Raw genomic sequence first — 288,358 nt, forward strand, 5'->3', positions numbered from 1 at the left:
GCAGGACATGTTGGGGCCCCGGATCAGAGGCTCCTCCCTCCGCTGCTGTTTATCTGACCTGGGCAGTGGGCGCAGCCAGGGCTCTTAATCTCTCCCCCACACCTTCTCCCAGCAGCTCCCTGCTTAGGGCCCCTCAAGGAGGAGGCCAGGAAATGGCCATCCAAGGGGCCCCGGGACTGGTTTGGCAAAAGGAGTGGGGCTTGGGCCTGTCACCCGAGGGGAGCTCAGGCGTGTCCATCAGGCAGCCACCACCACTGGCCATCCTTGCTGTGGGGAAATAACAACACGTGCACAAAGCTGAAAGGATAAAGATGCTCATCTCAGCATTGCTTAACACAGGGGAAAACCCAGCACTGGGGGGCTGGTCACTCTCCAGTGGAATAGTACACAGCCCTCAACAAGCCAGCCAGTGGCCATGGGTGTAGGAAAGTATTCACCATACATTAGCAAGCAGCAAACCTTCCCCTCCGCCAGTGGCCACAGCCTGTGTCCTGCATGCAGCCGCACCATCGTAAACTTCCGTGGCTCCCCGATGCTCCAGGCTCGCTCCTAGCTCGTGCTTGTGGCACCCCTGCCTGGAAAGCCACTTCCCGGCTCCTGCACTGTAATTGCTCTTTGGCCTGGCTCACTCCTCTTCAGTCATCAGGTCTCAGCTGCTGGAATGTCTCCTCCCCTGGGAAACAATCTCTGCCTGGGAGAGGGGGGCCCCCCCACCCCGTGGGTTCCCCGCCGGAGCACTGGGCACACTCTCGTCACCAGCTGCTCGCTTGAGGCGCCTGCGTCCCAGCCATCATCCTCCAGGGCTCAGGGCCTGGCCCCACTTGTGACTTCCTGGGCAGTAAAAGCCGGCCTCCCTGCCGCGGTTGCTGGGTCTTACTTCCTCCAGCATGGGGCCCACATTCTCACTCTGCTCCAGCCACACTGGTCTTCTGGATAGTTCTTCAACATGCTCACGGTATTCCTGCCTCAGGACCTTTGCATTTGCTTTTTCCTCTGCCAACAGAATGAACGAAAGCTCAAGGAGCTCACAGTGGGGGAGCACACACACACACATTGGCCCTCTCTGGGCCCGGAGCTCCTGTCCTAGAACATGGAAGGGGTCAACTGCCCGGTGCCTCCCTCTCCCTCCCCTGCAGGCTCCCACGAGGCCCCCGGGTACAGCTGTGGCGGGAACCACGCAGGGCAGAGGCCAATGGCTGATATTATAATGGCGCTGAGAGCTGGGGCCAGCTTCCTGAGAGATTGGGGTGGAGGGGTTAGGGGCCGGGGAGGAGAGAAGACAAAAACAGGCTGTTGCCGGCTTTGCCCCAGCCTGGGCCTGGCTAGTTCAGCCTGCTCTGAGGTTCTGGCCTTTAGCAAGAAGCACCGAGCTGGGCCCAGCCCTTAGGGGTCCGGGACCTGGCAGCGGCTTATCTGGACAGCCAAGGCCAGGAAGGTCTGGGCAGGATGCCGGCGCCGTCAGCCCCGTGGTCTTGCCCATTCCTGGTCTGTTTGCCACAGCCTTCATTGCTCCTGGGAGGAGCCCCAGAGCCCCGGGAGGGCAGGGCCTGCAGGGAGTCCGTTCCTAGGCACTGGCTCTGCTCTTCCTTCTCTGCCTCCTGCCTGCTCAAGGAAGGGTGGAGTTTCTCATCCAGCTCGCATGTGTCCCCTACAGTTTGTTTTTTCCTGTTTCCCCAGTGAGAAGGATCATAACCTTTACACGTGTCTAGCAGTTACTTTCAGTAAATGAAAGCAGATGTGCAGTTGCTACGACTGTAAAGATAGGATTCATTATTCCCATCTGATGCGTGGGAAACTGAGCTTTGGATTGTGAACACATGAATTCGTGGAAGGAAAGGGGCCTACAAACTCATCCGGTGCTTAAGACTTGACGAGTACTTTACAATCAGGGCCTCCTTTCACCCCCAGGCAAGCCTGCAAGGGTGATAGTGCTGTCTTCTTTGAACAGAGGAACTGAAGCTGGGGGCAGTGAATTGCCCGACGTCGCACAGCCAAGCTGTGCTGGACCTGACTCAAATTCAAGCCTGGCCAACTCCTTGAGCAGGCAGCCAGGATTTACTGCCTCGGCTTTGCCTCTCACCTGCACAGCCGTTCTAAGAGACAGGTTATCTGCTGTATCTCTCAAGGAGGAAAACTGAGGTTGCGAGAGATGAATAGCCTGGTCCAGTGCCCCCCTGGCTGGCGAGAGATGGAGTTCTGATCATGTGTAAAAGTTCAGGATCAAAACAAATGGTAGGGTCTATAGGGGTTATCTTATCCAATGCTCCATTTTACAGACGTGAAAGGTGGGGCCCAGAGAAAGTGAGTGGTTTACCCGATGCCGTACAGTTAGCAAAATTATACTTGGGGCTCGTTCTCCTGGGGTAGCTAGATTTCGCCTGGCAGGGACAGCAGCTCACCTGTACCACCTTTCCTCAACACTGGGTAAGTTCTCCAGCTGTGCGTGGCCATCTCTGGGGTTGGTCACCTCCTTGATGACACCATGCTGATGAGGTGATGAGGGACAGCAGGCAACTTACCAGCCTGACTAGGACACCTGCAGGCTGGAGGTGCAGGTAAACCTCACCTGGACTATTAATTACTGTACTATAATTACAAGTCCTGCCTGGAAACAGCAGAGGCTACTCTACTTAGTCCAGGAGAAAAGGGTTTATTATGGTGTATTGGAGACACTCCAGAAGGGCCAGAGATTTGGACCTTTCTTATCGTCTAATATAGACATTTACAGCTGAAAACTTTTCTCTAAATACTACATTAGCTGCATCCTGATTTTCTGTATTTTCATCATCACTTAGTTTGAAATCTTTCTAACGTCCTTCATGACTTCTTCTTGGGCCCAAGGATTATTTATGTGTGTAGTTTAATTTAAAAGTATTTACTTTTTTCTCCCTTGCTATTATCTTGTCATTGATTTCTAATTCTGTCTCCGTGTGGTCAATAACATGGTAAGATGTCAGTATTCTGAAATGTATTAAGCCTTAAAAAATGTTTTTGGTAACACATGTATGCTGTAACACGGCCCATTTTGACCACTCCTAAGTAAATAATTCAGAGTGTGGTGCGACCATCAGCTCAATCCAGCTCTGATATATTTTTCCGTCACTCCCAGCAGAAACTCTGTCCTCGTTAAGCACTAGCTTTCCTCTCTGTCCAGCCCTGGTGACCCACCATCTGCTTTCCGTTGAGACTGGCTTGAAGGCACAGCAGGCGTCTCCCCTGGTGGTGGCCCCACGTGCTCCAGCAGACAGCGCGTGTTCTGTGGTGCTGGGGGCGATGGTCTGTGCATCCACGTCACACTGTCCTCACCTTCGCATGACCGGACTGAAGTCGGTAATAAAATAAAGTTAATCTTATTCTCCTAAAAGAGACCAGAATTCCCTCGTCCCAGCCAGTCAGTGCCGATTTAAAGTACAGACTCTCAAGCCCGTGCGTCATCACACCAGCTGGAGGCTGTGGGACCCAGGCAGGCAGGTTGTTTCACCTCTTTGAGCCTTAGTTTCCTCAACTGTATAATGGGCTTTGTGATTGTGTCTATCTCCTATGATTGCCGTAGAGATGAGGCACGTGTAGCACCGGGCACAGAGCCTCGTACGGTGAGTACTCAGCACCTTTGGTCACTATTGCTACGATGTCCGTGGGTGCTTGAGGAATCTGAAAGATAATGGATGAGGCCGGCTTGGGAAGCCAAGTCCGAAGAGGAGCCTTTGAAGGGAACTGGGTTCTCTCTCCTGGAGAAGAAATGCTGGGTGAGGACAAGACCTGAGGCCAGCCTTCACGTCTTTGCAGAACCCTAATGGGACGGGGCCCTGAGGGTGAGCCGGGGCTGCGGGCGGACAGCCGGTGCAGAGCCTGGCAGACGCGCGTCCTCCAACCGGAGCGCTCGCTGGCTTTTCTTTTAATTGCGGTGACATACACGCAGCATAAAGTTTCCCATTTTAAGTGCTTACAAGTACACACGTCAGAGATGTTGGCCCCCCACAGCGTCATGCCACCGGCTCCACCCGCCTTACCCAAACCTTTTCATCTCCCCAAAAGGAGACCCTACCCCCACGGGGCGTTCCTCCCACCTGCTACTCCAGAAGCTATTTCCTTCTTTATGAATGTACAGATTCTAGGTGTTTGGTATAAGTGGGATCGTACAATATTTGCCCTTTTGTATCAGGCTTATTCCACCCAGGCTGGAGCCCGCGTCAGAACTTCGCTGTTTTTATGGCTGGGGAATATTCCCTGATATGTACACACCATGTTCTGTTTCTCCTTCCATCTACCCACGGACACACTCAGCCACTGTGAATAATGCTGCTGGTGTGCAGGACAACGAGAGTGTTGAACTGTGGCGGTAGGATCTGGGGGAGGGGTGAGCTCCCCAAGCCGGGAGGTGTGATGAGCCAAGGCTTACCGGGCAGCTGTCAGGGGGAGAATTCCTACACTGGAGGGAGGCTGAAATAAGTGTTTTATCAGGTCCTTTCTTTGGCCTTGACCTCTCTGGATGGGGGAACTGGGATTCTCGTCCCTGTTTGACCACTTAGCCAGCAAGGGGTGGAATCAGGATGGCAGGTGGCAGCCTCACTTCTCCCTGTTCCTCTCCTCGCTCCTACACGGCCCCTCCTTCCACCCTCAGCACAGCCAAGCTCCCTCCCACCGCTGGGCCTTTGCACATGCTGTATTCTCTCCATGAGGGGCTTTCAGGTTTTGTAGGTGTGAAATTTGTACAAGCTGGCAGACCCGCTTTAAGAAAAAAAGAATACAAGATTAGATAAGAAAGTGAATACTGAGAATGAAAAACTAAATCGCAACAAACTTCAGTTTAAAAAGCTGATGAGTACTATGCAATATCCAGAAAAATAACATAATACTTTCACGAACCACCTGCCACACCTCTATAATATGTTCTTTCCTACAGGTTTGGTTGTATTTCTTTAGGAGAAACTCCTCATACGAAATTGGCTTTGCTATGTCATTTTCCGTAGCGAGAATAAAAACATAATTTAGTCTTTTTCACTCAGCGTGGTTAATCAAAAAATTTTTTATCAACATTGACAGTTTTTTGAAAAGTTTCTTTTAGCTTCGTAACTTGTTACTGTTGGTGTCATACAATTTTAAGACTGTGTCAAACTTAGAAAAATCTGTCAAGTTTCTTTCCCATAGAAGCAGAAAGATTTCTGGGCTTTGCATGTTTTCTCGATTACTAATCTTGAAAAGATTTTGAATTGCCACTACTCATTAACCTGTTAGTTGCCAATGTCCTCTTTGTGCTGGTATATTTTGAGTTTCATCTTGTTTTCATCCATGTCAGTATTTTGTAACAACTCGCCCTTAGCCAGCTCCCCAGAAATTCCCACAGCCACTTCAGCAACATCTCCAAGGGGAGGGAGTGTGACAGAGGGGAAGCCAGAGTGAAAAGAGGCAGCACTCTTCATCTATTGCAGTTCAAATGTCTTATTTTGCAAGTTTTACAGGAGCATGTGATGCTGAGTGTGTTGCTGGCTTAAGCTTCATGAATTTCACAGGAAACTCACTTCTGTCTCTCCCCGAATGAGAGAAGCAGTGAACTTGGTTAACTGTGACGGTTTGGAGGCCTTATGGACCCCAGAGAATGATGTTCTTAAAATTAATCCATTCCCGTGAGTGTGGGCCCAGTAGAAGCAGGATCTTAAGATGTGATCACCTCTTTCAGGGTAGGTCTTAACTGTCTTATTGGAGTCCTTTATAAGAGAATGAAAATCAGAGAAAGACACAGAAGCTGAGAGAGAAAGCCACAGAACAGAGAAGATGCCACTGGAGCCAGAAGCTGGAGGCAGTGAACCTGGAAGAGAAGGGAGAGACCAGCAGCCACGCCCTGTGCCGTGGGCCAAGGGATTGGCGGCAGCCTGTCTTCAGGAAGAAGCTTTCGCCTTGATGATGCCTTGATGTGGACATTTTCATGGCCTTAGAACTGTCAGCTTGTGAACTAATAAACCCCCATTGTTAAAAGCCAGTCTCGCTGGTATATTCCACTTTGGCAGCTTTGGCAAACTAGAATGGTTCACCACCCTTCACCCTGTGCACTCAAGCGTCCCTTCTTCCAGAAAGCCTGCAGACTAGTTCAGCCCCACCCCATTACTGCCCCGAGTCCGCCATGTCCATCTAGCTGGCCCTGTGGCCCCAGCATTCTTCCAGCAGTGTCCATCACACAGAAAGCTGACGTGACCTGCCATGGTTACTGGATAGAAAATGAGCTTGGAATGAACAAGTGAGTGAGTGAATGAATGGAGTCCAGCTCTCCAGGTGGGCTTTAGGCCTGAGTCAGAAACTTCATTCCTTGCTGGACCCCTTGAGGGCCCCAGAGGCTGGCTTCCTTCCCCGCCGCTGACCGGGAGCCCTGGGAGGAGGTCCGCTGAACCCTGAGGCAGAAGGTAGGGAAGAGGTGGACCTGGGCTTGAGCCGCCAGGCCACGCCTTGCCTGCTGTGTGGCCTGGGCAGATGGCCTGAGCTCTCTGAGCCTCGGTTTCCACATCTGTGAGATGGGTCTAATGGCCATTCCTGTGCCCACAGGGTTAGAGTAGAGATAGTGTTAAATGAGAGGAGGTGGTCTGGCCCTCGAGACATGACCACCAAGTGGCAGCTTTATCTCTGCGGCATTAGGGCCCACACAGAAGAAATTTCCTCTTCTCCAGGGGCTGAGCTGGTCTCAGCATCCTTCTTTCCACCTGTGCTGGTTTGAAAGCCATTACATACTTCAGGAAAGCCATGTTTTAATCCTGATTCCAACTTGTGGAGGCAGCTGTTTCCTGTAATCCTGATTCAGTATTGTAGGGCAGGAACTTTTGATTAGATTCTCTCCATGGAGGTGGGACTCTGCCCATTACAGGTGGGTCTTGATTAGTTTGCTGGGACTCTTTAGAAGGAAAACATTTTGGAGAGAGTTAGGAATGACAGAGCCGACAAAAACTTCAGAGCAGAGCTGACACAGTGCGGACATGTGGAGAACAGAGACACGGATATTTGGAGATGCTTGGAGCCCAGCAGACATCGCCATGAGATGTTAAGCCAGCCAGAACCTGGAGAGAGCTAAGGGAAGCCAAGAGATGAAAGCCAGCCCTGGAGAAGCAAAGTGAGGACCCCCCACAGGAACAGAGGCTGAAAGCAGTGGAGGCCAGGGACAAGGGACCAGCAGACATCAGCCACGTGACCACCCAGCTGACAGAGGGGTTCCTGACCCATCGGCCTTCCTTGGAATTAAGTTTCTTTCCCTGGGTGTCTTAGTTTGGACATTTTTATACGCTTAGAACCGTAAACTTGTAACTTATTAAATTCCTCTTTTTTAAAGCTGTTCCAGAATATGGGATGGGGGTTCCAGCCAAAATGGCAGCTTAGCAATGTGCACGATTTAGTTTGTCCTCCAGAACAACTACTAAATAATCAGGAACAGTACAGAACAGCAACTCGGGCCACATCAGTGACCAGACACACAGCGTACCCCAGTCTGGACCGGCTGTGAGCCTCCCCAGAACCGTGAGTTCCCCAAGCTGCCGCGGCCGGTGCCCCTCCCCCACAGGCTGCTTCCCAGAGGGGAAAGGAAAGGACTTTACCAGCAGAAGGGGCTGAGCCCAACCAAATGCCAATTGTGTCATTAATTAATAAATTCTGACAACTAAAAATAGGCCCCCAGCTCAGGTGAACCTGGTCAAAGTGGAGGTGGCAGCTTCTGGATCAAGATGGCGGCTTAACAACGTGCGCATTTTAGTTCGTCCTCCAGAACAACTACTAAATAAACAGAAACAGTTAAGAACAGCTCCCAGAGCCATGATAGTGACTGGACACACAGCGTACCCCAGTCTGGACCAGATGGACCTGCTGCGAGCACCCCCCAGAACCATGAGTTCTCAAAGCTGCGGCAGCCAGCGCCCCTCCCCCACAGGCCGCTTCTCAGAGGGGAAAGGAAAGGATTTTACCAGCAACAGTGACTGGGCACAATCAAACGCCAATTGTGGAACTAATTAACAAATTCTGACTACTAAAAATAGGCCCCCAGCTTAGGTGAACCCGATCAAAGCGGAGGTTGCTCATTTTTGCCCCGGCACCAAGGGGGCAGGACTGACAGAAAAAGGGGGAAAAAAAAAAGAAGGAAACAGGTTTTCGTGGCTGTGTATCCACAAAGGCTTGACTGCCTCTGGATACAGCAGCAGGACTTTTCAGGCTGCAACTGCCCCAGGCATAGGCAGAAGTGAGCTCTTTTGGGGGCTTGTCTGGAGACTGTGCCTTCCCCAGGGGAGGGGGGAAGGCCCACCCAGGTGGAATCCCTCCATCAAGGAATTCAGACATCACGGCTTGGTAATTTGAAGCCATTAAAACCAGCCTACAACCTCTCCTCTGTCTCCACCACACCCCCAGCAGGGAAAGTCTGCCAAAGTAAAAGGTACTGCATCATCTTATGCTGGTGGGACCTGCAGTCAGACAAGCGCCACATACTGGGCAGGATAAGAAAAACAGAGTCCAGAGACTTCACAGGAAAGTCTTTCAACCTGTTGGGTCTCACCCTCAGGGAAAACTGACACAGGTGACTCTTTCCTCCTGATAGGAGGCCAGTTTGGTCTCAGAAAATCTGGCTGGGGTCTATAATATCTAAGTAGACCCTCCTAAGTGTGTGTGTGGGGGGAAAGGCACCACACAAGCAGGGCAAGAAACAAGAAAACAAGAACTGAAAAATTCTCCTCTGTTAAACAAAACTTAAGCTAAAGGTCCAGATAAAGCTGAACGGAATGTCAAAGAACAGATAGACAACAAATTCACCCAGCAAGAAAACCCTAGATAAAAGAAGTGAAAGCAATCTCCAGAATAAACTAATTAAGGTAATTAAATGCCTAGATGCTAGCAAAAAAAAACAAACAAATCACACTAGGAAAACTGAAGATATGGCCCAGTCAAAGGAACAAACCAACAATTCAAATGACATACAGGAGCTGAAACAATTACTTCAGAATGTACGAACAGACATGGAAAACCTCATCAAAAACCAAATCAATGAATTGAGGGAGGATATAAAGAAGGCAAGGAAAGACCAAAAAGAAGAAATTGAAAGTCTGAAAAAACAAATCACAGAACTTGTGGGAATGAAAGGCACAGTAGAAGAGATGAAAAAAACAATGGAAACCTACAATGGTAGATTCCGAGAGACAGAACATAGGATTTCTGAACTGGAGGACGGAACATCTGAAATCCGACAAGAAACAGAAACTATAGGGGAAAAAATGGAAAAATATGAGGAGGGACTCAGGGAATTAAAAGACAATATGAAGCGCATGAATATACATGTTGTGGGTGTCCCAGAAAGAGAAGAGAAGGGAAAAGGAGGAGAAAAGCTAATGGAGGAAATTATCACAGAAAATTTCCCAACTCTTATGAAAGATTTAAAATTACAGATCCAAGAAGTGCAGCGTACCGCAAAGAGAACAGATCCAAATAGACATACTCCAAGACATTTAATAATCAAAATGTCAGAGGTCAAAGAGAAAGAGAGGATCTTGAAAGCAGCAAGAGAAAAGCAATCCATCACATATAAGGGAAGCCCAATAAGACTATGCGCAGATCTCTCAGCAGAAACCATGGAGACAAGAAGACAGTGGAATGATATAGTTAAATTATTAAAAGAGAAAAACTGCCAACCAAGAATTCTATACCCAGCAAAACTGTCCTTCAAAAATGAGGGAGAAATTAAAACATTTTCAGACAAAAAATCACTGAGAGAATTTGTGACCAAGAGACCAGCTCTGCAAGAAATACTAAAGGGAACACTAGAGACAGATATGAAAAGACAGAAGAGAGAGGTGTGGAGAAGAGTGTAGAAAGGAAGACTATGAGTAAAGATAAAAAGAAGGAAAATTAGATATGACATATAAAATCCAGAAGGCAAAATAGTAGAAGAAAGTACTACCCATGCAGTAATAACACTGAATGTTAATGGATTAAACTCTCCAATCAAAAGACATAGACTGGCAGAATGGATTAAAAAACAGGACCCATCTATATGCTGTCTACAGGAAACACATCTTAGACACAACGATAAACATAGGTTGAAAGTGAAAGGTTGGGAAAAGATATTTCATGCAAATAACAATCAGAAAAGAGCAGGAGTAGCTATACTAATATCCAACAAATTAGACTTCAAATGTAAAACAGTTAAAAGAGACAAAGAAGGATACTATGTATTAATAAAAGGAACAATTCAGCAAGAAGACGTAACAATCATAAATATTTATGCACTGGGCCAGAATGCTACAAAATACATGTGGCAAACACTGAAAAGAGAAATAGACACATCTACCATAATAGTTGGAGACTTCAATTCCCTACTCTCATCAATGGACTGAACATCTAGACAGAAGATCAATAAAGAAACAGATAATTTGAATAATACAATAAATGAGCTAGACTTAACAGACACTTATAGGACATTACACCCCACAACAACAGGATACACCTTTTTCTCAAGTGCTCATGGATCATTCTCAAGGATAGACCATATGCCGGGTCACAAAACAAGTCTCAACAAATTTAAAAAGTTTGAAATCATACACAACACTTTCTCAGATCATAAAGGAATGATGCTGGAAATCAATAATAGGCAGAGGGACAGAAAATTCACCAATACGTGGAGGCTCAACAACATACTCTTAAACAACCAGTGGGTCAAGGAAGAAATTGCAAGAGAAATCAGTAAATATCTCAAGGCAAATGAAAATGAAAACACAACATATCAAAACTTATGGGATGCAGCAAAGGCAGTGCTAAGAGGGAAATTTATTGCCCTAAATGCGTATATCAAAAAAGAAGAAAGGGCAAAAATTCGGGAATTAACTGTCCACTTGGAAGAACTAGAGAAAGAACAGCAAACTAACCCCAAAGCAAGCAAAAGGAAAGAAATAATGAAGACTAGAGCAGAAATAAATGAAATTGAGAACATGAAAACAATTGAGAAAATCAATAAAACCAGAAGCTGGTTCTATGAGAAAATCAATAAGATTGATGGACCCTTAGCAAGACTGACAAAAAGAAGAGAGAGGATGCAAATAAATAAGATCAGAAATGGAAGAGGAGACAAAACCACTGACCCCACAGAGATAAACGAATTAATGAGAGGATACTATGAACAACTTTATGGTAATAAATACAACAATGTAGATGAAATGGACAACTTCCTAGAAAGGCATGAACAACCAACTTTGACTCGAGAAGAAATAGATGACCTCAACAAACCAATCACAAGTAAAGAAACTGAATCAGTCATTAAGAAGCTCCCCCAAAAGAAAAGTCCAGGACCAGATGGCTTCACATGTGAATTCTACCAAACATTCAAGAAAGAATTAGTACCAATCCTGCTCAAACTCTTCAAAAAAATTGAAGAGGAGGGAAAGCTACCTAACTCATTCTGTGAAGCCAATATCACCCGCATACCAAAGCCAGACAAAGATATTACAAAAAAAGAAAACTACAGACAAATCTCTCTAATGAATATAGATGCAAAAATCCTCAACAAAATTCTAGCAAATCGAATCCAGCAACACATTAAAAGAATTACACATCATGACCAAGTAGGATTCATCCCAGATATGCAATGATCGTTCAACATAAGAAAATCAATTAATGTAATACACCATATCAACAAATCAAAGCAGAAAAACCACATGATCATCGCAATTGATACAGAAAAGGCATTGACAAAATTCAACATCCTTTCCTGTTGAAAACACTTCAAAGGATAGGAATAGAAGGGAACTTCCTCAAAATGATAAAGGGAATATATGAAAAACCCATAGCTAGCATCAACCTCAATGGGGAAAAACTGAAAATGTTCCCCCTAAGATCAGGAACAAGACAAGGATGGCCATTATCACCACTGTTATTCAACATTGTGTTGGAAGTTCTAGCCAGAGCAATTAGACAAGAAAAAGAAATACAAGGCATCAAAATTGGAAAGGAAGAAGTAAAACTCTCACTGTTTGCAGATGATATGATACTATACGTCGAAAACCCGGAAAAATCCACAACAAAACTGCTAAAGCTAATAAACGAGTACAGCAAAGTGGCAGGTTACAAGACCAACACTCAAAAATCTGTAGTGTTTCTATACACTAGTAATGAACAATCTGAGGGAGAAATCAAGAAAAAAATTCCATTAAATTCTGGTTGTGTTCACCATGTACCTTTCCACTTGAGAGAGAAACCCTGAACTTCATCAGTCTTCTTGAACCAAGGTTTCTTTCCCTGGATGCCTTAAATTGGACATTTCTATAGACTTGTTTTAATTGGGACATTTTCTCAGCCTTGGAACTGTAAACTTGCAACTTATTAAACTCTCCTTTAAAAAAAAAAAACAAAAAACAGCTGTTCCAGGTCTGCTATGTCACATTCCAGCAGCTTGCAAACTAGAAACCACCACCCTTCCCCTGGGATCAGTCCAAGGCCTCTGGTGATGCTTCTTCAGTGGTATCAACCAGATGACATACCTGATGTATGACATCATCAGGCAACTCTGGAATGAGCTGGGGTCCCTCTGGGGGAGGGGGAGATGCCCCTCGTACCCAGGGGAGGGCCAAAGGCAGTTGTCCCTGGACTGTGAGTTCCTTGTGGTGGGGCCAGACCTTTCTCACCACGTGTCCTCAGTCCACAGCACAGCGTCTGCTCCAGGGTCACGTTCAGCAAGTGTTGGTGGGAGTTAGAGATGCTGAGACCTCTCCTGGCACACCCCAGCGGAGGCTGGAGGACAAGAGTGCTGTACACCTACTGTGCGCCAGCCACCACGCTAGGCTCTGCTTGTGTTTCTCTGCTTTCACCCAGCTCTGTAAGGCAGGTATCAGCAAGCCCATCTCATGGAGGTTGAGACTGAGGCTCAGCCCGGACAGACCACTTGCCTGAGGCTATCCACATTCCAGAAAGTCTCCTCTCTCTGACCACTGCCCTTTCTATCATTCCAGAGGCTGCTGAGCGGCCAAGAATCCTTTGGCTCCACTATCTCTCCAGCGCTGACAAGACCTCTGCTTGGAATCCAGAAACACGGCTTGCTCGCTGCTTTCCCACAGCTTACAGCCCACTCCTGCTGGGGGCCAGTGGCTCCCCAAACTCAGACTAGGAAAGCCTCTTGGAGACTTGAGTTTGAGACTGTGTGCCCCCTTCCCATGGGAAGGAACAGGGAGAAATCACCAAACCAAGGGCCTGGGTGGAGAGAGGAGAACAGAACGTCCCTCTTCCCCAGCTTTCAAAGCCTGTGCAGAGCTGCTGGGGCCAAAGGTCCCTGTTGGAAAACTCCCCAGAACCCGAAGGAGCCTCGGAGACAAAACTCTGAGCTGTCTGCAAGCAGCGACTACATGGGAATCACACTGGAGGCACATTAGTCACCGCCAGCTCACCCCACACAGTGACCCCTGCGCAACCTCGGGATTCAAACGGTGCTGGAGTGGAGGGGGGCAGATAAGTTTTGCACTGCAACTCATTTGCTGGCAAAAACCCAACCTGAACAGATATGTGAATATTCATACTTCTCTTCTGCCGAAATATTAATGTGTTTAATTACGGGATGTTAACCCAGGCCTCACGGGGCTGTTACGTGGCCTAGGGTAGTTGCTTTCTAAAATCCAAGAACTCCCCAAGTCCAAACAGACTCTGGGGACCAAGAGCCCTGGATTAGGGATTGTGACCTATCTAGCTGTGTGCTTTAAATCTATTAGTTCATTTAATTTTTAAAACAATCCTATGGGGTAGAACTTATTATTATTCCCATTTCATAGGTGAGGAAACTGAGGCAGAGAGACCTGCTGAGCATCACACAGCTGGGGAGCGTTGGAGCTGGGGCAGGGACCCAGCCGGCCTGGGGGTGGGGAGCAGCAGGAATAACCCCCCGAGCTTCGAGCTTCGGTGGAAGCACACTTCCTGGAGGGCAGCCAGCCGGCCCGGCTTTCCCCGCGACTGACCAGGTTTTAACTCTGCAGGGTCTGCCTCCCAGGAAACCTCCAGTCCCAGGGAAACCAGGAGGGTTGGTCACCCTAGTTCGTGAGGATGAGGCTCCCAGGCGCGCCACAGCCCCCCGAAGGGGCCCTAGGGTCTCAAGATGCCTGTGGTTCCTGCAGCATGGCTTCTTGACCAAGCCCGTGTCCTCAGCGGGCGCCAACCCAAGGTGTGAGGAAGGCAACCCCCGAGGAAAGGCTGGCGGTGTCGAGTTACCAAGAGGCAGCGGGTCCATCTCCAGCCCTGCACCTTCCGAAGAGGTTCCAAGGACACTTGGAACCACTTGGAAAGTGTGGCTCTGCCAGGCTTTCCCCTCTCGCATTGACTTTGGACTCCAGCGTAAATACAACAGGAATATATTTGGAGGGGGGACGGGGGTGGGGCGGAATGGGGTGAGATTTACTCTGATTCTCCAATTTAGAAATGACTGGCTCCCATCGCCAGCTTTGAATGTTCACTCCTTAAAGCCCAAACCTGACTCCTGGGGCTGAGCCAGGCCATGGACTCCTGGGCACTCACCTGGAGCCTGCCCATTCCTGCCTGGGTGCAGGGAAGAGCCTGCACCGTCCTTGAGGAAGAGCCGTGGGGCTGGCAGAGGGAGAGAGTGAGTCTGGGTGCTGCAGCCTCCTGGAGGAGCTGAGAGCTGAGCACAGAACAATGTTTCTGTAGCTGAGAAGTTAGGAGTTAAGGGACAACTACGATGCCTGAATTATTATATAGATCTTCCTTTCCACTTTCGGGTGTACTGGAGTATGCAGAGGGAAGTACCTGAAGTCTTTGAACCGTAATCCAGCTGCCTTGGTTTCTGATAAGAATTGCATAGCCTTTATCTTCTGTGTGATTTGTAAAAACCTTGTGACTCACCTTCACCTGTACCCATGTATGCAGTTTTCCAATTTTAGAGTCTTGTAATCTAAAATATACAAGATAGCCCCTAATGCTTATTAATGAAGGGTCATGGGTCAGCCCAGAACGAACCCACCCCAATTCCAGAGCTACCTTGCTAACTCAAACTGGCGCTAAGCAAAGCGGGCCCGCCTGAAATGCATAGTAGCTTAGACTTTAATCTATAAATCACCTAGACCTCATGATAACACTAAAAATCACACCATCATCATATTCAGGCTGCCGTTTCCTTATGTGTGTTCGGTGACTAAGCACGTAATCAATCTGTGCATGCTCAATAATCAGATCACACCTAATTACATCGTCTGGAGCCACTGTGCTCATTATTCCAAAACCTGCCTATCTTTTAATACTATAAAACTGTCAGAATGACAGCAATTCTGGAAGAGAGATTTTGGGCCGACAGGCCATCTGATCTGTTGCACCCCTAACAATAACCTCTTTATCTCTTTAAGAGAAACAAAGAGAACCTCCTAACATGTTCCCTTTGCCCCGGGGTCTCAGGAGTTGGTCATTTGAGCACATCGGGCAGAGAACGTCCGGTAACACTTCCACTCCTCCAGGACTCCCCTGGAGAAAGGCTGGAGAGGGCTGTTAAACATGGCAGACTGGAAACACTTATGCCCACTTCTCTCTGAAATCCCAATAGAACGACAGAAAGGAATTTTTTTTTAAAGTAGACCTACGCTATGGGGCAAAGGGAACATGTTAGGAGATAACAGCTTCCAAATTCTGGAAGCTGGAAAGCAGAGGGAGAGCGGGAACTGCCTTAGGAAACCTGAGAAGCTGAGAGCGGTTTAGGGGGAACCGTCAGGAAACAGGGCAGCTCAGGAACTGGAGTGACCAGGAGCCTCCAAAGACTGGGGGACAGGGTGGGACAGTTTAAGGGTCTCCTACACCAACCTGCACAGCCAGGGTGCGACCTCTTCTGCACCACAAAGAGGCAGGAAGTTCAATCCCCGGACAGGCTGAAGGCAAGTGTGAGCCAGCACTCAAGACCGCACAGACCTGGCAAAGAGCCAGTTCTTGGTAAGTCTGAATTATCGTTTTCAGCTGGCCTCTTTCTAGCTTGCTCTCTGGTTTTTTCTTCTCTGGTCAGAAAGACGCGCAAACACACACAAGGCAAGTGAAGCGAAGTGGATGGCAGCTTGTGGCTGTCTAGTAACACCCCTTCTACCCTTTCACACACTCTCCTCACACACCAGGCTATTAGGTGTGACAGAAAGAGCTAGTTGCCTTCCAACGTCCACTGTCTCCTTCTTACTCAGCGCTAGAACCTCTCTTTTAAGCTTGGCAGGTTGCCTCCCAGCTACAAAACATTTCCCAGTCTTCTTTGCAATTAGACGTAGCTATGCGACTATGTAACTAGAAGTGTTCTGAGGAAATCCAGGGAAATCTCTTTAGAAGGTGAGGGCACTGGCTGCTGCTTCCTTTCCACCATCCTGGTCTCTGGACTGCTGCTATGATAGCCAACACTCCAGCAGCCACTTTGGACCATGAGGAGAATACCACATGCGGGGAATGGCAGAGCAGAGAGACGGAAGGAGCCATCTCTGCAGAGTGGCCATGCCAGTCTTGCATGACCTGTTTCTGGCTCTCTCTCAGAAACAAAAATAAACTTGTCTCTTGTTTCGGCTACTATTATTTTGTTGTTATTGTTGTTTTTCTGTTACGTGGTGATTTGGTTTGATCTTATCTATCTAATTCTATCTGATGAATTTGGTTGGGGGCAACTCCTCCTTTGTCCTCTGTCCTGCTCAGAGATCCTGGAAGACCAGAATCAGCTGGGACCTTAACTGTGCTGGAGTCCAGGGGTCCAAGGACAAAACCTGGTGTCTAGAGATTTCTTCAGCTCGTACAAAGGTCTAAAACCTGGGAGACATTTTGACACACTCTAAACATTAAAATTCAGGACCCCGGGATTTCCCTGAACATTTGGAGGACGTGACAACACTGGATTCGTGCCTCAGCCTGGCAACATCTAGACGGGGCAGCTGCCCCCTCACTGCCACAGCCCTTGCCTCTCTTATTGAGGGAGGGTGCTCCCCTCACCCTGTGAGCTAGGAGTGTGCTGTCTCCACTCAACAGATGAGGAAATGGAGGCTCAGAAAGGACTTGCCCAAAGCCACCTGGCTGTCAGTGGTGAAGCCACGCCAGGGCCTCTGCATTCCACGCCTGCCCTGCCAGCATTTGAGCCTCCAACCCAACCCTTGGTTGTCAACCCCTCGCTGGAAGCCTCACAGAGGAAGATGCTAGAGCCTAGAGCAGGGGAAAGTGGCAATACTGAATCGCCATTGTCGAACTGTATGGACACAGCGGGGCCGGTCTCCTGCACCAGGGAGCCCTGGGGGGTGGCTTTCCTCTCTGTAGCCTCAGTGACCAGCCCGGGGCAGGCCTAGGGGGCTGGGAGCTAAGCGAACGGAGTGGTTCCCATGAAGCCAGATGCTGAGCTGCGGGGGCATCCAGGTGCACCCCCCCACCCCAGCCCCGGGCCGTCCTTTCTCGCTGCTGCCCACAGGAATCAGGGGCACAGGCTCTGAGTTCAGCTATTTCCACGCCCGCTGGCCTCGCCTCTTGGCAGCGTATCCACTCTGACCCTTGGCTTCCTCACCAGCTGGGTAAGGTCAAGGTGCATGGCTCCCACCCGGGAGGACTGGACGAGCTCTCCAGTAAACCTCTGCCCATGAGCGCTGCCAGGCACGAAGTCCTCCGCTGTCCTGACACCTGCTCTGCCTGAGTGGGTGTGGGCAGGACGGACTCAGGGCCTGTACCTGGAAGTCCTCGCCCTTAGGCAGCGCCTTGGCCTCCCTCAACCCAGGGCACAGTGCCCTGCTCAGCTGCAGCGTCCATGGAAATACCTCGGAGCTGGACCACGGCCTGAATGTCTGACTCATGTCCCTTCATCTCGCCGACACCTACCAAACTCCTACTCTTTCCCTGGGCTAGGGTTGGAGATCCAGGGAGAAACTGCACCCGTCCTGCCTCTGAAGACCACCCACCTGGCTGGCGAAGGTCACAAGCCAAGGTCACAAGCCAAGGTCACGTGACTCTGAAGGGAGATGCTAAGTCTTCTGAGAGTGGAAACAAAGGGGCTTCCTCGAGGAAGACACGTGTCGCCTGTAAGAGGCAGCTAAGTGTCCACCCAAATCTGTGCTCTCCTTTCTTTCCTGGGCACCCTGCTGGAACACCTCTGCCAGTCTCCCCTGCAGTTCAGCGTGGTCACGTGGCTGAGTTGTGGCCACAGGACATGGGCCGAAGCGGCATATGCCATTTCTGAGTCTAGCTCATAAGCCTCCCCGGAGTACTTCCTATTCTCTTCTTCGGACTGGCTAAAATAAAGATGACCTCCAGCGTGACCTCGGGTGACCTTGAGATCTGCACACTGTGGACGGCCGAGCTTGGCCAGCTTGAGTCCTAGAAGAACTGGGGGGAGAAGGGCCACCTGCCCAGAACTGGCCCGTCAGCAGGAGCTGCTGCGAGCATCTGGTGGATGTCTGCATCACCCTCTGTGCCACAGTACTTCAGGTGACAGCTGCCCTGAGCGTGGGGTTCTTATTTTCATGAGGTCGATTCCCTCCTTCACAACCTTAACAATTTCCTGTGGTGTTACAACAGTAAACTATCGATGCTACAGTTGCAACTTCTTTCAACTTCTTTGTTTAACCGGAGACTTGCTCCTGCCCAGTGATTCTTTCAGACTGGGATCTTGCTATTTATGAGTTCTCAGGTTTCGTCCCTGTTCCGTCAGCTGGATTATACCTGGAGCTAGACCGTTCCAGAAGGACGCATGCCGGCTCGAGTTCCCGTGTCCGTGCTGCGCAGATAATGAACTCTCGGGAAGGTCTCCTTCCCACCCAGCCGCCAACTCTTGTAGATCTTGGCCCAGCGTGGCCCAGACTTCAGCAGACCCTGGTACTGCTGTGAAGTTCAAGATCAGCCTGGATCACGCAGGCTCACTGCAGGAACCAGGTGACATGCTCAGAATGAGTAACTGAGGAGAGTTTAAGAAAAGAATGATCTGCAAAGGTGTGGGCAGGTGTAGCTGCTGGTGCCCTGCCCCTATTCCCCAGCCTCACCTCTAAGGGCAACAGCGACCTACGGCTAGTACCTGTGACTCTCTCTCTGCTGGTTTTTCCTAGTCATGGGGAAATTAAGAGTACCAGGAAGTTAATATATTGGGAACAGCCCTCAATGACAGAAGGGATTGGGCAGACAAATTCCTCAGCTACTTCGCCCCTCGGAGTATATTGTATGACATCTCTTACAGTTGCCCAAAGGGCCCGAGCTCCACGTGCCACAGTGTGGTCCCCTGTCTGTGTTGACTTCCTTCGCTTACCTGCCTCACTTCTCCACTCCCCTGCTGGGCCTCCCGGCATTGTCTACCACATAAACTAACTGCACTCAATCTGAGGTCTCTGCTCAGCTTCCAGGGGAACCCTAACCCAGGCAACAGAGTTTAGGGAAAGCAGCAAAGGGGGTGCAGGATCCCAGGGCTAGTAACAAAAGGAGTCACTGCCAGCTCTAGGCCTGAGAAGAAAAGGGCACAGGGGATGGCTGGAACCTGGAGAGGGGGTGGGATGGAGAGGTCCCACCTACCAGGGGCTGTGGCCTGGGTAGAGAAAAAATGGACCCAACCGCTGTGCATGGAGGGAGCCAAGGGAACACACATCCCACTCTTTCAGCTCCCGCCTCCGGGTCTCCTGTCTGTGCTCCTGTCAACCAAATCCAGTCAGAAGCCAGAGGGCAAACGAACCCGTTAGATGGGACCCCAAGCAGACAGACAGCCTGTCGCTGAGCAGCGTGGAGAAGGCATGAGGGCACATCTGGAGGGGCAAGCAGATTTGCAGTGCATGCTCTGATTATTTTCCGTTGTATAGGGCTGCTTGGAAAGCAGGATTTTGAGAATCCAGGAGCTGGCAAAAGTTTTTTCCAGGTGTTGAGATGGGTAAACCAAGGTGCAGCTGTTGGGGTCACAGGGATGTGGCAGCATTCCTGTTATCTGTCGTTACATTACAACCCAACCCGTAACTCAGTGGCTTAAAACAGCAGCCATTTCATGACACATTACAATGCTGTGGGCCAGGAATTTGGGCTGGAGGCAGCGGGTAACTTTTCCATTCCACATGGCACTGACTGATGTCACCTGGTGGTATGCAGTGGGCAGCTGGTCTGATCTGGAGGGTCCAGGATGGCTTGGGGGGCCCAGCTGGAATGCTCACCAGGATAACTATTCTGGACTCTGCAGCACGGTGGCCTTAAGAGAGTCGGACTTCTTACATCGCGGTTCAGAGAGTGCTGAGAGCTCCTGGTGGACACTGAAGAGCTTCTTATGACCTAGCTCAGAAGTCCAAGGAAGTCCCCCATGTCCTCCTGCTCAAACAAGTCACTAAGGGCAGCCCGGGTGAGAGGGAGGAAAACTAGTCTCAAACAGCAAGTCATCCAGGTAGACCAGCGCTTTGGAAATCTGCTGTCTGCCACGACAGGGGCTGGGGACAAAGTGTTAATCAGGGTGGAGACTGGAGTTCTCGATTCAGGTCCTGATTCAATCGTGGGTGCCAGGCAGACCTGAGCCCTGAGGACAGCTCCTCAATGTCTGTATAGCGAGGAGAAGGGTTCCTACTTCACAGTATTGCTGGAAAGATGCAATGTGAAGGTACTTACAAGGTGTGTCCCAAAGTGCCTGGCTCCAAGAGTGAGCTCAATAAACGGCAGCTGTTATTATTCATCCTGAGTAACATGGGGAGCTAGGAAAGGCCTTTACAAGGAAGCCTTCTCTGGCTTCAACAGCGTGGACGATGTGTTAGGGTCAGTTGGGACCTGTCCTCTTCCATACTTCCAACTCCAGGGCCTGCTAATTTTATCCTCTAAATGCGGCCTAATCTATTGGATTCTCCCCATCCCTCCTGCTGCTGCAAGCAGCTGCCCCCTCCCTAGCCTCCGGTATTCCCTGCGACCCCCTACAGTAGCGAGCCAGACCCGTCTCTAACTGCAACGTGCACACAAATACCCTCGGGGCTTGTTCAAATACAGATTCTGGTTCACTAGGTCTCAGAAGGGGCCTGGGATTCTGCACTTAATCAACTCCCAGATGCTGCTGCTGCTGCTGATTCCCAGACCACACTTCAAGATATTGGAGAGTACTTTTCCAAATAAAATTCTGATGCCGTTTTGCCTCCACTAAAAATCTTCCACTGAATTTCAGCACTCGCCAGGAAAGATCACACGTTTTCACCATGTCCCACAAGATCCTGAGGGTCTAGCCCCACCTGATTCCAGCCTCTTGCCCTCCACTCTCCCACCAGCTCTTTCCCCCTTATTAGTTTATTTGTAATATAATAAACATCCAAGAACCCACCTCTTGACCCAAGTACTGGGCCACTACCAATAGCCTGAACGCACTGGGTGCCCATCTGCATATCACTTAGGTCTGCTTTTAAATGCCCTGAAATCACGTTCTAGGGTGTGGGTTTCTGCCATCTTCCTCTTTTTACGAGGCATGGAATTGCTGAGCTGGGTCTGAGAGCTCACGTGCCCTGTGTGATTGTCGCTGGCGTGAACAGTCTATTTGTCTGCTTGCCGCAGGCTGGGGATTTGGGGCGTCCTCGCGAACAGGGCTGGCATGAACATCCCAGCCTCGGCTGCACCTGTGCGCGTGTCTCCAGGATGCCGCACTGGGGCCTGTGGCTCTCTGCGGCCTCTCTGGGCCCCAGCCCCAGTCTCCCTTCATTCTTCACTCTGAGGGCGTCCTATCCACCTGGCTGCGCTCCTCCCCTCGGCCCACCACACCGCCTCCGCACCTGCCAACTCCTCACGGTCGCAGGAGAAACCTCTCTTCCTCCGGGAAGCCTTCCAGGACCTGCAGCCCCGCGGGCCCCGCACGAAGGCTCCCTCGTTATGCACGTGTTGTGCCAGCTGGGCGAACTGCCGCGCCGCCCGGGAGAATGCGAGCCCCAGGGGCCTGTGCTGCTCGCCGGCTCCCCCGCTCCCAGCCCGGGCGGGCACCCGGGAGGCGCCCCGGCAGACGGGACGCGCGAACGCCGCTCGAGGGGCCGGGGAGAAGACAGGGCCGGCGAGGCGGCGGGGCCCGAGCCACAGGTGGAGCCCAAGGACATCCGGCCGGAGCAGGCCCGGGAGGACTCGGGGTCGGGCCCGCGGAGCCACGGGAACTCCAGGGAACGCGGCGCCCGGGACGGCGGGGCGGGGCGGGGGCGGGGCCGGCCCCGTTAAAAGGAGCGTGGCGGGCCGCGGCCACACAGGCCCCCGAGACGCAGACCCGCCGCCCTCCGCTCCGAGGCCCGTCGACCCTTGGCGGAGGCAGCAGCGCGGGGCGCACCATGACCCAGACGCCCACCTTCGACAAGCCCAAAGTGAGCGCGGGCGGGGGTCGGGGTCCGGGCCGGGGGACTGAGGGGCGCCCACACCCCTGGAGCGCAGGGGGCCTCCGCAGGTGCCTCCTCCCTGGCTCAGGCCCTCGGCCTCCTCCGGACTGTTAATGAGGGACGGTGAGGCAGGGAGGGGCCCGGCCTGGCGGCGCCCCTCACTGGCCAGCAGTTCTAGCTCTGCCCCTGAATGGCCCCTCCGGGGCTCAGTTTCCTTGTGGCCGGATGGGCCTCTAGCATCGCCGGCGCTGAGCAGCTGTCTGAGCTCGGGCGCGGCCTGGGGCCGCCTGAACTTCAGCCGTGGACCCTGGCGCTGGGCCGAGCCCCGTGCACCTGCCTAGCGGGCGTCAGGTGCGCACCGAGCCCTCCGTGAAGGGAGGCGGCCGTATATGCCAAGGTTAGGGTGGTTTTGTGCGCACCCAGGGGGCCAGGTTTGTGGAGAGGCATGTCAGGGAGGGGAGAGACAGGGGCAGGGCGTGCCTCCTTTCCACACTGCGGGTAGAGGGGCTGGTGGGCCCTGAGCCCTGGTGCCACTTGGTGCCACACCAGGGCCATTGGCCCCCGGCAACCCACTTGTCCCTCCTCCCACCAGCTGTGGGGTCTGGGGGGATCGAGGCCCCGCTGGCCTGCTTTTGAGCCCAGGGACATTCAGGTTAGAGAGGGGAGGGGCCCGGCAGTCCAGGAGTGAGCTGCAATCATCCTCAGTTTCCCCTGTGAGAAAGAGATGTGCATGATGATGGCTGACATCACGAAAGTGTTGGTGAGAATCAAATGTGTGTGTGTATGAAAATGTGCCCTGAGGTGGGTAAGGCCTGTACCCTGCTACCGCCGCCACCCCCCACGCATCCTTCGCACCTTGCTTTGGTGCCTGGTGCTCCACCATTAATGCTGCTTTCCTCTGAAGGACCCTCCCACCCTCCCCCAGTGCTTCTGGATTCCCTCTGCCCTTGGAACCGCCCCTCCTGATGCCCTGGTATGAATCCCATGGCGCAGGGCAAAGCCCCTTGACTGGGGGTGAAGTGAGAGCCGTGATGACAAATAATAGGCAGCACCTCCATGGAACTTGCTGAATGTGTCAATTTAATACTTACAATGTTGTTATAACAACTCTTTGAGGGGAGGAACTGTTATTCTGATATCCCCATTTTTTGGAGCTTCGTCCAGTCCTCTCACCTGATTCAAGGGTCATTGTGCCTTCGAGGCCGTTTCCACATCTGTGGGTGGTGCTCTGCCTGCTTGGTGCTTAGGTATGGAAGATAAGGTGTCACCAGCTTTGTATGTGAAAATGCTTAATTTTAGGTTATTGTGAGGAGGGGACAGGTCTGAGCTGGCAGGGGAAGCAGAAAAGACAGTCTCAGAACAGCTGTGACCAGAGCCTTCCCCTGGGTAGGGCAGCTGATAATTATAATCATTAGTATTAATAGCTGAAGCTTATTCAGTGGTGATTGCTCTGTGCCAGGTACCTTCTAAGCAAGTTGTCTACATTGGTTCCTGTGATCCTGACAACAATCCTGAGAGGTAGAGAGTGTTTTCCCCATCTTTCAGATGAAGAAACTGAGGCACAGAGAGCTTAAGTAAGCCCAAGGTCACACAGCTAGGAAGTTGCCAAGCTGGCATGGGGAAGGGGGAGACTGGCTTCAAAAGTCCACCCCCAACCAGCTTTCTTGACCTCACTCTGCAGGAGCCTTTGGGGGCACCAGTGCCTGGATGTGAGCCTTTCTGGGCCAGGTGTCATCTTTGCTGGGTTCTTTGGCTTCTCCCACCTCCTGCAAGTAAGGCCCAGCATGTGGGGGCTTTAAAAGGGCAGAGCAGGACAGTGCTTCTCAGACTTAAATGTGCGCTGAAATCACCTGACTTTTGCTGAAGTTCAGACTCTGATTCAGCAGGTCTGAGTGAGGCCTGAGGGGCTGCATTTCTAACACGCCCCCAGGTGACACTGATGCTGCAGGGTCACAGTAGCAGGGGCCTAGGTGGCTATATACCTGGACTGATTGAGACATTTCAACAGATGTAATATCTGGGCACCTGTGGGCCCTGGGAGGTAGAGAGGTGGCCCTTCCCAGCATTGGGAAATACCACGGCACTCGAGAGTCCGGGTTTCGGAGGACACCATGGTTGTTGTAGCACTGTTGTACCAGGAACTGGCTGCCACTGGCTGCCATTTGAATGTTCCTGGGCACCAGGTGCCTTGGGTGATTTTTTTTTTCTTACATAATCCTCTGTACAACCCCACAAGGCAGGTATCTTCATCCCCATTCACAGATGAGGAAGCTGAGACCTGGAGGGGTGACCTGCCAAGGCCACACAGGATTGGAGCCCTTGAAGCTGGAGGCTGGAGTGTGACCTCACGGCCCTGTCCTGCTGGGGGGCTGGGGGCCCACTCGCCGACCCACTTCTTCCTCCCCGTTGAGTGTTCATGCCATACCAGGGCTGGTCTAGCTGCTTTGCATGGACTAATTCAGCCAGTGCCAGCTCTCTGAGGGCAGTCCTATAATTATCACCATCTACAGATGGGGAAACCGAGACTCAGAGATCTGAAACACACATCTACGAAAGCCCGAAGCAGCTGTTCTTAACTGCCTTGCTAAACTGCTGCCCCACAAGCGGTGGTGGGGATGGGTGCAGGGGCTAGAATCTAGGTGCAACGTGGACCTTGAGTTTTGGACAGGCTGAAGTGCCTCTGTTTGGCCACTTAGCAGCATTCACTCCCTGAACTCCATCTTCCTCCTCCATAAAACGGGATGATAAAGCCAAGGTTGAAGGGTTATGTGGAAAATCGATGCACTGACTGCTGCTAGCAAAGCACCTGGCTGTGCCCAGCAGGCCCTCAGGTGTTCATTTTTTGCTGGAGACTCTCCCCTGCAATGTCTTTCTCACCTCATGTCTTATTGCCATAAAGCCCGCCTCTAGCACTTCTTTGGGCTTTTGGTGCTTTCCGTTACCAGCCCACCTGCTAACACTAAAATGCTCCCCTACCCCCACCCCGGCCGAGCCCATGTTATCCAGTTATGACTAGCAAGGCTCCCGGGAGGGGAGGAAGTGGGTGGGTTCCGTTCCATGTGAGCCTGTGTTCTGACAGAGAGCAGGTGTGGTGTGTGCGGCCACACAGGGAGGTGGGAGCCAGTCTCCTGATGCTGCTACACCATGTCCAGCCTTGACCTTCCAGGTGGAAGTGGGCTTGTGGGCTGGGAGGGACTTGTCTACCTGCCTCGCTGTCCTGAGGGGGAACCTGTGGTCCCCTGGAACAGGAAAGAGTAGGACTGCGGGCTGGCCTTGGACAGAGAAGAACAGGCCAGGGGGACCCATAGTGGGTTTGAATCTGCACTTACCCAGGCAGCCTGGGGACAAGCTTATCCTCACATGTCAAGGGCCTCAGAGGGGGCAGGTTGGCCAAGGAGGTCAGCCCAGGTACAAGCCGGGGCCATACTGCCTGGGTCAGAGCTCTGATTCCCTGACTTATCACGTGTTGGTCTTGAGAGTTACTGTTCTGTGCCTCAGCTTCCCCATCTGTAAAATGGGAATCCTTCCCATACCTACTGAACATAAAGCACCAAATGCAAGCCTGACTCCCAGTGGGCATGCCAGTGATAGCTGCTATCGTTGCTGTCCTCACCATGTCAGTTGTTAGTAATTCTTCAGATTCATCAGTATCGGCCTGGCCCAAGGAGTTAGATCCTTGGCTTTAGAGTTGAATGGTTTCCTGACTGGCACTTAGTCTGTGGTCTAAGACAAATCCTTTAATCTCTCTGAATCTCAGTTTGTCACCTATAAAATGGGGGTAATGATTGTTGAGCTTCTCTGGCCCACGCAGGTTCTGGGGGCTGGTCGTACAGCCTGGCTGCTCTGCTGAGTTGTGTGCCAGGCCCAAGAGGGGTGAGCCAGCCCCTTCCTCCCAGCAGGAAGAGGACCTGGCATTGCTGGCCCAGGATAGGGAGGGTAGAAAACAATCACTTGGCCCTCAAGCACCTCCTAAGCATGTTTTTCTATGCCAGCTGCTGTTCTAGGCCCTGATGACACAGACAAGGTCCCTGAGCTCAAGGGAACCGCTAGCGGGGGAGACAGATGTGTTAAGTGGACAAAAATGTCAGTGGAATGAAAACAAACCAGCAGTGTGCTTGGGGGGGCCCTGGGGAGAAGTAGCCTGATTCAGGGTGTGCCTTGGAGGCGGTCAGCCCTGTTCCCCTCCATCTGTCATGAGCATGAGTCAGATCAGGGAGGGTCCAGCCCAGAAGTCCAAGAGCTGGGTTCTTGTCCTGGCTCTGTCACTGACAAGCCATGGGATCTTGGGTGAGTGAAGGTGCCTCTCTGGGCTTACCTGGCTGGCTAATATCTCTTGAAAGCAACTACTGATTCAGTTCATTTCCCCAGTACCTGGCACAGAGTGGGGGCTTAGGAAATATTTGTTGGCAATAAGGATGCTTCCTGTTGAGATCTGGGTGGATTTCCTACAGTCTGATATAGGCTTGGCCATGAGTCAGCTTCCACAGAGAGCAAGTGCAAGGGGATGGAGGCTGGGCGCAGGCCTGGTGCCAGAGCCAGAGACGGGTGTGCCTGGGGGCAGTACTTGGGCTTAGCAGCAAAAAGACTTGGGTTCCAATTCAGCTCTGTCACCAACCTGTCTAACCTTGGGCAGGTCACTGCATGTCTCTGAGCCTAGCTTGGCAAGTCCATTTCCCCATCTGCAACATGATATGTTGTCTAGGGTTAAGATTAAATCAGATAAAGGGTCTAACCACAGTGGGTTTTCCATCAGTAGTCACTGCTGCTGCTGCTGCTGTTATTGATGGATTATGTCTGAGGCTAGGCCTGCAAAGGCAACATAGTATAGTGATTAGGAGCTCAAGAGTCAGACTGGGGTTCAAATCCTGACCACCACTGACGGACGCTGTGCCCTTAGATTCTTCTTTGAGCCTGAGTTTCTGCATCTGTAAGACGAAGGCCAAGTCCCTACATTAATGGTTGTAAAGATGAAATGAGATAACGCATGTAAGTGGAGAAGCACATACTAAATTGGAGGCTGCCCCTGTTCCTTTTTCCTGAATGGGGTCAGCAGAGCAGGGACTCGATCCTGGTCCCCACGGTTATACTCCATTGTCATCTGGAGTCAGCGGAAAGACTTCTCTAAGAGTCGTTGCAGTTTTGCAGGAAGTTCAGTGGGAGGCTGCCTGACCTTGGACTGTCTGTGGAGGTGGCAGCTTCCCAGGAATCCATGAGGAAGGCTGAGACCTGGGATGGTGGTGTGGGGGGCGGGTATGATGGGCAGGCTAACTCTGCTTTTCCTCACCCGAGAGGTGCTCCTGCCTCCGGCCTGCTCACCTCCTGCCTGTTCACCTCCTGCCTGTTCGCCTCCTGTGCATCTGGCACTGCACCAGCTCCTGTATGCTGTTCAACTCACTCCTGGACTACTGCATTAGCTCTCCGTCCTCTGCTATGGCTTCCCGCCAATCTGCTCTTCATGCAGCAGCCAAAAGAACTTTGTAAAAGGTGACTCCCCTGTTTAAAAGCCTTCAGTGGGTGTTCCTCTGCTGTGGACTGTGAGATCACCCCTCTCCCTCTTCCTCTGAACTCATCTCCCACCACTTATTTCATTCTCTGCCCTCCAGGAAAGTCCTTGATTGCTTCCCCATTCAGACACTTAGCACATGTAGTTCCCTCTGCCTGAAATCATTCTCCCTCTCCTTACTTCTGCTTTCCCTCACTGGCTCCTCCTCTGTCTCTTCTTCAAAGGGGCTTCCCTGAATACAGTTTCTAAGCTGGTTCTCCTCTTGCATGTGCCTGAATGCATGTTCATGTCTATGAATGGGTTGTGTGTTTCACAATGGCACTTGGCCCATTTTCTCATCATAGTATGTAACAATGAATTCAGAATGGTGTGTTTGCTAGTTGCCTGTCAGGATAAGCTATGGTGTGCTACAGTAACATACATCCCCCAAATAGGCCTAAAACAACAAAAGTACAAGCATACCTTGGAGATATTGCGGGGTTGGTTCCAGACCACAGATAAAGCAAATATTGCAATAAAGTGAGTCACATGAAGTTTTTGGTTTCCTAGGGCATATAAAAGTTATGTTCATACTATATTGTAATCCATTAAGTGTGCAATAGCATTATCTCTAAAAAACAAGGTACATGCCCTAATTAAAATGTGACACAAGAAACATGAAGTGAGCACATGCTGTTGAAAAATGGTACTGATAATTTGCTCAATGCAGGGTTGCCACAAACTTTCAATTTGCAAAAATGCAATACCTGTGAAGTGCATTAAAGCAAAGGGCGATAAAATCAGGAATGCTTATATACATAATTCATACTATATATCCATCAGGAGCCTTCAGCAGGATTTCTGCTCATCAGTGATTCAGGGACCCGGGCAGACAGTATAGTTTCCATCCTGAACATTGCTAGTTGCTGTGCTAGGGGGTAGAGAAAGCTCTAGAAAGACTTACATTGGCAATTAAATGCTTTAACCAGAAGTAGCTTTTCAGGCCCACCCACCCACAGGGGATGGCTATGCCTATTTACTGGCTGATCTTCCTTTTTTCTGAAGCTCCAAGACCAGGACTGGCTCTTGCATTCTAACCTCCTGCTCCCTTCTCAGAAACCTCAGTAACTCTCCTCTCTCAACCTGATCAGTGCTATCATCATTTAAACAAAACTCTTGATCCATAGCCATTTTCAGCCTCTTCCCAGGTACTTTCTTCCCCTATAGGAGCAAAATTCTAGGAAGAATAAACTGTTTCCCCCTTATTTTGAACCCTATTCCAAGATGGAATCTGCCCACACCATGCCTCTGAATGGTTCCTCTAAGGCAATGATTCTCAATCTGGGCTGCCTGTGATTACTTTTTTTTTTTAAAGTATCCATGCTTGTATATTTGTGAACATCCAGATTATTTCCAAAGTAGATGTACCGTTTTACAGTTCCACCTCAGTGTATGAGGTCTATTTTCTCTTTACTCTCTAGCCAACACCAGTTTTCATCTGCCTTTTGATTTTCATCATCCTTGTAACTGTGAAGTGCTATGTCAATGATGTTTTTATTTGCATGTCCCTGTTGCTGAACTTCTGCTTATTGGTCATTTGTTTGTCTTCTTTGGAGCATTGCCTATTCATCCTTTGCCCCTGTTATGATTGGGCTATTTGTCTTTTTTATTGAGTAGTAAGAGTTCTTTACATATTTTATGTACAAGCCCTTTATTAGAGCTATGATTTGCCAAAAAAAAAAAAGTATCCATGCTTTGTTTCACCCCCAGGAACTGGGTTTTATTGATCTTGGGTGAAAGCTGGGCATCATAATTTTCAACTCTTCCCCGTAGCTCCGAGCGGGGCGGGCAGCCAGGAGCAGGATCCATGCTCCAGGGTTCCAGTTCCTGTGCCTGCTTAGCCCAAAGGGCATGTTTCTGGCTATATCTGGATATGTCTGAACAGGGGTTCAGAGAAGGAAGAGTTTATGGGACTGGAGTCTCTGGTGGGGGCAGGGGGGCTTATGAACCACAAAAAGAAGCCTGGGCTTTATCCTGGAAGCACAGAAAAAACATTAGAGGGTTTGAAGTTGGCAAAAAAGAGAATGACAAGTTAGAGGGTCCTGCAGTCAGATTTATGATGGGGTGCTGAGGTGGACAGGGGAGAGCAGGTGGAAGGAGAGGCCTCAGGCTAGGCCTGGGCAGAGAGCCTTTCCCACACTCATACATCCCATAGCCCTTACCCTCCTTCTCATTGACCATTAGTATTTCAGTCTGCTCGGTTTATTTTAACCTTTGTTCCCTCTATTACTGGCTTATTTTTTATCCATATTATTTACTCATCTGTCCATAGCCTGGATAAAAGAAGCATCAGACACAAGATTTCACAATCACACAGTCACACTGTAAAAGCTAAAATCATTATACCGTCATCTTCAAGAATCAAGTCTACTGCAACACAGCACTACAGTTTCAGGTACTTTCCTCTAGCCACGCCAATACCTCATCAACTAAAAAGGGTTTACCTAAATAATGCCTAAGAATAACCTCCAGGATAACCTCTTGACTCTGTCTTGAAATCAGTGTGATGTTTTCTTGATGTCTGTCTCCCTTGCTGGACTTTAAGTATTATAGGAGTGGGACTTTGTCCCTTTGCTGGCCTCTATCTTCCTAGAGTCTTGGTAATTTTTCTGTTGGGTAAAGGGCTCTTAATGGATGCTTATTCAGCATTTGCTACATGCCAAGTGCTGGTCTGATGCTTGTCAGAGAATCCAACAACTTACTTGACTTGGAGACCTGGTTTGAGCGCTGCTCTGTCCCTTGCCAGTTGGATGATCTCAGGAAAGATCTGATTACCCTGAGGTCCTGCTAATGGGGCAGGGGTGGGCGTCTCTGTTCCCTGCTGGCCAGGAGACGTTTCCTCCCCAGGAGGCAGCTCACGTGAGTGGGTCCAGAATGTCCTTGGGCCAATAGCTCCCTGGCAGTTCCTCTCCTCAGCTAGGGCAGCCAACATTCTTGTCCAGATCTCCAAGTTTCAGCGATGTTCCAGAGAAGGCCCCATAAGGCAGAAATGTCAGTTGAGAGTTCTCTGAATCTCTTCCTGGCCTGGAAATGTTCCCTCCATGACCTTGACCAGGCTAATGTCTTTCCCCTACTGCCTTCCAGCCCTTGCTGTGCTTCTCATGAGAAACCAAACTGAATACGTGGGCTGAGAGATGGGGGCTGTTCCTTGGGGCAACATATGTCTGGTTAAAATGATCATTTTTTAATCCTTCCAACGTTCTTGGACAGGGAGGTGGTAATGTCATACCCCCCCCCCCTTTTTTTCAGTTGAAGAAACTGAGGCTCAGAGAGATGAAGTGTGTCCTCTAAGATCACACAGCCTGGAGGTGCAGAGCTGGGAGTCAAGCCCAGATGTGCTATCCCCAAAGGCCCTGCGCCTAAACTCTTGGCTTCGTGTGCAAAATGCCATCCATGGCTCTGAGCACAGAGATGATGACCCAAGCAGCTGGGGTCCTTTCTACAGTGTTAGAAAGGGCTTGTGATGCCTAATATCCATTCTGATAAGCTGTGCCTAAGTAAGACCGCTTTTGAAAATGGCGCCTGATTTTGAAATGGTTCACAGACATTCACTAATCTAGGAAGTCTGTGGTCAATCCTTTTTGTTGCAAATTGGATTCTATTTAGCAAGATGTCTGGGAGTAAGATCTGCCTGAAGGGTGGCCTGGGCATGGGTTCACTGTGCCTATGGGACCCTGGCTGGCCCCACAGTGAGCAGCACAGGCTTTGCTTGGGACCTGGGGTAGAATTCTGGTCTCACCACTCTTAGCGTGATTAAGAACAAAGCACTGGGTTGAGCTCCTCTGTCTGTTACGCACTTGCTGTGAGGCCTTGGACAGATTGCTTAAACTCTCTGACCTCAGTGTCCTTAACTATGAAAAAACTAGAGATAATAACTGAATCTGCCCCAAGGTGAAGATTAAACAAGATTTAGTGGTGTGTACGTGGTAAGTGTCCAGTGAGTGGTAGCTGATGTGAGCGTGAAGCCTTTGAAAGCTCCTTCAGCGTTCATGTTCATTCTCTGTTCCCCCCCCCCACCCCCTACCCCCATCCCCTTGCAGGTGGAACTGCATGTCCACCTCGATGGAGCCATCAAGCCAGAAACCATCTTATACTACGGCAGGTAAGTCTGTATGAGGCCTTCCTTCCCCAGGCTTTGCTGGGTCCACAGCTTCACCCAGAAGCCTCCAGAGAATGAGCATTGCCACTCCCTCCTGTATCCCTGTGGGAATCAAGCCAGCTCGTGGCCAGAAGTTGGTTCTGTAGGCATGTGGAGGCCTCAGCTCTGAGCTGGAGACCCATAGCCCCCTACTCTGCCATTGCTTCCTCTTTGAGGATGCCGGGTACCATTTTCTGAGCCTCTCCTAGTGCCTGGGCTGGGCTGAGCCCTCTCTTCATGTCCCTCCACCAACCAAGGAGGGAGACGGATTGCTATACCCAGCTTTCTGAGAAGGCAGTGGGCATGGAGAAGAGAGGACCATTGCCCATGGCCCCACAACTGGTAAAGAGCAGAATCGAGCTGAGCCTGGGGCTGGGTGGCCCCAAAGCTTTCAGTATGCCATTATGGCACTAACTGTTGGGTGACAGAGAGGTGGCTCCCTTGTCCTGGGGCTCAAATCTCTGCTTCTTCCAAATGAGAACACATATCCTGCCTCAGTGCTTAAGGGCCCTCCCTCCCCAGACCTTAAGGGATCATGGCAGCTTCTCTCTTGAGTCCAGCACCAAAGCAGGAGCTTTGGAGTCCAGTGGACCTGTATTCAGCTCCAGACTGCACCCTTTCCTTGCTGTGACCTTGGCCTCTGTAAATTAAGGGGAAGGATAGGGCTTTCTGCAGAGCTGCCAGGGAAGGGGGGCCTATAAGCCCACCACTGCCACCCCAACAGACCTACACTGTTCTTTACATGTTTGCTCAGCACTCCTTTTGTTTGGAGCTGGAAGGGTTCAGCCTCTCCCTTATTGTTTTGAGCAGGTCAGCTCTGGACTCACATTTGAGCACTGCTCCATATACCAGAATCCCCTCAGTTATCCAGACTTTTCTTGGTCTTGTCATATTTCCCGCAGTCTTTATCTGCCCTTGGAAACAGCTATTGATTTAATTCTTATTTGACTATATAAGTATATTAGTTTTGATTATGTGCCAAGCACTGCTTTAAGTGCTTCATGTAGGTTACTTATTAAATCCTCAGGACAACCTGCATAGTAGGTACTGTTATTGTCCCCATTTTAGAGATGAGGAAACTGAGTCACAGATAGGTACAGTAACTTGCCAAGGATGCATAGGGCTGAGATGGTCTGGCTCCAGAGTTCACGCCCTAACCATCATCCTTGCCAGTTAGGAGTTTAGGTGAAGTCTACCATGGGGAGATCTTAACTCAGGGCTTGGCACCCACTAAGTGCTCCATAAACATGGCTTAATGATACTATTACTATGAAGTATCAGGTTATGGCTCTGGCTTATCGCTATCCTTTGCCCACATTGAGCTACCAACCATTGCTGCAGGGCCCCTAATGAGGTTGTTAAGGAGGGTCATAAGGCACCAAGATGGGATCTAATGACGGGTACTCACTCAGAGGTCAGAGAGTATTCATTACCAGGAGCAAGGAGGTGAGTGTCCAGGGTAGGGAAAAGGGAAAGGAGCTACCAATACGCGGTGGCAGGTCACCTTGGCATCTTGGGAGCAAAGTTCTAGGTACGTTGGCAAGGCCCTGCAGAGGGGCAGAGGCAGGTGCCAGCTGGAGTTAGAGCCAAGGTCAGCAGGCAGGGGGACCAGGGAGTTGGCTCACTCAGATTTGGGTGACAAGACATGCATGCTGGAGGACTCTGAGGTAGGGTGGGGGCCCTGCCAGGCCTGGAGCTGAGGGTGGAAGGCCAGGGCCCTAGGACAACTCACAGCTCAGTCTGAGCAGATTTGGGGCCAGGTCCTTTGTGAAGTGCTAGAGAAGGAATGCTCCGTGTTATCTGTCACCTATCAAAATAGCTGGTGGGTGCCAGTATGGCCCCTTGGTCATGCCTACTGGGCACTATAGAGACTGGGGCCACCAGATGGGAAAGAGGGCTGTGTAGGGGGTTTTGGAGGCAGGTGTTTACATAGGGAAAAACTTACGTATTTAAATAATACAAGTTATGAAAGGACTTAAACACTATTTGACCAGACTCCTATTTCTTTGGCAATTTCCTCCCCCCTATTTTCTGTTCTTAATTCATAGATAATTGGTTGTTTGCACCTCCTGCTTAATTTTCTTAACCTTTGCTCTGACTTCTCATTTCCTTGTCCTTTTGTTTTACTTTCTGGAAGAGTGTCACAAGTTTATTTTCCATTCCTTTTATTGCAGTACCCTGATTGTCACTGTTGTGTTTTCTTCTACATTTCTAAGAGCTCTTTCTTTTTCTCTGAATATTCCCTTTTAAGAAAACATGGAATCCTGTTTTTGTTTCAAGGACATAGTATCTTTTCACCTCCTTGAGGATGTTGACTTTAGTTTTGTGGTTTTCTGTAGTTGTTAAGCTTTCATCTGCTTTCTGCATTGTTTCAGTTTCTACAGAGTTCCTTTTCCCAGTTGTCTTGTTTTGGTCTCCATTCCTCATGTTAGAGACATTTTGAACAGCTGGTGTTCCTTGGCCTATTATAAAAGAGTCCCAAGGTAATGCTGTGGATTGGGCAGCCAGGATGAGAAAAGGGGCAGGGGTGGGTAAGAGGGGAGGGAAGTCAGCCCTGAGTTTTCCCCCCTCCATGCCACAACTGTGCGGCAAGGCAGAAAGGCTCATGGAGAAGAGGATGCTGCAAGTCAGAGGCTGTTTCCAGAAAACCTGTACTGAGTGGGTACCTGGCCCAGCTCTGCACAGAGGCTGTGGGCAGGCAGGGGAGAGGACTTACTCAGCCCTCCTTTTGAGCCTCCATCAGCCCTTTCCCAGCATGGTGGGATAAGGAAGGCTTTCTGACGTGCTGGCCGGACTGACGGCAGAGGAGGGGAAGTCCAGGTGCCTACACCTGCCCCGGGAATTGTAATGCCGCAGCTATTGCCTCTGATAACCCCTGATCTGTTATAGGACCAGCTGGCTCTACCCATTCCTGGGGCCAAGGAAGAAGTTGGCAGGTTTTCCCTAGTGCGTTCCATCATTTCCTGGCATCATCCTGCCAGGGATGTTGTGTATGGTGTGTGTGATATGTGTGATATGTGTGTATGTATAAACAGACTTGGATCCCTATCTGTCTCCCTTGAGTTGGGCTCCTAGGAGGCGAGGGATCCTGAGCCTGTCCTGTCCGGTCAGTCCCCCCACCTCGTTGTTTGTGTTCGCAGGAAGCGAGGCATATCCCTGCCGGCCAACACAGTGGAGGAGCTGCAGGACATCATCGGCATGGACAAGCCGCTCAGCCTCCCAGACTTCCTGGCCAAGTTTGATTACTACATGCCAGCTATCGCGTGAGTCACCTCAACACTGAGGCCCTCTGTGGAGTGGCATCCCTGCACCTCAGCCTGTGGGTGTAGGAGGAGGGGCTCTGCAGACCTGGCCCCCTTCTCACTATTGCATAGACTTGAGCCAATCTCTGCGCTTCTTTGGGCTTTGTTATTTCCTTCTGAGCAGTCAGTGTGATGGGTTGAAGTTCCTTCTACTTCTACAGAGAAGTGGCAAAATGGGGTATGAGCACAGGTCTTAGTCCAGACCCCTTCGTGAAGTGCCTGTGACCCCAGGCAATTTATTTCCTCTTTCTGTGCCTCTATTCCCTCATCTGTACAATGGGATTCGGGATTCGGTCTCCCTTGTAGGACTGGAGTTTGGAATGGAGCCCACACCAACTCAGCAAGATCCCTCTTGTTTTGAAGATAATTGCTACCTTCATTGACAGCCAGGCACTGGTGCTTTTATATATCTTTTATTCCTTCCATTTTTAAAATAGCAGATTATCTTAGACATGGGATAATATAGGTGCAGTAGAACAGAGTTCTACTTAACTTCTATGGTCAACAATCCTACATGGTAGACACAATCCTCATTTGCAGATGAGGAAAATGGAGGCTCAGAGAAGGGGAAGTAGCTTGCTCAGGACCACTCAGGTGGCAGAGGTGGAGTCTTGCTCTAGTGCCACATCTACCTTTTTCAGTCCAAGGCAGGTGAGAATTGGCCTTGGCAGTCAGTACTGCAAGAGTTCAGGAGGAGGAAGAGGCAAAGGGGCAGGGAGCAGTCAGAGAAGGCTGCTTGGAGGAGAAGCGTAGGCTGGGCCTTGAGGGAAGAAGAGGGTGTGAGATTTTCTGGAGGGCAAAGTTTAGAGGATGGTTGAAGCACAGGTTGTTGGAGGACCAGTGAAAGAGGGTATGTGAGGTAGATGGAGACCACTGGCTGGGTACGTGGCAGGATAAGTTTGAGGGGCCCTGGGGAAGAAATTTTGTGAGCCAAGGCTGCTGGCTTCTTACTGGAAGCTTTGGGATCAACATGGAAGATACCAACTGCCCCCATCCTTGCCCCCAGTAACAAGCGCACAGCTACATACATGCTACCCACTACAGTAATCTGCCATAATTTTCCAAAGATGCTTACTAAAGAATATACACGTCGTGGGGCTCTCCTCCACACCAAGGCACCTCACGGGGGCTCGCTGCCTTGGCTCCATCTCCCCCACCTCCCCAAGGCAGCTTCTGTTTCTCTGGCTATACGACAGAAGAGGCCCAGCCCCTGGAAGGCCCAAACTGGGTGAGCTGTTGGAGATAGTCTCTTCCAGAGATTTTCAGCCTTTTGGGGCCATGGCCCACTGAGCCACTGACCTCCCCTGCCTCTGGCCACCCCTCCACAGATCTCAGAAGAAAAGCCCTTTGGCCTGGGGAAGCTGAGGCACAGAGAGAATAAGGAGTCAAAGTCAATGTGGGGATTAATCCGGCTCTCCTATTTCCCAGTTCAGGGTTTTGTGTCCAACCCTTTCCTGTTTGTGAAGGGAGAGGAATTTCAATTAGAGTGGGGAAACAAGGGAGAGTCCCACGAAGGCTCTTTTCTCCTGTTGTTTTTTTTCAGTGCATGTGGAGTGGGGAGTGTTACTAGGGCCTGAAAAGGCTCAAAAGCAGGGTGGAAGAATATCAAAAAGAAACAGCAATGACCTTTTAAAGACCTAAGTGGATTCCCTGCCCCCAAACCCTCCACTACTGTCTCCTGTCCCTGAGTAAGAGCCAAGAACTTCCCAAGTCAGATCAACAGTCCCCTGCCAGTCCTGACATCCTCTTGGCCCTCATCTCTTGCTCCTGCCCCTCTGCATGCTCCTCTCCAGCCACATGGGCCTTTGGGTGCTATCTCGGATCCTGGCACACCTCACCACTACCTCAGGTCCTCTGCATTCTGTCCCTGCTTCCTGGAATGCTGTTCCCATAGATACCCCGTGCCTCGCTTCCCCACCTCCTTCATGTCTCTGCTTAAATGTCACTTCTCAGTGAGGCCTTCCCTGACCATCCTATAGAAAACTACCATCTCCTCTCATCTGCCTTCCACATTCCCCTCTCCTGCTTTGTTTTTATCCCTAGAATCTTATCTGACCTACTATAAATTTTACAGTTTACTTGTTTATTTGATTGTCTGCCTCTTGCCAGAATGTTAGCTCCATGAGGGCGGAGGTGTTTGGGCCCCTTGTTTGCTGTGTCCCAGGAGCTTGGAACAGCACTGGCTGCAGTGTAGGCTGCTCAGCATGTTGAGAATGAAGTCCCGCAGCAGTGGGGGAGACCAGGAAGACAGGTGTCTGAGAAGTGCAGCGTACACTCTCCTCCCTGGGGCAACTCACCTGGGCAGGGCTAGGCCCACGACGCCCCCAGCCCAGGGCTTTCCCCACAGGCTGGGCTGGGCTGGGGTGGGTGGGGTGGTGCCCAGTGCCTGGCCATCCTGGCCTTCAAAGGCCCCTCCTCCTAAGGCTGCCCTGGGAAGAGCCCTGGCTTAGGGCACTTGTGTGCTTTCCCTCATGCATTCTGCATTGCTGTAACCATTTCATTTCTGCTCTTCGTGGAAACTTCCAGCTAGGCATGGTTCATTATCATTTCATAGAATGCTTAAGGGTACCTTGCTTCTAGAGCCAACCCTCAATATTGCTCTATTAAGAGTGACTCATCTGGTCCTCATGTAGGTATCAGAGCGGTTGACCAACTTGCCCAGGGCTACACAGAAGGTAAATGTGGTGAATAAGGATTCAAGTCCATGACCGAGTCCCAGGGTTCCTTCTCTAAAAACTGCATACAATTTGTCCATGTCCTTTTTTCTCTTCTTCCCTGCCAGCCTCCAGTCGTCACTTAATATCTGAGAGGCCACTGTGTCCTAGGCACTGTCCTTGGCTGAGGAGCAGAGCAGTGACAAGCCAAATGGAGGGGCACTTGCCCTCATGGAGCTTAAAGGCTGGCAAGGAAGATGGAAAATCAGCTAATGACAAACTATATGATACTTAATATCCAGTGGTGATAAGGGCCATGAAGAAAAAGAAGGCCCAGGGAAAGGGGCAGAGAATGGTGGAGGGGATGGGTTGAGATCTAAATGGAAGGGGGGAGAAAGCAGAGGAAGAGCTGGGGGCAGAGCATTCAGGCAGAGGAAACTGCAGACGACAAAGCCCTGCCTGACATGGAACTGAGCTTGAAGTGTTCCTTGGCTGGAAAGAAGGCTCTGGCGGCTTCCTGGAGTGAGTAGGAAGGTGGGGAGGTGGATGGAGAGGGTAGATGGGGAGAGGACAGAGAGGGAGAGAAGTTGGGGAGGTTGACAGGTCTTGTAGGCTGAGGTGTAGGGTTGAGATTTCATTCTGTGGGGTGGGAAGCCATTAGGATTTGGAGCAGAGGGGCACAATGTGCTTTGATTTGTAGTTTTGAATGACTGCTCCAGCTGCTGTGTAGATAAGAGTTTCAGGGGTAAGTATAGAGACAGGGGGTCAGTTAGAGAGATGATGTGGAAGGAGCAAGAGTAGGAATGCCTTCTAGGAGTACAGTTTAGAGTACTGGCGGTGTATCTGGGGTCTCACCCAGCAGATGCCCAGAGCTCAGGACTGGGGGCTGATGGACAGGGGTGGGGGGACAATGGTGAGTATGATCTGCCAAGGATTGGGGAGCAGCTATGTTGCTCTTGGTGCTCCCAAGAGACTTGGGAAAGTTGTCCCCAACCCCTGTCTTCTCTTCCCAGGGGTTCCCGGGAGGCCATCAAAAGGATTGCCTATGAGTTTGTAGAGATGAAGGCCAAGGAGGGTGTGGTCTACGTGGAGGTGCGCTACAGCCCGCACCTGCTGGCCAATTCCAAAGTGAAACCAATCCCCTGGAACCAGGCTGAGTGAGTGGCTGCCCTGGGAGGGTGTGTGTGTGCCAAGGATGTGGAAGGGTGGCCCAGCCCTGAGAACGAAGGAGCAGACTACTGAGACTCTCTGCCCCAGGCAAGACTTTGGTCTTGCTCCCAGAACTGGTCGGTGGCCTCCAAAGAATGAGGTTTATGTCTCATGAGAGACATGGCTTCCACCCCTCACCCTGGGATGTTTCTGTCTTGGGTGTAAAAGCATGCAGCTGTATCCTGTCCTGTGGAGTGTAGCTCTGGACACAGACCTGAAGTCTGAAATGAGTCTGGTTCATTCCAGCCCTTCCAAGGGTTGCTGAATATCCAGCTGTTATCACTTAACCCCCTTGCCCCTCTTCTGAACCATGACTCCTATAGAGTGGGCAAGTTGGGGATACTTGGGGCCCTGGAGAGGGTGATGAGAAGGCCCGAGTGTAAGTGTGGCTATTCACTTGGCAGGGATGGGGTGGGGGGCCTGTGTCTGTCATCCTTCCTCCCACCCCATCCCCACACCCTTCCTGGGTCTAGAAGTGCCTCGACAGCTGGAAGCTGGAAGGGTATAGATAGCATAGAGCTTAGGACCATCTGTCAGTCTGTCTTAGAGGGACAATGGCTGGTGGGGGTGTCTCCCCAAAGATTCTTCTTCTTCTGTCCCAACCCCAGGCTTTTCCTGTAGGCCTTTCCTTTGCCTCATGCCCATCCCCGACCCTCTTCCCACACAGAGGAGACCTCAGCCCAGATGAGGTGGTGGATCTAGTGAGCCAGGGCTTGCAGGAGGGGGAGCGAGACTTCAGGGTCAAGGTGCGATCCATTCTGTGCTGCATGCGTCACCAGCCTGGTGAGTGAGACTCCAAGGCTTCCTGCCTGACTCTGGCCCTACCCTTGCGTGTAGCAGTGGGTTTCAGGGCCTGTACCTGGTCTCCCCTGAGTCTCCCCTACCCCATGGTATCGCTTGAGCCCATGAGCAGGACCCTGGGACTTCTAAAAGCCACCACAGCCCTACTGGGCAGGCTCAGAACTTCTGGTGACAGACTTTTCTTACCAAGGAGGCCAGCCTGGGGCACCACCTGCAGAAGGCTCAAAACCAAAAATGCCTGAGCAATTTAAAAACAAACACTCTGATTGGCTCATGCTTCCCTGAGACCCTGGGCCAGGCCGCATCCCATCTGGGCTGCAGGGCCTATGGAAACACCTGGTGTCCAGGACTTCTGAGGGGTGTATCTGGTGACTGACACAGATCAGATCTCTAGGGCTTGATCTTCCCACACACACCAGCCTCATATTGTGACCTGGGGCGAGTCACAACACCTCTCTGGACCTCAGTTACAGCTGGTCACAAGGAGACAATTGTACTTCCCTCATTCTTCCATTCTAAGGACTATTGCCAAAATTAAGGCAAAGGATTAACATCAACTTAAAGGCCCTACCCTGTGCAGAGGGATTTGCATGTATTTTCTCTAATCCTCGCAATAGCCTCTGAGGTAGGACTTGTATTGTTTATGCAAGTATGCAAGGTAAAGCCTCTTGCCTCTCAATCAGAAAGGTACAATACTTAGATTTGAATCCAGGGCCTTCTGGTTCTAAAGCCTGTGTTCATTGTTACTTTAAAAAGCATTATATGATAACTTTATAGGTAAAGAGTATATGAAATGGTAGCAGTTAGGTAATACTAGTGTGAGATCTGTTTTAGATTTAAATGTTAAACCATGTCCTTTCTGTTCTTAAACTTTGTGGGCCTCACAGCCTCACCTGTTGAGTAGGGGTAAGCTTACCTATAGGACTGTTGTGGGGAGTGAGAGAATGGCTCTCATTGTTATTCCCTGAGCCCAGGCCTGGCCCTTGGTGCTTCACATACATGACTGTGCACAGGAGCTGGCACTGTCGTCTCTTAGAGGGGAGGAGACTGAGGCACTGGGTGGAGGTATCTGCTGAAAGCCATGAAGGCAGGACCTGGCAGTCAAGGTTTGAAGCCAGGCCCATGGCCTCCACCCGGCGCCCTGTCTTACACCTTGAGTGGGATTGGGAGGGAAGGTCAGGGGATGGGCCCACCAGCCAGAGGGCTGGGAAGCAGCACAGCTGACAAGGTTCAGAGGGCATCTCGCCCACAGATTGGTCCCCTGAGGTGGTAGAGCTGTGTAAGAAGTACCGGCAGCAGACCGTGGTGGCCATCGACCTGGCTGGGGATGAGACCATCCAAGGAAGCACCACCTTCCAGGGACATGTGAAGGCCTATGAGGTGGGCCCTATGGGGAGGAGAGGAGAGGCTGGCACTGGGTGGGCTGTGGGGAACTTTTCTCCCACCCACAGTAGGGAGAAGTCACATAGACAGGGGAGCGTGGGGCTTCTTGGGTTCCCAAGTGTGTCTGGGGGCTATAAAACTGGCAGTATGCTATAAAGAAAAGACTACTTGATGTCAGGAGTCCTGTGCTTGAGCCCATTTCTGCCTGTGAGTTGCTATGTGACCGGGGGCAAGACTGCTGCCTTCTACAGGCCTCTGTCTCTTCATTTGTAGAATGAGTGAGCTACAGCAGATGTATTAAAGGTTCCTTACAGCCTCATCACTTCCTGTGGAGGGGGCACAGCATGGTGGTTAAGAGTGGGGGCTCTGTGAACCAAGAGCACAAGCAACAAAAGAAAAAATAAATTGGACTTAACCAAAAATTAAAAACTTTTGTGCCTCAAAGGATACTATTAAGAGAGTGAAAACTCATGAAATGGGAGAAAATGTATCTGATAAGAATTTAATATGCAGACTATATAACTCAGTGACAAAAAGACAAATAGCCCAATTAAAAAATGGACCAAAGACTTGAATAGATATTTCTCTGAACAAGATAGACAAATGGCCAGCAAGCACATGAGAAGGTGACCATTAGGGAAATACAAATCAAGACCACAGCAAGACTCCACTTTACACCCACCAGGGCAGCTAGAATAAAAAAGTCAGGAAATAAGTGTTGGCAAGGACACGGAGAAATGAGGACCCTCATACATTGCTGATGGAAATGTAAAATGTTACAGCTGCTGTGGAAAACAGCTTGATGGTTTCTCAAAAAGTTAAATATAGAAATATCAAATGACCCAGCAGTTCTCCTAGGTATAGGTATATTCCAAAGAATTGAAGGCAGGGATTCAAAGTTCCTGTTTTATAGCATATACTATATGTTGATAGCAATATTATTTATAACAGCCAAAAAGTAGAAACACAAATGTCCATCAATGGATGAATGGATAAACAAAATGTGGTGGTCTATCCATACAATGGAATTTTATCCAGCCATAAAAATGAAGTACTGACACACACTACAAAATGGATTAACCTCAAATGTTATGCCAAGTGAAAGAAGCCACAAAAGGCCACAAATTATGATTCCATTTATATAAAATACCCAGAATAGGCAAATCCATATAAACAGAAGTCAAATTGATGATTGCCTGGGGCTGGAGGTAAGATGAATGGGAAGTAACTGCTTAATGTGCACCAAGTTTTATTTTGGGGTGATGGAAAAGTTTTAGAACTTAGAGAGAGGTGGTAGTTATACAACATTCTGACTTTACTAAATGAGACTGAATTGTTCAGTTTAAAATGGCTAATCTATTCTGAATTTCACCCCAATTAAAAAAAAAAAAAGTCCTCAAAACCTACTGCCCATGTCATGGTATTTAATTTTCCCAAGCCTTAGTTCTCTCCTTGTAAAATGGGTATTGTAATAGTTGTGGACATATGATAATGTTTATAAAACATTTCATAGTGCCTGACAAACACTGCCTCATAAATGTTAGCTATCATTTGCATAATAATTTTTAAACAAAATGAAGACCATACTTCTCTGCCTTATTGAACCCAGGCCAGCCTAACTGTGGGGATGGTCTGAAGTCTGGTGAAGGCAGGGCCTGCTGGAGGCCTGGCCCGGGCTGTACATGACCTGGCTCTTGCTATTTCAGGAGGCCATGAGGAGTGGCATTCACCGGACTGTCCACGCCGGGGAAGTGGGCTCAGCCAAGATGGTGAAAGAGGTGAGTCCAGGCTGGGCAGTGGAGCCACTTCTTCCATGTGTCCTCCCCACACCATATTTATCTTCAACTCTGTATCTCTGCAGGCTGTGGACAACCTCAAAACAGAGAGGCTGGGACATGGCTACCACACATTGGAGGACGAGGCCCTTTATAACAGGCTGAGGCAAGAAAACATGCACTTCGAGGTGAGAGTCCAGGCAATGGGGAGGCACCACCCTTGCTGTCCCACCCCCTCCTAGACAGAGAGGTGTAGGAAAGACAAGCAGTCATGTAAGATAAGAACTAGAAAAGGTCTTTTGGATTTAACAAGACAGTGTTCAGGGATCCGGCTAAGATCAGGTGCCAGGAGCTGGGCAGTAAAGCTGCTAGCCAGTAGAGGAAGACAAGGACTTACAAGTCCATGGGGGTCAGCAACAAGGAGAGAGAAAGGAGGAGTAGGTGGTATGGAGGTTGGTGTGGCCAAGGGCCATCCATGCCAGTCATTCTACCTGCTCTTTCAGGTCTGCCCCTGGTCCAGCTACCTCACAGGTGCCTGGAAGCCGGATACGGAGCATGCGGTTGTTCGGTAAGGCCTGGTCCCCTAGGGTTCTTTCAGTTGGTACAGCAAAGGGTGGGAGGAAATGCAGGTACTGGGTACCGACCCACGAGAGTTTCTTAGATATGAAATCTCTCTGAATGCTTGGGGAGCAAACATTATTGTGCTTATTTCACAGATGATAACTCTGAAGCTCAGATGTGCCATACCCAAGCAAGGTCACCCGGCTGCAGAATAGCAGAGCTGAGGGTCCTGTAGCTTATTTGGCTATAGCAAAATGACCCCTACCCCAAGGGAAATGTCCACACCCTGGATTCTCCCATATTTGCCTCATGGGTATCAAGAAGCTGAGTCCTTCTGCCTGTGTGGTCTCTGCTTCTGGCCCTCAGGGCCCTTCTGGTCCATTAGGCAATACCATTCCCCTACCCCCATCACCCCCACCCTCAACACCATCTTAAAGATTTTCCCTGAAAGACCTGCCCTGATCTAGCCATCTAAGTTGGAGGCAATAAGGCTCTCCTTCAGGCTGTTCTGGGGCTACAGCCCTGACAGTGGCATCAGGCCACAGGAGGGCAAAGCTGCCTTTCCCTGACACAAGGGAAGGACAATGAGAACTCAGGGTAACCGCTGTCAGGCCAACGCTGGTCTGTCTGCCAAGTTTATGAGAAAGGAAGGAGCTTGGGCTCTTAAGTCCTGATTACTAAGGGGATCTGGAGGCCTGCTTAAAGAACATGGCATGGGAGATACTGTGGGATGTCCAAATGGAGGTTCCTGGAGGCAAATGGGGATACGGCCTGTGGGCTGCAGTAAAGATTTAAGAGTAATTCATATAGATATGGTGGTTGAAGAAGTGATGGTCCGGGAAGATTTACAGAACCAGAGGCTGAGGAGAACCCAGAATCAGTGACATTTAAGGGTCAGGCACAAGAGATAGGTAGGAGGAAAGCCCAATGTTTGGTGTCTCAGATAACAAGGGAAGGGGTCTCAAGAACAGTTAACTGTTGAATGCTATTACACGGTTGAGCAAGGTAAGAACTAGAAAAAGTCTGTTAGGTTTAACAGGATGGTACTAAGGGATCTTGCCAAGAATAGTTTCCATGGCATGGTGAAAGAACCAGATCCCAATGGGATTGAGGAATGCCTGGGGTAGGGTGTAGACAACATTTCCCAGCAAGCCAAGCGGTGAAGGAGAGGGCTAGAGAGGATGTAGTGGAAGGAGATATGGCTTTCTTGGCCTCCCCTTAGCCTTTACCCTCTCTGGCTCATATGCCAGCCCCTCTTCTGACTTTGTCCAACCCTGGAACACACACCAAATTAATTGGAGCTCTGGCTCTGAACTGGAAAGACTCAGGTTGAGTCTTGGCTGCTATTTAGAGGGTTTTGGACAAGCCATTGAGTTCTCTGATCTGTTTCCTCCTCTGTAGGAGGCTAAGATCTTCCAAAGTCTAAGGTTGCTGTGTGGCTCAAATGAGGGTGAAAGTCAGCATGCATTGATGGTTTGTATTAGAGTAAAAGAAGATGCTTCTCCCTCACCGTTATCCAGGTTCAAAAATGACCAGGTTAACTACTCGCTCAACACAGATGACCCACTTGTCTTCAAGTCCACCCTGGAAACTGATTACCTGATGACCAAACAGAAGATGGGCTTTACTGAAGAGGAGTTTAAGAGAGTGGTGAGTGGGTGTGAGCCATGTTGGCCTCAAATCCCGGCCCTGGAAATGGGTGTGGCCTGATGGCCCTGTCCAGGAACTGGAACCTCTGGAGGTAAGAAGTCAGTCTGCTTTGACAGTCCTGAGACAAGCCAACCCTAGAGTTAGGTATCTTCCATAGAGAAGACATCATCATGCTGAAGCCCTGATCTAAACCCAAACAGGATAAAAAGCTTAGACTGGGTACTCTCAAAGAATCTGAGGAAATCTCTTGATGCTTTCCCCATATGTGCCCAACTATAAAATTATGCATGTACTTTTCAGGGTTAAAATAACCCAAGCCTGTCCCTGCAGGAGTGTCTCTGCCCCCACACATTCTACCTTATCTCTCTCCAAGGTTTCTCAAACTTCTTTCTCACATCTCTGTTCTGGCACATGCTTGCTGAGTGACTTTGGACAAGTCCCTCTTTCTCTGGGCCTGATTCCCCATGCTCAGTGAGAGAATAGCCTATCATTAGATCATCAAGGGCTCCCTTCCATGCTCTCTGGTTCCATATGATTTCCCATGCTGCCCTTCTAGAACATCAATGCGGCCAAGTCCAGTTTCCTCCCAGAAGCTGAGAAGAAGGAACTTCTTGATCTGCTCTATAAAGCCTTTGGAATGACATCTTCAGCCTTTGCAGGTATGTTCTTATCTGGGCTCTGGACCCAGGTTGCCAGATAGCCCTGCAGGCTCCAACCAGGCGTTCTTTGGGTCCCCCAAGTAAGATACTCTTTCTGTCTGGGGTAGCACCAAGGAAGCACGATGATTCTATGGTTCCAGGGGTCTGGTTAGTGTCACTCTCTCCCTAGATTAGCTACTATTCTAGTTTGCTAGCTGCCAGAATGTAATATACCAGAAACAGAATGGCTTTTTAAAAAGGGGACTTTAGTAAGTTGTTAGTTTACGGTTCTAAGGCTGTGAAAGTGTCCAAATTAAAGCAAGGCTATAGAAGTGTCCAATCTAAGGCATCAGGGAACGATATCTTGGTTCAAGAAGGCTGATGATGTTCAAGATTTCTCTCTCAACTGGAAAGGCACATGGCAAACATGGCGGTGTCTGCTAGCTTTCTCTCCAGGCTTCTTGTTTCATGAAGCTCACCCAAAGGAGTTTTCCTTCTTCATCTCCAGAGGTCTCTGGTTGTGTGGGCTCTTGTGGATTTCATGGCTCTCTCTCCAAAATGTTTCCTCTTTTAAAGGATTCCAGTAAACTAACCAAGACCCTCCTGGAATGGAGTCACATCTCCCTCTAATCAAAGGTTAATACCCACCATTGGGTGTGTCACATCTCTATGGAGATAATCTAATCAATTTTCCAACCTACAGTGTTGACTGGGGATTAAAAAATGGATCAGGATTAAAACATGGCTTTTCTAGGGCACATAATTCTTTTAAACAGGCCCTCTGGACCCTAGAAAAGACATGTTTTTCCCATATACAAAATATAATCACTCCATCACAATTTCACAAAAGCCTTAAACCATTTCAGTAACAATACAAATACAATACAAGGTTAAAACCAGTAAAAAGTTCTCATCAAAGTCAGTTACAGGCATGGTCTGTTCTAAGGCAAAATTCTTTTCTGGCTCTGGACCTGTAAAACTCAGAACAAGTTACCTGCTGTGAACATACAAAGGAGGGACAGTTATAGAAGACATATTCCCATTTCCAAAGGGAGAAATTGGAAGGAACCCAGGGGTCATTAGACCCAAGCAATTTCAAAAACCTGCAGGGCAAACTCCATTAGATTTCAAAGTCTGAGAGTCATTTATCTTTGGGGCTTTAGAAAACCACAGTTCCATCTTTTCCAAGGGCCTACACAGCAGCCCACCTTTCTCTGAATGCAACCTTGGGGGATACTGGGGAGACCACCTTTTCCTCGGCTCCATGCTCTCCAAGCATCGGGGCTGTACATGTTCATTCCCTCCATGTGGTGGCAGCCAGGCTCTCCCCAACCCCCAAGGAATATGCTCCACCCTCTCCAAGGCCTGAGGTGGCACAACTCTTCCACTGCAACAAGGTGGAAAGCCCATCCTCTGCCTCTGGGGCAAACTCACTCTCTCTATGTGCTTGGGTGGGTCCACTCCCCTGGCCCAAGTTTTCTTGACTTTAGACTTTAGCTTCCATAGTTCTGCCTCTGAAGTTATTTTTCCTCCATTGTGTCCCTTCTCTGTCTCTCTCTGTCCCAATTGGCAGCGGTTCTCTTTACCCAGATCCTGCAACGCTCTTGTTGGCTCTCTATGCAGGAGCCCCAGATAATGCCCATCAGACAGAAGGGGTTTCCACAAGTTCTTCCTGGGTAACTCCATTTCCAATGCTGGCTTTTTCCAAAATGGCTGGCTGGTTCTACATTTGGTTAAATCCTCAAATGGAGCACTATTCTCTGAGCTCTCTCCCTTCTTGGAAGCCCAGAATTTTCCAGAACATCGACTTCTGGTTTCTTTGTACTCAGGAGTTCAGTTCTTAGCTTCTCTCTTTCCTGTCACATTTTGCTATAAGCTGCAAGGAGAAACCAGGCTGCACTTTCCACATTTAATTTGGAAATCTCTTCTGCTAAATATCCAAGTTCATGGCTTTTAAAATCTGCCTCTCAGCCAAAACCACTAGTCAATTTTGTCAGATTATCTGCTATTTTAAAACAAGGAGCACCTTCCTTCCAGTCTGCAATAATACACACCTCATTTCTTTCTAGAGCCTCGTAGGAGGTATCTGTAGAATCCACATTTCTACCAACAGTCCTTCAAAGCATTCTAGGCCTTCTCTATCAAGTTCCTCACAACTCTTCCAGAATCTTCCCCTAGCCATTTAAAAAGCTGTTCCAACATGGCTGGTATTTGCAAACCACAGCAGCACCCTATTCTCGGTACCAAAATCCATTCTAGTTTGCTAGCTGCCAGAATGTGATATACCAGTAACAGAATAAAAAGGGGAATTTAATAAGTTATAAGTTTACAGTTTTAAGGCTCTGGAAAGTGTCTAAATTAAAGCAGGGCTATAGAAGTGTCCAATCTAAGGCATCAGAGAAAGATACTTTGGTTCAAGAAGGCCTATGACATTTGGGGTTTCTCTCCCAACTGGAAAGGCATATGGCATACATGGCAGCATCTGCTTCCTCCTCTCCAGGCTTCTTGTTCAATGAAGCTTCCCCAAGGGTGTTTTCCTTCTTCATCTCCAAAAGTCTCTGGCTACGTGGGCTCTTGTAGTTCTGATTGCTCTCTCTTCAAAATGTTTCCTTTTTTAAAGGATTCCAGTAAACTAATCAAGACCCACCTGGAAAGGGCAGAGTCACGCCTTCCTCTAATCAAAGGCTAATACCCACAGTGGGGCGCATCACATCTCGGTGGAGATAATTTAATCAAGCTCCATGGATCAGGGATTAAAACATGGCTTTTCTAGGGTACATAATCCTTTCAAAGTGGTATAGCTACTATTCTGTATAATGTTGTCCTGAGAGCTGGTCTAATAGGGGGACTTTCTAAAGCCCAGTCCTAAAGGTCTAGGCAGCCTGTGGCTGCTCTATGGCTGCCTAAAGCCAAGGGCAAGGAGTTGGATCAAGGTCCTGGCGCTGTTCTGCTCTTTTCTTCCTGTATAGCCTTGGCAAAGCATTTCCTTGCTCCAAGCCTCTGTTCCCCATCTATAGAAGGGGGTTCCTCTCTGGCTCTGATCTGTGATTTTGAGAAAGACCTGAGTACTGAGAGGTGCCTAATCTTTCTGCTTCTCTGACCTGGTAAGCAGAGCCATATCTCTGAAGATGCCATAGTCAACTCTCTGCATCCTTGCCCACCTTCCTTGTGGATGGAGTCTTCACAACTCTACTGGGTAAAGCAACATCTTACCTTTATTCCTTTCAGGAAAACTATGATTTGAATAATCAGCTGATGCTCTTGATGCCTGCGTGCCTGTTTCTGGACACATGTATACCTCGGCGTGGTGACATCCCTGGCCAGGAATTAGGGTCCTTGTTGATGGGCTCTGTTGAATCTGAAACCTTCCTCCTAGGATGATTTGTACTGAAAACCTGGTGCTTAATAAAGAAGCCAATGGCTGATGCTATGGGGGTGGGGCGTGATCCTGTTGTTTTATGTGGGCCAGTTTGGGTGGGGTGAGAACAGGAGCCCATGGGCTCACAGACTCAGGCAGGCTGCTCCATGCAGGGCTCCAACTGGTCCAGTGGAGGCCATGAACTGGGAAGCTAGAGCTGGGGGCTAAAAGGGGCCTGGAACCTACCTTCCGCTTCTCATAAAGGCATGTTTGCTTTAATGCTTCCTAAATTCTCAGCCTTCAACTCTAGGTTTTAAAGGGGAACCATACCTTTTGGGTTCTTGAAGTTGTGGGCTGGGTGAGAGAGGGAAAAGCACAGATCAATCACTGAGCAGTCAGCAGATGCTCAGTCAGCAGATGCTGACTTCTAAGAACAGCATTTTTGCAGGTGTTTCAGACCCTGACACAGTCCAGCTAGTTGTGGACTCTGCGAAAACAAGGCCTAGTCCCTGTATTTGCTATTTAGAGAAATAATCTTAAACCAGTCACACAAATCACCAGCATTTATTTTCTGGATTCTAGGAGTCATATATCTTGGTAAAAAGGGCAAGGAGTCGGTCAGTCATAGTTTTGAGCACAGAATCCCTTCCCTAAAAATGGACACGTGAAGCCCCATGAAGGAACCTCAGAACTGCATAGATGGTTAAAGGGTTTAGCTTAAAATGGCTACCCCCCCCAAAAATTTGAAGTGAATGTCGGCTCCTTCCCACTTTGGTGAAAAAAGGTTTAAGGTATTTAAAAAGTTTAAAAGTTTTTTTTTTTAAAAAGGAATAAGGTCTTGACCCAGAAGCTTAGGGCTGGAAGAAGGGGGTCAGTGCTGGGATGTGGCAGAGACATGTGGGAAGCTTGGGTAAAGCATCCCTGGGTAGGCCATTCACACTGGTGGGCAGGGCCCAGCTCCCGCATCCCAGTGTGAGCTGAATAAATAACATCCTATGCTTACAGTGTCTAGATAGTGAAGCTGGACATGGTGAGAAGGTAAGGGGAATGTTGTGCCTGTGGGTGTGCGTAAAGGGCTTTCCCAGGGGAGGGGCCAGGATGCCCTCTAGGGACAGGAGGGTCAGGCTTGCCTGGGACACAGGGCTCAGAGAAGAGGCTGCTGGGCCACTGCCAAGGCGCTCCTTCCAGGAAAGGACAGCAGGTTTTTCTCTTCCAGCCTCCCTGGATAAGGTCAGATTCAAGATGAGGTGGTCCCGTCGCTGCCCTCAGGCTGGTTGCTGGCTTCTGTGTCTGGGGTGTTTGCCTCCGCCTGCCCTTCTGGAGAGAAGAGAGAGAGAGAGAAGGGTGTTTTTCCTGGGCACATGTATATACACATGAAGTATAGGAGGAGTCTCGGAAGAGCCCAGCCATACTGCTACCCATGAGTAAGCCCTGGGGAGTAGAACTAGGAGTTGGATTAGGGACAGAGGTGGCCAAAAGCAATTATTTGTTACATTTTGATTTTTCGAAAATAAAACATGCAGCATTAACAATATACTTAAAACTCAACTGAAGGCAAAGGTCTTCAAGATATGCTAAAAGCATTGGGTGGAAGGCCACTGAGGTTTCCCCAAAGGGCAAGTGAGACCCCAACCTGTAACAAACATACAGGGAATGGAGATGTTCTAAGAAAAGGGCAGTGGAGAAGCCAGCTCAGGGCTCTTGCCACTGACCATGGGACTGAGGCCTAATTTAATGCTGCCTCTTCTCTGAGAAAAAGGGTGGGCAGTTGAGATGGAGGCTGGCCCCAGAGCTCCGAAGACTTGACTCTTGCAAGAGTGCTAAGGACCCACTGGCTCTGACCTGGCCCCTCGAGTGCTAGCTCGCCCATGTCTCCAGCTAGCTTCCTCACGCTCACAGCTTCAGAGTCTCCCTGGATGTCAGGGACTGCATTCCGACGGCCTGTCCGGTCGCAGGAGATAAAGTCCGAGTAGGAGGACTCGACCTCCATCATGCTTGTTGCATCGTCTTCAGGCCTGTGGAGGCAGAGGCAGGAGGGCAGGAGTGAGCCCAAGCATAGCCTGAGGAGAGCCCCCTCTCTAGTTACTTCCTTAAAATATATCTCTAAAAGTAGAATTCTGGGCTAAAGAAAAAGATGAAATAATTTTTAATACTTTTGACACGTATTTCCAGGTTGCGTTCCTGAATGGCACAGTGGTATTTATAATGGCAAAAAATTGGGATAAAATGTATTTAAAACAAAACAAACATTGACCTAATAAAGAGATAGTATCTCTTATTGAACACCTATGATTTTCTAAAAGGGATTAAATCACAGACTCTCGCTACTTGGCAGGTCCTAGTTAGGAAGTGGGAGGGGCGATCCGAGTCACTGGCTGAACTTTGGAGTTCACAGTCCAGTAGGGTGGGCTCAGCAAACCTCCGTCCTGGATGCCCTCGGGCAAGCGCCCACTGCCTTCTCTGTGTGAGGCTGTTCACTGTACAAGGTGTGCAGCAGCAACCTGCAGAGGGCCACGCAGATGCCCAGCAGATACTACATAAATTACTCTGTCTTCATGAAAAAGAAATGTGCCAAATAGACACGTACTGACATAGGAAGCTATCTGAGATAGATTCATTGAAAAAAATGCAGGTTATAAAACGACTAAAATAAAACTCAGTTTCTGTAGGATGGATGTGAGAAAACACGTGAAAAGAAATCTGGAAAAAACAAATACAGACTTTGCTAATTATGGTTCTTTGTGATTAAAGGGAACTTTCATTTTCTCAGTGTATATTTTCATAATGGTTGAAAATTTGGTAAGTCAGTCTATTGCTTTTAGAAGGTACCTGACAGTGGATGGAAGTGCCTGGAAAGGCCCAGGGCGGGGCTTGGTCAGTAAGTGCTGTGGGGTGGGGAGGGCTGGGCTCACATTTCCCCATAATACCTAACTCAGAACAGACACCTCAAGAATGAATTAAGGGCACTCAAAGATCAGACATGGGAGACTGGGTGGCGTCTTATTGTAGAAAGAGAAAAGAATGGGAGATGTAATCTTGTGTTATGAACCTGGCTCTTCCCCTCTCTGGGCCCCCATTTCCCCATCTGTAAAAAATAAAGGCGGGGCCAGAATTCTGTCTAAGGCAATTCCTGCAAGCTCCAGCAGATGGCGTGCCCTGTCTATTATTCTTAACTGCCTTGAGTTTCGTTGTGGCAGCAAATTGAATTCCCAGCAGTGGTTCCTTCTGGAGGGCACAGAAGTTTCATCCCTGCCCTCTTCCTCTGGGACATGCTCAGAGCTGCAGGATAGAGTAATGGCCTATTGCAACAATAGTAACAACAACAAAGAATAAAAATTATGATGACAATTGTCATGGTTACCTATTGCATATGTGTTTTAAGTACCTCAATTATTTAATTGCAACAACAGCTTTCACAGGTAGGTTTACAACCACAAGGCAAGAAGGTCTCAGGAAGACCCACCTTGCTCCCAGGCTTTGGCCTGTCCACCATATTATACCTACTACCTCTGGGAAGGGAGAGACCCTTAGCAAGCTACACCATATCCCTGATTCCCCCAACTAGAATGTCAGCTCCATGAGACTAGGGATTTTTGTCTGCATTCTCACCATGCCAGACTGTTTGACCTAATCTTGGAAAACACTAGCTAAGTCAACGTGATCCGGCTGCTGCACCCTCAGATTCTTGACCAGTGTCTGGCAAAGAGTACAGACTCAATATATACTTGCTGAACTAATTTGATCCTACCTACCATACTCACCCACCCAACCCTCCATCCATGAAGATGGTACAGTGCCCCCTTCTCAGGACTGTCAGGAAAGGCCTCTATCCACCATCTCCAGGGGATGCAGGTACAGGTTCCACCTAAAAGGTCAGCCTCACACTGGAACAGATTCCTTGGGGCTTTGGCCCTCACCCTTGCCTCACTTGATCTTATAAGCTGCCCAGAGCAAGAAGGTGACCCACTGGCATAGAGACAGGCTACTGCTCCAAGCTGAAAGCCAATCCTGGAAAACACTGACTGAGCTAACCAGCTCCAGTTCCCCCCCTCTATCCCTCGGGGAACAGCAATTCCAAAGATGGTTTGTGGCTGGGGAGGTCTCTGACAACAGCCCGAGTATGTAATTTCATGTTTCTTCCACATTTGTAGTCTCCCTTCCCCGCCCTCTGCCCTTCAAAGTTAACAGCAAATGGGAAATTAAAAAAAGAATCCTCAGTTGGAAATGGCATCAGAAAATGGTTGCCCCAGACTTTGTTTATGAGCCTGTACGCTACTGTGACCTCTCTGGGGAGTGAACTGACACATGTATCAAGAAACCACCACTTTTTCATACCCTTGAGTCACTTATAATAATTTAGTCCAAGAAAATAATCTAAATTGTAACTGAAGATAAATATAAAAAGACATCCTTCACAGTATTATCTATAAAAGTACGTCCTACTCAGAAAACTTCCATTATTGAAAGGGTAAAGTAGTTCCATCCATGTACATCGACATGGAAGGATGTCCTCTGTAAATAATCATAATAGACCCCTGCCACATGGGTGTACAGATGTGTACCCTTCCCTAGTTCTGGGTCTTTCCTTCCAACTGCCTATTATATATGTCCAGCAGGGGGGCAGCTTTGATTCACTCAGGAAATATTTATTCAATTAAAGAAGAAAGAAGAGCTTGTGGAACTGTAGGACTGAAAGCCTCCCCAAAACAGCTGGAGATAACTGAGGTTCAGAGAGAGAAAATGACTTGCCCAAGGTTCTTGAATCGAGGGGCCCTAACTGCTGGTCCTGAGCTCATTCCTCCACATCACACTGCCCCCTCTGGAGTTCCCTCTGAAGTTCCAAGTCTCCAGGGAGCTGTGTGGGTGGTGGGAGGCATCCAGTACAGGCATCCAATGGGGAGACTTGGGCAACTCCCTTCACCTCTTTGGGCTTTGGTTTCCTGCTGCTCATGCAACTGTGGCACAGCTGCAGTGAGATGAAAGTGTAGAGTCTACTAAGGTTAAGTGGCACACAAAAGGCACACAATTAGTGGTCTAATCAACTAATTAATCAGTATGGTCCACTTCAGGGGGAGGTGACATCAGTAAAACTGTCTTTTCGACATTTTCATTCAACTCCTTCAGCTTAGGTTCAAAATAAACTAATTTTTATACATGATTTTATTCTTGTAATTAATGGTGCCATAAAAGCCAAAACTTAGGGTTTTATATGGTACTGAGTAGAATTTCAGTTTCACAGAGGTGGTGAGCTTGGCTGATATATTTACTGCTGCATTTGAAGCACCTAGCACATAGTTGAAGCTCACTGAATAACTTAATGACTGAGTGAATAATAGAAAATGTTTTAGATCCTAGGGTAGAAAGCACAAAGGGTGTGCAGCCTGCATCATAATGGTGGCCAAAGGTCTGCCTCAACCTCCACACGACAGGGTGACCCCAAAGAGTCCCCTCCTTGCTTCCAACTTCCTCCGTCAGCCCCCCAGCTGAACAATGAAAGGCTGAAACATGACCTCTAGATCTCTTCCAGTCCAGACATTTCTTTGATTCACTTGCTCATTAAGCGTTTACTGAACACCTATACACTGGTCACTGTGCCAGGGGCTGGGTATATATATGGGGAGACTAAAAGACATGGACCTACCCTCATGAAATTCACAATCTGATAAGAAATAAAATCACTGAAAAAGTAAAATTGATGATCACAAAGTGTAGTAAGCTCTAGGGAAGGAGAAAACAGAGCTCTCCCTGTGTGCAAATGGTTCAGTTAAAGGTTGGATGGTCAGAGAAGGCATCCTTGACAAGGTGACTTTGGGCTGAGATGTACATACCAGTCAGAGGAAGAACGATTCAGGCTCTAAGAGCAATCTAATGCCTTATATCTCAACTTGAGCCTCTGGGATACTAAAGAGAAAAGCAGCCTCGCTCTTTCTCAGCCTCTGGAGGTTTAGGTGCCTTAGGGTCTGGACACTAGTAAGGATATGACTGACCTTGAATGCCCACAACTAAAGCGGGGAGCCCTTGTACTCTGCTTCCCAAAACTCTTGATGCCCGGGGGCCAGAATACATCTGCTTCTGTAGATGTTTGCTCAGTGTTTTGGGAAGAGTCAAGGGCACTGCCAGGTTTTCCCACAGGAAGCTGCCTCCTCCTTTCGGTTTTTATGCTCCCTCCAGCCTTGTCAACTAAAGAGGCCCGAGGCTATGCCAAGAGTTACACAGTCTAATTCCAAGTCTGCAGCTCATTAGTCCTCAGCACTCAGGCAGATTCCATTACATCTTCAGATTGCTTTTCCAAATACACCAGAAAGGTCATTTCCTGTTTTTCTTCATATTCTTCTCTTTTTTTCTCTCTCTAATATTTGCAGATTGTACAAAGAGAAAGCAGGCCATTTTGCTAAGGACACAGGACAGAAGTGGGGCCTCATCCCCAGAGAGAGGTCTCCTCGGGAATCCCTCCTTGGGAAGAGAAGGCTATGGAAACCTGATGTGAATACAGGGGCCTGCTAAGCTGGCATTTCCCCAATTCAAAGGGAAGTGGCTTCTCTGTGATGGGAAGCCAGACCAGAGAAAGCAGTGAGGCCACCAGGAAAGTCAGGACCCCAAACTGAGCACCTTTTTCCTGGAAGAAAGGCTGGCAGGGAGAGCCAGGAGTAGGTAGGCAAGAACCTGGGAAAGGCAAGGCTGCTGGTGACAGTCCTGCTGGCTGCAGGGACTAGCACTGCAGCTCCACCCAGCACCTTAGGTGCACATCCAGTGCAGGGTCACCACAGAGGGGCCATCTTCTGCCAAGGCAGTGCCTGCTGCCCATTCTAAAAAGCGGCCTGCTTTATCTACCTTATCAACAGACGAGGAAAACATATGGATTAAAAATAAATATATAATAGGGGGAACATACGTTAAAATAGATTTAGTAGATTGAAATGCTAGTGATCAAGGGAGGGGTAAGGGGTATGGTATGTATGAATTTTTTTGTGTTTTCTTTTTATTTCTTTTTCTGAATTGATGCAAATGTTCTAAGAAATGATCATGATGATGAATATACAACTATGTGATGATATTGTGAGTTACTGATTATATATGTAGAATGGAATGATCATATGGTAAGAATGTGTTTGTATGTTGGTATGTTTAATAAATAAATACAAAAAACAAACAAAACAACAACCAAAAAAAAGCGGCCTGCTGTGAAGCTTTTATCTGGAGGCAGACAGGCCAGACCCCTGGCCTCTGTATCTGCAAGGCCCAGACCCAGCACACGCCAAGTGCAGAGACAGGGAAGGTCCTCGGTGGCCTGCATGTTGCTGATCTCCATAGAGACTGTTCTGTTCCACACAGCCTTTCAACCTTGGCCATCACTTTTTCTCAGAACATTCTCCTTGTGGAGGGGAGCTTCCAGACATCACACCTTCAGGGCTCCCTGCTACCTCTCCAGCAGCTTCTCATTCTCCTACACAGGCCCCTCCTACTGCTCAGGATCTTTAAGTTAGAGCCCCCCCAGGACATATACCCTGAAATAATGTATGTTCATGACTTCCAAATAGTCCAGACCTCTCTAAGAGCTCTAGATTTGCAAATGTAATTACCTATTTAGTGTGTCACTTGGATATCTCACAAGTATTTCAAACTCCATATGCCCAAGAAGAAGGGTCCAAGCCGCTCCCCTGCAGTCTTCCCCAGCTCAGCAAAGGTACCACCATCCACCCAGACTGCTCAGGTGGGAAACTTGGAGTCCTTTTGTTATCACCCATGAACAATCCATCACTAGGTCCTAAAGTTTCTACTTTAAACACAGCTTGAAGGTGCCTACTTCTCTCTTCCATATCCACCACTCAGCCTTTGTTAGATCTCATCTGAACCCCTGAAGGAGTCTCTCCCTTCTTGCCCCCACTGTTTTCTACATTAGCAGCCAGGGTGATGTTTGTAAAACAGAAAACAGAAATTGGGTCACATGATCCCCTACTTGAATCCAGCCTTTGATAGTTTTCCTTTCTCCAGCTAGCACAATCCAAGCTCCTTACTATGACCCTGCCTTTCCCTGTGACCTTCTGTCTCAGTAATAACTGTAACAGTAATAATATGGCTAGTGTTTATTGAGCACTTATTATGGGCCAGGTTCTGTGCTTCACATTTGGTAGCTCATTTCATCTTCACAATAAGCCTGAGAAATAGTAGATTATCTTCATTTTAAAGACAGAGGGAACTGAAATACCCACTCATTTGTTTGGCAGATATTTGCTGTTTATACTATACTAGATACTAGGTGTACAGACATGGCCCTTGCTCTTATGGAATTTATGCTTTGTAGTGTGGAATAGAGAGATGAAAATATAAACAACAAATTTTGGTAAATGCTATGAAGAACAAGCAGCTTAGAGTGACACATAGTAACACATGGGAACTGCCTATGGCCAGGAGGTCAGGGAAGGCATCTCTGAGAAGTGACATTTAAGAGTAGGGAGAGAGAGAGTGTTCCAGACAGAGGAACAGTCTGTGTGAAGGCCCCAAAGTCAGGAAGAGTTTAGCTGGTCTGTGGAATCAAAGAGAGGCCAAGGTGGCCAAGTGGAAGGGGCAAAGAAGGGAGTAGAACTAAGACATGCTGCTTGGTTTAGCTGATTGACTTGAGAGGCTGGGGAACACTGCACTTAGTGACAGAGGCTTCTAAGCCCAGGCAGAAATAATCTCATAAGTAGATTCCTGGCCCTGGCTTTCCAAATTTTCCTTCTTTAGGAAACTGACATAGGGGTCCAGTAGGTCATAACACCTCCAGAGTCCCTCTATCCACCACTAAAGTTGAGAAGGCCCGGGCTGTGCTGCCTAGAGTCTTGTGTGGTGTAGGGGGACCAGCGGAGGCCTTGGAGTCACTCACACTTCTGCCACCAACAACTGAGTGGTGCTGAGCAACTCAGCTGACTGCAGACTCCTCTTCTGTGATATGAGGATGGAGGCTAACAACTCCTGAAAGGTAGCTGTGGGGAGTAATGAGAGCCAGTACACATCAGTCCCGACTGTGTGCCAGGCCAGGCTACTTACAGGCATCATTGCATTTAATTTTACAGCAATTCTAGGAGGTCCCTGGACCTATTTACAGAAGAGGAAGTTTAAGCTCCAGGAGGGTAGGTACCTTGTCCGAGGTCATATCCCTATTGAGTGTGCAGCACTTAAGCTATAAAGCATGGAAATGAATTAGCACTATGCCTGGTACATAGTAAGGGTATGTGAAAAAGTGTCTATTCTCATATCATACAATCCATCCAAGGTGTACAATCATTGGCTTTTTTTTTTTGTATGCTATATGCCCAGGGTCACATTTCATTCTTTTTGCATGTGAATATCCCATTATTGCAGCACAGTTGTTGAATTTTTGTTTGTTTGTTTTTTCTTTGTTTACTTGTTTGCTTGTTTGGGGGAAGTACATAGGCCGGGAATTGAATGCAGGTCTCCTGCATGGCAGGCAAGAATTCTACCACTGAACTACCTTTGCACCCCCAATTAATGGCTTTTAATATGGTATGTGAATGTATCTCAATAAAACTGTGTTAAAAAAAAAAGTGTCCATTCCCTTTTCTTCCCTTCTTTCTCTTTTATCCTCAGTACCTTAATAAGGCATTTCTGAAAGGGCAAAAGGGCTATGAAATCTTAAGAAAATGTTCTACACTGATGGCTAAAATATACACCCAGACATGCTTTACCAGGCTTAAGCAAATTTCTGTTTAGGATTTTCAACTGGTAAAATATTCACAATCTTTGCAGGGATGATGTTAAATCTTTTGAATTCTGCAACTAAATTTCTGGTATCTATTCATGATAGTAGTAAAAATAATTATCTGGGGTACTCATTTTAAATAACTCTCACTTGCTCCCTGCCCCAGCAGCTATATATTACTCTGTGTTACTACTTCATGTAGGGCTGAGGTTGGGGATTAGAGTCATTGATGAAAACTCTCTTCAATCCATGAAATTCTGTGCTTCTATGGGGGTCCCTGGAAAGAGGCAGAATAGTCCAGCTAGGTAACTGGTTGGTGACCATACAATGCCAGTCTTCCTGTTGTTTATGGTTTATTTAAACTGGGCAAGGGCTCAGCTAGAAAGCAAGTCCCCACGTCCGAGGAGGGTAGGACAGGAAGGGAAAGTGATATCACTTCCAAACAGTCTGCCAAAAGCCCAGGAGTTGGGAAGAGCTCCTGCCAGACTGGGTACCTCTGGGTTAAATTCGTCCCCCTCCAATCTTGGGGGGCTCAAGTGTGGAATGAATGGGTGAGACTGGCCTTTTCTGTAGTGTTTCTGAAACATGCCTGCAAATTCTTTGACATTCTTCCTATCAAAAGGTGGAGTCTAATTTGCATACCCTTGAATGAGCTGACCTTAGTGACTGGCTTCTAACAGAAAATTCAGCAAGCTTCCAAGAAGGTGGCAGCACAGGGAGTTGTAGGACTCACTCCTCTTCTAAAAACAGCTAGTAGTCAGGCAGAAACTGTGAAACAACTGTTCTGGAGCTCAGGAGACCAGGGGAGTACTCCACAGCAGCCAGGGAAAATGGGATGAAAAGACAGAAATGTGGTGAAGAACTGTGAGTAACTTGTGGGGCAAGCAGCTTTCGGGTCAGCTTGGTCCCTGCCTGACAGGTTACTGAAGACTGGGAGGGGCATGGAACTGCTTCTCCCCAAGAAAAGAAGGGGACACAAAGTGTACTGATCTGACTATTGCCTGGTGAGTTTATACCACTCTGTACTGCAGCTTTAACTTATTTCAGATAGGCACCACCAGGCTATTGTTTCCAACCATGTCATAGATGGAGATGCCAGAGGGCAAAAAAAAAAAAAATCATGCTTTCTTAGGGCTGAGGGGAAAAGGATGTCAAAGAGCATCATCTGCTGGGCTGGCCAGGAAAGTGCAGCCTTGGGGAACTGAAAAAATGACTTTTGGGGGTACTTCCTGACCTTCTCCCCATGGCCCTTTGAAAATGGTCAGTACCCCAAGCATGGGTTCCTGGTCCTGTTTTGGCTAGGAAATACCGATAAACCAAGTGTCAAAGAAGAGCTTTAATAGAGACCAACCAATGACAAAATCCCAGAAAAGCAAGAGAAATTGACCTTCAGAATAATCTGATTAATATAATCAGATGCCAAATATCAACAAAAATTAGAAGCCATACTAAGAAACAGGAAAATACAGCCCAGTCAAAGGAACAAACTTTAAAGTCAGAAGAGATACAGAATTTGGAACAACTAATCAAAGTTGTCCGAAACAAATTTTCTAAATCAAGGAGATGAAGGAAAATATGGCTAAAGAAATAAAGCATATTAAAAAGATACTAGGTGAACATAAAGAAGAATTTGAAAGCACACAAAGAAAAAGAATAGAACTTACAGGAATGAAAGGCACAAAAGACGAAATTTTAAAAATATGCTAGAGGCATACAATAGCAGATTTGAACAGGCAGAAGAAAGGATCTGCAACCTAGAAGGTAAGACATCTGAAATTGAACAGACAGAAGAAAAGATAGAGAAAATAATGGAAAAAATCTAGCAGAGTCTCAGGGAATTGGTGCTGGTATGAAACTGTTATGTACAGAAAAGCCACACTCTTCTAATCCAGTCTTGTGGGGGCAGACCCACTGTTGGGTGGAACCTTTTGACTGGGTTGTTTCCATGGAGATGTGACCCACCTAACTGTGGGTGGGACTTTTTGATAAGGTTGCTCCTATGGAGGTGTGACCCTGCCCATACAAGGTGGATTTTAATCCTTTCCTGGGGCCCTTTATGAGAGAGAGAATAGTTTGAAACCAGAAGCTGGGAGGGAAGGACGGCAGACATCGCCATGTGCCTTCCTATGTGACAGAGGAACCCTGGACACAATTGGCCTTTCTTTAGTGAAGATATCCTCTTCTTGGTGCCTTAAATTGGACATTTTCATGGCCTTAAAATTGTAACTTAATAAATCCCCTTTATAAAAAAGCCAATCCAAGGGTACATGGTATAATTCTTGCCTGCCATGCGGGAGACCCAGGTTTGATTACTGGCCCATGAAAAAACAAACCATTATGAACAAAATTATCTATGATATACATATCTGTCTCTATGTGTGTATGTATGCATAAATATAGAAATACATATATATAGTGTGATGGTTTGAAAATATTATATACTCCAGAAAAGCCATGTTTTAATCCTAATTCAATCTTGTGGAGGCAACTGTTTCTTTTAATCCTCATTCAATACTGTAGAATGGAAGCTTTTGATTATCTCCATGGAAATGTGGCATGCCCAATTTTCAATGTAACCTTTTCATTAGATGGAGATGTTACTCCACCAATTCCAAGTGAATCTTGATTAGTTTACTGGAGTCCTTTAAAAGAGGAAACATTTTGGAGAAACAACAGAAGCCTCAGAGCCGACAGAGAGAACAGATGTAGATGCTCGGAGAACAGCTGCTTCAGAGAACAGAGACACGAAGGTCTGGAGATGTTTGGAGCCCAGCGGACATAACCAAGAAATGTTAAGCAAGCCAGAACCTGGAGAAAGCCAAGGGAAGCCAAAAGGTGAAAGCCAGCCCCATAGAAACAAAGTGAGTAACCCTCACAGGAACACAGGCTGAAAGCAATAGAGTCCAGGAGCAAGGGACCAGCAGATGCCAGCCATGTGAGCCCAGCTGACATTTGTGCTCCAGACTCAACGCCTTTTCTTCAGTGAAGGTAACCTCTTGTTAGTGCCTTAATTTGGACAATTTCACTTCCTTAGAACTGTAAAGTTGTAACTTATTAAATTCCCTTTTAAAACCTGTTTTAGTTCAGATTACTGCATTCTGGCAGCTTGCAAACTAACACATATAGGGAAATGCTTTTTTTTTTTTTTTGCATAAAGGCAGCCAGCATGGCGGGCGAGAATCCTGCCACTGAGCCACCATTTTGGCTTTTTTTTTTTATTAGGGAGACACATTTTTAAAAAGCCAATCCATTTCTGGTATATTGCATTCCAGCAGCTTTAGCAAACTGAAACAGAATTGAATGACAGCGCAAAGTGCACAAACATATGTGACATGAGTGTCCCAGCAGAAAAGAAGGAAACAGGGCAGAAAGAGTATTTGAGGAAATAATGGCCAAAAACTTCCCAACTCTTACGAAAGACATAAACATACACACCCAAGAAGCACAACATATTCCAAACAGAATAAATCCAAGTAGACCTACTCCAAGACATATATATACTAGACCTATTTCAAGACACATACTAATCAGGTTGTCAACTGCCAAAGATAAAGAGAGAATTCTGAAAGCAGCAAGAGGAAAGTAATCCATCTAATACAAGGCACAATCAATAAGACTAAGTACCAAATTCTCATAAGTAACCATGCCGGCAAGGTGGCAGTGGTATGATATACTTAAGGCACTGAAAGAGAAAGTTTGCCAGCCAAGAATTCTTTATCCAGCAAAACTGTCCTTTAAAAATGAGGGAGAGGAGCCAAGATGGTGGCCTAGCGAGGTGTGGGATTTAGTTCGTCCTCCAGAGCAGGTAGTAAAAAGCCAGGAAGAGTACAGAACAACTACTGGGGCCACATCAGTGACCAGACACACAGTGTACCCCCATCTGGACAAGCTGGACTGGCTGTGAACCCACCTAGAACCGTGAGTCCCCCAAGCTGCGGTGCCCCCCCCCAACAGGCTGCTTCCCAGAGGGGAAAGGAAAGGGACTTTACTAGCAGTAGGGGCTGAGCACAATCAAGCCCCAATTGTGGAATTAATTAACAAATTCTGACTACTAAAAATAGGCTGAACCTTGAGTAAAAGCTGGGGCTGCTGGTTTTTGCCCTGGTACAGAGGGGGCAGGGTTGATGGAAAAAGAAAACAAACAAACGAACAAAAAAAAACACCAAGAGATTTTTTGGATCAGACAGCACAAAATACTTTTAAAGGGTCTGGGTCCTAAAGGAAAGGAGGGGGCACACAGGACCTGGAGATACACAGAGCAATGTACCAACTTAAGCTCTTGATTGGCAAACTCGAGGAATGGGGTCCTGCTCTGAAAAGGATTCTTTTTTTCTTTTTTGTGGCTGTGTTTCTACAGCTTGACTCCTCTTTAGATACAGCTGCAGGGCTTCTCAGGCTCCAAATGGCCCAGGTAAGGGCAGAATTAAGCTTGTCTGAGAGTTTCTCTGGAGGTTGTGCCTTCCCCAGGAGAGGGGTGGGGCCCAGCTCAGGTGGAATTCTTCCCTCAAGGAATTCAGACCCCAGGGTCTAGAGAACTGAAGTGATTAAAGCTGAAAATTTCCCAACTCTTATGAAAGACTTAAAATTACAGACCCAAGAAGTGCAGTGTACCCCAAACAGAATAGATCCAAACAGATGTACTTCAAGACACTTAATAATCAGAATGTCAGATGTCAAAGAGAAAGAGAGAATTCTGAAAGCAGAAAGAGAAAAGGAATCCATCACATACACGGGAAGCCCAGTAAGACTATGCATAGATTTCTCAGCAGAAACCATGGAGGTGAGAAGACAGTGGTATGATATATTTATACTAAAAGAGAAAACTGGCAACCAAGAATTCTGTATCCAGCAAAATTGTCCTTCAAAAATGAGGGGGAAATTAAAACATTTTCTGACAAAAATCACTGAGAGAATTTGTGACCAAGAGACCGGCTCTGCAAGAAATATTAAAGGGAGCACTAAGACAGATAGGAAAAGACAGGAAAGAGAGGGGTGGAGAAGACTGTAGAAATGAATACATATAAAAAAGATGTCTGAGAGTCATGTTGGACGTTTCGAGCGCAGTAGACTCGCAGCCTGTGAGCACTGTCAATCCTCCTGAGGAAGCCCAAGCCCGCTCCTGACCTTTCTCCCTTTGTCTCACAACAATGTCCACCAATGAGAATGCTAATTCACCAGCTGCCCGCCTTAACAGATTCAAGAACAAGGGGAAAGACAGTACAGAAATGAGGCGATGGCGTATAGAAGTTAATGTGGAGCTGAGGAAAGCTAAGAAGGATGACCAGATGCTGAAAAGGAGAAATGTCAGCTCTTTTCCTGATGATGCTACTTCTCCACTGCAGGAAAACCGTAATAACCAGGGCACTGTAAATTGGTCTGTTGATGACATTGTCAAAGGCATAAATAGCAACAATTTGGAAAGCCAACTCCAAGCCACTCAAGCTGCTAGGAAACTGCTTTCTAGGGAAAAACAGCCCCCAATAGACAACATAATCCGGGCTGGTTTGATTGCAAAATTTGTGACCTTCTTGGGCAGAACCGAGTGTACTCCCATTCAATTTGAATCTGCTTGGGCACTCACTAACATTGCTTCTGGAACATCAGAACAGACCAAGGCTGTGGTAGATGGAGGTGTTATCCCAGCATTCATTCCTCTGTTGGCATCTCCTCACACTCACATCAGTGAGCAAGCTGTATGGGCTCTAGGAAACATTGCAGGTGATGGCTCATCTTTCCAAGACTTGGTTATCAAATATGGTGCAGTTGATCCTCTGTTGGCTCTACTTGCAGTTCCTGACATATCATCTTTAGCATGTGGTTACTTACGTAATCTTACTTGGACACTTTCCAACCTTTGTCGAAACAAGAATCCTGTACCCCCATTAGATGCTGTTGAGCAAATTCTTCCTACTTTAGTGCGTCTCCTGCATCATGATGATCCTGAAGTATTGGCAGATACCTGCTGGGCCATTTCCTATCTTACTGACAGTCCAAATGAACAGATTGAAATGGTTGTGAAAACTGGAGTTGTGCCACAGCTTGTGAAGCTTCTAGGGGCTACTGAATTGCCAATTGTGACTCCTGCACTAAGAGCCATAGGAAATATTGTTACTGGGACAGATGAACAGACTCAGGTTGTAATAGATGCAGGAGCACTTGCTGTTTTTCCCAACCTACTAACTAACCCCAAAACTAATATTCAGAAGGAAGCTACATGGACAATGTCAAACATTACAGCTGGCCGTCAGGACCAGATACAGCAAGTAGTCAATCATGGATTAGTCCCATTCCTCATTAGCATTCTTTCTAAGGCAGACTTTAAAACCCAAAAGGAAGCTGTGTGGGCTGTGACCAACTATACAAGTGGTGGAACAGTTGAACAGATTGTATATCTTGTCCATTGTGGCATAATAGAACCGTTGATGAACTTTTTAACTGTGAAAGATACCAAAATTATTCTGGTTATTCTGGATGCCATTTCAAATATCTTTCAGGCTGCTGAGAAACTAGGTGAAACTAAGAAACTTAGTATAATGACTGAAGAATGTGGAGGCTTGGACAAAATTGAAGCTCTGCAAAACCATGAAAATGAGTCTGTTTACAAGGTTTCATTAAGCTTGATTGAGAAGTATTTCTCTGGAGAGGAAGAAGATCAGAATGTTGTGCCAGAAACTACCTCTGAAGGCTATGGCTATACCTTCCAAGTTCAGCATAGCACTCCTGGGACTTTTACCTTTTAGATTGTACAGCTGAGGTTTGCTTGTGTACTATGTTTGGTATACATTTGTCTTGTTGTTTCTCTATTTTAAGAACTCTTTTTAAATGTGATTTGTTATGTAGCACTTTTTACAACAATACTATACTTGAACAGTTCCAAACTGTACATACTATATGAAATCTGTCCTCTCAATGCGTTTTCTTATTTCTGTGTGGAATTTCATATCTTGCAGTGTCCTGTAAATAAAGATTAAATTCCACCCTTTTCTTCAAAAAAAAAAAAAAAGATGTCAATTTTACCTAAGTTGATTTACAGATTCAATGCAATACTAATTAAAATCCCCAAAACTTACTTTTCAGAAATAGAAAAACCAATAACCAAATTTATCTGGGAGGGCAGTGTGCCCCGAATAGCTAAAAATATTTTGAGAAAGAAAAATGAAGTTGGAGGTCTCACACCATCAACTTTAAGGTGTATTACGAAGTTACAGTGGTCAAAACAGCATGGTCCTGGCATAAAAGATACATATACTGATATATGGAATCAAATAGAGTGTTCAGATATAGACCCTCTCACCTATGGACAACTGATCTGTGATAAAGCAGTCAAGCGAACTCACCTGGGACAGAAGTCTCTTCAATAAATGGTGCCTAGAGTACTGGATATCCACATGCAAAAGAATGAAAGAGGACCCATATCTATATAAAAATTAACTTAAAATGGATCAAAGATCTAAACATTAGACCTAAGACCATAAAACCATTAGAAGAAAATGTAGGGAAGTATCTTATAAATCTTATAATAGGAGGCAGTTTCCTAGATCTTACACCCAAAGCACGAGCATTGAAGAAAGAAATAAATAAATGGGAACCCCTCAAAATTAAACACTTTTGTGCTTCCGGGTCAAGATGGCGGCTTAACAACGTGCACATTTTAGTTTGTCCTCCAGAACAACTACTAAATAATCAGAAACAGTACAGAACAGCTCCTGGAGCCACAATAGTGACTGGACACACAGCGTACCCCAGTCTGGACCAGCTGGATCGGCTGCGAGCACCCCCCAGAACCGTGAGTTCCCAAAACTGTGGGAGCCAGCGCCCCTCCCCCACAGGCCACTTCCCAGGGGGGAAAGGAAAGGATTTTACCAGCAGCAGGGACTGGGCACAATCAAACACCAATTGTGGAACTAATTAACAAATTCTGACTACTAAAAATAGGCCCCTAGCTCAGGTGAACCTGGTCAAAGCGGAGGTTGCTCATTTTTGCCCCGGCGCCAAGGGGGCAGGACTGACAGAAAAAGGGGATATATATAAAAAAAAGAAGGAAACAGAGGTTTTTGTGGCTGTGTATCTACAAAGGCTTGACTGCCTTTGGATACAGTGGCAGGACTTTTCAGGCTGCAACTGCCCCAGGCATAGGCAGAAGTGAGCTCTTTTGGGGGCTTATCTGGAGCTTGTGTCTTTCCCAGGGGAGGGGTGAAGCCCCCACACAGGTGGAATCTCTCCATCAAGGAATTCAGACACCACAGCTTGGTAATTTGAAGCCATTAAAACCAGCCTATAACCTCTCCTCTGTCTCTACCATCTCAGCAGGGTGAGTCTGCCAAAGTTAAAGGTACTGCATCATCTTATGCTGGTGGGACCTGCAGTCAGACAAGTGCCACATACCGGGCAGGATAAGAAAAACAGAGTCCAGAGACTTCACAGGAAAGTCTTTCAACCTGCTGGGTCTCACCCTCAGGGAAAACCGACGCAGGTGACTCTTTCCTCCTGATAGGAGGCCAGTTTGGTCTGGGAAAATCTGGCTGGGGTCTATAATATCTAAGTAGACCCTCCTAAGTGTGTGTGTGTGGGGAAGGCACCACACAAGCAGGGCAAGAAACAAGAAAACAAGAACTGAAAAATTCTCCTCTGTTAAACAAAACTTAAGCTAACAGTCCAGATAAAGCTGAACGGAATGTCAAATAACAGATAGACAACAAATTCATCCAGCAAGAAAACCCTAGATAAAAGAAGTGAAAGCAATCTCCAGAATAAACTAATTAAGGTAATTAAATGCCTAGACGTCAGCAAAAAATAACAAATCACACTAGGAAAATTGAAGATATGGCCCAGTCAAAGGACAAACCAACAATTCAAATGACATACAGGAGCTGAAACAATTAATTCAGAATGTATGAACAGACATGGAAAACCTCATCAAAAACCAAATCAATGAATTGAGGGAGGATATAAAGAAGGCAAGGAAAGAACAAAAAGAAGAAACTGAAAGTCTGAAAAAACAAATCGCAGAACTTATGGGAATGAAAGACACAGTAGAAGAGATGAAAAAAACAATGGAAACCTACAATGGTAGATTTCGAAAGACAGAACCATAGAATTTCTGAACTGGAGGACGGAACATCTGAAATCCGACAAGAAACAGAAACTATAGGGGAAAAAATGGAAAAATATGAGCAGGGACTGAGGGAATTGAAATACAATATGAAGCGCATGAATATACGTGTTGTGGGTGTCCCAGAAGGAGAAGAGAAGGGAAAAGGAGGAGAAAAACTAATGGAGGAAATTATCACTGAAAATTTCCCAACTCTTATGAAAGACTTAAAATTACAGATCCAAGAAGTGCAGCGTACCCCAAAGAGAATAGATCCAAATAGACATACTCCAAGACATTTAATAATCAGAATGTCAGAGGTCAGAGAAGAGAGGATCTTGAAAGCAGCAAGAGAAAAGCAATCCATCACATACAAGGGAAGCCCAATAAGACTATGCGCAGATCTCTCAGCAGAAACCATGGAGGCGAGAAGACACTGGGATAATATATTTAAATTATTAAAAGAGAAAAACTGCCAACCAAGAATTCTATATCCAGCAAAATTGTCCTTCAAAAATGAGGGGGAAATTAAAACATTTTCAGACAAAAAATCACTGAGAGAATTTGTGACCAAGAGACCAGCTCTGCAAGAAATACTAAAGGGAACACTAGAGACAGATACGAAGACAGAAGAGAGAGGTGTGGAGAAGAGTGTAGAAAGGAAGACTATGAGTAAAGGTAAAAAGAAGGAAAATTAGATATGACATATAAAATCCAGAAGGCAAAATAGTAGAAGAAAGTACTACCCATGCAGTAATAACACTGAATGTTAATGGATTAAACTCTCCATTCAAAAGACATAGTCTGGCAGAATGGATTAAAAAACAGGGCCCATCTATATGCTGTCTCTACTCAAAGGACACGAGGCCAAGGACACAAATGGACATTTATACACCAATGTTTATAGCAGCATTATTAACAATTACCAAGAGATGGAAACAGCCAAAATGTCCATCAACAGACAGTTGGCTAAACAAACTGACATTTAAATAAGATGGAATATTATGCAGCTGTAAGACAGAATAAAGTTATGAAGTAAAAAAAAAACAAGGATCAAAATAAACTGAACTCAGTGATAGCTGAATTGCTGAATTGCAAGTATTAAATCAAGATTTTCAAATATAATGAGGCTTATTTTATCACACTGGATTTAGTAATAAATTGCTGAGATAAAATTTTTGAAATCAACAAGAAATGAGCATTTAAAGATGTAAAATATTGTTTATGGAATCAGTATCTCATCTTTGATTTTTTTTTGGTGTATTTTAGTATATATATACTATATTTGTAACAAAATCCATATGGACAACACAACTTTTAAAGAAACATGTATATATTGGGGATGCATGTTCATTTTTTTCTAGTAGGCATGTAACATAGAACAAGTTCAGAGACTTCTATTCTATCTCTGTGCTTCTCCAGCACAGTAGCCACTAGCCACATATTTTTATTGACTACTAGAAATCAGGCTAATCTGAATTGAGATGCACTGCAAATGTAAAATATATCACAAATTTCTAAGACAGTTAAAAAAAAGGATGTAAAATATCTCAATAGTTTTTTAAAACTGATTACATGTCGAAATGAGAATACTTTGGATATATTGCATCAAATATAATAAATGATCAAAACCAAAAAAAAAAATTAAACACTTTTGTGCATCAAAAATGTAAAAAAACAGCCTACACAATAGGAGACAATATTTGGAAATGACATATTAGATAAGGGTCTAGTATCCAGAATATATAAAGAGACTGTTCAACTCAACAACAAAAAGACAAACAACTCAATTACAAAATGGGCAAAAGACATGAACAGACACTTCTGAGAAGAGGAAATACAAATGGCCAAAAGGCACATGAAAAGATGCTCAACTTCCCTAGCTATTAGGGAAATGCAAATCAAAACCACAATGAGATATCATCTCACACCCACCAGAATGGCTATTATCAATAAAACAGAAAACGACAAGTACTGGAAAGGATGTGGAGAAAGAGGCACACTTATCCACTGTTGGTGGGAATGCCAAATGGTACAACCGCTGTGGAAGGCAGTTTGGCAGTTCCTCAGGGAGCTAAGTATAGAATTGCCATATGATCTGGCAATACCATTGCTAGGTATCTACCCAGAGGATGCGAGGGCAAGGTCACAAACGGATATTTGTACACCAATGTTTATAGCAGCATTATTTACAATTGCAAAGAGATGGAAACAGACCAAATGTCCATCAACAGATGAGTGACTAAACAAACTGTGGTATATACATACGATGGAATATTACACAGCTGTAAGAGAGAAAAAGGTTATGAAGCATGTAACAACATGCATGGACCTGGAGGACATTATGCTGAGTGAGATTAGACAGAAACAAAAGGACAAATATTGTATGGTCTCACTGATATGAACTAACATTAGTGAATGAACTTGGAGAATTTCAGTTAAGAACAGAGACCATTAGGAGATAGAAATAGGGTAGATGTTGGGTAATTGGAGCTGAATGGATACAGATTGTGCAACAGGACTGATTGCAAAAATTCAGAAATTGATTGCACGATACTACCTAATTATAATACAATAATGTTAGTACACTGAATGAAGCTGAATGTGAGAATGATAGAAGGAGGAGGGCTGGGGACACAAAAGAATTCAGAAGGAAAGACAGATAATAAAGACTGAGATAATCTAGGAATGCCTAGAGTATACAATGATAGTGACGAAAATTACAAATTTAAAAATGTTTTTGCATGAGGAAGAACAAAGGAATGTCAATATTGCAGGGTGTTGAAAATAGGTGGTAATTCATATTTTAAAACTTTTAACTTATGTGTGAGACTTTAGCAAAAAATGTTTATTTGGTACAAAATTTATATTTTGACTAGTGCATTTCCTAATATAACTTATATGGACAGTTTAATTGAACACCATAAGTACACGGAACCTTGAATAGGGCATGAGATTTTGTAGGTTTGTCCAGCATGATGCTCTGATAAATACCAGAGTGATTTAACAGTGAATAAAAAGGTATTTGCAAAGTCCCCTTGGGTGAATGGCGAGAAAGAGGGAAAATTTAACTTCCCCATTTGGAGAAGGCCTAATATTCTCGCAAGCAGTTAGGACAACAAAATCAATAGGCCAAACACTCAATCTTGGAGTTTGTTCATATGAAACTTATTCCCACAAAGGATAGGCTAAGCCTACTTAAAATTAGACCTAAGGGTCACCCCCAGAGAACTTCTTTTGTTGCTCAGATGTAGCCTATCTCTCTCTCAGCCAACATGGCAAGCAAACAACTGCCCTTCCCCTCTCTACGTGGGACATGACTCCCAGGGGCATAAACCTCCCTGGCAATGTGGGACAGAAATTCTAGAATGAGCTGGGACTCAGCATCAAGAGACTGAAAAAACCTTCTTGAGTGAAATGGGGAAGAGAGAAATGAGACAAAATAAAGTGTCAGTGGCTGAGAGATTTCAAATAGAGTTGAGAGGTTATTATGGAGGTTATTCTTATGCATTATATAGATAATCCTTTGTTCTCCCCAGAGAACTTCTTTTGTTGCTCAGATGTAGCCTATCTCTCTCTCAGCCAAAATGGCAAGCAAACAACTGCCCTTCCCCTCTCTACGTGGGACATGACTCCCAGGGGCATAAACCTCCCTGGCAATGTGGGACAGAAATTCTAGAATGAGCTGGGACTCAGCATCAAGAGACTGAAAAAACCTTCTTGAGTGAAATGGGGAAGAGAGAAATGAGACAAAATAAAGTGTCAGTGGCTGAGAGATTTCAAATAGAGTTGAGAGGTTATTATGGAGGTTATTCTTATGCATTATATAGATAATCCTTTGTTCTCCCCAGAGAACTTCTTTTGTTGCTCAGATGTAGCCTATCTCTCTCTCAGCCAAAATGGCAAGCAAACAACTGTCCTTCCCCTCTCTACGTGGGACATGACTCCCGGGGCATAAACCTCCCTGGCAATGTGGGACAGAAATTCTAGAATGAGCTGGGACTCAGCATCAAGAAACTGAGAAAACCTTCTTGAGTGAAAGGGGGAAGAGAGAAATGAGACAAAATAAAGTGTCAGTGGCTGAGAGATTTCAAATAGAGTTGAAAGGTTATTATGGAGGTTATTTTTATGCATTATATAGATAATCCCTTGTTCTGGTTTGCTAGCTGCCAGAATGCAATATACCAGAAACAGAATGGCTTTTAAAAGGGGAATTTAATAAATTGCTAGTTTACAGTTCTAAGGCCAAGGAAATGTCCCAATTAAAACAAGTCTATAGAAATATCCAATCAAAGGCATCCAGGGAAAGATACCTTGGTTCAAGAAGGCTTATGAAGTTCAGGGTTTCTCTCTCATCCAAGAAGGCACATGGTGAACACAGTCATGGTTTCTCCCTTGGCTGGAAGGGCAAATGGTGAGCACAGCGTTATCTGTTAGCTTTCTCTCCTGGCTTCCCGTTTCATGAAGCTCCCTGGGAGGCATTTTCCTTCTTCATCTCCAAAGGTCGCTGGCTGGTGGACGCTCTGCTTCTCATGGCTATGTCATTCTTTTCTGCTCTCTCTCTGAATCTCCTGGCTTTTTCTCTCGTTGTTCTCTTTTATAGGATTTCAGTAAACTAATCAAGGCCCACCCAAATGGATGGAGACACGTCTCCACCTAATCCAGCTTAACAAACCACTCTTGATTGAGTCACATCTCCACGGAGATGACCTAATTACAGTTTCAAATATACAGTACTGAATAGGGATTAGGAGAGATGGCTGCCTTAAGAAAATGGGATTAGGATTAAAACATGGCTTTTCTAGGGTACATACATCCTTTCAAACCGGCACACCTCTTTTTAGTTTAAGGTGTATTAGAGAGGCTAGAGGGAAGTGCCTGAAGCTGTAGAGCTGTGTTCTAGTAGCCATGTTTCTTGGAGATGATCGTATAATGATACAGCTTTTGCAAAGTGACTGTATGATTGTGAAAACCTTGTGTCTGATGCTCCTTTTATCTACGGTATGGACAGATGAGTAAAAAATATGGATTAAAAATAAATAAATAATAGGGGGAACAAATATTAATATAAATTGAGTAGGGGGAAATACTAGTGTTCAATAAGAGGGAGGGGAAAGGGGTACGGTATGTATGAGTTTGTTTTTCCCTTTCATTTCTTTTTCTGGAGTGATGTAAATGCTCTGAAAAATGATCATGGTGATGAATATACAACTATGTGGTGATACTGTAAGCCACTGATTGCACACCAAGTATGGAATATTCATACATTTAAAAAGTTTGTGTTGTATGTAGATTGGTTTTATTAATAAAAAAAATTTTTTTTAAATGAGGGAGAAGATGGGCAGTGAATAAAGAAGTATTTGCAAAGTCCCCTTACAGGTATGGGGAGAAAGGAGGAAATATTCAATTTCTCTATTTGGAGAATCTCTAATATTCTTGCAAGCAGTGGAGACAACCAAATCAATAGGTCGAGCCTTTGATCTTGGGGTTCGCCTCTATGAAACTTATTTCTGAAAAGGATAGGCTAAGCCTACTTAAAATTAGGCCACCTCCAGAGAACCTCTTTTGTTGATCAGATGTACCCTCTCTCTCTAAGCTGATGTGGCATGTGAATGCACTCCTGGGGGTGCATATCTCTCTGGCAACATGGGACACAACTCCTGGGATGAGCCAGGAGCTGGCATCAAGGGATTTAGAAAGAAAACCTTCTTGACCAAAAGGGGGAGGAGAGAAATGAGACACAATTAAGTTTCAGCAGCTGAAAGATTCAAATAGTTGAGATTATCCTGGAGGTTATTCTTTTTTTTTTTTTTTATGGGTGATCAGAAGAATGTGAATTTTATTTTTAATATTTTTTCTGTACTTTTCAAATTTCCACAATAAACATTATATTTTCACAATCATAAAAAACAATGCTTTTTAAAATCAAATCATGGAAAAAATTTTTTAAGTTAATGAAAAGTAACTAATCCACTAGTAAAAACTTAAGCAGATTTGGGAGGAATATGTGAAACATGGTAAATTGCCAATTAGCCTTATTTTTCATTTTCAAATAATATTTGTGTTAATTTTCCACAAATCTGCAAAGATAAGATTCTTGTTTTCTGAAAAAAACAGTGCTATAGCAGAAAGCCCAAAATGAGATCTGTATAGCTCAAAACAAATAATGTTAAAAAATATGACATACACTTGAATTTGAAATACAAAAAGCAGGTGAAAGTAAGAATGAAATTGAAAAGAGGAAATTATCTTGAATTAAAAACAAAACAAGACAAGTGTTTGAAAAATTGAAAATGATTGGACTCTTAGTTCATCAACATAGTAAGATTGGCAATTTTCCTTCTTCTGCCTTTTAAACTAAGTTTCCCAGCCTGGAACAATAGCACCACTGGGGACCTGAGGAAATAAACATGGTTTCGAAGCAAAACTAGACCTTGGTAAGCACCTAGCTCAGTGGCTCCTGGAATATTTTGATTTGTTGGACTGGTGAGTCGTTCTTCTTTTTAAAAAATTAATATTAATTTTTTATGAAAGTAATGCATGTACATAATTTAAAGTCATTTCATAAATTCTAACAAAGAACAGCAGTTGTCTTTCCTGCCACTTTCTGCCGCTCTACCCTGGAGGTTATTCTTATACTTTATATAGATACCCCTTTTTGGTTTATGGTGTATTGGAGGGCCGAGAGGGAAGTACCTGAAACTGTTGAGCTGTGTTACAACAGCCTTGATTCTTGAAGACAACTGTATAATGATAGAGTTTTTACAATGTGACTGTGTGATTGTGAAAACTTCGTGTCTGATGCTCCTTTTATTCATGGTATGAACAGATGAGTAAAAAATATGAATAAAAAAATAAACAAATAATAGGGGAAACAAAGGTTAAAATAAATTGGGTAGATGGAAATACTAGTGGTCATTGAGAGGGAGGGGTAAGGCATGTGGTAGGTACGAGTTTTTTCTTTTTCCTTTTTCTGTAGTGATGCTAATGTCATGGTGATGAATACATAACTGTGGGATGATATTGTAAGCCACTGCTTGTACACCATGTATGGAATGTTTGTGTGATAAGTTTTATCAATAGAAATTTTTTTTAAAAAATGAGGGGGAGTTTCAAATATTCACAGATAAACAGAAGCTGAGAGAGTTTTTAAAAAACAGACCTTCCCTACAAGAAATGCTAAAGGGAGTTCTACAGGCTGGAAAGAAAGAAGAGAGAGGCTTGGAGGAGAGTATAAAATTGAAGATTATCAGTAAGGGTAACAAAAAGGGTAAAAAGAGAGACAAAAACCAGATATGACATATAAAAGCCAAAGGATAAAATAGTTGAGGTAAATATTGCCTTTAGAGTAATAATAGTGAATGTTAATAGATTAAACTCCCCAATCAAAAGATACAGATTGGCAAAATGATCAAAAAAATATGATCTGGGCTCCTGGGAAGATGGTGGAATATAATAGGTCAAGTTTACCCCTGCTCCAAGGAAGAGCTAGAGAAGTGACAGAAAAACTGGGACAATGATTCCAGGGTGGAAGTGACTTGAGAGGATCTTCTCCATTATATAGGGAGGCACTCATTGCAAAAGCTGAGGAACTGAGATGCAGAAAACCAAAGACCATCCATCTGTGCAAACAGCCTAACACACCACTTTCCAAAGGGAGGCCTGGAGCCTTCAGGACTCCACAGATGGGGAGACTGGAACTAGGAAATAAGCCAAGCCACATTCCTTGAACATGCTACACCATGTGTTAGGTCTAATTAATTTATCAATGAATCAGACATATACAGGTTATTACACTCCAAAACATTAGGATATACATTCTTCTCTAGTGCTCATGGAACATTGTCCAAGATAGATTATATGTTGGGGCACAAAACATGTCTTTAGAAATTTTAAAAGATTGAAATTATTCAAAATATGATCTATCTATATGCTGTCTACAAGAGACTCACCTTAGACCCAAGGATACAAACAGATTGGAAGTAAAAGACTGGAAAAGATATTCCACACTAACAGTAACCAGAAAAGAGCTGGGGTAGCTATACTAATATTGGACAAAACAGACTTTGGATGCAAACATGTTATAAGAGACAAAGAAGGACATTATGTATTAATGAAAGGGGCAATCCACCAAGAAGAAATAACAATCATAAATATTTATGCATGTAAGCAGGGTGCCCCAAAATACACGAGGCAAACATTGTCAAAACTGAAGGGAGCAAAAGACGTCTTCACAATAATAGTTGGAGACTTCAGTATACCACTCTTATTTACAGACAGAACATCTAGACGATCAGTAAGGAAACACAGAACATAAAGAATATGATAATGATGAAGAAACTAAACCAAACAGACATATACAGAACACTGCACCCCAGACCAGCAGAATATATATTCTACTCAAGTGCTCATGGATCATTCTCCAGGATAGACTACATGTTGGGTCACAAAACAGGTCTCAACAAATTTAAAAAGCTTGAAATTATACAAAGCACCTTCTCTTTCTCTGACCATAATTGATGGAAGCTAGAAATCAGTAACAGGTGGAGAACTGGAAAATTCATAAATGTATGGCAGTTAAACAACACACTCTTAAACAATCAGTGGTTGTTTTAGTTAGTAAGCTGCCGAAATGTCATATACCAGATCTGAAACGACTTTTAAAGAGGGGAATTTAATAAGTTACAAGTCTATAGTTACAGCCTATAAAAATGTCCAACTATGGCATCCAGGGAAACATACTTTAACTCAAGAAAGGTCGATGAGTCGGGAACACTTTTGTCAGCTGGGTGGTCACGTGGCTGGCATCTGTTGGTCCCTCACTCCTGGGCTCCATTGCTTTCAGCCTCTGTTCCCATGGGGGTTCCTCACTTTGCTTCTCTGAGGCTGGCTTTCATCTCTTGGTTTCCCTTGGCTCTCTCCAGGTTCTGGCTTGCTTAACATTACATGGTGAAGTCTGCTGGGCTCCAAGCATCTGTGTCAGCAATCTGTGTTGTTTCTGTAGCTCTCTCTATTGCGTCTAACATTGCTGTCATTTTCAACTCTCTCCAAGATATTTCCTCTTTTAAAGGATTCCAGTAAACTAATCAAGACCCACCTGGAATGGGTGGAGTCACATCTCCATCTAATCAAAGGTCATACCCACAATTGGGCATGTCATGGTGCCATGTGGATAATCTCATCAATCAAAACTTTCCAACCTGTAGTGTTGAATCAGGATTAAAAGAAACAGCTGCTCCCACAAGATTGGATCAGATTAAAACATGGTTTTTCTAGGGTACATAACATTTTCAAACCTCAGTGGTCAAAGAAGAATTGCAAGAGAAATACAAAATATCTCGATAACAATGAAAATGAGAACACAACATATCCAAACTTATGGGATGCAGTAAAGGGAAAGGGAAATTTCCCTTTCCCTTTCCTGATAGGGAAATTTATAACCCTAAATGCCTGCATTAAAAAAGAAGAAAGAGCTAAACCCTTAGACTGGCAATCTTGGAAGAACTAGAAAACAAACAGCAAACTAATCCCAAAGCAATCAGAAGGAAAGACATAACAAAGATTAGATCACAAATAAATGAAACTGAGAAAAAGAAAACAATAGAGAGAATTAACAAAACCAAAAGTTGGTTCTTTGAGAAGACTAATAAAATTGACAAATCCTTAGCTAGACTGGCAAAGAAAAAAAAAGAGAGAAGATGTAAATAAATAAAGTCAGAAATGGGAGGGGGGAAGTGCATACTATTGACCCCACAGAAATACAAAAGATCATAAGCGGATACCATGAACAATGGTATGCCAACAAATTAGGCAAGTTAGATGAAATGGACAATTTCCTAGAAATACACGAATCCCAGGACCAGATGGCTTCACAAGTGAATTCTATCAATCATGTCAAGAAGAATTAATACCAATCCTGCTCAAGCTCTTCCAAAAAAACTGAAGAGGGAACAGTACCTAATTCATTCTATGAAGCCAACATCATTCTAATACCAAAGACAGATAAAGATACTACGAGGAAAGAATATTACAGTGCAATCTCTCTAATGAATACAGATGCAAAAATCCTCAACAAAATGCTAGCAAACTGAATCCAAAAGCACATTAAAAGAATGATACACCACAATCAAGTGGGGTTTATAATAATAGGAATGCAAGGGTGGTTCAACATAAGAAAATTAATGTAATACAAGAAAGTTACATTAATGTAATTAACAAATCAAAGGGGAAAAATTCCATGGTCTTATCAATTGATGCAGAAAAGGCAATTGACAAAATCCAGGATCTGTTCTTGATAAAAACACTTCAAAAGACAGGAATAAAAGGAAACTTCTTCAACATTATAAAGGGCATCTATGAAAAACTCACAGCTAACATTGTACTCAATGGTGAAAGATTGAAAGCTTTCCCCCTAAGATCTAGAAAAAGACAAGGATGTCCACTGTCACTGCTGTTATTCAACACTGTACTAGAAATTCTAGCTAGAGCAATTAGGCAAGAAAAAGAAATAAAAGGCATCCAAATTGGAAAGGAAGAAGTAAACCTTTCCTTATGTGCAGATGACATGATCCTATATTTACAAAGTCCTGAAAAATGTACAGCAAAGTTAGAAGAGCTAATACAGGAGTTCAGCAAAGTGGTGGGATACAAGATCAATATGCAAAACTCAGGAGTGTTTCTACATACTAGTAATAAGCAAATTGAGGAGGAAATCAAGGAAAAAATTCCATTTACAATAGCAATGAAAAGAATAAAATATGTAGGAGTAAGTTAACTAAGGATACAAAAGACCCATACATAGAAAACTACAAAAAAATTGCTAAAAGAAATCCTAGAAGACCTAAATAAAGGAAGGGCATACCAAGTTCATGGATTAGAAGAATCAATATAGCTTAGATGTCAATTCCACCCAAACTGATTTACAGATCCAATACAATGCCAATTAAAATCCCCATACCTTACTTTGCAGAAATATAAAAAACAATAAACAAATAGCTAAAAATATCTCAAGAATGAAAAATGAGGTGGGAGTCTATCTCACACTACCTGGCCTGTGATCAAACAGCATGGTATTGACATAAAGCTAGACATGGTGACCAATGGAATTGAATTGAGTGTTCAGATATATACCCTCTGATCTACGAATAACTGATTTTTTTTTCTTTTAACTTTTTAAATTGTATAATATAACATATATACAAAGAAAGAAGAAAGAAATAGTTTTTAAAGCACTCTTCAACAAGTGGTTACAGGACAGATCCCAGAGTTTGTCATGGGCTACCATACCATCCTCTCAGATTTTTCCTTCTAGCTGCTCCAGAATATAGGAAACTAGAAGGAATAAATTTTCTTTTTTTTAATCATCAGAATCGACTTTTGTGTGTGTGTGTGAAAATAAGATATATATAAAAAATCAATAAATTTCAAAGCACAGCACAACAATTAGTTGGAGAACAGATTTCAGAGTTTGGTATGAGTTACAATTCCATAACTTTAGGTTTTTATTTCTAGCTGCTGTAAGATACTGCAGACTAAAAGAAATTTCAATTTAATGATTCAGCAATCATATTCATTTAATAAACCCCACCTTCTCTGTATACCTCCACCATCACCTTTGAGCTTTCTATTCCACTCTTTGGGGGTATTTGTACTATGGCCATTCTAACTTTCTCATATTGGAAGGGGCTGTCAATAACATGGAGTACAGAGATGGAACTAGCTGATGCTCTGGAGAGGCTGGGCCCTGTAGGTTTCAGGACTTATCTGGTCTAGGGACCCACCTGGAGGTTGTTGGTTTCTGGAAAGTTACCCTACTGCACGGAACCTTTTTAGAGTCTTATATATTGCCCTAGGTGTTCTTTAGAATTGGCTGGAATGGTTTTGATTGGGGTTTGGCAAGTTATGATAGGTAGCTATGTCTAACTGAAACTTGCGTAAGAATGACCTCCAGTGTAGCCTCTCAACTCTATTTGAACTCTTTTAGCCACTGATATTTTATTAGTTATACTTCTTTTTCCCCTTTTGATCAGGATGGAGATATTGATCCCATGGGTACCATTGGACTCATCCCTGAGAGTCATCTCCCATGCTGCCAGGGAGACTTTCACCCCTGGAGGTCATGAACAACTGATCTTTAATAAGGTGGTCAAGTCAACCTACCTGGGACAGAGCAGCCTCTTCAATAAATGGTGTTTGGAGAATTGAATATTCATATGCAAATGAATGAAAGAGGATCCATATCTCACACCCTGCATAAAAATTAACTCAAAATGGATCAAAGGCCTAATCATTAGAGCTAAGACCATAAAACTTTTAGAAGAAAATGTTGGGAAATATCTCATAAATCCTCTAACAGGAGGCAGTTTTCTAGACCTTATACCCAAAGCATGAGCATTGAAAAAATAAATAAATAAATAAATGGGATCACCTCAAAATTAAACACTTCTGTGCATCAAAGAACTTTGTCAGGAAAGTAAAAAGGCAGCCTACACAATGGGAGACAATATTTGGAAACCACATATCAAATAAGGGCTTAGTATTTATAACATTTATAAGCACAACTAAATCAAATACCTAGGAATAAATTAACCAAGAATATAAAGGGCCTGTACACAGAAAATTACAAAACCTTCATAAAGAAATCAAAGAAGATGTAAATAAATGGAAGGACATTCCACATTAAATATCATTAAGATATCAATTCTGGGAGGGTCACAACAGCTCAGCAGGCAGAGTCCTTGCCAGCTATGCCGGAGACCTGGGTTTGATTCCTGGTGCCTGCCCACGTTAAAAAAAAAAGATATCAGTCCTACCCAAATCAACACCATCCCAATCAAATTCCAATGGCCTACTTTGAAGAAATGGAAAAACTAATGATCAAATTTACTTGGAAGGCTAACGGGCCCTGACTAGCTAAAAATATCTTGAAAAAGAAGAATGAAGTTGAAGACTTACATGTCCAGACTTAAAAGTATATTACAAAGCTACAATGGCCAAAAAGCATGGTACTGACATAAAGATAGACAAATTGATCAATGGAATTAAATGGAGAGTTCAGAAATAGACCCTCACATCCATGGTTAATTGATTTTTGACAAGGCTGCCAAGTCGACTCAACTGAGACAGAACACTCTCTTGAATAAATGGTGTAGGGAGAACTGGATATCCATATCCAAAAGAATGTAAAAGGATCCCTATTCACATCTTATAATTAACTCGAAATGGGTTAAACACCTAAATTAAAAAAGCCAGGACTGGGGGTGCAAGGTAGTTCAGTGGTAGAATTCTCGCCTGCCATGCAGAAGATTCAGGTTTGAGTCCTGGTTTATGTATTTCCCAAACAAACAAACTTCAACAAATGGTGCTATAATAACAGGATACTTACATGGAAAAATAATGAAATGTGACCCTACCATACAGCATACAAAAAAAAAAGAGAGAGCCAGGACTATAAAACTCCTAGAAGAAAATATAGGGAACCATCTTAAAGAGCTTGTGGTAGCAATGGACATTTGCATATCAACGTTTATAGCGGCATTACTCATGATTACCAAAAGAAGGAAACAATGAATGGCTAAACAAACTGTGATGTGTACATACAATAGAGTATTACGCAGCTGTAAGACAGAATAAAATCATGAAGCATATGACAACATGGATAAACCTTGAGGACATTATTCTGAGTGAAATTAGCCAGAAACAAAAGGAAAATGCTGAACGGTCTCACTAATATGACCTAACATTAATGAGTGAACTTTGAGAGTTTAAATTGAGAACACAGGTTATCAGGAGATAGAAAGAGGGTAGGGATTGGGCATTTAGGCTGAAGGAGTACAGAATGTTCAATAGGATTGATTGTAAAGATCCAGAAATGGATAGCACAATACCATTTGACAGTAGCACAATACTGGAAGTATGATGAATAAAGCTGAGTGTGAGTATGGTTGAGGAAGAAGGGCTGGGGGTATGTATGCCACCAGAAGGAAAGACAAAGGATAAAGACCGAGACATTATAACTTAGTGATGCCTAGAGTGGACAATGATGGTGATTAAACGTACAAATATAAGAATGTTTCTGCATGAGGGAGAAGAAATGGATGTCAACATTGCAAGGTGTGGAAAATGGGATGGTATATGGGGAAAAAACATAATCAACGCCTAGGGTCTATAATTAACAGTAACATTGTAATATGCTTCCATTGAATGTAACAAAGACAATATGCAAAAGCTAAATGTCAATAAGCGGGGGGTGGGGTGGGGTGGGTGGGGAGAGTAGAGGATTCTTTGCAGAAGTAATGGAAATGTCCTCATATAGACTGTACTGGTGAAGACATGGCTATGTGATTATACCGGGAACCACTGACTTTTTATTTAGGTTAGATTTTATGATGTGTGAATAAACTGTTTAAAAATGAACAGAGAGTTATAAGTGCTGTAGAAAATGTGGAGAGATGTACCTATTCACAGTTGGTAGGGAAGCAGAGTGGTGCTGCCCCTTTGAAGGGCAGTATGGTGGCTCCACAGTAGGCTAGGGGTGGGGCTGCTGTATGATCCTGCAAACCTGTAATTAGGTATATACTTGGAAGAACCAAGAGCCAGGAAACAAATGGACATTTGCATACCGGTGTTCATGGTGGTGGTGTCTGAATTTAAAGTGGATAGAGGTGACTTAAAGGCACATCGACTGAAGAATAGAAGCAGGAACTGCGGTGTATACATACAAGGGACTACTGAGCAGCTGCAAGAAGGAATAAAGTTAAGGCATGCAACTCGGTGAATGAATCTTAAGGACAGTATGTTGAATAAAATAAGCCAAAAATGAAAAGACAAATATTATTACACCTCACTAATGTGGACTAATTATAATGTGCAAACTCTGAGAATTTAATTCAAGAGCAGGGGTTATCAGGTGAAGGCCTATTGTAAAGGTTCCTAGATTGTAAGCTCTTATAGCAGTTACATCTGTTCCACAGTTGTAACTGTTATTTCTAAATTCTGAGATGCTAAGCTATTTGTATATAACCTGGTTGTTCCCTGGACCTTCGGGTATTTGTGTGACACCTGAGACTCAAAGTTAGAGCCCTGAAGCTATGAAAGTCCACATTATCCCATACAGCAACTGTTTAAAAAGTTGAAAAAGTGATCAGACTTCAACTAGAGATATAAATGAAGCTGATCTGGACAGGACTAAGGTACATCAGAATACAGGGCAAAGGATGATATGGTCTATATTTTAAAACTTCAACTTCTGTGTGAGACCAATGGAAGAGATGTTTATTTGGTGCAAAATTTATATTTTGGGTAGCACAATAGCTAATCTAAATTGTATGGTCAACCTATTCAAACACCATAATTACATGGAAACTTCAATAGGGAGTGAGATATTGGTTTGTACAGGTCAGTGTGATGCCCTGATACATCCCAGGGTAATCTTGGTAGAAGATTGCAAAGTTCCTTTGAAGGACTGGGGGAAAGGGTGGAAATATTAAACTTCCTCACGTGGGGAATTCCTGATATTCTTGCAAGCAGTGGGGACTGCCAATTTGATGGGCCAGGCCCTTGATCTTGGTGCTTGCCCTTATGAAACTTATTCCTGCAAAGAAAAAGCCAAGCCTACTTATAATTATGCCTAAGAGACACCCCCAGAGAACCTCATTTGTTGCTGAGATGTGGCCTCTCTCTTTAAACCAGTTAGGCAGGTGAACTCCTGCTCTCCCTTCTATGTGGGACATGACTCCCAGGATTTAAATCTACCTGGCAATTTGGTACACAACTCTAGGGGGTGAGCTGGGACCCAGCATCATGGGACTGCGAAAGCCTTCTTGACCAAAAGGGGAAGAGAGAAATGAGACAAAATAAAGTTTCAGTGACAGAAATTTCAAACAGAGTTGAGCAGTTATCCTGGAGGTTATTCTTACACATTATATAGATATCCCTTCTTAGTTTATGGTATATTGGATTGGCTAGAGAAACTGCTGAACTGTATTCTAATAGTGTTGATTCTTTAAGACGATCATATAACCACACAGCTTTTACAGTGTGACCGTGTGATTGTGAAAACCTTGTGGGTGATGCTTCTTTTATCCACAGTATAGACAGATGAATAAAAAAAATAAGGACAACTGAATAAATAAAAATTGGGGGAATAAGGGCTAAAAATAACCTGAGTAGATTGTAATACCAGTGGTCAGTGAATGGCAGGGGTAAGGGGTATGGGGATTTACATTTTTCCCCTTTTTATTTCTTTTTCTGGAGTGATACAAATGTTCTAAAAATGATCATGGTGATGAAAAACAACTATATGATGATACTGTGAGCCACTGACTATATACTTTAGACAGACTGTATGGTGTCTGAAGAGATCTCAATAAATTTAATAATAGAAAAAAAGAACCTTATCTGGATATTGTAAATTGCCATGGTATGCTAACCTCAACCACCAGGATCCTTGAAAATCCTAAAGAATACCAAGGGCTCTATCTGAGACTCTAAATTTCACTCATTTTATTTTTCAGAAACCTAAAACCTCCAAATTGTTCCTATGCCAGAGGAGCCCTGAAACTCAGCAGACACATCAATCTCTCCAAGAACATCAACCAGTTGCATCCCCTACCCCATAATGCCAAAAGGTGGAAACATCCCCAGTGTCCATCACCTGATGAATGGGTAAACAAAATATGGAATATTATTCAGTATAAAAAGAAATGAAGTTCTGATGTATGCTAGAACATGGACGAACCTGGAAGACATCATTTTAAAATAAGCCGGACACAAAGAGAGAAATATTATATGATCTCACTTACATGAAATATCTAGAATAAGCAAATTTCATAGATTATAGGTTACCAGGGGCTGGGGATGGATTGGAGTGAGAAGAGAAAGTTACTGCTTAATGGGTACGGAGCTCTTATTTGAGGTCATGAAAAAGTTGGGGTAATGGATATTGGTGATATTAACCAAATATTGTGAATATAATTAATACTACTAAGTTGTACACTTGAAAGTGATTATAAAGATAAATTTTGCTTTGAACACTTGTTACTACAATAAAACATTAAAAAAAATCTGAATGGTTTGTAACAGTAAAAACAGTTTTATATCACATACATACATATGCATGCACCAGCAGGTATGTAGAGGGGCAATGGGGGGCTGTCATTTAGTGGGTACAGTTTCTGTCTAGAGTGATAGAAAAGTTTGGGAAACCAATGGTGGTAATGGTAGCACAACACTGTAATGTAATTAATACCACTTAATTGTATGCTTGAAAGTGGTTAAAGTGGAAAATTTTACACTTTTACTTTATATATTACCATTCAGCTCCATCTCTGCAGTCATGGCAGAATCTCTAGCCTCCTTTATTTCTCTGTCCTAGTCCTAAAAGTCCTAGGACTTTTATAAAGATTATAAGAAAACAAAACAAAAACAAAAACAAAAACCCCAGCCCCAGAGTTAACATAATCCCATCATTCTCAAGGCTCGGTGGCTCTGGGCTCGGATACTCCGACAACAGTCAGAACAGAAGCCCTTTGGAGGCTTGCCCTCCTACACTGGCCTTGGTCAGATAAATAATCCTGGGTGTTGATTGCTACCTCTAATTACAAGCATCTGCTTCCAGGAGATCCTGAGAGGCACTGAGTCAGAACAGAACAAAAGCCTGGTAGCCCAGGAAGCTACTGTAGGATAAGGACCAGCTGGGGAGAGTCAACTCCAATGTAAGAGCCTGCCACAGGAGACCCTCTGTTTTTTTGTTTTGTTTTGTTTTGAGACCCTCTGTTTTGTCAACAGAGAAGAGGAATCTGAGGAGGGATGCTGGAGACAAGGATGACCATGAAGGAAATTCAGAGGATCTGGAAATCCTCCAAATTCCTAGGACTTTTAGGACTAGGATAGAGAAATAAAGGAGGCTAGAGATTCTGCCCTGACTGCAAAGAGATGGAGCTGAATGGAGAGATGAATTTGCAGTCAGGCTTTGTGAATGCTGGCTCCACCAAATACTAGCTGTGTGATACTGAGAACGTCACTTCAGCTCTCTGTCTCTTGGTTTCTTTCTGAAATGGGGCTATCAGTCACCAACTCTTAAAGTTGTTGCGAGATTAAAGGAAACACATGCATAATTTTTTTTATTCCTCCCCTAATAGGAACCTGGAGAAGTAAGGAATGGAGAAAGTATAGGAGAAATGATTGATCCAGTTCCAGTCTCAGGTCAGCCTTAGGTTCAAATCCTGACCCCAGCATTCAGGCAAGATTCCTAATCTCTCTGAACCTCAGGTTCTTCATCTGTAAAATAGGGGTGATAATACTTTCTTTGCAAGGTTGTGTTAGTATTAGAAATAATGGGTTTTTGATGCCTAGCTTACCTGATGACAAGAAAGGGTGGTATTTACTACTATCTGAAAAGTGAGGCTAGGTTTAAGAAATAGCTTTAGTGTAGTAGAAAAAATAAAAGATGTGGCGCTTTTAAAGAAATAGTTGGAGTGGAATTCTGGTATTGGGGATTGAATCAAATCCCCCACCAAAGACATATTCAAATCTTAATTCATGTTCCTGAGGGTGTGAACCGTTTGTAAGTACGACCTTTTGAAGATGTTATTATCAGTTAAGGTATGGCCAAATTGAATCAGGTGGGCCTTAACCTGTATGACTTGATGCTTCACTTGATAAGAAAAGTGAATGCAGTAAGTCAGAGAAAACCATAGGGAAAAGCCAGAAGTCCCTGGAAATCAGAAGAGCACACACAAGAAGAGGGAGACTGCCATGTGTCAGAGAAGTGCCATCACCAGAACACTGCCAACTCCACGAGAAAGCACGGCCTTGCCAACATCTTTATTTTCACTTCCAACCTTTCAAACAGAGAGACAATGTATTCTTGTTGTTTAAGCCAATCCATCATGTGGTATTTGTCAAAGCAGCCCTGGCAAACTAAGACATCTGGTTATGTCACTTTGCAGTTTCCATAACTTGGCCCCAGTTTCCTACTCTGTTAAACATGGACAATAGCAGAAGCCCCTAATGAGACACTGGGTATAAAGGGCTTAGCCCAGGGCTTGGCATAAGAACATTCATTTATAGGCTAAAAGCACAAATCCTATTGTTGTGGATGAAACAACAGCTTAGGCTTTGACTGATGGTTTCCAATGAACTCTACCATGGTCACAGCCTCAGTCCTTCAGATATATCTTGTTCAACCAGGCAGGATATTCACCTTCTACTCTCTCAAAGGGGTTTTCTACCAATAGGCAGCCTCCTTGGTGTCCCTGGCAGGTCAGAGTAGGTGGCAGTCTTCTCATAGATGAAACTATGTGCTTCCCCTCCTGAATGGCCTGTCTTCCTCACTGACATGAGAAGGAAATAACCCGGGAGATGAGTAGGCATGCTCCCTGCTGTGAAGCTGTGCCCACGTGGTGGGAAGGTATTAGCCCTATTTAATCTACTTGGAGGAAAGTACTGGCTGAAGGGATATGCTAAAACAGATGTCTGCCCCCAGGATTCAGGTCCACATCATTATTTTACTTCTCTCCGGGGGCTCTGCACAGAATTTTCAAGATTGTAAGAGTAGAGGGGCTACCTCATTGTTTCTCTGAGGCTTCTGCAATGTCTGAAAGGACTGCTCAGAAGGAGTACCAGTAGAATGGCAAGCTATCAGCACAGTGGCTAAAGACGGGGCTATAGAGTCCAGTTATACTTCTTTTTTAACTACGCCACCATGTGCAAGCCATTTCACTTTTTGAACCTCAGTTTCCTCATCTATAAAATGGGGATAATAATATCTCATGGAACTAATCTAAATGAGATTAAGAAGCATAAAAGTGCTTCTTATAATTTCTAGCACATGGTTAAATAAAAAGTTGTTCTAGAAGCTCTTAGGGAACTCTTTTGACTGAGGTTGTGGCCAAGCACACATCTGGTTCTTAGTGTTTGTTCCCTCCCCTTTGTGGGTTAATCATTATGGACTGAACGAAAAAGGGCTGTGTGCCTGCAGACTGGCCCTAATGCAAAAATACAAGTCTTGCTAGTGCAAGAGCCCAAGTCTTGCTGAGTCCAAGTCTAATGCTTCCTGGCACACCCTGATCATAGGGGATAGATAAACTGCAGCCACAGGAGTCCCAGTATCTTCTTTAGGATTTCAACAAGTCACATGATAAAGCAGAGATTTCTGGAGGCCCCAATTGGGCATGTAAAATACCAATGATGAGATGAGAGGGAGAAAGGTGAGATTAATTACCCTCATTTAATAATACAAGAGGTGGAGTTGTTTTATCTACATGATTAAATAAATTAATTTGAAAATAATATTTAAGATTAAAATATAAATGGAATTACCACTCACCTCATTTATCATTATAAACCTATAATGAATTTAAAAAGATATATATGAGGATGCTGAGGCTCAAATGTGAGGTGACTTGTTTAATGCCTCTTGTATTCTTTCCTGTACATTTGATGCACCTCCCTGTCCTTGTTCACAGATCTCTGTGGACCCTGCATTCCTACTTAATGCAAATAGATTCACCAGATTTGAGGATAAATTGTAGTGCTTGAGGTAAACAGCTAATTGTTATGTTACCTTGGATTTTTTTTTATTCATCACCTTGGATTTAAAATTAATTTATGCTGCCAGAAACATTTAGATAGCATAAGAACATGAACACTGGCCCAAGAGGCCACATTTCTGGGTAGACCACTCATGATCTATGAACTGCCATTTGTTTCTAACTGGAAGAGATCTGTACTATTTGTCCTCACCAGACTACTTTTTCTTTGAATTGGGTTTTGCCTGCTTTTACTCCTCTATCACTATATTAAAATTCCTATCACTTTCTCACCTGGCATTCCAAAGACCTGGGTTCAATTCCCGGAGACTGTCCATGAAAAACAAAATCCCATCTCATGACCTAGTCTTTGTGAAAAAAGCTTTACATCAAACACTTGGTGGAGAGGAAAACTGGCATTATGGTCAAATTTCCCAATAACTCTTGTGTATGAGTCCATCTGTTTAAGTATATGGCTGAAGAAATTTATTCTCTTTTAAGCCACCAGAAGTAAATGTTTTTCAATGCTATAAAGATACATACCATACATGGAGTCATGACTGTAAACATATAGGAGTAATAGCATGTAACTTATGAAAAGAGCCAGCCTGCCTCATCTTCATGGGGCTAAAATTCCTTTACAATTTCATTTCGAGCCTATTTCTTTTTTGTTTCAAACAGAACAAAGTACTCAGAATATGGTAAAGTGGTAGGAACAATGTGATTACCCACCTGGTTTAATTTCTTTTTCCTGCTTTCATCTTTTTGGGTTTCCACTGTTGACTAATCAATGTGGAAATTCTAAGGAACCAGAAAGAGAAACAAAAATTGCAGTCAGACATGCTCTGGGGTTGTAAATTCAAACTAGCTTTTTTAAGGACAAGCCAACAAAATATACTAACATATTGAAGATGCATATCCTTTGGGTCAGCCAAATTTCTAGGAATTCATACTGTAGATATGCTCAAATAAGTTAAAGAAGGTTCTATGGAACATTGTATAATACATGAAAAATAAAAAGGAAACAACTTAAAAGTTTGTTAACAGGAAAAGGGTTAAATTATTGTATATCCATGACTGAGTTATTGTTAAAAAGTAAATAGTAGAATAGCGTTTAATATCTCTTTAATAAAAAAGTTGATGCTTAGAAAAAAGTATATATAATATTTGTGTACAAACATTATTTAAAGTATACATACAGACAAAGACAAACAGCAAATTATAAACAATGTTTCTCTCTGAGCCTTTGAGAAATTAAGAGAAAAGGAATAAAAGACTTTTTTCATTTTTTACATTATCTATTTCTGTTTGGGTTGAAAAATTTTTGAAAGGCATGTATTTGCAAAAAGATATACAAATGGCCAACAAGTACGTGAAAAGATGTGCATTAACACTAGTTATTAGGGAAATGAAAACCAAACCACAAGATACCACTTCACAACCACTTGCATGGCTCTAATGAATAATAAATAAAAAGGAAAATAAGTGTCGGCAAAAATGTGAAGAAGCTGAACCCCTCAGACATTGCTGATGGGAATATAAAACAGTGTGGTCACAGTGGAATAGTTTGGTGGTTCCTCAAAAAGTTAAACATACAATTATTATATGACCTAACAATTCTACTCTTAAAAAGGATGGAAAACAGATTTTTTAAACAAAGACATGTTCATTAATGTTCATAACAGCACTATCTACAGCAGCCTAAAGGTAGAAATAATCAAAATGTCTATTAATAGATGTCTATCAATAGATGATTAGACAAAAATGTGATATATCCATACAATGGCTATTGGCAATAGGAAGGAATAGAAAGGAATGAAGTACTGATACATGCAGCAACATAATTGAAAACATTATGCTAAATGAAAGAAGCCAGTCACAAAAGATCATATATTGTATGATTCTATTTATGTGAAATGTCCAGAATAGGCAACTCCATTGAGACAGAAAGCAGATTAATGGTTGCCAGGGGCTAGAAGGAGGGGAATGGGGAGTAACCACTAATAGGTATGGAGTTTCTTTCTGGGGAGATGAAAATGTTCTAAAATTGATTATTTATGATAGTTGCACACTCTGAATATACTAAAACCACTGAATTGTACATTTTTAGATGGGTGATGTGTACAGTATGTGAGTTATACCAATAAAGTTGTTTTAAAGAAAATATCACATATAAAGCATTCATAAATATACATCCTTTCTAGAATTCTATGCCCAACTAAAATATCAAGGAGTAAGGGAAAAATATATTTTCTGACAAAAACTGCACAAGTTTACTCTTCACAGATTTCAAGAAAATTCTTCAGTTAAAAGACAACTAAACAAAGAAAAATGAGATTTTAGAATCAGCAGTGAGTAAAGAAATTAATAAACATACTCATAAATTTAAAGAAGTATTGATTTAATAAAATAAAGCTGTTGGGGGAGGACAAAAACAAGGTGGAACTAAAGTAGTTGAAACAGTTGACAATAAAATATTGAAGATGGAAGTGAAATCAGAGTTAAAACTTTCTAAGGTCTTTGATTTATTCAGGAAAAATACAGATATATTGTTTTACTTTAAACACTAATATGTGTTTTTATTTTAAAACACATATTAAAAATTTAAAGGGAAGGGTAGAAGGTGGTTCAGTGGTAGAATGCTTGCCTTCCATGTGGGAGACCCAGGTTTGATTCCCGAACCATGCACTTTCCGCAGAAAAAACTGAAAGGTAATAACAAAAAATAGAAATAGGATGTGTCATGGTCAGGTTCATGTGTCAACTTGGCCAAGTGGTGGTACCTGTTTGTCTGGTTGGGCAAGTGCTGGCCTGTCTGTTGCGATGAGGACATTTCATAGAATTAAATCATGATCACATCGGCTGCATCCACAGCTGATTCCATTGTAATCAGCCAAGCGGAGTGTCTTCTGCAATGAGTGATGCTTAATCTAATCCCTGGAAGCCTTTTAAGGAGGATTCAGAAGAGAAAGGCTCTCTTCCTGCTTCAGCCGGCGAGCCTCTCCTGTGGAGTTTGTCCAGACCCTCCATCAGAATCGTCAGCTTCACAGCCTGCCCTGCGGATTTTGGACTCTGCGTTTCCACAGTTACTTGAGACACTTTTATACATTTTATATTTGCGAGTGTTTCCTGTTGATTCTGTTTCTCTAGAGAACCATAACTAATATAGGATGCAAACATTCTAAACCAGCTGACATGCTTCCAGCTGAAAAAGCCTAATTATTAAAAAATGTCAACCCTCCCAAAATTGCTCCATAATTTCAATAAGAATGCCAATAGCTTTTTTGGGGGGTGATGGGGGTGGGGAAGAAAGTGGATAAATTAGTTCAAAGTTAATATGGAATAATAAGCATCCAAGAAAATTGGCCAATAGTCAAGAAAATTATGAAAAAAAGCTAGAGGGAGTTGTCTGATGCTATTATTAAAAATTTACTATGAAGATATTATAAAAAAGATATGGTAATGGTACAAAACAAAATGTACCATTGGGTCCATAGACTAGACTGGCAAGTCCAGAAACAAGTATGAGCAAGGAAAGGAACTTAATGACAAAGCTGGGTTCCAATGCAAAACAGAAAAGATGGTTTATTTAATAAATGTTACTGGCATAACTAGTTATCTATCTAGGGCAAAGCTAAACCACTACCTCTCACTATATATAACACAAATTTCAAAGAAATTAAAGGTTCTGGATTAAATTAAAACAATTAAAATATTAGAACATTTAGGAAAATAGTTATTTAATTTTGAGATGGGGAAGTCATTCCTAAACAAGTCATTCCAGACACAATGAAAAGTAGGCAATACATATATTTTACAATGAAAAAAATTAAACTTTTTCTATATCATAAATATAGAAAAATTAAAAAATCATTAATAGCTTAGGAAAAATATTTGCAACACATATGGAATCCTTAATATATAAAGAGCTTGTTGAAAATTTAAAAAGGCAAACTACTCTTAAGAAAAAGAGGTAAAGGGAAACAAGCAGGACATTCACAGAAGAGGAAAATGAAATGGCAAATCAACATGAAACAATGCTCAATCTCACCAGTGATAAAAAATATACAAAGTAAGCAACTATGAAACACCATTTTCCCTAATCAACTCCACCACAAAATAAAACAAGAGAAAGAAAGAGGGAGGAAGGGAGGAAGCAAGGTAAGGGTTCAAAGAAATAAAAGTAGTCATATATTTCTCAGGGGAGTGTAAATTATTACAGCTCTTTGTAATTGTATGGTATTACATATTAAAATGTTAAATGCATATACCCTTTGACCCAGCAATACTATGTTTGAAAATGTAACCTATAGCACTAGTATAGGATATGCATACAAGGATATTTAATGCCACAATAGTTATAATGGGGGGGGCAGTAACAACTAGAATATCTGTCAAAGGAATAAGGTAGAAAAAATTGTGGTTTCTAGATCTATAGCTCTGAAGCTATTTAAAAGAGTGAATTAGTGGGAAAAGTCAATTGCAAAATAATGGATCAAGTAAGATCCCACTTTGGATAAAACAAATAACCACACGCATACACAAACCCTATATTCATTTAAATATGAGTTTGGAGAAAGTAATGGAAAGGAATACACAAAGCTGAAGACACTGGTTACCTCAGAGGGATGAAAATGGAAGGAAGGAGATGGGAAGGGGGAAATGATAACCTTTTCTTTACACATCTTCAAATTGTTTAATTAGTTATGATAAGGAACATGTATTACTTTAGGGAAAAATTAATAAAGAAAATAAAAACAACAAAGAAAAACATAGAGCAGAGAGAAAATACTGGTAAATGGTGTTACATATTACCCATTTATCTTTACAAGGGACAGCACATTACTTCCTCAGCATTTATGACATTTATATTAAAAAGAAAAAAATTCCCGTTTCGGTGGTATCTGGGATACCACTGCTGACTTTTCTATGGCTTTCTTCCCCCAAACCCAATTTCCCGGAAGGGTCCCTCAGCCAGGAACTAAAGCCCTGCAAACCTAGCATTGCTGCTCACCTGGTTCTCTTGGCCTCCAAGAGGATGCTTTGGCTTCTATATCAAATGGGTCCTGGAATCCACATAAGTAAAATGGGATGATATGCAAATTATTTTAAAGGAAGAATAAAGGAGAGGAAATTGATTATCCTAGTGGATGAAATGAAAAAGAAAAGACAAGGAGTAACATTCACAACAAGTTCTTGAAGGAACAGAGCATTCCAGGACCATTTAAGAGAAGCCAAAGCAACTACTTGGAGACCAAGAGAGCCAGGTGAGCAGAGTTTACCTTCCAGGTATGCTGAGTTTACCTTCCAGGTATGCCTAAAATGCCCTCTCCTGGTGGAATGCTCTGTTTTTTAACTTTTGCTTTATTCCATTGATAACAAATACCGCAATAAAATAATTAACAATGATACCTCCCATTTCTACAGCACTTCACATTTTTCAAAGTACTTTAAGATACCTTATCTTATTTGAGCTGCACAATGATCTTGAGATCAGCTCAGTACCACTCTCATTTACAGATGAAATGAGGCCCAGAGAAGTTCAGGATTTTTCTCAGGTCATACAAAGTTGGTGACAGAGCTGCAGTACAAACTCACATCTCTGAATCCACATCCAGCAGAGCACTCAAGTTTGAAATCACAGATCGAAAGGGCTCTCAGGATTAACAGATTCTTACCATACCCTTTTCTGCCTCTGGCGAAAAATTCTAGACAAGGAGTAGTAGTATTCCATGCCAACTCTTCTAAATAAGAGAAGAGAAGTCCCCTTTCTTAAGAAGCCTTCTCATGCTCCTCCTTGTTGGCCTGTCTACATCCCATCTACCCCTTAAGGCTGTTAAATCTTGAAGGCCCTGGCATGCTGCACTTTTCATCTCCAGGGTCTAGCCCCGGGCCTAGAACAGACCAGAGCCACAGGTTTCGACCTCCCACACCTCAAATCCATCCACTTCTTCCAGCTCCACCCCAAGCCCAGGTTCTACCTGTCATAAATCATTTCTCCTCTTTACTACTACAGCCTCCTCACTTGGTTCCACCCTGGTTTCCTGATCCATGCTCCACACAGCAAGCATCACCCTCAGAGGCCTGCATTCTTGGGCCCTGCTTACTGCTCTTAACCCTACTCTACCCCTGGCCTTAACCATCCTCTCCTCCCTTCCCCTCACTGTCCCTTTCAGTTTCTCCAACACTGCCCCTACTTTCCTGCCTCAGGTCTGTTTCCCACTGTACCTCCTCTGCCTGGATTATTCTTTCCCACTCTGCCCTTAGCCCTAGGCAGGACTGATTCATCTCAGTTTAACCACCACATCCTGCCCTAACGACACTCTCCATATCCTCTATCACCTTAGAAATTTCACCCTGATGGCTTACTTCACAATCCCATATTTATCCTGTCTGCTTCATATGAACAAGGACCATGCCTGTTTTATTTAATGGTGTTCACCTATCACCTTGCCCAGTGCCTGATGGACATTAGGTGCTCAACAGACACCGGCTGAATCCATGAAATATTTATTGAAGTGAACTGAAGGCTCGGCTCAAATACCTCTGCTCCTTTTTTCCCTCCAGGTTTCTACAGCACTCTGGAGCTCTCATGGGGCACATTACCACAAGTATTAGAGTTATCTGAATCTTATTTATCTTGTCATAATGCACCTGGCTTAATGCCAAAAGCAGAAAGCATTCTCTTTTTTTTGCATGGGCAGGCACCAGGAAACGAACCCAGGTCTCCAGCATGGCAGGTGAGAACTCTGCCTGCTGAGCCACTATGGCCCACCCAGAAAACATTCTTAAGAGTAGATGCATGCACATGTACACATGAAGTCTGCAGCCTCTAACCAACCAAATAGTAGTTTTCCTCCAGGGGACTGTGGCACAGGACATGAGCATCTCTGAGCTCTGCAAACAAACGCAAGACTCTGCCCAGAAAGAAACCAAAATTAGAGCTAAACTTGAAATGCAGTGGTAGCACATGGATGAAGAATTAGGGGGACAGGCCCATTCGTGTACTGCTAATGGGAACTTAAATAGCTAGAAACTTTCTGAAGCAAAATTCAGAATAGGTATTACATATTTTTAAAAATCCATATCCTCTGACCCAGGCATGCCTTATTTAAAAAGTAGAGAAATGAAATCATTGAATTGTGATTTATTTTAAGTATGTTTTTTGCATTATCTAGCTTTTCTTCTGTGAACATGTTTGTAACTTTGTAATCAGAAAAAAAGAAGAAAAACTCACAAAAATTGTTATTAAAACACACCAACACAAAATCCAGTGGTGACTTTAGACTATAAAGTCACCTAGCCCTATATTTCATTAGTATGACTTGGGATTCCAGATTCAATGGCCTCTGGAGTGGGGCCCTACATTTTGTGAGAAAGGGTTCCTTTCATTCTTCTGAAGCTGCTAAGAGTGAGAGCTTTTAGGAGTGACAGCTTCAGCACTATTTCTCTCTAGCACAAAGGCTGGCAAAGCATCGAGTCAGGAAATGGAGGGAGAGTGTAGTAGTCATCAACCCAGCTATAAGGACTGAAAAGATATCAGGACATTCCCTCTGTGAGATACTGACTTCTCTAGCATTTTGTAGCACTTCTGCATATTTTTTCATAGTACTTTGTACATGCCATTGTACTTACTCATCCACACCTACCTATCTTTGCTACTTCTGGGAGAACTCCACAAGCCCAGAGGTTGAGTCATAATCACCCTTGTCCCTCTAAGCCAAGTGCTTAGTACCCAGGAGGACCCCAGTATATTCTAACATTGAACGTCAGAGACCACACCTATTAAGTACTATACATAATAACTGACCTAGGCTTCTGGGATATAATAAGAAAGCATTAGCTACCAAATACTTCATTTGTTGGTGCCTTGAAGGTTCATTATTCAGTTCTGGAGAGCCAAGAGGAAGACCAGTAATTTCCTGAAAGATTAAATATGCTTCGTTTAATTTACAAAATACTGGCTTCCTCTGGTAAGAGCTGATGCGTTCTAATCTGCAATTCAGAATCACTCAGCATAGCAATTCCAAAGAAACCACTCTTTGAAGGAGCAGTACTCAGTTTTCATAAGGCATTTCTGAAAGATTTCCAGGAGGTAGTGAGCTCAGCCTTGGGTCATGATTAATAACTTGTTTCCAAGAACTTTAGATTTTCCACCTGCCTCCACTTAGGAATCACTTCAGGCTCTGCATGAAAACACTCTGCAGAGTTAACTGGGCTTCTTCTCGCACGCAGAAAGTAACACCTGCTACCAGCTTCTTCCTTTATAAGGGCCCTCGGGTCCCAGAAGAATGGCATCTACTTCCATTGTGGCCCTCACCACTGCCTGGATGATTTGATGTTGGCCTCACTTGACTGCGTGACAGGAAATAGCGGTAAAACTTGGTTTGAAGAGCCACATGGCAGCTCCAGGGTTCAATCACTGGGAATTTCAAAATCGAAGAGTTTAGAGATGACTGCAGCTTCCTTATACAAATACCATCCTGAAGATCATTTATGGCTGAGGGGACAGAGGCCTGTGTATATTGGAAACTGTAATACAGCTAACCCTGAGCATTTGATTTTTTTTACAGACTAAGTGCTTTACGAGTCTTACCCTATTTCATCCTAACAGTAACCCTTTGAGGTAGATATGATTGTTAACCCCAACTTATAAAAGAGAAGAGATTTGTTCACAATTCCTCAGCTAGGAGGTGGTGGAGGGCAGAGCTGTTATCTGCTACCCTGGTTTCACACTGAGGCAAGGTTGTACAAATTGGTAGGCACTAACCAATGCTGGGGTTGCAATGCAAATGCCCACAGGGGCCGGGGGCAGGAGGAACAGAGGTGGGAATGCCCAGCAGAGCAGGCGGAGGAACACAGCAGCAGGTAATAAACTGAAGAACACACCCCACCTAATTCAACTCAAACTCAAAAAAAAAAAATAACACTCAGACTTCTGACCCTAGTCCAGTTCGTACATGACATTTATTTCAGGGAGATAGAAAAGCCAAGAAAGAGACATGGCAACTAAATGTAATGTGGCATCCTGGTGGGATGCTGGAACAGAAAAGCATGTTAGGTAAAAACTAAGGAAGTATGATTAAAGTATAGGTTTCATTTATAATAATGCATCACTACTGGTTGATTAACTGCAACAAACGTACTAATATAAGAGGTTAATAATGGGGAAAACTGTGTATGACTTAGGAGGTGTATATGGCAACTCTGCCCAAATTTTCTGTAAATCTAAAACTATTCTTTAAAAAAAAAAGCCAACTAAGAGCTCCTGAAATAGTAGTCTCTTCCACAATTTGCCCCCAATCTAAGAGGCTAGGGAGAGGAGGGGCTGTATGAGGAAAAGCACACTGTTAACAGTGCTGACTTTGATGGCACCAAACAGGAAACTAAAGCCTCACCTTGTACATGGAGGCCTGACTGAGCTATGCTAGGCATCCCGCCACATTTCTACCCACCTCTCCCTGACAAGGACCACAAGGACCAGGAAACTTCCTTCCAGAACATCACCTCTTCACCACCAGGGCATGAAGAAAGAAGACTGTAATTATCCGAAGTCTCAAGATCTTGGGAGTCTGGGGGTGAGGTGAAGGAGGAGGCCCTGCCCACAGGTGGTTCCATAGCAGCAACCCCCCCACCCCCCCCAAAGGGCTTAGCTGCTGAGGAAGACTGCAGCTGTACCAAGGGGCTTTGAGAACCCTCTCCCTTAACCAGTATCTTAATTCAAACAGTTTTTAAATACCACAGCTTCCTGAGGGTTAGGGTCTCAGTCCTTAAATTACCAGGACCTGGAAACTTAGAAACTCAAAATCCAAGTTTTGATAATTATTTCCTTGGCTTTTTTTTTTGTACTTAGGCTATGGCCATCCCTTTTCCTAAGCTAAGGAGGCCATGTCTAGTTTAAATGAAGGTAAAGGAAGGCAAATAACTGGACAAAGAGAATTCCTTACTTTTCTCTCTTTCTATTGCTAAGTAAGTAGTAGTATGGTGGGCTTTAAGTTAAAATTGATGTGTATGCTCTGTACCTTGTATTAGGCAACTGAGAATAGCAATAGACTAGACATAGGAGAGGGTGTACAGTCTAGCGAAGAGAGTGAGCCAAAATTATGCTAATACTCATCTAAATACAGTTTAGATAAACAGTATGAAGGACTGCAGGATAGTATGGGAATACATAGCGAAGATTTACCCTCAGACAATGAGGTAAGAGAATACTGACCTCCTAGTGTTATGTAGAGGCTTGAGCATTACATAAGGCCTAGCACTTAAAGGTGAACAATGTTAATTTTTTTCTTCTCCCTCCCCAATATACATGCACACATACACACAACAACCCACACTGAGACTGTTTTTCTCTTTCCTCAAGAACACCAAATCTGAGAAAAACATAAAAGCAAAGAAGTAGCTTAATACTGGTTATTTTTGTCCTCTTTTAATTGTCCTATTGGCACCAGTTTTTAGCCACTGTTGGATACTGAAAACCAAGGGGAATTTACTCCTCAAGCCATACAGGTCCTCCTCAAAGGGGAAATAAATACGGATGGTTTGTTTCTAGCTGATTTAGAAATACACAGATCATCTAGTTTTGCCCCCTCATTTAGGTACAAAGGAGGTAGTCAAGGCCCAGAGTGTGAAACACTTGCCCAGGGTCATAAAGTTTCCTTGGGTGGCCCTTCTGAAAGCAAATGGCTTTTTTTTTTTTTTAAGATTAAGTCTTCCCTTTTAACTTTTCAAATATAGTTAACCTGCTAGCAGAGGGAGAGGACACAGCATGCTACAAGCCACGGATCATATTTATGCCTCCCAAGAACTCTCAGCTCAGACACCCACTCATGAGGGGCTGGAAGCAACAAGGCCCCCCCTTCCTCTCTGCACAAAGTTGCTGGTTGGTTTAAAATTCGGAAACAAGACACCCACAAATAAAACGCCCAAGGGTTCACATATGTGTTTATTTTTTAGAAATAAACAGCAATTTTTTATAGGAAGCAATAAAAAGATCACAAAGCCAAAGTTAAAGATTTCTAGCCCCTCTTTCCATCTCAGAGTTCACACAGCTAAAGCAGCACTAGGGTTATACATGATGTGTCATGAAATCTAACCATATCTATATCTTAAATTTAAAATATCAAACTTATTATTTATGAGGGGAAGATAGGGGTAATTTTCACTTTCAAAGACATTTATGGAATTTCTGCCAACACTGTAACTAGGGGAAAAAATGTTTTCTAAACACCAATTTCTAAGGGTGGATTTATTTCTTTATCTACATTAGGGACAAGGAGCTGATTTAAAGGCAGTAAATATTGTGTTAAGGTTCTTTGCGTAAAAAGTAAAAGAGCAATTTTAGAATATTTTCATTTCTCCAATAAAAAAAAAGTAAAAGAGCATTTGAATGGAGACCATCTGGGAGACTTAAGGCTCTGACACTTAGCCCTAAAGAGTTTCAGACAAAGCCATGATTTTCAGCACAAGCCCACATATATCATTATATAAAAATAGACACTTTGTGACCAACTGGATGGAAAACAAGCCCTCCAAAGAGTTCTGTTTCTCCCTGAGGGTGGGAATGGAAGAGGAGAGTGAAATTCTACTTACAAAAGCAAAGAGTTTTCCCAAGGTCCAGGTCCTGGGTCAGAAGAGTGGAAGAATTTAAGAAAACAGAATTTGCCCCCTTTTGAGGGTGAGGTAAGATTGGCAGACCAAGTCGATGGGTGCAGGCAGAATTCTCCCTTGCTCTCTTTCTTTCTTTCCTTCTTCCTTTCTCTCTCTCTCTCTGGTCTGTGGTATCCTAAATGAAATGCACTTCAAGGTTTTAGTGGGTGGTTCCCAGCATCTCAGGCCAAGTCAGTCCCCATTTGTGGTAATCCAAAACTTGCCCTGATGATGTCAGCCACTCGACTCATTTGCTCAGCTTCCACCTCTCTGTCCACGAGAGAGATCCATTTCCTTTGGACAATGAGCCAGGGGGTGAAACTGCATCCCAGGCCGGTCACATTTGCTTAACATCCTTCCTTCAATTTTCAACACTGCAGCCTTAGTGACAAAAGGCTTCCTAAACACTCACTCAGCCAGGGCTCCCAGCGTAAATCCATTTGCATCTCAGTGACTGCTGACTGTAAGCTATTTAGTTTGCTTAGCTGTATTTTAATTAATTTCTTTGGTTTAACATACTAGTTATACTATTCCATATTGTATAATATACTAGTTAAGAGAAAGATCTGTACCCCACCCATCTCCATCTCTTTCTTACTGCCAAAATTTCCAAGTTATTTAACTTCTCTATAATGATTCCTGGGTACAACTGAGCACAGAAAGGGAATTTGTCTTCCATTTAGGGAAGATGACATATGAGAGGAGAACTGGGTTCCAGTCTAGCTGGATGAATGGCCTCAAGCAAGTCACCTCCCTCTGTTTCCTCATCAACACAATGATGGCTTTGGTGTTTCTTCTGATATTCCTTGACTGAGGAATTCCTCTATCTGAGGAATAAATCTGACTGAGGAATTAATCAACAAATGCGATATAAGGCAATTTACTAAACACGGAATAGGTACACGCTTGAGGAAAGAAAGAACCCTGGTGTGGCCAGAGGCCACTGCCCAAGATACCAGGCTCAGCTGGGCTGGCTCCTTTAACCCTCTTTATGAAGGAGCTACACAGTATCTCTGGGAGAAAACTCAAAAGAATTTTCTGAACAAGTCCTGAGGGACATGAAAAGAGGCAGCATAAACTACTAGATAAGATAAACAAGCAAGAGAATGTAACTGTCCTTTGGGACTAACATGGAACAGAAGTGATTACAAGATAATATGGTTAAGAGACATTGCATTTGTAGAGTACTTAAAGGTAAAGACACATAAAACCTCTCTACTTTTTTGTACAAATGGGAAGCTGGGATATGAGCATCAATTTGGGAGCTGGGGATGTGGCTCTGAATCCTGTGTGACTGACTTCTCTAAATTTAAGTTTTTTCAACTGTAAAATGGAATACTAGTACCTCCATTTTCAGAATGTAAGAATTAAATGAGATTACATTTGTAATGGAATTGAATGTATGTGGCATATAGTAAATGTTCTCATCACTGAACATAATCTCATTTGATTCTCATAACACTTTTAGGACTATTAGGTACCCAGGAGCATAAATACTAATCTCTTTTTCCTGGATAGGAAAACAAAACACAGGGAAGTTAACTGCCATGGCCAAGGTCACACAGCTGAAAATGAAAGGGCCAGAATTAGAAAGTAAGTCTCCTGACTAGATCAAAACACATGCCACATACATACCAAATGCCACTTCTCAAAGTGATTTTACTCCACTAAGCTTAGTTCTCTTAATTCTAAACAGGTTCATACCCACTTAGAAAAACAAGCTAATGAGTGAGATTAGCCAGAAACAAAAGGACAAATACTGTATTGTCTCACTGATATGAACTGACATTAGTGAATAAACTTGGAGAATTTCGTTGGTATCAGACCAACAGGAGATAGAAATAGGGTAAGATAATGGGTAATTGGAGCTGAAGGGATACAGATTGTACAACAGGACTGATTGTAAAAACTCAGAAATGGACAGCACAATACTACCTAACTGTAATACAATTATGTTAAAACACTGAATGAAGCTGAATGTGAGAATGATAGAGGGAGGAGGGCTGGGGCACAAATGAAATCAGAAAGAAAGACGATAAAGACTGAGATAGTATAATGCCTAGAGTGTATAATGATAGTGACTAAATGTACAAATTTAAAAAATATTTTTGCATGAAGAAGAACAAAGGAATGTCATTACTGCAGGATACTGAAAATAGATGGTAATTAATATTTAAAATTTTCAACTTATGTGTGAGACTAAAGCAAAACATGTTTATTTGGTACAAAATTTACATTTTGACTTAGTGCATTTATTTTGTTGGTTTGTCCACAGTGATGCGCCGATAAATCCCAGAGTGATTTGATCAGTGAATAAAAAAGTATTTGCAAACTCCCCTTGGGGGAATGGTGAGAAAGGGAGAAAATTCAACTTCCCCAAGTTGAATTCTTGATATTCTCACAAGCAGTGTGGACAACCAAAGCTATAGCCCCCAGTCTTAGGGTTTGTTCATATGAAACTTAACCCCACAAAGGATAAGTCAAGCCTACTTAAAATTAGGCCTAAGAGTCACCCCCAAGAGAACCTCTTTTGTTGCTCAGATGGGGCCTCTCTCTCCAGACAACACAACAAGCAAACTCACCACCCTCCCCCTGTCTACATGGGACATGACTTCCAGGGGTGTGGACCTTCCTGGCAATGTGAGACAGAAATCCTAGAATGAGCTGAGACTCAGCATCAAGGGATTGAGAAACCTTCTTGACCAAAAAGGGGAAGAGTGAAATGAGACAAACTGTCAATGGCTGAGAGATTCCAAACAGAGTCGAGAGGTAATGGAGAGGCTGGAGGGAACTGCCTGAAAATGTAGAGCTGTGCTCCACAGCCACGTTTCTTGAAGATGATTGTATAATGATATAGCTTTCACAATGTGACTGTGTGATTGTGGAAACCTTGTGTCTGATGCTCCTTTTCTCTACCTTGTCAACAGAGGAGTAGAATATATGGAATAAAAATAAATAATAGGGGGAACAAATGTTAAAATAAATTTAGCTTGGAATGCTAGTGATCAATGAAAGGGAGGGGTAAGGGGTATGGTATGTATAATTATTTTTCTGTTTTCGTTTTATTTCTTTTTCTGAATAGATGCAAATATTCCAAGAAATGATCATGATGATGAATATGCAACTATGTGATGATATTGTGAATTAATGATTATATATGTAGAACGGAATGATCAAAATAGGAATGTTTGCGTTTGGTGATTTTTTTGGTATTTAAAAAAATAAAATAAAAAATTATTAAAAAAAGAAAAAGAAGCTAAACTCCTATTTAAAAAAAAAAATGGACAAAGGTAAGCAGTAGGAGAGTTATCCTGGGCTCAGTCAGAACACGGGGCAATCTGTGGCCTAGACACTAACACACTAGCAATGCTAGTGCTGTTGCTTAAAAGAAACATGTCAGACCACAGGATTCAAGAGGGCTGTGTGTATGTTTTGCTACCAAAATACTGCATAGTCTGAAGCAAGTCTGGGCTTCAACGGCCCCTCCCAAACCTGGGGAGATCTGATACTGTCTTAGAGTTACTTGGATGGGGAGTTGAGATTAGAGGTCCCTTGAAAAGAAGCTATTTATAGGTGAGGGTTGGACCCTGGCAGTTTGTGATTTAACAAGAATTTTAATTAACTCTCAGAAAACGTTGCTACTAATCAGGAAAGGCCCAAACAAAAGACTGTATTAGGAGAGTTTGCCATGGGGCAGGCTTTTTAACAAATTGGTATAGGACTAGAGCAGGATAAAAAAAACCCACCAGGCTGGTAACCCATGGAGAGCAGCAGATAACTGCTAGGATAGAAAGATTTTTTTCCTGTTTCTGGACCCTCTAGCTGTATGTGACCTTGGGCAAGCTGTTTAACTTCCCCATGCTTTGGTGGTTCTCGAACGTAAAATGAGAATAGCAGCATCTACCCTACAAGGCTTTTGTGTGGATTACTACAAATTTAAAAAGTACTGGCAAAAATAAACTGCAGTATCCTAATAGCAAAGACATTAAATTCTAATTCTGACTCAGTTTCACCATCCTCTGCCCTGAGGATGGTATGACAGTGAATGAGTAAGTCAAGAATGCCAACAAGTCAGAAAAGCGGCCCCGTATTTCTCCAGAATGTCATGACGAGTAAGTAATGAGCAAAAGCCCACCAAGAGCTGGCAGTCTGGAGGGACTGGAGGCCAGGAGTATTGTTTGACTCCAGAAGCAGGAGTAGGCATCAGGAAATGAAGCTGGGCTCTTGACAGATCAGTTGACTGATTTCACCCTCAGTTCTTAGAGTCATCTTAAACAGGATGTCACTCTCTTCAACCACATACATTTTGTAGCACTTGCATTGCCGATTGAGTGATTCTCCAAGGGAAGAGAATAATACCCTTGTTATAACTGACAACAGTAGATACTTTGTAGACTGGTATCACATGCACACTGTGTGCTGCGAACTCTAGAAACACCACTTCATACAATCCTCACAACAGTCAAATGCAGGACGAATTATTAATGTTCCCATTTTACATTAGGGGAAAGATGCATGGGGAGGCTGAACCACCTGCTTAGAGGTTCACTGAAGAAAGTGGTAGCGGCTGTGCTCTAACCCCGGACTGTGTGGGCTCCAGCCTGTATTCTCCATCCCCTTGTTCTACTGCTTTTCAAAGAGCTTACCTACAGGAAACTTGGCAGATCCCTGCAGTGTTGGCTCCATCTAAGGATAAAGGAAACTTTGGCTGCTTAAACAAGCAAAGTTGTTTTGAGGGCTCAAACAGCCCCTTTGCAGCAACGCCCAGACTCAATTCTCACCCCTGCTCAATCTGGAAGGGTCTCTCCCTCTAAATTTCTTTAGAACTTTATGTTTCTCTCTTAAGAGATTTAACCTTTTCTCTTTTGAGGAATATTTATTTCAGGCAGATCTTATTCCTCTGCTAGAATTCCAGCTTCTAAAGGAAAAGACCTATGTTTAATTTACTGGCATTTTGTATATATTGAGACACATATTAAAATAAGGAAATCTATAAACAAAAGCAGAACCAACTTTTATTGACTATTTACCATATGCTAGACACTATTCTAAATACTTTATATCAATCACCTCATTTAATAACCACAATAATCCCTATGAGGGATTCAAATTATTCCATTTGACACATGAGGACATTTCAGACAGATCAACTAAGTAACCTGATCAATTAGTAATTGATAGATATCTGTGGAAAGAAGTGTATGAATGAACAAATTCTGATCACTACTAGCCACCTTCCAGTCCAAACAGTTGATATAAAATGCAATTAAAGGGTGCACCAGTGGTTTAGTGGTAGAATGTTCACCTTCCATGTGGGAGACCTGGGTTTGATTCCCGGACCATGCACTACAGCAGCCCTCCACCCCACAAAAAAAAGAAATGCAATTAGATCTTTACTCTAACAAAGACAGGGTTTTGATTTTCATGCCATTTCAAACTCATTTATTCATTAGGTCATACAGCTAAAAGGGCCACAATTTTTCTAGACATAATTCATTGAGAAGCAGACGGACTGAGAATTTATATATAATGGTAGTTTTTTTTCTTGCTAATTATAATAATAATTGCTTATTATAAAAAATAGGAAGGAAGTCATCCATCATCCCACCACCCCAAAACAACCCAGTAAACCTCCTGGTGTGTGGACCCAGAGACAGAAGTACATTTACACTCAAAGCTATGTTTGGAAGTCAGAAACCAAAGTCATTTTGGAGACAGGATAGGGGTATAAATGAAAGTGGGAGGGAGTCAACTTCACAAAAGATAACCAAGAAACGTTCGATATATATTTTTTGGTTCTGGAATATAACTGGCTGCTTTTTCTACTGTTTGACTTCCTGGGCTCTCCCAAGGTGGTATAGCCTGGTGCTCTAGCAGCAGGAGACCTTCTATAGGCATCAGGCTCTCTTCTTTGCCACTGCACTTTGAAATATACATCTGACCAGCCCTTCCCTGATGATCTGGTTAACTCCTATTCAGTCATTGGGTGGCAGATTCAGTGTCCCTCCAAAGGGAGGCCTTCCCTGCCCGTGACCCATTTACTGCCTCTGCTCTACACGTCCCATGCCTCCTTCTATTCTCCTCATAACCTTCAGGAAACGATCTTATAAGTTTGTGTTATATGTGTTGCCCTGACAGACTGTAAGCTCCCAGGGGGTCAACAACATGTCTCCCTTGTTCATGGATAAATTTATCCCAAGTGCCTAGAATGGTGTCTGGCATTAAATAGGAAACAATATAAATATGTTCTAAACGAACAAACAAATACCTAAATACTGTGTGGTCCAGCTGTGCAGTATAGCAACAGCATGCTGTAAGAATAGGGCCTTCTTCTCATCTCTGATTTGCTTCAGAGACTTAAGTGTAGCTAGGTCTTCTGGTTTATCATCCAGACAGAGGACACAGTTACCCAAGGTCAAATTGTGAGCATCAGAAACATGTTAGTACCAGACATTTCTTTGACAAGTAAGAGCAACAGTGCATGGTGATTAAGAGTCCCTGGTCAGAAAGGGAGTGTTCTAGTTTGCTAGCTGCCAGAATGCAAAATACCAGAAACAGAATGGCATTTAAAAGGGGGAATTTAATAAATTGTTAGTTTACAGTTCTAAGGCCGAGAAAATGTCCCAATTAACACAAGTCTATAGAAATGTCCAATCAAAGGCATCCAGGGAAAGATACCTTGGTTCAAGAAGGCTGATGAAGTTCACGGTTTCTCTCTCAAGTGGAAGGGCACATGGTAAGCACAGAGTTTCTCTCTCATCTGGAAAGGCATATGGTGAACACGGTCAGGGTTCCTCTCTCACCTGGAAGGGCACATGGCGAACACAGCATCATCTGCTAGCTTCTTCTCCTGGCTTCCTGTTTCATGAAGCACCCTGGGAGGCATTTTCCTTCATCATCTCCAAAGGTTGCTGGCTGATGGACTCTGCTTCTCATGGCTATGTCATTCTGCTCTGCTCTCTCTGAATCTCCCATTCTCCAAAATGTTTCCTCTTTTATAGGACTCCAATAAACCAAACAAGACCCACCCAAATGGGTGGAGACATGTCATCACTTAATCCAGCCTGACAACCACTGTTGACTAAATCACATCATCCAGGGAGATGATCTGATTACAATTTCACACATACAGTATTGAATAGGGATTATTCTACCTTTATGAAATGGGATTTTCATTAAAACATGGCTTTTCTAGGTGGCATACTTCCTTTCAAACCAGCACAGGGAGAGATGCATATTTGGTGCAAAATATATATTTTGGGTAGCATATTATCTAAATTTTTTTTTTTTTTTTTTTTTTTTTACCAATGACATATTTCAAGTTTATTCTCGAATGTCCGTTCACATCAGTGGGACCATACAGTATTTGTCCTTTAGTTTTTGGCTGGACTCCTCAGCATAATGTTCTCCAGGTCCATCCATGTTATTACATGCTTCATAAGTTTATCTTGTCTTAAAGCTGCATAATATTCCATCGTATGTATATACCACAGTTTGTTTAGCCATTCTTCTGTTGATGGACATTTTGGCTGTTTCCATCTCTTTGCAATTGTAAATAACGCTGCTATAAACATTGGTGTGCAAAAGTCCGTTTGTGTCTTTGTCCTTAAGTCCTTTGAGTAGATACCTAGCAATGGTATCGCTGGGTCGTGTGGCAATTCTATATTTAGCTTTTTGAGGAACCGCCAAACTGCCTTCCACAGTGGTTGCACCATTTGACATTCCCACCAACAGTGGATAAGTGTGCCTCTTTCTCCACATCCTCTCCAGCACTTGTCATTTTCTGTTTTGTTGATAATGGCCATTCTGGTGGGTGTGAGATGATATCTCATTGTGGTTTTGATTTGCATTTCTTTAATGGCCAGGGACATTGAGCATCTCTTTATGTGCCTCTTGGCCATCCGTATTTCCTCTTCTGGTAAGTGTCTGTTCAAGTCTTTTTCCCATTTTGTAATTGGGTTGGCTGTCTTTTTGTTGTTGAGTTGAACAATCTCTTTATAAATTCTGGATACTAGACCTTTATCTGATATGTCATTTCCAAATATTATCTCCCATTGTGTAGGCTGTCTTTCTACTCTCTTGATAAAGTTCTTTGATGCACAAAAGTGTTTAATTTTGAGGAGCTCCCATTTATTTATTTCCTTCTTCAGTGCTCTTGCTTTAGGTTTAAGGTCCATAAAACCACCTCCAGTTGTAAGATTCATAAGATATCTCCCTACATTTTCCTCTAACTGTTTTATGGTCTTAGACCTAATGTTTAGATCTTTGACCCATTTTGAGTTAACTTTTGTATAAGGTGTGAGATACGGGTCTTCTTTCATTCTTTTACATATGGATATCCAGTTCTCTAGGCACCATTTATTGAAGAGACTGTTCTGTCCCAGATGAGTTGGCTTGACTGCCTTATCAAAGATCAAATGTCCATAGATGAGAGAGTCTATATCTGAGCACTCTATTCGATTCCATTGGTTGATATTTCTATCTTTATGCCAATACCATGCTGTTTTGACCACTGTGGCTTCATAATATGCCTTAAAGTCCGGCATCGCGAGACCTCCAGCTTTGTTTTTTTTCCTCAGGATGTTTTTAGCAATTCGGGGCAACCTGCCCTTCCAGATAAATTTGCTTATTGGTTTTTCTAATTCTGAAAAATAAGTTGTTGGGATTTTGATTGGTATTGCATTGAATCTGTAGATCAGTTTAGGTAGGATTGACATCTTAATTATATTTAGTCTTCCAATCCATGAACATGGTATGCCCTTCCATCTATTTAGGTCTTCTGTGATTTCTTTTAGCAGTTTTTTGTAGTTTTCTTTATATAGGTTTTTTGTCTCTTTAGTTAAATTTATTCCTAGGTATTTTATTCTTTTAGTTGCGATTGTAAATGGGATTTGTTTCTTGATTTCCCCCTCAGCTTGTTCATTACTAGTGTATAGAAATGCTACAGATTTTTGAATGTTGATCTTGTAACCTGCTACTTTGCTGTACTCATTTATTAGCTCTAGTAATTTTGTTGTGGATTTTTCCGGGTTTTCGACATATAGTATCATATCGTCTGCAAACAGTGATAGTTTTACTTCTTCCTTTCCAATTTTGATGCCTTGTATTTCTTTTTCTTGTCTAATTGCTTTGGCTAGAACTTCCAACACAATGTTGAATAATAGTGGTGATAGTGGACATCCTTGTCTTGTTCCTGATCTTAGGGGGAAAGTTTTCAATTTTTCCCCATTGAGGATGATATTAGCTGTGGGTTTTTCATATATTCCCTCTATCATTTTAAGGAAGTTCCCTTGTATTCCTATCTTTTGAAGTGTTTTCAACAGGAAGGGATGTTGAATCTTGTCAAATGCCTTCTCTGCATCAATTGAGATGATCATGTGATCTTTCTGCTTTGATTTGTTGATATGGTGTATTACATTAATTGATTTTCTTATGTTGAACCATCCTTGCATACCTGGGATGAATCCTACTTGGTCATGATGTATAATTCTTTTAATGTGTTGTTGGATACGATTTGCTAGAATTTTATTGAGGATTTTTGCATCTATATTCATTAGAGAGATTGGTCTGTAGTTTTCTTTTTTTGTAATATCTTTGCCTGGTTTTGGTATGAGGGTGATGTTGGCTTCATAGAATGAATTAGGTAGGTTTCCCTCCACTTCGATTTTTTTGAAGAGTTTGAGGAGAGTTGGTACTAATTCTTTCTGGAATGTTTGATAGAATTCACATGTGAAGCTGTCTGGTCCTGGACTTTTCTTTTTAGGGAGCTTTTGAATGACTAATTCAGTCTCTTTACTTGTGATTGGTTTGTTGAGGTCATCTATTTCTTCTTGAGTCAAAGTTGGTTGTTCATGTCTTTCCAGGAACCCATCCATTTCATCTAAATTGTTGTATTTATTAGCATAAAGTTGTTCATAGTATCCTGTTATTACCTCCTTTATTTCTGTGAGGTCAGTAGTTATGTCTCCTCTTCCATTTCTGATCTTATTTATTTGCATCCTCTCTCTTCTTCTTTTTGTCAATCTTGCTAAGGGCCCATCAATCTTATTGATTCTCTCATAGAACCAACTTCTGGTCTTATTGATTTTCTCTATTGTTTTCATGTTTTCAATTTCATTTATTTCTGCTCTAATCTTTGTTATTTCTTTCCTTTTGCTTGCTTTGGGATTAGTTTGCTGTTCTTTCTCCAGTTCTTCCAAGTGGACAGTTAATTCTTGAATTTTTGCCTTTTCTTCTTTTCTGATAAAGGCATTTAGGGCAATAAATTTCCCTCTTAGCACCGCCTTTGCTGCGTCCCATAAGTTTTGATATGTTGTGTTTTCATTTTCATTCGCCTCTAGGTATTTACTAATTTCTCTTGCAATTTCTTCTTTGACCCACTTGTTGTTTAAGAGTGTGTTGTTGAGCCTCCACGTATTTGTGAATTTTCTGGCACTCCGCCTATTATTGATTTCCAACTTCATTCCTTTATGATCCGAGAAAATGTTGTGTACGATTTCAATCTTTTTAAATTTTTTAAGACCTGCTTTGTGACCCAGCATATGGTCTATCTTTGAGAATGATCCATGAGCACTTGAAAAAAAGGTGTATCTTGCTGTTGTGGGATGTAATGTCCTATAAATGTCTGTTAAGTCTAGCTCATTTATACATATTATCTAATTTAACTTGTATGGTCAGTTTATTTGAATACCATAATTACATGGAATCCTGAATAAGGTGTGAGATCTTGTTGGTCTATACAGGTTAGTGTGATGCCCTGATATAGATCCCAGAGGAACATGGGCAGAAAACAAAAAAAGTATTTGCAAAGTCCCCTTCGGGGACTGGGGAGAAAGGAGGAAATATTAAACTTTCCCATCTGGGAAATTCCTGATATTCTGGCAAGCAGTAGGGACAACCAATTCAATAGACTGAGCCCTATTCTTGGGGCTCTCCCCTATGAAGCTTATTCCTGAAAGGAGAAGCAAAGCCCACTTATAATTATGCCTAAGAGTCACCCCAGAGAGCCTCTTTTGTTGCTCAGATGTGGGGCCTCTCTCTCTCTCTAAGCCAACTCGGCAGGTAATCTCACTAACTTTCTCCCTATGTGGGACATGACTCCCAGAGGTATAAATCTTCCTGGCAACATGGGACATGCCTCCAGGAATGAACTGGGACCTGACATCATGGGATTGAGAAAGCCTTCTTGACCAAAAGGGAGAAGAGAGAAATGAGACAAAGTTTCAGTGGGTGAGAGATTTCATACAGAGTCAAGAGGTTATCCTGGAGGTTATTCTTACGCATTGTATAGATATTCCTTTTAGTTTATGGTATATTGGAGTGGCTAGAGGGAAGCACATGAAACTTCTGAAATGTGTTCCAGTAGTCTGAATTCTTGAAGATGACTGTATAACTATATAGCTTTTACAATGTGACCATGTGATTGTGAAAACTCTGTGTCTGATGCTCCTTTTATCCAGGGTATGGATAGATGAGTTAAAAAAAAATAAGGATAATAAATAAATAAATAATAGTGGAGGATAAAGGGTAAAAAATGGGTAGTTGAAATACCGGAGGTCAATGAGACAGAGGGGTAAGGGGTATGGGATATATGAGTTTTTTTTTTTTCCTTTTTATGTCTTTTTCTGGAGTGATGTAAATGCTCTAAAAATGATCACGGTGATGAATATACAACTATGTGATGATACTGTGAGCTACTGATCGTATACTATGGGTGGATTCTACATGTGTGAAGAGTTCTCAATAAAAATATATTTAAACAAAACAAAACGATCCCTAATAAGGAAGCAAAGACCAGGTCTAAATCTTGCCTCTTAGTAACCTGTGCAACCTGGGCCAAGTTACTTAATTTCTCTAATTTTCTCATAGTGTTGTTGTGGGGATTAGCAGATATAACAAAATAATTTTTAAAACACTACCAACACTGTTCTTGGTGCTAGGGATCCAGTGGTGAGCAAAGCAGCTAAAGACTTGGCCCTCCTGGAGCTTATACTCCAACGGGGAGAGAGGCAATAAGTAAATATAAAATATAATAAAAGTTAGTGATAAGTGCTATGCTGAAAAATAAGGCAGGGTAAGGAGATAGAGAATAAGAGAGCCACTATTTTAGAAAAGATATCGCCAGGCCTCTCTGAAGAGGTAACATTTAAGCAAAGTTCTGAATGAGGTAAGAGAATAGGCAATGTAGCAGAGGACCTCTGAGACTTGGATGACTCCAGATATATGGAAGGCATTTACATAGCTTTGGCAACTATCCCACGGTAAAAGCTAGATATATGTTAGCTATTACCATCCAGTCTAAGATAATATGGAACTCAAGTGTTTTCGCCTCATTTCCCTATGGAAACTCCAATAAAATATCAAAAGAAGTAAAAACAAGAGTAAATCATTGTGGTAGGGGGTACTACTGTTTATCCCGCAATACATCTCTTTTCCCTCAAAAACAGATTCCTGATTTTTAGCTGATAACAGAGCTGCTCAGAATAAGGACCACAATTCACAACCTCCCTTGAGCTGTGGGGAGTTGTGACCAACAGGAGTGCAAGGGTTGCCTGCAACTTTCAGGAGTATCTTAAAGGAACAGAGCACCCTTCTTTTTTTCATCCTCCTTCCTGCTGGTGGAATACGGACTTAAACGCTGGGGCTCTAAGTCTTGGACCATGAGGTGACCTTAGGTATGGCACCTCATAGGCATGGCAGCCATGAAAGGCAGAGCAACCAAAGAGAAGACACTGGGATCCTTGACTCCATGGAAAGCAAAATCAGCCTAGGACTAGTTAAATCTGGATTCCTGATTGCAAAGAGTAAGTAAACTTCTATCTTTTTTTAAACGATTATTGCTTTTTACCCTGTTTCTCTGAACCTAACTGAAATCTGACTAATAAAATCCCAAACAGCAAAAGCAATGGACATGGGCTTAGGGGTGGTGTGTGTTTTGTGTCTCTGTGTGTGTGTGAGATGAATGAGAATTAGGGAGGGTGGAGAGGGCAGGGTGAAAATCGTTAGGGAACAAAGCATTTCAGTTCAAATAACTTCTAAAAGACAGGAAAAGGTAGAAGCATGAAGATAGATAAAAGCCAAAGTCCAGATTATAGGGCCAAGAATGTGCCATTGAAAGTGGGAGACAAACTGCTGTGTGGGATTCCAGTGAGACTTTGGGCCTGGAGATGGTAAGGTGGTCCAAGAAGATTTAGGAGCATGGTTGAAAATCAGGGGATCCATTGAAGCTCTGGTCTTCTGGATAAACACTGTGCCAGCAAGCTCCCCACTGACACCTCCAGCACACAGTGGGCCTGTAGCCCCACTTAACCCCAAAAGACAGGACTCTTTAAATAAATGGAATGAACCGCCTCTTGACATAGAGCTTCTAGTAAGAAACCTAGCACCCCGACACTGACATTTGAAGGGTCTTCAGTCTAACTGCTGGTGCCTATTCATGTTCCTAAAGCAAAATATGTCCTTTAATTTGGCAGAAAGCTCCCAGTAGCTTCCCAGCCAGGGGAGAATCCTAAAGGTGAAAAGACAAACAATTCCAGAGGAAACCAAGGCTTACTCCCTAAAACAAACAACAGCAGCCTTGAACATTTCCATTATTGACTACGAATGGTCAAAAAAGCATCTAAGGAAAACCAACAGCATGACAAAAGCTAAAATATAGACAAATGAGAAACTTACAAAGAAAAAAACTCTATGCCTTTAGATAAATTCTTAAGCTATTGGAATAAACAGACAAAAAAGCTCTTGGAAATAAACAATATGCAATCTGAAATTAAAAATTCAGAAGAAAAACCAGAAAATAAGAAAAGGAAAAAATATTCATAGAATATTCATATATTCATAGAATTATAAAGGAAAGAGATATAGAACAACAATCCAGGAAATCCAACATCAGACTAAATAGGAATTTCAGAAAAAAAAGAAATTATCTAAGAAATCATGAGGAAAATTCCCCAGAGCTGAAGAAAGACATGAATCTCCAAACTTAAAAGTTATAAAAGTGCTGAGCAGGATGAAAAGAGACTATCCAGCCTCCTGACCCTTCAGAACTCAAAAGGAACAAAATTCTAAGTTTCCAGAGGGCCAAAAATGCAGTCTCAAAAGAGAAGAATAAGGCTGGTATCAGAGGTCTCAGTGGCAATAATGGGTGCCTGGAGATAGTGGAGCTATCTTTCCAAAGGAAAAGTTCTAAGCAAAGTTATTTGGAAGCTGGAATTCTGTATATTAAGCCAGGCAAAATAAAGACATTTTCAGCAGCATAAGGATTTAAACAGTTTATCTCTCACGCATTGTTTTCTCAGTAAACTACTGGAGAATATGCTTCCCCTAGATTAGGGCTTAAACTAAGAAAGAAGAAATAGGATTTAAAAATTAGAGATCCAACAAATGAGATGTGAAAGGAATCCGAGGAGGAGGAGGAGGGTAGCTTGGGGGCCTCAGCTGAGCTGTAGGCCTCCAGAGCCCCAGATTGATTAAAGCAGGAGAGCAGAAGGCTCCAAGAAAAAGGAATAACAGCTTCCCTGATAAGTTTGTCAAAAATTATACTGAAAGTCTATGGGAAAGAATGGACAGATTTAGGAATAGAACAAAGAAAACTAAATCATACTAAAGAGCAATTATTAGGTCCAAGAAAAACAAAGTTAAACAGAAAGGAAAAAAATAACCTAATTTGGCTCTGCAGTAAAATTATTTACATTGTCATAAAACTGCAAAACACTGAATACTGATTTAGCCAAAAAATTGTGATACTGGGAAAAAAGAGGAAGGATACGGAGTGTTAATGGAACTGTGGCACTTATAAAAATGCTAAAGCCTCACATACTATCCTAGAAAGTCAGACCATAACATCTAAAACTGATGAATCAAGAAAGAACAGTACAGTAATGTGAAGTCCTTGTTTGGACCTGATTCAAACACAAAAATATTTCCAAAGTAATCGGACATCTTTGCTAATAAGGGATTATAATCATGGCTTTAAGTGTAGTTAGGTTTAAAAAAATAGTCCTTATTCTCTCAGATGTATATAAAATAATTATTGATAAAATGATGTCTAAAATGTATTCCTAAATAATCCACTAGCAGGGTAGACATAGATGAAACAAGATTTCCATAGATTGATGATTCTTGAAGTTGGATAATGGATGGTACTTGAGAGTTCATTATACTACTCTCTTCAGTTTTAGATATGTTTGAAACAGCAAGATAGTGGTATAAGCATATTATTTAGCTATATGGAAACAAATGCTAGAACAAATTGCTAATGGAATCAAAAGTAGAATGTTGGTGTTTGTATGTTGGTATGTTTAATAAATAAAATAAATTTTAAAGAAAGTACATGATCTTAGGGAAAAGGAAAGGAGGGAGGGTAAAGAAGGGGTGGGGGTGTAGGAGACAGCTGTTTTTTATTTTAAGATTTTAATGATATTTGGCCTTAAAATATCATTTTGAAAAAAAATTAATTTTAATTAAAAAATGGAGGAATCACCAGAAGCACTAAAAGCAGAAAAATTAAATGTTTAGCTCAGAGAGAAGAGAGAGGCTGAGACCTTTTTGTAAGTTTTTTTAAAAATCATGTTCATGTATTACTTTGAGTTTTATAAGTTAGCTATTATTATTAACTACTGTCATCAGCTTTTTTTCAGCTTTATTTTTGCTAATCTTAACATCTATAAATGGAATATTTCCCCAGATGAAGAAATTTAAATCACCCCAGCATGAATAACTCTACATTAAATGTGGTAATAACTATTTTTGCCATCAAACTATTGTCTACCATTTGTCACGGCTTTACATGTGTTTTTTCTAATCCTTATAACATTCCTATAAGGAAGATACCAATATTACCATTTTACAGATGAAAAAAATTGAGGCTGAGAGACATTAGCCATTTGCTGGAGCTCATGGAGTAGAAGACCAGGCCTGTGTGGCTCCAATGCCCAGAGGCTTTGTACCACCTACCTCTCCTTTACATCCTGTGCTGGTGTCAAAGGATGTATGTACCTCAGAAAAGCCATGTTTTAATCGTAATCCCATTTTGTAAAGGCAGCTGTTTCTTCTAATCCCTATTCAGGATTGTATATTTGAAACTGTAATTAGATAATCTCCTTAGAGATGTGACTCAATCAAGAGTGGTTGTTAAAATGGATTAGGTGGAGACGTGTCTCCACCCATTCGGGTGGGTCTTGATTAGTTTTCTGGAAGCCTATAAAAGAGAACAAGAGAGAAAGCCAGGAGATTCTGAGAGAGCAGAGAATGACATAGCTACAAGAAGCAGAGAGTCCACCAGCCAGTGACCTTTGGAGATGAAGGAAAACGCCTCCAAGTAGCTTCATGAAACAGGAAGCCAGGAGAGAAAGCTAGCAGATGACACCATTTGCCACGTGCCCTTCCAGATGAGAGAGAAACTCTGACCATGTTCACCATGTGTCTTCTCACTTGAGAGAGAAACCCTGAACTTCATCGGCCTTTTTGAACCAAGGTATCTTTCCCTGGATGCCTTAGATTGGACATTTCTATAGACTTGTTTTAACTGGGACATTTTCTTGGCCTTAGAATTGTAAACTTGCAACTTATTAAATTCCCCTTTTTAAAAGCTATTCCATTTCTGGTATATTGCATTACAGCAGCTAGCAAACTAGAACACATCCACTAGTTCATATGATCTAAAAACACACATTTTCTCAACAACCTCATGAAACAGGAGAGGCAGGATGAAGAAACTAAAGGTAAGAAGAGCTAAGTAACTTGCCCAAGAACCCAGGTCTGCTGACCCTTAACCCAGTACTCTTTCTACAGTCTCTGATCATCTGTCCTCTCAACAACAAAATGTCAAATTATTCACAGCCTCCTCATGGGTATCTGACATAAGAATCACTCTAAATCAATGCAGCTGAAACAGGAATTTTAAAAAGAGAGGAACTTAATTTTTCCAAAGGAACTACAGTAATAAACCATGGAATGCTCTCAATTGCTTGAATGTCAGCATTTTGAGAGTCCCTTAAATGGGCTCTTGCAATGTTAACAGTATGTCAGGCACTGCAAGCAGCTGAAAGCAGTTCTGACAACCATGCCATTCTTCCTGGTTCCAAAGGAAAGAAATGAGCTCTGTGTGCTTTTGCCTTCAGAAGAGAGTTTTACCTCCTAATTCTACCTCAGAGTCCACGGGCATGCGGCTTTTTATAGTTGTCAGAAATCCCAGACTGGTGCTACTCTAGAGGCCAGGCAAGTTTGTAAAAGCTCTACAACAGGCTGGGGAGGGATGGGAGCCAAAAGGGAGGGTGGGCCAGCGAATGTCTGGGCCCTGGTCATCTCAACCTCTGGGTAGCTAACTGCCCTGCCTCAGAGAAGGAGCCCCAGGGTTCTGTATAAGCACCATGAGCCTGGTTTGAGATGAGACTCCCCAGCCGATTCTGGCATCTGAACAATGGCCAAGCTAGAAGGAAGAGGCTGTTTACTTGGGTTCAAACTCTATTTATAGCACCAGCAATCTGCACATATTTGGATGACAAATTTCTGGGCTTCAAGTGAGTGGTGCTTTGCTTCTGGACAATTTCACTAAACACACCACCTTCCCTGCACCACCCCCATGCCCTGTCACGCTGCCCTCAGGAGGTTTTATTTATGTTGGTGAATTTTAAAAGTTTATAAAAAGAAATCGTGACTTTTAATCCATTTCTCTATGAGTTAGAATTACACGGTATCATTTTTCTTTAAGGTTTGACTCATGGAAATTAAGCTCTAATACAGTTGTATTGTATAAAAGTACACAACTGTACCGACAAGGAACAAAACACTGCCTAAATGAGATGTCACTTAACATGTGCTGTATCATGCTGCTGAGCCCCATTCAAAACTTAGCAAACACTTCTTATGGCAGTTTATGTAGGAGGATAAAAAGCTTTACAGAACAGATTCACGAACAATGTATAATGACACCCATATTCCAAACAAAAGAGGTCTTACTACCCACAGAACAGGGACGGAAGCACTTGTAGGGTCTGATACTCAGAAATGCTCCCGCCCCTACCCCCACCACTGCTGCAATACAGGAGAGGGGTTTGACAGGAACAAAAAGATGCAGAGCCTTCTGCGCAATTTTAACTCACAGAAGGTGTTATGTCCGTGCCAGCAGATTCGTTTGGAAAAACAAGCCTACTACTAAAAGCTGCTGTGTTGTTTACAGCAAACGCATCCCCCCTGAGACAGGCAATGCCTAATTCCAAAGGGGGAAAAGAGGTCATTAATCAACACGTCTGCTGGCTAAAATGTTGGAGGCTTCCAGTCCTATCACACATGGCAGGCAGGAACCGGCAGAGAGAAAAAGGATAGTAGTAAATGAGGAGAAAGGTTTAGTCCAAGAGCGATCCGCCAAAGAGACTGACTTGTTTTCTTATCTTTTCCCCGTTAATGATGAAGCTCCTTAGAAGACAGACAGAAAAGGCCCTACGATAATCCTTCAACAACACCACTTTTAAAATCGGGAGAAAATTGCTGATGAGGGTGAAGGAAAGAGAAAGTCTATACACAGAGGGAATGTAAAATTATTTTAGAATTTTTTGCAGGTCAATTTGCCAATACTGTGTTGTCCACACGTTTAAATTCATTGAATCTTTCATTTCACAATTCTACTTCAAGGAATTAAAAGAATGTACTTGCCAGTCAGACTTTAGTTAAAATGTCACCTCTTCAGAACTCCCCTAACCATCTGTGGTAGTTAGAATCAGTTAACTTGGCCAGGTGAAGGTGCCTAGATCTGTTGCGGTGGACATGAGCCAATGGTATGTGAAACTCATCTGTCACTGATTACATCTGCAGTCGGCTAGGAGGTGTGCCTGCTGCAATGAATGACGTTTGACTTAATTGGCTGGTGCTTAAATGAGAGACTCAACATAGCACAGCCCAAGCAGCTCAGTATACCTCATCTCAGCACTCGCAGCTCAGCCCAGGCCTTTGGAGATGCCGAAAGAAATCACCCCGGGGAAAGTTGTTGGAACCCAGAGGCCTGGAGAGAAGGCCAGCAGAGATCACCCTGTGCCTTCCCACGTAAAAAAGAACCTCAGTTGAAAGTTAGCTGCCTTTCCTCTGAAGAACTAATGAAATAAATTTCCTTTTATTAAAAGCCAAGCCATCTCTGGTGTGTTGCATTCTGGCAGCTAGCAAACTAGAGCACCATCCAAAGATAATAACCCATCTATCCAACACATCACTTTCATTTCATTGTCCGTTCAGCACTGCTATTTTTCTTGTTCATTAATTTATTTACTCTTTCATACCTGCCCCTCCCCCACCAACCCTGCAACCAAAATGTCAGTTCCATGAGAGCAGGCACCTGAACTGTCTTGTATATCACTGTGTGCTGGAAACTAGCCAGGGGCATTACATGCATCCTCTTATTTAATCCTCACAGCCACCTGACGTGGTTTCTGTTATCCCATTTACAGATGAGCAAAGTGCAATACAGTTTAAGCCTAGTGAGTGGCCAGTAAGCAGCAGTTGAATGTGAACATGGTTTGTATGACTACAAAACCGAGGCTCTTAGCCATCTCCCTCAAAATCAATCAAAAGTTTAAATGTGCACAGTTTTTACCACACAATTCTAGCTTTTGAAATTTGTCACATGGAGATAATCAGACTAGAAAACAAAGACAGATACATCTTTACTGCAGACTATTTATAACTGCAAAAATTGGAAATAATTTTAGGCAAGTCACCAGTTGGCTATCAAACTCGAGTTCTGGTAAATGGAGGTCCCCCATTTCAGAGACTGTGAGGATTTAATGACAGAATGCACAGTACCTGGCTCATAGTTGGTATATGCAATATACAGTATGCCAAATTGGTAACAGAGGCTATCTCTGGGCAGTGGGGTTAAAGGGGAGTTTTTTAGTTATTTTCACTAACAAAACCATGTACTTCTATATTGCTCTAATGTTTATTAAAAATATTTTAATGTTATAGTCATCAAAAATATTTTGGAAAAAAAAGGATAGAGAAAACAAAACTGGAGGAACTTAAATGGAGGAGGGAATTGAGTTTATGCAACAGTGATGGAAACTAGTTTACTAGATCTCAAAATAGAAACACTCCTCTTTTATTCTCTAAAAGAACAAGATCTTTAACCCGCTTATAGGTCCGATCTAATTGTAAGAGTGTACATTCACAGTGAAATGAAGGAGGTCCTTAGTAACAGCACAGACCTACAGGATTAATTTACTAAGATGGTGTGGCAGTTAGGTTCAGGCGTCAATTTGGCCAGGTGAAGGTGCCTAGTTCTGTTGCTGTGGACATGAGCCAATGGCATGTGAGCCTCATCTGTTGCTGATTACATCTGCAGTCAGCTAGGAGGCGTGCTTGCTGCAATGAATGATGTTTGATTTAATTGGCTGGTGCTTTAATGAGAGAGCTCAATGTAGCACAGCCTAAGCAGCTCAGCATACCTCATCTCAGCACTTGCAGCTCAGCCCAGGCCTTTGCCTGGAATACAATACAGAAAGGAATCACCCCAGGGAAAGTTGTTGGAACCCAGAGGCCTGGAGAGAAGGGCAGCAGAGATTGCCCTGTGCCTTCCTGTGTAAGAAAGAACCTCATTTGAAAGTTAGCTGCCTTTCCTCTAAAGAACTATACATTTTTAACTAAATAAATCCCCTTTTATTAAAAACCAATCCGGCAGTTCGTTCCCCACTTCCAGGTCCGAGGAGGTGGCCTCTTCTCCACGTGCAGTTGCAGGCTTCGGGGTCCTTGCTGGACTGTCGGAAGCCCGGGTCGGTTTTGGGGGAGCAGCCGCCGCCGCCGCCACCGCCACCGCCACCGCCACCGCCACCTTTCGCCCTCCCTATCGCTAGGCCGAAACCGTAGTAGCATCCGGCAGGGAAATGGTCGTGCTTTCGGTGCCCTCTGAAGTCACTGCGATCCTGTTAGATATCGAAGGATATTTTATTTCCTTATATCCAAGAAAATGTTAAAGAGTATCTGCAAACACATTGGGAAGAAGAGGAGTGCCAGCAGGACGTCAATCTTTTGAGGAAACAGGCTGAAGAGGATTCCCATTTGGATGGGGCTGTTCCGATCCCTGCAGTTTCTGGAAATGGAGTGGATGACCTGCAACAGATGATCCAAGCTGTGATAGATAACGTCTGCTGGCAGATGTCTCTGGACCAAAAGACTACAGCATTGAAGCAGCTTCAGGGCCACATGTGGAGGGCAGCATTCATAGCTGGACGCATGAAAGCAGAGTTCTTTGCAGATGCAGTTCCAGCAGTTAAGAAATGGAGAGAGGCTGGAATGAAGGTGTATATCTATTCTTCAGGGAGTGTAGAAGCACAGAAACTGTTATTTGGGTATTCTACAGAGGGAGATATTCTTGAGCTTGTTGATGGTCACTGTGATACCAAGATTGGACACAAAGTAGAGAGTGAGAGTTACCGAAAGATTGCAGACAGTATTGGGTGTTCAACCAACAACATCCTGTTTCTGACAGACGTTACTCTAGAGGCCAGTGCTGCTGAGGAAGCAGACGTGCATGTAGCTGTAGTGGTGAGACCTGGCAACGCAGGATTAACCGATGATGAAAAGACTTACTACAGCCTCATCACATCCTTCAATGAACTGTACCTGCCTTCCTCAACCTAGAGAAGGTTTCTCACTGTTTACAGAGTTGTCCCTATAGTCTGGTTTTATTTTAATGGTAAACGAAACTTAAAAACTTAAAAAAAAAATACATATATAGACACACATTATGTATGTGTATGCTCAGAATACCTTCCATGTCAGTGAAAAAAACCTCAATTCAGTGAAATGAAAGCTTATTTAAAGATGTATTATATGTAGAAATTGTTTGAAACCACAACTCTAACCCTTATTAAAGTCAAAGTGTAGTGGATAGAAGAAATTACTAAAACACAGATAAAAAAAATACAGATCAAATGTGTTAAGTTTATCAGATCATGTACCAAAATGGAAAGCTAATTTTGAGAAGCTACTCAGAATCCTTGTTATTTTAAAAATTCAAAGAATTATTCCTAAAAATAATCTATTGCCCCATTTAATTGTTGACCTAGTTGTCTGAAGATTATAACAGCTGTATTTCACAATATTTGCCTCTCTGTGTTCACAAGACAAAGATATTTGCTTCTGCTCCAAAAGATAGCAAAATTGGGAACAAAAACTCACTTCAATCTTGATCAATCAAGTATTTGTTTTAAGAACATACTTACTATTCATCATGGCACCCACAGCAAGCAGTTGCCTTACCAGTGAAAAAGTTGCATTGATATAACAGCTAATATTTGTTAATGTTTAACAAAACAGTCCTAATCCTACAGTTATTAAAGATTTTGTAGTTACCTTTCTAACTACTTAGCACAGTTTGAAGATATATGTTAATTGCTCTATGCTTTAAAAAAAACAAAATAGTTTTCAGTCCATAAAGTCAGTAAGAGCTCTAACATGTAATATTTTCCTCTGAAGAGGATAGGAGAAATGTAATAGCATTATTTATCCTTGTTCAATTCTAATGGAATGTCATGTCAATTTCATGCTGTGATTAATAAAAACATTTTCTTCAAAAAAAAACCAATCCGGGCGGGCCGCGGTGGCTCAGCGGGCAAAGTGCTTGCCTGCTATGCCGGAGGACCTCGGTTCGATTCCCGGCCCCAGCCCATGTAACAAAAACGGAGAAACAGAATACAATAAAACAAGAAAATGTTTAAAAATGTTTCCCTTTCTTCCTTCCTTCCTTCCTTCTATCCTTCCTTCCTTCTCTCTGTCTTTCCTTTAAAAAAAAAAAAAAAAAAAAAAAAAAACCAATCCATCTCTGGTGCGTTGCATTCTGGCAGCTTTGGCAGACTAAAACAGATGGCTTTACTAAAATGTGATCTGAGGAAATGTTGAAACATACACAAAAGGGAAAAAAAGTTATTTTTCACCATATCTGCCTTCTAAAGAGAGAAGCTCCTGTCAAATGGAATATCTTTTGACTGATGATCACCTTTCAGAAACATGGTAGAAGTTTGGATTTTCTGCTCTGTGACCCCTTTCTGGGATGCCCAAATCATGAGCAAAGATGAAAATGCTTATAAAAGCTTTGTGTGGATGAATTTTTTGCTCTTGATGAAAACCAAAGTAGGGACTGGGTTTCAATTCTGGGCTAACTGAGAAACAGAAAAAGAGGTGGTGGAGATGACCAGGAGAGGACCTTCACCTCCAAGGCCATTTACAAGGCATAAACCAAAAGGGGAAGCTGATTTGATCTAGATTTGAAAATGCTGAGACGTCTGGGTTATATGAAGTTTATTTACCAAGAGTGATCAAGAAACAAACTAGTGTTCCTGGAAGATGGCGGCTTAGTAAGACGCGCGGATCTTAGTTTCTTCTCCAGGACACCTACTAGGGGAGTAGAAACGATACAGAAAGCGCCCAAAGCCACAACAGAGATAAAAAAGACAGCATACCCCATCCTGGAACGGCTGGCTGGCTGAGAGAAGCAGCTCGGGTGAGATCGCCGAGGCGCGCGGGCCTTACCGGGCGGGGTGGCAAGCGGCCGGAGTTACTCCCTTCCCCCTTCCCGGGCCGGCTGGGAGAATTGGAGAGGTGGTCCCCTGAAACCAAGGCGACTGGCGCCCACACCACGCGCAGCCCCCGGACCAACTGAGAGAATTGGATCGGAAACCCCCAGGCCGCGGAGAACGGTGACCCCGTGACTCCCGGGGAACGTGCACTCTCTCGGGCGGGCCGCTGCCGCTGGCACCCTCCCGCCACGCTTGTTGCCCAGGGCCGACTAGGAAATTCGGACGGGCTCTTTCCCTGGCTGCGGCGACCAGCAACCCTCCCTGCGTTCAGACCCCGGGCCGGCTCAAGCCGCTTCGGCTAGCGAACCCCCAGGACGGCGAGAGTTTTCCAAAGTTTAAGGTCCCACAGCACCTTTTACTGGTGGGACCCGCAGACAAACGTGTGCCACGAGCGCCACCTACTGGGCAGGATAAGAAAAACAGAACCCAGAGATTTCACAGAAAAATATTACAACCTTGCTGGGTCCAACACCAAGAGAAATCTGAATAAATGCCCAGACGCCAGCAGCAGAAGATAACTGTCCACGCTCAAAAGATTGAGAATATGGCTCAGTCAAAGGAACAAACCAATAGCTCAAATGAGACACAAGAGCTGAGACAACTAATGCTGAATATACGAACAGAAATGGAAAACCTCTTCAAAAACGAAATCGATAAATTGAGGGAGGACATGAAGAGGACATGGGCTGAACATAAAGAAGAAATAGAAAAACTGAAAAAACAAATCGCAGAACTTATGGAAGTGAAGGATAAAGTAGCAAACATAGAAAAAATAATGGATAGCTACAATGATAGATTTAAAGAGACAGAAGATAGAATTAGTGATTTGGAGGATGGAACATCTGAATTCCAAAAAGAAACAGAAACTATAGGGAAAAGAATGGAAAAATTTGAACAGGGTATCAGGGAACTCAAGGACAATATGAACCGCACAAATATACGTGTTGTGGGTGTCCCAGAAGGAGAAGAGAAGGGAAAAGGAGGAGAAAAACTAATGGAAGAAATTATCACTGAAAATTTCCCAACTCTTATGAAAGACCTAAAATTACAGATCCAAGAAGTGCAGCGCACCCCAAAGAGATTAGACCCAAATAGGCGTTCTCCAAGACACTTACTAGTTAGAATGTCAGAGGTCAAAGAGAAAGAGAAGATCTTGAAAGCAGCAAGAGAAAAACAATCCATTACATACAAGGGAAACCCAATAAGACTTTGTGTAGATTTCTCAGCAGAAACCATGGAAGCTAGAAGACAGTGGGATAATATATTTAAAATACTAAAAGAGAAAAACTGCCAACCAAGACTCCTATATCCAGCAAAATTATCCTTCAAAAATGAGGGAGAAATTAAAACATTCTCAGACAAAAAGTCACTGAAAGAATTTGTGACCAAGAGACCAGCTCTGCAAGAAATACTAAAGGGAGCACTAGAGTCAGATACAAAAAGACAGAAGAGAGAGATATGGAAAAGAGTGTAGAAAGAAGGAAAATCAGATATGATATATATAATACAAAAGGCAAAATGTTAGAGGAAAATATTATCCAAACAGTAATAACACTAAATGTCAATGGACTGAATTCCCCAATCAAAAGACATAGATTGGCAGAATGGATTAAAAAACAGGATCCTTCTATATGCTGTCTACAGGAAACACATCTTAGACCCAAAGATAAACATAGGTTGAAAGTGAAAGGTTGGGAAAAGATATTTCATGCAAATAACAACCAGAAAAGAGCAGGAGTGGCTATACTAATATCCAACAAATTAGACTTCAAATGTAAAACAGTTAAAAGAGACAAAGAAGGACACTATATACTAATAAAAGGAACAATTAAACAAGAAGACATAACAATCATAAATATTTACGCACCGAATCAGAATGCCCCAAAATACGTGAGGAATATACTGCAAACACTGAAAAGGGAAATAGACTCATATACCATAATAGTTGGAGACTTCAACTCACCACTCTCATCAAGGGACAGAACATCTAGACAGAGGATCAACAAAGAAATAGAGAATCTGAATATTACTATAAATGAACTAGACTTAATAGACATTTATAGGACATTACATCCCACAACAGCAGGATACACCTTTTTCTCAAGTGCTCATGGATCATTCTCAAAGATAGACCATATGCTGGGTCACAAAGCAAGTCTTAACAAATTTAAAAAGATTGAAATCTTACACAACACTTTCTCGGACCATAAAGGAATGATGTTGGAAATCAATAATAGGCAGAGTGCCAGAAAATTCACAAATACGTGGAGGCTCAACAACACACTCCTAAACAACGACTGGGTCAAAGAAGAAATTGCAAGAGAAATTAGCAAATACCTCGAGGCGAATGAAAATGAAAACACAACATATCAAAACTTATGGGACGCAGCAAAGGCAGTGCTAAGAGGGAAATTTATTGCTCTAAATGCATATATCAGAAAAGAAGAAAAGGCAAAAATTCAGGAATTAACTATCCATTTGGAAGAACTGGAGAAAGAACAGCAAGCTAACCCCAAAGCAAGCAAAAGGAAAGAAATAACAAAGATTAGAACACAAATAAATGAAATTGAAAACATGAAAACAATAGAGAAAATCAATAAGGCCAGAAGTTGGTTCTATGAGAAAATCAATAAGATTGATGGGCCCTTAGCAAGATTGACAAAAAGAAGAAGAGAGAGGATGCAAATAAATAAGATCAGAAATGGAAGAGGAGACATAACTACTGACCTCACAGAAATAAAGGAGGTAATAACAGGATACTATGAACAACTTTACGCTAATAAATACAACAATTTAGATGAAATGGATGGGTTCCTGGAAAGACATGAACAACCAACTTTGACTCAAGAAGAAATAGATGACCTCAACAAACCAATCACAAGTAAAGAAATTGAATTAGTCATTCAAAAGCTTCCTAAAAAGAAAAGTCCAGGACCAGATGGCTTCACATGTGAATTCTACCAAACGTTCCAGAAAGAATTAGTACCAATTCTCTTCAAACTCTTCAAAAAAATCGAAGTGGAGGGAAAACTACCTAATTCATTCTATGAAGCCAACATCACCCTCATACCAAAACCAGGCAAAGATATTACAAAAAAAGAAAACTACAGACCAATCTCTCTAATGAATATAGATGCAAAAATCCTCAATAAAATTCTAGCAAATCGTATCCAACAACACATTAAAAGAATTATACATCATGACCAAGTAGGATTCATCCCAGGTATGCAAGGATGGTTCAACACAAGAAAATCAATTAATGTAATACACCATATCAACAAATCAAAGCAGAAAAATCACATGATCATCTCAATTGATGCAGAGAAGGCATTCGACAAGATTCAACATCCTTTCCTGTTGAAAACACTTCAAAAGATAGGAATACAAGGGAACTTCCTTAAAATGATAGAGGGAATATATGAAAAACCCACAGCTAATATCATCCTCAATGGGGAAAAATTGAAAACTTTCCCCCTAAGATCAGGAACAAGACAAGGATGTCCACTATCACCACTATTATTCAACACTGTGTTGGAGGTTCTAGCCAGAGCAATTAGACAAGAAAAAGAAATACAAGGCATCAAAATTGGAAAGGAAGAAGTAAAACTATCACTGTTTGCAGACGATATGATACTATACGTCGAAAACCCGGAAAAATCCACAACAAAACTACTAGAGCTAATAAATGAGTACAGCAAAGTAGCAGGTTACAAGATCAACATTCAAAAATCTGTAGCATTTCTATACACTAGTAATGAACAAGCTGAGGGGGAAATCAAGAAACGAATCCCATTTACAATTGCAACTAAAAGAATAAAATACCTAGGAATAAATTTAACTAAAGAGACAAAAAACCTATATAAAGAAAACTACAAAAAACTGCTAAAAGAAATCACAGAAGACCTAAATAGATGGAAGGGCATACCGTGTTCATGGATTGGAAGACTAAATATAGTTAAGATGTCAATCCTGCCTAAATTGATTTACAGATTCAATGCAATACCAATCAAAATCCCAACAACTTATTTTTCAGAAATAGAAAAACCAATAAGCAAATTTATCTGGAAGGGCAGGGTGCCCCGAATTGCTAAAAACATCTTGAGGAAAAAAAACGAAGCTGGAGGTCTCGCGCTGCCTGACTTTAAGGCATATTATGAAGCCACAGTGGTCAAAACAGCATGGTATTGGCATAAAGATAGATATATCGACCAATGGAATCGAATAGAGTGCTCAGATATAGACCCTCTCATCTATGGACATTTGATCTTTGATAAGGCAGTCAAGCCAACTCACCTGGGACAGAGCAGTCTCTTCAATAAATGGTGCCTAGAGAACTGGACATCCATATGCAAAAGAATGAAAGAAGACCCATCTCTCACACCCTATACAAAAGTTAACTCAAAATGGATCAAAGATCTAAACATTAGGTCTAAGACCATAAAACAGTTAGAGGAAAATGTTGGGAGATATCTTATGGATCTTACAACTGGAGGCGGTTTTATGGACCTTAAACCTAAAGCAAGAGCACTGAAGAAGGAAATAAATAAATGGGAACTCCTCAAAATTAAACACTTTTGTGCATCAAAGAACTTCATCAAGAAAGTAGAAAGACAGCCTTCACAATGGGAGACAATATTTGGAAATGATATATCAGATAAAGGTCTAGTATCCAGAATTTATAAAGAGATTGTTCATCTCAACAACAAAAAGACAGCCAACCCAATTACAAAATGGGAAAAAGACTTGAACAGACACCTCTCAGAAGAGGAAATACGGATGGCCAAGAGGCACATGAAGAGATGCTCAATGTCCCTGGCCATTAGAGAAATGCAAATCAAAACCACAATGAGATATCATCTCACACCCACCAGAATGGCCATTATCAACAAAACAGAAAATGACAAGTGCTGGAGAGGATGCGGAGAAAGAGGCACACTTATCCACTGTTGGTGGGAATGTCAAAGGGTGCAACCACTGTGGAAGGCAGTTTGGCGGTTCCTCAAAAAGCTGAATATAGAATTGCCATACGACCCAGCAATACCATTGCTAGGTATCTACTCAAAGGACTTAAGGGCAAAGACACAAACGGACATTTGCACACCAATGTTTATAGCAGCATTATTTACAATTGCAAAGAGATGGAAACAGCCAAAATCTCCATCAACAGAAGAGTGGCTAAACAAACTGTGGTATATACATACGATGGAATATTATGCAGCTTTAAGACAAGATAAACTTATGAACCATGTAATAACATGGATGGACCTAGAGAATATTATGCTGAGTGAATCCAGCCAAAAACTAAAGGACAAATACTGTATGGTCCCACTGATGTGAACGGACATTCGAGAATAAACTTGAAATATGTCATTGGTAACAGAGTTCAGCAGGAGTTAGAAACAGGGTAAGACAATGGGTAATTGAAGCTGAAGGGATACAGACTGTGCAACAAGACTAGATACAAAAACTCAAAAATGGACAGCACAATAATACCTAATTGTAAAGTAATCATGTTAAAACACTGAATGAAGCTGCATCTGAGCTATAGGTTTTTGTTTTGTTTTGTTTTGTTTTGATTTTACTATTATTACTTTTTTTTTTCTCTATATTAACATTCTATATCTTTTTCGGTTATGTTGCTAGTTCTTCTAAACCAATGCAAATGTACTAAGAAATGATGATCATGCATCTATGTGATGATGTTAAGAATTAATGATTGCATGTGTAGAATGGTATGATCTCTAAATGTTGGGTTAATTTCTTTTTTTCCGTTAATTAAAAAAAAAAAAAAAAAGAAGGGATAATTGGAGATGAAGGGATACAGACTGTACAACGGGACTGGATATAAAAACTCAGAAATGGACATCACAATACTACCCAATTGTAATGCAATTATGTTAAAACACTGAATGAAGCTGCATGTGAGGTATAGGTTTTTTGTTTTTGTTTTTTTTGTTTTTTTTCTTTCTATTATTGTTTTAATTCTTATTCTGTTGTCTTTTTATTTCTTTTTCTAAATCGATGCAAATGTACTAAGAAATGATGAATATGCAACTATGTGATGTTATTAAGAATTACTGATTGTACATGTAGATTGGAATGATTTCTAATTGTTTTGTTAATTCTTTTTTTAATTAATAAAAAATAAAAAAAAATAAAAAAAAGTGTTTTAGAAACAACGCTAAAAAAAAAAAGAAACAAACTAGTGTGTGTGTGTGTGTGTGTGTGTGTGCGTGAGAGAGAGAGAGAGAGAGAGAGAGAGAGAGAGAAAATAAGTTGACTTGGTTACTCCACATTACTGAAAGCTTTTCAGAATTTATGCTGTGGTTTCTATTCATTTTAGATCATATAACCTTTGGAGAGTCTGATGAAAGCTAAGATTCTTCTCTGCAGAAAATGTATACATTCAAATGAACATACTTTCAGGGTGTTCATGGAACCTGTGTTAGTTAGATTCAGTTGTCAACTTGGCCAGGTGAGCATACCTAGTCTTGTTGCTGCGGACATAAGCCAATGGTATGTGAACCTCATCTGTTGCTAATTACATCTGCAGTCAACTAGGAGGCATGTCTGCTGCAATGAGTGACGTTTGACTTAATTGGCTGGTGCTTAAATGAGAGAACGCAATGTAGCACAGCCTAAGCAGCTCGGCATTCCTCACCTCATCTCAGCACTCGCAGCTCAGCCCAGGCCTTTGGAGATGCAGAAAGAAGTCGCCCCGGGGAAAGTTGTTGGAACCCAGGGGCCTGGAGAGAAGACTAGCAGAGACCATCCTGTGCCTTCCACGTAAGAAAGAACCTCGGTGGAAAGTTGGCTGCCTTTCCTCTGAAGAACCAACAAAATAAATCCCCTTTTATTAAAAGCCAATCCATCTCTGGTGTGCTGCATTCCGTCAGCTAGCAAACTAGAACAGAACCCTTGAAGGCCATCTCTGAATCCATTACAAGTCCAAAAGACAAAGTTCAAGACCTGTTGTCCTTTGGAAACAACAGTCACATTGATGGACATTGCTTGTTGTACTACAAGTCATCTTGCAGTTTCTACAGAAGACATGAAAACATTCCCAACCTTCATTAAGTTAAAAACATTTGTTGGGGAGCTAATATACCAGATCCTAAAGGAAAAAGATCAACGTGATGTAATCCTTGTCTTCATAAAGTTATGGTCAAGTGAAGGAGGCAGACAAAAAACAGACCACAACAAAAGGGTGGGGTTGTTAATTTAAAAACTGGACATTTCAGACTAATCTTGCCACTCAACCTCCTTTTTGGGTGTGTTGGTTTGAATGGACGTATGTCCCCTAGAAAAGCCATGTTTTAATCTAAATCCCATTTTGTAAAGGCAGAATAATCCCTATTCAATACTGTATGTAATTAGATCATCTTCCTGGAGATATAACCCAATCAAGAGAGGTTGTTAAGCCGGATTAGGTGACAACATGTCTCCACCCATTTGGGTGCGGCTTGATAAGTTTCTGGAGTCCTATAAAAAAGGAAACATTTTGGAGAATGAAGGAGATTCAGAGACAGCAGAGAAGAATGACATAGCCATGAGAAAGAAGCAGAGGGCCCACAAGCCAGCGACCTTTGGAGATGAAGAAGGAAAATGCCTCCCGGGGAGTTTCATGAAATAGGAAGCCAGGAGAGAAAGCTAGCAGATGATGCCTTGCTTGCCATGTGCCCTTCCAGGTGAGAGAGAAAATGTTCGCCATGTGCCTTCTCACTTGAGGGAGAAACCCTGAACTTCGTCGGCCTTCTTAAACCAAGGAATCTTTCCCTGGATGCCTTTGATTGGACATTTCTATAGACTTGTTTTAATTGGGACATTTTCTGGGCCTTAGAACTATAAACTAGCAACTTATTAAATTCCCCTTTTTAAAAGCCATTCCATTTCTGGCAGTTAGTAAACTAGAACATTGGGTCTAGGATTTCCTAGCTCTAAAGGAAACAATAGGTGGAAATGTTTGACAAGAATGCTGACTACAAGTAGAGGAGAAAGAAACTAGAGACCAGAACACTGGGGCCATTTTAAAATAGCCAGCCCACACCTCCTGTGGATTTTTGATTTCCCTGTGCCTGCATTAAAATATCCTCAAAAGAAGCAGAGCCCTTTTATTTTAATAAGCAGTGTCCATAGATTTAATGGCACTTTTAAGAAAAAGAAATTAGCAAACTAGAAGATTGTTCTGAAAAACTATTTATGCCAAGAATATCTTGTAACCCATATTACTGGTCTGCACTAATGATAGTGGCAGGGTTAGATCAGCAAATATTTACTGAGCTCTGAAATAAAAATAATGTTCACTATTTGCATTGGATGGGGATTCTCAAACAGATTGTCTTAGTTCTTCTGCTTATATTCCCATTTAAAAGAAGAAATAGAGGTGACGAAAGGCAAACTAATGTGCCCGGGGTTACTTATAGCAAGTAAGTCCTGGAGCCAAAACCAGAATACAGAACTACCTATATTTTCCCAAGTTTCCAGGGAAAGCAATAGTATCAATGACCCAAACAGTAAGGTCAGGAGATGTAGCAGCTTTAGGGGGTAGCAGGTGAAGATATGTTGACATGGCAGAGTGGCTATGAGTATGGGTATTGAAATACCATACAGAGACACAGCTGTACTCTGCCAGTTGCGTGGTCTCTGATCCTGATCCTGGCCTGGTCCAGATGGTGAGCCCCACCTGGGGCTGGACACTGATGTCATCCACACAAGAAATGGTAGACAAGCAAAGACCTCTATGAAATCAGGGAGGGAAGCCCTGCAGGCTGCACCTTAAAGTGGAGGAAATGAAGTCTCTAAACTGTGCAGGCACCTCAGCCATGATTCAACTTCTTGGCGACAAACACAGGATAGAAAAAGGAAAAGGAGAAAGGAGGAACGCAGATCCCAGGAAAAGAAAAAGGAGCATATTTTTAAAAAAGTGAGATGGAGACAATAGAATGAAGCAGAGAAATACCTCTGGGGTCGGATCCTATAAGATCTGAATACCCCATGAAGCCTCTGTGGTCCTTAGCCAGGCAAGGATAAGGATAGCCTTTCTTCAGGAAGCTTTGAGTGGACGTCAAAATTAGCTTCTGGTGGATATTTATCAAATACATAAAATATATGTATATTTTGTTGTGGTAACATATATATTGCATAAAACTTGCCATTTTAACCCTTTTTTTCCCAGAATGCTTACAGTATCACATTTATTTTATTTTATTTTTTATTGATATATATTCACATACCATGTAATCATCCAAAGTGTAATCAACAGCACACAATATTATCATACAGAGGTGCATTTATTGTCACAATCAACATTTTTTGTGGAAAATAATATACATATAAAAAGTAATAAATTTCAAAGTACATCACAACAACTAGTTTAGAACAGATTTCAGAGTTTGGTATGGCTACAACATTTTAACCATTTTTAAGTGTACAGTTCAGTGACATTAACTATGTTAATTAACTATGTAATGTTGTGCTGCCTTCACCACCATCCATTATCAAGACTTTTTCATCACCCAAAACATAAACTCTGTACCCATTAAGCAATAACTCTCCATCCCCCTTCCCCCGGCTCCTGGTAACCTCTAATTTACTTTCTATGAATTTTCTTAGTCTAGATATTTTATACCTAGTCCTCATTCATATTTCATCAATGGTTGCAAAAACATAATTAACAACTCACCCCACCCCATCCCCTTTTGGACACAGGAGTTAACCCAAAACTCCATCTTGAACTTGACTGGTTTATTTCTCGTATAACTTCTAATCCAGATCAGCCCTCTGACAATGTCTGATAAAGAACTGATCTCTTTACAACAGTGAGTCTTCTAATACTTGCAACACGGATCTATTTCTGCTTTTATTTGGATGTTCTTTAATGTCTCTCAATCAAGTTTTATGATTTTGTCTATAATCCAGCTAATTTTATCTACAGAAATTTCCTGGGGTGCTAATGAACATATACTAATTTCCTAATGAAAAATACAATTAGACAATCAAAAGGAAATTTTACTCATGCATTCTGTGCTTTTTAAAAAACTATTTTTATTTTTAAAAAATTTTATTTTAAAAGAGAAATAATAATTTTTTAAAAAAGCCCAGATGAGATGGACTGTTGTGAAGCTGAGATATACTGACATTTCTAAGAGCTTTTCCTTACTGAGAGCTATTCAAAACTAAACTTCATTATCTTTCCTTAGGTAACAGCTGAAAAGAAACGATGGAAATATTTCAAGCGCAGGGTGACATAAGCAAAGTTGGGTTTGGGGATAATGACTTTGGCAGAAGGAGCCCCATCAGGGAGACTTAAGAAATATGAACTTGGACTGCAGTACTGGCAGTAGGAACGGACCACAGAAAGAAATGGACAAAAGACAAGATGATTTTATATAAGAATTTATTATTCAAATACTCTACGAAACATCTACTATTGAGTATCAACCACAGGACAAAAGGTATCTGAACTTTACCAAAACCAAAGAAACAATCAAATCAATCAATCATTTAGTTCATATATCAAGCCTCAGTTCTCATCTGTAAAATGAAGAGAATAAAATACCTAACTCTTAGGACTGTTTTAAGGATTAAAGGAAACTACACTTATGAAACATACTGAGTCTTCATAAATGCTTACTCCTCCTCCTCCTCCTCCTCCTCATACTACTACCATTTAAAAAACTGACCATTTTGCTCCTAATGACTCGACTTTATATGGGTGCCTTGAAGAAAGCTAGTCAATTTGAGAATGATTAGTTCTTGGCCCTTCTGCTATGGGAAGACTCCCTCCTGAGCTCTCTTTCAGTTTCAAATAAACATGGAAAAGCCTTGGGAATCCAAAATAACATCAAGTCTAGTATTTGAACCCTGTACACCACCATAGTTTTTGAGACCAAGTCACCAGAGTATAGCTTCTTTCAAATATCACACTGGTCAGGAAAGGTTGACAGGGGAGTTGATTGGTAAAAGTGGTATAAAGAAATGAGAAGGGCAAGTCTCTATATACAATGAAAACCCCCAAAATCATTTATTTATATGTGAAAAGAGATGAATAAGATTCATGGCCCACTTTATTTTAGTGAAGCACTCTCATTGTAAGATAAATAAAATCACCAGCAGTTTATTTTGGAAATGCAAACAGTCCTGGGAAGTTTGAAGAAGAATGGTTTTGTCAAACTGGAGACATTTATCCTACTGTCATAAAAAAATGAGCGGGGGAGACTCCTGGGGAGATGGCCGACTAGGGTAGCTCAAGATTAGCCCTGCTCCATGGAAAAGTTGGAGAACGGACAGAAGGGCGACTGAGGCAGCAATCTGGGAGTGTGGCTGACCCGGGAGAGTCTTCTGCACCACATGCAGCAGCCCTGGTTGCAGAAGCCAAGAAAATGAGAGGCAGAAAGTTGAGACTGGTGCAGAACCCTGGAGCTCATAGAAGTGCACAGACGGGAACACGGGACTAGGAAGTAAGCCAGGCCACATTTCTTGGGTATGCTACCCTCACCAGCGTAGCCCCATGACCAGTGACTCACCCCACACCCACGCACCCGAGCCCCGTTACCCACTTCCATTCACCATGCTCCAGGCGCCCCCACCCACCGGCACCCAGTGCACATACCTGCCCCCCACCCCCAACCCAAGTGCAGCCCAAGGCACCACTCCTGCACCCCTCTGAAACACCACCTCCCCATCCATGTTCCCTGCAGGCTATTGCCAGCACATAAAGGTTTTGGGCACTAACTTCCATACGCAGACTACCCCTGCCTCCCCATGCCCCCCCCCATAATGTCGCACAGTCTCACCAAGCCCTCCATGAGCTCAGCACATCCATTAATGGCACTCCCAGGCCCACGCATGCGCATGAACCCCCAATCACGTCATTCAGCTCTGGGAACCACACTTTACAGCAGTTCTAGAACTGTGCATGTGCACAGCCCTCAGCCTCACTTCCCAACTCTGAGAAAGTGCTGACCTGCAGATCCAGGTCACATCCACCCCTGACCTGCTGCCACACTCTACACATGTGCACAAAAGGCCCTGTGCCTTACACCAGCACACAGCAGGGTTAAGACCCCCAGACCAGTGCACCTGCACAGCTACATCCTCCCTGGTCACTGGGTGCCCACATTCACAAGCATCAGCGTTAACATCCTCAACCTGCACCCATAACTGACCTGAAACAAATCACTGCACTGTGTGTTCCACCCCATGCCCTGCTCCCTGCTGTACAACCATTCCACAAACACAAGGCCTTAGACTACTGAAAGAAATCAACTCCCAAAGGAAATCAATCAAGATATTTACATGCCACAAAGACAGAGAGGGCCAACATGGTGGCTTAGCAGGTGTGGGATTTAGTTCGTCCTCCAGAGCAGCTAATAAATAGCCAGGAACAGTAAAGAACAACTGCTGGGGCAGTTGTTCACATCAGTGACCAGACACACAGTGTACCCCAGTCTGGACCTGCTGGACTAGCTATGAGCCCACCCAGAACTATGAGTCCCCCAAGCTGCAATGGCTGGCACCCCTCCCTGACAGGCTGCTTTCCAGAGGGGAAAAGAAAGGGACATTAACAGCAGCAGGGGCTGAGTGCAACCAAACTCCAATTGTGGAATTAATTAACTAATTCTTCCTACTAAAAATAGGTCCCCAGCTCAGCTGAACCTCCAGTAAAAGTGGAGGTCACTGGCTTCTGCCCCGGCACAGATGGGGCAGGGCTGATAGAAAAAGGAAAAAAAAAAGAGGTTTTTTTTGGATTTGAAAAGGTCTGGGCCCAGAGGGAAAGGAGGGGGCACACAGGACCTGGAGATACACAGAGCAATGTACAAACTTGAGCTCTTGATTGGCAAACCCAAGGAACAGGGGTCCTGCTCTGAAAAGGATTTTTCTCTTTCGTTTTGGTGGCTGTGTTTCTATGGCTTGACTACTCTTTGGATACAGCTATAAGGCATCTCGGGCTAGACTGCCCCAGGCATAGGGAGAATTAAGCTTGTTTGAGTGTTTGTCTGGAGCCCAGGAGAGGGATGAGACCCAGCTCAGGTAGAATCCCTCCCTCAAGGAGTTCAGTCCCCAGGGTCTGGAAAAGTGAAGCAATTAAAACCAGACTACAACCTCTCCTCTGCCTCCAACAGGGAGAGTCTGCTGAAGTTAAAGATACTTCATCACCTTATGCTGGTAGGACCTGCAAGCAGACACATGACATATACAGGGCAGGATAGGAAAAATGAAGAGCCCAGAGGTTTCATAGGAAAGCCTTTCAATCTGCTGGGTCTCACCCTCAGGGGAAACTGATACAGGTGACTCTTTCCTTACTTGGAGGCCAGTTTGGTCTGGGAAAATCTGGCTGGGGTCTATAATACCCAAGTAGACCCTCTTAAGTGGGAAAAAAAAGCACCATACAGGCAGGGCAAGAAACAAGAAAACAAGAACTGAAAAATTCTGATCTCTTAAACAAAACCTAAGCTAAAGGTCCAGAATAAACGGAACTGAATGTCAAAGAACAGACAGACAAAAAAGTCATCCAGCAAGAAGTTCCTAGGTAAAAAAAAAGTGAAAACGATATCCAGAACAAACTAATTAAGGTAATTAAATGCCTATACACCAGCAAAATATAACGAATCATACTAGGAAAACTGAAGATATGGCCCAGTCAAAGGAACAAACCAAGAGTTCAAATGAGATACAGGAGTTGAAACAATTAATTCAGAATGTTCGAACAGACATGGAAAACCTCATCAAAAATCAAATCAGTGAATTGAGGGAGGATATAAAGAAGGCAAGGGATGAACAAAAAGAAGAAACTCAAAGTCTGAAGAAACAAATCACGGAATTTATGAGAATGAAAGGTGCAGTAGGAGAGATGAAAAAAAACAATGGAAACCTATAATGTCAGATTTCAAGAGGCAGAAGATAGGATTAGTGAACTGGAGGATGGAACATCTGAAACCCAACAAGGAAAAGAATGGAAAAATATAAGCAGGGACTCAGGGAATCGAATGACAACATGAAGTGCATGAATATACATGTTTGTGGGTATCCCAGAAGGAGAAGAGAAGGGAAAAGGAGGAGAAAAAGTAGTGTAGGAAATTATCACTGAAAATGTCCCAATTTTTATGAAGGACTTAAAATTTCAGATACAAGAAATGCAGCATACCCGAAACAGAATAGATCCAAACAGATGTACTCCAAGACATTTACTAATCAGAATGTCAGATGTCAAAGAGAAAGAGAGAGTCTTGAAAGCAGCAAGAGAAAAGCAATCCATCACATACAAGAGACGCCCAATAAGACTATGCATAGATTTCTCAGCAAAAACCATGGAGGCAAGAAGGTAGGATGACATAACTAAATTACTAAAAGAGAAAAACTGCCAACCAAGAATATATACAGCAAAACTGTCCTTCAAAAATGAGGGAGAAATTAAAACATTTTCAGCCAAAAAATCACTGAGAGAATTTGTGACCAAGAGACTGGCTCTGCAAGAAATACTAAAGGGAGCACTAGAGACAGATACGAAAAGACAGAAGAGAGAGGTGTGGAGAAGAGTTTAGAAATGAAGACTATCAGTAAAGGTAAAAAGAAGGAAAATTAGATATGACATATAAAACCCAAAAGGCAAAATGGAAGAAGAAAGTACTGCCTGTACAGTAGTAACACTAAATGTTAATGGATTAAACTCCCCAATCACAAGACATAGACTGGCAGAATGGATTAAAAAACAGGACCCATCTATATGCTGTCTACAGGAAATGCATCTTAAACCCAAGGATAAATATAGGTTGAAAGTGAAAGGTTGGGAAAAGATATTTCATGCAAATAACAATCATAAAAGAGCAGGAGTAGCTATATTAATATCCAACAAATTAGACTTCAAATGTAAAACAGTTAAAAGTGACAAAGAAGGACACTATGTATTAATAAAAGGAACAATCCAACAAGAAGACATAACAGTCATAAATACTTACGCACCGAACCAGAATGCTCCAAAATATATGAGGAAAACACTGAAAACACTGAAAAGAGAAACAGACATGATGGTTGGAGACTTCAATTCCCCACGCTCATCAAAAGACAGAACATCTAGACAGAGGATCAATAAAGAAACAGAGAATTTGACTAAAACAATAAATGAGCTCGACTTAACAGACATTTATAAAACATTACACCCCGCAACAGCAGGATATACCTTTTTTTCAAGTGTCAATGATCACTCTCAAGGACAGACCATATGCTGGGTCATAAAGCAAGTCTCAATAAATTTAAAAAGATTGAAATCATACAAAACACTTTCTCAGCTCATAGAGGAATGAAGTTGGAAATCAATAAAAGGCAGAGTGCCAAAAAATTCACAAATATATGGAGGGTGAACAACACACTCTTAAACAACCAGTGGGTCAAGGAAGAAATTACAAGAGAAATCAGTAAATATCACAAGGCAAATAAAAATGAAAACACGACATATCAAAATTTATGGGATGTAACAAAGGCAGTGCTAGGAGGGAAATTTATTGCCCTAAATGCCTATATCAAAAAAGAAGAAAGAGTGAAAATCAAGGAATTAACTGTCCATCTGGAAGAACTAGAGAAAGAACAGCAAACTAACCTCAATTCAAATGTTCTAGTTTGCTAGCTGCCGGAATCCAATATACCAGAAATAGAATGGCTTTTAAAAGGGGGAATTTAATAAGTTGCTAGTTTACAGTTCTAAGGCTGAGAAAATGTCCCAATTAAAACAAGTCTATAGAAATGTCCAATCTAAGGCATTCATCCAGGGAAAGATACCTTGGTTCAAGAAGGCCGATGAAGTTCAGGGTTTCTCTCTCAAATGGCAGACACAGTCAGGGCTTCTCTCTCAGCTGGAAGGGCACATGGTGAACACGGTATCATCTGCTAGCTTTCTCTCCTGGCTTCTGGTTTCATGAAGCTCCCCAGGAGGCGTTTTCCTTCTTCATCTCCAAAGGTCACTGGCTGGTGGACTCTCTGCTTCGTGGTGCTGCAGCATTCTCTGCTCTCTCCGAATCTCCTTCATTCTCCAAAACGTTTCCTCTTTTATACAGACCCCCCAAATGGGTAGAGACATGTCATCACCTAATCCAATTTAACAACTACTCTTGACTAAATCAGATCATCCAGGGAGATGATCTGATTATAGTTTCAAACATACAGTATTGAACAGGGATTATTATACCTTTATGAAATGGGATTTTGATTAAAACATGGCTTTTTTAGGGGGCATACTTCCTTTCAAACCAGTACAGCAAGCAAAAGGAAAGACTATTTAATGAAGATTAGAGCAGAAATAAATGAAATTGAGAACATGAAAACAATCGAGAAAATCAACAAAACCAGTAGCTGGTTCTATAAGAAAATCGGTAAGATTGATGGACTCTTAGCAAGACTGACAAAAAGAAGAAGAGAGAGGATGCAAATAAATAAGATCAGAAATGGAAGAGGAGACAAAACCACTGACCCCACAGAGATAAAGGAATTAATGACAGGATACTATGAACAACTTTATGCTAATAAATACAACAATGTAGATGAAATGGACAACTTCCTAGGAAGGCGTGAACAAACAATTTGACTCGAGAAGAAATAGACGACCTCAACAAACCAATCACAAGTAAAGAAATTGAATCAGTCATTAAGAACCTTCCCCAAAAGAAAAGTCCAGGACCAGATGGCTTCACATGTGAATTCTACCAAACATTCCAGAAAGAATTAGTATCCATCCTGCTCAAACTCTTCAAAAAAAATGAAAAGGAGGGAAAGCTGCCTAACTCATTCTATGAAGCCAACATCGCCCTCATACCAAAGCCAGACAAAGATATTACAAAAAAAGAAAACAATAGCCAATCTCTCTTACGAATATAGATGTAAAAATCCTCAACAAAATTCTTGCAAATCAAATCCAGAAGCATATTAAAAGAATCAGACACCATGACCAAGTAGGATTCATCCCAGATATGCAATGATGGTTCAACATAAGAAAATAAATTACTGTGACACACCATATCAACAAATCTAAGCAGAAAAACCACATCATCATCTCGACTGATGCAGAAAAGGCATTTGACAAAATTCAACATCCCTTCCTGTTGTAAACACTTCAAAGGATAGGAATAGAAGGGAACTTCCTCAACATGATAAAGGGAATATATGAAAAACCCACAACTAACATCATCCTCAGTGGGGAAAAACTGAAAATGTTCCCCCTAGGATCAGGAATAAGACAAGGATGTCCACTATTATCACTGCTATTCAACATTGTGTTGGAAGCTCCAGCCAGAGCAATGAGACAAGAAAAAGAAATACAAGGCATCAAAATTGGAAAGGATGAAGTAAAACTCTCACTATTTGCAGCCGATGTGATACTGTATGTAGAAAACCCCGAAAAATCCACAGCAAAACTACTAGTGCTAATAAATTACTACAGCAAAGTGGCAGGTTACAAGATCATCACCCAAAAATCTGTAGTGTTTATATACACAAGTAATGAACAATCTGAAGGGGAAATCAAGAAAAAAATTCCCTTTACAATTGCAACCAAAAGAATAAAATATTTAGGAATAAATTTAACTAAAGAGACAAAAAACCTATAGAGAAAACTATAAGAAATTGTTAAAAGAAATCACAAAAGACCTAAATAGATGGAACGGTATACCGTGTTCATGGATTGGAAGACTAAAAATAGTAAAGATGTCAATTCTATGTAAACTGATTTACATATTCAATGCAATACCAATTAAAATCCCAAAAACTTACTTTTCAGAAATGGAAAAACCAATAACCAAATTTATTGGAAGGGTAGGGTGCCACGAATAGCTAAAAGTAGCCTGAGAAAGAAAAATGAAGTTGGAGATCTCATGCTACCTGACTTTAAGGTGTATTACGGAGCTACAGTGGTCAAAACAGCATGGTACTGGCATAAAGATAGATACACTGAACAATGAAATCAAATAGAGTGTGCAGATATAGACCCTTTCATCTATGGACAACTGTAGCAGTCTTTGATAAAGCAAAGTCTTGATCTTTGATAAAGCAGTCAAGCCAACTCACCTGGGACAGAACAGTCTCTTCAATAAATGGTGCCTAGAGAACTGGATATCCACATGCAAAGAATAAAAGAGGATCCATATCTCATACCCTACACAAAAATTAACTCAAAATGGATCAAAGACGTAAACATTAGATTGAAGACCATAAAACTTTTAGAAGAAAACATAGGGAAATACCTTATAAATCTTATAATAGGAGGTGGTTTCCTAGACCTTACACCCAAAGCACGAGCACTGAAGGAAGAAATAAATAAACTGTAACTCTGAAAAATTAAAGTTGTGCATCAAAGAACTTCATCAAGAAAGTAAAAAGACAGCCTACACAATGGGAGACAATATTTGGAAACAATATATCAGATAAAGATCTAGTATCCAGAATATATGAAGAGATTGTTCAACTCAACAACAAAAAGACAGACAACCCAATTACAAAATGGGCAAAAGACTTGAACAGACACTTCTCAGAAGAGGAGATACAAACAGCCAAAAAGCACATGAAAAGATGCTCAACTTCCCTGGCTATTAAGAAAATGCAAATCAAAACCACAATGAGATATCATCTCACACCCACCAGAATGGCCATTATCAATAAAACAGAAAACAACAAGTGCTGGAGAGGATGTACAAAAAGAACCACACTTATCCACTGTTGATGGGTATGTCAAATGGTACAATTGCCATGGAAGGCAGTTTGGCAGTTCCCTGGGAAGCTAAGCATAGAATTGCCATATGACCCAGCAAAACCAATGTAGGTATCTACTCAGAGGACATGAAGACAGACACAAACAAACATTTGCACACCAATGTTTATAGCAGCATTATTTACAATTGCGAAGAGATAGAAACAGGCAACAAGTCCATCAACAGACGAGTGGCAACACAAGCTGTGGAATATATATACGATGGTGTCATGGTCAGGTTCATGTGTCAACTTGGCCAAGTTGTGGTACCTCTTTGTCTGGTTGGGCAAGTGTTGGCCTGTCTGTTGCAATGAGGAAACTTTATAGAATTAGATCATGATCATGTCAGCTGCATCCACAGCTGATTCCATTTGTAATCAGCCAAAGGGGAGCGTCTTCCGCAATGAGTGATGCGTAATCTAATCACTGGAAGCCTTTTAAGGAGGATTCAGAAGAGACAGGCTCTATTCCTGCTTCGGCTGGCAAACCTCTCCTGTGGACTTCATCCAGACCCTCCATCAGAGTTGTTGGCTTCACAGCCTGCCCTGAGGATTTTGGACTCTGTGTTCCCATGGTCATGTGAGACACTTTTATAAATTTTATATTGGCGAGTGTTCCCTGTTGATTCTGTTTCTCTAGAGAACCCTAACTAATACATTTTGGTACCAGGAGTGGTTCTTAAGAAACAGAATCCTTGAATGTCATAAGTACTTGGAATCTCAGGTAGCACTTGAGATTTTGTTGGTTTGTCCAGAGTGATCCCCCGATGAATCCCAGAATGATTTGATCAGTGACTGGAAAAGTATTTGCAAGCCCCCTTCAGGGAATGGTGAGAGTGGGGAGAAATTCAACTTCCCCAAAGTTGAATTCTTGATATTCTCACAAGCAGTGTGGACAACCAAAGCTATAGGCTGAGCCCCCAGTCTTGGGGTTTGTTCACATGAAACTTAACCCCACAAAAGATAGGTCAAGTCTACTTAAAATTTAGGCCTAAGAGTCACCCCCAAGAGAGCCTCTTTTGTTGCTCAGATGTGGCCTCTCTCTCCAGCCAATATGATAAGCAGTCTCACCACCCTCCCCTTCTCTGCGTGGGACATGACTCCCAGGGGTGTGGACCTTCCTGGCAACGTGGGACAAAGATCCTGGAATGAGCTGAGACTCAGCATCAAAGGACTGAGAAAAACCCTAGAATGAGCTGAGAATTAACATCAAGAGACTGACAGAACCTTCTCGACCAAAAAGGGGAAGAGTAAAATGAGACAAAGTGTCAATGGCTGAGAGATTCCAAACAGAGTTGAGAGGTTATCCTGGAGGTTATTCTTACGCATTAAGTAGATATCACCTTGTTGTTCAAGATGTAGTGGAGAGGCTGGAGGGAATTGCCTGAAAATGTAGAGCTGTGTTCCAGTAGCCATGTTTCTTGATGCTGATTGAACAATGATATAGCTTTCACAGTGAGACTCTGTGAATGTGAAAACCTTATGTCTGATGCTCCTTTTAGCTACTATATCAACAGAAGAGTAGAACATATGGAATAAAAATAAATAATAGGGGGAACAAATGTTAAAATAAATTCAGTTTGAAATAGTGTTACATGAAAGCAAGGGGTAAGGGGTGTGGTACGTATAGTTTTTTTTCTCTATTATCATTTTATTTCTTTTTCTGTTGTCTTTTTATTTCTTTTTCTAAATTGATGCAAATGTACTAAGAAATGATGAATATGCAACTATGTGATGATATTAAGAATTACTGATTATATATGCAGAATGGAATGATTTCTAAATGTTTTGTTTGTTAATTTTTTTAAATTAATAATAATAAAAAAGAAACAGAATCTTAAAAATGGGGTTTTATTCATGGTTTTCTACTATGACTGGATTCAAAGGCACTAAGGACTCTGATAACCATAATCAGAATGACACTCTCAATCCATGGAGTGAGTTGGCAAAAGAGATAGTCAAAATATAACCATTCGATTCTCCTAATGCTTTGTTTGTACAAAGCCAGGCTCTGGGGGATAATGTTTTTGACACCTTTACAGAGTTTTGTGGAAATAAGAGGTATAGAGATGTTGGCTGGTTGTTGTTAGATACACTGGCAACATTAAGGAGTAAAAAGGATGGGCTTAAGTCTTCAAACGAGAAGCTTAAGCGCCATCTGACAGATGTAGACATTTCTATGAGTATCCTGAAGGGAAAATCTTATTTCCTGTAGCTGTAGACTTGAGATCTCTGCAAATCAGACTCAGAATCTTACTGTTAGAGTAGCAACTTTACAACGTAAACTGAAATCTCAATCTTGCATGGTGTCTGCTGTAAAAGTGAGGGCATTGATTGGAAAGGAATGGGATCCTGAAAAATGGCATGGTGACATACGGATTGATAATGATGTTGGGGGTGAGGTTGAAACCCTAGGTCATGTTAAGTCTTCTCTAGATAACCCTGTAACAGTTTGCCCTGAGGACATAACCACCCCACCTCCAGCCTGCTTTCAGGAGTTGGCCACCCAACCTTCTCCTGAAGGGATTAGCCCTAGAATGATTACTCCTGTTACACCAGATGAAACTGCAAATGAAGGCCCTGAAGCAAATGGCTTGGAAGATATTTCTAATTCTTTTCATGACCCACCCCCACCACCCCTCATTTCTTCTAGACCTATAACTAGACTAAAGTCCCAACAGGCCCCAAAAGGTGAGGTACAAAGTATCAAACATGAGGAGATACGTTATACTCCAAAAGAACTGTGTGAGTTTTCCAATTTATATAGAAAGAAATCAGGAGAATATGTGTGGCAACAGATTTTAAGGGTGTGGGATAATGGTGGGAGGAATATAAGGCTGGATCAGGCTGAATTTATTGATATGGGCCCACTAAGCAGAGATTCTACATTCAATGTTATAGCTCGAATGGTTAGAAAAGGTATTAACAGTTCGTTTGGATGGTTTGAAACATGCATCAAACGGTGGCCGACATCACCTGAGATTGAAATGCTAGAACTGCCCTGGTATAATGTAGATTAGGGGATCCAGAGGCTTAGAGAGACCAGAATGTTAGAGTGGATTTATCATGCAAAGCCTGCTCTTACACCCCAGGAATGTCTGGAGGATGCATCTTTTACCAGAACAGTGAGAAATAAATTTGTGAGACTCACACCATCATCCCTGAAGAACTCTGTGGTTGCTCTTCTCTGTAGGTCATATATTACTGTAAGAACTGCTGTCACTGAGCTGGAATCCTTAAACACAATGGGGATGATGGGATCCCTGTTGGCAGAAGCCAGGTGGCAGCACTTAATTGCCAAAGACAGGGCAGACGTGGCTATTATAATAGATAGCAAACTCAAAGCAGGCATCAAAATTATATGACTTGCAGAGATTTGTGGCATTGGCTAGTAAATCATGGGGTACCTATAAATATAATAGAAGGGCAGTCTACTAAATTCTTGTTCAAGCTGTATAAACAAAAGAGTTCTAGGTCAAGTGAACAGAAGTCTAACCTGAATTACAAAAACAAAGTCACAGCCCCTTAATCAATTTTCAGACCTGAAACAGTTTACAGACCCAGAGCCCATTGAATGAAGGGGAGACCAGGTCCCTCTGGGGGAGAACCCTGTTACACTGCCACATATTTATACTGTTAATCTTCCTCCAAGCCTTCCCCAAGGAGACCGACGGATTTTTACCAGGGTAACTGTGCACTGGGGAAATGGAAATGATCAGATATTTCAAGGATTATTAGACACTGGTTCAGAAGTGACATTAATTCCAGGGGACCGAAAACATCACTCTGGTCCACCAGTCAGAGTGGGGGCTTATGGAGGCCAGGTGATCAATGGAGTTTTAGCTCAGGTCCGTCTCACAGTAGGTCCAGTGGGCCCCCGGACCCATTCTGTAGTTATTTCCCCAGTTCCAGAACGTATAATTGGTATAGACATACTGAATAACTGGAGAATCCCCACATTGGCTCTCTAACTCATGGAGTGAGGGCTATTATGGCGGGAAAGGCCAGGTGGAAGCCACTAGAACTGCCCTTACTGAGCAAAATAGTAAATCAGAAGCAATACCGGATTCCTGGAGGGATTGCAGAGATTACTGCCACTCTTAAGGACTTGAAGGATGCAGGGGTGGTGATTCCCACCACAACCCCATTCAACTCTCCTATTTGGCCTGTGCAGAAAACAGATTGGTCTTGGAGGATGACAGTGAATTATCGCAAGTGCAACCAGGTGGTAACTCCAACTGCAGCTGCTGTTCCAGATGTGGAATCATTGCCTGAGAAAACTGATACATCCCCTCGTACCTGGTACACACCTACTGATCTGAGAAATGCTTTTTTCTCAATAGCTATAAGTAAGGACCACCAGAAACAGTTTGCTTTCAGCTGGCAAGGTCAGCAATGTACTTTCACTGTCCTACCTCAGGGGTATATCAACTCTCCAGCCCTATGGCATAATCTTGTCCACAGGGACCTTGATCGTTTCTCCCTCCCACAAGACATCACCATTATATTGATGATATCATGTTGATTGGACCTAGTGAGCAAGAAGTAGCAACTACTCTAGACTTACTGGTAAGGCATTTGCGTGTCAGAGGATGGGAGATAAATCCAACAAAAATACAGGGGCTTTCCACCTCAGTGTAATTTCTAGGTGTCCAGTGGTGTTGGGCATGTCGAGATATCCCTTCTAAGGTGAAGGGTAAGTTGCTGCATCTGGCCCCTCCTATGACCAAAAAAGAGGCACAACGCGTAGTTGGTCTCTTTGGATTTTGGTGACGAAATATTTCTCATTTGGGTATGCTACTCCGGCCCATTTATTGAGTGACCAGAAAAGCTGCTAATTTTGAGTGGGGACCTGAACAAAAGGAGGCTCTGCGACAGGTCCAGGATGCTGCACAAGCTGCTCTGCCACTTGTATAATCCAGCAGATCCAATGGTGCTGGAAGTGTCAGTAGTAAATAGAGATGCTGTCTGGAGCCTTTGGCAGGCCCCAATAGGAGAATCACAATGCAGACCCTTAGGATTTTGGAGCAAAACCTTACCACTTGCTGCAGATAACTACTCTCCTTTTGAGAAACAGCTTTTGGCCTGCTACTGGGCCTTAGTAGAGACTGAACACTTAACCATGGGCCACCAAGTTACCATGAGACCTGAGTTGCCTATCATGAGCTGGGTGTTGTCTGACCCACCAAGCCATAACATTGGGCAGGCGCAGCAGCACTCTATTGTAAAATGGAAATGGTATATACGAGATACAGCAAGAGCAGGTCCTGAAGGCACAAGTAAGTTACATGAAGAAGTGGCACGAATGCCCATGGTCTCCACTCCTGCCACATTACCTTCTCTTTCCCAGACCAGAGCTATGGCCTCTTGGAGAGTTTCTTACAGGGAACTGACTGAGGAAGAGAAAACTCGGGCCTGGTTTACAGATGGTTCAACATGATATACAGGTACCACCTGAAAGTGGACAGTTACAGCACTACAATACCTTTCTAGGGTGTCCTTGAAGGACAGTGGTGAGGGGAAATCCTCCCAGTGGGCAGAACTTTGAGCAGTGCACCTGGTTGTTCACTTTGCTTGGAAGGAAAACTGGCCAGAGGTGCGTTTGTATACTGACTCATGGCCTGTTGCTAATGGTTTAACTGGATGGTCAGGAACTTGGAAAGACCATAATTGGAAAATTGGTGACAAAGAGGTCTGGGGAAGAAGTATGTGGATAGACCTTTCTGAGTGGGCTAAAAACATGAAAATATTTGTGACCCATGTGAATTCGCACCAGAGGGTGACTTCAGCAGAGGAAGCTTTTAATAATCAACTGGATAAGCTGACCTGTTCTGTGGATACCAGTCAGCTTGTTTCCCCAGCAACTCCTATTATTGCCCAATCGGCTCATGAATAAAGTGGTCATGGTGGTAGGGATAGAGGTTATGCAAGGGCTCAGCAACATGGACTTCCACTCACCAAGGCTGATTTGGCTATAGCCACTGCTGAGCGCCCAATCTGCCAGCAGCAGAGACCCATACTCAGCCCCCGATATGGCACCATTCCCCAAGGTGACCAGCCAGCTACATGGTGGCAGGTTGATTACATTGGACCACTCCCTTCACAGAAGGGGCAGTGATTTTTTCTCACTGGAATAGACACATACTCTGGATATGGGTTTGCTTTTCCTGCATACAATGCTTCTTCCAAAACTACCATCCGTGGGTTTACAGAATGCCTTATCCATTGTCATGGTATTCCACATAGCATTGCTTCTGATCAAGGAACATACTTCACAGCAAATGAAGTGCAGGAATGGGCACATGCTCATGGGATTCTCTGGTCTTAACATGTTCCCCATCATCCAGAAGCAGTTGGATTAATAGAATGGTGGAATGGCCTTTTGAAAACTCAATTACGGTGCCAACTAGGTGGCAAGACCTTGAAAGTCTGGAGTAATGTTCTCCAGGAAGCTGTATACGCTCTGACTCAGCATCCGCTGTATGGTGCTATTTCTCCCATAGCCAGGATCCGTGGTTCCAGGAACCAAGGGGTGGAAATGGGAGTGGTACCACTCACTATTACCCCTAGTGATTCACTAGGAAAATTTTTGCTTCCTATCCCTGCGACCCTGAGCTCTGCTGGCCTACAGGTCTTAGTTCCAAAACAGGGAGTGCTTCCTCCAGGAGAAACAACAATGATTCCACTGAACTGGAAGTTAAGACTGCCACCTGGTCACTTTGGGCTACTTATGCCACTGGATCAACAAGTCAAGAACGGGATTACATTATTGATTGGGGTGATTGACCCTATCACGGGGAAGTAGGACTGCAACTACATAATGGAGGTAAAGAAGAGTTTTCTTGGAATATAGGAGATCCCCAGGGAGTCTTTTAGTACTACCATGCCCTGGGATTAAAATCAATGGAAAACTGCAATACCCCAATCCAGGCAGGTCTACCAATGGCTCTGAAACTTCAGGAATGAAGGTTTGGGTCACCCCACCCAGGCAAGGAATCACGGCCAGCTGAAGTGCTTGCTGCGGGTAAAGGGAACATGGAATGGGCAGTGGCAGAAGGGAGTGATAAATATGAACTTAAATCACATGATCAGTTACAGAAACGAGGACTGTAATGCTGTTTTGTTCATGTTATACTATTTAATTTGTAAGATATCCGGTTTAAGAATGAATGTTGCACAAAGATTTGCACCCTATTCTGGAGAGATTTAATGTGTTTCCAGTTATCTGTAGGACAGTTGAGTATTGTTAGGTAAAAGAAAAAAAGTGTGTTTTATTGTTTTCATTTGGAAATTGGGTATGATTTAAGGTGATATACATAGCTGCCAAGTTGACAAGGGGTGGACTGTCATGGTCTGGTTCATGTGTCAACCTGGCCAAGTTGTGGCACCTGTTTGTCTGGTTGGGCAAGTGCTGGCCTTGTCTGTTGCAATGAGGACACTTCATAGAATTAGATCCTGATCATGTCAGCTGCATCCACAGCTGATTCCATTTGTAATTAGCCAAAGGGGAATGTCTTCTTCAATGAGTGATGCTTAATCTAATCACAGGAAGCCTTTTAAGGAGGATTCAGAAAAGATAGGCTCTATTCTTGCTTTGGCTGGCGAGCCTCTCCTGTGGAGTTCATCCACACCCTCCATTGGAGTCATCGGCTTCACAGCCTACCCTGTGGCTTTTGGACTCTGCATTCTGGTGGTCATGTGAGACACTTTTATAAATTTTATATTTGCGAGTGTTCCCTGTTGATTCTGTTTCTCTAGAGAACCCTAACTAATACAGATGAAATATTATGCAGCTGTAAGACAGAATAAAGTTATAAAGTATGTAACAACATAGATGGACCTTAAGGACGTTATGCTGAGTGAGATTAGCCAGAAACAAAAGGACAAATACTGTATGGTTTCACTGATAAGAACTAACATTAATGAATGAACTTGTATAATTTCAAAGAAGAAGAGAGGTCATCAGGAGAAAGAAATAGGATAGATATTAGGTAATTGGAACTGAAGGGATACAGATTGTGTAAAAGGATTGATTGTAAAAATTCAGAAATGGATAGCACAATACTACCAAACTATAATACAATAATGTTAGAATACTGAATGAAGCTGAATGTGAGAATGATAGAGGGAGGTGGCCTGGGGCACAAATGAAATCAGAATGAAAGCTATACAATAAAGACTGAGATGGTATAATCTATGAATGCCTTGAGTGTATAATGATAGTGACTAAATGTACAAATTTAAAAATGTTTTGCATGAGGAAGAACAAAGGAATGTCAATAATGCAGGGTGGTGAAAATAGAATGTAATTAATATTTAAAACTTTAATTTATTATGAGATGAAAGCGAAAAATGTGTATTTGGTACAAAATCTATATTTTGATTAGTGCATTTCCTAATATAACTTATGCAGACAGCTTAATTAAAGACCATAAGTACATGGAACCTTGAGAAGGGCATGAGATTTTTAGGTTTGTCAAGACTGATGCCAAAAGAAATCCCAGAAGGATTCGAACAATGAATAAAAATGTATTTGCAAAGTCCCCTTGGGGGAATGGTGAGAAAGGGGGAAAATTCAACTTCCCCAAGTGGAGAATTATTGATATTCTCACAAGCAGTGGGGACAACTAAAACAATAGGCTGGGCCCCCAATCTTGGGGTTTGTTCATATGAAACTTAACCTCGCAAAGGATAGGCTAAGCCTACTTAAATTCAGGCTTAAGAGTTACCCCCAAGAGAACCTCTTTTGTTGCTCAGATGTAGCCTCTCTCTCTCAGCCAACACAACAAGCAAACTCACTGCCCTCCCCCTCTCTACATGAGACATGACTCTCAGGGGTGTGGACATTTCTGGCAACGTGGGACAGAAATCCTAGAATGAGCTGGGACTCAACACCAAGGGATTGAGAAAACCTTCTCAACCGAAAGGGGGAAGAGTGAAATGAGACAAAATAAAGTGTCAGTGGCTGAAAGATTCCAAACAGAGTCGAGAGGTTATCCTGGAGGTTATTCTTATTCATTAAATAAATATCACATTTTTAGTTAAGGTGTAACAGAGAGGCTGGAGGGAACTGCCTGAAAATGTAAGGGTGAGTTCCAGTAGCTATGTTTCTTGAAGATGACTGTATAATGATATAGCTTTCACAATGTGACTGTGTGATTATGAAAACCTTGTGTCTGATGCTTCTTTTATCTACCTTATGGACAGACGAGTAAACATATGGATTAAAAATAAATAAATAATAAGGGGAACAAATGTTGAAATAAATTTAGTAGATTGAAATGCCAGTGATCAATGAAAGGGAGGGGTAAGGGGTATGGTATGTATGAATTTTTTTCTCTTTTCTTTTTATTTCTTTTTCTGAATTGATGCAAATGTTCTAAGAAATTATCATGATGATGAATATACAGCTATGTGATAAAAAAAGAAAAAATGTTCATATTGTACATTGATTGGTTTTATTAATGATAAAATTTTTAAAAAATACTTACACACCATAAAAACAGCAGAAGATCACTAAGCATACCATAATGCAGACAGATATAGACTTGCCTAATGACCAAATTAAAACACCAGAGGAGACACAGATGTTGGAACAACTAATCAAACATGTTCATACAACTCTACTTAATAAAATAAGTGGGATAGCAAATCACATGAAGAAGATCAGGAAAACAGTAGCAGAACGCAAAGAGGAATTTGGAAGAATAAACAGAAAAACAGTGGAAATCACAGAGATTAAAGACTCTGTTGACCAAACAAAAGACATACTGGAGGCACACAACACCAGATTTGAAGAGACAGAAGAAAGAATAAGTGATATAGAGGACAGGATAATTGATGCTGAAGACTCAAAACAGCAAATGGCAAAAAAGATGGAAAAAATTGAATTGGAAATCAGGGAAATGACAGACAAAACAAAGAAGCAAGTATAAGAATCATGGGTGTTTCAGAAGAAGACAGGAGTAAAGTGCTAGGAAAGGTAGTTGAGGATATAATGGGGGAAAACTTCACAACTGTCATAAAGGACATAAATATACAAGTCAAAGAAGCCCAACGAACTCCAAACAGAATAAATTCAAATAGGCCTTCCCCAAGGCACATACTAATCAGTCTGTCAAATGTTGAAGAGAAGCAAAAAATCCTGAAAGTGGCAAGAGAAAAACAATCTACTACATACAAGGGAAATCAAATAAGACTGAGTTCAGACTACTCAACCAGCACCCTGGAGATGCAATGGCAGTGGTATGGTAAATTCAAGATCCTGAAAGAGAAAGACTTCCAGCCACGAAATCTGTACCCAGCCAAATTGTCCTTCAAAACTGAGGGAGAGATTAAAGTCTTCACAAACAAAGATGTCCTGAAAGAATTTGTCAACAAGAGACCAGCCCAACAAGAAATAGTAAAAGGAGTTCTGCCAACTGAAACCAAAAAAAAAAAAAAAAGACAGGAGAGGGAGGTCTGAAGGAGGGCACAGAATTGAAGAGTACCACTAAGCGTAATTTAAAGAATACAAAGAGAAAGAAGGAAAAGAATAGACAGATCTAAAAAATAAAATAAAAAAGATAAGATGGTGGAATCAAGAAACACCTTTTCAGTAATAACTTTGAATGTTAATGGACTAAACTTACCAATTAAAAGATACAGATTGGGAGAATGGATTAAGGAACACAATCTAGCTGTATGCTGCTTGCAAGAAACTCGTCTTAGACACAAGGATACAAATAGATTGAAAGTGAATACATGGAAAAAGATTTTCCATGAAAGTTGCAACCCAAAGAAAGCAGGAGTAGCTATACTAATATCAGACAAAATAGACTTTAAATGTAAAGACATCATAAGAGACAAAGGAGGACACAAAGGGTCAATTCGCCAAGAAGATATAACAATCATAAATATTTATGCTCCCAATCAAGGAGCTCCAAGGTACATGAGACAGACATTGGCAAAACTGAAGGGAGTGTTAGATGTTTCACCAATAATAGTAGGGAACTTGAATACACCACTCTCCTCTGAAGATAGAACAACCAAACAGAAGATCAACAAGGAAATAGACGTTAAATTATTTGATAAATGAATAAGACCTAACAGACATATATAGGTCATTGCACCCCAAAACAAGGTTATACATTCTTCTCTAGTGCTCATGGAACATTCTCCAAGATAGATCATATGCTGGGGTGCAGAACAGGTCTTTATAAATTTAAAAATATTGAAATTATTGAAAGCACCTTCTCTGATCACAATGTGATGAAATTGGATCTCAATAACAACCAAAGAGCAAGAATATTCACAAACATATGGAAATTAAATAACATACTCTTAAACAACCACTGGGTGAAAGAAGAAAATGCTAGAGAAATCAGTAGCTATCTGGAGATGAATGAAAATGAGAATACAACTTATTAGTACTTATGGAATGTGGCAAAGGCTGTGCTGAGAGGGAAATTTATTGCCTTAAATGCCTATATTAAAAAACAAGAAAGAGCAAAAATCAAGAATTTAACTGCAAACCTGAAGGAACTTGAGAAAGAACAGCAAACTAACCCCAAAGCAAATAGGAGAAGAGAAATAACAAAGATTAAAGCAGAGATAAATGAATGGGAGAACAAAAAAAACAATGGAAAGAACCAATAAAACCAAAAGTTGGTTCTTTGAAAAAAATCAATAAAATTGATGGGCCACTAGCAAGACAAGGAAAAAAAGAGAGAAGATGTAAATAAATCAAATCAGAAATGAGAAAGGGTGTGTTACCACAGACCCTGAAGAAATAAAAGAAATCATAAGAGGATACTATGAACAACTATACGCCAACAAACTAGACAACTTAGATGAAATGGACAAATTCCTGGAGATGCTCAAATAAGCTACATTGACTCAGGAAGAAATAGAAGATCTCAACAAACCAATGACAAATAAAGAGGTCCAATCAGTCATCAAAAATCTTCCTACAAAGAAAAGCCCAGGGCCAGACAGCTTCACAGGGGAATTTATCAAACATTCCAGAAAGAACTAACACCAATCCTGCTCAAACTTTTCCAAAAATTTGAGGAAAAAGGAACTCTACCTAATTCATTGTATGAACCTAATATGATTTTAATACTAAAACTGGGTAAAGATGCTATAAGAAAGGAAAACTACCGGCCAATCTCCCTAATGAATGTAGATGCAAAAATTGTCAACAAAATATTAGCAAATCAAGTCCAACAACACATTAAAAGAATTAGACACCATAACCAAGTGAGGTATATGCCAGGAATGCAAGGATGGTTCAATACAAGAAAATCAATTAATGTAATACAGCACATTAAGAAATCAAAAGGGAAAAATCACATGATCATCTCGATTGATCCTGAAAAAGCATTCAACAAAATTCAGCATCCTTTTCTGATAAAAACACTCTAAAAGATAGGAATCAAAGGTAACTACCTCAATATGATAAAGGCAATATATGAAAAACTAATAGCCAGCATTGTACTCAATGGAGAGAAATGGAAAGCCTTCCCCCTAAGATCAGGTACAAGACTAGATGCCCACTGTCACCACTATTATTCAACATTGTGACAGAAGTTATAGCTAGAGCAATCAGATAGGACAAAGAAATAAAAGGCATCCAAATCAGAAAGGAAGAAGTCAAACTCTCACTATTTGCAGATGATATAACAACTATACTTGGAAGATCCTGAGAAATCTAAAGCAAAGTTACTTGAACTAATAAACAAACTCAGCAAGGTAGTGGGATATAAAATTAATGTATAAAAATCAGTAACATTTCTATAAACAAGCAATGACCTAGCTGAGGAGTCAGTTAAGAAAAAAATTCCATTCAAAATAGCAACTAAAAGAATCAAATACTTAGGAATGAACTTAACTAGGGATGTAAAGAACTTGTACACAGAAAACTATATAACGTTGTTAAAAGAAATCAAAGGAGATCTAAATAAGTGGAAAGACATTCCCTGCTCACATATAGGAAGGTTAAATATAGTTAAGATGTCAGTTCTCCCCAAATTGATCTACAGATTCAACACAGTACCAATCAATATTCCAACAATCTTCTTTGAAGATTTGGAAAAGCTAACTACTAAATTCATCTGGAAGGGATAGACACCCTAAATAGCTAAAGGCAACCTAAAAAAGAAGCATGAAGTGGGAGGATTAACACTCCCTGACCTTAAAACCTATTATAAAGCTACTGTGGTCAAAACAGCATGGTACTGGTACAAAGACAGAAGCATGGACCGATGGAATTGAATCGAGAGTGCAGAAATAGACCACCAAATCTATGGTCAACTGATTTTTGAAAACACCCCCCAAATCCTCTGAACTGGGACAAAATTGTCTTTTCAGTAACTGGGCATGGAAGAAGTGGATATCAATAGCCAAGAGAATGAAAGAGGACCCCTATCTTACACCCTACACAAAAATTAACTCAAAGTGGATCAAACACCTAAATATAAGAACTAGTACCATAAAACTTCTAGAAGAAAACGTGGGGAAACGTCTTCAAGACCCAGTAATAGGAGGTAGCTTCCTAAACTTTACACCCAAAGCACAAGCAACAAAAGAAAAATAGATAAATGGGAACTCCTCAAAATCAAATGCTTCTGCACCTCCAAAGACTGTCAAAAAGGTGAAGAGGCAGCCAACTCAATGGGAGAAGATATTTTGGAAATCCCATATCAGACAAAGGTTTGATTTCCTATATATACAAAGAAATCATACAACTCAACAACAAAAGAACAAACAATCCAATTACAAAATGGGCTAAAGACATGAGTAGGCATTTTTCTGAAGAACAAATACAGATGGCTCAAAAGCACATGAAGAGATGCTCATTTTCACTGGTTATAAGGGAAATGCAGATCAGGACTACAATGAAATACCACCTCACACCTGTAAGTATGGCTGCTATTAAACAGGAAACTATAAATGTTGGAGAGGATGTGGAGAAGCTGGAACACTTATGCACTGCTGGTGGGAACGTATAATGGTGCAGTCACCATGGAAGACTGGCGGTTCCTTAGGAAACTAAATATCGAGTTGCCATATGACCCAGACATAGCACTTCTTGATATATACCCAGAAGAGCTGAAAGCAATGACACAAACAGACATTTGCACACTGATTTTCATAGCAGCATTATTCACAATTGCCAAAAGATGGAAATAAACCAAATGCCCATCAACAGACAAGTGGATCAAAAAATGTGGTATATACATGCAATAGAATATTATGCAGTAGTAAGACAAAATGATGTCTGAAGCACATGACAAGATGGATGAGCCTTGAGGACATAATGCTGAGCAAAATTAGCCAGACACAAACGGATAGCTACTGTATGATTCCACTTTTATGACCAGCATAAAGGTATACTCAGAGGCTTATAATACAGAATATAGGGGACTTAGAAATACATAGAAGGTAAAGATGGGTGAACCGTTAGTTAATGAGGTTGAATTCCAATGTAAGGGAATAGATAGGAGTGAAGGTGATTCTCTAGTGGGTCTAGAAGTAATATTACCATTTTGAAGATGAACAAGATTGAAAGGGGTTGTATAGACTTACTTGTCCCGCTGACTCACAATAGAAATATGAATGAGTTCTCATAAGAATTACTTCAAAGACATGATTCTTGTATAAAGAATGTTTAAGTCCAGGGTACAGGGGGAAAACTGCTATTGCATTCTATGAGTTATGTTCAAAAGGAAACCATCAGCACTACCACAGCAACAACAGAGGTAAATAATGGGAATAATGGGGTGAGAGATCAGAGTTAAGAGGAGGTTTAGATTTCCTATTTGGTGAGGGTGTGTTTATTGGTTTTCTGTCTCTTGGGAACAAAGAAATTATCTAAAATTGAGAATGTTGATGGACTGTGGACATTGGGCCCTCTACATGATGCCCAAAGAATGCAGGTGGCTGAAGGATGCACTGACAGAGAAGTAGATTGGCAAACAATGGTATAACTTATGAATGAAAATTGTGCTGCTACAAAAAGGAACAAAATCCTGAGGCATGCAACAATGTGAATGAACATGTGGGACATTTGGTGAGACAAAATAAGCCAGAAACAAAAAAGCAACAATGGTATGGTCACCTTCAGAAAATGCTTATAAGAAAACAGGGGCTTAGATTGTAAGCTTTTAGAGCAGACACATTAAGTCCGGAATGGTGATTATTATTTCTGGATTTAGAAAGAAAGTGGGAACAATGACAGCTCTCATAGGGTCCCTGGACCACCTATCAATGTATGTAAAACATTATGATTATGATGTAGCCAGCCTCTATGCATAGTGGAACTGGAAATAAATCTGAAACTAGGACTGCTATGCTCACAAGTGCCTGATTTTTTATATATATAACCTGATATTTAGAAACAAGAACGAAGCCAAAGAGGTTGGGGTTAAAGTAATTCAGAACATGGGGATAACGAAGACAGTGTCTATTATTTTAGAATCACATATACTCTTTGAGACCAATGGTAGGTTTATTTGATTGGGAACTGAAGTTTTCTATAGTGTATAATCTAATTCAACCTATCTGTACAGCTGAATACAGGAAGCACAGAATAAGAAAGAGGTCCTTTAATCCTGTATCAATTATTGTAAGGTCTGGAAACATCCTAGAGTATATTAAGCAGAAAATCAAAAAGTATTGGCAAAGGACTTCCGGGTCAAGATGGCGGCTTAACAATGTGCACATTTTAGTTTGTCCTCCAGAACAACTACTAAATAACCAGAAACAGTACAGAACAGCTCCTGGGGCCACCTCAGTGACCAGGCACACAGCGTACCCCAGTCTGGACCAGCTGGACCGGCTGCGAGCCCCCACAGAACCATGAGTTCCCCAAGCTGCGGCGGCCAGCACCACTCCCCCACAGGCTGCTCCCCAGAGGGTAAAGGAAAGGAACTTTACCAGCAGCAGGGGCTGAACACAATCAAATGCCAACTGTGGCATTAATTAATTAACAAATCCTGACTACTAAAAATAGGCCCCCAGCTCAGGTGAACCTGGTCAAAGCTGAGGTCGCTCATTTTTGCACCGGCGCCAAGGGGACAGGGCTGATGGAAAAAGGGGGGAAAAAAAGAAGGAAACAGAGGTTTTTGTGGCTGTGTGGCTACAAAGGCTTGACTGCCTTTGGATAGAGCGGCAGGACTTCTCAGGCTGCAACTGCCCCAGGCATAGAGAGAAGTGAGCTCTTTGGGGGGCTTGTCTGGAGGCTGTGCCTTCCCAGGGGAGGGGTGAAGCCCAACTCAGGTGGAATCCCTCCCTCAAGGAATTCAGACACCAGGACTTGGTAATTTGAAGCCATTAAAATCAGCCTACAACCTCTCCTCTGTCTCCACCATGCCCCCAGCAGGGAGAGTCCGTCAAAGTTAAAGGTACTGCATCATCTTACACTGGTGGGACCAGCAGGCAGACAAGTGCCACATACTGGGCAGGATAAGAAAAACAGAGTCCAGAGACTTTACAGGAAAGTCTTTCAACCTGCTGGGTCTCACCCTCAGGGAAAACCGATGCAGGTGACTCTTTCCTCCAGATAGGAGGCCAGTTTGGTCTGGGAAAATCCAGCTGGGGTCTATAATATCTAAGTAGACCCTCCTAAGGGTTGGGGGGGGGGGGGGAGGCACCATACAAGCAGGGCAAGAAACAAGAAAACAAGAACTGAAAATTTCTCTTTTGTTAAACAAAACTTGAGCTAGAGGTCCAGATAAAGCTGAATGGAATGTCAAAGAACAGATAGACAACAAATTCATCCAGCAAGAAAACCCTAGGTAAAAGAAGTGAAAGTAATCTCCAGAATAAACTAATTAAGGTAATTAAATGCCTAGACGCCAGCAAAAAATAATAAATCACACTAGGAAAACTGAAGATATGGCCCAGTCAAAGGAACAAATCAACAATTCAAATGACATACAGGAGCTGAAACAATTAATGCAGAATATACGAACAGACATGGAAAACCTCATCAATAACTAAGTCAATGAATTGAGGGAGGATATAAAGAAGGCAAGGAATGAACAAAAAGAAGAAACTGAAAGTCTGAAAAAAAACAAAAACAAAAAAACATAAACAGAACTTATGGGAATGAAAGGCAAGGTAGAAGAGATGAAAAAACAATGGAAACCTACAATGGTAGATTTCGAGAGAAAGAACAGGATTAGTGAACTGGAGGATGGAACATCTGCAGTCTGGCAAGAAAAAGAAAATATAGGGAAAAATGGAAAAATATGAGCAGGGACTCAGGGAATTGAAAGATAATATGAAGCACACAAATATACGTGTTGTGGGTATCCCAGAAGGAGAAGAGAAGGGAAAAGGAGGAGAAAAACTAGTGTAGGAAATTATCACTGAAAATGTCCCAATTTTTATGAAGGACTTAAAATTACAGATATAAGAAACGCAGCGTACCTGAAACAGAATAGATCCAAATAGACATACTCCAAGACATTTACTAATCAGAATGTCAGAGGTCAAAGAGAAAGAGAGAATCGTGAAAGCAGCAAGAGAAAAGCAATCCATCACATACAAGGGAAGCCCAATAAGACTATGCACAGATTTCTCAGCAGAAACCATGGAGACAAGAAGACAGTGGGATGATATATTTAAATTATTAAAAGAGAAAAACTGCCAACCAAGAATTCTATATCCAGCAAAACTGTCCTTCAAAAACGAGGGAGAAATTAAAACATTTTCAGACAAAAAATCACTGAGAAAATTTGTGACTGAGAGACCAGCTCTGCAAGAAATACTAAAGGGAGCACTAGAGACAGATATGAAGACAGAAGAGAGAGGTGTGGAGAAGAGTGTAGAAAGGAAGACTATGAGTAAAAAGATAAAAAGAAGGAAAATTAGATATGACATATAAAATCCAGAAGGCAAAATAGTAGAAGAAAGTACTACCCATGCAGTAATAACAGTGAATGTTAATGGATTAAACTCTCCAATCAAAAGACATAGTCTGGCAGAATGGATTAAAAAACAGGACCCATCCATATGCTGTCTCTACTCAAAAGACATGAGGGCAAGGACACAAATGGACATTTACACACCAATGTTTATAGCAGCATTATTCACAATTACCAAGAGACGGAAGCAGGCAAAATGTCCATCAACAGACGGTTGGCTAAACAAACTGTGGCATATACATAAGATGGAATATTATGCAGTTGTAAGACAGAATAAAGTTATGAAGTATGTAACAACATGAATGGACCTTAAGGACATTATGGTGAGTGTGATTAGCTGGAAACAAAAGGACAAATACTGTATGGTCTCACTGATATGAATTGAAAATTAGTGAATAAACTTGGAATATTTCCTTGGTAACAGAGACCATCAGGAGATAGAAATAGGGTAAGATATTGGGTAATTGGAGCTGAAGGGATAGAGATTGTGCAACAGGACTGAATATAAAAACTCAGAAATGGATAGCACAATACTACCTAACCTTAATACAATAATGTTAAAACACTGAATGAAGCTGCATATGAGAATGACAGAGGGAGGAGGGCTGGGGCATAAATGAAATCACAAAGAAAGACAGACGATAAAGATTGAGATGGTATAATCTAGGAATGCCTAGAGTGTATAATGATAGTGACTAAATGTACAAATTTAAAAAATGATTTTGCATGAGGAAGAACAAAAGAATGTCATTACTGCAGGGTACTGAAAATAGATGGTAATTAATATTTTAAATTTTCAACTTACGTGTGAGACTAAAGCAAAAAATGTTTATTTGGTACAAATTTATACTTTGACTAGTGCATCTCCTAATATAACTTATGTAGATAGTTGGTTGAACACCTTAAGTACATGGAACTTTGTATAGGACATGAGATTTTGTTGGTTTGTCCAGGTGATGCCCTGATGAATCCCAGAGTGATTTGATCAGTGAGTGGAAAAGTATTTGCAAAGTCCCCTTCGGGGAATGGTGAGAACAGGGGAAAACTCAACTTTCCCAAGTTAAATTCTTGATATTCTCACAAGCAGTGTGGGCAATCAAAGCTATAGGCTGAGCCCCCAGTCTTGGGGTTTGTTCATATGAAACTTAACCCCACAGGGGATAGGTCAAGCCTACTTAAAATTAGGCTTAAGAGTCACCCCCAAGAGAACCTCTTCTTTTGCTCAGATGTGGCCTCTCTCTCCAGCCAACACAGCAAGTAAACTCACCACCTTTCCCTTATCTATGTGGGACATGACTCCCAGGCGTGGATCTTCCTGGCAGCGTGGGACAGAAATCCCAGAATGAGCTGAGATTCAGCATCAAGGGATTGAGAAAAACTCTAGAATGAGCACCCAGCATCAAGCGATGGAGAAAACCTTCTTGATCAAAAGGGGGAAGAGTGAAATGAGACAAAGTGTCAATGGCTGAGAGATTCCAGAGTCGAGAGGTTATCCTGGAGGTTATTCTTATGCATTAAGTAGATATCACCTTATTAACCAAGATGTAATGGAGAGGCTGGAGGGAACTGCCTGAAAATGTAGAGCTGTGTTCCAGTAACCATGTTTCTTGAGGATGATTGTATAATGATATAGCTTTCACAATATGACTGTGTAATTGTGAAAACCTTGTGTCTGATGCTCCTATTATCTACCTTGTCAACAGACGAGTAGAACATATGGAATAAAAATAAATAATAGGGGGAACAAATGTTAAAATAAATTTAGTTTGAACTGCTAGTGATCAATGAAAGGGAGGGGTAAGGGGTATGATATGTAAAATTCTTTTTTCCTGTTTTTGTTTTATTTTTCTGTTGTCTTTTTATTTCTTTCTCTGAATTGATGTAAATGTTCTGGGAAATGATCATGATGATGAATATGCAACTATGTGATGATACTGTGAATTGCTGAGTGTATGTGTTGGGAATGTTTGCATTTCTTTCTTGTAATTTTTTTTTAATTAATAAAAAATTAAAATAAAAAATATTGGCAAAGGCCCCTGAGAAGGGGAGAAAGACTACGGAACTATTAAACCTTACCATCAGGGAATCCCCTGATACTGTGTTAAACTTTAGGGATACCCAAATCAATAGGCCATGCCCTTGATCACAACGAGGCTTACTCTTGTGAAGTTTATGTAGGTAGCAGAGAAGCTTAGACTACCTGTAGGCATACCTAAGAGTTACTTCTGGAGGCCCTCTGTACTTGCTCAGATGTGGCCTCAGTCTCTCGAAGCCCAACCCTGCAAGTGAAAGCATTGCCCTCTCCCCTACATGGGACATGACATCCATGCATGAAAGTTCTTCTGATGATGCGGGAGAGGACTCCCAGGGATGAACTCAGACCTGGCACTGTGGGATCAACAATTATACCCTGACCAAAAGAGGGAAAAGAAGTGTAATTAATAAAGTATCAGTGGCAGAGAAAGTTCAGATAAATCAAGAGGCTACTCTGGAGGTTGCTCTTACGCAAGCTTCAGGTAGACCCTGCAATCTATCATAATCTGCCAACCCCCAATCAGGACCATTCCAGCCAATCCTAAAGAACACCTAGGGCAATACATAAGATTCCACAAGGGTTCTAGGCACTAGAGTAACTTTTCAGAAACCACAACCTCCAGATGGGTCCCTGGTCCAGGTAAATCCTGAAACCAAGCCCAGTCCCTCATACTCCATATAGAGTAGGAACATCAGATATATCTTTCTACTCCATATTAGTGACAGACCCTTCCAATATAAAAAAGTTAGAATTGCCATAGCCAAATCAACTCCAAAGAATGGTATGGAAAGATCAAAGGTGATAGTAGAATTATACATAGAAGACAGGACTTAACAAATGAATATGAATGCTGAAAGATTAAATTGATATCTCTTTTAGTCTCCAGTATTTTAGAGCAGCTAGAAGTAAAAATCTAAAATTGTGAAATTTTAACCCATGTCAAAGTCTAAAATATGTTCTACAACTAATTGCGGTGCTTGTGCTTGGAAATTTATAGCTTTTTTGTAGATACATTATTGTTCATGAAAAAAGAAGGAAAAAAAGTCGATTGTGATGATAAAGTATTTAAGCCCTCTAGCCTCCTATATTTTGGAGCAGCTAGAAGGAAAAATACGAGGGGATTGTATGGTAGCCCCTGATAAACTCTGGGATCTATTCTGTAACTACTTTTTGAAGAGTGCTTTGCAAACTATTGCTTTTTTATTTCTTTGCTTTGTATGTATGTTCTAACTACACAATAAAAATGTTAATTGCCTGAGCGTGCAAGGGTAGTTCAGAGGTTAGAATGCCTGCCTTTCATGTGGAAGACCCGGGTTCGATTCCCAGACCATGCACCCCCCCCCCCAAAAAAAAGTTAATTGCCTGGAAAAAGAAAACAACTAGTGGGCCTTTTGGAAAGTGGCGTATTTCAAAGACTTAGTAGAAAGCTAACCATGTACAGGAGACTTAACCCTTCACTTCTAGTATGATTTCATATACCAATTTGAGAAAATTAGTAAAATATCAACAAGTATCTCTCAACTACTCTGCCATAAATGAAAAAGAAAATGTTATATTTGAAATCCAAATTTAGCACAGGTCTTCATTCACACACTTACTACTATTATTGGCTAAAAGGTATCATTAGGGTAATATTTAAGTACTGCTGTCACATATGAGCAAAAAAGTATTAAACAAATGGGAAATATATGTGCCCAATATATATTTTTAAAGTTTGGTGATTCAGCTCAATGTGGATAGAAAAAAAAGATTATTTTAGGCAATGGATGGATTAGTAGTCAACAGTAATTAATCTACAGTAAACTTTTTTGTAATTGAAGGGATCTTTAATATCCCTTCCAACCCTTGAGTCCTATGACTTTATCATGCACCGAATATTTTCTTAAAAAAAAACTCAGTGGAGAACAATCTACACACACAGACACAAGATGGGTGGGAGTACTAAGTTGAAGGGAATATTTCCAAAGTATGAGCAGGCTGCTTTTCATAAGAAATCCTCAAGTATCTCTAAAGAGCTGTGGGTGAGCTCAAGCCATGTGGGCCTAAATTACTCTGTAATTTACCCAAAGCCGGCAAGATGGTATTTAGAGGCAGAAAGATAACAAGGTAGTTTGGATACTTAGAAGGATTTAGCTTAAGGTTTTTGGGTACAAAAACATATATAAACTTCCATAAAACCTAGTGAGCCTGGCAAGCTTTGGAGAAACAAACAAACAAAATCTGATGAGAAATGAAAATTCCTATAAATATATTTCAGGATATTTTAACAGTCAAGTGTTTTTAAGCACATGTTTTTTTGAAGACCTGGATCCCTCAATACTTCTAGTTTTTTGAAGACCTGGATCCCTCAATACTTTTTACATTTGCTTTTAATAGAAATAAAAGCATTTTCTAATTAGAAACTCTGAAGGTAATTCTATCCACAATTTCTTTTCTTTAAGAACAACAACAACAAAAGCAGCACAGTAACATGTTAAATGATTTCTGGAACCATATAAAAAATCCAGATATTAAAATAGAACATTTAAATGATAGTTTCATAAGTTCTTAAAGCCCAGAATGTATCTATATATTTAATACCTTATTCTTAGATAAGAAAAAATGCTGCTTGTACTACAGTAGCAAAAATAAATCAATGAGGTGATTATTATCCTGTGTCCTGCAAATTAAGTTGGGAGAATTCCCTGTCTCTGCAGAGGCTTTCTTCAAAATGCAGATTGCCTAGGATCTCACAAAGCCACAGCTTTCAGTGCTCTGTGCAGACACCTGGTGTCCTACAAAGCAATCAGGAGTTTGTCCTGGTATACTCTGCTAAAAACAACGTTGGAAAATCAAGACCCAAGTTGGTTCCCAAGCTGGGGTCCCCCACCACTACCACTAGCAAATCATCATCTGGCCCTGGCGCCCCTCTGAGGTTCTAAGCTAGCAAGTAGATCACCAAAAGTACTGCTCAAAAACCCATAATTTCCCCTTGCTCTTAGTAAAATGTTAGAATTCCTTACCTGTAGTTGGGCTATTGAGTACATGGCTGTATATATACGTCAAAGCAAATTCTAGGCATTTCACACAAGTAAATTATCTCAACTAAAAAATAATTTTAATTAATGAAGTGATCTATAATGCTCTGCATGATCTGACCCTGCCAGCTTCTCCAAATTTATCGTATGCCCATTTTCCTCCTCAGTTCACTGTCCTCCAGTTACACTGGAACTTCTTTCAGCTCTTCTACCACCAAGTACTTTCCCCACCTCAGGCCTCCACACCTGTGGCACCTTCTCCCAGGAATACTCCCTCACCCCACCTCCTCTCCTAGTTAACGCCTACTTACCTTGACAATCTCAGTTTGGGTGATTTTTCCTCCTGGGAAGCCCTCCTTTCTCCCTTCATGCTCTATGTTTCCTCAGCATCCTGGACTCCCCCACCACAATATCTACTTAACTAAAATAGACACACACCAGACTATGAGGGTCAGTCTATATTTTTCACTGCTGTAGCCCTAGCAACTGACACATCACAGAGGATCAGTAAATATTCGCTATCAAATGAAGGCATAAGGCTATTAGTCATTCTGATCTGTAAACGTTCCTTCTCCATTTTGCTGAGCCTAATGTGCTGTCTGAATTCTGTCATCTCAAAGCCAACTGTTAAAGCATGGCAACTTGGATCTAACTCTGCTTGGGGTTTGCTCTCTCAGGAAGAAATTGTTCAGGTTCAATAGAACTTAAGTTAAGGTGACAACAATGTCCAAAGAGCAGGATATGTATACTTGTTTAACATGTTTGCTTTAGGCACTTCGTTAACCCCTCAGCCAAAAGAATTGTTTTGTCTGGACAAGGTTTTGTGTGAGATGCTCAGCTACATAGCTTGGTCAGACTGGCACTCCAGGGCAGCATAAACTTAAGCTTTTCCCGAAATAGAAATAATGACATGACACCTTCAGATTTTAGCTCTGTAAAGTCAAGAAAAAATAATCCGACTGAATTCCCTAAAAATTCTTTCCCTTGCAAGGTTGTTATGAAGTGGTGGGAAGGAAAATGAGAAGGATGAGTCAGTGTGAGTCAGTGTTAAGAAAAAAGCTCTGCTTCTGGTAAACAGTTTGCTCTTTTACAGACAGGATTAGGATTATCCGACTCCCACTACTAAAAATACACAAATAACAGGTGGTATGCATTATATAAGTAGTTCCAAAACAGAGATGCGGATCATTGACTCTAAAAAAGAAACAGTTAATCAGCGATGGGCCAGACTTTCCCCAGAGTCTGTTTCTCCTTGGAAAAGCCCCAAGACTAAGCAAGCATTTCCTTTGAGACAGTTAAGATCCCAAAAGTTCCTTCTACTCACTCAAGTGACCTGAAGGAATGGTGAGTCTCCCTTACCATAACTACCACTTAATGAACACCTACTATGTGTGAAGAACGGTGTTGTAAAGCTTTAAATTTTACAACAATCTTGTAAGATAATAGATAACGACCCTGGATATCACAGGGGTAGCATATTGGAGTACCAGGATTTGAATTCAGATCTGACTCAGAAGTGCATGCTGGTTTCCCTGCACCCTCAACTTAATCTAGAAAGACAAATGAGACAAGGCAATGGACAGACTAGGTACCACAGAGGATGAGGTAATAAGAGGTCACTCCATTTATCAAGAAAGTAAAGAAGACAGGATTACTTAGGACAGATTCATCTATTTCCAGGATTTTGAACAAGGCCAGCCCACACAGGAGCTGCCCTCCTTTTGATAAGCTATTATCAAAAAGTATGTGGAAAATATGGATACTTTATTTAAATATACTTACGGTTAAGCTAACTAAGATATCCATTTTTGGAGGTTCTAAGTATATTGTTTGTTTTCTTAAATTAAAAAAAGTATATGGAAGAGAGTGCAGACACAATCAAGTGTAACATAAAGCAATTAGTGTCTTATGGTGAGTGTCATAAGAGAGGTCTGAATATTATCTTGATGTCAGGCTCTGAGTAAGATTCATGAACAATAGGACATTTGAGATAGGCTTGACAAATGGACTTGGACACACAACAGTGAAAAGTTAAAGATATCAGTGGAGTTCAGGGAACAGTACAGTTGGGATAAACTCTTCTGTAACCCCAGCAAAATAGGGAGAAACAAAGTTGTGATACATCCTGCATCTGCTTCAAGTCCCTTTATATAGAAAAGCACAGTAATTTCAAATATTTCCCAGTCAATTCAAATCAATGCATTGGAGACACATACCATATAGCCTTTCTGGAAGAAGCTAATGGAGGTGGTGGGATGTAACTGAATAAATGAATATATATATAAATATCTAGAACATATGTGGTTGTAACAAAACGAGCATTATAGATAAGTTCTATCATTTACATGAATTATGGTCAGGGTTCTGTAAGCATACGTTTGCTTTTAATTTAACCTATAACTCCTTCATTAGAAGACCAGTTAAGTCAATAATTCTCAATAGGTACAGCTCTGCTTTCTGGAAATGGTTAACAGAATGTTTGTTTGTTTCCCACTCAAATGAGCATTAGTGGGTAGGGACCAGGATGCTAACCACCCTGCAAATTGTGGGACAGTCCTACAGAAACAAAAACTTCCCTTTATCCTGCCTGCTTTTCAAATACCAAGATATTCCTGCAGTGAAAAGCCTGTTTATAATTATCTGAACCTAGAGCTTAACTCCTTTTTTACATGTAAACGCAAAGTACTTTTGCATGGTTTTAAGAGGAAATGTATTTTCCAAGAATGCACCTACCATATAAATCAAAGGAAAATGATGCTTGATTTTGTAGTTAGGGGTGAATTATCATGTCTGTAATACACTTTCGAAAAATTTATAAAAAACTGAAATATATACCTATGCATACACACATGCATACAAAGCATATACCAGCAAAATATTAACAACTGTTAGAGCTGGGTATTTGACTCAGATGCTGCTTATTGTATTATTTCTTTCTTTTTTCCTGTATGTTTGACATTTTTCATTACAAAAAGCTGAGGGTTGGGAAACCATCTGGCCCTCATTAAGTGAGAGGCTGTAACAGAGGTTAAGAGCAAAGTTCTGGAGCTTTGTGACCTTGGGCAGTTTACCTTCTCTCCTGGTGCCTTAGTTTCCCCAGCTGTAACATGAGGATAATGATAATACCTCCTCATAGGATTGTTATAAGGATTAAATGAGTTAATAAATGGAATGTGCTTAGAATAGAGCCTGGCACAGAGGAAGCACTATGAAGTAGGCATAACTAATATGCCAACTATTAATTATCATCACACCTCAGTGAGTAATCACTCACCCGCCCACCTGCCCACCTAGCCAGTCTGAATTACTTATACAAGCAGAAGGGTTGGCAATTCTTTATCAAGAGTGTTTTTCACACTCTTTCTTTCTGATCAGATTATTTCTCGCTATCCCCCTTCTCAAAGCTGCTCCAGTCAGATAAGATTCTACTATGCCTCTAAAATGCTAGTACATATTTTCCTCAGACATCTGACCTTATTCTTTCCCCATCCCACCTGGCACATCTTTTCTCCATCCTCCCTCATAACTTTTATTCATCTTTCAGGAACTCAACCAACCACCAGACAAACTCAGCCATCACTTGGCTGTCCTCCTCTGGACATTAGCATAGGACTGCAGTGAATAGTCAATTGCCTTTCCATTTGTAGGTATCTTTAGAAACAGAACACAAACTTCTTGAAGACAGGGCTATGACTTTCTTTACTTTCTATTTTCTTTAGCTTCTCACAGCCCCTCCCAAAGGATGCACAATGAAATCTCTTTTTGACCTAAATTGCTGCATTTGCTCTCTGAAGAATTTGTCCTTGTTTAAAATTCTGCCTCAGATTAAAACTTGATCAGAAGACTTTGCCCCATAGTTTCCTAGACCTTACACCCAAAGCAGGAGCACTGAAGTAAGAAATAAATAAATGGGAACTTCTCAAAATTAAATACTTTTGTGCATCAAAGAACCTCATCAAGAAAGTAAAAAGACAGCCTACACAAGGGGAGACAATATTTGGAAACAATATATCAGATAAAGGTCTAGTATCCAGAATATATAAAAAGATTGTTCAACTAAACAACAAAAAGACAGACAATCCAATTACAAAATGGGCAAAAGACTTGAACAGGCACTTCTCAGAAGCGGAAATACAAATGGCCAAAAGGCACATGAAAAGATGCTCAACCTCCCTGGCTTTTAGGGAAATGCAAATCAAAACCACAATGAGATATCATCTCACACCCACCAGAATGGCCATTATCAATAGAACAGAAAACGACAAGTGCTGGAGAGGATGTGGAGAAAGAAGTACGCTTATCCACTGTTGGTGGAAATGTCAAATGATACAACCAGTGTGGAATGCAGTCTGGTGGTCCTCAGGAAGCTAAATATAGAATTGCCATATGACCCAGCAATACCATTGTTAGGTATCTACTCGGAGGGCATGAGGGCAAGGATACAAGTGGACATCTGCACACCAATGTTTATAGCAGCATTATTTACAATTGTGAAGAGATGGAAACAGCCTAAATGTCAACCAACAGACGAATGGCTAAACAAACTGTGGTATATGCATATGATAGAATATTATGCAGCTGTAAGACAGAATAAAGTTATGAAGTATATAACAACATGGATGGACCTTAAGGACATTATGCTGAGTGAGATTAGCCAGAAACAAAAGGACAAATACTGTATTGTCTCACTGATATGAACTGACATTAATGAATAAACTTGGAGAATTTCATTGGTAACAGAGACCATCAGGAGATAGAAATAGGGTAAGATAATGGGTAACTGGAGCTGAAGGGATACACATTGTGCAACAGGACTGAATATAAAAACTCAGAAATGGATAGCACAATACTACCTAACTGTAATACAATTATGTTAAAATACTGAATGAAGCTGAATGTGAGAATGATAGAGGGAGGAGGGCTGGGGGCACAAATGAAATCAGAAAGATAATAAAGACTGAGATGGTATAATCTAGGAATGCTTAGAGTGTATAATGATAGTGACTAAATGTACAAATTTAAAAAACTGTTTTTGCATGAGGAAGAACATAGGAATGTCATTACTGCAGGGTGTTGAAAATTGATAGTAATTAACATTTAAAAATTTTAACATGTGTGAGACTAAAGCAAAAAATGTTTATTTGGTACAAAATTAATATTTTGACTAGTGTATTTCCTAATATAACTTATGTGGACAGCTTAATTGAACACCATAATACTTGGAACCTTAAGTAGGGCATGAGATTTTGTAGGTCTGTCCACAGTGATGCCCCGATAAATCTTAGAGTGATTTGAACAGTGAGTAAAAAGGTATTTGCAAAGAATGGTAAGAACGGGGGAAAATTCAACTTCCCCAAGTCGAATTATTGATATTCTCACAAGCAGTGGGGACAACCAAAGCAATAGGCTGAGCCCCCAATCTTGGGGTTTGTTCATATGAAACTTAACCTCGCAAAGGACAGGCTAAGCCTACTTAAATTTAGGACCAAGAGAACCTCTTATTCAGATGTGGCCTCTCTCTCTCAGCCAATACAACAAGCAAACTCACTGCCCTCCCCCTCACTACATGGGACATGACTCCCAGGGGTGTGGACCTTCCTGGCAACATCGGACAAAAATCCTAGAATAAGCTGAGACTCAGCATCAAAGGATTGAGAAAACCCATAGAATGAGCTGACAGTCAGCATCAAGGGATTGAGAAAACCTTCTCAACTAAAAGGGTTAGAAGAACGAAATGAGACAAAATAAAGTGTCAATGGCTGAGAGATTCAAGAGGTTATCTCTGGATGGTTATTGAGAGGTGTTCTAAATTGCTAGCTGCCGGAATGCAATATACCAGAAACAGAACGGCTTTTAACAAGGGGAATTTAATAAGTTGCTAGTTTACAGTTCTAAGGCCGAGAAAATGTCCCAATTAAAACAAGTCTATAGACATGTCCAATTTAAGGCATCCAGGGAAAGATACCTTGGTTCAAGAAGGCCAACGATGTTCAACGTTTCTCTCTTAGCTGAACGGCACATGGTGAACATGGCAGTATCTGCTGGCTTTCACATGACTCTACCAAAAAGGGACTCTCTCCAAAATGTTTCCTCTTTTAAAGGATTCCAGTAAGCAACTCCACCTTCAGTGGGTGGAGACACACCTCCATGAAAATCATCTAATCAAAAGTTACCACCCACAATTGGGTGGGTCACATCTTCATGGAAACAATCAAAATGCTCCCACCCAGCAATATTGAATGAGGATCAAAGGGCATGGCTTTTCTGGGGTCCACCACAGATTCAGACCAGCACAAGAGGTTATCCTGGAGGTTATTCTTATGCATTAAATAGATATCACCTTGTTAGTCAAGATGTAATGGAGAGGCTGGAGGGAACTGCCTGAAAATGTAGAGCTGTGTTCCAGTAGCCATGTTGCTTGAACATGATTGTATAATGATATAGCTTTCCCAATGTTACTGTATGATTGTGAAAACCTTGTGTCTGATGTTCCTTTTATCTACCTTATCAACAAATGAGTAAAATATATGGAATAAAAATAAATAATAGGGGAAACAAATGTTAAAATAAATTTAGATTGAAATGCTAGTGATCAATTAAAAGGAGGGGTAAGGGGTATGGTATGTATGAATTTTTTTCTGTTGTCTTTTTATTTCTTTTTCTGAATTGATGCAAATGTTCTAAGAAATGATCATGATGATGAACATGCAACTATGTGATGATATTGTGAATTACTGATTATACATATAACAGAATGATCATATGTTAAGAATGCTTGTGTTTCTTTGTTGTCATTTTTTTTTTAAATTAAAAAAGAAAGACTTTGCCCCAGTCAAGCCACTCCACTTGACAATAACTTTTGTGCTAACATAAAAAGCCAAATGTGGTTCTGAAAAATCTCGAGCTGCATGTGTGGTCTATTAGAGGCCAGGGTATGCTGGAGTGCTAATCTGGATGTCACCCAGAAGCTACCTCCTGAACACATCCATGCCCAGCAAACCCATCAATCTGCTTACATTTCCTTTTGAAAGGAGGGTGTGATGTGATTAGCAGATAGTGTTCTGATGGTGACAAGGACCACAGTCTTTTTCCTGAAGTGGTCTCCAAGAGAACCTGAAATGCAAGGAAAAGGAAAGTATTGCTCCAGGTTAGGACCTACTTTTCTGAGTAAATTCCAGAGAGCTAAGCTGGACCAGTGTTTCGTTCCTTGCTTACAACCCTCCAACACCTCCCAGTGTGCTCAGAATACAATCCACACTCCTTGCCATGTTCTGCAAAGCCTGATATGATCCAAGCCTGATTATTTCTCTAGTTTCAAATCATACCACTGTCCTCCCTCTGTCTATCGTCCAGCTTCACTGTTCGCTGAACAGGCCAAACTTTCTACCTGAGGGTCTTTGCACATGTGGCTTCCAGTCATGGTTCCATAACTTAAGAGCTGTAGGATACTTAATCACTTTGAAATTCAGTTTCCTTGCCCATAAAGTTCAATCATTTGGGAAACATTTATTGAGAGCCTACTATGTGCCATGTTCTGCTCTAGGCACTGGAGATACAGCAATAAACTGAATAGACAAAATCCCCACTCTCTTTAGCTTATCTTCTACTGGACAAAAAGCAATTAAACCACAATAGACAAAGAATTTCAGACAGTGACAAATTATGTGACATATAGAATTACGTGAAGAAAATTAAACAGGGTAATGGGACAAATGAGCTAAGCATGGGGGTGGGGGCAACTACATTAGAGTGGCCAGGAAGGCTGCCTTGAGGTGACATATGAGCTGAGACTTAAGAAAGAGAAGTCAGCCTGTGAAATGCTGGGGAACAAGCATCCTAGACAACCCACAGTGCCAGCACCCTGAGGTAGGAATTAGCAGGGTGGGTTCCAGGAAAAGGAAGCTAAGGCTGGCTGGTGAGCAAGAAAAGTGGCTGCAGAGGCAGGCAGGAGCCAGGTCCTACAGGGTTTTGGGAACTGTGCTAAGGATTTTGGATTTGAATATACATGTGCAATAGAAAGCCCCGGAAGTGCTTTAAACTAGGATCAATTTTCTTTTCTTTCTTTCTTTCTTTTTTTTTTTTACTGTAAAATATAGCATATATATAAAAAAGCAATAAATTTCCAAGTACATTTTTTTTTTGGTTATATTTCTGCTTTAATAGAGTCATTTGAAAATGTACATATATCCAGAGAAAAAGGTAAAGAAGTATGAGGCATTGAGAATATGGCTGTGCTTTAATTTGGGTCTTAAGTTTCTAACTATAACAGAGACCACACTTTTAAACAACATCCACTAGCTCTGCAAACACATCCAATCATAATATCATAGTAATACACCTTACACTATAAAACACATCAAATATCCACTCCGTAAACTCAGAGTGTTGTCTTTTGATTTTTTTCGTAAGAAAAGGGACATCTGTAATTCACATTCAGAGGCATGTTCCTGAAGACTAAAAAGTTATGAAATATTGCCTGTCGATTTGCTTCTCAAACACTTTTTTAAAAACAGCATAATTTATTCTTTAAAGCAATTTTATGGACATGGGGAGTGTAGTTAATTTCATAGTCAGGTTGGTTGAATACGATACAAAGAGAAGGCACGTATTTTCCAGAACAATATGATAGATATCAGCATTAAAACATAAGTTTTTAACATTCCAGGAGGAAAAGAAAGTGATATAAATGTAAGCTTCTTTTCAGATATTTAAAAATTCCTATAAAATTTTTGGTCCCAAGATCATTTAACTACGGTACACAAAAGTTTCCAAATACATTGCCTGGTGTCAGGGTGGGGAAAATCCCTCTCTTTTATATAATAAAGTCATCTTCTGCTCTCCAAGTACATTTTAACAAGTAGTTATAGAACAAATTTTAAAGTTCGGTATGGGTTACAGCTCCACAATTTTTCATTTTTTCTTCTAGTTGCTCTAAGACACTGGAGACCAGCAGAAATATTAATGTAATGATTCAGCAGTCATACTCATTTGCTAAATCCTATCTTCTCTGTTATACTCCTCTTTCTCTTTAAATAACATATTTACATAAAAGCAATAAATTTCAAAATATATAGCAACAATTAGTTGTAGAACAGATTTCAGAGTTTGGTATGAGCTACAATTTCACAATTTTAGGTTTTTATTTCCAGCTGTGCTAAGGTACTGGAGTCTAAAAGAAGTATCAGTATAACAATTCAGCACTCATACTCATTCGTTAAACCCGACCTCTGTATAACTCCACCATCACCTTTGATCTTTCTCAAGCTGGGATCAAATTTATGTTTTTAAAAGCTCACGCTGCTGGGAAGTCTGAGCAATATTGGTGGGTTGTATCACTATCAACATACAGGTTATGATATTGTACTACAGTTTTACAAGATATTATTGAAGGGAACTAGGCAAACTGCACATGGGCTCTCTGTATTATTTCTTACCATTGTTTATGAATAGACAATTATCTTAATAAAAAAGGGAAAAAAGGAAAAGAAAAAAAATTCAACTTGGCTACTATGTGGAGAACAGACTGTAGTAGGGCATGAAGGGAAGGAAGCAGAGAGACCAGAGAGGAGGCTGCTGTCTGGGGAGAGATGAGGACAGATTAGAGGTTGCAGCAGGGAGCAGGGTGTTTTTGTGCTGCTATAGCAATAAATCTAGATGGACTGGATGTGGGACAGGAGAGAAAGAAGTGAGGGTGGAGCCCAGGTTTTTGGCTTAAGCAAGTAGGTATTTCAATCCTATCTCTCTAACAGTGCTTTTGTGAGAATTAAATGAGTTAATACATGTAAAACACCCAACACAATGCTAAGCATATAGTAGATGGTCAATGTATGTTTAAATGAATGAATAAAATTGACATAGTGTATAAAAAATTAAAGTATACCTTAAGTGCTGTATAAGATCCCCAAATTCCTTCAGAAATTAAAACTAGTTCCATATTTCATTTTTCAAAGATTATCAAAGCTCAAAGAGGACATTTACACCCCCTTCCAACTTCCTTTTCACTCAAGGACATAAACAAGTATTAGAGTAGTAGAGGGTTTCCATAATTATAAAAATTCAAGGATTTCCAGTCAACCTTCTCATTTTAGAAGTTAAAGAATTTATTTCAATGTAAATTAGAAGTAGCACATCTTCTAATACAACATTGAATAGATGACAACTACAGATGATTTGTACTGGAGCCTTTGAAAAGAAATGCCAGCAAAATATGCTGAAATACCAGGGAAAAGAATCAAGAAAAAGACTGTGTTCATAAAACACTTAAATAGAGCACTCCATAGGAAATTAACTAACTATTCATATGTCACTGGGAACCAATAATAGCATCAGGGTATTGTTCTTTTTGAGATAAAACTGGGCTTTCTACTTGTTTGTTTTGTTATTTGGGAGTATGGAATAGGTTTAGTTTGTTTGAATAAAGAAATTCATAAAGATACAAGATGCCATAAACCACAAATCCTAAGAAGGACAGTTTTTACTATCTGAAAACAAAACCAAACTTAAAAAAAAATCAAGCCTAATTGGCAATGGTGGTTTTAAAAAAAAGATACTTCCTGAGAATTTAAGCTTGGGTCACTGACTTTCTGATCTGTGCTTATATAACTCCCATATTCAGGGGACATGACAGCCGATTGTCTTGCCCAAACAAACCCTGCAGAAATTTATTACAACCGTTATGGATATTCCATTCCTCTTCCCATAGTATAATTCTTATCTCAGACAGTTATGTGTATGTGTGTGTGGTTTGCACGAATGCTCTGCATAACTAGAATTCTTTGCAGTACTGAAGAAAAGAAAAGTGTTTAAAAATTAGTCTTCACTTAACTAAGGAATGTCAATAACGCAAGGTGTTGAAAATAGATGGTAATTAATATTTTAACACTTTAACTTATGTGTGAGAATAAAGCAAAAAATGTTTATTTGGTACAAAATGTATATTTTGACTAGTGTATTTCCTAATATAACTTATGTGGACAGCTTAATTGAACACCATAATACTTGGAACCTTGAGGTTTGTCCAGGATGATGCCCCGATAAATCCCAGAGTGATTTAAACAGTGAACAAAAAAGTATTTGCAAAGTCCCTTTGGGGGAATGGTGAGAAAGGGGGAAAATTCAACTTCCCCAAGTGGAGAATTTTGATATTCTCACAAGCAGTGGGGACAACTAAAACAATAGGCTGGGCCCCCAATCTTGGGGTTTGTTCATATGAAACTTAACCTCGCAAAGGACAAGCTAAGCCTACTTAAATTTAGGGCCAAGAGAACCTCTTCTCTTATTCAGATGTGGCCTCTCTCAGCCAACACGACAAGCAAACTCACTGCCCTCCCCATCTCTACGTGGGACATGACTCCCAGGGGTGTGGCTCTTCCTGGCAACGTGGGACACAAATCCTAGAAAGAGCTGGGACTCAGCATCAAGGGATTGAGAAAACCCCTAGAATGAGCTGAGACTCATCATCAAGGGATTGAGAAAATCTTCTCGACCAAAAGAGGGAAGAGCGAAATGAGACAAAATGAAATTAGTAGCTGAGAGATTCCAGAGTGGAGAGGTTAGCCTGGAGGTTAGTCTTACCCATTAAATAGATATCACCTGTTTAGTTAAGGTGTGATACAGAGGCTGGAGGGAACTGCCTGAAAATGTAGAGCTGTGTTCCAGCAGCCATGTTGTTTGAAGATGATTATATAATGATATAGCTTTCACAATGTGACTGTGTGGTTGTGAAAACCTTGTGTCTGATGCTCCTTTTATCTACCTTATCAACAGATGAGTAGAACATATGGATTAAAAATAAATAAATAATAAGGGGAACAAATGTTAAAATAAATTTAGTAGATTGAAATGCTAGTGATCAATGAAAGGGAGAAGTAAGGGGTTTGGTATGTATAAGTTTTTTTCTGTTTTCTTTTTCTGAATTGATGCAAACGTTCTCAGAAATGATCACGATGATGAATATACAACTATGATGATTTTGTGAGTTACTGATTATATAACAAGAACGGAATGATCATATGGTAAGAATGTTTTTGTTTGTATGTGGTTATTTTTCATAAAAAAAAGATTGTGGAGAAGAATACAAACTATGTCAGGATATTGAGAGCCACTGATTGTATCCCATGTATGGACTGTATATTTGTGAAGATTTGTCAATAAAAATATTTTAAAAAAAAGAATATACAACTATGTCATATTGTGAGCCATTGATTGTTATACAATGTATGGATTGTATGTTTGTGAAGATGTCAATAAAAATATTTTTAAAAAAAGACCTTAAAAAAATTAGTCTTCATTTAAAAGAAAAGAAAATGATTTTTTAGGAAAATTCTGGCTTTGGGAAAGTGACTAAGTAATCTGTGGCTTAAATACTTATCTAACTAAGAGCTGAGCAAATAATTACTTTTAAAAATCTACACAAATGATTTTGTTTATATGTCAAAGATGGTGAAACAGATTCTGCTACAAAATTTTTCCTACCCTAGTCCCCAGCAAATGTCTCTGGCTCCTTAGGAAAACTATTTTTATCCCTTTATCTCCTGTTTGATTAATACTTCATTCCTAGTGCATATATGGACAAGCTATATAAAGTGAAACTGTTTTCGTGGTTTAGAAACAAACATAGTCAATGTAACTAACAGCACTGAATTATATATTTGAATGCGGTTCAAAGGAAAAGTTTTAGACTGTATATATTACTAGAATAAAAACTGAAAAAATATCCATGGGACTGTACAGCATAGTGAACCCTAAGATAAACCATGGACTATAGTTAACATTACAATTATTAAAATGTGTGTTCACCAATTATAAAAAATGTTTCACACTAATGCAAGGGGCTAATATATGGGAACCCTGTATTTTTTTTTTAACTTTTTATCGTGAAAAAAAAAACACATATACAAAAGAGCAATAAATTTCCAAGTACACTTTAGCAAGTTGTTATAGACAGGCTTTAAAGTTTGGTATTCTAACAGTTCCACGATTTTTCATTTTTTCTTCTAGCTGCTCCAAGACACTAGAGACCAAAAGAAATATCAATATATTGATCCAGCAGTTATACTCATTTGTTAAGTACTATCTTTTCTATTATTCCTTCCTTCTGTTTTTTATTCTTCTTTTGTGATATATAACATATATACAAAAAAGCAATAAATTTCAAAGTAAATCATAACAATTCACTGTAGAACAGTTTTCAGGATTTGGTATGGGTTACAATTCACAATTTTTGGTTTTTATTTCTAGCAGCTCTAAGGTACTAAAGACTAAAAGAAATATCAGTATACTGATTCAGCACTCATACTTATTTATTAAACCTAACTCTCTCTTTATAACTCCACCATCAGGAACCCTGTGTTTCATGCATGATTTTCCTGTAAATCCACAACTTTGTTTAAAAATCTGGTCTTACATCATCTTGAGGGAATAAGCCAGACACAAAAGGACAAATATTCTATGATTTAAAAAACTAAATTAAAAAAATAGAAAAATTTTGAAATAAAGCTTGTGCGATAATGTTTATTTGCTAGGCTAACGAATCTGGAGAGCAAATACTATATCATGAAGTCTCAGAATGACAGTTCATACATGGAATCAGCTTGACTCCCACCAAATTTCAGAAATATGGTCCCTCCAGACCAGGAACTATACTCTGGAAAGTTGTGACTAATGTGATTAATCAAGAGTGTATTTGCGGCGGACGCGGATGGGCCCCGCTCCGAACCCGGGTGAACGGAGATCTCTGCGCCGAGGCCTCATCCTGGGCTGCAGCGCCCCGCCGCTCCTGAGCTGACAGTGTTGGCATGTAGTAGGCACTCAAGAAATGTGTATTGAATGAAAGATGCCTGTGAAAAGCAACTGGACTTTACTCTTTCCTGACCCTTGCTCCTCTGACACGTCTCCTCCTGGCTGCTACTTCACCCCTTCAGAGCAGAACTTCTCTAGGGAAGCTGGAAGGGAAACAGATATGGCCAAGGACATCCTGGGTGAAGCAGGACTGCACTTTGATGAACTGAATAAACTACGGGTGCTGGACCCAGAGGTTACTCAGCAGACCACAGAGCTCAAGGAAGAGTGCAAGGACTTTGTGGACAAAATCGGCCAGTTTCAGAAAATAGTTGGTGGTTTAATTGCACTTGTAGACCAACTTGCAAAAGAAGCAGAAAATGAGAAGATGAAGGCCATTGGTGCTCGGAATTTGCTTAAATCTATAGCAAAACAGAGAGAAGCCCAACAGCAGCAACTACAAGCACTAATAGCAGAAAAGAAAATGCAGCTAGAAAGGAGACCAGTAGGATATTGGTGGAAAAAAAAATGCCCCAAACCACAAGCTGTATACTTTTAGACTATGGCAAGGCTTGAGAGTTAGTGGTCTCAGTCCTAGCATGGGCCCCAACACTGTAATTAGCCTGCCAAATAAAAAGATGCAGACTCATGTTGGTGTGGTTACACAGAAAAGGAGCAATAGGGCTTGAGGCTGCCTATTTCGTGCTTTTATAGGAGCCCAAAGCCTGGTCTGACCGCTGTGGACTACAGCAGCTACCCTGAGGTAGCGTTGTCCTGACTCACCTGCCTTTAAAGCTTAAAAACTATGTCTTGATATTATGATAAATTAAAGCAGCCCCAAGGTAAGAACTTAGCATATAATAGAAAATCCAAGGATATTTTTCCTGTTAATTTTTTTTTTAAGCTACTGACCTTGGTTGAGAACATTTAGATTCCCTGTAAGCAGATGTGCTCAAGGAATAGCATTAGGGCGAATTTCATATAGTTTTGATTCATCTGTCCACTCTGTCAATGCTAATGCCAAGCACCAAACTATTTTATTATTGTGACTTTATAGGGCATTTTATTATTAATAATCTCCCCTTTATTACTCTTCTATATATTGAATTTCTTAGGTATTCTCAATCATCTGTTCAGTGAAACTTAGAATCATATTGTCAAGTTTCCCCCAAATATTTCTACTGGGATTTTGTTTGGAATGACGTTCAACTTACCAATTAATTTGGGAGAAAGTGACATATTCATATTAGTCATTCCTTTAATGCAAATCTCATTTTATGTCTCATTAATGGTGTTAAATTAAAACAAATTATTGTGGTGGCATAATCCTGTTTATTTTTAATCAAAAGATAAAGCCTTGCTATTGTGAAAGACTTAGCTTTAAGCAGATATCCAGAAATAAACATTACGTTGGCATATTAATTTCAGAAAGGCCTTGGGCTAGATAACCATTTATTGACCAACTTGATTTAATTTTTTTTTTTTACCAACTTGATTTAAATTTAAATTCATGGCAATATGCTTTGCTTCTTTCTAAGCATTTTTCAGGACCGTAATGTAGTAGAAAATATAAAGGTTAAGTCACCATACCCCTCCAAGGGCTCTGTTTCCTCATCTGTAAAATGAGCAGCGTGGACTAAATGTTTTTAAAGATACTTTTTTGTTTTCTAGATTTATATTAAAAAATAAACAAATTAGAGGAAACTACCTGCTTTAAAAGAACACACCGTACAACACAGTAAACTAAATTAAACCATGGAATACATTCAATAGTGCAATGATTAAAAACGTGTTTTGATTAATTGCAAAAAAAAAAAGAGTATTTTCATGCATCATTTTATTGCCTTGTGCAGCATATAAAATGCTATTATTATTACCAGTTTTCAGATAAATAAACTGCAGCTCAGAAAGATTGGTATCAAAGGCTACTAAGTGCACAGTCACCACACTCAACTCCCTCAAGCCTTGCAGGAATGATTATAATGGCAGAACTCACCATGGCTACTCTTTTTTGCACTATTCACATGTCAATTCATGCAACCCTTGCAACAATCCTATGAAGCAGGTAGGCAGAGTTTTGTCTTTGGGCCACCAGCCTCCTCTTTCTCTACCCTGCCCAACATACATACCTTGCTTCTCTCCCCACAATTAGGGCATTCCAAAATCCTTATGTTCTCTCTCCCCTCATCTCAAAACAAGATTTCCTCTGGTAACTGTTCAAACTGTATACCTTTTTATATTTGAAAATTATCTTGTATACATTTAACATTTTTAACATCTAACAAGGAATGTGACCTAATGAAGAGGCTAGGAGACCAGCCTCCACTAATAGTGGATTTGAAGGGTAGTATTACAGAAGATGGCTATGTAATAATGGAAGAAAGTGGCATTGATTTATTCATTCATTCCATAAGCATAAGATAAGTTCAAGTCCAGTGAAGCACTCCTATCCTCAGTAAGCTGAGAGATTAGCAGCAGAGACTAAATGAATGCCAAAATAATTATAGAGCAGGACTATTTATGAGAAATGCTATAAAAAGAAAAGTTTGAACAAAGTGCTATGTAAGTAGGAGAAAGAAGTCACAGCAGGACAAATTCCATTGCACTGAGCTCTCTGGGACAGTCCAAACTTTTTGGAGTATTAAACAGTAAACATTATTTAAAATCCTTAAGTGTCCCACAAGAAAAAAAAGGAGTTAATTGCAAAAGAAAAAGTAAGGATGGAATGCCCACATGCCTCTTTGATGGTATTATCATGTTTCCCAGATCTAACATCTAGTCCTTTCAGTGGGGAGAAGCAGAATTCATCTATATTCATTAGAGAAGATTTAGCAACAAAGAAGGTCACTAGGGCACCATTTATAATATTTACATCCGAGAGACAATTAAAATATTCATCAATAGGGTCTGGTGGTATGACTCATTTCAATTGCTGCATAATTCATGCATAACATTAAAAAAAAAACACATAAGCTCTCTTCCTGATGGGATCAGGACTCACTGTATAATTTATCTAAAAAACACCAATTAACAGTTAACATAATCTGTGTACATCCATTTGCCAAAAGCTTGATGAAGCACCAAGAGCTTTTCTTTGAGAGTAAGTTTTAGGAATTGAAGTACTTGTACGAACCCTACCCACGATGCTTGTCTATGAGTCTATGATTTCCAGTTTTAATGTCTTTATACTTGTAATGTATTTGGAACGCAAAATCCTTCATTTTGATTATTTTTTTCCCTCAATCCTTTTGGACATCTCTTCTACCCCTAATTTAACAGGAATTGATTTTACAGATAAGGAAACTAAGGCACATAGCTTACCTGGGGTCACACAATTCATAAATGGCTGAGAGCATTCAAACCCAGGCAGTCTGGTTCCTGTTGGAGACCGTAACTACCACACTAAAACTCTCTAACACCAAACAGATGAGAGGGCTGTAGCACCGATAATGTTCTGCAATAACAGAAATGTTCTCTGTCTGTGCTGCCCAACAGAGCAGCCACTAGCCATGCGTGGCAACTGAAACTGCAAAACTGAATTATTTTATTTTATGTTAGTTAATTTAAACAGTCATCATGAACAACGCAGTAGAGAGGAGTCTACTAGTTGAGAACATTCAAAGAGCCCTGGGACTCAAACATTGAGTTCACAGTGAGAATGAAGAAGCTATTAATCCAGCATCTGTTACATGGATCTTGATTAAGTAGCATCTATTAATTATATGGAAAAATACTCATGAGATAGTCAAAAAGAAATACAAATTAAAAAACATTATGTAACGTATAATCCATGTTTAGGTTAAAAAGTCATCAATAGAACAACAGTAAACTTATCAAAACTGTGGTTACCTCTAAATGGAGGGTAAACATTGCTGGCTGCTTTCTGTGAGAGGGACTGCCTGTTGTTATTTGGCCTGCATTCATTTCCCCCTTCTTCCTTATTATTCCTTCTATTCCTACTATTCCTTCCTTTTATTATTGAACTGCTACAAAATGGTTAGCCTCCCCCACAGATAAGAGAGGACAATTGAACATGTTGTTTGAGGCTTAAGGGTAAAGCTTTATAAAAAGTATCCTTTGCCGTCTCCCTTCCTATATCTTCCTGTCTCAAGGACTGTTTGGCTCGAGAGCCAGAGCCCAGTTGTGACCTCAAGCTACCATGAACGTGCAAGCCAGACGCTAAGGACGGTGAAGCAGAAAGAGAAAGATCCTGACTATCTGAAGGCACGGTGGAAGTGCCATGCAGCAATGTATTGCCGACTTTGGACTTTGCTTTTTGAGAGAAAAATGACCTCTGCCTTATTTAAAACATTAATATACTTATAAGTATGGCCAATTTATTTTTAATAAGAGTGTCAAGTCCACTCAATGGGGGAAAAAATAATCTTTTGGGATATCCATATGAAAAGAATACAACTGGATCCCTACCACCTACCATACACAAAAATTAACTCAAATTTAAACAAAGTCCTAAATATGAGAACTAAAACTATGACACTTTTAGAGGTAAACATAAGGGAACTTCTCTAGGACTTTGTAATTCTAAAACTTTATGCCAAAAGTACGAGTAACAAAATAAAAAAAAATAGATAAATGGGATTTCATCAAAATTTAAAAATTTTGTGCATTAAAAGACATTATCAAGAAAATAGGAGGACGAGATAAAGAATGGGAGAAAATATTTGGAAGCCACTTATCTGATAAGGGTTTAATACCCAGAATATATAAAGAAATCCTACAATTCAACAATGAGAAGACAAACAACACAACATTATGTTCAACATTAGTCATTAGGGAACTATAAATCAAAACCATGAGCTACCATGTCATACCCACTAGAATGGCTATTTTTAAAATAATGTAAAATAGTAAGTGCTGACAAGGATGCAGAGAAATAGGAACCCTCCTGCATTGTTATTGGGCATGTAAAATGGTGCAGCCATTGTGGAAAACAGTTTGGAAGTCCCTCAGGAAGTTAAACACAGGACTACCAAATGACCCGGCCATCCCACTCCTAGGTATATAACCAAAAGAAATGAAAGCAGAGACTTGAACAGTTAATTGTACAGTTATGTTCATAGTGGCATTATTCACAATAAACAAGAGGTGGAAACAACCCAAGTGTCCTGTGGTATATACAAACAATGGAATATTATTCAGCCAAAAAAAGGAATGAATTTCCAATACATGCTATAACATGGATGAACCTTGAAGACATCATGTTGAGTGAAATAAGCCAGACGCAAAAGGACAAATATGGTACGATTTCTCTTTTATGAAATAACCAGAATATGTAAATTCATAGGGACAAAAAGTAGATTACAAGTCCCAGGGGAGGGGCTGGAGGAAGAGGAAATAGGGAGTTATTGTTTAATGGGTGATGAAAATGTTTTGGTAATGAATGGTGGCATAACATTGTATATTTAATGCAATTATATATTTGAAAATGGGAAATTTTATGTTGTATATGTTACCACAAAGAAAATTAAGGAATTAAAACCACCATAGAACCGTACAACACAAAGTGTAAATAAACTATGGATTTTAGTTAATAATAGAATTCTACTGGTTCATCAACTGCAACAAATGCACCACACTAATGCAAAATGATGGTGGCTCAGTAGGCAGAGTTCTCGCCTGCCATGCTAGAGAACCAGGTTCAATTCCTGGTGCCTGCCCATGCAAACAATAAAATAGAATAAAATAAATAAATAAAAATGTTAATAAGGAAAACTGTGTGTGTTGTGGGGGGTGAGGGTGGTATTAGAAACTCTCTACTTCCTGCATAATTTTTCTGTAAGCATAACTGCTCTAAAAAATAAAGTCTATTATGAAACACAACAGAATACTATTATCAGCAGCCAACACAATTACTAGCTGACAAACGTACTCAGTGTCGAATTCTTCATTTCACAGAAAAACATCCTTTCTAACAGAAACACAGATACAATTCTGAATCAGATAATCTGGTTCTCTTTGTAAATTACTTATTGGAGACCCAGGTGTTGGCCAATCTGGGCATGGTGTTGGCCTGGTGAAAGGAATGAACTATCAGACCAGTGAGATTCTATGGTTAGTTTTCTGGGAGTTTCTGAGAAAAGTTATTACTCTTAGGAGAAAAGCAGAAGAGGAAGGGACATTTTCTAAACCTTTGGTAATGTCATATATGGATCTATGGCCCAGAACTGCTGCAGTTCTTTTTGTTGCTTGTCTGAGGATGAAGCCAAAACTCCAGGTGTGCACAACTGAAAGAATCTTAGGGAAAAAGGCATTGGTGATGAACTCCATTCAACTTGAAGGCTGTCTGGGATCTCTGGAGTCTGAGCCATACAAGTCAAAATGAGTTACTCAAATAGTGTGAGAAAGGCAAGTAAGTGAGGTCTTCCTATGGGAGTGCAAGATTGGGCACGGGGTCTTCAAAATGTTTCTGTCCTTTTTCCATGCCAGGCCAGATAAAGAAATTCTCGAATGGTAACTTAAAAACACTGAAGTTTTTTAGAAGAGACTTTAGCATTGACCTTTGCAAAAATAGTCACCGAGTAAGTGTATATGTTTCAAAGGCCTCATAATAATCACAACAGCTAACATTTATATGTCAAGTGTTTACTATGTGCTAGGCCCTGTGCTGAGCCATTTATGTCATACAATCCTCACAAGAAATAAGGTACTCTCCTGACATTCATTTTCCAAACGAGGAAACTTTGAAGCTCTGAGCAAAGGTTAAGTAACTTGTGCATCAAAGTGGAAAGTGCCTGGGCCAAGTTTTGAACTTATATCCACAGTACTCCAGCAGCTCATTCCAAACCATGACTTTATACTGCTTCTTTATAGATAAATAAAAGCACAACTGTGATATCCCTGAGACTGAATTATTTAAAAATATCCTGCTCTCTTGGCCCTCTAAGTGTACTATACCCATCAGACCATAAGTCCCAGTTTGGAAAATATGACCATGACATTTTATGTGCCAACTGTATCATGCAGATGATCATGAACCATTGAAAGTTAAACTTTATGCACACAAGAAAGTGATACAATTAAGTATGTTTAACTAGAAATTAGGATCCGACCACCAATTTTTTTTAAGAGTTTCCTCTCCATATGTTCTAATATGCTAGCTGCCAGAATGCAATATACCAGAAATGGAAAGGCTTTTAAAAAGGGGAATTTAATAAGTTGCTCGCTTACAGTTCTAAGGCCAAGAAAATGTCCCAATTAAAACAAGTCTATAGAAATGTCCAATCATTTCCATCCACAGAAAGATACCTTGGTTCAAGAAGGCCAATGAAGTTCAGGGTTTCCTCTCTCAAGTGAGAAGGTACATGGCGAACACAGTCAGGGTTTCTCTCTCAGCTGGAAGAGCACATGGCGAACACAGCATCATCTGCTAGCTTTCTCTCCTGGCTTCCTGTTTCATGAAGCTCCCCCGGGAGGTGTCTTCCTTCTTCATCTCCAAGGGTCGCTGGCTCATGGGCTCTCTGCTTCGTGGTGCTGCAGCATTCTCTGCTCTCTCCGAATCGCCTTCATTCTCCAAAATGTTTCCTCTTTTATAGGACCCCAGAAACTTCTCAAGACCACCCAAATGGGTGGAGACATGTCGTCATCTAATCCAGCTTAAGAACCACTCTTGATTAAGTCACACCATCCAGGGAGATGATCTGATTACAGTTTCAAGCATACAGTATTGAATAGGGATTATTCTGCTTTTATGAAATGGGATTTTGATTAAAACATGGCTTTTTGGGGGGACATACATCCTTTCAATCCAGCACACCATATAACTAGTAGTAGGTGTGTGGAGTACGGAGTGGGAAAAAGGAAGAGAACTCACACTTATTAAGCCCTTTCTAGGGCCCCAGCTTTATAATCTCAAAATGACCCCATGAGACATTTTACAGATGAGGAAATTAGGACTCCTAAAATTAATCTCATCTGCATGGTGCCAAAATCCCATTCTTTCCACTATACAATTCTGCATTCCTAGGTCCTAGCATTTGAGAATTGTGTTAGATTTAGTTGTCAACTTGGCCAGGTGAGCATACCTAGTCTTGTTGCTGCGGACATAAGCCAATGGTACCTGAACCTCATCTGTTGCTAATTACATCTGCAGTCGGCTAGGAGGCGTGTCTGCTGCAATAAGTGACGTTTGACTTAATTGGCTGGTGCTTAAATGAGAGATCGCAACGTAGCACAGCTAAGCAGCTCAGCATTCCTCATCTCAGCACTTGCAGCTCAGCCCAGGCCTTTGGAGATGCAGAAAGAAGTCACCCCAGGGAAAGTTGTTGGAACCCAGCGGCCTGGAGAGAAGACCAGCAGAGACCATCCTGTGCCTTCCACGTAAGAAAGAACCTCAGTGGAAAGTTAGCTGCCTTTCCTCTGAAGAACAAACAAAATAAATCCCCTTTTATTAAAAGCCAATCTGTCTCAGGTGTGTTGCATTCCGGCAGCTAGCAAACTAGAACAAGAATTGACTAATAGGAAATCAGGATTGGCTAACAGGGAAAGGTGACCCCAGGGTCACAGGAAAGTTACGCATCTTATCAGTCTTCCAGGAATTAGTATTGTAATGAAGTTTCAGTTACTTTCAATAATGATACCTTCAGCTTTAATAGATTGTCATAAGAAAATAACCTGCAATGAAAAGATTTAAGGATTCAGGTTTTAACTTAAAAACAATACGGTAACTAAATGTGGTTAAAAGGAAATTTTAGGTTGTTTATGTTATTAGAATAAAAATTTAAAAAAACCATAGGATGATACAACACAAACGGTGAATCCTAATGTAAACCATGGATTACAGTTAATAGTATAATTATAAAAATGTTTTCCATCAATTGTAACAAATATATCACACTAATGTAAGGTGTTAATAGGGTGGTATATAGGAACTCTGCATTTTATGCATAATTTTTCTGTAAACGTACTTCTCTAATATAAATAAAACAAAAAACTCAAAGAAAATAGTACTATGTTTCTGATAAACTAATTTAAAATAATATACAATACTTATTTTCTCAGGTCATAAAATATAATCAGGGTGGGCCACCATGGCTCAGCAGGCAGAGTTCTCACCTGCCATGCCAGAGACCAGGGTTTGATTCCCGGTGCCTGCTCATGCAAAAAAATAAGGTAAAATATGATCAGTTAGCAAGAGAATGCTAAGCTTTGGTACAAATATTTAAACAAAAATACAGTCTAGTCTTGGGCAGTGCAATGGTGGCTGTTCTAATTTGCCAAAGCTGCCAGAATGCAACATACCAGAGATGGATTGACTTTTAGTAAAAGTGGATTTATTTAGTTAAAAACATATAGTTCTTCAGAAGAAAGGAAGCTGACTTTCATCTGAGGTTCTCTCTTACACAGGAAGGCACAGGATGATCTCTACTGGCCTTCTAGGTGCTTCCTTTCTGCATCTCCAAAGGCCTGGGCTGAGCTCTGAGTGCTGAGATGAGGTATGCTGAGCTGCTTGGGCTGTGCTGCTTTGAGCTCTCTCATTTAAGCATCCAGCCAATTAAATCAAACATCATTCATTGCAGCAGGCACACCCCCTAGCCCACCACAGATGCAATCAGCGACAGATGAGCTTCACATGCCAAAGGTTCATTTCCACAGTAACAGAACTAGGCACCTTCACCTGGCCAAGTTGACACCTGAATGACATGTCCACCCCTTGTCAACTTGGCAACTATACACATCACCTTAAATGATATTAAAATGGCAAAATTTATCTTCTGGTTCTGGACCTATGAGTCTCAAAACAAGTTATCTGGTGCCAATATGCAAAGGAAGGACAGTCACAGGATACACGTTTTCATTTCCATAGGAAAAAATTGGAAGGAACACAGGGGTCATAAGACCCAAACAGTTCTGAAAACCTGCAAGGCAAACTCCATTGGATTTCAAAGTCTGAAAACCACTTATCCTTCAGTTTTAGAAAGTGGTTGGCCCACCCTTTCCAAGGGCCTAACCAGTGGCTCACCTCTTTCTGAATCAACCTTGGGGGATATTGATGAGATCACCTCTTTCTCAGCTCCACCCTCCCCAAGCATCAGGGCCACACCTGGGCTCTCTGCCATTTCCAGGGCACACGCTCAATCCCTCCATGTGGTGGCAGCCAGGCTCTCCCCAATCCCCAAGGAGTGTGCTGTACCTTCTCCAAGGCCTGCAGTGGCAGGACTCTTCCACCGCAGGCCTTGGAGAAGGTACAGCACAGGTAGGAGGTTCATCCTCTGCCTTCAGGGCAAACTCTCCATGTTTATGAATGGGTTCACTCTCCCCAGCCGAGGTTTCTTGGCTTCAGACCCAAGCTTCTATGACTCTCACTCTGCAAACTCCAATCCATCCCTTTTCTGTCCCATTTGTCCAAACTGGCAGTGGTTCCATTTACACCCATAGTCTCTTCAAGCACTCCAGGCCTTCTCCATCAAAATCCGCACAGTTCCTCCAGAATCCTCTCCTTATCCATCAAAAAAACTGTTCCAACATGTCTGGTATTTGCGAACCGCAGCAGCACCCCACTTTCAGTACCAAATTTGTTCTAGTTTGCCAAAGCTGCCAGAATGCAACACATCAGAGATGGACTGGCTTTTAATAAAAGGGGATTTATTTAGTTAAAAATGTATAGTTCTTCAGAGGAAAGACTGTTAATTTTCATTGGAGGTTCTGTCTTATGCATAACTAAATACAATCACAGTAAATTGTTTATGAAAATTTAGAAGTTATTTAAATGATTTATGTATTTGATATTGCCATTCTCCCAGCAGCTCAGATGCCAAAATATAGGATGTTATGATACAGAATTAAGAAGATTTAATATGCAAAACATTTTATAGTTTCTTTGCTTACAAGTTGTGGCTGATCAGTCTATATATCCCCCCCCCCAAATCCTATTATTTATCAGAGCAGGCTCAACCAGATGCTAATCTCTCTAACACTTTGTAACTGTTAGCCATCTCAAGCCAAAGGAGACTGTAGTCATTTTTTCATTAAGAAGAGTGTACCACCCCCGGTAGTGCAACTAGAAGCAAGGCTGCAACTGAAAAATGAAACTAAGCAAGACTTGGGGTAACAGGAGGAAGCAGAAGGCTTAACTATTTGACACTGTAAAATATGGATCAGAAATAACAATAGCAGCTAATATTTACCTAGTACTTCTCATGTGGCAGTCACTGAGTTAGTGACTTCAACTATATCTTCAGTCATTCCAATTTATGCAGTATTTGGCACTGTTATTAAGGAACGTGCTCAAAGCCATACGGCTATTCAGAATATTTCCAGGATATGGTAGAACCTTGAAATTTGGCTCCCCTGATTATTTGCTATGGGATTCTGAGTAACTTAGACTCTATGAAAGGTTAACTGCACATTGTAGCCCAGAGTCTGCATCTTCTAATACCTCATTGCTGGTGTCACTTGCTCACATCCTACACCAATCCTGATCATGGCAGGAATACTACTATTACAGCTACCCTTGCTAACACTAAATGCATGGGAGATCTGGCACCTCACTCCTCCCCAACTCCCATACCCCAGAAACCAACCAAAGGGCTGAGTCAGTTTCTCCACCCACTCATTTCTGCCCAATCCTGACTTCTTCCCGTTCCACACCAATGCATAAGACCTCAGAATGCCTTCTACTGATGCCAGTCCCTTCTGGCCCATCCATTCTATCTAAAGGTAACAGAGAATCATAAATATTAGCATATGTGAAAATCCCTGGCACCACAGAGTGCTCCCATTTCCTTCACGTATTCAATTCAACTTGAATATGTGAGGATCAGGTCATTGTGACTAATGTCATTTTCTGGTTAACTGGCAGTCACCCAAAAAAAGCCTTTAAAGAAAATTCTTAAGGGGATTAATACACTGTACTATTTTATAAGTAGCAGGTATTGAACATAATTGAGTCTCTGGCTGAGAAACTTGCTATGCCTCAGGATGATCATCTGAACTTTGGAACAAAATGGTTTTCAAAAAATTTTTACTGTGACTTAACAAGAAATACATTTTACATGATGGTTCAGATATCCACATATAATGTCGAGACAAAAGCTTTTACAAAACAAAGCTTATTCTTACTACATGAGATACCCACTGATTTTTTTTTCTGTTCTTTCTATTCTATTCTTTTGCTAAAAAAAAAAAAAAAAAAAAAAGCTGGAACCTTCTTCTTCCAAATGATTCCTCAACCCACTAAGTCTAACAACCAGCAACTGGAAAAACACTGATAAAGGCAGCCCTTCCACTGTATGGTTTTACAAATATAGAAAGCCAACCCAGGAAAGCAATGTGAGCAGCCAGGTTTGGACAGGGCACACAGGTTCTGGTTCCTTAATATATTAGGTGGTTAAGCTACTAATTGAGAGATTTTTCTTTATCTACCAGAGTATATGACAGTGTATAAAGGCTTCCTTTTTTTTTTATTAATTAAAAAAAAGTTAACTAACACAACATTTAGAAATCATTTCATTCTACATATGCAATTAGTAATTCTTAATATCATCACATAGATGTGTGATCATCATTTCTTAGTACATTTGCATCGATTTAGGAAAAGAACTAGCAAAACAACATAAAAAGATATAGAATGATAATATAGAGAAAAAATAAAAATAATAAAAATAAAAAAATATATAAAAAAAGGAAAAAAACAAAAAACACAAACAAACAAACAAACAAAAAAACTAAAAAAAACTGTAGCTCAGATGCAGGAAAGGCTTCCTTTTAATCAAGAGACAGTGAGATTAAACACAACACATAAACTGAGCATCACAAAATCTGGATTCATTTTGCAACTCACAAATGAAAGATTAGATCTAGTCAATGATGTTAATAGCAGCTAAAAGTATTCTGTGAAACCAGTAGCCATGTTTCTTGATGATGACTGAACAATGATATAGCTTTCACAATGAGACTCTGTGAATGTGAAAACCTTATGTCTGATGCTCCTTTTAGCTACTATATCAACAGAAGAGTAGAACATATGGAATAAAAATAAACAATAGGGGGAACAAATGTTAAAATAAATTTAGTTTGAAATAGTGGTAAATGAAAGCGAGGGGTAAGGGGTATGGTACATATAGTTTTTTTCTCTATCATCATTTTATTTCTTTTTCTGTTGTCTTTTATTTCTTTTTCTAAATCGATGCAAATGTCCTAAGAAATGATGAATATGCAACTATGTGATGATATTAAGAATTACTGATTGTATATGTAGAATGGAATGATATCTAAATGTTCTGTTTTTTAGTTTTTTTTAATTAATAAAAAAAGTTTAAAAAAAAGTATTCTGTGAAAGACTCATGGGAAATTTATAATGGATGGGTCATTCTAACAAGACTTGAACCCAATGTCCAATTTTAATTCACACAAAGAGAGGTAACTGGACCTTTCTGCATTCTGATGAAATGCAATAGAAAATGCACAGCACTACTTATCAAATACAATGACCAAAAAAAAAAAAAAAATTTAAGGGAGTAGAGGAACACATTAAAGGGATGCAAGCAGACCAATTCAGAATGTGGGAAATTGTACAGGACAAATGGCCTGATTACTTCAACAAATAAATGACAAGGGGAAAAAAAAAAGGAGAAATTGCCATAGAATTAAAGAAGATATAGGAGACTATCAGCCAATATAATGTATAAATCTTGTTTGGCTTCCAATCCAAACAAAACAACTATTAAAAGACGTTTATGAGACAGTCAAAGAAATATTACTGCCAATAGATGTTAGGCAATACTTAGCAATCACCACCACCGTTCATTTTCTTAGGTGATAATATTGTTATAGAAAAAAATTCTTATTTCTTAGATACGCTTAATGAAGCATTTAAGGACAAAATGATGTCTAGGATTTGCTTTAAAATAATCCAAGATGGGGAGGGAATGGAAGGTATAGATGAAATAAAATCAACCATATGTCAATAGTGTTAAAGCTCAGAGATAGTAATAAGTGTTTATTATATGATCCCTTCTACTTTTGTACATGTTTAAAATTTTCCATAAAAGATTAAAGTGCAAAAAAAAAAAAAAGGAGAAATCTGAATTCAAACTCAAGGGCCTATTAGATGTGGGAGCTGGGAACAGCCCCTTGAATTCTCTGAGCTTCAATTTTCATTTGAAATTGGGATTGATAATCCCTACCTAATAGAATAGTTAGGTGGAGTGAAATGACATCATGGATTTGAATCTTTTGAAAATCCAGCTCTTTATAAATGGCAAAGCTCTTTACAAATATTAGGACAGTAGCCTCTCCGTGAGGCTTTAGAAGTAGAAAGAAAGTACTGCATTGTAGGAGTAGAGATAAGTGATATGCTGAATCTATCTGGACCCTAAGAATGTTTATTTTGTAGTAATCTTTGCCTAATATGACATTATTTACTTCATATTGGTCCTTTTCTCCCACAAGGAGAGCATCAAAGATATTTGCAATAAATTCAAGTTCTCTAAGTAGAGTTGTTTATAGTTCTTGTTTGCTTTCTCAATTATTCATATTTCCCCAAACTTCAGAAAGTAAATTTACAGGAGAGGCTGTGTCGTTGAGATAAAACTGAACACAATTAGGGATTAATGCAATCTAAACAAATCTTTGTTTAAAATATTCCAGGTGCTTTTAGGGGAGTAGATATGTATCTTTCAACACTGTTGCTGTTTTTTCTTTGTCACAAATAAGAGGAAACGAACAGAAGTTCCAGTAAGTAATACAAAGGAAATTCTGGCACTATCTGGTGTTAGCTTGTAGAATGGATTCGAGGGAGCTAGGGTCCTTCTATAATGCAAATCTGATTAAGTCATTTCCCTTCCTTTCAATGACTTCTGGAAAAGTCTGCCTTCAGGAAAAGTTCACACTTCTGAACAAAGTCTCAGGTGGCACTCCAGCCTCATTTCCTCCCTTCTTCTCTAATCTAAGCCCCCTTTATAGCTGATACCCCTTTCTGACAGAGACCTTCATCTTCTACTCCTCTCTTCCTTACCTTAGTTGTCAAATCCTGTGGCTTCTCCTTCTGAAATGTCTTAAATCTTTACTCCATTCCCACTACTACAGTCTTAGATGGGGCCTTTTTTTCCCACCTTTACCCCAACCCCCACACTCCCAAATAGGACATTTCTTTATTGCCTTTTCTGATTATAAAAGCAACTCATGTTATCAAAAAAAAAAAAAACAAAGAGTAAGGCATAAAAGTCTCCCTGTGATCCCATAACACAAATAATTTTCTAGGTATTTTTTCTAAAAATATATACATATACTTTAAAAAAATAGGAACATACTGTACTGTAATCTGCTTTTCACACCGAACCATGTGATGTAAACATCTTTCTAAAATAGCTCCAACCTTGTCCTTTTTTAATGGCTGACAGTATCCACCATATAACATAATTTAACCAGTTTTCAGTACTACAGAAAACATTATAGTCAATCTTTGCATATGTTCTCATTATGTCTTGTGATAGACATCTATTTTTTTTACCTGCCATCTTTCTGGTCAGTACTCTGATTTTCTCATGGGAAAAAGGACCTCCTCCTCAAACTCTCCCTACCCTAACCCCCCACCCCAACCCCCACCCCTGCCCCCAGCCAACTCTTACTCTTCAATGCGGCTAGGCTGGTGTATAAAGTTCAGTAACTTCAGATAGTAACTTCAATCACTTCCAACAGCCACAATACAACTCAATTCTGACTCAAACCACCTGGAGTGAGGCCAGATTCCACGTGTTTAAGGTGACTGGTGCCCTTCAGACACTGGTCACAAGATCGAGGGCCCAGACCACCAACAGTTCTGACGAACTGGCTACAAATCTGAGAGTTCCCATCACCCCTTTGGGTTCAATAATTCACTGAAATGACTCACAGAACTCACTGAAAGTGCTGTACTTTTAGCTTTTTTATAGTAAAAGGATATAAATAAGCCACAAAAGAAGAGTTGCATAGGGCCATGTCTGGGAGGGTCTCAGATGTAAGCCTCCAGTGTTCTCTCCTTGTGGAGTGTGAATGCATCACCCTCCAAGCACAGTGATGTATCTTCTCAATCAGGGAAATTCATCCAAGCTTCAAAAGCCCAGAATTTACATGAGGTTTCCCTATGTAGTCATGATTGGCGGAATCAACTTCCACAGAGTTGAACAAAATCTACAGCCCCCTCCTCACCCTTCCAGAAGCTGGGGAGGAGGTCAGGCTCAGGAGATGAGGACCAAAGCCCCAGCCCCTAATCACATGGTTGGTCTTTCTGGTCTAGCCAGTTCCACCCTAAGACTACTGGGGTTGCTGGCCCCACTCAGTCATGCCATTACCATATAAACTGTCAAGCATGTTCTAGGACCCACTGTATTAGTTAGGGTTCTCTAGAGAAACAGAATCAACAGGGAACACTCGCAAATATAAAATTTATAAAAGTGTCTCATGTGACTATGGGAACACAGAGTCCAAAATCTGCAGGGCAGGCTGTGAAGCTGACGATTCCGATAGGGGGTCTGGACGAACTCCAAAGGAGAGGCTTGCCAGCCGAAGCAGGAAGAGAGCCTGTCTCTTCTGAACCCTCCTTTAAAGGTGTCCAGTGATTAGATTAAGGATCACTCATTGCAGAAGACCTGCCCCTTTGGCTGATTACAAATGGAATCAGCTGTGGATGCAGCTGACATGATCATGATTTAATTCTATGAAATGTCCTCATCGCAACAGACAGGCCAGCACTTGCCCAACCAGACAAACAGGTACCACCACCTGGCCAAGTTGACACATGAACCTGACCATGGCACCCACCAAAAATAACAAAATTTCAAGATGGTAGTGGTTACCTTTCAGGTACCAGAGAAAAGACCAGCCAAACTGAACACATTGATTTTTTTTTAATTTTATTAATTTAAAAATTTTTTTTAAAAATATGACAAGAAACACAAACATTCTTAACATATGATCATTCCATTCTACATATATAATCAGTAATTCACAATATCATCAAATAGTTACATATTCATCATCATGATCATTTCTTAGAATATTTGCATCAATTCAGAAAAAGAAATAAACAGACAACAGAAAAAGAAATAAAATGAAAATAGAAAAAAAAAATTATACATACCATACCCCATACCCCTTTCATTGATCACTAGCATTTCAAACTAAATTTATTTTAACATTTGTTCCCCCTATTATTTATTTTTATTACATATGTTCTACTCATCTGTTGACAATGTAAATAACAGGAGCATCAGACACAAGGTTTTCACAATCACACAGTCACACTGTGATTTTTAAGTTTATCCTGGGTATTTATTTTTCCTCTTGCTCTTGTTATTTCTCCTGCAATTACATTTTTTCTAACCATTATTATTATTACATAGAGCTATTGCTTTTTGCCTATGTTGTACCTGCTTGTTCACTTAACTCTTATTATAGCTAATTATTTTAAAAGTTAATTCTCTTGATTTTTCTCAGCAGATAATCATATCCTAGGTAGACAATCATATTCAGTTAGTGGTTAAGAGAAACCGCTTGGGGGTCAGGCAGACTTGGATTTAAATCCTGCAGGATCTTGGGTAAGCATTTTACCTGTTTCCTCATGTATAAACTGGGTATGATAATAGAGTCTATGTCATAGGGTTGTACAAAATCATATTAATGATCACAGTAGTGATGAAAAGCCCCTAACACAATATTAGTTCAACAAATGTTTGCTATCTGCTGCTACTGAAAACGTGACTTTCTTTCCACACTTATGCCTATTATTTGTTTTTCCTTGTTTCATTACATTGATGCCACTCCTTTTCAGCAATTACCTTGCTTCCTTCTCCAAAAACATAGAAGCCATCAGATTCCTAATTAAATGCCAAGCCCTCCATCTGTGCTGTGGATCTCATCCAATTTCACCTTCTCTGCAAAGTTATGCTATTGCTTTTCCCCTTCATTTCCTGTATCTTCTCAGCCTCGCCCATCAGCTCTTTGCTATTGGCATTTAAACCTGCTCACGTCTCTTTCTTGCTTAAAAAATTTCACCTTATTCTCCAATTGCTCTCCAGCCTTCTTTCTCTTTCCTTTCATAGCCAAACTTCTTTGAGCTGCCTACACTGTCTCTACTTTCTCACATCCCACTCTCACTTCATCCCACTGATATTACATTGAACCTTTTGAAGCTGCCGATATTCTAGATTCCACCCCCACCATTTTATCAAATCTGCTCACTGAGATCCCCAGTGACCTCTATATTTATTTGTCTAAATGACACATTTTACTTTTTAATTCATCTTTCTTGACATGTGAGCAGCATCCAGCAAAGTGGATCTCTTCTTTTGGCTTTCATTAACACATTTCTGTTTTCCTCCTACCTCTAGCCATTTCTTCTTGGTGTAGTCTAAGAGAATGATGCCTCCAAGAGAGGGCAACAAAGCCCTTTCTATGTCTCTGGATGGGTCTCTTCCAACACTGATCTTCAAGTTCCAGTTGTACTGGGCTGCTTTAATCTCCACGAATGTAACAAGTATACCCTTGAACATGTTTGAAATACTATTCCCACCCCTCTCCATGCAACTAACCCATACCCTTCTCTCTAGATATTTTATCAAGACATTTTCTGAACCTCCAAACTAGATTGGATTCACCTTAAAATGCTTCCCTTGTCAAAACTCTTATCACACTTATAATTGCTCATTTGATGCTTCTTCACCTCACTAATTTGTGATATCTACTAATAGCAGGAATTTATTTCTCTAGCACCTGCACAGTGCTTGCTTGGCACATAGTAGATGCTCAATAAATTAAAAAAAAAAAAATCACTGTAGGGTTGGCCACGGTGGCTCAGCAGGCAGAGTTCTTGCCTACCATGACAGAGACCTCGGTTTGGTTTCCAGTGCCTGCCCATGTGAGGAAAAAAAAAAAAAAATCACGGTAAATGAATGGCTGCAAAGTAAAGAACTGACCGGAAAAGATGTAAGGGCAAGAGAGAAGAGCAAAAAACCCTGATCTTTCTCAAACTGTACCTCTGCTCTCTCTCCCCACGACAGACACCTCCTCCAAGGGGCTTTGTCAACACTACTCTTTCTGCCTCACCTTCCGGCTAACACCAAAGTAGTCTTCACACCTCACTCTGGAAGTTACCTTCTCTCTTTGCCCATTCTCACCAAATCTCACCAGAAATTTGGGTTAAATGCCTTCCCTGCACATCCCCAGTCCCCTGTATGTCAAAAATCATAGCTTGCATCAGGAGGAATTTCAGTTTATGGGCCTTCCTCCTCCAGAAAACTGTAGAGCTCCCTGAGGAGAAGCTGTCTCATTCAATTTATTTTAAACTTTTTTCCAGATTATCCTGAGATATATTCATTTATCATATATTCATCCAAATTATACAATCAATATCTCACTCATCACTTAGTTGTGCAATCATCACCACAATCAATTTTAGATCATTTCACTTCTCCAAAAATAACATTATCAGATAGTCACAAAAAAAGAAAATCCCCAACACCCCATTTCCCTTATCTCTCCCTATTACTGGCCCCAAGTACTGGTGTGGTACGCCAGTTACTGTCGATGAAGGAATTTTAAGGTATTACTGTTAACTATAGTCCCTAGTTTGCAATAGGTGTTTCCCCCACCCCCACCCCCACATCCCACTCTATTATTAACTCTTCGTACCAGTGTCCAACGTTCGTACCACTTCATAAAGTCTCATTCACTTTTACCCCCGGTGATTAGCCCAGGGCCTGGCACACGATATACGCTCAACGACGGACCTCCCTATATTAGTGGTAACAACAAAAGCTCCTGTAAGGGTTTTATATATAAATCTACTTAGTAACAACCCATAAAACAGAAGCTATCATTATCCCCATTTCGCAGGTAAGGAAACTGACGCACAGAGTTCAACCTCTCCGGCCCCAAAAGAGTCGCAAACACATACATTTTCCGCACAGTTCGGAGTTATTTCCCGAATGCCAAATGAGAAGGGCTTTTAAGAAAAGAAAAGAAAGAAAGAAAGAAAGAAACCTTCAGTTCATGCCAAGCAACGGTCCTAAAATAACATAAACTGCCGAAAGCGCACTCCCCGGCGTGAAGGAGCCGGCTCAAGGGGAACGCAGGGGCACTGCCCGCGCGGCTGAAGGGACGAAGGTCCAGCCCCAGCCTCCTGCCCGGGCGTCCCCCCGCGACCCGGCCCCTCGCTCGCTGCGACGCGTGGAGACCGGGGCCGGCGTGCGCGGGCCGCGACTGCCCGCTGGGTCGCAGCTCACCTGAGGTGTCGCCGCCTCGTCGTGTCCCGCCGCGGCCCGCAGCGCCTCCGCCGGGCTGCCGGGTGCCCGCAGCCGGCAGCCGAGCCCGTTGCCTTGACGACCAGGGCTGCCGAACTCCGCGCTACGGCGGCTCGGTTGGGACCAGGAGGGTTCGCATCCTCTTCCGCTGCCCCGAGCTGGCAGAGGCTCAGCAGGGATCGAAGTTGGGGTCCCGAGCGATGAGGGCTCCTCATTGGCTTTGGTGGCCTGGCGCTTGGCCCTCGGTGGAAGTGAAGAGGACGGGAATGCTGGAGGAAAGTGAGACAGCAGAGGCCAGGAGCAGGACTGGTGCCTCGGCTGCTGCCCGTGCCTCAGTTTCTCTCTGTGTGGTCTGTGGGTTACAGTTTATCTCTGTGGGAGCGTTTGGGGGAGGGGCGGTGCCGCAGGTTGAAGCCTGGGAACCTTACAGATGCGGAAAGTGATGTGGGAGGGATGGCAGAATCCTCTTGGAAACTAGAAAGGGGTGATGTGGCAAAGTGAGTAAACGGCTCTTTGGGCTCAAGGCGAGAAGTAGATCTCAAGATTTCATGTCAATATGGGAAACAATTTACTTTAACTTGTGACCAGCAAAATTACATTTCTTGAAATAATCCCGTGAGCACACACACAAAAATACTCGATTGTTCCACTGTTTGTAAAAGCAATAAGGTTGGGGCAGTCTAAATGTCCATCAGTGGGGAACTGACCAAATAAATTAAATACATCTATAAAATGGATATGTACTGCAATAGCCTCCTAACTAGCCCCTCCTTTGTTTCTATTCTTTCACCCTACCCCTATCCCAACTCTGCCCCAGTTTATTCTCCTTCACCCAGCAGCTGAACTGAAAAAACACTGTCATTTCCTTTCTCTGCTCAAAATTTTTCGACAGCTTTTCCACTACATGAATTATCCTTACAAACAATACTTGAAAAAACAAGCAATCCTAGTTCTGACAACTGCGATATAAATATGGGACGGGCTGCCTTGGATGGCAGTGAGCCCCCTTCCCTAAAGGAGATGTTGCTGAGGGATTCCTAAATGAGGTGAGAAATTAGTAGATTATCTCAAAGATCTGTCCTTCCCCCTTTGTCACCTACTGAAAAAACACTTAAGGCCAGAAACATTGGAAGATGGGTGGGATTCCATGTTGAGGAGGACTCCATGCTTCTTTAGGTGAGAAAATGAAGAACTCCTGCTGGCAGCTAGACCCAGTGTTTCTAATTGAACATAAACACCACTGAAAGAATATAAATAGAGATCCGATCAGGCTACTCTGTAGCTGGAACAAGACAGAAACAAGACTACTGTGTATCTAGGAAATGACTCAACATCCTCCCCTTCTGACTAACTACTGGATCCTAATTCTTTTCCAATGACAATTCTAGCCCTGCCTTAATCTTCCCACCTCAGATAAAAATTAAGATATCCAGTTACCAAATTGCCCTTAATTTTTGACAGTATCCAGTCCAAAACTGTTCCCTGCTTCCTTAAGTACTCCTTAGAATTTCCCAGCACAAAACCAAATCCTATAAAAAGTTCTTCCCATTTCCAACTCTTACCAAGACCCTCATGGTTTCTCTGGTGTGCGTTCTCCCTTACCGAACAAATGAATAAATCTAATTCTTTTTTACTGTAGTTGCTTCCTGGTGGAATTTGATCAACGAGTTTTATCACAGTCCTAGCTTTCTTCAGTCCAGTCCAGTGATACCCAGGCATGAAGAAGCAAGGATTTTAAGGGCTACCTGGAAGGATCAGTGGTCCTGAAGAAATCTGACTTGTGGGGAGGAGGGGGAGGAGGGGACTAGGCTGACATAGGAATTTAGGAGGCTTGACTAATTTGCCTTTCTCTGTCATCAATCCTTTCTATGGCTTTATGCAAATCATTTCCCTTTGGGTCTTTTTTTTCGTTTCCCTAAAAAAAGAAAAAAGAAAAAGAGAGATTTAGAATGTATTTCTAGGGCTTTGTCCAGCCTCAATATTCTAGGATTCCAAATCTCAACAGTTCCTTATATTCCGTGGTGAATGTTTCTCTATATTAGTCATTTGTACAACATTGTCATCATTGCATATCTGCATATCACCTGTACTATTATGTATTTAAGTAAATAACATTTCCAGTTTTTTTCTTTAAATATACTCCATTTTTTATCAAATTTATAGAGGAAAATCTATGTCAGTTCTTAAGTGGAAAGTCAGTGTCACTTGACAAAAATGTTAAAAATTGTTGCAAAAAAAAAAAAAAGAATTAAACAAGAGATGGAAACAGCCAAAATGTGCATCAACAGACAAGTGGCTAAACAAGCTGTGGTGTGTGCATGTGATGAAATATTATGCATCTGTGGAACAGAATGGAGTTGTGAAGTATGTAGCAGCATGGATGGATCTTGGGGATGTTGTGCTGAGTGGGATTGGCCAGAAACAAAAGGACAGGTGCTGTATGGTCTCACTGATATGAACTGACATTAGTGAATGAACTTGGAGAATTTCAGTTGGTAAATGAGACCATCAGGATATAGAAATAGGGTAGATATTGGGTAATTGGAGCTGAAGGGATACGGATTGTGCAGTGGGACTGGATGTGGGGACTCAGAAATGGATAGCACAATACTACTAACTGTAATATAATGTTAGAACACTGAATGAAGCTGAATGTGAGAATGATAGAGGGAGGAGGGCTGGGTGCACAAATGAAATCAGAAGGAAAGATAGACAATAAAGATTGAGATGGTATAATCTAGGAATGCCTGGAATGTATAGTGATAGTGGTTAGATGTGCAAATTTAGAAATGTTTTTGCATGAGGAAGAACAAAGGAATGTCAATACCGCAGGGTGTTGAAATAGATGGTAATTAATATTTTAAAACTTTAACTTATGTGTGAGACTAAAGCAAAAAATGTTTGGTGCAAAATTTATATTTTGACTAGTGCATTTCCTAATGTAACTTGTGGGGATGACTTGGTTGAACAGCATGGTACATTGAACCTTGAGTGGGGCATGAGATTTTATAGATTTGTCCAGAGTGATGACTCAATAAATCCCAGAGTGATTTGAACAGTGAATAAAAAAGTATTTGCAAAGTCCCCTTTGTGGGAATGGTGAGAAAGGGGGAAATTTCAACTTCCCCAAGTGAAGAATTCTTGATATTCTCATAAGTAGTGGGGACAACCAAAGCAATAGGCTTGGAGTTTTGTTCTTATGAAACTTAACCCTGCAAAGGATAGGCTAAGCCTACTTAAAATTAGGCCTAAGAGTCACTCGCAAGAGAACCTCTTTCGTTGCTCAGCTGTGGTCTCTCTCTCTCTCTCTCTCTCTCTCTCTCTCTCTCTCTCTCTCTCTCAACATTACAAACAAACTCACTGCTCTCCCCCTCTCTATGTGGGACATGACTCTCAGGGGTGTGGACCTTCCTGGCAACATGTGACAGAAATTCCACTGTCAATGTTGATGGGACTCAACATCAAGGGATTGAGAGGGATTTCTTGACCAGAAGAGGGAAGGGCAAAATGAGACAAAATAAAATGTCAATGGCTGAGAGATTTCAAACAGTCAAGAGGTTATCCTGGAGGTTATTATGCATTATATAGATATCACCTTTTTAGTTTAGGTGTAATGGAGAGGACAGATGGAACTGCCTAAAAATGTAGAGCTGTGCTCCAGTAGCCATGTTTCTTGAAGATGACTGTATAATGATATAGCTTTCACAATGTGACTGTGTGATTGTGGGAACCTTGTGTCTGATGCTACCTTATCGACAGATGAGTAGAACATATGGATTTAAAATAAATAAATAATAGGGGGAACAAATGTTAAAATAAATTCAGTAGATTGAAACGCTAGTGATCAATGAAAGGGAGGAGAAAGGGGTATGGTATGTATGAATTTTTTTTCTGTTTTCTTTTTCTGAATTCATGCAAATGTTCTAAGAAATGATCATGATGATGAATATACAACTATGTGATGATATTGTGAGTTATTGGTTATAAATCAAGAATGGAATGATCATATGGTAAGAATGTTTGTGCTTACATGTTGTTATGTTTAATTAAAACATATATATATTGGCAAAGTCCCCTGAGGGAGGGGAAAAAGGCTATGGAACTATTAAACTTGCCATCAAGAAATCCCCTGATACTGTGTTAAACTTTAGGGACATCCAAACCAATAGGCCATGCCCTTGATCATGAGGCTTACTCTTATGAAGCTTATATAGGTAGCATAGAAGCTTAGAGTACCTATAGGCATGCCTAAGAGTTACTTCTGGAGGACCTCTGTTGTTGCTCAGATATGACCTCAGTCTCTCTAAGCCCAACTCTGCAAGTGAAATCATTGCCCTCTCACCTACATGGGACATGACATCCAGGGGTGAAAGTCTCCCTGGTGACGTGGGAGAGGAATCCCAGGGATGAATCCAGACATCATGGGATCAACAATTCTTCCTGACCAAAAGGGGGAAAAGAAGTGTAATTAATAAAGTATAAGTGGCTGAGAGAGTTCAAATACAGTCGAGAGGCTACTCTGGAGGTTGCTCTTATGTAAGCTTCAGGTAGACCTGGCTACCATCATAACCTGCCAACCCCCAACCAGGACCATTCCAGCCAATCCTAAAGAACACCTAAGGCAATTTATAAGATTCGACAAGGGTTCTGGGCCCTAGAGTAACTTGCCAGAAACCTATAACCTCCAGATGGGTCCCTGGTCCAGATAAGTCCTGACACCTAGCCCAGTCTGTCCAGAACATCAGATAGTTCCAGCTCTCTACCCCATATCAGTGACAGACCCTTCCAATATAAAAAAATTTAGAATTTCCATAGCCCAAAGAACCCCAATGAGAGGTATAGAAAGATCAAAGGTGATGGTGGAATTATACATAGAAGATAGGACTTAACAAATGAATATGAATGCTGAATCATTAAATGGATATCTCTTTTAGTCTCCAGTATTTTAGAGCAGCTAGAATTAAAAACCTAAAATTGTGAAACTGTAACCCATGTCAAAGTCTGAAATATGTCCTACAACTAATTGTGGTGCTGAGCTTGGAAATTAATAGCTTTTTTGTATATTTGTTACTGTTCACAAAAAAAAAGAAAGAAAAAAGTCGATTGTGATGGTAAAAAAGTATTTAAGCCCTCAAGCCTCCTATATTTTGGAGCAGTTAGAAGGAAAAACATGAGAGGATTGTATGGTAGCCCATGACAAACTCTGGGATCTATCCTGTAACCACTTTTTGAAGACTGCTTTGAAAACTACTGCTTTTTTATTTCTTTGCTTTGTACATACGTTATACTATACAATGAAAAAAGTTCAAAAAATAAAAAAAATTAAAAAGATAAGAATAAAAAAAACTGCAAAACAAAACAATGTTATTAAATTCCAGATGAGATTGCACATTGGAAAAATTTGGAAACTGAAACCTTTACTCTGTTAAAAAGGGAGACAAATTTTATATACTAGCCTCAGACAGAAACTTTGTCTTTGGTCTGAAAAGGGACTTTCTTACTCTGCCTTTCAATGTTACTTAATATCTGATTTTATGCATCTTAGAATCCTTCATTTACCTCAGGTAGTACACATTCCAAATTTTAGGAGCCAATGTACATTTTTTCCTGCTTAACTCTGTTTCATCCTTCAGTTCTCAGATTAAATATAAATTAATCAGAAAAGCCTGGCCAGGTACCCTCGTCCCTCAACTAAATTACTCTCTCCTTACATAGTAGGCACTAAATAAACATTTACTGCAAGAATACTTCTTCATACTACTTGTTCATAGAACTCATCACATTATGTCATGGGCCATTTATGGCTACTGTCAGTCTCTCCATAAGTAGGCCATAAATTTTATGAGGGTAAATACTAGGTTTCCCTTGTGTACATTCTTTTTTTAAGAGATTTTTTTTTAATGAGTATAAGATATTGCCTTGGAAGGACAGCTAGGATATCTTTTATCTAAGAATAAAAGAACTATTTGAATATTTTTATGTGTAGGGTAACCCATCTCTGTTAAAATGTAAACTGTTTGCAAGATAATGGAAGGACACACATCATAGGGTTTATGATGGTTAGCTCAGCAATGTGAATTTGGAGTACGCTGCCTAACACTCTTCACATTGCGGAGAGCTTTACTCTTTTTAATAGAGGCAGCCATTCTTGACCTTGAAGTGTGTTATCTCCAAGGATGCTAGGAAGTATGGTAGAAGTTGCTGCCTTTAATTGAAAAATGTCCAATAGCTGTCATAAGAAAGATCAGGTTAGCTTGGGGCAATCAGATGCTCAGCTGGGTGTCTTCAGATTTGTTGACCCTGCCCACACACCCACAGCTGACTAGTCACAACGTTGTGGATTTGCCGACAATGTGTGTCAACTAAGTCGGAATGGTGGGAGCTGTACACTTGCTCCAGCAAAGAATCCTTCTGGGTTCTTTCAAGTTCACAGCTGAGGCTGCAGCTCCATTGGCAGCTCCTGCCTTTTTTTTGTTTTGTTTTTCCATTTAACTGCTTTATTGGACAGAAGGGAAAGGCAGCCCACTGCCCCACCGAGCCAGCGGGGTCGGCCGCAGCGTCCGGTCCTCAGGGCCTCCTGGCCCCAGAGCCGGAGGGCAGCGCAAGGCGATGGCGGCTATAGCTCCTTCCTTTAATGAAGAAACCTCTGGTAACCTCTGTTAAGATGCTCTGCCTTTTGGATGAATGGAGGCCAAGGTTGATGATATTGGGGTGCCTCTCATAGCCAGTGCCCTGGTGGAGCTAGCTACTGGAGGAGATATTGTTGCTGTCCTGATAGGTCATGGCCCATGTCCTGAAGATGTTGATCTGGTCCATGGATTATAGAGCTTTGTGGCAGCAGCCCTGGAGACCTCCCATCTAAAAGCTGCTGCAATGTGATCCTGGATTCTCTTGAACTTCTTGTTGGATATCTAGCTTCTGAGGAGGTCACCAACCAAAGTAGGAACTATGTAAGCAGGAATTGCAAGTTTTGCAACTGCTTTTGTTTGGAAATCCTCTTGCAGCCTTTGCAGTATTTGAATTTGAACTCTATGCTCTAGTCCAGGCTTACTCTGGGCACTTTGAACTCCAGGAGGAGGGGATGGGATCCATATAGAGTCTGCCAAAGGGATCAATAGCTCAGGAGGCATTCTTAAAGATGGCTTTTTTTTTTTTTTTTTTTTAACATTTAGGCTGCTGAAAAGATTTTTGGCTTACAGCTGCCTATTGCTCTCTCAACCCAGGCTTCATTTTCTGGGGTTACTTCTCTGGTCCCTGAGATGCAGACCAATGGAACAGAGAGGACTCCTCAACCCAATGCTGCTGCACTTGGGCCCTGGGATGCTTTGCAACTCCTTGCTGAAAATCTTGCTCTAAAGGCAACAGTGGTGACCTGATTACTCTTTGGGGCGTGGCCTGCTGTTGCTGTGAACATAGGGACTGTCCATTATTTTGAGGATACTGACTCTGCTGCTGTGACTGAATGGAGGGACATCCCTGCCCTAGATTCCCATGCCTCACATGCTTCAGAAGCGGTTCCTGGAACAGTGGCTTCTCTTGAAAATTATGAGGCTGTTGAGGCTGCTGCAAATGACGATACCAAAGACTCTGCTGCTGTCCTTGCAATGGTGAATAATAACAATGGGCCATATTCTGCTCCTCCTGCTGCTCCCCCACTCCATGTATACTATGAACAGAGTTCAAAAGGAAGGGGCTGGCATCCTGGCTTCTTCCTGCCTCAGGCCTGTACTTGTTAAAATAATGCATGGAAGGTATAGGAGGCTGAGCACACATTGATGAGCTTTATCATCTTGATCATCTTGATAATCCAAAGCATAGCCTGGTTCCTTTTCAATGCCTGGGTTGTCAGAGCCATCTGAATCCACCTGTTGAGAGGGAACCCAGTCCTCCTTCAGAAAGGAGCTGCCATCTCCGCACTCCTGGGCACAGGAGAAGCCCTGTTCAGTGCTGTATTTTGGGGCTTCAGCCTGGACATCCAAGAGGCTTGAAGGTGGGTGATCTTGCACAGGGTGCTCATGTAGTTTCCTAGCAGGAAATAATCTGTGTCTCTCTCTAAGTGGTCGTCGGGCTCTTTTGTTCTGGACCAGTTGCATTAAGTAGATATCACCTTGTTGTTCAAGATGTAGTGGAGAGGCTAGAGGGAACTGCCTGAAGATGCAGAGCTGTGTTCCAGTAGCCATGTTTCTTGATGATGACTGAACAATGATAAGCTTTCACAATGCGACTCTGTGATTGTGAAAACCTTGTGTCTGATGCTCCTTTTATCTACCATATCAACAGAAGAGTAGAACATATGGAATCAATTACAGATACATAGCAATGGACTTGTTTGGCCAGTTCTTCTCTGGTTGTAAAATCAGGGTAAGGATCCTCTACAAATTTATTGTTAAGGATGCTCAATTCTTCCTTAGTAAACTTATGTCTTTGTTTTCCTTTTCCTCTTCTCCACTTCGTTTCTCTTACTTGATTATGGCTATCCTCTAAAATCTAATTCACTGGTCTCTCCAACCATTCCCCCTTATTATTTTGAAGAGAATCCCAGGCCTATTTCATCTGATATCTCATTGGAAGCCATGTCGAACCTCGAGCCGAGAGTCTTTCTGAGTGATGAATCCCTTGTGTACGTTCTTATTCGCAGATCTCGGAACAAAATTCACATCCCGTGAATAGAAACGAGGCGGAGGAACGCAGGTTTCAGTCTGGCAAATCCAGGCTGGATAGGCCCCACCTTCCTTTCTAGCCACCCGCCGGCTTAGCCCCGCCTCCTTCCCTAGCTCGGGCCGGTTTAGCCCCGCCTAACCTTCCAGCCAATGGGAGATGCCCGCCCGGCAGTCTCGCTCTAGGGCGGTGGGCGGGGAAACGTGATGACGAAAGCGAGGGGCGGGCCGCGCTTTCGGCGTAAGGAAGCGTTCCCTATCTAGGGAGACGCCTTGGCCCGCAGTTAGGTAGAAGCCCCGGGACCAGCGGCCTCTGTCACCGGCGTTACCATGGGGGCCGTGCTGGGCGTCTTCTCCCTCGCCAGCTGGGTGAGTTTTGGGGTCTGGTGTTCCCCCTTCCCCCAGACTCGCAGTTTGTGGGAAGGGCTATAGGGAGCCTCAAGCCCAGTCCCGGACCGGCTTCGGCCCCTAGAGGCCCGGAGAGCCCCGGAATCTGGGCTGCGTTGGGCCTTCGGGGTTCCAGGCCCGAATCTGCGACGCCCCCAGGCCGGGGTCTGGCGGCTCTCCTTCCGGGTTTGTGGAGACCGCCGGGCCGCCATTGTTTACAATTCCTGTTGCTCCGCCCCTGAGAGCTTTCCCGGCTCCGGATTCCTCGAGAGCTGAAATGGACCGAGGAATGTGAGCTCCTGGGGCCTGGGATCGCAGGTTCGTTTCCGGAGCACCTTCTTAAGGTGGCGTCATTTAATTGGGGCTGGCTTGAATGTTTTTATCCCATATCACGGAACTTTGCCAGAACTACAGTATGTGATAGAGCTAGGATTTTAACCGAGGCCTGTCTGCAGTTTTAGTGCAAGGGAAAGAGGGCTTTGTGGATTGTTACTCAAAATTGCAAGGTAGGGCCTGGAACTTTGGGACCTTGTACAAGTCATATTTAGCTTTGGTTTCTCATAAGATGAGGATAACCATCCCAGCATTCCCCATAAGGTGAATATATGGATTGAATCACTGTGAATTGAATGCTATATTTTAAAAAGGAAATTGCTGTTGAATTTCTATGAGTTTTATTAAATCTCTATGAAAGAGAGTATGTGGAGTAGCCTCATATATCTGCTTCAAAGGAGTATGATTTCTTGAAATCCTTCCCTTGTTTCCTACTTTCCAAACTGATATATTTGACAATTTCTGAGGGACAGGATATTTTTCGTCCTTTAAGATTGTTGATCCTAAATCATAAAGGCATTAGAACATTTCGTAAATTCCTTGAAAGCAGTGGTTTTTCAATTATCTGGACCTTGACCCAAAGTAAGAACTACATTTTACACAATGATTTAATATACCTATTTAGACACAGAGTTTCATGAAATAATTATTACTTTTACTGACTGCTTTGCAATTTGTGTTTTATTCTATCACATTAAAAAAAATGCTGGTGTAACCCACTCGTCTGATTTTTGCTACCCATCAGGGGAACAAACCAGTGGTTTCCAAAACAAATAGATTTGTAAGAATTATGCTTAATAAGATCATTAGTTAAGCAGTGAATTGATAATTTGAAACAAATGTGCCTTTCCTATTCTGATCATCGGAAACATATTTTGGCTTGATTTAAAACTAAGATTTGAATTGACTCCATCAAGCCATTCTATTGGTAGTTGGTAGTCACGTACTGAATTTTAAACCACAGAATGAAGAAGATTGTTCTGGTTCATCTTTTTCTTTTTTGAAGCATTTTGGCAATTTATTTGGAGATGAGGAACAGTGACTTTTTGAGATTTTAAGGTGACCATAAAACTTTGGTTTTGTAAAACATATATATTAATCTTGTAATGGTGAAATAGCTAAAGCATCATCAAGTACAAGTAACTGTTTTAAAGTCAGCTCCTTTATGATTTGTAAAAGATCTGTTTTATAATTGTTTTAATTGTTTTCTTGCTTGGTTGAAACAACAGGTATTAAAAAACAGTATTTCATATAGAAGACTGAATCCGTAATTTATTATGTGTTATGCCTCATTACTATAAAAAAGTTTAGAGTAAAAGGTATGAAATGCAATTTTCTTTCCAATGTTTGCTTACAATGTGAACCCACGTTTTAACGGGGACCATCAGAAAGAATGAGAAGAAAAAAATCGTAGTTTGGAGGCGGTATGTTAGCATTTCTTACTCAAGATAATTACATGTAAGTGACAGAAAGCAATGTTAAGGGAGTGAGCAAGTCCCTTTGAGTGTCACAGGGGCAAAATTATGAACCGTGAACATTCCATCGTGTGCTGTTTCAGGGCAGAGACTGCATCTCCCTTCCATGCATCAGCAGTACCTGTCACACAGTAAGCCTTCAGTCACTTTTATTTGAAGGGATGATTAAACTTGGGTATTTTTTCATTGATAAACATATCAAAACAGTAAGCACAGTAGCCAGATAAAAGCTTCAGATCGAAGGACCACATAAACTCTGTACTTAATTTCTTACTCCCTGTTCATTCAGTGAATATTGAGTGCCTACTAAGGGCTAGGTGCTGCTCTCCTAGGCCTTTGGGATACTCGTTGAACCAAACAAAAATCCCTTTGCATGAAACTTACCTGGTTGAGGCAGACAATAAACAAGGAATATAACAAATGTTAGATAGAGGTGCTAAGAGAAAAATAAAGCAGGAAAGGAAGAGAGGAAATGTCAGCGTGTGGAGCAGTTGACAGTTTAAATAAAGTGAGTATGGAAGGCCTCACGGAGGGGGGATCATTTGCGTAAAGACCTAACGGAAGTGAGAGACTGAGCCATACTGATAATTCAGGGAAGAGAGTTCTAGGCAGAGAGAATAGCAATCCTGAGATGGGAGTGTGCTTGTTTTGTCCATTGGAAACAGCGAGGTGGAAACAGCGAGGCATTCAGGGTACCGGAATGAAATGAGTGAGGGGAAGAATAACAGGAAGTGAAATCAGAAAAGTAGCAGAAAATTAAATCATGGAAATACCCATTGTTTGGACTTGTGGCCAATTTAAGGACTGGCTTCTACCCTTCAGTGATATAAACTCCACTGCAGAATTTGAAAAGAGGAATGATGTGAGCTGATTTCTGTTTTAACAAGATAATTCTGGGTTGCCATGTAGAGAAATGATGATAGCTGAAGCAGCAAGTTATTGCTTTGAATCAGGATGAGAGTTAACAGTTGTTTGGACCAAGGTGATGGCAAAGTTTGCTTTAAAGTGTTGGGTTTCTGGATATATTTTGAGGATAGAGCTGATTTGCCAACAGATAGGGACAGGGGGTTGGAAAAAAGGAAGGCATTAAGAATGATTTCAGCCTGAGCAACAAAAAATAGAGTTGTCATTAACTGAGATAGGGAAGTGACATAACATATAGTAAGCTAAGTTTGTTCCACAGATGTTTATGTTTACTGAGTGCTTAATTGTGTGAAGGTGTAAAAGATATAACACCCAGTGGTCTCCCCTCAAAGTATTTATATTATCATAAATATTACAGATAAGTAAGAAAGCAGTTATGTAGATTAAATGGATTGGAAAGGAAAAAACATGGCTAAAGGGAAACAGGAGTATGAGAGTGCAAACAGAAATAAACCCAACCAACTAGTGTCATTGTTTTTGGCTGTTAAATGTCTGGGTTTCTATCCGTGGCCCGATAGACACTTGTTTGCCCCAGGTTGTGGTTAAGAGTCGGAAGCCTGAAGCCAGCTGATCAGTTTCCCGTTGCTGTTGTGATTATAAATAATAATGACTACCACCTTCAATTGAGCTTCTCTTCTACATATTAGGCATAATGCTAGGTCCTTTACATTCCTGACCCCATCTCATTCCTCCTGTAATAACTTGGAGTAGGTAGTATTATGTCCAGTTTTACAGATGAGAAAACAGCCTGTAAGAAGTTGAGCAGTTTGCTCCAAATCACAAGAACCATGGAAAAACTCACACAGGTAGCATCTACACATAGTAGGGATCATTACTGGGAACCAAACTGAGACTAGCACACAAACACCCTGTCCCCACTGTTTGTATCTCTTGCTTCTCTGAGTCTGTTTTACAGGCTTAGATTTTATAACTTGCTGAGGTAAAGTACAGGCTTAGATTTTATAACTTGCTGAGGTAAAGTGACAGAAATAATATTAAACCCAGGTCTGACCCAAGAGGCCCATGCTTTTCCCCATTTCCTCTACTACCTTTGTTCCATCCCCACCGCCTAACTTTTCTCTCAGTTAAAACTTGTCAGAACTTGGTTTGCCTTCTCTTCTGCCACATCTGTGTCGTGAAGGAATCCACAGAAAGAGGTTTCAGATGTCCCGCGGTGTATTTATCACAGGTGCCATGCCTCTGCAGTGGTGCATCATGCTTGCTGTGTAGTTGCTGTCCCAACATTAAGAATTCCACTGTGACCCGCTTGGTCTATGCCATGTTTCTTTTACTGGGCATGATTCTGTCCTGCATCATGCTGAATGAGGAAGTCAGAACTCAGCTGAAGAAGGTAAGTAGAAATAATAGTTCTCTTAATTTACTGCTTATATTTTGCAAAATTTTGATTGTAATTGTTGTTATTTACTTCTTCACTGGTAGGAGGGTCAGTCAAGTTCAGTGTAATTTGTTGGGTTTTTTCATTACTTTCTATGTAGAATATGAAGATAGTCCTTTCTCACAATATAAAAGATAGTCAGAATGAACATCTTCAAACTCTAACCTAACAGCTGAGAGAAAACAAATATTAAAAGAATAGCCCCAAGACATTGTCTTTTCTTGAATGTTTAACATTTAAACATCTAAGTTAGTCTACCTTTCACCTTTCTAAGGACTCATTCGTAGCTGGAAAATGGGAGATAACCTACCTCATCAGCAGAAAAGAGCAAAGAAGAGGGCGCTTGACTTTTATATTTAAAATGCAAGTTGTTATACTATTTGGTAACAAGATTGTAAGGGAATTGTAGTATAATTAGGAAAGTCCCACAGACATCCTTGCAGTGCTTGAAATAATGTTATAAATCCAGTGTTTTCTATAGTGGATTAAAGTCTTTGTTTAAATGTGGATATTCCAATCTCATTAAAATTGTGTTTTCCAGATTCCTGGATTCTGTGAAGGGGGATTTAAAATAAAGGTGACTGATATGAAAGAAGATGAAGATTGTGATGTGCTGGTTAGTTATAAAGCTATATATCGGATCAACTTTGCCTTGGCCATCTTTTTCTTTGTCTTCTTTCTCCTCATGCTAAAAGTGAAAACAAGTAGAGATCCCAGAGCAGCAGTACACAATGGGTATGTAAGATTTCTTATTAAACACCTATCACACAGTTCAGGCACTGTGCTAGGTACTAATATATATAGTGATTTCTATTGTTTAAAGGTAATTTTGTACTTCATGTATTTAAACAATATAGAAAAAGATAAACTGAATCTGTCTGGGCTACTGATTTGCTTCCCACTCCTGACTCCCAATTCCTCTTTTACATATATTCTAATTCTCAGTAGAACACTTAAAGGAGTTTTATACATTTTAGGTATATTATAGTCCCCTTTTCATAGATACACTAACTGAATTTCAGAGAAGTTAAATAAATTGCCCGAGATCTCTCAGACAGTGAGGGCTAAAGCTAGATTGAAACTCAGATCTGTCCAGTTCCAAATGACTGCCATACAATACAGTCATTACAGATTGTGGACTGAAAATTGGGTTTGTGCCTGGCTTTGCCTATACTGAGCTGTATGATTGTGGGGATATATATCCTACCTTGTAGAATAAGGAGTAAATGATAACTTTTTCCCCAAATGAATAGTTAATAGCTCCTTATTTAGCTTATTTAGCTAACTGTTCGTTTAGAATTCCCTAGAATTCCTACTATTAAGTGCTAAAATTAAGGAGTCTCTAAAGTTACACATTTCTCTTACTATGGATGTGAGTGTTTTATTCTTTGTGCTAAGGTTCATCCTTAAGTTGTGTGGAATACTGAATTAAGTATTCTCATATCAAATGAAGACATAAGCCCAGACAGTGGTGTTGGAAATCCTATTATGGCATTATTTTTGCGTTTCAGAAATTCATTTTCCCCAGCATGAAGAGTAAAGAGTAATACATTTTTATATTTTATATTTTTATATAGGTTTTGGTTCTTCAAAATTGCTGCCATTGTTGGTATCATGGTTGGATCTTTCTACATTCCTGAAGGTCATTTCACCACAGGTATGGCTCACTATTGAGGACGTTAATTATAAGATATACAGACTCCACATGATTGCATTAAAACTACATTTTCATTACTGATACTGCAGAACTGGCTGTTAAATGACATTGTGTCCAGTTTTGTGACTTGCTAGTAATATTAAGACATCAATTAAGTTTGTTGATTAAAGCCAGAAGGCATTCAGCCCCCTTCACAGCTTTTCTGAAACCACTTGTTAACCTTTTGCCAATATTTAATAGTTTACCTTCTCACTTGCAATACTAGGTTAATCAAAACTTGTCAACATAAGCACTGTAACTCTTGTGTTCCACTGTTCTCTCTTAACCTGCTGTCTTTAACATGGTACAAAGTGACGTCTGTGGATTTCCACTGTAATTTTCCCTTTCTAAAGTAAAGAAAAAGGTTTATCATCATGAGTACTTGGAATCGCAGGTAGGACATGACATTTTATTGGTTTGCCCAGAGTGATGCCATGATGAATCCCAGAGTGATTCGATCAGTGAGCGGAAAAGTATTTGCAAAGCCCCCTTCGGGGAATGGTGAGAATGGGGAGAAATTCAACTTCCCCAAGTTGAATTCTTTTTTTTTTTATTTTTTATTTTTATTTTTTATTAATTACAAAAATTAACTAACACATTTAGAAATCATTCCATTCTACATATACAATCAGTAATTCTTAATATCATCACACAGATGCATATTCATCGTTTCTTAGTACATTTGCATCGATTTAGAAAAAGAAATAGAAAGACAACAGAAAAAGAAATAAAACGATAATAGAGAGGAAAAAATTAAAAAAAAGAAAAAAAGAAAAAAAAAACTATACCTCAGATGCAGCTTCATTCAGTGTTTTAACCTAATTACATTACAATTAGGTAGTATTGTGCTGTCCATTTCTGAGTTTTTGTATCCACTCTTGTTGCACAGTCTGTATCCCTTCAGCTCCAATTACCCATTATCTTACCCTATTTCTATCTGCTGATGGTCTCTGTTACCAATGACATATTCCAAGTTTATTCCCTAATGTCGGTTCACATCAGTGGGACCATACAGTATTGGTCCTTTAGTTTTTGGCTAGTCTCACTCAGCATAATGTTCTCTAGGTCCATCCATGTTATTACATGCTTCATAAGTTTATTCTGTCTTAAAGCTGCATAATATTCCATCGTATGTATATACCACACCTTGTTTAGCCACTCGTCTGTTGATGGACATTTTGGCTGTTTCCGTCTCTTTGCAATTGTAAATAATGCTGCTATAAACATTGGTGTGCAAATGTCCCTTTGTGTCTTTGCCCTTAAGTCCTCTGAGTAGATACCTAGCAATGGTATTGCTGGGTCGTATGGCAATTCTATATTCACCTTTTTGAGGAACCGCCAAACTGCCTTCCACAGTGGTTGCACCATTTGACATTCCCACCAACAGTGGATAAGTGTGCCTCTTTCTCGGCATCCTCTCCAGCACTTGTCATGTTCTGTTTTGTTGATAATGGTCATTCTGGTGGGTGTGAGATGATATCTCATTGTGGTTTTGATTTGCATTTCTCTAATGGCCAGGGACATGGAGCATCTCTTCATGTGCCTTTCGGCCATTTGTATTTCCTATTCTGGTAGGTGTCTGTTCAAGTCTTTTTCACATTTTGTAATTGGGTTGGCTGTCTTTTTGTTGTTGAGTTGAACAATCTCTTTATAAATTCTGGATACTAGACCTTTATCTGATATGTCGTTTCCAAATATTGTCTCCTGTTGTGTAGGCTGTCTTTCTACTTTCTTGATGAAGTTCTTTGATGCACAAAAGTGTTTAATTTTGAGGTGCTCCCATTTATTTATTTATTTCTTCAGTGCTCTTGCTTTAGGTTTAAGGTCCATAAAACCGCCTCCAATTGTAAGATTCATAAGATATCTCCCTATATTTTCCTCTAACTGTTTTATGGTCTTAGACCTAATGTTTAGATCTTTGATCCATTTTGAGTTAACTTTTGTGTAGGGTGTGAGATATGGGTGGGCCTTCTTTCATTCTTTTGCATATGGATATCCAGTTCTCTAGGCACCATTTGTTGAAGAGACTGTTCTGTCCCAGGTGAGTTGGCTTGACTGCCTTATCAAAGATCAAATGTCCATAGATGAGAGGGTCTATATCTGAGCACTCTATTCGATTCCATTGGTCGATATATCTATTTTTATGCCAGTACCATGCTGTTTTGACCACTGTGGCTTCATAATATGCCTTAAAGTCAGGCAGCATGAGATCTCCAGCTTCGTGTTTTTTCCTCAAGATACTTTTAGCAATTCGGGGCACCCTGCCCTTCCAGATAAATTTGCTTATTGGTTTTTCTATTTCTGAAAAATAAGTTGTTGGGATTTTGATTGGTATTGCATTGAATCTGTAAATCAATTTAGCTAGAATTGACCTCTTAACTATATTTAGTCTTCCAATCCATGAACACGGTATGCCCTTCCATCTATTTAGGTCTTCTGTGATTTCTTTTAACAGTTTTTTGTAGTTTTCTTTGTATAGGTCTTTTGTCTCTTTAGTTAAATTTATTCCTAAGTATTTTATTCTTTTAGTTGCAATTGTAAATGGAATTCGTTTCTTGATTTCCCCCTCAGCTTGTTCATTGCTAGTGTATAGAAACACTACAGATTTTTGAATGTTGATCTTGTAACCTGCTACTTTGCTGTACTCATTTATTAGCTCTAGTAGTTTTGTTGTGGATTTTTCCGGGTTTTCGACGTATAGTATCATATTGTCTGCAAACAGTGATAGTTTTACTTCTTCCTTTCCAATTTTGATGCCTGGTATTTCTTTTTCTTGTCTAATTGCTCTGGCTAGAACCTCCAACACGATGTTGAATAATAGTGGTGATAATGGACATCCTTGTCTTGTTCCTGATCTTAGGGGGAAAGTTTTCAATTTTTCCCCATTGAGGATGATATTAGTTGTGGGTTTTTCATATATTCCCTCTATCATTTTAAGGAGGTTCCCTTGTATTCCTATCCTTTGAAGTGTTTTCAACAGGAACGGATGTTGAATCTTGTCAAATGCCTTCTCTGCATCAATTGAGATGATCATGTGATTTTTCTGCTTTGATTTGCTGATATGGTGTGTGTTACATTAATTGATTTTCTTATGTTGAACCATCCTTGCATACCTGGGATGAATCCTACTTGGTCATGATGTATAATTCTTTTAATGTGTTGGCTGGATTCGATTTGCTAGAATTTTGTTGAGGATTTTTGCATCTATATTCATTAGAGAGATTGGTCTGTAGTTTTCTATTTTTGTAATATCTTTGCCTGGTTTTGGTATGAGGGTGATGTTGGCTTCATAGAATGAATTAGGTAGCTTTTCCTCCACTTCAGTTTTTTTGAAGAGTTTGAGCAGGGTTGGTACTAATTCTTTCTGGAATGTTTGGTAGAATTCACATGTGAAGCTGTCTGGTCCTGGACTTTTCTTTTTGGGAAGCTTTTGAATGACTGATTCAATTTCTTTACTTGTGATTGGTTTGTTGAGGTCATCTATTTCTTCTTGAGTCAAAGTTGGTTGTTCATGCCTTTCTAGGAACTTGTCCATTTCATCTACATTGTTGTATTTATTAGCATAAAGTTGTTCATAGTATCCTGTTATTACCTCCTTTATTTCTGTGAGGTCAGTGGTTATGTCTCCTCCTCCATTTCTGATCCTATTTATTTGCGTCCTCTCTCTTCTTCTTTTTGTCAATCTTGCTAAGGGCCCATCAATCTTGTTGATTTTCTCATAGAACCAACTTCAGGTCTTATTGATTTTCTCTATTGTTTTCATGTTCTCAATTTCATTTATTTCTGCTCTAATCTTTGTTATTTCTTTCCTTTTGCTTGCTTTGGGGTTAGTTTGCTGTTCTTTCTCCAGTTCTTCCAAGTGGACAGTTAATTCCTGAATTTTTGCCCTTTCTTCTTTTTTGATATAGGCATTTAGGGAAGTAAATTTCCCTCTTAGCACTGCCTTTGCTGCGTCCCATAGGTTTTGATATGTTGTGTTTTCATTTTCATTCGCCTCGAGATATTTACTAATTTTTCTTGTAATTTCTTCCTTGACCCACTGGTTGTTTAAGAGTGTGTTGTTGAGCCTCCACGTATTTGTGAATTTTCTGGCACTCTGCCTATTATTGATTTCCAACTTCATTCCTTTGTGATCTGAGAAAGTGTTGTATATGATTTCTATCTTTTTAAATTTGTTGAGGCTTGCTTTGTGACCCAGCATATGGTCTGTCTTTGAGAATGATCCATGAGCACTTGAGAAAAAGGTGTATCCTGTTGTTGTGGGGTGTAATGTCCTATAAATGTCTGTTAAGTCTAGCTCATTTATTGTAATATTCAAATTCTCTGTTTCTTTATTGATCCTCTGTCTAGATGTTCTGTCCATTGATGAGAGTGGGGAATTGAAGTCTCCAACTATTATGGTAGATGTGTCTATTTCCCTTTTCAGTATTTGTAGTGTATTCCTCACGTATTTGGGGCATTCTGATTCGGTGCGTAAATATTTATGATTGTTATGTTTTCTTGTTTAATTGTTCCTTTTATTAGTAGATAGTATCCTTCTTTGTCTCTTTTAACTGTTTTACATTTGAAGTCTAATTTGTTGGATATTAGTATAGCTACTCCTGCCCTCTTCTGGTTGTTATTTGCATGAAATATCTTTTCCCAACCTTTCACTTTCAACCTGTGTTTATCTTTGGGTCTAAGATGTGTTTCCTGTAGACAGCATATAGAAGGATTCTGTTTTTAATCCATTCTGCCAGTCTATGTCTTTTGATTGGGGAATTCAGTCCATTAACATTTAGTGTTATTACTGTTTTTATAATACTTTCCTCTGCCATTTTGCCTTTTGTATTATATATATCATATCTAATTTTCCTTCTTTCTACACTCTTCTCCACACCTCTCTCTTCTGTCTTTTCATATCTGACTCTAGTGCTCCCTTTAGTATTTCTTGCAGAGCTGGTCTCTTCGTCACAAATTCTCTCAGTGACTTTTTGTCTGAAAATGTTTTAATTTCTCCCTCATTTTTGAAGGACAATTTTGCTGGATATAGAATTCTTGGTTGGCAGTTTTTCTCTTTAGTAATTTAAATATATCATCCCACTGTCTTCTTGCCTCCATGGTTTCTGTTGAGAAATCTACACATAGTCTTATTGGGTTTCCCTTGTATGTGATGGATTGTTTTTCTCTTGCTGCTTTCAAGATCCTCTCTTTCTCTTTGACCTCTGACATTCTAACAAGTAAGTGTCTTGGAGAATGCCTATTTGGATCTATTCTCTTTGGGGTGCACTGCACTTCTTGGACCTGTAATTTTAGGTCTTTCATAAGAGTTGGGAAATTTTCAGTGATAATTTCTTCCATAGTTTTTCTCCTCCTTTTCCCTTCTCTTCTCCTTCTGGGACACCCACAACACGTATATTTGTGCACTTCATATTATCATTCAATTCCCTGAGCCCCTGCTCAAATTTTTCCATTCTTTTCCTTATAGTTTCTGTTTCTTTTTGGATTTCAGATGTTCCATCCTCCAGTTCACTAATTCTAACCTCTGTCTCTTGAAATCTACCATTGTAGGTTTCCATTGTTTCTTTTCATCTCTTCTACTGTATCTTTCATTCCCATAAATTCTGTGATTTGTTTTTTCAGACTTTCCATTTATTCTTTTTGTTCATCCCTTGCCTTCTTCATGTCCTCCCTCAATTTATTGATTTGGTGTTTGAAGAGGTTTTCCATTTCTGTTCGTATATTCAGAATTAGTTGTCTCAGCTCCTGTATCTCATTTGAGCTATTGGTTTGTTCCTTTGACTGGGCCATATCTTCAATTTTCCTGGTGTGTTTTCTTATGTTTTGCTGGCGTCTGGGCATTTAATCGGATTTCCCTGAGTGTGAGACCCAGCAGGTTGAAAGACTTTCCTGTGAAGTCTCTGGGCTCTGTTTTTTTATCCTGCCCAGTAGGTGGCACTTGTCTGTCTGCGGGTCCCACCAGCAAAAGATGTTGTGGCTCCTTTATTAATGCCACTCTTGGTGTTTGGTTGGACCCAGTCCCTGCCTCTGTCGGAAAGTCCCTCCTCTCCCTCCGGGCAGCCACCTGTGGGGGAGGGGTGCTGGCCGCCACGGCCCGGGGAACTGCTACCGGACCTGGAAGCCGCCTGTGGGGGAGGGGCACCGGTGCCGGCCGCCACAGCCTGGGGAACTCGCCAATCCGAGATCTGCCGCTGGACCGGGAAGCCACCCATGGGGGAGGGGCGCCGGTCGCTGGCCGCTGCGGCTTGGGGAACCCGCCGATCTGAGACTTGTAGCCGGTCCGGGTAGCCGCCCATGAAAGAGGGGCGCTGGCCACCGCGGCTTGGGAAACTTACCTCTCTGAGACTCTCAGCCAGTCCAGGAAGGAGGGAGGGAGGGGCGCCGGCCGCCAGCTGCCGCGGCCCGGGGAAGCGCGTGCCACTCGGGGAGCTCACCACAGCGGAGTCTCGCTGACGGTCCAGACTGGGGTACGCTGTGTGTCCGGTCCCTGCCGTGGCCCCGGGAGCTGTTCTGCACTGTTCCTGGTCACCTAGTAGTTGCTCTGGAGGAGGAACTAAGACGCGCATACCTTACTAAGCCGCCATCTTGGCCCCCTCCCCAAGTTGAATTCTTGATAGTCTCACAAGCAGTGTGGACAACCAAAGCTATAGGCTGAGCCCCCAGTCTTGGGGTTTTTTCATATGAAACTTAACCCTGCAAAGGATAGGTCAAGTCTACTTAAAATTTAGGCCTAAGAGTTACCCCCAGGAGAGCCTCTTTTGTTGCTCAGATACGGCCTCTCTCTCTCCAGCCAACACAACAAGCAATCTCACCACTCTCCCCTGTCTACATGGGACATGACTCCCAGAGGTGTGGACCTTCCTGGCAACATGGGACAGAAATCCTAGAATGAGCTGAGACTCAGAATCAAGGGATTGAGAAAAACCCTAGAATGTGCTGAGACTTAGCGTTAAGGGATTGAGAAAACCTTCTCGACCAAAAGGGGTAAGAGTGAAATGAGACGAAGTGTCAATGGCTGAGAGATTCCGAACAGAGTTGAGAAGTTATCCTGGAGGTTATTCTCACACATTGAGTAGATATCATCTTGTTGTTCAAGATGTAATGGAGAGGCTGGAGGGAATTGCCTGAAAATGTAGAGCTGTGTTCCAGTAGCCATGTTTCTTGAGGATGATTGAATAATGATATAGCTTTCACAGTGTGACTGTGTGATTGTGAAAATCTTGTGTCTGATGCTCCTTATCAACAAACGAGTAGAACATATGGAATAAAAATAAATAATAGGGGGAACAAATGTTAAAATAAATTTAGTTTGAAATGCTAGTAGTGATCAGTGAAAGCGAGGGGTAAGGGGTATGGTAGGTACAATCTTTTTTTTTTCTTTTTTTGTCTTCATTTTATTTCTTTTTCTATTGTCTTTTTATTTCTTTTTTGAATGGATGCAAATGTTCTAAGAAATGATGAATATGCAACTAATTGATATTGTGAATTACTGGTTATCTATGTTAATGTTATATTTTGTTTGTTAAATTTTTTTAATTAATAAATGAATTTTTATTATTTACTGTAACACGGTTCAGAAGGTCATGTTCTAGGCTCCCTTTAGCACAGGCTATAACAGGTTTCAAAAGGCCTGACACCCAACAGAACATATCTCAGAAAAGACCTTTGAACGTGGAGTTGGAATTGTCCTGCTGTCCTGCTAGAGGCAGAGGATGTTGTCTTTGTCGTCTCTGTCTCCCTTGTTTGACTTGAGATCCGTTGAGAATAATGGACAGTTACACCCTGAAACATTGTCTGCGACTAAGCACAGTCTGTCCTTTGGGTCTGTAGCCTGGTTTGCTGTCGGCCTCGTGGGAGCCTTCTTCTTCATCCTCATCCAGCTGTTGCTCTTGGTGGACTCGGCTCACTCTGTGAATGAATTTTGGGTAAATCGAATGGAAGAACGAAACCCAAGATGCTGGTATGCCGGTAGGTGTCGCAACTCACCTGAGAAAGCCACACTGTGTTATGCTACAGTAAACAGTGTCCGATATAACCTCCATGGATTTAAATGTACGAGCTCCCCATTAAGATAATTTCCCAGTTGAGTCAATTATGAATTATATGTGTTACTGAAAGGGAGTAACACAATATAAATCACTGAATTCTCCCAATTCATTTATTTAGAGATTATTTAGGGTAATGTAATTAGATGTGTTTAGACAAGAAAGAAGAGTTGTTTTGTATTTGGTAGCATAGTCTTCGTTTTTACTACCTTATCTTCACATCTCTCTTGAAAGTTTTCTGGTAGAAAAATGGCACTTAAGATTTCTAGGTTGAGAGTATAACCTACAGTCTCCTAGGGATGGGGGATGGGGCACTTTAGATCTCTCTACTTACTAGGGGCAACCATTCAGCCATATCTCGTTTAAAAAAAAATAGCAGTTGTTGAGATTCTTCCCCCACCCTCTTCCCTTTTATAAAAGTAATAGATGCTCTGTATCAAGAACTTAGAAACATACTGTCACAAAAGAAAACAAATCTTCCATAATCCAACTATCTAGCGGTTACTCACTATTAATATATTAGTCTCTTTCCCTCCAGTTTTTCCCTATACATACATCCTTATCTTCAATGAATAGAAAAGGTAAAACGAGTCATAATATTTATACATACATAATACATGTACATGTAATATATGTGCTTTATTTAAAGAATAAATATGAAAACCTGCTTTTAGTCACCTGCAATTCATTTTTCTCTACAGTTGTAAGGTACATTTCCCTACCTTTTCTATATGTTTTTGCACATACATATTATTTTTATATTTAAATGCAAATAGAATCATCCTAGATATTTTTCCAGGGCTTGCTCTTTTCATTAAGTATATGATGAATATCCTTCCATGGCATTGAATATAAGTATGATTTAGGCACTTAACAACTGCATGGTATTCTGTGGAATAGATGTACCATATTTTTATATTTGTTGGTCTCTTAAAGTGTTTGTTATGACTATTTCTTTAGACAAAGGATTTTTAAAATAGTCTTTATCATCTATCGTTACGGGTTGGGAATCCTGAAAATCCTTTACTTCATTCTAATAAAGATTTATTTTCTTTATTACCAATTCACTTACTTTTGTCTTCTATAATTCATTTTGGATCACTCAGCTTTTAGAAGAACTTAATAATGGGTTCTATATTGGCTATATTTTGGAGTAGCTATAAGTAGAGAAATTTGGTATTAACTGAGCGCAACATTGCTACTGCTGGTCTGAGGATACTGTACATTCTGCTTTATTTTTTTTCTAATTATCAGAGAGTTACACAGCTAATTGTTGATTATTCATGTGACTAGAAAGAAACATTAGCTTAGATATTTGAAAATAACAAATGAGGGCGGGCCGCGGTGGCTCAGCGGGCAAGAGTGCTTGCCTGCCGTGCCGGAGGACCCCGGTTCAATTCCCGGCCCCAGCCCATGTGAAAAAAACAAACAAACAAACAAAATATAATAAAACAAGAAAATGTTTAAAAATGTTTCCCTTTCTTCCTCCCTTCCTTCCTTCCATCCTTCCTTCCTTCTCTGTCTTTCCTTCCCTTCCTCCCTCTCTCTTTAAAAAAAAAAAAAAAAAAAAAAAAAATAACAAATGAGCCACTTTCCCAGCTCAGGAATAAGGAATGGATTTCAGTAGCCAGTGGCTGCAGCAGAAACATTGATTAAAAAGATGCCTATAACAAACAAACAATAGGGGGGTGATAAGGGGTTAAAAAAATGGGTAGATTGCAATATTAGTGGTCAGTGAGGGGGAGGGGTGGGGGTCATGGTATGTATGAGTTTTTATTTCCTTTTCTGGAGTGATGCAAATGTTCTAAAAATGATAATGGTGATGAATACAACTATGTGATGATATTGTGAGCCATTGACTGTATACTTTGGATGAACTGTATGTCCATGAAGATATCTCCAGTTAAAAAAAAAAAACAGCTGTATTCAGCTAGTGATCAAACATGTGCAAAACATCAGCTGATATCAGCAGAGCTCTGTACCCAGCCTGTAGCTGACCACAGACACATGAATGAGCCCAGATAAGATCAGAAGAACTGTCCAATCAACCATAGACAATGAATAATAATAAATGCTTATTGCTTTTAAAAAAAAAAAAAAGATGCCTGTCTATTCTCTTTTCCCCTAACATCATCCCTGACATCTGAACTGGGCCATTTTGAGGGCCCAGAAATCTTCTAGGTTTCTAATGTGCTTACAGTGCACATTATTCAACATATAGTTAGTGTACTCTATCTAGAATGATCAGATATCTGGCTACCCAACCCATGAAATAAAATTAGGTATCCAGGATGTGAATTCAGTTGCTTGGTGAATTTTGGAATGTAACCTTGAGCCATCTTGTAACACAACCTGAACGTAGACCTTGGGACTCTTGTAATTTCTCGGCAAATTGTTGCTCACTATAAGAGTAAAATAATGCCCCCTTTTAAATGGAGTAGAAGAAAATTGGTTTCCATTTATTAGGTTTATTTTTATTACTATTGTGGGCATTTATATTGGTTTCCCTTTTTTTTACAGTTTTACTGTCTGTCACAAGTGTCATTTATATCCTGTCAATCATCTCTGTTACGTTGTTCTACATATACTACACCAAACCAGATGACTGCACAAGCAACAAGTTCTTTATCAGTATTAATCTGATCCTCTGCGTTGTGGTTTCTGTTTTATCAATCCATCCAAAAGTTCAGGTATGGTTGTTTTCTGCTGCTTCTCCTACAGAAGGTTTTAATTAATGCCAAGCTTAAAATCTAGATAACTTCAGAATTTGTACTTCTTATGAAGGTGTTTAACTCATAGGAGTGGTTCTTATGAGTCATTGGCCAAGAAAATTTAGGGAACTCATCCTAGAAAAAAAATCATTGATTTTATTTATTTATCTTTTTTATTATTATTATTTTTTTACATGGGCAGGCACCGGGAATCGAACCCGGGTCCTCGGGCATGGCAGGCAAGCACTCTTACCTGCTGAGCCACTGTGGCCTGCCCAAAAATCATTGATTTTAATGTTTAAAAATAAAACTCTTAAGTTTTAAATACCATATTTTAAACAATTCATAGAGTTTTATATATGAAAAGAGCATCCTCTTAAAAATAAGAAAGCTGAAATCACAAAAAATGATGTGACATCTGGTTAGTTAGTGACAAAGCTGAGTTTATACTGTTTCCCTTACACCACGGAATTAGAAAAATCAGAGCCTGTGTCTGATACACAAAAATCTCCAGGGTGATGAGCTATCTTGAAAACCATTAGTACAACATGCTTCGTCTTTCTTTGTTCTTTTGCAAGCTAACTCAAGAAATTGAAAGGTTACTTATTATCTTGGAACTGTCAAGCAGAATCAGAAGGTGTCTGTTAATAACAGTTCACGAGTCCCAGAGGATGACTGGTTTTTAGAGTCAGCCCTTGCAGTCCCTGTGGCATTGTTTTCCTTTTGATTCCCTAGGAACACCAACCTCGTTCTGGCCTCCTGCAGTCCTCTGTCATCACCCTCTACACCATGTACCTCACGTGGTCAGCCATGACCAATGAACCTGGTAAGGGAATTGGTAGTAGTACATTCTATTGATGAAATGCAGTAGGAAATTACTCCTTTGGTAGGAGCTGGAAGAAATGCTCAACAAACAAAACAAAGCCCCTAATGTACAGTATGTTACTATATGTCTGAAAACTCTTCTTAGCTGACAGCACTGGACTTTATCCTGGACTAAGTCAGACTGCCTAAAATCTCTAGACAAGGGCAGCATTATTCTACAATTTGCAGAATTACTTTAACTGGCACTAGAACAAACAAAAGGAGCTGGAGGCAATCTCCTTTTGTAGTTACTACAGCATTATTTCTCTATAAGATATTCTGTGGATTTCTTTTAAAGTTAAACATTTATTACAGATCCCCTAATGATTCCTATGTAACCGTATACAAGCAAAACCAGGGATAAACTCCTTGTGCCTAAAGCCTCTATATAACTATAGAACCAAAAAAACTACAAAACCAGTAAAGTCAAGATTGATATTTGTGTAACCTGACAGATACCTTATTGTTTCTTAAGTCATTAGTTGCCGCATAGATACTGGTACTGACTGTTAAGTTTCAGATTCTTCTGTGTCTGATACTCGCTGGTTTCACAACGTGACTGAACAATGTATGATCCTACTCCTCAGAGTCTTTTTTGGAACAGGATGAGCTGTTAGTAGGGATATTGAGACATTCCCCATTTTCAGGTGGCCCCTGCAACCCCCACCTGCTGAGCATTATCAAGCACGTGGCTGCACCAGCCTTGGCTCCTGGAAATTCAACTGCTCTGCCCCCTACCTCTACTCCACCATCAAAGGGCGGGCCTCAACTCGATGTAGAGAACGCTATCGGGCTGCTGGTCTTTGTTATCTGCCTTATATATTCTAGGTAAGTTAAAAGGCACTTAGGACGAGATCGCATAGTGTGAAGAGGCTATTTTATTTTCAAAAAGCAACTGAGAAGGAAAAAACCTTCTTACCTCTTTTTTATTGAAACCTTCCTTTACTTAACTTAGTTACCCAGATGTAATGTACTTTTCTTAAAGTTCAGTAAATTCTGTCATCAGTTAATTCCCCTGCTTCACAAAGATACCTTCTTTCTTTAGGAGGATAAAGTCCTCATCTGACCATAGATCAGTGAGCATTGTTTTTAACATGTGTATTTCCTGATTATTTTAATACCCTATCATTGTAAACTAAACAACCACAGAATTAAATGCATCTAAAGTTAAAGTAATCCAAAGATACCAGAGATAACCAAGTTTATCAGTTTATATACATCCTCACCTCTGTTTTTGTGTGTGTTTTTTTTCTCTCATGGGCAGGCACCGGGAATCAAACCCGGGCCTCCGGCATGGGGGGCGAGAATTCTGCCACTGAGCCATCGTCACCCCACCCCTCGTCTCTGTTTTTATTGATATTTTCTACTTTTTAAACAATGATTGTATATGTGACTATTTACAATAAGAAATAATCAATAAAAATGATCGAAGGATGAGTTTGTTTATATAAACTATGAGTTTGTTTATATGAACTAATAAAAGAGAAAAGTAGGAAATGAAAGTATCCTGTCCTTCCAAATCTACCTCTCCCATGATTAGCATTTTGATGTATATTATTTCAGGCTTTTTCCCCCTTCGTTTCCTTCCTTCCTTCCCTCTATCTGTCTAACACAGATAGATACAATTTCATATATAATTACGTGTGTGATTTAATATATAATTATGTATAATTACATAATTTTATTTATACCATTTAATAGATTTAACTTTTAAAATAAATTAGAGGCATATTGTATAAATACACATACTTTTCTGAAACATCTATTTGTTGATATAATTTTGACAGCTTTCTGTAACATTATGCATAGATTTACCTAATTTTTTTAAATGATTGCTTAGAACTTGATTTGGCAAACCAAAGGCCCAAGGGTTAGCTGTCTGATTTTGTAAATAAAGTTTTACTGGCACACAACCACACTCATTTGTTTCTATTTATCTGTGGGTGTTTTTGTTTTTGCTTTTGGCATAGCTTTTTTTTTAATTGAGATATAATCTACATACCGTAGAATTCATCCTTTTAAAGTGTATAGTTCATTGGTTTGTATTATATTCACAGAGTTGAGCAGACCTTCACCACAATCAGTTTTAGAACATTTTCATCACCCTGAAAAGGAACTCTTTCCCCTTAACAGTCACTTCCCATTCCCTCTTCCTTTAGCCTCTGTAAACCACTAATCTGCTTCTGACTCTATGGATTTACCTAGTCTGAACATTTCTGTACATGGAATCATACAAAATTTGGTCTTTTGTGACTAGCTCCTTTCATTTGCTGTTTTCAGAGTTTATCCATGTTGTAGCATATGTCAGTGTTTCATTCTTTTCCATTGCTGAATATTGTTCCATTGTATGGATATACTACATTTTATTTACCCATTTGTCACTTGATGGATATTTGAGTTGTTTCTATTTTCTGACGATTATGAATAATAGAACTATGAATATTTGTGTACCAGTTTTTGTATAGATGCATGTTTTCAGTTCTCGTGAATATAGAAGTGGAATTGCTGAATCATATGGTACCTCTGTGTTTTAACGTTTTTGAACTTTACAAAGTGACTGCATCATTTTATAATCCTGCAGCAATGTATGAAGCTTGCAGTTTTTCCACATCTTCCGTAGTACTTATAATTGTCTTTTTAATTTTAGCTGTCTTATAGTAGGTGTGAAGTGGAATCTCAGGTGTGTTTGAGTCACATTTCCCTAATAATTATTGATGTTGAGTACCTTTTCATGTGCTTATTGGTCATCTTAGTATCTCCTTTGAAAAATGTCTATTTAAATCTTTTGCCCATTTTAAATTAGGTTATTTGTCCTTTCTATTGTTAAGTTGTAAGAGTTCTTTATAGATTCTGAATTCAAATCCTGTATCAGACACATAATTTGCAAATATTTTTTTTCTCATCTTGTGTATTGTCTGTTCACTTTCTGATATTATAAGCACAAAAGTTTAAGAGTTTTCATGCTTGCATTTAGGTCACTGATCCATTTGAGTTAATTTTTGTGTATCGTTTGGGGTAAGGAACCCAGTGTCATTCTTTTGCATGTCATCCAGTTGTCCCAGCACCATTTGTTGAAAAGACCGACTATTCTTTCTCCATTTATTTGTCCTGGCATCCTTATCAAAAATCAATTATCCATAAATGTAAGGGTTTCTTTCTGGACTCTCATTTCTCTATTTTTCTGTATATTAGCCTCTCACCAATACTGTACTGTTCAGAACACTAGCTTTGTATTAAGTTTTGAAATCAGTAAATGTGAGTCCTCTAACTCTGTTCTTTTGCAAGATTGCTTTAGCTAGTCTAGGTCCCTTGCATTTCCTTATGAAATTAGGATAAACTTGTCAATTTCTGCAAAAACAGCAGCGATTTTGATGGGGATAGCGTTGACTCTGTAGATCAATTTGGGGGAGTTTTGCCATCTCAGCAGTATTCATTCTGATCCACGATCATGGGTTGTCTATCTATTTACATCTTTTTAAATTTCTTTCAATGATGTTTTATAGTTCTTAGCATACAGCAAGTCATATATTTCTTTTGTTACATTTATTCCTATGTCTTTATTCTTTGGTTTTGTAAATATAATTATTTCCTGATTTAATTTTGGGGTTAATTGCTGGTATATAGAAATACAATGGATTTTTGTGTGATTGCTCTTCTGTCCTGCAGCCTTTCTGAACTAATTTATTATAATAATTTTTTTGTGGGTGTGAATTCCTTAGGATTTACTCCATAGAAGTTCAAGTCATCTGCAGATTTACAATGGTTTTACTCTTTTTTTTTTCAAGTCTGGATTCTTTCCTTTTTTTCCCCTAGCCTAATTGCTCTGGCTAGAAACTCCAGTATAGTGTTGAATGGAAATGGTAAGAATGGACATCCTTGTCTCGGTCCTCATTTTAGAGGGAAAGCCTTTCAGTTTTTGTCTTTTAAGTATGATGTTAGCTGGGGGGTTTTCATAGATGCCCTTTCTTGGGTTGAGCTCCCTTCTCTTCCTAGTCTATTGAGTGTTTTTATTATGAAAGTGTATTAAATTTTGTCTAATGCTTTTACTGTTTCTATTGAGATGATGTAGTTTTTGTCCTAAACTTTTAGTGAGTACCTGCTGTGTGCCAGAGATGCATAGATAACTAAAATCATAGTTAAAGAGTTTTTTAGATTACAAGAGAGACAGGAATTTAAACAGCTCCTTTCAACACAGTATAAGTATTGTGGCCGAGGGAAGCCTAGGAGACGGTGGGAATTCAGGAATGTCTCTTAACCCAGCCCAGTGAGAGGGTGATGTCAGGGAGGGTTTTCTGGAAGAAATCCCACACAGTCTATTGAATTAAGGGTGAGTTAGATAGCTGGGTGGTACATACTAAGTAAGCATGAAAGAGGCATTTGTGAATCTTGGAGGTAGACACTGAGAGAAAATAGTATGTTATGGGGAACTCCTAAATGTTTAAGCCACTGTAGAATAACTGATGAGAGGACTCTCTGTCTCGTGACAACAGACAACAGCCCCTAACTTTAAGCAAGGCCTTCAGAAGGCCTTTAACTCAGTCTCTGAGGTAGAGCAGCTCAGAAATTACCTTCATGCATACACGCCAATGGCAGCAGTTCATCATCATGGCCCTTTTCTGATTTGTGTTCCTTGGGATCATTTTCCAGCTTCCGTACTTCCAGCCATAGCCAAGTGAGCAAGTTGACCCTGTCAGGGAGTGACAGTGTGATCCTCAGTGATGCAGCTACCAGTGGTGCTGGTGATGAAGATGGACAGCCTCGGCGGGCGGTGGACAATGAGAAGGAGGGAGTGCAGTACAACTACTCCTTCTTCCATCTTATGCTCTGCCTGGCTTCCTTGTACGTCATGATGACCCTGACCAAGTGGAACAGGTAGGAGGCATAAACCAAACAGGTGACCAACCTCTTAGCCCCCTGCCTGCCTGTAAAATCTCCATCCATTGTCCTCACTTCCTAGTCCTCTTCTTTGCCCATATTTTGGAGTTGTATCCCATGTGACTCTTTTATGAAATCTTACTGACTTCTCCTCTTGTTTTTAAAACCCACTTGAAATTCTTGCAGTGCAAATTGTGGGGAGTTCTTCTAGACTTAAGTTACTAGAGAGCCAAATTTGTGACATAAAGCAATCCTTTCCCCCCTTGTTCACCAGTATTTTTCTGTGTCTAGAGATGACCATATTCAAGTGTTCTGATCAAGTAATGTGCAGAGGAAGGGAAGTTTCAGGAAGGCCATTTCATCTAGACTTTTGCCAAAGACAAGAATAACCAGAAATTCTAAAGAACCTTACCAAGGAGTAGACTAGCCGGGGTCTTTATGCAGGCAAGGAGATAAAAGCCATCTGAAAGACAATCTCCTGCTCCTAAAAACAGAAAGCAGCAGCTTCATCAGGTCTCCTCTAGAGCCTTACTGGGGGGTAGTACCAGCCAACTTTCCCTGGAGACTTTCTTGGCTTTGGCTGGGGGGGTTGCTGGATGCTGATATCATGAGGAACCCCTCTACCTGACTCTATCCTGTTTTCTTAGCCCCCATGCAGAGTTTGAGAGTATGACCTACACGTGGCCAGCTGTGTGGGTCAAGATCGTCTCCAGCTGGGTCTGCCTCTTCCTTTACGTCTGGACCCTTGTGGCTCCTCTTGTCCTCACCAGTCGGGACTTCAGCTGAAGCTCTGAGTGGAGACCATTCAGGAGACCACTGAAACCCATAAAGGTCTTCTATGCTGAACACTCATATTCCTCTTATTTTTGCTTCAACTAAAATATTAAGTGAACGCTTTGCAGATTTGTCTATACCCCAGATTATAAAAGATGGCATAATTCTTGATGCAGGATCTAAACTTTTCATTTATATTATGTTTATTTGTAAGGATATATTGCAAAAGGAACTTTTTTTTATGTTTTAAAGGGAAGTACAGGTATGCTGTGAAGAGTTCTTTATAAAGTACTGTAGGTTCCTACAACCTTAAGATATAAGATAAAAATGTTGGATATTTGAGGCCATCAGTATGTTTCTATTGCAATATCCTTAAAAAAGCAAAAAAAAAAAAAATGCATTTATATGAAAGCCCTAATTCGTGAGATAAACAAAGCACTCTGTATTATTGCTTAAACTCTCAAGAGGTGTAGCATCATAGTATTTAGGGAAAGGAATATGTGTGTGGGCCCTTCCCCAGGAGATTGGTTGCTGATAAGGCTACTGCTTCGACAGTTTTTTTCATTTTCTTTCTGTTTTTTACACTAACAGCATTGATGCTGCTCCTTGATTGTAGTCCATGGCTTTGGCAGATATGTTCATTTCAATACATGCTTTGTAGGTTTTGCTAAGTGAAGATTTACTTGGGAAAATACTGCAACACTATTTAGTCTATGTAGTTTACATATTATGAGTGTGTAAAATTAAAATGCATGTGAATTTATTCCATTTGTACTGTAAAGGTATTTTATTAAAATAGACTTTACTTTTTAAGGCCCTTTCTTTAACAGCTTTTATGAGTTAGCAGTCATTCTTCATTTTTGGGACTGATATGGGTAGTCAGGTTTATTAAGCACCTAGCAGGATGGTCTTTTTACTGAGTGTTCTCCACCAGGCAATGTTTAGTTTTAGAGATACAACTGTAAACATGCTATCTTGGACTTAGGAGGGTGAAAATGAGCAGACAGGCAGGGGGTTACAATGTGGTATATAATAACTGCTTTGATTTAGGAATTGTAGAGGGCTCAAAGGAGGGAATGCTGAGGGTGGGGACAGTGTCATGGTAGGCTTTCTGGATGAACAGTGTCTAATCCAAAAACTGGTAGGAATTAACTAAGAGAGAAATGGGGAAGTAGGAAATCATTGCTGAAGGGCAGATGAAACTGCATTTTAAAAGCTGGGAGATAAAAAAAAATGTTCAATAAAGCTACAATGGGGTGAAGTGAGTAGGAACTATGTTTTAAAGAGCTTTGGAAACCACACTAAAGCATTTGGACCTTATGTTGAGTGCAACAGGAAGCATATCACAGTGATAGGAACAAATTTTGTCTTCAGTCACTGTGGCTGATATATTGAGAATGGATATAAGATTGATGAGACCATGGGGCTTCATATTAGTATGAAATAGAGAAGTGAAAGTAGAGATGGGGAGAACTTGACAGCTGAGAGCTACTTAGTAACTAAAATTTGTAAGTTGACAGTTGATTGCATATGGAGGGAGTAGTAGATTCTGGAGTGATTCTGGTTTAAAATGGACAGATGGTAGTTCCTTTTATTTAGGCAAGAAACGAGGAGCAGGTTGGATTAGAAGGATGAAGGTGGTCATTTAAGAATGGTTGTAAGCAGAGGCTTGGGAGTCAGACCATTTGCACCTCAGCTTTGCCATTTTCTCGCTGTCAAACTGGTTGCTGAAGAAATATTTGAGTATACCCTGTGTTTTGTAATCTTGACCTCGGGCAAATGACTACCTCCTGAGCCTCGGTGTTCTCTTCATTTTTACAAGACATTATGTAGTACATAAGATTTTTAGAGAATAAAGTTACTTTGCAAAGTTTTTAAACATTTTAAGTACTCTGACAGCAGCTACTAATCAATATCTTCTAAAATGAGCCTGGACAATGTTCAAAGCCAAAATTTGAGGTGTTACTTAAGAAAATTAAGCAGACGAAACATAGAGGGGACACTCTCAGCTGGGGTGGTGGTGGTGGGGGGGGAGGGTAGGGAAGCAGGGCTTACTATGACTTATCAGAACCACTGTCTTTCATTCCAGTAGCTTATGTCAAGGGTTCAGAGATAAAGTTGCAAGGGATTTGGGGGGACAAGACGGGAGATTTAGCCATTTGTTTTATCAGTGTGAAGCAGAGAGAGATACTCCATTTTCTTTAACAGAAGAGCCAGTTAGACTGTGACCTTTGAAGGCCATAAACTTAAAAAAGATAACAGTGCCCCACCTCCACCTTATGTAATTGAAAACAAAAGCAGTGCAAAACTGTAAGATGTGTAACAAAGTCCAATAAAGTTTTGATTTTTTCTCATGATGATAATTTTGATATTGACATAAAAATTACTTTAACATATTGGGGGTGAGGGGTGCGCCGTGTACCTCTGCTTGATGGAACACTAAGAATGAGTTAAGTCTGCCTGTTGGTAATAAGCCCAATAAGTTTACTCAACACTCAGGTGAATCACACCAGCATAAATAGTGCCAGCATTTTGAGTAATACCTTAAAGCAGGGGAGTATTTTGAATTTTCAGATTTGACTGTGGTGTCATCCTATTCCAGATTAAGTATCTCGTTCTTCCTCACTGAACAGACCTGTCTGGTCCCGGTAGTGCAGATTAAGGGCACTGGCTTTGAGGTTGGCCGTGTGCTCCAGGGAGTCATCGGAGGCAGCAGCAGTGGCGGCTGCTTTTACCTCCTTGCACTCAGAAAGCTTGCAGGCCTGTGCTGGATTAGTTTATTTCCTAAACTGGCCTCACAAAGTATGCATTTGGTTGGGAAATAAAACTTTTTCTCTTGATAACCAAAGAAATCGCCAAAGAATGGCCATAGGCCTGGTTGTCAGCGCTTCAGTGTTCTGGACCAAACCATATATTGTGACCCAGTAAGCTTTATGTCCATTACTGGTCCTTACCTGACTGCATATTTCTTTTGACATATTCAGGCTAGGCGAGTATTCAAATAATGTGAGTCCCGGCATTTCATCCACTACTAATTGAGCAGATACCAGGTTTATCCTTACCAGTGACAGCTGCTGTTCACCTCTGTGCTCCTGTTGGGTTGGTTTCTCCATCTCATTACAAAGGAATCCAAATGGGTCAGCCTATTTACTGATGTCCTCATTACTGCTGGGGATTCAAGCTCCACATATCTGTATCCTCAGGTGAGGAGTGTTAGCTGCCACATAAACAGCTACATGTACCAAGCCATGAACAGACATCGACACTCCTGTAAGATGGTGATGAATTCTCCCCCTTTGACAACTCAGGCCGAGGCTTAGAGAAATTAGTGATTTCTCCAAAAAAAATTTTTTTCATCTGAAAAGTGATGCCTTTTTAAACAATTTTATTACTCACCAGCTTTAAATGCAGTGAGGTGAGCCATTTGCTGCACGCCAAAGCAGTAGTACCAAGGGAGGAGGAGGGGGCTTCAAAAACTAAGGGATAGACTTCCGGAGAAGATGGCGGCTTAGTAAGGTGCGCGCGTCTTAGTTCCTCCTCCAGAACAACTACTAAATAACTAGAAACAGTACAGAACAGCTCCCGGAGCCACGACAGAGACCAGACATACAATGTATCCCAGTCTGGAATGGCTGGACGGGCTAAGAGACTCAACTGCGGTGAGATCCCCGAGCCTGGGCTGCAGCAGCTGGTGGCCGGAGCCCCTCCCTCCCTCCTTCCCGGGCCGGCTGGGAGCTTCAGATCAGCGGTTCCCCAAGCCGCGGCAGGCGGCGCCCCTCCCCCACGCACGGCTGCCCAGGCCGGCTGGGAGCCTCGGATCAGCTCTTCCCCAAGCCACGGCGACCGGCGACCGGAGCCCCTCCCACACACGCAGCTTCCCGGGCCGGCTGGGAGCCTCGGATCAGCGGTTCCCCAAGCCGCAGCGGCCGCGACTGGCGCCCCTCCCACACACGTGGCTTCCCGGGCCGGCTGGGAGCCTAGGATCAGCGGTTCCCCAAGCTGCGGTGGCCGGTGACTGGTGCCCTTCCCACACACGCGACTTCCCGGTCCAGCTGGGAACCTCGGATCAGCGGTTCCCCAAGCCATGGCGCCCCTCCCACACACGCGGCTTCCCGGGCCGGCTGGGAGCCTCGGATCAACGGTTCCCCAAACCACAGCGGCCGGCGCCCCTCCCCCACAGGCGACTTCCCGGAGGGAAAGGAAAGAGTCTCCAACAGCAGTAGAGACTGAGCCCAGCCTGACACCAATAGTGGCATTAATGAACAACTTCTGACTACTAAAAATAGGCCCTCAGCTCAGGTGAAACTGATAAAGGTAGAAGTTGCCTATTGGGCTAACTGAAAAAGAGGAAAGGGGGTGAAACAGAGCCTTCTGCACTGTTTCTACGGAGGCTTCGTTGCCTCTGGGCTCAGTGCTGGGATTACACAGGTTGCAACTGCCCTGAACGCAGAAACAGGCTGCTTTCAGGGCTCTCTACCACCTGAACCTTCCCCGCGGGAGGGGTGAAACGCAACTCAGGTGGAATCCCTCTCTCAAGGAATTCAGATCCCAGGACTTCACAATTTGAAGCCATTAAAACCAACCTACAACTTTTCCTCTGTCTCCACCACACACCCAGCAGCAAGAGTCTTCCAAAGTTAAAGGAGCCACAACATCTTTTGCTGGTGGGACCCGCAGACAGACAAGCACCACATACTGGGCAGGATAAGAAAAACAGAGCCCAGAGACTTCACAGGAAAGTCTTTCTACCTGCTGGGTCCCACACTCAGGGAAATCTGATTAAATACTCAGACGCCAGCAAAAAATAACAAATCACACCAGGAAAATTGAAGATATGGCCCAGTCAAAGGAACAAACCAATAGCTCAAATGAGATACAGGAGCTGAGACAACTAATTCTGAATATACGAACAGAAATGGAAAACCTCTTCAAAAACCAAATCAATAAATTGAGGGAGAACATGAAGAAGGCATGGGATGAACAAAAGAAATGGAAAGTCTGAAAAAGCAAATCACAGAACTTATGGGAATGAAAGATACAGTAGAAGAGATGAAAAAAACAATGGAAACCTACAATGGTAGATTTCAAGAGACAGAGGTTAGAATTAGTGAACTGGAGGATGGAACATCTGAAATCCAAAAAGAAACAGAAACTATAGAGAAAAGAATGGAAAAATTTGAGCAGGGGCTCAGGGAATTGAATGATAATATGCAGCACACAAATATACATGTTGTGGGTGTCCCAGAAGGAGAAGAGAAGGGAAAAGGAGGAGAAAAACTAATGGAAGAAATTATCACTGAAAATTTCCCAACTCTTATGAAAGACCTAAAATTACAGATCCAAGAAGTGCAGCGCACCCCAAAGAGAATAGATCCAAATAGACGTTCTCCAAGACACTTACTAGTTGGAATGTCAGAGGTCAAAGAGAAAGAGAGGATCTTGAAAGCAGCAAGAGAAAAACAATCCATCACATACAAGGGAAACCCAATAAGACTATATGCAGATTTCTCAGCAGAAACCATGGAGGCAAGAAGACAGTGGGATGATATATTTAAATTACTAAAAGAGAAAAACTGCCAACCAAGACTTCTATATCCAGCAAAATTGTCCTTCAAAAATGAGGGAGAAATTAAAACATTTTCAGACAAAAAGTCACTGAGAATTTGTGACCAAGAGACCAGCTCTGCAAGAAATACTAAAGGGAGCATGAGAGTCAGATACGAAAAGACAGAAGAGAGAGGTATGGAGAAGAGTGTAGAAAGAAGGAAAATCAGATATGATATATATAATACAAAAGGCAAAATGGCAGAGGAAAGTATTATAAAAACAGTAATAACACTAAATGTTAATGGACTGAATTCCCCAATCAAAAGACATAGACTGGCAGAATGGATTAAAAAACACAATCCTTCTATATGCTGTCTACAGGAAACACATCTTAGACCCAAAGATAAACATAGGTTGAAAGTGAAAGGTTGGGAAAAGATATTTCATGCAAATAACAACCAGAAGAGAGCAGGAGTAGCTATACTAATATCCAACAAATTAGACTTCAAATGTAAAACAGTTAAAAGAGACAAAGAAGGATACTATCTACTAATAAAAGGAACAATTAAACAAGAAAACATAATAATCATAAATATTTACGCACCGAATCAGAATGCCCCAAATACGTGAGGAATACACTACAAATACTGAAAAGGGAAATAGACACATCTACCATAATAGTTGGAGACTTCAATTCCCCACTCTCATCAATGGACAGAACATCTAGACAGAGGATCAATAAAGAAACAGAGAATTTGAATATTACAATAAATGAGCTAGACTTAACAGACATTTATAGGACATTACACCCCACAACAGCAGGATACACCTTTTTCTCAAGTGCTCATGGATCATTCTCAAAGACAGACCATATGCTGGGTCACAAAGCAAGTCTCAACAAATTTAAAAAGATTGAAATCATACACAACACTTTCTTGGATCATAAAGGAATGAAGTTGGAAATCAATAATAGGCAGAGTGCCAGAAAATTCACAAATACGTGGAGGCTCAACAACACACTCTTTTTTTTTTTTTTTTTTTTTTTTTAAAGGAAAGACAGAGAGAAGGAAGGAAGGATAGAAGAAAGGGAAACATCTTTTTAAACATTTTCTTGTTTTATTGTATTTTGTTTTTCCGTTTTTTGTTACATGGGCTGGGGCCGGGAATCGAACCGAGGTCCTCCGGCATAGCAGGCAAGCACTTTGCCCGCTGAGCCACCGCGGCCCGCCCTCAACAACACACTCTTAAACAACCAGTAGGTCAAGGAAGAAATTACAAGAGACATTAGTAAATATCTCGAGGTGAATGAAAATGAAAACACAACACATCAAAACCTATGGGACGCAGAAAAGGCAGTGCTAAGAGGGAAATTTATTTCCCTAAATGCCTATATCAAAAAAGAAGAAAGGGCAAAAATTTGGGAATTAACTGTCCACTTGGAAGAACTGGAGAAAGAACAGCAAACTAACCCCAAAGCAAGCAAAAGGAAAGAAATAACAAAGATTAGAGCAGAAATAAATGAAATTGAAAACATGAAAACAATAGAGAAAATCAATAAGACCAGAAGTTGGTTCTGTGAGAAAATCAACAAGATTGATGGGCACTTAGCAAGATTGACAAAAAGAAGAAGAGAGAGGACGCAAATAAATAGGATCAGAAATGGAGGAGGAGACATAACCACTGACCTCACAGAAATAAAGGAGGTAATAACAGGATACTATGAACAACTTTATGCTAATAAATACAACAATGTAGATGAAATGGACAACTTGCTAGAAAGGCATCAATAGCCAACTTTGACTCAAGAAGAAATAGATGACCTCAACAAACCAATCACAAGTAAAGAAATTGAATCAGTCATTCAAAAGCTTCCCAAAAAGAAAAGTCCAGGACCAGATGGCTTCACATGTGAATTCTACCAAACATTCCAGAAAGAATTAGTACCAACCCTGCTCAACCTCTTCAAAAAAATTGAAGTGGAGGGAAAGCTACCTAATTCATTCTATGAAGCCAACATCACCCTCATACCAAAACCAGGCAAAGATATTACAAAAATAGAAAACTACAGACCAATCTCTCTAATGAATATAGATGCAAAAATCCTCAACAAAATTCTAGCAAATGGAATCCAGCAACACATTAAAAGAATTATACATCATGACCAAGTAGGATTCATCCCAGGTATGCAAGGATGGTTCAACATAAGAAAATCAATTAATGTAATACACCATATCAACAACTCAAAGCAGAAAAATCACATGATCATCTCAATTGATGCAGAGAAGGCATTTGACAAGATTCAACATCCTTTCCTGTTGAAAACACTTCAAAAGATAGGAATACAAGGGAACTTCCTTAAAATGATAGAGGGAATATATGAAAAACCCACAACTAATATCATCCTCAATGGGGAAAAATTGAAAACTTTCCCCCTAAGATCAGGAACAAGACAAGGATGTCCATTATCACCACTGTTATTCAACATCGTGTTGGAGGTTCTAGCCAGAGCAATTAGACAAGAAAAAGAAATACAAGGCATCAAAATTGGAAAGGAAGAAGTAAAACTATCACTGTTTGCAGACAATATGATACTATACGTCGAAAACCCGGAAAAATCCACAACAAAACTACTAGAGCTAATAAATGAGTACAACAAAGTAGCAGGTTATAAGATCAACATTCAAAAATCTGTAGTGTTTCTATACACTAGCAATGAACAAGCTGAGGGGGAAATCAAGAAACGAATTCCATTTACAATTGCAACTAAAAGAATAAAATACTTAGGAATAAATTTAACTAAAGAGACAAAAGACCTATACAAAGAAAACTACAAGAAACTGTTAAAAGAAATCACAGAAGACCTAAATAGATGGAAGGGCATACCGTGTTCATGGATTGGAAGACTAAATATAGTTAAGAGGTCAATTCTAGCTAAATTGATTTACAGATTCAATGCAATACCAATCAAAATCCCAACAACTTATTTTTCAGAAATAGAAAAACCAATAAGCAAATTTATCTGGAAGGGCAGGGTGCCCCGAATTGCTAAAAGTATCTTGAGGAAAAAACACGAAGCTGGAGGTCTCATGCTGCCTGACTTTAAGGCATATTATGAAGCCACAGTGGTCAAAACAGCATGGTACTGGCATAAAGATAGATATATCGACCAATGGAATCGAATAGAGTGCTCAGATATAGACCCTCTCATCTATGGACATTTGATCTTTGATAAGGCAGTCAAGCCAACTCACCTGGGACAGAACAGTCTCTTCAATAAATGGTGCCTAGAGAACTGGATATCCACATGCAAAAGAATGAAAGAGGACCCGTATCTCACACCCTATACCAAAGTTAACTCAAAATGGATCAAAGATCTAAACATTAGGTCTAAGACCATAAAACAGTTAGAGGAAAATGTAGGGAGATACCTTATGAATCTTAAAATTGGAGGCGGTTTTATGGACCTTAAACCTAAAGCAAGAGCACTGAAGAAATAAATAAATAAATGGGAGCTCCTCAAAATTAAACACTTTTGTGCATCAAAGAACTTCATCAAGAAAGTAGAAAGACAGCCTACACAATGGGAGACAATATTTGGAAATGACATATCAGATAAAGGTCTAGTATCCAGAATTTATAAAGAGATTGTTCAACTCAACAACAAAAAGACAGCCAATCCAATTACAGAATGGGAAAAAGACTTGAATAGACACCTCTCAGAGGAGGAAATACAAATGGCCAAAAGGCACATGAAGAGATGCTCAATGTCCCTGGCCATTAGAGAAATGCAAATCAAAACCACAATGAGCTATCATCTCACACCCACCAGAATGGCCATTATCAACAAAACAGAAAATGACAAGTGCTGGAGAGGATGCGGAGAAAGAGGCACACTTATCCACTGTTGGTGGGAATGTCAAATGGTACAACCACTGTGGAAGGCAGTTTGGCAGTTCCTCAAAAAGCTGAATATAGAATTGCCATACGACCCAGCAATACCATTGCTAGGTATCTACTCAAAGGACTTAAGGGCAAAGACACAAACGGACATTTGCACACCAATGTTTATAGCAGCATTATTTACAATTGCAAAGAGATGGAAACAGCCAAAATGTCCATCAACAGACGAGTGGCTAAACAAACTGTGGTATATACATACGATGGAATATTATGCAGCGTCAAGGCAGGATAAACTTATGAAGCATGTAATAACATGGATGGACCTAGAGAACATTATGCTGAGTGAGCCTAGCCAAAAGCTAAAAGACAAATACTGTATGGTCCCAATGATGTGAATCGACACTCGAGAATAAACTTGGAATATGTCATTGGTAACAGAGTTCAGCAGGAGTTAGAAACAGGGTAAGAGAATGGGTAATTGGAGCTGATGGAATACAGACGGTGCAATAGGACTAGATACAAAAACTCAAAAATGGACAGCACAATAATACCTAATTGTAAAGTAATCATGTTAAAATACTGAACGAAGCTGCATCCGAGCTATAGGTTTTTGTTTTGTTTTGTTTTGTTTGTTTTGTTCTTATTATTATTACTTTTATTTTTTTTCTCTATATTAACATTCTATATCTTTTTCTGTTATACTGCTAGTTCTTCTAAACCGATGCAAATGTACTAAGAAATGATGATCATGCATCTATGTGATGATGTTAAGAATTACTGATTGCATATGTAGAATGGTATGATGTCTAAAAAAAAAAATGGTCAGCACAATACTGCCTAATTGTAATGTAATTATGTTGGAACGCTGAATGAAGCTGCATCTGATCTATAGTTTTTTTTTTGTTTTGTTTTGTTTTCTCTTATATATTTTTGTACTTTTTATTTTTATTTGTGTTTTCTCTCTGTGTTATCACTTTATTTCTTTTTCTGTTGTCGTGCTATTTCTTTCTCTAAATCGATGCATATGTACTGAGAAATGATGACCATACACCTATGTGATGATATTAAGAATTACTGATTGCATATGTAGAATGGATTGATTTCTAATGTTGTGTTAGTTAATTTTTTTAATTAATTAAAAAAAAAAAAAAAAAGAAAGTAGAAAGACAGCCTACACAATGGGAGACAATACTTGGAAACGACACATCAGATAAAGGTCTAGTATCCAGAATTTATAAAGAGATTGTTCAACTCAACAACAAAATGACAGCCAATCCAATTACAAAATGGGAAAAAGACTTGAACAGACACCTCTCAGAAGAGGAAATACAAATGGCCAAAAGGCACATGAAGAGATGCTCAATGTCCCTAGCCATTAGAGAAATGCAAATCAAAACCACAATGAGATATCATCTCACGCCCACCAGAATGGCCATTATCAACAAAACAAAAAATGACAAGTGCTGGAGAGGATGTGGAGAAAGAGGCACACTTATCCACTGTTGGTGGGAATGTCAAATGGTGCAACCACTGTGGAAGGCAGTTTGGCAGTTCCTCAAAAAGCTGAATATAGAATTGCCATACGACCCAGCAATACCATTGCTAGGTATCTACTCAAAGGACTTAAGGGCAAAGACACAAACGGACATTTGCACACCAATGTTTATAGCAGCATTATTTACAATTGCAAAGAGATGGAAACAGCCAAAATGTCCATCAACAGACGAGTGGCTAAACAAACTGTGGTATATACATACGATGGAATATTATGCAGCTTTAAGACAGAATAAACTTATGAAGCATGTAATACCATGGATGGACCTAGAGAACATTATGCTGAGTGAGACTAGCCAAAAAGTAAAGGACAAATACTGTATGGTCCCACTGATGTGAACCGACATTAGAGAATAAACTTGGAATATGTCATTGGTAACAGAGACCATCAGGAGTTAGAAATAGGGTAAGATAATGGGTAATTGGACCTGAAGGGATACAGACTGTACAACAGGACTGGATACAAAAACTCAAAAATGGACAGCACAATACTACCTAATTGTAATGTAATTATTTCAAAACACTGAATGAAGTTGCATCTGAGCTATAGTTTTTTTGTTTTTTTAATATATATTTTTGTATTTTTTATTTTTATATTTCTCTCTATTATCATTTTATTTCTTTTTCTGTTGTCTTGCTATTTCTTTTTCTAAATCAATGCAAATGTACTAAGAAATGATGATCATACATCTATGTGATATTAAGAATTACTGATTGCATATGTAGAATGGAATGATTTCTAAATGTTTAATTTTTTTTTAATTAATAAAAAATAAAACTAAGGGATATTTTAGGAAAAAAAAGTACCAACTCATAACAAGGAAAATAACTCCCTGTGCTTATGGAGGCATTCACATTCATTGCCTCAGTTGATCTCACAGCACCTTTGTGAGGAAAAAGGATTGGAGCTGGTAACTCCATTTTTCCAGGAGTGAGTATGTTGGCCCAAATTCCACAACTTCCTTAGGAAGGGCTGACATGAAGAGCTGGTTATGTTGCATTGTTAAGTACTTACCTATTGCATCATCAAAAGCCAACCGTAAGTGTAGGACATCCTGTGTTAGATTATTTCTCAATTGACACATTATCTACACAATAGACCCATTGTGGAGACCTAGCTTTTCTCTCCTGGGGTAGAGCGTGCTTCTCTACAATAACAAACCAGGGGTGGGCAGTGGGTGCAGGGAGGTTGGGGTGGCATCTGAGAGAAACAGCCAAGCATGCCACAGGACCAAAGCTGCTTGAGCCACACCCTCAGCCCCCTCAAGGAGTCTGAGTTTGCTTATTTGTGCTTCTGGAATAAAATGTCCAGTTACAGTTTGTATCTCAGAGGTTAAGTGCTTCATATTTTCAAAGGCCAAAAAACAGACCAGTTTTGAAACAACTTTCTTACTCCATGAAATATTTCTATTTCTTTACCTTTAAGTTCTATCTGGGTACAAGGATAAGAGGCCTTGAGAACCTGGGGTGGAGTTGGGGGTGAGGAATGGAGAGTTAGTGTTTAATGGATACAGAGCTTCTGTTTGGAGTGATGCAAAAGTTTTGGTAGTAGATGCTGGTGATGGTAGCATAACATTGTGAATGTAAGTAACAGTACTGAATCAGTGGCTAAAATGGGAAATGCTATGTTACATGTTACCACGGTGAAAAAATAAAAGAAAGGACCTGGACACCTTATCCCTGGTAGGAGGAAGTAATGGGTTCTAGTCGCACTGTCTGGCTTTGAATCCCAGCTCTACAATTTGGCCGGCTGTATGTCATTGGGCACACTGCTTAACTTTGCTTGCCTCATTTTCCTTAGAGCAATAATGCTACTTCATTAAGCGTGTTTCATGACTAAAAGAGATCATGAGTGTGAGCACTTAACAGAATTGATGCTCAGCTCACATGAGCACTCAGAAACTTAGTTAGCTATTATTGGAAGGATTGAAGGACAGTGCAGGAAGTACTGCTAGTTTTCGTGAACTAAAAAAAGTGGCTCCTTTTCTACCACTCTGCAGCTCCATTCTCCTTTCTACCCTGGTGTCCTCTAAGTGCATATGAACCTCCAAGGCAGCCAGCCTGACAGCTGTGGAACTGCCCCTGCAGTGTCCCTGCCTCATCTGGAGCTCTGCCTGGCCTATCTTGTACCATGAGTAATAGACCTCAGAATCTTTATCCAAACCGTCAATTGTCACAGAAGCACATACACACACACACGATCTTAGAGGGATTTTTATTAAGACCCAGTCATGCATATTAAAATTACATGTTTTCACCACTCTTAGAAAATACACTAGAAAAATAAACTTTTGGTCAAAACAAACACTGTAGTAGATGAATCAACCACCATGTGTCCCTACATTCAAAGCCAAACTGAATTTCAGTTTGAAGCAAGGAATGTGACCAATGGCTCTTGTCAACAGAGGGGTTTCAAGTATTTCACTTGTAACTTGTTTCCCACCTGATATACCAAGAATCCAAGGCATGTCCACAAGAATCCACAACAGCAGCCAACTTATTACCTGACTAAGCATGCTGCCCAGTGTGATTAAGAAAAAGCTCATTGAAAAACAGTAAATGAATCGTATCATCCCCATTGACAATCACAGCAGACTACTCCATGGATGAAGCTCCTATCAAGTAAGGATAGTCGACAGTTAACTTGAGACAGGCAATCAGAAAGGAGCTTACTTTACATTTACATGATTAAATCCTCCCAACATTAAGAGGTATTGCCGGAATGACATTTTTCCTGAACAGGTGACACGTCTCCATTGGTATCTCCACACCTCTCATGATCACGGGACAGCCACTTGTATCATTAGCTTAGCTAACATGTTAACCTCTAAATGAAAGAGGTTTCAAAGGAAAACCTTAAAAGCTGAAAACTGTAAAATGAGGTATTACAATAATGCCCAGAACAGTACTCTAGCTACCCAAATGAAAAGTAATCCCATAACTGATCTGAGAATCAGACATTTAAAGGAACTGCCTGCCCCAGGGAGATTTCCAAAAGTCTTAATAGGTTCCAGGAATTCAGGAAAAATGTCTTATTTCTGGCAAAAGCATAATATTCTTAGAAACTAGAGTGTTTATAAACCTCTAAAGACAAGTGACTCCTTGCAAAAGCAAGATGAGGTCTCACTGATCTAGAGCCACCTCAGCCAGGAACAAGTAAGAAACTCAAAATGGGGAACCAATGTTTGTGCTTCAGGCTGTTTGTGTAGCCTTCTTCCAGTGTCCCCATGAAGGTAGGACTTACAGTTTCCAGAATTCTGGGTAAGGGTATGAGGATGTGAAGGAAGAAAATGTCCATATTACCTAAGCTTACAGATTCATTCAGACCTAGATAGAAAAAAGCCTCTAAAAAGACACAGTATCCCTGTGGCAGTAAAGCCAGTAAATGCCAGGAATAGGGTTTCAGAGCTCAGCATGTAGATAATGATGCAGGGATGTTAAAGTGATTTTTCCAAGGCCAAATGGCAAGATGAAGCTGGAACTCAGGTCTCCTAATACAATCCCTTTCTTTTCCCACTACCATGCCACCTGAATTAAGGAACAAGTTAATTTCCAGAACTTTTTCCTGGAGGAAGACATTTCTGGTTCTGCTCCTGATGTTTTCATTTGCTCAGGTTGCCCCAGGCGGAGTGCCCTCCCCACTCCCGAGGAAGGCTTGCTGTGTGTACAGGGTGCCTCCACGCTCATGGGCTGGGTCCACATGGTGGCTGCCTGGATTTCCACCCACAGAGGTCCTGCTTTAGCAACTTGGTTCAAATCTCCCGAGGTGCCAAAGCCATTTGATCTCTCTTTGGCACCAAGACAAAGCACAGCAGTTCCAGGAGGCAGATAAATCTGGCCCAGAAGCTGAATGAAACAGCTCCTCCTTTGTCAAATTGGAAAGGCCTGGGAAATGTTTCTCTAGGTCTTCAAGATGTTTCTCCAGGTGAGTTGGGCCATCTGTATGCCAAGTAACATAGGCAAAAGCAACTGGCCAGGATCCCAGTGCAAAATTCAAACCTTGGAAACGTGTGGAGCTGAGTGATTCAGTTTTCTTTTCCTCTAGTTTTATGTTCCATCTCTGCTTTCTCCTGGGACATAGAAAGCCTCTAATCCTGAAGTTCGGTTCTGAACTATTTTATCATCCCACTTGCCATCTTTAGACCTCTTCAGCAATGCTGGGCACACCATCCTTAGATCAAACTAGAGGTGGCCAGGAATGTGCATTTTGGCACTTCCAGCTCAGCCAGATCCCCAGAGGAGCCAGTTAGCATCTATGGTGAAAAGAGCTTTCCCTAGATTGGCACCAATGACGTGAGTAAAATAATTCACACCAGTACCACCAGACACTTTAAAAAGTGCTATAAAGATAAACAACTCTGTAAACAATAGATCGGTCTTTGATTTTCCGAGTACTGTTCTCTTCCACCTTAACTGGTTATAATGTCTGACAAATGCTCGGAAAAGGTACACAACAGATAGTACTCATCACTGTTTAACACCATAATTTATATGGAATGAAGAGGAAAGAAAATAGGTCAAAAGCCATTGATGAACCATTTCATCTGAGCTTGGGCTAAGGCTAAATTCTTGACAGGGAGAGACTAAAGTGCTGAAACCCAGAACTACCATTCAGGTGGCCTGTACTGACTGAAGTCTGTCTACCCACAGCAGAGAAACTCACTCATAAGTGCGTCTGTGTGAGTGGGGGCCTTAGAAGGGAGTCAGTAATATCTGCCATTGCATTTGTTTCCAGAGACCAGAGTTTAAGAATTCCAAATCTTAACGTTTATCATGGCCAGGCTTCCACTGCACCCTCAGAATCTCAGGGACAGAAGTGATTCATGCGGCATCCTGGATTTCTCATTCCTCTTAAGCGTTCACTCACAAAAAAGCCTTTGTTTTCGGGTTTAACCACCACTACAAAAAGGCAGTACAGTAAGTCCCAAGAATATACATACTAGTTTCTTTAAAGACAGGTCCAAATGGTGATAAATCCCTAATGGAAAGGCCCACGTGTAACAAGAAATAGGATCCAACCACTTACATCTAGAGAGTCATTTTTCTAGGCATAAAGCCAATGTGTAACATTATTCAATAGCTTAATCAAATCCCAGAACCTCAGAAGCCAAAAGGGCCCTGGACTTCATTCATCCAGCCCCACTTTACAGATGAGAAAGCTGAGGTCAACAGACGCCCATCCAAGGTCATACATTTGGGGCTGGAACCCATGTCTCTAATCCCTAGACCAAAGTCCTTTTAGCTACACTGGCTTGGAATCCAGTATTTTAGGTAGAGTAGAATCATATACTTCTTGGACCGTGCATGATTCCATTGAGAACCAGGGCTAAGGCTTTATGGGTTTGGGAAAGCAAGTTTCTATTGCAAGATTCAACTCATGAATCCTAGAGGCGCTTTGAAATCTCTGGCTCCTGAATTTGATCAGGCAGTGCTGATGTCCCAATGCTTGCATGATCCAGTTTAGATGCTTTAGCAACCCTAGGGAAGGCAACCAGGGCCTGCACCTCAAACTGGAAGCTTCTTGATGAGCAGCAGAGATCTGTAGTCACAGTTCATGTGAAAGACACAATTCCCAAAGTATCTCGTTTGGTCCCCTTGCAAGTCCAGCCAACCTGTTTCACAGGAGTATGCTGACTGGCAAATTAGGTTGTTTTCTCCTGGAAACTGAGATCAAGGTGAGTTTGGTCCTGATTTTTCCGGCTTCCAGATGCCCAAGAAGCAGATACAGCTTCCAGATTAATGGGTACAAACTACGATCGCAAACACTTGGGAATCACTGGTGACTTTTTCCATGTCTTCCGTGGAGTAATTCAAGTAACAAAGGGTTCACCCCATCCCTCACCCCCAAAGCTCAACAGACGTTTCCTCCATGCTGCAGTTCAATCACTAGGAGCAAGACTGAATCCACAGTACCTCAAATTCGCCTTATGCCTCTCCAAAGAGAGGAAAGTAAGAGGAAAGGATGACTCAATGGGGACCGGCTAATAGCAGGAGTACAGCTGCGCTTTGACAGCCCGCATGGAGTCATCGCACTGCGCATCGGTCAGCCCCTCCGGCAGCTGGGCCTCACCCAGGATGCTGTCACAGGCACGGACCGGCTGGCAGAACTCTCGCACAAAGTCCTCCTCCGAGGCCAGCAGCACCTCGTTCCAGGCCGTGATGTCCAGCTCTCCAGCTGTGCCACCATACTCCTTGGGGAGAATGCTTCCCGGAAGGTTTGTGTGGAGAGAGCTCAGGTCAGACCCATGGAGGAAAAACTAACAGGGAATGAAATGAAAATACATGGCCTCAGGTTAGTCAGTAATACAGCAATCTACTTCAGGGTTAAGTGGCTCAAAAATATCTGTTGAATGGAACCTTGAGTAGGGCTTAAGATTTTGTAGGTTTGTACAGAGTGATGCTCCAGTAAATCTCAGGCTGATTTGAACAGTGAGTAAAAAAGCATTGCAAAGTCCCCTTGGGGGAATGCTGAGAAAGGGGGAAAATTCAACTTCCCCAAGTGGAGAATTCTTGATATTCTCACAAGCACTGGGGACATGCAAAGCAATAGGCTGAGCCCCCAATCTTGGAGTTGGTTCATATGAAACTTAATCCCACAAAGGATAGGTCAAGCCTACTTAAAATTAGGCCTAACCTAAGAGTCACCCCCGGAGAACATCTTTTGTTGCTCAGATGTGGCCTCTCTCTCCAGCCAACACAACAAGCAAACTCACTGCCCTCCACGTTTACGTGGGACATGACTCCCAGGGGTGTGGACCTTCCTGAAACGTGGGACGGAAATCCTAGAATGAGCTGAGACTCAGCATCAAGGGATTGAGAAAACCTCGACCAAAAGGGGGAAGAGTGAAATGAGACAAAATAAAGTGTCAATGGCTGAGAGATTCCAAAAAGAGTCGAGAGGTTATCCTGGAGGTTATTCTTATGCATTAAACAGATATCACCTTGTTAGTCAAGATGTAACGGAGAGGCTGGAGAGAACTGCCTGAAAATGTAGAGCTGTGTTCCAGTAGCCATGTTTCTTGAAGATGACTGTATAATGATATAGCTTTCACAATGTGACTTTGTGATTGTGAAAACCTTGTATCTGATGCTCCGTTTATCTACCTTATAGATAGATGCTGTCTATCTATAAGTAAAACACATGGATTAAAAATAAATAATAGGGGGAACAAATGTTAAAATAAATTTAGATTGAAACGCTAGTGATCAATGAAATGGAGGGGTAAGGGGTATGGTATATATGAATTTTTCCTGTTGTCTTTTTATTTCTTTTTCTGAATTGATGGAAATGTTCTAAGAAATGATCATGATGATGAATATGCAACTATGTGATGATATTGTGAATTACTGATTATACATGTAGAATGGAATGATCAAAAGAGGAATGTTTGTGTTTGTTACGTGTTTTTTGGTATTTGAAAAAATAAAATAAAAAGTAAAAATAAATAAATAATGGGGGAAAAAGATTAAGGATGCGTGAACTCTCTGAGGGGGGATTTGAGGCAGGCTAGAGCAGGGAGAGGAAGAACCGTGAAGGAACCCTGAAGAGGATGGTTAATGGAGGTTAGGAGGGCCCACGTCTGGCACAGACACCTGCCCAGGGCCTGCCCACTTACGGGAAGCACCAGACAGCAGCCAACCCATCTGAAGCCGAACAACCCCCACCTAAATGCATTACCTTCAGAGAAGGGTGGAACCAAGGAACCCACCACTTTCTTATGTGGCACCACCAGGCACCACCATGGGGAGAGGGGAGGGTGGAAGGAAGAGCCCCAAACAAGAAAGGGGGAAGGGGAACAAGTAACGCTAATCTATAAAAGCAAATGGCCCCACATTGCCCACTGCCTCTCAACCTCCATCTTTGTTTTCTTCCAAGAGTGCCCACATGCTCCTTTCCTCTGCATATGTACTTAATAAATCTCTTACCTACTTGATCTAAAAAAAACCACAAGGTACTGCAATAAGAAATCATAGCTCTTTTTAACTAGCTGCTCAAAGATAACGCTTTTTACTAACCCCCAACCCTTTTCCGTGTCCTCTTACCCATAACATATAATATCACCTCACAAGGCCCAAGCCAGGACACTGAAAAGTCTAAGTGACTAACTACAAAGCAGGAAAGCTCTTATGATAAAATCCTGGCTCTGCCAGCACTATAAAATTTCTAGAAGAAAATATAAGGAAACATCTTCAAGACTTAACAATAGGAGATAGTTTCTTAGACCTTATACCCAAAGCACAAACAACAAAAGAAAAAATGAGTAAGTGGGAACTCCTCAAGACTAAACACTTCTGTGTGTCAAAGGACTTTGTCAAAAAGGTGAAGAAGGGTGCACAGGTGGGTCAGTGGTGGAACGCTCGCCTTTCATGCGGGAGACCTGGGTTCAATTCCCAGAACATGCACCCCCCAAAAAAAGGTGACGAGGCAGCCAACTCAATGAGAATATTTGGTAACCATCCATCTGATAAGGGTTTGATACCCACTATATAAAAGAAATCCTACAACAAAACAATAGAAGGACAAACAACCCAGTTATAAAATGGGCAAAAGATATGAACAGACATTTTTCCAAAGAGGAAATACAAATGGCTAAAAAGCACACGAAAAGATGTTTATCTTCATTAGCTATTAGGAAAATACAAATCAAAACCGCAATGAGATCATGATTTCACACCTATAAAATGGCCACTATTAAACAAATAGGAAACTACAAATGTTGAAGAGGATGTGGAAAAATAGGAACACTTATTCACCAGTAGTGGGAATGTAAAATGGTACAGCCACTGTGGAAGACAGTTTGGCGGTTCCTTGGAAAACTAAATACTGAGTTGCCCTACGACCCAGCAATTCCACTACTCAGTATATACCCAGAAGATCTGAAAGCAGGGACATGAACAAACATTTGCACACAGATGTTCACAGCAGCATTCTTCATAATTGCCAAAAGATGACAACAATCCAAAAATCCATCAACAGATGAGTGGATAAACAAAATGTGGTACATACATACAATGGAATATTTTGCAGTAAAAAGAAGGAATGAGGTCCTAAAGCATGTGACAACATGGATGAACCTCGAGTACATAATGCTGAGTGAAATAAGCCAGACACAAAAAGAGAAATATTGTATGGTTTCACTAATACAGACTAACTAGAACAGTAAACTCAAGAGTCTTAAAATGTAGAATATAGGGTACCTAGAGATAAACCGAAGCTAGAAAAGGAGGAGCGGTTACCTAATATATATGGAATTGTTAACGAGGTTGAATTTAAATGTCTGGGACAGGAGGTGAGGGTAGCTCATTATTGGGATTATAAGTAATAGTGACATATTGTAGGTGAATTTGGCATCTGTAACCCTGTACTATCCAAATGACTAGTCCCAAAGCAAAAATAATAAACTAAGATGTCACAAATAAGTCAAAGGAGCAGAAAGAAAACGCATTTAAAGTATTTGAGGTGAAAAGAACCAACACTTACTCGGTTTGCTATTTTCTCCTTCAGAAATGGTTTTATGATGGCAAAAATGCCTTTAAATATTCGAGGTTCATTAACTACATGTACTGCTTTTATCCGAATGGGGAAACCATCCTGTGGGAGGAAGGGAAAGGTGTGTTAGAACATCTGGACATCTGGAAACTGTCCATACCCACCGCCTGCCTCCCCCCTTTAAATTTTCTTCATTTTAGTCCCCAACATCAGTCTGGTCTGATTCTCACAGCCTCCTCAAAGATGCCCAAGCAGGAGCTAAACAGGAAACAAGCCTCAGGGAAAAGGGTCTCTCTTGGGACGGAAGGTAAGCAAGGAGGGAGCTGCTCCTCTTGCAGCAAAACACAACCTGAGTCTGTGTGGCTACATCTAAAATCTCAGTACTTCGGGTCAGCACTGCCCAAAGCTTATTTCTCAGGACGTTACTAAATATGATGCAAAAAGGGCTCCATGATAGATGAGTTTGAGTAAGAGTAGAATACTTCTACTCAAACGGGTTTCCATAAGGACTATATTCAGAGCCTTTAATATGTAAATGTTTTCTGTAAAATTCACAAGAAAGGGACACATTCTACCCCACGTCCCAAAATTATTTAACCCGGGAAACTTTTTCTTCCAGTTCATCATATAGGACGAGGAAACACTGATCCAAACTCATTATCCTGATGGCTGAGTCTACATTGTATTCAGCAGGAGGCATCAAAAGAAAGATGGAAGCCAAAGAAAGCCAGATTAATGGCTCAAAGCCAGAATTCAAATTTAGGACAACAACCAAATGTGACATTTATTTGTCTGAATAATAAGCCTGGCGGTGCACAGTAGGCCTCAGACACATTTCAGCTGGGAAGACCTGTGGTATCCCTGGTGCCTCCTAGTTCACAAGTCATAGCATCCCACGTGGGGGATCAGAATAAACAATGAATTAAAACCTATTTCTAGTCCTTACATCTGTGTGACTTTTACCCAAGTCACAGCCTCTCTAGGTCTCAGTTTCCCCATTCTATCAAAAAGGAAAAGTAACTCCTGCCCTGCCTATCTCAGAGGATTCCTTGAAGGACTGAATGAATTAAAATGACTATAAAAGCACTTTGCAAACTGTTAAGCACTGTGCAGATACATAAGGAACTTTTGTTTGACTGAGACGATTTTATGGTTCCCAGTCTCTTCCGGTAACCTGTGTTCTGAAAAGCAGAACATGAGGTGAGAAAGCATCTGAACAAAATGCAGTCCAATGCTGCTCCATGTCCCCAGGTCCCACAGAGAGCAATTTCAGAAGCTCCATTACCTGGGGTGGAAGCACAATTTCCCAGTTTCATTTGTTAGAATTACTCTATCTTCTAGTAAAAAAAAAAAAAAAAAGGTTAAAACATTTCCCTGACTTTTGGACTCCTGCCCTAAAGCTGAAAGCTGATCTTGTCCAGACTGAGAGGCACCTTGGAAATGGCCAGAGACCCTGAGGAGAATGCGTGGGAAACAGGACTAAACTTCCTCACATGATGCGTGTGTATTTCTCTGATCATAGGAGGGGGAAGTAGGTCTTATGAATCACCTAAGCAGACCTGCAGTAAATGGACAGGGCCCTGCAGTAAGCCAAAAACAACCATGGGTGGGCACGCGACAAATGTGGGCCATACCTGAAGGATGCCAATCACCTTTTTGGCTATAAAGGGGCCAAAATGAGACGCTTTTGATAAGCTCACTCCTTTGTAGTCTGCAAGAATTACAATTCCATTCACCTGGGTTTCTTCAGCCTGAATGAGTTTTTCTAAGGTCAAGTATATGGCTCGGATGTTCTCCGTAATTGGATAGTTGCTTGGTATCCATCTGTCTAAGGTCATAAGAGATGGACAGTATATTATACAGATGAATACAAACACGAAATCAAATAGGCCAAAATGTATCTCTTTTAAAAACTGTTGTTTAAAAGTGAAAATAAAGACAGCGCTTTCTAAGATCAATCATCAAGTGAAACAGATCAGTACTTGAGCAACTGTGCTGAATACAGACCAATGGAAAGTCTGCCTCGGACACCATCTCCCTCTCCCCAACCCCACATGGACACAAGGAGAAGGAGGCAGCTAAGTAACAGGGCATGGCCTTCAGCTCTTCTCCAAAAACCAACTCCCTAAAACTGTGAGTCCTGAAGCACTTTCTCAGTGAGTTCTGAAGGAAAGTGTACACCAGCCTTTCTCTGCTGCTATCTGGGTGACTTGGCCTTGGAAGGAATCTGACCTGTTCACTTTGAAACATCTCTAGAAGAGGAGAAGCCGAATTTCTAAGGACAAACCAGTAGAGCTGGGGTTGTTTAAGGATGTCTCCCAGGGAGGACCCAGACTACATCTCTCTGATGTGCTTATCTTGCGTCTTCCAGGCCCCAAAACCCTCCTCCTACTGGCAATAAAGCTATCGGTTTCCTGCCCTGGACATATGCCACCCAGACTGGACCTACGAGGCTGCAGAGCAGTATACTCATCATGCACACAGCCTCACACACAAACACTCTTCCCTCCCGCACCCTCGGGAAAATACTTTCTTAGAATGTGACCTGGACTCGTTTCAAAGGCCTTTTCCAGCTTGCCCTGACTGCCCAGTGATTCACCTGGACTTGAACTTGGTCAAGAAAGATGAGGGTCTCTGAACAGAGCAGCCTCTGTTCTCTTCTGGTTGCTGCCATGCTCATTTAAAGGACAGACAGCAGACAGGAGCTCCCTGGTTCTTCTTACCCTGTCTTCTCTCACCCCCAATGCTACCTCTACCCTGGCACAAAGATGTGGAAAGGAAAATAAGCTGGTGGCATCACTGGAAGCTGAGAGTCAATGGATACCATGGGCCCTTTCATCAGGGGAGAAGCCCTTTGTACTAGAAACACTACCCATGAAATTAGGCAAGTGATGAGTCCTTCCTTCAGCTGGGCACTGTGGTTTCTGTAAGATGAGTCTGCACATTTCTTGGTGAGGGCTGTCTCTAACAGGGGATCTTCAGTTGCCAGGTGCATCCAGGGTTTAAGAGGTGCCTTGACTTTCAAATGTAAACCTGACTATGTCTGAGCATCACCCTGTCCAGTATCCTTGGGGCAGCTGGTGGTGTCCAGAAGAATGGGTACCTGCTTCAGATTTAGATGCCTATTTTGGGCTTTTGTCTGGTTAGGGGTGTTACTGTCTTCTGCTCTGCAAGTTAGGCAGCAAAGCTAGTGTCCCAGAAGACTTGTGCCACAATTTGTTTGCAGTTTACACAAACTCAGCTTTAAAGCTCCAGGTAGCCTGATTGGCAAACTCCACCTGCAGCATATGGAGCTTTGGATGCTCAATACCTTGGATGGGTTTCAGTGCCACTGAACCACAGAGTATAGGGGCAAAGCCACATTCTTCTTTATGGAAAAGCGATGGTCTAGGCCAAGGGGTGGTGAGCTTAGGGACTTCCTCTCACCCTCACTCCTCCAGGAGGGGCCAGTTAGGGCCCTTCTTAAGCAGCCTTCTATTCTTACCATTAAACTGGTTTCCTTTTTCATCCAAAAGTTGGAACTCCCCAGATAGTCACACTGTAAAAGCCAAATCTCAACTAGTATCTTCAAGAGAGAAAATCTCGTTCTGTCCCAGCTTTGATCTGCAGGACATCTGTCCCTCCCTCTTCTCTGAGGCATGAAGCAAAGTTCCTAAGCTGGTTTCTAGTACACTGAGAAGAGCCATCCATGAAGATGACTTCTTCTCAAAGTACACCTCCTCCTCTGGACTTCAGATGCCTCTTCTAACAGGAAAAGGCATTGCTTGGATTGGATATATTTATGTGACTGTGACATTTGTGGCTGTAAAGTCGTTGACTATGTTATATGTAATGGAAATTCTTATAAACTTGAAAAATAAAATCTTAATTTTCTACAATAAAAAAAAGAAAAGAAAGGTATTCTAATGGCCACAATTCTATTTAGGTTAGTAAATGTGGCTCCATAAATGGCAGCTAATGTTTCTTGACTCCAAACACAGCAAGCAGCACATTCTAGAATGGAAATGCAATTGAGTGCTGAGGTTAAAAGTACGGGCCCCAAAGTCAAACATACCTGGGTTTGAATCTTACTAGCTATGTGATTTGGGACAAGTTCCCAATGCACTCAGAGCATCAATCTCCTCAGAATTAGAATGGGATAATAGTACCTACCTTAGTGGACATCTGTACTTCCTGCCCTCAGACATTTCCCCTTATTCTCATAACAGCATCCTGATTCTCCTTGGGGAACCACTCTTCCCCCACTCTAGTCATGCAATTTGGGGAGAACCAACTTGACTCCTGGGTCGAGAGGTGGGTCAGTTACCCAGCTTGGCTAATCCAGGCATTATCCTCATGGCCACAGTGTGTGATCCAAGTCAGGCCACGCAGAGCTACTGAGACTCAATTCTGGGATTTCGGCTCTTTGGAAAGAAAAGATCTTTTTTTTGTACTTGGAGTGGTCAGGATGAGAGCCGGGGATTCAGGTGTCCCATGAGTCAAGAGCTGGCCTGAGACAAGAGAGATGGAGACAGTTTTCAATCTGTAGTTTGACCCCCCAAATCCAGCTGTGTCCAGCCGAGTAAGCTTTCTGTCACTGGCCACCCAGAATGAGTTCTAATTCATATACCACCTTCAGGGGATGCTGTGAAGATGGATTAAGCTAATAATGCTTAAATTCTAGGAGATCACTCATTAAATTCCCCTTTTGCAGCTGGAAGTTCCTTTAATACACTCCATATATTTGAAGGTGCTTCCCTCTCTTTGGGGAAAGGATGAAAATGATGACTGTTGACTGAAGACCACTATTCTTAAGAGAATCCCACCTATATATGTGTGACTCTTTCTTAGGAAAATAAAACTTCACATGATTTTCACCAATGAGACACTTAAGGTGTATAAAATTTCTATGAAAAAATCTTCACCTACAAATTGTGCCAGCTTGCTATTTAATGTTGCTGCCAAGTAAATGTTTCCACATAACTGGATGTCATCCCCATCCCTTCCAATCACATATGAACCAGAAGAGGTTATAGAAAAGCAGAGCTGATGCCCAGTTGAAAAAACCTAGGTGGATGGGGAGGGGTCCAGATCTGCTCCAGCGACACATGCAGAAAAAAAAATGCATACGGCAAAGGGTTGCAACCAAGCCACCAAAGAGCTCAAACCAATGTAGTAATATCTGATTATTTTGTAATACTTTTATGAGTTGCAAAACCTACTGCCTATTCTCTAGGCCTCTTGGTGTCCTCAAACTTCCGCTGCATTGCTTATTTTAAAAGAAACACCGCTAATTTCGGAAAGTGCGCCAAACAGCAGGTAAATACAGAGCAGACTCAAGAGAATGGTTTTATCTGCAAAGCGGGTTGAGTAAATGAATGAGTAAGGGAAATGGTGACATGGGGCTTAAAGGCAGAGGATGTACATGGAGGTTTCCATTCCCCATCAGACTTCCCTTCAAGAGGAGTTTGGACATGAACAAAAGAGGAATGCCTGCATGTCCTTGTTTTCCAAGCTCAGCTAAGAATATCACAATCTTACTCTGACATCTTTTTTCTCAGCTCTGGTCTAAGGGAAAGGGTTGCAGCTGGAGGGGAAGATGCATCAAATGCATCTTGAGTTTATGATGCATTTGATGTCATGGAAGAGAACAGGATTATGAATTAGAAGGCTCAAGTTCTAGCACCTCATATCACTGTGTCAGCCAAAAAGTGTTCCCACACTTCTCTAAATGCATTTGGAGGGTGAGGGCAGGGGTAGAGAGCTGCTCCTAACTGAAAACTACTGTGCCAGAAAATGTAAAGTATGAAGTGCTAAAACAAAAATGAATCAAAATGAATCCTTTCAGTGGCTTAACAGAGCAGAAGAAAAGAAGAAAAGGCTGGAGGGGGACACACAGTAGGCAGGTTTTCAAGCATCTGCCTAGCCCACATCCCCTTTCATGGAGATCTATACCCCCAACCTCCTCACTAAAGAGGGAACCGAGAGGGCCCAAGCAACCAGGCTTGTACCCTATGACTAGGAGGAAATTCCTCAGTTCTCCAGATTCCCTCTCCTTGAAATGTGAAATTCGGGCTGGGGGAACTTAGTTGGCTGGCCAGGTAAACCTGGATGCTGAGGGGTCCCTGATTCAGCCATATGCACAAAAGCAGCAAAAGTCAGTCTACAGAGAGAAGACATGCAAAGGACAGCAGAAATATGTGGGCCAGAGAGACACACAGACTGACAGACAGCAACAGAGAAAGAGAATGGCTATTTTGGCTCCTGAGGACATTCCTGTTCCTGCTTCTAGGGCCTTCCTAGAAAGATCTGCAGCGTATTCAGTTCTCTGGTTCTATGAGATACCCTTGCTCCTTAAATGAAATCCTTTCTTTCTTCTTAAGATGGTTTGAGGAGCTTTTTGTCATTTGCGATCACAAGAGCCTTGATTACAACAGGAGGGTAGGGAGGGATCGGAAGGAGAGAGCAGGTGCTGGGCAGACACAATCCAAACAGATACTGGGCACACACGCCCCGCTGTGGTCTAGGAAAATACCTGGGCGGATGCAGAGGATGTGGCAGCCCCTGGGGTCAGTGTGGGGCAGCACAGTGAGGAACCCGGAAGCGAGGACATCTTTTAAGGCCGACGGCTTCAGGTTATTGAAGACTTCCGGCCAGCTCCTCCGGCAGCTGTGGTAGTTGACCAGGAGCTGCAGGGCCCGATCATAATCGAACTTGCGGGCTCGGAGGAAGCGAAGCAGGAAGGCGTCATCGAGAGAGGTGCTCAGGGTGGGGTACTCCTTCCACACCATGTCCCGCAGGGCCTGGACATCCCGGAGTCTCCATTCCGGCTTCTCCTGCAGCTCTTCCCTGGCCTTGGTGACCAGCTCTTCCGTCAGCGAGCACACGTAGCCGGGAGGTGCAGGGGGCGGCGGCAGCTCATTTTCAGAAAGTGAGGCTGCCGAGGGGCTGGTTCTCAGCGAGTCACTTTCTTCTGACATTAGTTAGCAGGATCCTGCCAAGGGAGAAGCCCCAAGTGAAGTTATTAAAGCCCAGCACTACTCATTTCAGACCCCAGGGCAGCATGACATAGAGGGACAGGAACATTTTTATCAAGCCAAGTTAACTTCAGCATAGTAGTTCTTAATCAGCTTAACAAGCTGGGTGTCGGACCGTATACCCAGGTCCAACTCAGACCCACTGAAGTTAGAATCTCCCCACAGAGGCCCCCGGAGCAACAGCAGAAGATGCACACTGTTCGTTAAACACTGATTCTATGATTACAAATGTACAAGGAGGTGCTCAAAATTAAACAAAAACATGAATTAAAACAACTTCGAGATTCAGACTAGCAAAAATTTTTGAAAAGGCACTCCGATAGGCTTGCTACTGATGAGAGAATAAAATGACATTATCTTTTTCAAGGGCAGTTAGTCAATATCTATCAAAATTTCAAGCCACATACCCGTGGCCCAGTGATTCCATTTTAGGACATATACCTGTATGTATATGCAAAATATGCACCTGAGGATGACCATGACAGTACTGATTATAATGGCAAAAGATTACATATATCAGTTGGAAAGGGCTTAAATAATACGGTATTTAATGGAAAACTGTTCAGTCATGAAAAGCGATGCAGCAGACCTTTATGGAAAGAAAGAAAAAAGAAAACATGTTGCAGAAGAGTATGCATAAAATATCTGCATTTATGCTTTTAACATTCATACACTTATAACTGCCCAGACGATTTCTGGAAGGAGAAATGAGAAGCTTACTTACTTCTGGACAAGTGGCCATTTAAGTGGGAAAAAGATTTACTTTTACTGTTCTGTTTGAATCTTTTACCATGTACATGTGCATATGGGGATACAGCAGTGAAGAAGCAAAGAATTCTGCCTTCTGTTGAGCTTATATTCTAGTGGAGAAGACAGACTATATAAGCAAAATAAACTAGTCTATTGGAAGGTACTAACTTCTATGAACAGAAATCAAATAAGGAAGGGGGTTGGATGTGACTGGAGATAGGGGTTACAATTTTAGACAGGGTGGTTAAGGAAGGCCTCTCCAAGGTGAGAAGCTAAGCAAAGACCTGAAGGAGGTAAGGAAGTGAAGGAGCCAGATTAGTATATAAGACGGGGGAGAACAAATGTAAGGCCTGAGGCAGGGACATGTGCCTGACTCTTCTGAGGAAAACCCAAGAGGCCAGTGTGGCTGGAGCCAGGTGAGCAAGACAGAATGTATTCACAGATGAATTCAGAGAGATACTGGAGGTTCCCATGGTTGCAGGACATTGTTGGTCAGTAAGAATTTTGGCTTTTACTCTGAGGGAATGAGCGCCATAGAAGGTTTTGAGCAGAGGAGCGACATGACCTAATTTATATATTTAAAGGAACCACTCCAGCTGCTGTCTTGAGAACAGACTGTAAGGGGATGAAGACAAAAGAAAAGAGACAATTTAGAGGCTACTGCAATAATCCAGGTGAGAGATGATGCTGGGGAAGCAGGAAGCCTTCTGTCTTGTCACCTGAAACCTGGCACCTAACATGATGTCAGACACACAATCTGCACTCCATAAATATTTGCTGAGTGAGTTTAATCTGCTTGGCAGAGGAACGCTGAGTGAGGAATGGCACAACAATCGTGGGTTGACAGGACTCTCCCCAACCCCGGACTCTGTTTCCAAGGGACACAGCAAGAGACGCCTGTAGTCCCAATGCTGTGCTTACCTGGGAGACAGGCTGCAGTGTCCACGGGCTACAAAGCTAGCCTCAAAACCTCTCTCCAGCCTCATCTCCCACCTCTCCCCCTTTCAATGCACGTTAAATTCCAGCAAAACAAACTAATGACCTACCGTTTTCAAAATACGTCATGCACTTCTGATATCGTCAGCCTGGAATCTGCTCTCCTCTTTTGTCCCCAGACAACACATCACCTTCAAGGCTCAGGCTGCAATGTCACCACCTGTGAAGCCTTTCCTAACTCTGCAGGGTGATTTCCTCTAGTTTTCCTATTTCTCTTTTAGAAACTGCAACCCCATGTTATGTTTTTTTACATGAAGCTCCTCAGAGTTAGTTTCACTACGCAATGACTGATTACACACCACGTGTGTTAAGCTCTGTGCTTAACAATATAATTCTTTGCTTTTATGAAGCTGACATCAGAGTGGAATGATAAAAAAATATATGTATTTGAACGTTTCACCATGCGTCAAGCACTGGGCTAAGCTCTTTACATCTGTTTTTTCATTTAACCTTCACAATGTTTGGTGAAAGCATTATTATTGTTCCCATTTTACAAAGGAGGAAACTGTGCACTAGAATGTCAATTCCATGACAGCAGGGAACTTGCCTGCCATGCTCACTGTCATCCCCAGTGCCTGAACATAACAATGCTCAGGAAATATTTGTGGAAAATATGAGGTTAATTGATGTACCCAAGGGTACACAGCTACTGAGGCAGGGCAAAGACGTGCTAGCTCCACCCTGGGCTCATAACCTCCACACCCCACCTGGAGCTTCATGCTCCATCTCCAGGGCCTCAGCAGGGTCAAGCACAGAGTAAGACTCGGTCAGTCTGGTGAATGAACTGAGGGATGGTCATAGGAACGGGATGTAACACCTTTTGTTAGGCTGCGGATACCGGGGGTGGGGGTGGGGGGAGTGCAGGGAGAGGAGGGAATCCCACAGGCTGACACTTCTTCCTCACACGGCGCCCATCATGCTGTGGAGCCTCTCCCTCCTTCCCCCACCCCTCAACGAGCAGACAGAGATCAGGAAGCAACCCCTCCTGGGATCCCAGAGACCCCCACCCCCACATCCCCCTGACAGCCTTCCGAGGCCCCCACTTCCGGTTGTCTCCCCCAGCACTTGGGGACCTGGGACTCTCTGTCTTCGGGCTCCCATTTCCAGTTATCCCTTCCTTTCAGGAGACCCTCTCCGCCGCCCCCAAGGTACGCGGACGGGCTCGCGGGCACTCACCGGCCAGGCTACGGGGCGGAGCGCGGGTCAACCCGAGCGAAGGGCCGGTCTGGCAGCGCGCACGGATCTGACCCGCACTCCCTGCCCGGCCCGGCACGGCGCGGCCCGGCCCCGCCCCTCGCGCGGGAAGTGACGTACCTGGGCGTGGGAAGGCGGGGCGCCCGCTTGTGAGTGCGCATGTGCGGTGTCGTGCCGCAATGGCGGCGCTGTGTCTCCACCTGGCGGTCGGTGCTGCGCTGGGAACGCCTGGAGCGGGGAGCAGGTGGCTGGAAGGAGCGGGGACGGCCAGGAGCTTGTCCGCATCATTTAATAGGCGGCGAACTAAGGCCCAGAGAAGAGACGGTTCCCATGTTCCGGGAACATTCTGCCGTGTCCCTGGTGTTTTACGTCTATCTCCTTAAATCCTCATACTTAGGAAGTCCCCCTGTTTCCTCAAGGGGAAACTGCAAGCCCTTTGGAGTGAAGAGCTCTGAGCCAGAGCTCAGGATTAGCGTTCCAACACCCTAACACCACCACAGCTTCCCTGAGGACCCCGATGCTTCGATTCTTCGAAGGGGTAGATTCCAAACCAGTGGACATCCGTCTGTCGCAAGCTCAGTGACCCTGGGCCCGTCCCCATTCCTCCTTGGACCCCAGTTTCCTCCTTTGTAACACGATTCTTGCTCTGGGCTCTGGTTCAATAAATGCATGTTTCCACTTTGGAATTCATGCAATTCCCTCCAAACAGGGGTAACTTCAAAAAAAAGGCCTGACCAATCCCCACTCCAAGTCCATTAAAACCCGCCTTCTCTCCCTTGCCCAGCATATATTCTGTGCAACTGCAACTCTGAAACAAATCCCCTGGGTCCCTCTTTCAGGCTGCGTAAAGACACTCATCCCTTTCTAGAGAGAAATTTTGGTGGTCCGGGACTTAAAGCCTGGAGGAATATCCAAGAAATGACCTTAAACATTGTCTCTCCTTTCAATATTCCAGGGGCAAAAGAAGTAATAGGGGGCAGGGTGGGAGTGGGGGGGGGGGGACTGACCCAGTAGGGCTACAAGAACATGGCAGTTTCTTCCAGATGCTGGGGGAGCTGGAGGGGGGACGGACATCTGGAAGCCTGGCCTGGAAGTCATGAGTCCAGACTTTTGCTCTGGCCTCTCCCACTCCTCGGATTGCCAGATAAAATTACAGAACATTCAGTGAAACTTGAATTTCAAATAAACAATTTTTTAGTGTAAGTATGGGGCATATTTATACTGAAAATTATTCGATGTTTATTGGAAATTTATATTTAACTGGGTATTCTATGGTGTTTTTTGTTTGGTTGGGCTTTTTTTTTTTCACTGAGTCTGTGTATTTGTGTCCTTTTGCTACTGTAAGAAATTACCACAAACTTAGTGACTTAAAACAACATGAATGTATTCTCTTCAGTTCTGGAGGTCAGGAATCTAAAGTTAAAGTATCAGTAGGGCTGTGTTCCCTCCCGGGGCTTCAGGAGAGAATGTTTCTTTGCCTTTTTCAACTTCTTGAAGCCACCTGCATTTCTCAGTCTATGCCCGTTCCTCAAATTGCTCTACTGCTTCTGTTGTCACATTTCCCACTACAGATGCTGCTTCTCTTGCATCCCTCTTATAAAGACCCATGATTATACACATGAGCCTTCCTAGATAATCTAGGGCCATTTCTGTATCTCAAAATCCTGAACTTAATTGCATCTGCGAAGTTCCATTTTCATGTGCGGCAGCATGTGCACAGGCTTCAGGGACTAGGATGAGGACATCTGGGGAAGGACATTATTCAGCCTACCACAGTCTGGCAGTCCACATCCCAGCTAGGTGACCTCAGTCAAAAGTCACTCGAATTCCTAAAGCCTCTGGCTCCCTGTGGGCAAAAAAGCGGATTAAATGGATCTATTGAACTCATAAAAGGAAACACCATGCCCCATGACAGGCACCCAAGAAGAGCTTGATAAATGGCTCTCGTGCATAAGTGGGGGGGGGGGGGCTTCCCTGTCTAAATCATGCTGTTCTAAGACTGGGATAAACACCTCTCCCCAAGCAGGACCCAGAGCCCAGGTTGCAATCCCAGATGCTGCCAGCAGGGGGAGAGGAACACTGGTCTAGAACTTGATCTCAAGTGCCCAGAAGGGCTGGGAGGGAATTCAGAGCTCCCCCGTCCCATCCCCCAGTTGAGGGCCATTATTTTGGGTTCTTCCTAGTGTTACATTTCAGAGAACAGAGTTAATTTATGATTGGAAGTTTCTCAGATCAACGACAGCAGCAAAAATAGTTTCCAGTTTCCAAGGGATTCCATATGCTAGCCTAAACAGCTTACTTGAATGATCTCAATTAAGCTTATAGCAACCCTGTGAACCTCAGGCTAGGATTGTCCCCTTTACAGATGAAGACAGTGAGGTGCAGAAAGGGATCAAGATATTCAGTGAAAGAGCTTGATTTGAACCGAAGTCTGTATGACATCACAGCCCCAAATTTTATTCTGCTTTACAGGACATGAAGATCTGCCTCTTTGTTTCTACAGACTGAGAAACAGGCTCAGAGAAGGGGGGAGACATTTCCGAAGTCACATGACAACTCGGGTTGAGCTGGGCTTTGAACTTCTGTCTCCCCGCTTGGCCTTTGCCCTTCCTTTCTACTTTTCTGTCTTGGATGCTCAGAAGCAGGAAAGTCTGAACAATTCTTGAGATGACCCATTTCCTCCTTTGGAGGGTTGGGGTGGTACTCCTTGTTTAGGAGTACTTGAAAGGATTGGGTGGGATGGCATGTGCAGAGTCCTGGTCCATCGTATCAGGAAATGACTATTGATTGGTTGTGATTATTCCCACTCTCCTGCTTGAACTGTATCTCGCTTTGGAGGATTTCATACATCCTGCCCTTCTGGCTCCATCCAGTCTTCGAAGAAAGAAATGCAGGTATTGGGTATGTGCTGGATGAGGCCAGAAAGGCCCGAACTGTCTCTGTTGTTTCAGGGCATGTGATTCTGAAATCAATCTTCTAGACCCAAGCTTTAGTATTGATCCTGGGGTAAGACCTGTTTAGGATGGCAGGTATGGAGTCTCAGTCTTGGCTTAAATGACAGCAGAGGCTCATCGCCTCACACCCACATGGTGGTGACAACAAAAAGGCCTCCGGATATTGCCACATTTCCCCTGGTTATTGGGGGACCAAACTTTCACCAGTTGAGAACCTCTGGTATATGAGAAAGAAAGTTGTTTCCTGTCCTGGTCAGACAGATCTGAGTTTAAATCCTCTCTATGTCGCTTACCAGCTATGTGATCTTGGAACAATTATTTAATCTCTCTTAATCGTCAGTTACTTCATCCATAAATTTCTTTACTAACAGCTGTCATTTATTAAATAATTTTTTTGTTGTTGTTGGAAGGGTGGTAAGCTCTTTGCATGGATAATCTAATTTAATTTTCAACAGCAGAATCCTACATAAGAGGGACATCAGCAGAGGGACACTGATAGGTGGAAGGAGGGAGGGAAAGAGGAAGGAAGTGGTCTGCATTAAGCATCTTCTCTGCATCAGGCACGGAGCAGGTGCTCTCACGTCCATCTCTCCTCTGTTGCTATCTGTCTGGTGTTGGGCAGATCACCTCCCTGGGGTTCCGTTGCCTCATCTGTAAAATGGTAACAGTTGGGGAATTTGGTGAAGGTGGGGCAGTGATACCCAGGATAGATTTGAGATCTTTCCAAATCCCCGCATAAGAAACAAAACAAAGTCCCACAAACATGTTTGCAAGAAAACTAAACGACAAGGTGTTTTCATGAACCCCCACCCCCACCCCAAATCACCAACAGCCATGAAGCTTTTGTGCCTTTGGCTTCTCTGTGGAGGAGAAACACAAGGGAAGCCACAAGGTATCTGCAGATCTGAAAGCTGGAGAACCCCCAAACTGCAACATATATGTAGGGGAAAGCTGGTGGGACACTACGAGAGCAGCAGCTGAAACTGGAAGGGTTTGCTTCTTGCTGCAGGTGGAAGCGTGCAAGGTCTGCCATGGGGCCTAACCTGCCAAAAGAGTTTAGCCCCTATGAATTATCAAACTATTTACCTAGTCTTCTGTCTAGGACAGGCCTAGGCTGAAAATAAACTCCTGGGAAGGGAATCAAAATTAAGCAGTATAGGGATGGTAGACATAAAGGAAAGAGAAGGGAGAGCTAAAAGTAGGGGACAGGAACAGAGCCAGGAAATCTTGGAAAGCAAGCCAATGTATATATTTTTTCACAAGGTACAAAAACAGAAGTGAGAGCTCTGAAGATAGAAAAGTTATTTTAACCAAGTCTCCTAAATGCTCAGAAAAACTAAACTCACATAAAAAGGAGCAGTGGAAAAATATCAAGGTCAAATTCTGGGAATATAAAAGTACTATAAGAAAAGAAAGACCATGAAGGAGAATAACATCCCCACAGGCAACAAAATCACACCAGAAAGACTTTTTTTTTTTTGCATGGACTGGCACCGGGAACCAAACCCAGATCTCCAGCATGGCAGGTGAGAATTCTGCCACTGAGCCACCATTGCACCACCCCAGAAAGACATATTTTAAATGCTTGAAACAAGTTAAAAGACAGTAACAAAATGGTATCAGAGTATAGGAACATAGCTTAAAATATATACTATTGTTGTTAAGTTGGTATCAGAGCAAACAAGATTGTCGTATATTTAGGTTGTTAAATTCAAGCCCCATGGGTATCAAAGAAAGTATCAGAAAATGCAAGTTCCTAGAGACAGAAAGTAGAATACACGTTGCCAGGGGTGGGCATCAGGGGGAATGGGGAATTAATGTGTAATAGGTGTAGGGTTTCCATTTGGGGAGATGGGAAAGTTTTAGTAATGGATGGTGGTGAGGATACTGCAAAACTGTGAATGTGGTTAATCCCACTTAATGGTGTGCTTGGGAGTGGTTGAGGTGGGAAAATTTCTGTCCTGTATGTGTTTCCACAATTAAAAGAACAAAAGAGAGAATGACTAAAGAGACAATGACAATTAAATGCAATGTATGTGTGTTAGTTAGATTCAGTTGTCAACTTGGTGAGCATACCTAGTCTTTTTGCTGCGGACGTAAGCCAACGGTACGTGAACCTCATCTGTTGCCAATTACATCTGCAGTCAGCTAGGAGGCGTGTCTGCTGCAATGGGTGATGTTTGACTTAATTGGCTGGTGCTTAAATGAGAGATTGCAATGTAGCACAGCTAAGCAGCTCAGCATTCCTCATCTCAGCACTAGCAGCTCAGCCCAGGCCCTTGGAGATGTAGAAAGAAGTCACCCCGGGGAAAGTTGTTGGAACCCAGGGGCCTGGAGAGAAGACCAGCAGAGACCATCTTGTGCCTTCCACGTAAGAAAGAACCTCAGTGGAAAGTTAGCTGCCTTTCCTCTGAAGAACCAACAAAATAAATCCCCTTTTATTAAAAGCCAATCCGTCTCTGGTGTGTTGCATTCCGGCAGCTAGCAAACTAGAACAATATGCTCCTAGAAAGGATGTAATAAGGGAAGAGAAAGTGTTCAAAGGGACAGTATTGGGACACATGACAAAATTGAAATATAGGCTATAAGCTTTATATCAATGTTAAATTTCTTGAACTTGGTAACTTTTTACTTAAGGTGTGGACATACGTGGCTATCCTTGTTCTTAGGAAATGTACATGACAGTATTAAGTCTTCAGGAGTATGATGCGTACAGCCACACACAATGCTCAGAAAATGGATTGATAAGTACAAAGATAGATAGATAGGTAGGTAGATAGATAGATACATAGAAATTGACCTTCTGTAAGGAACTATTATCTACTTGTAAGAACTCAGGGAATATTTTCTCCTTGAGTCCTTCCTGAGGAGTCTACAAAGGAATGAGCTTCAGACTAACATAATGTCTAGAGAGACACTGAATAAGGACTGGAGGTCAGCACTCAATATATTTTTAGTTGTAGAATCAAGACTAAATGAGAGTTAAAAGAGAAAGAATATTGTAGGTAATGCTTGTATGCTGTAATGATATAACAATACAATCCCTCAAAATGGTGGAAAAGGGGGTAGTATATGCAAAACATTTTCTATCCACTTACGATCCTTGTATTTGGCAGTGGTAGTTTTGCTATTGTTATACTGAGACTGTTTTATATGTGAAGTGAGATAAAGGAAATCAGTCATCATGGAATATCCCAATTTTATCATCTCTTATGTCTTCGAAAGCAAGGACCCTCAGTGTGGAATAAAGCAGCTACAGATGTAAATAGCAGAGCCTAAGGAAAAACCCTGTATTGCTATATTTGAATAGAAAATAATATGAACTCCAGAGGTTTTTTACATGATATGTAAAGATGTACGTGTGCATATAATATTGTAGTTCTGCCCACTGGGGAAAAAAAACTAGAAACAACAAAAAATCAAATAGCAGTGAACATACCTAGCACCCAGGTTATAGTCTGGAAATGCTATTTTCCACTTAAAAACTAAAGGGACTTCTTGGAGAAATGGCTAAGTCCAGAGCTGAAGTAGGAAATACACAAGACGAGACTGAAAGCTACCAAAGGCTCTGGGGCCACAACAAATGACCCAGGAGCCAACTAGAAAATGGGACAATTTGAGCTCAAAGAAGATAATTGCAATTGATTGAAACTCATTACATCTGTTTGAATTCCTGAGTTTCATAATGATGTTACGTGAAACCACAAATTGGTCAACTTCTGAGGATGGCATGGAAATTATATTCTTGAAAACTGGATGCACAAAAGGAAAGAATCCAGTGTTCCACCTATTCTATGTGAATTGTATCTCTGGGAAACCAAGCAGATTTGGAAAAGCATCTTCTTATAGAATTATTACCACTAACACATGAAAACAAAATGATGGAAAATTGCCATTTTGCAACCTGCAATGAATTAATGTATCTAGGCATTGTGTACAGCAGCAGCTAACATCAAAAAAAAGCGAACTCCAGCCATTAATGCGCTTCTTGATAAAATAACTTGGCACCACCTATAATCATGCAAACGGATGGACGCTGGATCCGATCTAGCTGCTAATTTGCAGGAAATCCAGAAGTCAGAGGGCCATGTGGAACTGTGCTATGAGGATGCAATCAACAAAATCCAGCCTTTGAGAAATTCTACAGGCCAAGCAGCCAAAGTTCTTCAACAGATACGATGTAAGGAAAAGAAAGGCTGGAAGGAGAACCTGTAGATTAAAAGAGGCTCAAAAGACATAAGTTTTTCTTCAAACTGCCAAGACTAGACTATAGTGTGTACAGATGCACACTGGATAATTAAACCATAAATGAATGCAAGTAAACGACTGTAAAAGGCAGGTTCGTGGTTACTTTTGGGGAAAGGGGTGACGGTTGGCACGGGCCACGTGAAAGGGCTTCTGGGGTAGCTGATGAAGTTGTATCCCTACATCTGGGTGGTGGGTACAAGGGTGTTTGCCTTAAAAGAACTCACTGAGCTACAAGTTTAACTTGTGTAGTTTTCTGTATCTTTTTTTTTTTAACTTTTTAAATTGTATAGTATAACATATATACAAAGCAAAGAAATAAAAAAAGCAAAAGTTTTCAAAGCATTCTTCAAAAAGTGGTTACAGGGCAGGTTTCAGTTTGTCATGGGCTACCATGCGATCCTCTTAGATTTTTTGTTCTAGCTGCTCCAGAATATAGGAGGCTAGAGGGCTTAAATGCTTTTTTTTTTTTTTTTTTTTTTTTTACGTGGGCAGGGACCGGGAATCGAATCTGGGTCCTCTGGCGTGGCAGGCAAGCATTCTTGCCTGCTGAGCCACCGTGGCCCTTAAATGCTTTTTTATCATCACAATTGACTTTTTTTTTTCCTTCTTTTTTTTTGTGAACAATAACATATATACAAAAAAGCTATAAATTGCAAAGCACAGCACCACAATTAGTTGTAGAACGTATTTCAGACTTTGACAATGGGTTTCAATTTCCCAATTTTAGGTTTCTACTTCTAGCTGCTCTAAAATACTGGAGACTAAAAGAGATATCAATTTAATGATTCAGCATTCATATTCATTTGTTAAGTCAAGATGTATAATACCACCATTACCTTTGATCTTTCTATACCTCTCTTTAGGGTTGTTTAGGCTATGGAAATTCTAAAGTTTTGATATTGCAAGGGTCTGTCACTAATATGGGGTAGGGAGATGAAACTATCTGATGTTCTGGAGAGGCTGGGCTGGGTTTCAGGATTTATCTAGACCAGGGACCCATCTGGAAGTTGTAGGTTTCTGGCAAGTTACTTTAGTGCCTGGAACCCTTGTGGAATCTTATAAGTTGCCCTAGGTGTTCTTTAGGATTGGCTGGAATGGTCCTGGTTGGGGGTTGGCAGGTTATGATAGGTAGCAAGGTCTACCTGAAGCTTGCATAAGAGCAACCTCCAGAGTAGCCTCTTGACTCTATTTGAACTCTCTCTGCCACTGATACTTTTTTAATTATACTTCTTTTCCCCCTTTTGGTCAGGATGTAATTGTTGATCCCACAGTGCCAAGTCTGGGTTCATCCCTGGTGTATCTGTTTTGTTTTATAATTTAAAGCCTTTTCAAAACAATACAGAAGTACCTCCCTCACTCTGTGCACATGTGTGCATGTGTGTGTCTGTGTGTACGGCTTCTGGCAGCACTGGGTACATAGTAGGTACTCACTAAACGTGAGTTCCTCGCCTGCCATGCTGGAGACCTGGGTTCGATTCCTGGTACCTGCCCATGTTAAAAACAAAAACAAAAACAAAAGCAAAAAAACTTAAGTTCCCTGTTCATCACATCAAAAAACCTAACTGGTGTGATTCCAGTGCTCTCGCCCACCATTACTAACTTGTGTGACTAATTAAAAATAGTTAATACTTATTAAGTGATGACGGTGTGCTAAGCACTGTTCTCAGCATCTGATCTAACTTCATTCCCTCAACAGCCCTATCTTGATTATTCCCATTTTACAGAGAAGGAAACTGAGGCTCAGAGAAGTGAAATACCTGATCTGTGGCCACACAGAGCATGGTAGAGCGGCTTGGTTTTGAACCCAGCCAGTCTGGCTCCCAGGTAGTACTATATCATACTGTTTTATGGTTAGTGTCCAGTTCCCCTGTTTGCAGTAATAACGCTCTTTCATTGAGTGTCTGGCCGTGTGTGTGCTGTCCCTTGACGCTCATTACCTGATTCTCACCACAACCTTGAAAGGCAAAGGTACATTAGTCTGTACTTGACAGATGGGAAAACTGGAACGAGAGAAGGGAAAGCATGTGCCCCAAATTACACAATCAGTAAATGGCAGCGTAGGGGCTCGGGCCGGGAGTGGGCAGGGTTCATCCTCTATGGCCCATGGGATTCTAAAGAACAAAATGTTCAGAGGAACAAGACGTTCGCCTGATGGACCTGACCCAGTCTGAGGTCAGGGGTTGCCCAACCGGCTGCCCAGAGCCCGGCCGGGCTTGAGAAGTGTCCAGACTAGGCTGAAAGAAGTCAGGGGCTTGGCAAGCACCAGACATGCCTGGCCCCCCTCGGGGGAGGGGGGTGTCATGCAAAGCTTTGTGACTGGGGGTCTGGCAGGCCCCCAGGGAGCCGGAGACTCCTGCTTCCGTGTGGGCCAGCGTTTGGCTCACAAGCCTCGGAACCTGGAACCTGAACAGGGCTGGCCCCCTCTCTGGGTGCTGGGACAGAGACATGTCCATGGGCTGGCTGTGTGGATTTCTCAGAAGAGGCGAACACCCAGCTGTGTTTTTCTGGTCACACATTGATTTTTCTGCCCTGAGTCAGCGTGGCTGCCTGGAGGAACAGGGTGTCCTCTCTGTCCCCAGGGGCCCAGGAACCCAGCTGGGCTGAAAGAAGCCTTTCCCAAAGAGGGCCTGGAATGGCGAGGGAGCTGGGGGTGGGCGGGTGGGGAGTCTACCCTTCCTGCCCCTCCAGAGCCCTGAGTCTGCCCATCTCAACCAGCAACCCCCCGAGTTCCTGCCAGATGTGTGCTCAGCACCTCATATGGGCCCACCCAGTTAACCTCACAGAGACACTGTAGAGCATGAGCTTTTATGAGAACCATTTGACAGATGAGAAAACTGAGGCTCAGAGAGGCAAAGCAGCTTGCACAAGGTCACACGAGGTGGAGGTACAGGTCTGGGCTTGTGGAACCCGAGGGTCTCAGGCCTGGCGATGCTTGTGGATGCGCCACATTCCCGACCCTCACAGCCACCCCATCAGAAGGTTCTGTCATCCCCACTGGGGACACAAGGCCACCACGGTTGGGGAGGTGGGTGTGACGGGTTCAACGTCGCAGCGCTGCTGTGACCACCAGCAATCGTTTCTCAAGAAGGCAGGCCAAATCCCAGAACTGCTAATATTTGGCCATGACCACTCAAAGCCCCTGCGTGTCCTATCCCAATTTCACTCACAATTCGCATACAATGAGGAAAGGGGGAAAAGAAGGGAAGGAAGGTGCACCAGGAGGCTCAGTGGTGTGACGTGGGCAGGGATGTCTAGAAAAGGGCTACCTGGCCACACTGGTGACATGGCCACAGAAGTGTCCAGGGCTTCCGCCTGCCAGGTTTTGAGGACAAAGACTGCTTGAATGTGTTTCCACACAGCAGCTAGGTGCCAAGAGTGCCTACAAGGGGTCGGCTTGGGGCCACGGCTGCCAGCCTTGAAGAGAGGAAGGAATTGGAAGCCCCCTTCCCCCCAGAAGAGAGGGATCCCCAAGGTCAAAGGAATTGCAGAGGGCCCTGGCGATGGCCGTGCCCCCAGAGCCAATGACGCTGACCCAAGACAGACAGAGGCAGCCTGACATGTCTGCTGGGCCCACAGAGCTTGCAGCCGGCCGGGTGGCAGCAGCTCAAGTAAGGGCTTCTCTGTTCCCCCACCATCTCCACCCCGGCCCCCTGCCCCCCACTGTGGGAATGGTGGTGTCACAAGCAAGCTGCCCGATGGGGGAGGGTAAACAGACAAGGAGCCCATCACACCCCACCACGAGCTGCCAGCCTCAAGGGGCCTAAGCTGGGAGAGCAGGGAAGGTTTAAGTCCAAATCAAGTTGGGAGTTTTGCCTAATGTTTCACGTTCCAATTTCTGAATCGAGCTTGTGCCTATGATCTAAAGAGACCGTAGAATTGCCTGTTGCCTGAGAGTGAAAAGCAAAGGAATAGGAATAAGTTTTCACCCAGTGGTGGGGAAAACGTTTCGCCATTGATTAAAGTTTGAAAAAGACACCGGGAGACAAAACTAAGCGCATGTTTTCATTGCATCACTGGTTGGGCTTGTTTAGCATGCTGGCCGTAGTGCGAATGAGAATTCCAAAGCAAGCCTGGGAAGTGAATGTTCCAGAACTCCCTAAGACACTGGCTTACTGGGGAGGAAAGTCATGGGTGCCTCTCGGAGCCCCCTGAGCCCCTGCTGTAGGTGCTGGTGCCCCACTCGGCTATGGGGCAAGCACACCCAGCCCCCCACGGAACACCCATTCCGTTGCTGGCTGCGAGTGGTTTACTGTGGCCCCTTCTCTGGATAATTGCCCTCCGCTGATGGGAGCCACCTCATCCTGGGAGGTTTCTCCCCCACCTATGGGGCAGCTCACAGCCAGTGACTGCCTGCTGCAGAGGGTGGAAGGCCAGCCTCCCCACCAGACTTTGCCTGATGCTACATCCTTGCTTCGTTCTCTTCCAATCCTGCTTTCTGCCCTCCCTTGCAGGTCCCTCCCTTAATAAATCACATGCACCTAAGCCCTGCTTCTGGCTCTGCTTCTTGGGAACCCTACTGAAGACAGCCCTGGGTATCAAAAGGTGCCTTTGTGACGGGACCATTTCCTTATCCTTGAGCCAGGTACTCTACCAGCAATACTTCTGGACCCCAAATCAGACTGGCCTGAATTCAAATCCCAGAGCCATCACTTAAGGGCTGTGTGACCTGGAGCATATGATTGGTCACCATAGCTCTCTAGGCCTCTGTTTCCTCGTCTGTAAAATAGAAGGAAAAGTATTGCGAGGCTTAAACGTATGCAAGCATCAACCCTAGTGCCTGGCACAATAAGTGGTGCTCTGCCACTATGCCGATCCAACAGCACCGACTAAATGCAAAGAAAGAAGCTTTATCTAGTTGAGGTTGCTGCGTCTGCTGCAAGTCACCAGACCCTGGGACGGCTGGGACTCGATGATAATTCGATAGTTGCCTTTTATAGAACTCGTGCCGTGTGCCACCAGAAGGCTGCTTGACAGCATCTTCACTACCTCCCAAGGTTGATGTGATTATCTCCATTTGACATGCGAGAAAACTGAGGCTCAGAAAGTCTAAGTAATAGTCCATGGGGTTCACTGGTTAAAAACTTCGAGCATCTGGAATGCTGACATTGGAAAGACTGATCATCACAACTGGGAATTCTTACACTGTGCTGGTGGGAATGTAAAATGATACGACCACTTTGGAAAACAGTTTGGCAGTTGCTTATAAAGTTGATCACGCACTTATCAAATGACCAGCAATCACACTCCTAGGTATGTACCCAAGGGAAAGGAAGGCACTTGTCCACTCAAAGTCAAGTACATGAACGTTCATCGCTGCTTTATTCAAAGTGGTTAAAGAGTGTGTCGGGGGGCATTGTCCACCTGCAGGTGAATGGGCAAACAAACTGTGCCCACCTCCATACTGCCCTCCAAATATGCTGGGGGAGAGCCCAGGGCCAATGCAGCCCGGGCTGGGTTTGAACGCCAGCCCTGCCGTTTACACCAGCTATCAGACCTTGGCTTCTTGGCTTTTTGGAGCTTCAGATGCTCCCTCTGAATGATACTAGAAGCTTCCTCCGAAATGCCTCAAGGATCAAATGGGAGATAGTTGAAGTTAAACAATTAGCGTAGGGCCGGGTGTGTAATAAAGCACTCAATAAATGTTAACTATTATTGATCTTCACCTGGGCAGGGACTGCTGACTGTTTAAGTTTCTCAGCCTTAAAATCAAGTACTTACCGACCCAGCTAGATTTATTGACATGGAAAGACGCCCAGCGCTCACCGAGGGAAAAGTAGGCTACGCCACAACACTTGCCTAGAGAGAAAGCCACAGGAGGTGAGAAGCTGAAATTCAAGGGAACCGGGAAGACAATGGAGAGGCCAGAAGTCACCATGTACATGGATGCAATAAATCTGGGCTAAAATATAAAAATACCTATGTATGCCTCACAGGTCATTTTAAGGATTAAATGGAAAAAAAAAAAAAGGCCAGGCAGCATTCACTGAAAGCTAGGCGTGGTTTTAATGAATGCAAACGCGCTTTGTAGCTTGTCCAATGCTACTTTCAGATATTCTTCCCAGAGTTTCCGTGGAACAAGATAATGCTTGCACTAGCACTTGGCTCAGTGCATCCGAGGGGGTGTACCTGGGCGTTCCTTTCCGCCTTCACCCTGACACGCTTCAGGGGGCTATTCTGGGCAGGGCTCGAGGCGGACTTGGGACCCACGGAGCTGATGTGGATTTGGTAGTTTCTAATGTGGTCCCAGAGCAAAGAGACAGAAAAGCGTTGCCCTTTGGAACTGAGATTCCTCCCTTGGATAAAGGCTGTTCTTTGCAATAACAAAGGTGCTGTGCTAAGACGTAGATATTGAGGTGCGCCACTCAATTTGCAGTAAAGAGAAACACAAGAAGGGGGTGATAATAATAATAAGAATGCTGTGATTATGTTTAACAATGGTTTCCATTCACTGAGTTCTTACTACGAGCTCCCGAAACAAGCTTTATCTCATTTTATCATCCCTACCAGTCCATCTGTTAGATACGATTACTAAAGGTTTTCTAGATAGGATGCATTGCTCTTTAAATTCTATTTTATTATTTATTTTAAAAATTGCGTTGTAACTCACAAGCCTTGTAAAATGTGCAGATCTTAAATGAACAGCTGGATGAACTATGACAAGTGTTCATTACAAGTTACATGCAGGTAACCCCAATCCATACCAAGATATACAATGTGCAAAATATCTTTGCTGGTCACAACTATCCCATCTCACACCGAAGGCAACCACTCTCCTGACTTCTATCACCATATATTAGTTCTGCTTGTTTGGGGACTTCCTATAAATGCATCATGCATGTGCAAACTTCAGGGTTGCCAGGTAGAGCAAACAAAAATACAGGATGCCCAGTTAAATGTGAATTCCCTCCCCCCACCCCAGGTACATACATATACTAAAAAAATTACTCGTTGTTTACCTGAAATTCGAATTTAATTGGGACTCTTGCATTTTATCTGGCCTCCCTGGTAGTCTTTTGCACCTGGCCTCTTTCAACATAACTATCTGTGATATGCTTTCATGTTGCTATGTGAGTCAGTGGCTTGCCCTTTTCACTGCTGTGAAGTCACTCATTGCAGGAATGTAGCACAATATATTTACTCTTCTACTGCTGCCGGGCAGGGTGGGCTGTGCCCAGAAAGGTGGCACGGACTGGTGGTGAGCAGGTGCAGTTTGGTGGCAGAGATCTGGGTGGTTGAATTCCAGCTCCACCTATTACCACTTATGAGACCTTGGCCAAGTTACTTAGCCCGCCCTGTGCCTCAGCGAGGCCAACCTTACCAGGAGCTAACGATACCCCAAAGGGTGTTGCGATGTGTACACGCAGTGGTACATAAAAGCCACTTAGAATAGGGCCCAGTACAGAGCTGGCACCCAACAAATGCCGCTAGCGTCATGACACCCAGCAGATCCAGGAAGAAATTGAAGTTCAGAGGCCTGAGGAGACCTTCTCAAAGTCACGTAGCTAGTAAATGGCTGAGCCCCTTGGCGCCTGACGGGCTGAAATAGATTCATCCAGCAGGCGCTGTTTTAGGTCTGAAAGCAGATGAAGGCCTGAAAGCCAGAATCTCTGCCCTTGTGAAGCACACGTTCCAGGAGAGCTGACATTTCTGTTTTCTACCCGAAAAACAATGAGCACAGAGGCCCGTGTCATTGCTGTTCCGGAAACAGCTGCTGCCGGCCAGACGGCAGCAATGCCGGGGGCACCCGTGGTCGCGCACGTGAGGAGCCACATCGGGGGCCCAGGCCAGCCGGCTCCGGGGTCGGCAGTTGCCCTCCGCACCCTACACGTACTAACTCGTTTAATGCTCCGAACAGCCGTGTGGGGTGGGGGCTCCCGTGGCCCTACTTTGCTAGGTAGAGAAACTGAGGCAGAGAAGAGCTGAGGCTCTCCAGGTCACACGGCCTGTGGCGGGGCTGGCACGGGAATGCAGACAGTGTAGCCTCCAAGGCTGTGCCCCGACGGCTTAGCTCTGCCAAGGACGAGTGTCCTCTGGGGACTAAAATTCCGATGTTTTGAACTTTCCTCGTTGTTGTTCTTTGCATTATTTAAACTTTTCTGATAAGTAAGTTTCACTTTAGCAAAACAAAAAAGGTTTAGCAAACCTACCTAGGGTTCTAAGGTAGGTTTTTGATATATTTAGGAATTAGCTATGAATCTCTGCAGGGAGAGAGGGAATCATTTTGCCATAGGGACGACCACTTCCTGTCTTTTGGGGGAAGGTGAGGCCATGAGGCTGGTAGCGGGAGTCAGAGCGTCGGGGACCGGCCCTGACTTCTCCCCAGCCCAGGGCCCTCTGGACAAGCCACCGGTGTCCCTGTCCCCACCTTCCTCCCAGCTGGGACCCCCGGCACACAGTAGGCCGGTAAATGGACAGTGGATGCGGGAAGAATGAATCACTGTCCCCTCGGCATCTTGCTCTAAACGCCCCCTCCACCACCAAAATCTACTCCCTGTAAAACACGGCAAGTTTAGAGGTTTTTAGAAAGGCAGGCGGCAGGGGACACCAGACCCACAGGGATGAAAGGCTTGTGGGTGCGGGAGGGCGGCCTTCTCAGAGCCCCTGAAAGCCCTGCCCATGCTGCTCAGGAGAGAGGCCCAGGCCGTACCCAGGGGCTGCTGGGAGTGTTCTGCCTGTGACCCCACTCGTCACCCCAAGTCCTATCAGTCCAGCCTAGAAAAGGCTGGGCCCTCGGGGCTGTAAATTCCTGCTATCATTAGGCAGTATCTCTACAGCACGGGCTGTTTGCCAGGAGCCCTACAATTATTTTTATCATTTATGAGTCCTGTAATTATTTTTTATCACCTTTTTTCTCACAGCAGCCTTGCAAGCAGGGCTACTTTTGCTCTCTTTCGTTTTGGAGTCTGGGGAACTCAGGCCCTGGAGGGTTTCAGAGAATTTCCTGGCTTTGCCCAGAGCTCCAAAGAGGGTCAGGGTTTGAACTCACAGTCCCCACCAGGGTCTGAGCTGGGACCTTGTGTGAGGCTAGAGGCTATGGGAGGGTTGGGAAGTGGAAGAATAGACATCAGTAGCCAGAGAAAGATCTTAGGGTTGGCTACATCCTAGCTGTGTGACCTTGGGTAGGTCACTTAACCTCTCTGTGCCTCCATTTCTTCCTTGGTCAAGTGAGGAAGTAATAATAACATCCACCCCCTGAGTTAGTACCTGAAATGCTCAAAAACTGTGAGCTACTATTGAATCATGCTGAAACCTGGACTCTAACCTTAGACCCTGACCTGGTAGGTAACTTTGGGCAAGTTGCTTGCCCTCTCTGAACCTCAGATTCCTCATCTGTAAAATGGACATAATATGCTGCATATCTTGCCTGCCTCAACCAACATCACTCCTGCTAAAGAACACCCAGGACTTTAGCTGAGATGCTACAAAAGTTTTATGCACTAATTTTACTTTTCAGAAACCTGTAATTTCCAAATGGTTCCTAAGCTGTATAAGTCCTGAAACCCAGAGGTGCCAGTCTCCCAGGAATATCAACCAGTTCCATCCCCCCATCCCCTGTTGTCGACATGAAAAAGATGTCCCTAAAGATTGGGAGAAGGAGCAAAGGAGGAGGAGTTATAACAGAGAAGTTAGGATTTAACAAATGAGTCTGACTGCTGAATCATTATATTGATATTTCTTTTAGTCTCCAGTCTCTTGCAGCAGCTAGAAGGAAAAACCTGAAATTGTGGGATTGTAACCCATACCACACTTTGAAGTTAACAAGTATAACAACTTGTTAAAATGTACTTTGGAATTTATTGCTTTTTTGTATATATATATATTATGTTTCACAATAAAAATGTTAAAAAAAAAAGCAATCACTGTCATAGAACTTCATCAGGAAAAATTATGGCACCATAAGAGGGAGTAACTCGGGACAGGGCTTTCCAGAGAGGCCTCTCAGAGGAGACACTTCTGTTTTAATTAATACTTTATTTCAAAATGCACATGGCATAAAATCAAACAATGCACAATGTCACACAGTCAAAAGTGCTTCTCCCCACCTACTGTCCTTGTCTCCAGCTTGGCAGTCCTCCTCCCAAGAGGCCCCAACGTTACCAGTTCCTTGGAGGCAGGTGACATCTGCCCCTGATCACAAGAGAAGAGCAGTCTAGACAGAAGTGCCACCAGTGCAAAGGCCCTGGGGCTGGCCCAGTGCCGGCCCATGTGCTGCTGCTTGGGACTATGGGAAGGAGCTTGGATGTCATTCTTCCTGGCTCAAGGTGCAGCTTCAGAGCGGGGGTGGATAGGGTAGGGCTGAGTGTCTTCAAGTCTGTAGTTTTATAAATTCACGCCAGAGAGTATGGATTGTAAAGGCCAGAGTGGGGCAGGGAGAAGAGAAGAGGTGACTGCGGACTTCCCGACAAAGGCCAGGCTGAGGTGGAGCCTGCAGCTGGGCAGGAGGTGGTCGCATTCGCATTGGTGGGAGGCTGGGAGGAGGCCAGCTGGGGTGCCCCAGTGCTGTGCTTTCGTGACACCTGCTAATAGGTCCCTCTTTGCGATTACTCGTTCAACATCACTGTAGCCTGGCACCCAGTGCCAGGTGGAGCAGGCCCTCGGGAATGCTTGTGGAAGAGAAGTCTAAAGCTTGAAAAGGCCCTTTGTCGAGGGAGACAGACCCTCGGAGAAATGACAGCAGAGCCTCCTGCCTGCCTCTCCTGGCTTTCCCCTCTGCCCATCCCAGCCACGCAAATCACCCCGCAAGTCCGCCTCTGCCATTTGGAGCCTGCTGCTGAATGGCAGAATTTCAGAACAGCACAATCTTAAGACTTTCCTAGCTTTCCCCATGCAAGCCTGATATGAGTTATGTATAACTTCAAATGCCCAAGGTCCCGGGTGAAAGAGGTGAGCAAAACAGACCTGATCTTTAGCACGGATATTTTCATAAAAATCATCAAGAAAAACGAAGCTGTTTTATTAAACACCAGAGGTTTGCATGGGGTGGAGGAGCTACCCAACAATTGCATTCTTTTCATTTATTCAACTAAGCATCCACCGACACTTCCTGTAGGAAGCCAGACTCTGAATCCACATATTTCAGCATTTGGTTTCCTTTACAGCTGAACAATCCTGCTTCATCCAGAGAAATAGCTCCAAATGGTAACGGTTTGTGCATGTACAGGTGCTCCAAAAATTTTTTGTGTGAGCATTTGAATATAACGTATGTTTAAACCACATACAAGGCTTAAGTGAATCCTCACAAAGAGAGAGGCACAGCATCCCCGGCATCCAGAAACAGAAGAGGGCTGGCCCCCCAGAAGCCCTTCTTGCCCCCCTGTCAATCTCTCCCTGTCCAACCCCCACAAGGACCTCTAGCACCGTGGATTACTCTGGCCCTATCACTGCACTTTCTATAAAAGGGATTAACCAGGGTGTACTCATTAGTGTCTGGTTGGCATTCCTGAGATTCATCCATATCATATGTAGCTGGAATTCATTCATTCTCATCACTATATAGTGTTCCATTGTAGGAATACACGAGAATTTCAAATGGTGATGGTTATTTAACAGCCTGCCTGATAATCTGAGCACACGTTCAACTCAGAGGTTGGGCCCAGGGACTGGGTTTGGCTCACAGATGAGTTTTGTTCCACCCACTCGGTTTAGTTTTGTTTGGTTTTCATTGCACTAATTGCTGTTAAAGATGATATCTTGTTTCTCTTGGGGGATCTGCCACGGCAGAGCCTTCATTCCCACCTGACAACTGGTACCTGACTTGAGTCCTGGCTGCCCCTTCTTGGTGCACGCATTCCACCCCCATTTTGCCACAATCCCCACCACTCCCTGTTAACTACCACCAGTCCCATCTCACGCACCGACCTTGCCTGCCTGGCTCTGCAAACATTGGTTTTCCATTCCAGCTTCAATTCAGCAAAGGAGCAAGAAACACCAGGCACAAAAGGCTGACCTGGAGGCCCAAGTTAGAACACGAGTCACTTCTGCTGCGTTAAACTTTGGAATGCACATTTGAGAGCTCAAATAATTTTAAGATGTTATTTTTAAATGAATAGAAGAGATCGAGGTTAAATATGGGGGCCCTGGAAGCAGACAGCCTGGAATCAAATCTTGGCTCTATCACTCAGGAGCTCTGTGTCCTCAGGCAATTACTCTCTCTGTCATTGTACCTAGGAGGAGGCTGATAATACGCACCTTTTGGAGTCTTTGGAAGATTGAATGAGCTCATACTTGTAAAATCATTAGAACAGTGTTCAATAATATTAGCTGTCTACTATTTTAAAAATTATTATGGGCAGGCTGAGCAGCTGACCTGCTAGAGTGATCAACCATGCCAGTTTGCCAGGGACTGAGAGGTTTGGGGGATACAGGACTTTCAGAGCTAAAACTGGGAAAGTCTGTGGTAGAATGTTTTCCTTCCACGTGGGAGACCCGGGTTCGATTCCAGGACCATGCACCCCTCCCCCAAAAACTGTGAATGTCCCAGGCAAACTAGGACAAGTTTGTCACCCTGTAACTGCCTGACAGTTATATTTCTTAAGGAAACTTAACAGACTGTCCTTTTAATTTTATTAAATAATAGATTTGCATTTTTTTTATTAATTAAAAAAAGAATTAACAAAACAATTAGAAATCATTCCAATCTACATGTACAATCAGTAATTCTTAATAACATCACATAGTTGCATATTCATCATTTCTTAGTACATTTGCATCGATTTAGAAAAAGAAATAAAAAGACAACAGAATAAGAATTAAAACAATATTAAAAAGGATATTTGAAACTATATGTTGTGGGACTCCTAAAGCATTTCTTAGAAGATAGTTTTGCAAAGCACTAACCTTACATGCAGAAGACTTTACAGATCGGGAAACTGAGGCCCAGGGGAGCAAAGCAACCCTTGTTAGTGGCAGCGCTCTTCCCCAGTCCCCACCTGAACACCGCTTCTCCATCACTTCCTCCATTGCTGGTAGACACTGTTTATTCTGTGCCAACTGTGTGCTAGATACTAAGTGCTTTCCATAAATTTTATTCTCACAATAATCTTAGGAGGTGGGATCTACTATTGTATCCATTTTAGAGATTAGAGGTTGGTTCTTGTTCTCTGTCTAGCCAACCCACCCACCCACCCCACCCATGTCCCCGGGGCTTCATCCATTCATTAGTCATTCATTCTATATACATTTGCCTGATTGTGGTTTCTTTGAATTTCCATCATTGGGAAACACCCAGATTTCTGGGTTCTATTTAGCCACTGAGTCCGGCCCTTTGAGTTTGGCAGCCTGTAGGATTTTTTGGTTCGATCAGCAAAAGCCTGCTTCTTTCCTTACTCCTGGGGCTGTCATGGGACTGACACACAGACTCTGCCCTCAGGACTCAAGCCTGGAAGGAACCCAGCTCACCAGGGCCTCTCCCCTCTGGACCATTGGGTGGAGGGGCCGAGAGCAAAGACTGGGTGTTTTCATCTCTGTGTCACTAAGAAGAGGGCGGCAACAGGCGTGGAAGGCAGGAGCTCAGACCAAGTGCAGAAAGGGCTGCAGGAGCCCAGCGCCCCCAGCCACAAACCATCAGGGTCCAGGCAGGGAGCAGTTAACACCTCAAAGGGTTAAATTAGGGTTTCTCAATCTCAAGACTATTGACATTTGGGATGCAGGTAATTTTTTGTTGGGGGACTGTCCTGTGCATGGTAGGATGATTCGCAGCATCCTTGGCTGCAAAGATGCCAGTAGCATGGGATGCCAGTAGCACCCGAAATCACAGCCAACAATGATCCCAGACATTGTCAAATGCTCCTGGAGGGGGGTGGGGGGGCAAAGTTGTCCCTAATTGAGAACCACTGGCTTAACTAAAGTGAGTTTAATGCAGGGCCTCTCTATAGAGATGAGGACAGGTCCCAGGAACTGAGAGGGAATGGTGAGGCTCCGAGGGGCTGGCAGCGATGGGGGCGCCCAGACAAGCACCAAGGCTGAGGAGAAGTACAGCCCCTGCTCAAAGCAAGGCAAGACAGGCAGGGGATGGGTGGCCCTCTAATGTCTGCTGATTCCTTCTTTTGATGGAACCCAACCAGGACTCAGAGGGCATGGGAGCCTGGATGGCATAATTCACAGGGCTTGTAGGGCACAGAGCAGGCAGGAGAGGGGGCAGGGTGGGCATGCGCTCATGGGGCACATGGGCAAATGGGCGGCCACCACCACAGGGAGACGGGGACAGCCTCAGAGGACAGGACATCTGGGTATTGGAGAATGCATAAGAAATGGAAAAAACCAGGAAAGAGTATTTCAACCAGAGGGAACAGCATGTACAAAAGGGTCTGGCTCGCTTTATTGTTTATTTAATTGTGGTTGTTTGTTTGATTGATTATCTCGTTCTGTGCTCTGGGTGAAAAAAAAAAAATCCAAAAAGTACAAAAGGGCATAAAATGGGAAAGTAGGTTTCTTCCCACGCCTGACCCCAGCCACTCAGCTCTCTTCCCTGGAGGCCAACTTTCTTTCCTATCTCTTTCGTCTCCTTCCAGGAATAGTCGATGCAAATGCATGACTTGTGTTGCCTAAACTCCTAATTTGATTTAATCCACTGGTAATCTGTTGAGTCCCTACTGTGTGCAAAGAAATGGGCTGAGAGCTCCAGCCTTGGAATGTTAGTCCAACTCTTCCACCAAAGACTGTGTGGCGTTAGGCAAGAAACAAATGACAAAACTGGAGCATGCACGAAGCCTCAGGTGTGGCTCAGGAGACAACATGTCATCTTGGAGAGAGATTGGTTTCTGTCTCCAAAGACCAGCTCTTGTCTGAGCTTTCAGAACAGGTGCCCAAGAAGGGAATGCTAGAGCGTGGCCTGAGATGCTAGAGGGTGAGCTGAGTTGGGAGTAGGTTGGGTGCCACCAACTGGGTGGGACTTGGCCAGGCTCAGAATCTGCGTGACGAGCCCCAGTGGGTGCTGCAGCCCCTGGGGAAGTTGAAGACCATGAGGGGTTGCTGGGAGGGCCAGCTGGCTTGCTGTGCTTGGAAGCACACAACCAAATCTGAGGCATCAGATGTCCAGAAAGAATTCCAGAAGTCAGAGCAATCCAAGTCACCAGGGCCAGACAAAAATAGAGCCCTTCCTTTGCTCCTCTGCTATCTCCTTTTCGCCCTCTCCTTCTGCCAGGACCCAGTTTTTTCCTGGCAGTGGCTACGTCGAATGCCTCAGGGCAAACATGCCTACAACGATTGACCCCCTGCCTCACCAGATGCTGACTGCACCAGCTCTGGGATCCATGGCTGTTCTGCAAGGAACGTGTTGATTATCCCTACTTTCTGCAAACAAGGATACTGAGGCTCCGAAAGGAGGGATAGAGGACGGTGTTGAGATGGGGGATCGTAAATGTAGATGACATCCCCACACCTTCTGTGTTGAAGAGTTCCGGAAGGCCAAGCAGAACCAGAGAATCTTAGAATCATGAAGTCCAGGAGTCCTGGACTCAGGTTGCCCCACTCCCTCCATGCCTTTACCACATCACTGATAAGACCTCTGTCTTGTCGCTCTTCCATCCATCCGGGCCTTCTCCTTTCTCACCTGGAGTCTGGTTCCCGCCTCCTCTCTGGTCTCTCTTCCTCCCAAACCACCCACCATTCAGCAAGCAGAAGCATCTTTTCAAAACACTAAGCCAAGGTGTCACTTCTCCCCTTAAAGCCCTTCACTGGCTTCCCTTTGTCCTCAGAATAAAGTTCAAACTTCTTGGCATGGTTTACTAAGTCTATCATCTGGTCACAGCCTCTGCTCCACCCCTCTCATCTCATTTCCCACCCCCAACTCTACACCAGCTCCTACTCGACTGGTTATGGTTCCCCAGATGCACCGTGTATGCTCTCTCCCTCTCACCCCTGGACCTTTGCACTTGCTTTTCCCTCAGCTGGAAAACAGTCTGCAGCAGCGCCCCTTCCACTAGCTGAGATGCTCTCTGTTCCTATCTTTTCTGCTGATACCCCTCCAGACGAGGCAGGGTCAGTGCCTCCTCCCCCTGCTCTTCAGCTCACCTGCATTGCAGAGCTCACTGGTTATGACGTGCCCGTATGCTACCTGTCTCCCCATCAGCTCATGAGCCCCAGGAGAGCAGAAACAAGGGCTATCTTTTCTCCACAGACCCTAGTTTATAGCACTACGCGTGCCAGAGAGGAGCTGCTGAACAAAGATGCATACTGATAAATATGGCAGGAGAAGGTCTCGGCTTCTCCATGTGGATCTCACTGGAGGGCTGCTTGAGTGTCTATGACATGCTGGCTTCTGGCTTCTCCAGAGCATGTGATCCAAGGCAGCATGATGGCAGCCCCACTCCATTTCCACAACACCCTGAGCCTTAGACACATCAGCTCTCTTCTGTTTGGGAGGGGACTGCACAACAGTGTGAATACCAGGAGCATGCTCACCGAGGGTCCTGGTGGAGGCTGGCCACCAAAGCAGCGTTTGCTGACCGGAACAGACCAAGCGCCCACTCTTGTAGAGTTAGCGTGGGTAGGGGAAGGGTAGAAGAGGACAATCAATCAATAGATAACTGTGAACAGTTGTAAGTGCCGTGATGAAAACTAAACAAGACGGTGAGTTAGAGCACTCATGCATGGATGAAAAATTTGGTAAATAAAGTTTCATCGGGACTCAGTCATGTGCATTCACACACCTATCACTCATGGTGGCTTTTGTCACGGAGGATTGAAATAGTTGCAGCACAGGCTGTATGAGCTGCAAAGCCACAAATATTTAGCTGAGTTGGTCTGGGAAGGGCTCTGCAAGAGAAGACATTTGAGCAGACACGTGGATGATTAGGAGGCTGCTGGGGAAAGGATGTCCCAGATAAAGGCAACCCCAGGGCAAAGCATAGACTGTGAAATGGGAGAGCTTTGGTGGGTTGCGGAAGAGGGAGGCGGCCAGGGGGGCTGGAATGGAAGGAGACACTAGGGAGCGAAGTGAAGCTGGATGAGGTGGGGCCTAGAGGCCCTGGTGAGGGGTTTGAATTTTATTCTAAGAACGATGAGAAGCCACTGGAGGGTTTTTAGCGGGGAGAGGTAGGATCTGCTAGGAAGGGAGAGACTCCAGGTATATTTTGGCCCGGTCCTCTGGGCAGGACGGTGCCTCTGCCACCTCCCTAAGCGCGGCTGTCCCAGAACTTGGTCATACCAAGTGCCAGATAAAGCCCTTTTGCACTCTCCCTTAGTTACGTGCGTAGAACTTGGCAGTCCTTCTTTCCAGGAAGTCCTTTCCCGTGACAGCAGTCCCTTGCTATCCTCTCTCCTCCTCCATCTTCTGGATCTAGGGAACTTGTGACGTTGGGAAGAGCACTAGATTTTGAGCCCTGGAGTCCAGACTCTGCCCTGCCATTGACTCCAACCTGTGACGTTGAGCCCCAGGCCTCAGTTTCCTCATCTGAAAGAGGAGTGAGAGTCCAGTTCCCTTGGTCCAAGCCCAGGCGATAATAGGTGGTGGTGTGCTGGGCACATACTCCACAGTCCTTGGAAGAGCCTCAGGCATGAGGCAGTGCAGCTGGGCTGGTCTTGGCCGACTGGGGTACATACAGACTTGGGTGAAAACAGGGATGGCTGACCCGCCGGGTAGAAGCCTTCCTCGACACCAACCTGCTTGAATTTTTGAACAACTGGGCAGCTCGCTGCCTCCTAGAGCCCCTTGGGATGGCAAACTTGGGGTTGTTTGGCTGGGGGAAATTCCTTGGAGGGAGATGAAAGGACCTGGGGTTTGATCCAGGTCTGAGCCAGCTTTGGGTATGAGAATGAGCACGGGATCTGCTGTCAGGCATCCCAAATGCCCTGCTTATTTCTCCCCTGCCCCCTGTGCTCTCAGGTTCCTCGTCTCTGGAATGGAGAAAACATAACTCCATTATGTTTTCTTACATTCGAAGATGCTTCAATTGTAAGAGGTAGTCTCTTATGTACCATTAAGGTAAAAAACATCACTGCTAATTAAATTATTGCATAGTGCTTTCTTATCACTTAGAATTCTAATTTTGTATTTAGTAAAAGAATTCTGAAAAATATTTAGATGTAGTTTTTCCCATTATATGTCACTCACATATTTAACAAAAAGGAAAATATAACTGATTTAAATCAGTTAAGGAACTCCCAAAGCTTCTTCAAAGTTAGCATTCAACTTGTCTAGAACTTTTAGGGTCCATATTTTTTCACACAATACTGGGTGAAACCATTCAAAGCTTCAATCATACAGCATTTCTTAACAGAATGCTCCACTATGACCTCTGGGATTTTCTTCCAAGCCGCCTACTCCTACTCAACAGATTTTGACCCTGGTGCTTTCTTGCTCTTACCAGAAGATGTCAATGGAAGGTTTTCAGGAAACACCAGGACACCTGTCCCTTTCCCAAACGGTCCTTAAATAGTTTAGGATGAACAATCAAGGGGGCGCCGTTGTCCAGCCAGCCTACCTGGAAATAATAACCACTAATCACCCACTTCCTGATGTTACCTGTGGGTCTGTAAGACACTGCTGATCTGAAGACACAGCCTCATTTCTGAGATATAATGAGAAACAAAAGGTGCGCCACGGAATTTTAAAAACACGGTAATAATCCCTGCCTATCAGGGTTCACGCAAGCACAGAACGAGGTACGTCTGTGACCAGCCCCCAGCCCCAACCCCGCAGGGTCCCGGACCTCAGCCCCTACCCCCCCAGTCCCCGGCCCCCAGCCCCCACCCCCCGGGTCCCCGGCCTGCAGCCCCCACCCCCCAGGGCCCCGGCCCCCAGCTGTCCCCAGGGCCCTGGCCCGCAGCCCCCACCCCCCGGGTCCCCGGCCCCCAGCTGTCCCCTGGGTCCCCGGCCCGCAGTCCCCACCCCCCAGGGCCCCGGCCCCCAGCCGCCACTCCCCTGCCGTTGCTCAACGCCCCTATCTCCCCCGGGCCAGGGCATCGCCCTCGCGCTCGCAGGGCCAGCTCAGGTTTATGGCAACAAGCTGCCCCTGCCAGACGTGATCTCAAAGCCATAAAGGCTTTTACAGTTTCCCTCTCCCCCTGCGATAAGCCTGGGGAGGGCTTCCCAAGGCCGGGGAGCAATTTCAGGGC

At 42.2% G+C, this 288,358-nt stretch overlaps 4 protein-coding genes and 3 pseudogenes across 11 annotated transcripts; 5 read left to right on the forward strand and 2 right to left on the reverse strand.

Annotated features, from left to right (window-relative positions):
• The first annotated feature begins 22,146 nt into the window (after positions 1-22,146).
• Positions 22,147-51,190, forward strand: ADA (adenosine deaminase). Of its 2 annotated transcripts, XM_077168079.1 has the most exons (13): positions 22,205-22,253; positions 30,080-31,733; positions 31,848-31,909; positions 35,086-35,208; positions 38,915-39,058; positions 39,778-39,893; positions 41,164-41,291; positions 43,001-43,072; positions 43,156-43,257; positions 43,573-43,637; positions 45,151-45,280; positions 45,837-45,939; positions 49,147-51,190. In XM_077168079.1, exons 4-13 carry the CDS (start codon positions 35,144-35,146, stop codon positions 49,155-49,157), a joined length of 936 nt encoding a protein of 311 aa, XP_077024194.1. In that variant the 5' UTR covers positions 22,205-22,253; positions 30,080-31,733; positions 31,848-31,909; positions 35,086-35,143; the 3' UTR covers positions 49,158-51,190. The 2 variants fall into 2 exon arrangements, with proteins under 2 accessions (XP_077024188.1, XP_077024194.1); XM_077168073.1 differs by lacking the exon at positions 30,080-31,733 and having other exon boundaries at positions 22,147-22,253; positions 49,147-51,189.
• Positions 49,825-199,595, reverse strand: PKIG (cAMP-dependent protein kinase inhibitor gamma). 4 transcript variants are annotated; one of them, XM_077168105.1, is made up of 5 exons: positions 199,499-199,569; positions 172,517-172,613; positions 89,331-89,399; positions 51,119-51,291; positions 49,825-50,593 (listed from the first exon to the last, which is right to left on the reverse strand). In XM_077168105.1, the coding sequence occupies exons 4-5, from the start codon at positions 51,267-51,269 to the stop codon at positions 50,514-50,516; spliced, it is 231 nt and encodes a 76-aa protein (XP_077024220.1). In that variant the 5' UTR covers positions 51,270-51,291; positions 89,331-89,399; positions 172,517-172,613; positions 199,499-199,569; the 3' UTR covers positions 49,825-50,513. The 4 variants fall into 4 exon arrangements, with proteins under 4 accessions (XP_077024220.1, XP_077024202.1, XP_077024214.1 ...); XM_077168087.1 differs by lacking the exon at positions 172,517-172,613 and having other exon boundaries at positions 199,499-199,595; XM_077168099.1 differs by lacking the exons at positions 172,517-172,613; positions 199,499-199,569 and adding an exon at positions 165,812-165,929.
• On the forward strand, positions 64,019-65,852 carry LOC143690066 (importin subunit alpha-1 pseudogene; annotated as a pseudogene).
• On the forward strand, positions 121,114-122,651 carry LOC143683424 (enolase-phosphatase E1 pseudogene; annotated as a pseudogene).
• Positions 179,228-180,041, forward strand: LOC143680023 (intraflagellar transport protein 20 homolog pseudogene; annotated as a pseudogene).
• An 8,781-nt stretch (positions 199,596-208,376) lies between the features above and the next one.
• Positions 208,377-234,010, forward strand: SERINC3 (serine incorporator 3). Of its 2 annotated transcripts, none has more exons than XM_077168107.1 (10): positions 208,377-208,542; positions 212,482-212,643; positions 213,230-213,423; positions 214,266-214,345; positions 222,215-222,352; positions 224,950-225,119; positions 225,876-225,966; positions 226,652-226,832; positions 230,652-230,876; positions 231,527-234,010. In XM_077168107.1, the coding sequence occupies exons 1-10, from the start codon at positions 208,504-208,506 to the stop codon at positions 231,663-231,665; spliced, it is 1,419 nt and encodes a 472-aa protein (XP_077024222.1). In that variant the 5' UTR covers positions 208,377-208,503; the 3' UTR covers positions 231,666-234,010. The 2 variants fall into 2 exon arrangements, with proteins under 2 accessions (XP_077024222.1, XP_077024226.1); XM_077168111.1 differs by lacking the exon at positions 208,377-208,542 and adding an exon at positions 208,766-208,878.
• A 13,546-nt stretch (positions 234,011-247,556) lies between these two features.
• Positions 247,557-262,190, reverse strand: TTPAL (alpha tocopherol transfer protein like). 3 transcript variants are annotated; one of them, XM_077168122.1, is made up of 5 exons: positions 262,083-262,190; positions 258,659-259,117; positions 253,881-253,972; positions 252,136-252,246; positions 247,557-248,911 (listed from the first exon to the last, which is right to left on the reverse strand). In XM_077168122.1, exons 2-5 carry the CDS (start codon positions 259,101-259,103, stop codon positions 248,636-248,638), a joined length of 924 nt encoding a protein of 307 aa, XP_077024237.1. In that variant the 5' UTR covers positions 259,104-259,117; positions 262,083-262,190; the 3' UTR covers positions 247,557-248,635. The 3 variants fall into 3 exon arrangements, with proteins under 3 accessions (XP_077024237.1, XP_077024229.1, XP_077024232.1); XM_077168114.1 differs by having other exon boundaries at positions 253,779-253,972; XM_077168117.1 differs by lacking the exon at positions 262,083-262,190 and adding an exon at positions 260,957-262,076 and having other exon boundaries at positions 253,779-253,972.
• Between the last annotated feature and the right edge of the window lie 26,168 nt (positions 262,191-288,358).

This window comes from Tamandua tetradactyla, chromosome 1, assembly GCF_023851605.1.
Source record: "Tamandua tetradactyla isolate mTamTet1 chromosome 1, mTamTet1.pri, whole genome shotgun sequence".
Classification (NCBI taxonomy): domain Eukaryota; kingdom Metazoa; phylum Chordata; class Mammalia; order Pilosa; family Myrmecophagidae; genus Tamandua; species Tamandua tetradactyla.

Excerpts from the sequence above, each read along its gene's own strand:
- TTPAL (XM_077168114.1), bottom strand. The coding sequence starts at position 259,103 with ATGTCAGAAGAAAGTGACTCGCTGAGAACCAGCCCCTCGGCAGCCTCA. Across the intron at positions 253,973-258,658 it reads CATCCTCTGCATCCGCCCAG|ACAGATGGATACCAAGCAAC; the intron begins GTATTTTCCTAG and ends TTATGACCTTAG. Across the intron at positions 252,247-253,778 it reads AGGTGATTGGCATCCTTCAG|GATGGTTTCCCCATTCGGAT; the intron begins GTATGGCCCACA and ends TTCCTCCCACAG.
- PKIG (XM_077168087.1), bottom strand. The coding sequence starts at position 51,269 with ATGATGGAGGTCGAGTCCTCCTACTCGGACTTTATCTCCTGCGACCGG. Across the intron at positions 50,594-51,118 it reads GCTAGCACTCGAGGGGCCAG|AAGGGCAGGCGGAGGCAAAC; the intron begins GTCAGAGCCAGT and ends TCTTCTCTCCAG.
- SERINC3 (XM_077168107.1), top strand. The coding sequence starts at position 208,504 with ATGGGGGCCGTGCTGGGCGTCTTCTCCCTCGCCAGCTGG. Across the intron at positions 213,424-214,265 it reads AGAGCAGCAGTACACAATGG|GTTTTGGTTCTTCAAAATTG; the intron begins GTATGTAAGATT and ends ATTTTTATATAG. Across the intron at positions 226,833-230,651 it reads ATCTGCCTTATATATTCTAG|CTTCCGTACTTCCAGCCATA; the intron begins GTAAGTTAAAAG and ends ATCATTTTCCAG.
- ADA (XM_077168073.1), top strand. The coding sequence starts at position 22,221 with ATGACCCAGACGCCCACCTTCGACAAGCCCAAA. Across the intron at positions 43,258-43,572 it reads AAGAAAACATGCACTTCGAG|GTCTGCCCCTGGTCCAGCTA; the intron begins GTGAGAGTCCAG and ends CTGCTCTTTCAG. Across the intron at positions 45,281-45,836 it reads AAGAGGAGTTTAAGAGAGTG|AACATCAATGCGGCCAAGTC; the intron begins GTGAGTGGGTGT and ends CTGCCCTTCTAG.